Genomic DNA, 227,721 nt, shown 5'->3' with positions numbered 1-227,721 from the left:
CAGGTCCTTTGCAGATTTCTAGGGCGGCAAAAGTGTCACAAAGCTGTTCACACCAAATCCTGTGTTGCTTTTTCTTTTATGGCAGTTCTGTTACAGGCAAATCTATGTCCATGCAGAGGTTTCTCAGCTGTAGAGCTAGTTTTGGAGGGAGTGGGATGCAGTGAAAGCATGCTGGGGTTGAGGCCTCTGAGAGAGCAGAGGATTGGCATGTGACGGCAGAGCCCTCTCTCTGGAGATGAATCTGCAGAAACGACTTCTCCTGCACGGCTGCCTGCCACGTGGGACACAAACACCCAGTGGCCTGGGGGTTTGGAAGTCATCTTTTCAGATAGCGACAACTGAATCCTTTCCATGTGTAAAGCCGCCTGCCTTTGAAGTAGATTGTCAAATATTCAGGTGACCAGAACTGTGGAAATACTCAATTGATTTACTGGCCTTAGTTGGCACTTAACATTTCCACAAGGAGAAAGGAAGAACAGTTAAACTTTATCAAGCAATTCTCTAGTAATATTTCATATCTTGTGCCCACCAGACTGCCCTCTGAAGCAGATTTTCCCTAATCACAAGAGCCTTTTCCTTCTTCCCTTCCCCCCTCAGGAAAAGCAAGCCTAGCAAAGACTTTTCATCACAGCCTGGAGCCAGTCCTGGACTTCAATTCCCTTCCATCTAATTTTATTTTATCAGAAGTAGTTTTAATGCTGACAAAAAGAAATGAAAAATGTATAAAGACTTGAGTAAATGTAAGTTATAATGATCCATAAGTATTAATTCCAGTACAATCCCAATGCATGACAAAAAAGTAGAAAAGTCTCTCTTGTTTTAAGGTTCTTGGTGGTTGGTTCCCCCCCCTCCCCCAGTTTCTTCAGTTGTATTGCTTCCATAGAGTCAAGCTGTCACACATTGTTGGGACAATAAATAAAAGCCAACTAGAGTTTCAGGTTTTGTACTTTAACATAGATAAACCTGTATCAGGCTGATAAATGCTTATTAAAAAGCTTTTTGATCCTGAAGAGCCAGTGGATATTCTTTACACGAGGAAAGAAGTTGTCCTGTTTAGATTAGACTGATAAAGAATTCTTGTTATTGAAGAAATCCACACAGACACTGAACAGTATTTCATGCATTGTCTGTTTATTGTGTAGAATATTCTGAATTTTCTCACATGGGAAACCTCTTCTGGAAAACACGAGCCTGAATTTTGAAGCATTTCAAGTTATGAATATTAGACATGATTTCAATTGTAATGATTCCTTCTATTCAGGTTCACCAGGAAATATATTTGTTAAAGACAAAATAAACAATTCCCCCAATACATTTTATAATAGACCAGAAGTGACTAAATCTTGTAGTAAGATAAAATGTTATGAGAATAAATAGCAATGTGAGCCCTGAGGAAACACCTTGTCATGGGGTTTTTTATTGTTATAAGCAGTATTTCCAAAGCTTTCGTCATCCAAGTGTTGCCATTTGACAGTAACTCTTTGGATTATTTATGTCCTTTGGCTGTAGCATCTCAGGTGGAGCCCCAAACCTACCAATTCCTGTGTTAGAATAAAAGTAAACAACTCCCACAGAAGAGGCTTTCCCTGTGTTTTTTTTGTTCTCTAGTCTTAGAGATAGTCTTAACTATTTGCTACTCAAGCCTTTAAGTAACACTAATATTTTCAATGCTAAAAAACACGCTAGTCCAGTCATTCTTTCTGAGCCTGCATCGCTACTCATTGCTTGTGTTCAAGGGTGCAAAGGTATTACAGCTTGCATTTTGCTTCATTCACCTTAATATTAGAATTACTAAAGAAATGCATATGTTAATGTCTGCTGGCAAGATGTTGCTATATGGTTTGTACCTTTTGAAATTCAAGCTTCTGAAAGTTTTGAAAAGTTTAATGTAAAGGGATCAAATATAGTGTTCAGTACACCGAGAGTGCATGGCCTAAAACCAACACTCTTTGATACTGTGTTTAGATTGCCATAGTGGCTCATCTGAATCCCAAATCAATTACAGAAGGAGAGCAGAAGATTTCCTCCTCTCTGGACTAAACCACACTGGTATTGCTAGTGCCAAATCTCTGTCTTGTCCGTATAAGTTACAAGGGCAAAGGGTTTTTCTCCAGTTAATTTGGATTAGTTTTAATAGGATCGTGTTATCTGAGGTGGATGACACCAAGGTCAGCGAGTTCCCATTTATTATAGCTACAAAACACAGCCAGATAAATGAGACCTGAAAGACAATGAGGAAGCCTAACAGTGAGAACTGCAGGCAAATAAAATGAAATAGATCACAGGGCACTGTAGAAAGAAATATACAGCTGCTGTAGAAAAAAAGCATATATATACAAGGAAAACATTTTTCCTTTTCACTGCTTATAAATGATACTGTAACTTAAACTTCTAACAACAAAGCTTCCAAGTAAAACTTCTTAACAGTCTTCCCATACCTGAGCTTGAAGGTCTGGGCTTTTGTTACTGTGGACCTTTCATGTAAAACACTGAGCCATCAACCTTTCCCTCTGTCAGCAGCAAAAGGAATTGGGTGAGTTCACTTTCTCTGGTTTTGTAACCACTTCTTTGGAGTCACCTGTGGGCCATTTCGTTTTAGCTCCCCTCCTGCTAGTAGCTTTGCCTCTTTTGGAGTCCTCTGTGAATTATGTGGGGCTTTTTCTCCCCTCTGCTTCCTTTCTGCCCCTCATAAAATAGCCTGGAAGATGTGGTCTTACTAAAAACGCTATAAATGCATTATGGCTTTGTAATGAACTCTTGCCATGCTTTTTGCCTCTTACTATTCTCTTTGTGGTTTCCTCATTTAAAAAAACTTCAGCATCTTTCTCTAATGATGTAAGGAAATTTAGGGCACAATGGTCCTGTCTTCTGTAAATCTGTCTGTATTTTCTATAAATACATTAAATGGATGTCCCTGGCACAAGGAACTACTTTACGTTAAAGGGGATAGTGCCATAATACAATGTTATAGCTTCACTGAAGGCATGAAGACTGCAAGGCATAAGCATAAACCTCCTTTGTGCAGCTGGCTCGGACATCTCAAAACTGCAAGAGGCTGGTCATTGCCAGAGCTGCAATGAAGCATCCTCCGAGTATAAAGCATTACAAGCAAAATAACCGATGAGTCTTTCTGTTCTCTCTGTCAATTTTGAAGATCCTCTACAGCAATGAAATCAAACTATGACCTGCTGTTCCTATCTATATGTCTCCTATACCATGTCTCCTGGTTTGCAGCTGATAGCATTCAAAATACGTAAGGTTTTTTTTTAAACACGTTCCTGTCATTACTTTGCACCTCAGCCAATTACTGTGTTTCCTACAGGTTCTTCCAAATGTGAAGCATATGTGAAATGTTCCATGAGATGCAGTTTCTTTGTTAAGATGTCACCTGCTCTTTGAGAAATATTGAGCACTGCTGCATTTTTGCACAGAATAAAAAGACAGATAATTGGCATCATGATCTTTTGTCTCTGTTCAGTTATATTTAAACTGGGAACAACAACAGATTTCTCTATTGTATGGGAGCCTATGTCTAAGATTCCTGTCACAGGAGGACTGTGCACTGGTAAGAATGAATAATTACATTCATAGGAATGTCAGTTATTTATAAATTAATACAGAAGAAGACTGTTAGTATTTCAATCCAGAAAGAACTGTTCAGATATGTTTTTCTGAATCCTGAAGACACGACAAAGAAAATAATTTTAAAGGATGCAGAAATAAATGGTTCTGTGTCCAGCTCTTGCAGACGCAGTTTTAATTAACAATGTGTTACTAACATAATGAGCCAAGATCTATCAGCATGACATATTACTTATATTGTTAGGTAACAGCACCTGCCAGAAATTGTAATTCTAGATCCTTCTAATTACTTTCTGATCAGAATTTCTGTCGGGATGCTACAAACCTAGAGACTCAGCAATACACCCGGATACTGATTCCTCTGGCCAAGGCAAGGGTTTCAACTAATAAAATTTACCTGAAAGCGAGGTGTGAAATCAGTAATAAAGTTCTAACTTTGCCTTTGCTCTGCTCAGTTAAATCAAAGGTAAAGACGTACCCCTGGGGACAGTAACCTTAAGCAGTAAAGAAGCTAAAGCAGCTCCGGGCAATTCTCCAAGGAAGCACATAGGCGTGATCCAAAGTTCAGTGGCTTAGTGGAAAGATCTAACCGCTTCACAGGACTTTGGCTCCCACACCTTATTAAAACATGCAGAAAATCTTACATACAGTTTATAAAAAATGTATTCTAAGATATTGCCAAGGTTTATAGAGAATTTGTTATTGCAGATTAAATCTGTTATGTAATAAAGGACAGGACACAGTCTCCAGAAAACCTAAGATAACCCTTTTAATGCAAATATAGATAAACAGAATCTTTACAGAAATGCAAAGGGTATTTGTGTCCGCAGCAGGGGTGGAAGCAAGGAGACCATGCAGATAAACCGTTCGGCCTGATGAGCGTCAGCGGTGAAGGCAGCGCTGGGGGGGGTGGTCTCACACCACCGTCCGTGAGCCAGCCAGCTTGAACACACCGAGGTCCCACCCCGGCTCAGCCCTTTCCCATGCTGCTTGAAATCAGAAATACCTGCAGTCATCCCACTACGCCTTTACCGGGCTCAAAGAAAAGAAAACCCTTCTGGCAATTTCACTACCCCTGCATGCTGAAGAGTAGGACCAAATTTTGAACTGATAGGCTGTATTTGGTCAGATTCTTGGAACTTGATATTGCCACGTTAAAGGAGGGGAATGTTCCCACTGCTGAGCTATTTAAGAGGACATGTGATCACTGAATCTATGTACATTGCATTTATCACAAAAGATAAAATGAATCAAGATGACGTAAATAGAACAAATTTAATTCAAAACAGACACCACAAAACCACTAATGATCATCACTGTTATTTCATTAAAATGGAATGAAAAGGTTAAATCTTCCAAAGATTCACCGAATGCCATCAAACAGAATAAAGGCCAGGTGCACGACTGGTATAAATCAGCACAGCTCTGTTGTTCCTGGATTTGACCTGACAGGAGAAAAGGATCCAGTCTTATTTATGTAGCCTTTTGTTTTTAAATGTTGCAAATACAATGTATAGATTTTCTGAAAAGCACTTTGCTACAAAGAGTTAAAATGAAGAATGTTTCAATTAAGCTTCTGTGAAAAAATACTGTATTTTTTATCAGTACAAAAAAAATGCCTAAAAAAACAGATGGGAGCCTAGAGGATGGGTAAAAAGAAACTTCATAGCTGAAGGAAAGGTATGTTGGGAAAAGTAAGCCTTAAAACTGCTCAGAGAGGGCTTACCCTGCCAAGGGAAATGCCTGCAGGAGAGAAGTTAGTCAGAAACTGTGATGACTGTTGGCTTGACTGGACAATTTCAGGCTACGTGGTGGCAGCAAGGAGCCCAGCCACGGCTGCCTTCTGACCCGAGACCCAGTGCCACGGTCCCGGCCAGCCCCTGCGTGCCTGTGCAGCACCCCGGACACCCCGTCCCCTCGGCAGCACGGCTGCTGCCTGCTGCGGGGCTGGGCGCCTGCCCGCACCCCTTCCCTGGGGCTGCCCGGCAAGGGGAGCTGGGGAGAACGGCTTTTCTCAGGCTTCGCCTCCTCCCTGAACAGACGCTCAGCCTACGAGCCCACAGATCTCTGCCTGACGTCGGGAAGATGGTAGGCCAGGCCGAGCATATGACAGGACAGAAAATAGCACGAACCTGCCACTCCTGGCCCCTTTTATTTCACTCTCTGACCCTTTTCCTTTTGTTTATTGTACTTAGTACAATGGAAGGGAACATCTGGACTCTAGTGACAGCAAACCAAATTTGCATGCATATAGCAGCTAATTAAGCACGTGTTTATCTGCAGCTGCAAACAGCAATTAGTCATAAGACAGCTTTCCACACCCCTTCTTGCCTATTCTTCTGTTCCCCTCGGAGGGCCGTCTCACGCGTGTGTCTCGGAGAGGCGCTGAGCACTGCCCTCCTTTCTCTTTGTGGAGACAGTGGTACAGCTGAGCTCAAACCCTTCGGTATCACTTTGACTAGGATGAACTTCCTCCGATGCATCAATTTCTCGTAGAAACGGCTTTCTGCAGAAGACATGATGTGAGCGACCCAAATCCAAACACCCCTGTCCACATCCCAGCTTAGCTGGGACTGTAAGCAGGTTTCCTTCACAGTTCCTCGCCTCAGATCTGAGAAAACCGAGCTCCGGAGCATTGTTTCTGACTGCTGCTATTTTCTACTGCCTCTCTGCAGTTGCCCGAGGCAAATACTGGTTTCTCTACTCCCTGCAGCTATAAAGAAGTTTATGTTTGCCCTACAGTTTCCACCCCAGGCCTATGAAGGGCATATTACAAAATCTTATCATGCCAAGAAAATATGTATATCCTATGCTTGTCTTTTCAGCTGTGGAGAGTCCCCTGGCAAGGAAGCCATAGGTAGCATTTTGTCGCCTAGGATAGCTGGCCTCATTTCTCCTGTAACAGAGTCAAATATTCTAGACAGGTAAAGCAGAGGCTGTTCAGGGCTGCAACGAAGAGACACAGAGTCATTTACAAAGCACAACAAATTTCTAGTTTGGTGAAAACTGAAGACTGTGTTGCATATTCCTAAATTTCAGCCTCTGGCATGATATATTTTAATTTATCTGTATGCTAAAATGGAGTGTAGTAATAGGGCGAGCTTCAGCTCAGGCAGGTGCAAGTTGGAGAAGAAAGGGCTGGAGTGTGATCAAAGGGACGAGTGTGCCTCGAGCAGAGACTAGATTCAATGGAATGGCTTCACAATCTGGACAACAGCGATTATTCCACGTGGCCCTTTGCATTTGCTCATTGTATAATCGAGCTGCCTGACCAAGGCTTTTGTTGCGGAAAGAGTCTCCTGCCTACATAATGATCTCTGCTGGAGAAATCCTGTGCAACAACGTTCTAGAGTATAATTTGCAACATTTCCATTGGATTTACTTGTGTGTGTTAATAGTATGTAGGCATTCCCAGCTATAAAAAATTCCTACAAATGGCAGAAAGCTTTTGCATCAGGTACTCATTTGAAAATATAACTGCAGCTTTCAGAAACTTGCTAAGGCCCGGAGACCTGTTAGAAAACAGAAGTTTGCTTTTCATACAGGTAAAATGAAGTCTCCTGTGTTTCAGTGGGAAATACTAATGCAGGGGTTTTTTTGTGACTGTCCTGTAACAGCAATGCATAGAACACCACTGGCTGGCACCAACAAGCACTGTGACACTGTCACATGCATCTGCATTTCAGGCATAGCTGTGCTTATGGGAGCACATTCCACCAACAAATCCAGACAAAAATGTTAAGGCTTTTACCATTAGGGTAGGTCAACTCATTATTTTACATTTGGGACACAAAGAAAATTAAAAATGATGTGCACCTACTTATTTTTAGGCAAACGGAATGGCTAGACAGTTTTGTGTGCATATGAAACTGGCCAGTAGCACTGGTACTTGCTATGTAACACCTACCTGACTTCAGTAAGACCCACAGGATTTGTGCTGTCATCTCACATCTTCCGTTATATCAAAACAGGTTATCTGCTCCAGGCTCTCCTTCTATAAACAATGGGGGGTGGGGGGGGTTAGTCTGCAAACAAAAGCACTCCCACACACCATCTTAAACACACGCCATCAGAGGATGTGGCAGCAGCCAACCTAGCTCTGGGCTCCGAGCAAGAAACCCACTGAGCTAACTCCCTGCCGATGGATGCAGCGCTTGATTACCCTTTAGTCCTCAGGAATAATTAGACCGCCTTACAACCTAGCTATAGGAGTACCATTGTGCAGTGTTGTCAGCAGGCCTCAGTGAAGAACGGAACAAGCCAGAGGGAATTATCTTCTGCTTACAATTACGGGGAAAGTTTGTTATTATAAACGCTTTTGTCACTCATCCTTTTCAGTATTGAGCTACCCAAACATAGTGTCGTTAGCTCCTGGCATCTCCCTATTATGGTGCTGTGACTCATCATGATAATAAGAATGCTGGGTTTATGACACTGGATTTGCCAGCATTTCTTTACCTGCTTGTTTTTCAGTGTCTTGGTGCTACCACTGGAAGACAACTCTGTTGAACTCCCTGATTTTGTGATGAGCTGGACACATTGGTGGGCTCATACATTTCTTTTTAGTTTCTTCCTTATCCCAAGGAAGCTAACATATACGAACTATTTTTTACTGTGCTCTGTATGATTTGAAGCTTGAGAACCAAAGAAGAAAGTGTAGGCTGAACCTCAAGTGAAAGGCATACAAAATAAAGAGATGTGAGACAGAATGTGTATTTACGTGTGCTCGTGTACTTACAATCCCTCTAAAAATAGGTAAGTGCGAGAGCTATTAAGATGAAAGGAATGGAAGGAAAAAGAGAGGAATGCCTGCTGGATGAATTGCAGTAGAAAAAGCATTTGAGAAAAATGTTAGTGGAATGAAAAATGGGAAAGTGCACCGAGAAAACAAAAGATGATTTCTCCTTGTGCTATGCCTGGAAGAGGAACTCTGAAAAAATGGCCCGCAGTAAAAGCATAGCTATTCTCAATGTATTATCCTGGTTATTGCTGTGCATAACTCATAACAGCTAAAATTATGCAACTCAATTTAAGATGCTTGGCTGGTACGTAGCTCTCAGCCTCACAAAACACTGTTGGAAGAACAATAAATAGTGAATCAGTACAGAATAAGTCACCCAATACGTGGTTTTAAAAGGCACCATGCTGTTTAAGGGCAGGAGTGCGTTCAGAATCCAAATACACTTTAAAAGAGGAGGGTTAGTAAATCTGTTATTCTGCTGTTACTTTAATAAAAATCTTGTTGCATATTAAGATTTGTAAGTCACTGCTGTGGTTACCATTACATGCACACAGAATCTTGACTTTGCCATCTCCCTTCATCTGCAGTGCAGCATTTCACTTGCAGAGCTGCCACTGCCCATAGTGGGAACTGATTCTGGCAGTCACTGCTTGGAGGAATCTTTAATTCTCAAGAGTGTTTCCCAATTCACACACCTTGATTAACAAGACCCAAATAGGAACATTTTATAAATCAATTTGGACAGAGTATGTATTCCAGATAAATTGCCTAAGTTTCCAGAACTCAGAGGAAAATGGGAAAACCTAATGGTAAGCAAAAAGAGAAATAATTTCTTCTTTTAGAGAACAGGAACTTCAGTCAACTGCTTATTTCATTAAGTACCAGGACATAAAACATACATTCCTGGGTTTGCTTTACTTCATTCTGGATCTGGCAACTCAAAATCTAGTTGGTCAAGCATCAGCTCCCAGTCTCTTAAATTTTCTTTTAAATTAAATGTTGGATACAAAAATACTCTTACCAAACGACAAATGTATTTTTTTTTATGTCTGCTTTATAGTTTTACACAACAAAATGTGAAGAATCTTCCATTCATATAAACTGACAATCCATTCACATAAACTGATGTTTACAACTATAGAACAACAAATTAGGCAAAGAAGAAGAGAATGAAGATTATTTAGCCACATGGCTCTATTTAGCTGTTGCCTCTAGATAATGCTGTAACCTGAGTGTATATAAATGTACATACTGCCTGAATACACCCTTAATAGAAGATGATTCTTTCACTTTAGGGTTATACAAATAGACACAATGACTTTTCTCACAAATTAAATGGTTCTCTAAATTAAATGGTACAACTACTTATTTTCTTGAGTGAGCAGCAAAAAGTGTTCAGACCAAAGCACAGTTTTCACAGATGAAAAGCTAGTATCCAGAAATAAAAACTTTGGTATCTGGGGTAGCATCTGTCTCTCAATATGTTTTTTAGGCTTTTTCTGTCTTATGATACATGCTACAGATCATACTACTTCTTTTAAAAGCCAGTTGCCGTGTCTGTGTGTGCAAGCCCCAGGGTAGAGTTTTGTAAAGAACAGAGCACTATGTTCCAGAAGACACGACTGAACTCCCAAAACACAAGGAACTGAAATAATCAGGGACAAAGATATCAGTAGCTAAGATAGCTTATATACAAGGGAAGAAGCTCGCTGTCTTTGTAGGCATACACACTGCTCAAATGAATGTACTCTGTGTGGTCTATCCCAGTTACAGAAAGTTGAGACACTTTAGCTTGAGGCAGTCGTAGACTACTGAATGCCTTGATGTAGCACAACCACCAATGTCAATCCACAAAATTATTGTGCATTACAATCCCACCAATAGATATGAGAACCAGTGCATGGACAACTCACATGGCTTGCTGAAAGACACAGGTGAAGTGAGGTTTCGTCATATGTGAGTGATATATGACAATCAGGTGGCGATGGGTTTCTTAGGCCTTGAAGTGGTACACCCATCTACAAGCCTACAGCAACAGGAAAATGTGAAAACAGGAAAAAAGGGACATCTGCACAAGAATCCAGTGTTTGCAGCTTTTACTATTGCCAGGAGAGAGAGATTCATAGCTCTGCCACAGCTGCTTTCATAACCTCCCTGTGCCTCCCAAGCCGAGCTCTCGGCTGCCTTTGGTATCCAACCGTCAGCCCGCCAGGTCTTTCTTTCACACATTCCTTTCTCTTCACCTCAGATACTGGTCACTGCAGTTGTGATTATCTTTCAAAGCACAGAGCGTAAAGCTAGATCACATAACTTTGCCTAGTCTCCTCCAGATGATTACCTGGACAATCTGTCTACATAAACTTGTGTTTTGTGTCACAAAAACCTGCTGTCAATGGGGTCTGATGACTATTTTGTCCCTAGAATTTTAAACAAAACATTCTCTATTCTCAGGTTAGAGAAAAGAAGAGGGGCAAGAAGTGCAGATTTTAAAACTGAAAAACAAACATGATGTCTAACATGGCCAAAATAAAACCTCTGTATCTCAACAGAGGGCATTCCATTTTTGTAGTGAAGGACTGAGGAATAAGCTAGTGAAAAATGTTAAGATGCTAAATATAAAACACATATAATGCCAAAAGTCCCAAATGGAAGTACAAAGCACAAATGTTGCTGACAACTAATCTTTAAATAATCTCATTTCAAATCGCATTATGCATCAAGCTGCTTGACACCCGTGAGAAAATATTTACGGCTAAACTAGTAAAAGAAAAATAAGCTTTAACAAGATATTATGTTTATTATGTTCCAAACATTTCAAAATATCTCCTACAAGGATTTTTATGATTTTAAATTACAAGGACTGGGAGGGAGCACTAACACAAAGGGTGTTTACTGAGGCTGATACGTTTGCCACAGGTTATCTATGGCCTTGTTGACTACTCATTTCTTATCATAAGCTTGCAAGTACAAAGGCACATCCGCAGTAACTGGGCAAATGATTTGTGGCAAGTGCTATACATATAGTTAGATACATGTGCATGTATATAGAGGAATATATAGAGAAAAATCCTTCACAAATGCATCTGGTCTGTGAAATGGCTTCATGCATAAATGAAAAATGCAGGAAAACTGGAGGGACCCTCAAAACAAATCCGAAAAAATGATTAGAGGTTTAAAATTTATGGCCTGCTTGTGAAAAGTCAAGGTGAATGGGTTGTTATTTGTTCTAAAAAGTAAAAGACTAATAGGGCCTCAATCAAGATCCCATAACATAGAAACAAGGGTATCACGTGGGACAAATAATGTTTATATTTCCCAGCTTGGGCAACACAGCCTACCTCACTCTCCATACACAAACCCATTAACCTCACATGTTTTAATTTGCTGTTACTCCCCTGTTTCTATAACAAAGATGCAATCCATTGTTTTCATTGCTCACTCAAGCAAGAACAAGAGAGAAAATTAATTTTCAAATTCTCCATACTGAAAAGATTCAAGGACATTTAGACAAAGATTTGTCTTTTACAATCTAGATGAATTTGTTCTGACTCCCCAGAAAGGACTGGGCTAGAACTGGTGGATTTCTGGCAGTTACTTTGGGGTTTACATTTTGTGCTCTCTGGCAACATAGAGCAGGTATTTTTACAACCAAATGTAGATCTGAACTCTGTAGGAAGTCATTCCTCTGAAAGTAAAATATTCTAAATTGGCTCTTAAAAATTCAAGTAGGGTGATTATTTTGTGTGGAAGTTTTTTCCAATTAACTTTCATAAAACAGGCCAGCATGTTGTTGCCGCCTGAACAGAGCAGCTGTTAGTATTTAGTACTTGTGTATTCCTTTGTTTTCTCCGGAACTGTGTGCATATGTTTGGCCATTAGCACATTCTGGGAAAAAAACCCCAACACTAAAAAGCTCTGTCATTTAGTGTCCTTTATATAGCAAAAATTATACACCTTTGTAGGCTTCAGTAAAAATAACTCTGTGTGACTGCACAAGAATTTGTCCCATTATATGGCTGATTATATATTGGGTCCAGAGCAACAACGCGTGCATAAAAATAAACATTATAAAATAGAATGAAAACATGAAAAAACATACAAATTGCTCTTACTTGCTATGTCCCATCTTTCACTTTTCTTTTTGAATTTCCAAGAACTTTATCTGCTCTGACCCAGGCATCTCTGTGATTTATCTGTGCAGAAATGCTGTAGCACAGCCCTTGTTACAGACTAGATGAGAGCAGCCACAAACAAGTGCTCAAGAGACCAGGACTAAGAGATCAGTCACCTTCCATCTGAGAGCTCTTCATACGCGAAAGGCTTCCTGTGAAAAATAGGCAGGGAAAACAGAAAGCTTCTGAGAGTAAGGAGTAGCTGATTCTGGACTAAAGTCCACTGCAACCACCAGCGGTTATTCTTCTAATTGTTATTACTGTAATATGCTTAATCAGAAGAAGGGGTCAAAACACTCAATTTCAGTATCCCTGCAATACGTTGGATGAAGAGACTCATTAAGCCTGTTTTGTTTTACCATGATATGTATGTACACTCTTTGTCTATTGACAGAGCAGACAAGTCATTTCAATACTCATTTTCTGTGTGTGACCTTAGGCAGGGTTTAGCCCTTCAAATTACAATGCATATTAATAGGAAATTGTGGAGAGCCAGCTCTGAAGATTAGCTTGGCTTTGTAGTATTGCTTAGTCTCTGTGCTGTATGAAAAACGCATGATGATAACAGACGTAGAGCTCACCACTCATAAATATTTCACTGACAAGACACAATAGGCAGGCACCTTCATTGTTGCAAAACTCAGAGGTGCAGTGCAAGGCACAAAGCCCAAGAACAAGCAGCTTTAGCTAATTAAAAAGTGCATTTCCTTAGAAACATCCTTGTGAACTTAATAATTTTTTTCTTACCAAACACAATATATTAAAAAAGGGAAGATACTCCCATTTATGTATTCACTAGCTGTTATTGGCAATCACTGACACAGATAAGACCCCTCTGACAGCTGGTGTGGAAAAGATGGCTACACCCTGGATTGTAACACCCCTTCAAAACCAACAGTGGGACTGCACCTGATTTTTAGCCAGAACAGCAAATGCTCGAAAGGAATGCAAAATTACAGGAGTGGATTCTGCAAACTGGTGTCTGAGACGACTGAAAAAGTGTGGGAGATGTCTTTATGACTAGCATTTTCAACACTTTATATACATAGACAGTCACATTTGCTGCAAAACAGAGGAAAAAAGTTAATTCCATTCTGAAGGATTTTACTTCTCCCTACTTAAACAAGCAGTGATTCTAACTTAATTGCTGATGATCAAATACTCTAAATCCACTGCTGAAATTTCATCTCTGTCTTCAAAAGTGTAAACTGTACCAGGCTTACTGAGGTGTTCCGGGACAGAGGTAGAGTTTTGGAACAAGACAGGTAAAAAGAAACCCAGCAAAATCAGATTTAGGGCACTCTGAGACAGAAGCAACGGGTTAGATTGCCTCATCCAGACACAGCGGAGAAGGGCCCTGGGACAAGTGGGACCTAATTTACAGAGTATGAAAATGATATTCAATAAAATAGAAATATAGGTTTGTTCTTGTTTTTAACTCTTTTCTCTCTGGTGCTTTAGATAAACCAATATGCTATTCTTTAAAAACTTATTCCCTGCTACTTCAGCTTTTGCCATTCTCTGTAGCTCATGGAGTTTACAGTAGGGCTAAATTCCAATCAGACTTACAGAGGAAAAACACCAACGAAAACCAGTTTTTGACTCAGCGACCAGTCTGTGAAGATGATGACTTGCAGAACTTATCCCTGTGAGAAGCACAAAGACAGGGCAGAAACTTGGAAAGCTGGTCAAAGGGAACAGCAATTGAATATTCAAAGGTACAGGCTACCTTGAACCACGACAGCAGTGTCCTGCAAAGGGACTATAAAACCACCACAATTCTATATCTCTTACAGGATGTCAATATTGCAGCCACTTTGCCTTTTATCTACCGAACAACTTCTGGGAAACCAGAGTAAAGGTCTTGGAAATTTTAGGCCAGTTAATTTATTAATAGTACAATTCTTGCTTGCCATCAGTAACTTTATTGTCCTTGAGTAATTACAAACCAGTCACCTCGATCTCTTTTCATAAGAGAGAGGTAACCTAGGCCACAGTGGCATGGGTTATTCAGCGCTGCGCTGCAGCGAGCTGTTGGGGCAAGGGGAAAGCTGGCCACCAGCTGGTGAATGATGAAATTATTGGCTGATGAGTGCCTATTGTACTGACCATAGTATGCTACCAGGAATTAAAAAAAACAATAAGAAAGACATTTACAGTGTTGGTAGACTGGGAAGTAACTACAAGCTTTGAAAAGCAAGTACAAGTCATCCATGTAGCTCTGTTCACTGTGGTTTCCTCACTCCCCCAGCCATTTTTAGCAGCCTGAATCAGCGGTACCACATCCTCCATGTGAACTAAACTAACTGCAGCCCATCACAAGACCTCATCTGCTGTTACATGGCAGGTAGGGAGACTTCCAGCCCTGCTGATTTCAAATCCAGTTCTGCAGGAAAATGCGGTTCCAGTGCAGTTCACAACATGGGCACCACAAAACTGCTGCTGCTCAGCTGCTGAAGTCAAACTGCAGATGTCATACTGCTTCATTACTGGTGCTTAAACGTGTTACTTCTCTACTTCAGCAGTTGAAATGCAGTTTCATTCTGCCAATTTTTTCTGTAGATTTATGGCTGTGTTTCTGGAGAGTTGATTTAGCTACTCACATCTTGAGTTTCAAAATTAATAGCTAGCTACTGGCTAGTTATAAAAGCATTTGCTACAGAAAATAGATTATCAGTGCCAGCCCTGAGCAAGGTCTGGAGCAACTGGGTGCTAGGAAGATCTCAAAGCATTCTAGCTCCTTGTGCGTGGGGCCAAAAACCTGCAGAGAGCACACAGCCCTGCTACACTATTATTCAAACACAGGGGCTAGGAAATAGGAGTCTAGCTTTGGAGAAACGGAGTAGGTGTTTCGCAAATGACTTGGCTCTTCACTGCTCCTCAGGAATGGCACTTGGAGGTGTGAGTTAGCCTTCTCTATACCGAGTTTTCAGGGAATCCATAAGGAGATCAATTGCTTCTTGATTGAATCAATTACACACAACTAAGGGAAAGGATATTATAAACCACTCCACCATGAGTCCCTGCCCACAGCATCCTGCATGGGAGATAACCTTACAGAAGTAATTTTTTTCATCTAGAATGCAGTGTCTTGTGAGAACACAGGTGGTGAAACTGCAACCTGCAACTTCCTTATAGCGAGGGTGCTTAAATATCTGGAGTCCAAATTTCACAAATAACCTGTGAATACATGGGAGAACGTGTCATTCCCCATTCACGCTGTGCTGGCTTCCTACAAGCCCTTGAGGATTCCTAAGCTGCGTAGATCATGCTGTTCTGGAAATGTGCATTGTAACAGAAGGCATGTTCTCTTTAAAGACCCCCTCTGAGTAATCGACCTCTGCTCAGTAAGATGGAGGGGCTGGGAATCAGCCAAAGGACCCGACTCACACCTGACAGATTTCAGAAGCCTCCCAGCATCAGACAAGTCTCGCCTTTCAAAAAGCATTGTCTCGAGAGGTTTTTGGTACAGAGTATTTCCCGAGGCGGTGGTAGTGATTCCCACAAGACATGTACCGAAATACTGCCACTTCATTCACAGGAAGACAGATGTTTTTCTTGACAGGGAAGAGGGGTTGCTACTAAAAAGTAGAGCGTGGTCCCATTCTTTTGTATGCTAGCAACGCGGGGTGGGGGAGAGCGGGAAGTCTGATCCTTAAATTTTCAGAACAGCAGCTGTAGCACGGCCCTAGCTGTCAGGAAGCAAGACCAGGTCGCAGGTAATAGCCTTCGCCTTCACCTAAATTTAAGTGCAGCAAAGAAAGCCTCTTCCTTCAAAGGAAGCTGAAAACAACTTGGGTGTATTTTCAGCGTCCAGGTACCTGGCCATTTTTGGGTTGGAATGGATACATTCATGCAAGTGTACTTCCTTACTCATGCTGTGTCTGGAAACACGTGTGCCTGAATCAAACTTGCAAAACGCCGCTTTTTGCCGTCAGCGCCACGTGCGAGTTCACATTGCTGCAAATAGAGGTGGGCGTCAGGAGTTAGGGGGTAAATTCCTAGAAACCCTACAGTTTCCCAAACTTGCACTGGGGAGGTCACAAAGTCACCATCGTAGAAACGAGGAACTTCGGCCACTGACTAAATTCGCTTTAACAAAATAAGAATAAAAAAATCACTCCCTCGAAAAGGGAACGTCGCATTATCAGGGGACTTCATCGCTTCCCACCCAAGGCCCGGCCGCGGCCCCAGCTCCCGCATCCCACCCGCGGAAAGCCCCAGCGGCGTTTGCGAGGAGCCCCGCGGCGGTGGGGAACCCGCCTGGCGGGAGGGAGCCGGCAGCCACCCACCCGCGCTGGGCCCACCGGCGAGGTGTGCGGGCGGAGGGAACCGCACCGAGGGGGAAAAACCCTGAATGGGAGCAAAGCGAGCGCCACACCACAACTCCCTCCAAGCCGGGCATCGGCCCCCACCTCCCTCCCTCCCTCCCTCCCGCCGTGCCGTCCCCAGTGCCAGCGGGACGGCAGTCCCCAGACAGAGAGCGAAAAAGGGCACCCGAAAGCTCCGCGGGGACGAGAACCGGCGCCATCTCGCCCCGAGCGCACCCGCCCGAGCCGCCTCCCGTCGCCCGGCGGCCGCGCATGCGTGGCCCCGCCGGCGCCTGCGCGCTGGGCAGCCAGGCGGGCGCCGCTGCTTTCGGAGGGCTTGCGGGCGCGAGGCGGCTGCCGCGTCGCCGCAGCGCGGGCGGGAGGGGAGGGGGGGAGGGAGGCGCCGCGTTCGCGCCTCGGCGGGCACCGGGCGCCCCCGGCTCCTCCGTCCGGGCGCTCCGCGGCAGCACCGAGCCGCCCGGGAAGGGTCGGCGGGCAGACAGACAGATAGGTAGGTGGGTGGGTAGGGGAGAGCCGGCTGGGTCCCGCTGCCTCCTCATCGTCATGGCCGGCTCGGAGCAGCCGCCGCCGCGGCGGGAGGACGGGGAAGCGCCGCTGCCCATCGAGGACGCGGAGCTGGCGCTGGCCGGCATCAACATGCTGCTGAACAACGGCTTCCGCGAGTCCGACCAGCTCTTCAAGAAATACAGGTAGCCCCGGCCGCCGTCCTCCGCCGACCGCTCCGCGGGCGCCTTCCCCGGCCGCCCCCCCTCCGCGCACCTGTCCCGCTCACCCACCCGCGCCCGCGCCGGCCCCGCTCTCCCCTCAGACGGGCGGCGGGGCCGTGGGGCCCGCAGGGCCCGCCGCCCTCAGCCTCGCCCTGCCCGGCTCCCCGGCGGGAGGGGGGGGGGGGTTGGCGCCCCCGGTCCCCGCCTCAGTCTGCGCCCTCGCGGGGCGGGGGCACGCGTGGTTCGCCTCCGCGGCCCGGGGGTTGCGGGGTCTCGGCGGGTCCCTCGGGAGCGCCGGCCTCGGGGACGTTTCTTGGGGGGGTGGGGGGGCTCGCTCCGGTGCTCTGGTGCTGGTTTCAGCCGACGAAACGGACACCGGCGAAAGGTCCTTCAGCCCTGCTGCGGCTGTCTCCGGGCTGCGGGATCGCCCTCATAATCCCTGCGTACCGCGCGTCTGGGTTTGTGCGTGAAGCAGTCCTCGACAGGAGTGGCGTTAGCACAGCGGTGTCAGTCAGTCTTAAGGAAAAGCTTGCCTACACCTTTGCTTTTCGCCAGGGGAGTAACGCGTTCCACGCAAGCTTGAGCCGCCGTGGCTGCGCATACGTTATAAATAATTAATATGTGCTATACTGCTGTTGTCAGTGTGATTAAAAAGTCTTTGATTGGCTTAAAATAGCGCTTCCTGGTGATGGTGTACTTAGGTACGTAGATCTTACTTACAAAAAGGATGTTTGGAGCATGGAGGAGGGAGTGAGACAAATTAAGAAAACTCCCCTTATCAATAATAGAATAATGACCTCGCTGTGTACCTGCCACAGGCTAATATTAAACAGGTCGTTGTGTCTTTAGTGCGTACTGCTGTGTTACATACATAATGCTGTTGTGTAGAACTGACTGGAATATTGCAGGGGACAAGTAAGGTCCCAGTTCTGCATTCCTCACATGCGTGACGTGGGGCTCACATTCATGTGAAGTTGCGCCCTGTGAGTGACTGACGTCTTGAGCCTGTTGGAGTTGTCAGTTGTTCTAGGTCTCTAAGGAACCTGTTGGTTCCTGATGAGGTTTCCTCTCCTCCGCTTTTGGTTGTGTGCTTTCGACACCGTCTCCCATAACATCCTCCTAGGGAAGCTCAGGAAGTGTGGGCTGGATGAGTGGTCAGTGAGGTGGATTGGGAACTGGCTGAACGGCAGAACTCAGAGGGTTGTCATCAGCGGCGCTGAGTCTAGTTGGAGGCTGATAACTGGTGGTGTCCCCCAAGGGTCAGTACTGGGCCCAGTCTTATTTCTTCATCAATGACCTGGATGAAGAGTTAGAATGTACCCTCAGCAAGTTTGCTGATGACACCAAACTGGGAGGAGTGGTGGATACACCAGAAGGCCGTGCTGCCATTCAGCGCGACCTGGACAGGCTGGAGAGTTGGGCAGAGAGGAACCTGATGAGGTTCAACAAGGGCATGTGCAGGGTCCTGCACCTGGGGAGGAACAACCCCATGCACCAGTACAGGCTTGGGGTGGACCTGCTGGAGAGCAGCTCTGTGGAGAGGGACCTGGGTGTCCTGGTGGACGACAGGTTGACCATGAGCCAGCAGTGTGCCCTGGCTGCCAAGAAGGCCAATGGCATCCTGGGGTGCATTAGGAGGAGTGTGGCCAGGAGGACGAGGGAGGTTCTCCTCCCCCTCTACTCTGCCCTGGTGATGCCCCATCTGGAGTACTGTGTCCAGTTCTGGGCTCCCCAGTTCAAGAAAGATGAGGAGCTACTGGAGAGAGTCCAGCAGAGGGCTACAAAGATGATGAGGAGACTGGAGCATCTCTCCTGTGAAAAAAGGCTGAGGGAGCTGGGCTTGTTCAGCCTGGAGAAGGCTACGAGGGGACCTAATAAATGCTTATAAATATCTGAAGGGTGGGTGTCAGGAGGATGGGGCCAAACTCTTTTCAGTGGTGCCCAGCGACAGGACAAGGGGCAATGGGCACAAACTGAAGCATAGGAAGTTCCGTCTGAACATGAGGAAGAACTTCTTCCCTCTGAGGGTGACGGAGCCCTGGAACAGGCTGCCCAGGGAGGTTGTGGAGTCTCCTTCTCTGGAGATATTCAAGATGCGCCTGGACAAGGTCCTGTGCAGCCTGCTGTAGGTGACCCTGCTTCGGCAGGAGGGTTGGACTACATGACCCACAGAGGTCCCTTCCAATCCCGACCATTCTGTGATTCTGTGGTTCTGTGTGCCATTGCTTGCTCTCAGGAGTGTGGATCTGGAAGTAGTCTAGGAATTCTAAATATGTGCAGATTCTTATATTGTATAGTAGTGCTAGGGAGTAAAATTGTTAAGATTCCTATTTGCAAGACACAATTTGACACTCTTTTGAAAGAGTGAATAATAATCTCTTCTGCAAATTGTTCTGTTGGGTATCTAGAAGGTTTGTTAGTTAGGGTTTCTTAAATGCAGAAATCTACCTATCTTTTCCTTTTTCCAGATGTGGGCTTTTTTTTGTTTGATTTTTTATTGAGAAGTGCCTGTAAGTTCAGTGTACTGTTTGATCTTGGCCTTTAAACACAACCTGCAAGGAGTAAATAGGAATTCTTCCATTAGATTAAGTGGTTTTATGATTCATAAATTGATAATCGCTGTCTTAGTTTTTAAATGACTGTGAATATCTCTAGCCCTGTCTAACTCGTGCCAAAATTCTTAGCAGGGTTGCTCTTGCTGTGAACCAAAAGACCTTCACTGAATTGCGGATTAGCTGTATGTTGAAACTTTGTATTAGCGGCAGGAGAGAAGATACAGCAAAGTATGTCCAAATTCCTATAAATTTGGATTGTGGACACACATGCAGTGAGGTTGACTTTTTTCCCTGAACGGTTTTTGGTTCTGTGCTTGTCTTGGGTGTGTTCTTCCTACAAGAACTGAAGTAATGCTGTAACATGTTTCTTTGCATACAGTCTTAACTGAGTGTATTTCTGTTGAAACTATGAAACAGAACCCATCCTAAATGGGACTGGTAAGCTAAATGAGCAGCTTTTGGGAGCTCTCCATAATTTAATATGGATGCTTGTAATTTGCTGCTCTAGAGCTTAAAGATGTGCGATGAAATACAGCTTTTCAAACTTGATGAGAATGTGTGTCGTCTGTATTTCGAGTGACCTTTTTTATAGGAAGTGTTAATTCTAGACTGCTGGCTATGCAGGTAGTTTAGCTCTGTTTCAGAAGCTTAACAGTTATCAGATGAATCCTAGAAGTGAAGAGAGGAATGGATTTTTATTTTTTTTTTTTCTTGCTATGGAAGATGTATAAGAACCTACAAGACTATTTGGAAACTCAATTATTCAGCAAAACTTCAGTTTTGTTAGCCACATAATTGAAACTAATTAAAGCTGCTTCTTAGAAACTATTGCTCCTGCTTTTTAATACTTTAATTTTTTCTTCATTTGCCACCCAAAGGATTTTGTGAAAAATTAGTTTAAATGAATGCTGCTATCTTTATGGGATGGTAGACATCCTTGATGAGTCTAAGGACAACTGTCATTCCAAAGCAGGCGGGATCTGTTTCTTTCTTTGCTATTCTGCGTTTTTGCATCTTCCAGAAAGCTGGCTGATGAGCTCAGTATCACTTATATTTGAAAGCTGGTCGTAATGCAGTCCTTGAGGAAACCAGGGTAGAAATTGCAACTGTGTTTCATACATGTAACTGCACCCGTAAAGTCTTGCCTTTGCAGAGTGGCGGTACTTTGAAGTTATGGGCTATAGAACCATTGTTTCTGTGTTGGGCGTGGGAGAATAGCACGTTGTCTTTTGGTGTTTAGAGCTCATATGTATCTATTTAGAACTGAAGAAGTTGGGTGAATGCCTCAGTTGTGTTTCAGATGGAACGTGTAGTTGGAACTGCTTTGATTATCACTGTAAAGCGGTTAATGATTTATCAGGTGAAATTTGTGACTTGTTTTATTTTAAATTATACTTGAGGGAAGATGTCTGGGTTTGAAAAATCATTTGCAAGTAATGTTGACATCTGCATAGGCTTTTTAATGATTTTTTTTTTTAAGAAGTCCAGATCCTCCACCTGCTAGTGGTGACAACGTTCTGAACATGGTTCAAATGCCGATGGATGTAATATTTTCGTAAATCTGCAGCAGACAGCACCACTGTCTTTAGCGCTTGTAGCAGTCTCAGATACCCACAGTGCTAACTCATATTTGAAACTGTCAGATATCAGTCTTTCTATTCAGTTTGAACAATGCTGACACCATTCCAGTTCTCATTGGTTTAAACTTTGAGTGCCTGTGAAAGCCTCAAGGGCTGTGGAGGTTAACCAAGGACATAGGCATTGGAGGTGGAGCCCACAGTTGTCCCATGAGATGGTGTCGTTTTGGTGAACCACTCTGACACTAGCAAGAAAGCTGAAATTGGAATGTTCTTTCTCCCCTTCTTGCTTTGTGGATTCCTAAACATTTAAGAAGAGAAGAAACTGTCAAAATACCTTTTTTTTTTTTTTCTTCTGATTCTTCACTTCTTAAGAGCATTTGCAATTCAAAAATGATTTAAAACTTCCTCCAGCTAAGAGGAGAGAAGACAGTGTCAAATAAAATTGGGAGTTTTTTAGCTGAATGTTGACTCATAACATTCAGTTTAAGATCAGGGATATTATCTTACAAGAAATCCGGCAGTCTTCTGTCTCCTACCGGAGAAACGTTTGACTGTGTGTGAATGACTCTTACTTCTGAGAAGGCTTGATGAAGTTTTCAACTTGTATGTGAATGAAAAGAGAAATGGTACAAGACACATAAGTAAAATGTATATAAGATCATCTCCAAAGAAGAAAATGAAGATGATGTAGATGAAACAGAATTCTGAGACGAAGTGTGTAAAGATTTAGAGAATGGGGTCACTGTATGAAAACATGCTGTACAATCTGCTAGGGTAAAGCAGAACATGGAGAAGAATGGAAAGCTGGAGGAAATGGGAAAGTGAGAAAAAAGCTTAGTACGGTTACTTTAAAAACCCGAAATTTTTAAAGTTCTGACATGTTACAGTATATGTATTCATAGACTTACAAAGTTCAGTAATGGACCAGAAATTCCATTGTGTGTAGGTATTTGAATGTAATATTACTAATTTAAAGCAGTGCCTGTGGCTCAAAGTATTTCGATACTCAAATACAAGTTGAGACAAAGTGACGTTAAGCCAGCATTGATCAGCAGGTAGAGTGTGGCCCATGTATGAACAGTCTAACCGCTGTTGATATTCTTGTTTATGGAGCTGTGTTTTGTGGCCTGCGTGACAGAGACAGGTGTTGTCGCCAAAAGAAGTGGTAAGAGGGGCAGAGGGAGGTTAAGAGATCCATTTGGCATTGGGAGCAAAATCTGGTAGCTAGAAGTCCAAGGGACAGAAAGCTTAGCAAAAATCTGAGTTTATAACTCAGAAGTTAGAAATCAGGTTTTGTGGAGATGGCAGGAGAGGTGAGAGTAAGCAGACCTTATTTTAACACTGAAGAAATTAACTCTGTGAAAGATATAGATATTTTAAAGACTTTTCACTCTTGTTAGTGTACCCATTCGTTGATCTACTATTTCTAGTAAATTATTTCAGGCTATTGTGATGGGATGGATATGTTTTTGTTTTAATATACTTCAGGAACTCAGAGATGTTAAGAAGTTGTATGAAGTTGGTTAAGCTGCTACAGTTTGTCCTGGAAGGTAATTTTGGTCAGGTTAGTTGAACCTACAGTGGAAAAAGGTTTTGCAAAAGGCCATAATTCTTATGGATTAAGAGTGTGCAATTGGACAGTCAGTACAAATCAGTTGATATAACTAGCTTGTGTCTCAGCTTTGTAACTACTTTTCAAAGTAAAGGTGCAATTTAAAATGCTTGTCATAATTCGCAGTGTTTTGATATTCTTGTGCATCTAAACTTAACAGCCTGAAGTTAGAGAAAAACAATCCCCTGTTAATTTGCAGAAGGATAAAACAGGTAAAAACTGGATGGGACAGGGCCATGGAATTATTCTTTTTATATTCCTGAATTTTTCTTTTGGTTCTGTATTTGTAGTGAAAATAGAAGCGCATACGAAGAGCTTGTTTAACAATTAAAGCAAATCTGGGCTGATTATGAAATATAAACTAAACCTAGATCTGACATCTGCAGTTTTCAATGTGTCTTAATACCGTAATGCTTTCATGACACTTATATTGCCTTAACTATTTCATATACTAATATCGGATGAGATGTGTACTTGTGTAAAGATCTGTGTTATGTTTGTAGTCTCACAAATAAATTTTAGAAAATATTCTAGAATAATCTGTGACCAAATAATGGCCAAAGGATTTGTATGTTGTTGCAGTAAATTCCTTACCTTTGCGTGTAGGTTATATGTATTTCTGCTTGCTTTAAAATAGTTGATAGCTGTTTCTATATTTATCTGTGAACTTACATGAATTCTTAATTTTTCATTATGCTTTACTGCTTTGGAGGAAAATAATTTGTTTTGTTTCAACTTGAGCATCGCTATCAGTATGATGACTGGAATTCTTAGGGGACCATGGTTAAAGTAGCAGTACCTAGAAAAGCAGGAAGAAAATGTTGGTGGGTTAATTACATTACTGAAATTTAAACCTGAGCTAGGCTGTAGTAGCTTTAGAGGTTGATGTATTTGGAATTGAAATGCTATCATGCAGATGGCTGTGGAAAAAAAAAAGAAAATACTGAGAAGCAATTGATTTTTCTTGTGATGTGCTTCAGTTCTGATTTTTTTTTTTATGGTAAAATTCAGCTGTATTATGTCAGCCTTATTAAACCAAGGCTTAAACCTCCTGGATATTGTGTGAAAATGGGGCATGGCAAACACCTTTCTTCTGAAAGTGAATCAATGTCTTAAAGATGCCATGAAATGAGGTGAATTAGGGCTTATTGGGAGAAGCCATGTCTCATACAACACCAGTTTATACATCTGGAAGAAAGGTCTATTTTGGCGGTCTTGGGCTTCTCACTTAAGTTTAGTTATACATACCAACTTTGTTGATACGTACAACCTTTTGCTGTGGTATCTTGGAGAAATGGTGCTAATGGCACAGTTTCTTATAATAAAGTTATCTTCCGAGTCCTAGTTTGATAGGTGAGGTGCAAACAGTATTTTACAAAATATGTCTGGAGACTGAAAATTTCCTCATCTTTGAGCTAATTAAAAGTGTCGAGATTTTTCCTTCAGTGGATGGAAGTTATTGCTTTGAAGTAGTGAGGACAACTTGGGTAGTGCAGTGTCCCAGTGTTCATTTGTATCCATTAAGTTCCGTAACCCCTGTCAACATTGATGTGGCCATTGGTTTGCTATTAGTATTTCCTGAAGTGCTACCTCATTCTTTTGTATCTTAACAACTTTCTGGAATCTGTCAAAAGATGTGAAAACATGTCTGATGCTGAAGGTCACTTAAAAGGAGTTTGAGCTGAGGGCTGTTTTCATGAAATCGTGCTTTTCTCAGAAACTTACTGTCATCATTAGCCATGCCTTAGTGTTTACTGGTGCCATTGCAAACTTTTTTCTTAGCTCTCAAGGAAAAGATAACCCTTGGCTGTTGAAGAATTTATCAGTCAATGTAATTGCAAAGATTGAGCACTGAATGCGGTTGTTGAAAATGGAGTTTAAACGCTGAAATTACCTTAACAAATGATTTTCCATAAAGTTGCAACTATAGTCTCTACCCAGTGAGTACGTAGGAATGTGGCAGAAGTGTTCCTTATTTTGTTTAGTGATGACAAAGTCTGCATGAGGAGCTCCTGCAGTGAAGTTTTCATGTTTTGATTGCCAAACATCATGGTCTCAACAGAAGCAGCTCCCAGACACAGTATAATATTATGCATCGTGTTTTCTTGCTTCAGGGTCCTTATGTGCTACAGCCCATATGTGCTGTAATGACAATGCTTTTTATAGATTGAGTGACTGAAAATTAAAAAGGACTAATCTGCAACATTTTACCTCATGTATTACAGATAGTGATAATTTCAGAGTAGAGTGATGTGGCTCTTGAATTTTTTGTTGTCTCATTTTTAATTGTGGTGGAAGAGTTGTAAACAATGAGCTGTGAGTGTCAAAGTGCAAGTGGGGAATCAGTTTTGAAATATGAGTTTATTTATGGGAAAACTTCTCAGTGTTACTTGGACAAATATGCATTAAAATACTTAGACAAATTTTCATTGCTTGCAGTAAGCGCTGTGATATCTTTTGCAATTTTGGAAGAGCAGTTGGCTCCCAACTGTAACTACCTGCGTCATTTTTTTAACATAGTATAAGAAATTACCAAAGAAGAAATATAAAGGCTTTCAAAATGCGTATTTAAATGTTGATACCTTCACATGAATGTGTTTGCATTCTTAAGAACAGGCTCTTAAAGTCCTGAAGAGAAAAGAAGACCAAGTTTTAAAAAAATATTTGAATAGTAAGTCCAAATTAGCCTATGTATTGAGCTGCTGAAACAGCATATATATGCTGTTTGATTCGCAACCATGTTCCTGTTTATTCAGTTTTAGTGGTTTCACTCCCAGACATGGCCATTATTCAAGTTGTTCTATTCAAAAATATTGTTCCCATGGACAGGGAATCAGTTTACCTCTAAAGATGATGCATTCTAGGGTTTATTAAGCTTCAGTAACTATTTCTACAGCAGGAGGATCTTTTTTATAAATTCATTTGCTAATGAAAATAGTCTAGAACTTAAAATATTTTCATATGCAACACTTTCACTATTTATTCTATAAATTCCACAATATTTAATTTGTATTTATGTTTTTCTGATAAAACCCATATCTATATTGCCAAGGAATGCCTGAATGCTACTTTCTTCTGAGAGCCAAGTGCGTATGTTCCTAAGCTTGCTGGATTTGCTTATGTGCATTTCAGAGGGGAAAAAAAAACCCCTCAAAATCTTGATTTTATTGTGCAGAGTTTTAGTAGGAGTGTAATACTTCTCAATTTTACAAGTAAACTTTTTACAGGTGTTCAGATGCTCAAATTTCAGTTATTTCAATAAAGTTATTTCTTTAGAACCATTCCTGGTAATCGTGCCACTCTGTCCCAGCCAAAACCAGCACATAGTGAATTACAGTTTTCAGTTTGGATGAAAACTTAATAATCAAGAAGTGTAAACTAAGGCTCTTATTGAAAAGTGCAGACCTAATTAACTATTTGTTATGTCATGCATTTTTATTTTTCTGGTTATATTCAAAGACTGTTGTGGTTGACTTCTTTTAATTCACTCTGATATAAACAATCTTTCTCTGACAATCTTCTGTTCTGAATGGACTTCAGTGTGATAGGTTGATTATCTAGAGGTGCCCACCTGCTTCCCTCCCCAGAACTTCTTTCTCTCTCTGTATGTAAATGTAAGTAAGCTCAAAAATGAAACACTTGATTTATTTTTGAGCTTCCTTGAAAGTATGATGTAAGTGCAACTTTGTACGTAAGCACATAAACACAAAAATTTCTTGTGCTGGTCTGTTCAGCAGTTTTAGATCCATTGGGTGTTGATAATGCAGTAGTGTGACCTTGAAATGTGTGGCGGAGGTTATGTGCTGTGGAGTATGGTGATAAGATGGGCTGCTGAATGGGTCCCGCACGCCTCATGAGTTGAAAAGTGGATTATGAGATAGCCATGTGCCCTCTGCAGCAAGAATTCATGCTGAAAGTGCCAACTGGAGCAAGTGTAACTTGTGTAGCTGATTGCTGCTGCTCTCTGTAACACAGCTGTTGGTAGAGAACAGACCAGGTACTGAATAGCAGAGGCATTCACTGGCAGCTGTTCTCATTGGTGTGCCAACAAACGGGAAAATACCTTCTTTTTTTTTTTTTAAAAAAAAAAAAAGCCCTCTGTGTGACACTGCTGGATCCTCATGGTCTGTGTGACTATGGTAGTCCTGAAGCTTGAGGTTTTGGCTGCCTGCATTTTTTGATCTAGCAGTTGATTTCACCCTTTTGGAATATCCCTCCCTGCAAACAGGCTAGGTGAAGCATCTTAAAATTGTTCCACGTGGTGTAGTAAGATATGTATTTTGGGCTTGAAACAAAGCAGCTATAAAATCATAAGCCTTGGAAGAGCTTAGTATTTCCAGCAACTTATGTTGTGTGGCATATGCATTTTTCTGAAATGTGGGTAGATTAACTTAAATTCACAGGAACAGGGAGAAGTGGGAATCTCTTAATAGAACCAGTTAACATTTGTCTGCTAGGTCAAACTTGTAGTGATGGATCATAGAGAAGAGTAGAATTAGTGGATTTTTAATTTTCTGTAGCTCTTAAATTTTTTTGACCTGCACTGAATGTGTTTTGATGGCAGTAGTTTCTCTTAAAAAGTATCTACAGCTTAATGGTGGAAAAAAATATTTTTAAATATATATTCAAGTCTTAGTGAAAATGACAAAGCTTTTGGCTTTCTGTTTCCATTACATCTTGCAGAATGATACAACATTTATTTGTAACTTGATACAAAACCTGCAAGATTTATTTACAGATGTGTAAGTTAAAATCAACAAATGAAATATTGATCTTTGCCATAGGAAATAAGTGCAAATATAGTAACTGCATTTTGTTTTCTTTACAGAAATCACAGCCCATTAATGAGCTTTGGAGCCAGTTTTGTCAGTTTTTTGGTGAGTTGATGGGAGCAGAGAGTATATGTGTCTTCTCTTGTGGTTAATGTTTGTGCACGCGTGTGTTCATAAACGGTGGATACTCTAATTTTTTTCTTTTTATACGACTTAATTTTTTAAAAGTTTTAGATTAAATGTAGCTAGAAAACAAGTCATTATATAAAACTTGTTTACTCATGTGGCTTAAATAGAAAGGAAAGGTTCTGTGATTCAGCTTCTCAAATGTATGAAATATTTATGTGTTCCATTAAAAGAGCCATAATAAAACCCTCCTTTAAATGAGCAGTAGAGGTATTATTAAAACAATACTCATGAATGCTATTTTCCTGATAGCTTTTGCTATTGAAAATTTCTTCATCTGTACTGCCAGGTGAAAGTTGTTTATTCAATTCATTCACATTGTTTCCTTCTTGAATATATGAGAACTGAGAGTATTGACTGACTAGAGAGTTGTAATGAGCAAGTTAGGTCTGTTAAATGCTTTTCTTCTTTTTTTTTTTTAAAGTATTAAAAATGAGAATATCTTACGTAAAAACTAAGCAGGTGTATTAGAAAATGTTTGGATCCTGTTTTTTAGACTGTCCTTATTCTGACTTTGCTGCTTAATCTTTAATTGCACCAGAAATTATCTATGGTAATACTCTTTTTAAAGACAGAATTTATTATAATATGCCAGAAATAGATACATTGTAAATGAAATTAATTTGAATTTTCTCTAGTGGCTGTAGACTATGCCATATGGAAAAATATATTGCTTAGGAAACCTCCTGGGGCATGTGCTTGCTTTTAAGTCAGTGGAGAGAAGAAACGAAAGAGGGAGAAATCTCTCAGGCTTGCTGATCTGAATTGATGCACTGAACCAGCGTAACATCACAATGCAGCATCGGTGGATCTTGAAAATATCTTGCTTAGCTGCTGTTCTAAACATAGCAGCAGCACTTGTGTGCCCATGTCATTCAGATCTTTTGTTTAATAAAGCAGCAAGAAAAGAAGTTACTTGTCCCCTGGAATTCTTTCTAAATTCGTTCAGCAGTAGTTGGAGTTGTATGCATTTTTTTTTTCCTACTAGGAATTGTGGTTATTATTTTGAAAAATGCAGTAGCTGTTACTTGTTACTGACTTTGGAGGTCTGTTATTTATGTGGATGAATGACATAAAAAGCAGTATCTGCACAGATGCAAATCGTGCCTTACATAACAATAATTGAAAATTAACTTATACAAATCCTACTTCTGCTTAATGTAATGTGACGGTGCATTCAGTTTGACTGCATATGAAGCTTTGTTAAGACAAGGGGATAGGACTTAATATATTGTTTTGATTTGTCTTGGAATTTTGGTAAAGTGCTCAAATCTCTAGTTTGTTGTTTCTGTGTAGAAGTATGTGTATTGACCTGTGAGTGTATAAATAAGTTTTTGAAAAAAAAGTGAGTTTTTATTAAAACTTTTACTCTCCTATAGCTTTTGCAGAAATAAAAATATTTGTGATTTTTACCATTCAAATCTATTCTGTTTCTGGTAGAATGCCATGATGACATTTGAAGAAGAGAAAATGCAGCTAGCGTGTGATGACTTAAAGGCTACAGAGAAACTTTGTGAAAGCGAAGAAGCTGGAGTTATAGAAACAATCAAGAATAAAATTAAAAAGAATGTAAGAACATTATCTGTAAAGTACGGAAAGTTGTATTGGATAAATATTTCTGGAAACTTCCTTTCTGTCCTCTTTGTATTTGACAATACTATTTTTGACATGTGAAGAGCAGTTGAGATTAACAATAAATTTAGAAATTAGGTCGAATAGTTTGCATGTATTTCCTAAGTATCAGAAAATACTTGGGGTCAGGTAATTCCTCTTGTAAAGCCGCAGGTTGTGTTGATGTTAGTAATTATTTTCTTAACACCTCAAATCAGTGACTTACTCAAGTTATTTCAGGAAGCTTGTAGCCTGTCTATTTCTAGCTAACTTTAAATCATACATGCTCTAATAATGTTCAGAAGTTGTGAGACTGAGACTGCATAGTGCTGTGTGCCAGACATATTCCTAGGGAATTTTCCTTCTTTTTTTTTAGATTTTTCATTCTGAATAATGAAGGAAGAATAAAGCATGCAGATTGAGAACTAGTTGAAGTAGTAGTATAGAAATGTCGAGTGGCCTGCCTAGTGTGACATAGCAGATCTACAGCAGAAAAAGAAGCCATTTCTCTTCAATATTTAGTTTACTTGATAAAAAGTATTGAACCTGACGTACATAACTCTCTGCTCTTAAGAGGCACTGTATTTTCCCTGCCACTTGGCATATACCTCTTTCTGTGCTTTTCCATCTAACATATTTTAGTTTCATGTCTGATGTATTTAGTAATAATTACATGAAATTTAAATCTGTTCTGAGTATTTGTAGAATATTCACAAAAATAATTAATGGCATATATGTAAGGTTTCCCTGTTTATTAAGTAGGAGCTTGCTTGATGAGCTGTCAAAAACTTTCACCATAGTTCTGAACTTCAAAATGCTGAATTAATTCAGTAGTAGTACCGCTTGCTGTTAATATTGGATTTTTTTTTTAATTTGTCATGTTTAGACCAGTATTCTGTATTGTCTTTGGTAACATTTTTCTGTGCTCTGTGTATTCCCAACAGGTTGATGGACGAAAATCCACTCTATCCATGATAGATCGTCTGCAAAGACAAATAATTGTAGCAGACTGTCAAGTCTACTTGGCTGTGCTCGCATTTGTAAAACAAGAGTTATCAGGTGTGCTGTGGCTTTAATGTTTAGTTATATTTTTTGCATGATCTTTTTAATAAAGCTTGATCGTAAAGTGGCAAAATGTCTGTCAGCAAAGATGATTGTTTTGTAAGAAAGAGCACCGTTCCATTTGAAACATTCCAAGATTCGAACACTTGCCGAGCTATTGATGTACCTTTGTGTAGGTAGTAGTATCATAAAATAAGTTGGATTGCTACAGATTACACCTTTTTGCTTTGTTTGTACCAATGATCATTCAACTGATTCTTCTGAGATGGGTTGGAGTCCTTTACATGTTCCTATAGAGGCATTTGGGGAGTTGCTACGAAGACGGGTGGCATCTGAGTGCTTCATGTGGTCTGCAAGATAAAAGAGGCTATAAGTCCAGGCCGCTGAGAAAATCCTAATGTCCCATATGCATTATGTTCATGACGACTCAAGAAGATGACAAACTGCCAGTGAAAGTAATTTTAAATGAAGCGTGTTGAAGATGGAGCTGCTGAATCAGTTCTTATTCTCTGGTCACCAAAGTCCGTCCTTGCATGCCAAAGAGATTAATCCTGTCGTGTTGAATACAAACCTTCTCGTCTCAGCTGCAAAGCTGTTTCTAATGTTCTCTTGCATTCCTGGATCTCTTACATAATCTTAAAACATGCCTTCATCCGTGAGTTTATAGAAAACGTGGTCAAGGTCATATACAAAGTGAGTGCATTTCCTGCTTCTTGCTGAACCAGTGAAGACAAAGAGATGTCAGTGAAAACCCTGCTGAAAACCCAAAAGAAATCAGAAATACCATTCAGATTATTTAAAATAACACTAAAATCTTCAGTCAAGGACCTAATACTTTCTGTGATGTGCAGACTTGGTTTCTTCCAAGCCATGATGTCAAGAATGTGTTTGGTTCTAGCTAGCAGAAATTTTGGGGGTATTTCTGTCTACTGTGTATGTACTGCTGCAGAAAGGTTTTCTTACTGGTTTTGATGCAGTTCTGGGTTTTTGTTTGTGGTGTGGTTATTTTTTTTCCCCTCTCTTTGAAGCATTTTTCTTATTTCAGTATGTATTCTGCAGCTGCGTAACTGGGTTGGATGCTGTAACTGAGGGTGGTGTCTGTTCCCTTTCTCTTGTCTGCTGCTTGGAGAACTGAAGTGGGTAGCAGAGTAGTACAGAACATGCAGTATATTTGGGTTACTCTAAAGAGTAAAAAGTATACGTGAAATCTTTAGTTGAAATTCCAAGTGGTTAAATGCCACCTCAGCGACTGCTAGTTACTGTCGTTGCTGAACTGTTGGATCCATTATTTCATTTTTTGACTATATTATCTTCCTGATTATGAATAAACATCTTTTGTTTTTATCGTGTTTCCATACAGAAATAGCAATCAGAGTATTGAGATGACTGTACTTTCAAAAAAAAAAAAACTTTCAAAAAAAAAAAAAAAAGGCATTCTTCAGAGGCAGATAAATATTTCTGATCAGTGGATGGGTGAAAAATTTATTGTGTTTTTATTCCTGGAACAGCTTGACAAGAAGCATATGATGACAAGCCAGCTGCTCTCTCATATGCCTAACACATTTTAGATTTTCCTTTCCACCCTCATGGATATATTAGAAATAGTTTCATCATAAAGTTAGTAACACAGCAACTTATATTAGCTTCCCACAGCATTATTGGACTAGCTTTTCTTGATATTTCCCACTGCTGTCATGGATCTGACTCCTTTCAGAAGTTCATGCTGGGAAATCATCTCAGTGATATGGCTTGATTTAATTTTCGTGTTTAAAATGTCAGAAATTAATTGTTTTAATGTGATAGATTGTTTTCTCTTAGTATATCAAATCTATTAGGGTTATACAGTGTTAGTGAATGGTTAATGGCAGCGCACTGGTGGAAATAAAGCCTAAAACTATGTTCCCCCCCACGTATTATCCTTTCCATTTGTGTGTGTCAGAACAACAGTAGTTAGCAGAACCACTGTCTCTAGGATAAGTAAAATGCAGGTTTTTCCGTATTAGTTGTCTGCTGCATTGCTGTGCATAGTGGTATGAACGTTCCTCTTGTGGTGAACCACTTAACTTTCAAAATATTCTGTGCAGCCGAAAAGTGACCTAATTGCTTAAAATTAAAGTAACGTTAGTCTTGTAATGCAGCTGAATCGTGGCAGGGCTTTACATTTTTTATTATAACATTTTAATATGGAACTCACGGTAGAGGACTAATTTTTTTAGTACTTTTAAGTTCATGTTGACAGAACCCTTCTGCCACAGCTGAGAATACATATTTTGCAGTCTTTCTCAGTGTGATTTCTTAAGACTATCAAACTGGCTTCATCCTCTCTTCATACAACAAGAATACAGAAAGAGGTAGTCTAGTCAGTGATGATACTTTCTCTAAAAATGTTTTTTTTGTCATTGGAAGGATTTTGTCAAATATATCAAAGGCTTATAAAGAAAAATTTGGTATTAATAGTGTTTTTATTTTCTTTGACACACCCCACCTGTTATGATCTAATTCTGGCATCAGTTATATCACTGATCTCTGCAAATTAGGTGATAACCTGTTTAGAACACTGCTGCTATAACCATGCTTTTTTATTCTCTCATTTTTAGTTAACTCCTTGTCACTGCAATTCCTAACTCTCAGTGCTCTGTCACAGACAAAATGCTGGTCTGCTTTTAGAGTTAAAAAATGTACAAATATATTCTGTGTTTGTTTTCTGTTTACTGCTTACCATTATCCAAGGTTGTGTTATAACCAAGGTGAACGCTGTGTAAATAGGCAAATTGGATGTCTTCATCTTTTGGTGTCAAGTCTTTCTTTACCCTTCTGTAAAGAGGGCAATGAGACTGAGAATTCTCGCATTCTCAACTGAGAATGCTCAAGACCAGATTTTTAGGGAAATTTAGGTACCCAGTTTGCATTTGAAGTTGAGGAAGCTAGGCAGCTGCAAAATGTTTTAAAACCATAAAATTTATGCATTGTTTTATATTTTCTATGATTTTATCTAAACCAAAGCAAGGGGTTTTCTTAGTATTTTCCCATCAACTGTCTTTTAATGTCAATTTGGCTTAAGAGGTGTAATCTCTTCTTTGAATTTTACTTCTCTCTGTTTGCTAGGCAGCCATTTCATCTCCACTCTATAGTGGACAGAATCCAGCATTACGTTCTTGGATTTCTCTGTTTCTGACAGTTGTATTGCTACATAGCTGAAAGGAAGTCCCTTTGTATTACATGCTGTTTTGAAGTCTCTGGCTGAAAAGCACTTATGTTTGTAGTACCCAGTATGAAAGACCTCTTCAAGACGACGGTAGCTATTGCAAAATCCTTTATACAATAAGTTAATGCAAATAGAGAGAACTTCCTGGGATCTGTGAAACAGCGTTTACTACTTACTGTGTTCCACTCCTGAAATATGTCCTTGAAATATTTTTTCCTTCATTTTTAGCATACATAAAAGGTGGGTGGATACTCCGAAAAGCCTGGAAAATTTACAATAAGTGCTATACGGACATTAATACACTTCAGGAAATATATCAGAAGAAAACAACTCAGGAATCCTTGACTTCTGATGCTGCAAATGATAATCATATTGCTGCAGAAGGTGTAACGGAGGATTCGCTAAACAGACTGAAAGGTGCTGTTAGCTTTGGATATGGACTTTTTCATCTTTGCATATCCATGGTGCCCCCAAACCTGCTCAAAATCATCAACCTGCTGGGTTTTCCTGGAGACCGCCTACAGGGGCTTTCTTCACTGATGTATGCAAGTGAAAGTAAGGACATGAAGGCCCCTTTAGCTACGTGAGTAGCTATATTGAAATGCTTTGGTAGATAACTTAGTACTGAAAGTAAATGGAAAAAAGTCAAAACCGAAAGGTCATGTTGCTTTAAAGGAAACAACAGCAGGTAAAATAAACTTGTAGTTTGTTGTTTAACATGCCATGGTTTAGTAGATTCATCACTTACTAATGTATGAGATCTCTCTGCTGTTAGTTATTTACGTGTATTTGGGGTTTGTGTCGGTATATTTCTGTGTTGTTCAGTATCTGCTATTCTAATGTCTAGTAATTTATATGCCAGCAGACTAAATAAAAGCACCCCCTGAAGGCTGAGTAAATTTACCCAAGTTATATTCTCTGCTATGGAGAGCATACTATTTTGTAGGAGTCGTTGTCTCACTTGGGTATTTATCCATACTATTAGCCAAAGATCTTTTCCAGTTTATTTTTATTTCTAGTATCTGAGTAGAATAGGATGTTCCCTTATAGTCTTTTTAGAGGAGTATTTTCCATGTACTTTTTTTCCCAAGCCTTCATACCGCATGCAGGTCTTTTTACCAGGTGAAGGGTTAGCCGGACTTAATTTAAACTGCCCTCATAAATGGGTTTGTTATTCCATTATCGCCAAATTAATCCTTTTATTACTGGGCCTACTGCAGGTACCATCAGATGTCACTTTTGAAACATTGACAGCAGAACTGAAGTTTCTTCTGCTTGAGAAGAATTGGATTTCTGATTGGTTAAGAAAGCTTAAAATTAAATGTTCCTGTTGATTTGTTCTTTCTGCTTTCTGGGGAAGAAAAATGGTATTTTTGAGGGTGTTTCCTTCTTCAGATGGTCTTGGAAGTCTTTGTGCTCTGCCCTTGTTTCCAGGAGCGATGCAGGTCATGTAGATGTCTGCCCTTCTGAACAGTGGATGTATTTCTGTTTAACATTGATTTCAAGTGTGTTGTCTGATGTGTGTTTAGTTTTGTTTATGGGGTGTTGGGGATTTTTTTTCCTTCTAATGATCGATTGGTTTTTATTTTTTTAAATAGTTGTAAAGGCTGAACTGCTTTGATGCTGTGAGCTCACCTGTTACTTTACCTTTGGGTAGTGTGCACTGAATTGTATGTTCAGGTGCAGTTTAGGAGTACATACATTGATGTATGGCAATAGTATCGTGTGTTTTAAAGCCAGGTTGTATAAGAGAAGATTTATATCTGTCTTTCAGAATTGTTAAAAAAATTTCCTGTGTAGAATGTTATCCTTAGATTTCTGTTTGTGAGCTGTAATCCTTTTTACTCTCGTGTTTCTTTTAGATTAGCTCTGTTGTGGTACCACACAGTTGTTCGTCCCTTTTTTGCCCTTGATGGCAGCGATAACAAGGCAGGGTTGAAAGAGGCAAAAGAAATTCTCGCAAAAAAAGAATCTGCGTATCCAAATTCCTCTCTGTTCATGTTCTTCAAAGGAAGGATACAGCGATTAGAGGTACTGCAGGTTTTCTTCCTTTTTGACTGATTTCTTCCCCTCACCCTTTCTTCTTTTATGATTTTCTGATGTGAGCTGTGCAAGCTTCAGCAGATTGTGACTAAAGATATAGAGATATGAAAAGATAAGTAAGAAGAAAGGATTAACTCCTTCCTAGTTCCAAGTTCATGTTCCAAACCTGCTTTTCCACTACTTCTGTCTGAATTAATGGCACGTTGAAATTCTTTTTCAGCTACTCGATATATTTGTAGCTCTGTGCTAAAAGGAAGTGCTTTTAGTCACTCATGAGTTTCTTGTGGTATAAATAGCTATTTTAGTTTTGCTTGACAAGCTAAATCTGAGTATTATCTGCTGAGTACATGGCATTTACTTCCCCTTTTCATTTTATGCATATACAGCTGATTCTTTGCAATAATTTCCCTCAAATAACTGCTTTTGCTTTTAAGAGGTCAAACCAGGATGTTTTCTGTTGTTAAGGGTGTATTTACTGAAAATACGTTTGAGAATGCGGTTGCAGAGTGTTACTTAAACACTGCAGCAGCCTCGCGGCTTTTGGCTGAGTTACTCTTTAAGAATCTATGATAATACAGGACGGTGATGGGTACTTCAAACTACTCAACTCCTAGCTGCTGCTCTTATCAGACTGGAATATTAAGAGCAGAGCAATTACATGAACAAGAAAACCCACCACAAAAGCACAAAACCAGAATGTTCAAACCCTTCATCTCAACATCATAGTTACAAGAGCTAATCCAGATCTTAATATGGATGGTCATTATTTGCTAGGGTATCTGAGAGTTAATTTAATATTTTGAGGGAGGTAGCAACAGTAGCAGAGTGGGGGGGGGGGCGCGTTTCTGTGGCCTGGCAGATTTTGCAGGCATATTCTTGCATGGGGTTTGAATATTGTTTTTCTTTTTTTTGTCGTCTTTCTAAAAGCAAAAGTACGTTTTAAGAATTACACTGTTGCAGGCAATCTGTCAGTCTTTGGGAAGTATTGCTGTTTTCCAGGTGGGAAAGATTTTACTGGTCTTTGTTCAGTTATATGCTTATTCCATTCTTGTGGTAAAAATCAAATTTGTTACGAATAGTTACCAAATGAGCGTAAGTGCAGTTAGAAATGTAAATATGTTGATGGTCAGAGTATGACTTGGTATTTGGAACTCTTTTTTTCATGTTTAGTGTCATGAGGAATACAATTCAACCCTTACACAATTGTTCTGACTTTCAGGGCAAGCTAGGGCAAAATTATGAACTTAGTTGTCGGTAGACGGAGTATGTGTTTCTGTGTGTAAATACAGGAGATAGGTTTGGAATGACTGTCAGTTTTGTGTAGACAGTCCCTTTCTGGAGTACTGTTGTGTTTCAGAGTTCTTTACCTGCTATCTTAGAGTATTTGTGCATTAAATAATGCTGTATATAGATGCTGAAGATTAGCTCCAAGTGAAATAGTTTGTGCCAGAGACAGCATGGCCATGTTAGTAAAGTTAGTTAGCTGAGGCAGGCAGAATGCTATGTAGCCATACCTTTAGTCAGCAGAAAGTTAATTGGTTGCTAATAGGAGTTAAATGACCCTTTACTATTCACATATTTGTTTGCATGAGGGCTTTTCTGTTCAGGAGCCACTCTTTTTTTCCTTTGTTCTGAGTGGTACTGTATCATTGAGGCTTTGCTATGTCTAAATGTTTTGGTTAAATGTCTCAAGATGTTCTGTAGACTCTTAAGAATTTGCAAGCTTAATTTGCTTAAATGTTGTTGACATAATCGTGAAGGCAGATGTGTGACTGGTGTCAATGGCATGGGGAGCTGCACTGGATTTCTGCACAATAGACTTTTAGTTACACAGGTCCCAAATCCAGGCATTGGTTTTACCGTACGTTCTGAACCAGAAGTGCACATATACTCTGAGATTATGAACTAATACACTGAGTAGTAATTTCCAACTCATCTCTGAGGGTGCTGAGTGGACCTACTGCAAAACCTATGAAGTACTTATATGGCCTTCCTTGAAACTGTGAATATATAGGTAGGTTTAAATTCTTAAAATGCTTATATGGCCTTCCTTGAAACTGTTAATACATAGGTAGGTTTAAATTCTTTCTGCCAGGCGTGGGAATATTATTTTGAGACAGCTTACTGAAATAGGTAAATCTCTGCTTTACCCTGTAAGTGCTTAGAGTATACCTGAAGCTGAAGCTTGTATAGTTTATAGTCTTTAACATGTGTCACCTTTTAACAGTTCTGTGATAAAATTTAATTGAAGACAGATGAAAAGCAGCTTATATGTTGTTATGCAGAAGAGCTTGTGTGTTCTGCAAATAAGAATCAGTAATGGTCATTGTAGGCTTTGTATTAGAGCCTACTAGCACTCCACCCGTCAGATTTTTTTATAGCCTTTGGTCCTACAAGCACATACATTTTGTGTAACTTTCAGCTGATGATTCAGCTTCTGTTAGCAAGTATCTGTGTGTGTCTCTGTGCTAACATATGTATGCGCACCTGTATATGTGTATGTGTGTATTTTTTATTTTCTATGGAAAAAAAGAAACAGTAAGGAGCACAGTTCAGTCATGGGCACCTGGAGGCAGGGAAACTGATCTAAAGGCAGAAGCAGTAGCACAAGACTGGACAGTGAGACACAAATGTAACAAAAGAGAAAATTTCTGAGGAAGGCAGTCAAGGAGGAAGGAAGATGTCACACTGATGTCTATGAAAGACAAATGAAGAGCGTGTGACCATATAATGCTTTGTGCTCCAAGAAGCGTGTATAAATATTAGTCAATAAAAGCCTTACAGACTTCAGTTTTTAGAGAAGTAGCCTTACGGGTACTATAAACATAGACCAAATAAACTTTCAACATTTTTCCCAGATTCATGTTGTTGAGAAATAAAGTCTGAAAGCACTTGGACTATTGAAATGAATGAGTTGAAGAGGATCATCTGGGAAAGCTGGAATGAAAGTGTACCAGAATGTTAGAGGTTGCACTGGCAGGATGATCAGATCTCGCTTTTTCAAAGAGTAGGTTAACAGACTGTGTATTAAAAGCGGCATTTTCCCTGACTTTTACATAATTCACTTAAGCTGCTTTTATGGACGTAACTACTGCTTTGCTTGACTTGTGATTACATAGTATGTGTTCCAGTCTCACAAGTATTTCTTTGTGAGTGTCTGACTGTTTGTCTTTGAAACTCTTCCCACTGAAGCTGATAGAAAGTGAAGTTTCATGTAAGCTTATGCCACTAAAACCAAGTAATAGTAGTGTTTTATTCTTGTAGCTAATGGATATTTAGAAATGTAATTAGTATAATAGCTGCTGAAACACACTGGTCTGAAATCCAGAGTTTCTGGCTGTACCCTTGGGCCTTTGTTATTACTGTGAAAATAGCAAATGGATGGCAATGTTTTTAAATGTGTTTTGTCTAATATAATTGTGTTAATAAATAATAATTTACTTTTAAAACTGTGACTTGGACAGTGTGGTATTGTGGCCATAGTGAAAGATGGGCATGGTGGTAGCATGGGAGAGGGCAGAGTAAAAGATGGTGTTCCAGATCTTGCATATTTCTGGTTTTTTACCTTGTGATTTTGCTTTCTCTTTTTTTTCCATAATCAGCAACACTTTTTTTCTTAAAATTCTATCTGCTTTTTTAGATAGTAAAAATTGCTCTAAACAGAAATAATTAAATATATTGATAGCTTCATGTAGAGAGGGGTAATGGTATAAAGCAAAAATAGTGTTTGACAAAATTGTGAACGGGGCAAGTTCATTTGACTGGGAACAGATGTGTGTATAGATAAGCAACAAGAAATCTCTGGGACTGGGACAAAAAACTCCAGTTCTGGACTTGATCTGTAGAGTTCCGTTGGTATAGGTGTGTTTCTGAAGGAAAAAATACCAAATACACCAGCTGACGGGCAGAACACCAGTGGTACATTCAGGTGTGCTATGGTGTGTCTGGTGTGCAGGCTGGTGAAAATGTGCAGTGGTACTGAGGCCTTAAACATAGTGCTGACAAGTACTCTTGCTTTTTCAGTTAGTAGACATCTTGGTATCAGTTGTGTCATTCTTATTTAGGTATGGGAGGGTGTGGTGCAGAAAAGTAGACTGAGGGCAACAGTAATAATAAGCATTGAAAAATCTTAAATGAATCTTCTGGAATAAAGCCACAATGATGTCTTAAGTAAAGAAATTTTCAAAGCTTGTGTAATGTCAGGGTTTATTTTCAGGAACTGTGCTGGCTACTCTAGTTACTTGTTGTAGGTACAGAATCCTAGCTTTATTCTGTTTTCATTTTGTGGCATGTCTAGGGAAAAAGGGGGGGGGTGTATGTGTGTGGTGTTAAGGAACAGAAAATACCGGCTTTGAAATTTGCATATAGTGTTCTCCAGGGTAAAATGACCCCTGTTAGACGTTGTTTGCTGTTTTCCCCTTAGTTATGAGCATGACTTCTTAAAGGCTTTACAAATTCATAGTCCTAATGGAGAGTAGAGAGGTCTTGGGAGAGGAAAAGTGTCCTGAGACTTCAGAATAACTCTGTGGGGAAACGTTTGTCGGCTCGGGAAGCTCTGTAGATGCTTAGTTGGTGGGCTGGGGCATTTTTGGTTTTAATCTGAAGTCAAGCAATGAAAGATGATAATTCTTACATTAGCTTTAATAATGCTCTTTATGGTTATGTGGTTCTGTATGTTACACGTTTTATGGATTAATCTTTTTTTTGTCTTTGTATTATGTCCAAGAGAGGCAGGAGTGATGCCTGTTGAAGGAATTACAAGTGTATATGTATTTTTTTAAATCTCAAGAACATCAGCTTCAAGTGTCAGCAATGCGTTATACTTTCAGACTTTTGGGACTTTATAATTATTTCTGTTTATTCTCTGAAACAGTAAACGGGTAATAATTAATTTATTTTAAGAATTAAACCTAAGAGTACAAATTCATATTCCAGCATGTTGTCACAATGCCTGGAGGTGACTGAAACTTTAATTATTAAGGAATGTCTCTGAAACATACTTACTGAGCTTGATGCTTAAGGAAAACTTAGGCAGATGTCAAAACACTTGAGAGATCTAGACAGAGAAATGGATTATAGAAGATTGAATATTCATCTATCTGGACTTGTATATTACTAGGTGGTCAGTGTTTCATGTGCTGCCCCAGGCTGTTGTATGGCATTGCAGACAATGATGTAATTGCCATAAGTCATTGTGTGTAATAACATGCCTCACAAAGAAGTGATTTACATTTTAAAATGTTTGGGGTTTTTAGGTTTTTAGAAGCAAAGTATCTTCACAGAGGACTAAATATTTAGATTTCTTTTTTTTTTTTTTTTTTGGCATTTTCCTCATAAGCATTCAAAGCATGGATTTACTGAACTTCAAAACTTCTTGGCACAAAGATGCCAACATTATTTTATTTTTTTCTGTAAGACTGGGCTTGTAACACTTATTTTCCAGGAAGTAATGTTGGAGTGATGCAGCATCACTGAAATAATATGTAGTGGAGAGAATGTGCTGCTACAAAAGTAAACAAGATTTGCCTAGGCTCCCTGGTAACTTTGATGGCAGATATAACTCACCTCTCTTTCTGTGTAGTATATTCCTCTGTCATGCCAACAAGCGTCTTAGTGTAATCACTGTTTTATTTTCAAAGTGTACAGTGTTTGTATTGCTACAGCTGTGGATCTCTTTGCTGGCAGTTGTGCTATCTTAATGCAATATATATGATTTATAGTTAAATTGTTCCTTAGCAACTAAAACAGTTTTCCCTGATAGACAAAGAACATCTAATAAAATCACTTCAGAGCTCTGTGTGTGCTTTTGGCCTTAAGATACAACGCTGCAGAATTTTGCAGGAATTTTTGAATTCAGTTATGCTTGCGTAGATGACAGGTTTGCTTTTCCGAGGGTTTCTTTCACTTATGTGCTTAACCAGCAGAGAGTGGCTTAAAGATTCTTCTGTTGTATAAATTATTTTAATTGTATGTGAGAATAAGCGTAGGAATGATATTAAAGCAGATATAGGCCATATTGGTGTATATAGTGTGTCTGTGTATAAAACTAATTAAATGTTGTTTTGCATCCCCCCCTTATGATCGTTGTTAGAGAGAAGTCCCATACTAGACTGGGAAATAAGGTAGCGAAAAGAACTATCTGTCATTCTAGTTGTTATAAAACTGTCAGTCTCTTTTTGCTAAGCTGTTGGTAACAAATGATTTTATCAAAATTTCTTTTGAGCTTCTTACATGTTATGCAGCATTTATGGATTTTCTATTAATTATTGCTTAAAGTGGTTACTGAGGGACTTTTAAAGGTGGAATGACTAGTAAGAGTAGAAATGAGATTATTCAAAAGTTTACTGCACAAAACCAATGAATTGCAGACTTAATAGCAAATAGGAGGAATACAGCCACTGATTTTTAAGGTTGAGAGATGATCTGAACTGGCTGGAAGTTATTGGTGATCCTTATTACAGTATTAAACTCCTCTACTATCCCCCTCCCCCCTTTTTTTAACTCTATAGTGTTGTACATTTCTCTTTTTGTATAACTTCTAGAGTGCAAGTTCCTTTCTGTATGTTTTAATTTTTGCAGTTGCGTGTGGTAGAACTTGCAAGCACACACTTTGCTTTCCTGTCTAAAGTTGCATTTAAATATAAATCTGGGTTGCTTTGTATTAGTCATTCTTAATTCCTTTCTCTCTTGTAATTTGGTTTTTTTTTGGTATTATGTTACATGTCATGAAGATGAAATATATGGAGAAGTCTGTTCACTATGGGACCTCTTTAAGATGCTCGTTTATCAATGTAAAGAAAGGCTTTTGTCATAATTTGCCCATACTTCCATTCAAAAGTGATCAGGTCGAGAGAGCTGGGAGGAGGGAAGCTGGCCAAAGGAATTGCAATGTGGAGCTCGTATGTTGAATTAATATTAGCCCTTCTTCAAACTGTTAGCTCTATGGTGGTTTTTAGCTCATTTAAAATATTCTAGAGTCAGAAATGAATTTTGAGGTTTTCCTCTCAATGGGATGTTGTTCCTCTTTCATCTAATCAAACCAGAGGCTGCAATGTGTAATACACCTCAATTTTTTTTTAACCATATAGTTATTTTTAAATACCTGTTAACAGAAATCTGAATGTTTTCTATATCAAAATGAAATTATCTGACAAATACTGAATTTCAGACATCTGATTTTTTTTTTTTCTTCTTTCACTTTTGTTAGTGTCAAATCAATAGTGCCTTGACCTCATTTCATACTGCTTTGGAACTTGCAACAGACCAAAGGGAGATTCAACATGTCTGCTTATATGAAATAGGTAAGTTGGGTATGTTTATACTATAAATAGCTCATTTTCAAGTTTAGACTAGCAACTTCAATAAACAAACTGGATTATTTTTATTAGGATTTTCAAAAAGGCTTTAGAATCCTGGGCTTTGTCTTGGATGGCTTGTGGTAATAATCCTGTCTTCTTGTTTGGGCAAGTAGACTTCAACAATTTTTCATAATTTTAAAATTTCCTGCAAATACAAGGTGATGCAAAATCAGACAGTAGACTATAGAATCACAGGCAAACACCACAGAGTATTATTTAAAGTGAGAAATTAATTTGTCTGACTTGTCTGTGGAATTACCATTTCTGTGCCAAAAATGAATCAGTCTAGTGAAGCTTCACAGTTTGCAGCACCTGTATTTCATGTTCATTTCCTTCTATCAATAGCAATATATGCTATATGTTCTGAATTTGCATAGAGGTCTTTAAAGCAGGGAAGATATGTTGCTTCAGGCTTTAAATGTGTCTTGTTAAGGGATCTTCTCATAGTGGGGATGAATAAGGGAGCAAGTAGTAGCGTTGTAAGTTTCAGCATCCTCCAAAATATAGTATTTAAATTGAAAAAAAGAGCACTTATGTGTGTGTAGAGATTTGTTGTTGCTCTGCAGTGGATTTGTTGTTTTGTATGGAATCTTACAATTCAACATTTCCCAGTAAATTTAAACTAGGCTTTAAATGTATGTCATTGATTTGTTTTGTTTTTAACTTTTCCAGTTACTGGTATAATTGTTAAACTAGCTCCAGCTCTTATAAGAGACTGTGTGTTTCAGGAATGTTGACACCAAATTTGGGTTACTGAGCTTTCTCTGAAGTTAAATTAGTCTGGTTTTTAGGTTGGTGCAGCATGATAGAGATGAATTTCAAAGATGCGTTTGAATCCTTTGAAAGGCTTAAAAATGAGTCCAGGTGGTCCCAGTGCTACTATGCTTACTTAACAGCAGGTGAGTATGTTCAGTGCGTTGGATAAGTGATGAATGAGTGATGTGATAAGGTTTTGGCATTGTTTTGTTTTGGGAAACTTACTGGTGCACGTAGTGCCTTCCACGCTGCCTGCTGCTTATGCAGCTTTATGCCAGGCTTGACTTTATATAATGTACGTTTGCATGCATCCACATGCACGTGCATAAATACTTTCTTTCTCTCTTGCCTTCTAGCTGTAGATACAATTATGATTCTCAGTGTACTGACAGGTCTTATAACAGCCTGTTGCAAAGATTCAACAAATAAATCCTTAGAGGTTGAGTGGTGTTAGTTCCTTTAATGGGTGGGAAAAAGAAATATTGACTTGTTAATGATCATAGAGGGTACCAGGGAGAGTTAGTATTCACATGTGTGTTAAATCCCCAGTCTAGATACTTTCTGGAAATGAGTGTGTTTTTTTTTCCTGTGACTGTACGATAGCTAATCTTAACTTTTCCTGTTTCTTATCCAAGTAGTGTTACACACTTTTGTTTCTGTGTTCTTACAGTGTGTCAGGGAGCTACTGGTGATGTCAATGGTGCTCAGAATGTGTTCAAGGAAGTTCAGAAACTTTTCAAAAGAAAAAACAATCAGATTGAACAATTTTCAGTGAAAAAGGTTTGGTTTAGCATAGGCTAACTTGGTTTGGTACAGTAATTACACTTGGCAATTTTGTTGGATTCTTTACCAGTATTTGTTTGTGAAGGATGTATTTGTTTTCTGCTGTGTTGTTTCTGTAGAATTAGTGGGAAAGATTCAGGTGGAAAAACAATAGTGTCGTGCATTTTAATGACCTAGTAAATGAAATGTGAATTAGCTATTCACTTTACAACTGAAGTAATTATTAAAGATAAAAATACAACTGTAGTTGCTTTGGTAATTTTCCTTGTAGCTTTGCCTTTCTTACTCCTTTTTTATCTTGTCTTGTTTGTCAAAGTCTTAGTTCTTTTTGAAAGCTAGGAGTTGTCTAGGAAATATCTCCCAATGGATGATCTTGCAGATGTTACCGTTTCCGCATCCAGTCAGTATGTGCTTGGGATTGTGAAATACAATAAAAAAAATCAGGCTGCATACAAGGAAACTTTAATTTTGATCAATATGTAAGCCCTTAAATGAATTGGAAGATTTTACTTTTTAGTCTTAAACTCTTTAAGCTAAGTTACCACAGACTATATTTTCATAAAATTGTTGGATGTTTGCATGAAATAGTTAGAATTACTGTTTGTGATATATTGTTTGTAAATATTATGTTCCCTATAAAAGGACAGATGACAGACCTCCCTTCACTCTTTTCCCCTCTTTGCAGGCAGATAGATTTAGAAAACAAATGCCGACCAAAGAGCTCTGTGTCCTGGCATCCATTGAAGTATTGTACTTATGGAAAGCCCTTCCAAACTGTTCCCTCTCGAACTTACAGCATATGAGCCAAGGTATAATATGATTCCTTGATTTATTTATTTATTTATTTACTTTTTTAAGAGGTGTGCAGTTTTCTTCTGTTGTGTGGAGTAGCTGATTGTAGTAGCATGAAAATTTAAACCTGTGCGCATGTGTCACAACAAAACAGTCTGAGTAACAAAAGAATAATGACCCATTAAGATTTAGCTTAGTGCTTCATTTTTATGATTTTTATAGGTTTTTGGGAGAAGTTTAACTGCCTGCTGCATATAGCTGTGTTTTAATCAGTTGTGTTTGCCCATTGTTTAAAATGAAACAGTAGCGTGATAGTCTTGTTCAGTCACTAAGCAAAATTTAACTCATTTAAACCGAGCTACAAAATAAAAAAATCAAACTACCACTTTGTTTCTGCATTTCAGTTTTCTTCTAAGAGGAAATATGTACCTTGTAAGGTCATCTATGACATAAGCGTTCTATTTATCTTGGCTGCTGGGACCATTGTAGTGGTGAAAGGAGCATTTTATGGTTGCATCTGTTTTAGTCTCCAGATGTCTTTGGGTGTTTGTCACATGAAGCTTATGGTAGCAATGTTTATCATGAAGTTTTCAGTACTCCTCCCTCCTTCCAGTGAATGACCTAGTTTGCATTCTGCAGACAGTTTCAAATTATTACCTGCTCATTTAGAAAATAAAACAAAAAATGTCTGCCACCATCATACTTCCTTTTTTCTGTAATTGTGAAATTTTGGTGGTTGTACATGATTTTTGTGTTAAGCTAGAAAATTACCAGTCTGTAACTCGTGAGTCAGGACTATTTGTGGGGTTTTGTTCTATTTTTAGTTTAAGTTAACTTGACCATTTAAATTGCATGATAGCTGAGGGTTACATTCAGATTCCTAGTTTTCTAGTCCCAAAGATAATGGTGAAGGCTTTAAAATTAGGTTTACTTATGTAAAAATAAATCTCAGGATATTTTTGTCTGTCATTTGCCTTCAAAACAGTCACCTCTGGAGGTTGTAAGGAGTATGTACTTCTCTCCCACGCACTCAGAAGCAGTGTGGATTTTCCTTACATAAACTTCTAGCCAGTGGTTCACGTCTTGATGTGAAATAGCAGTGTAGGTTAAAATTCAGAGGCGTGCTTCTTGTAAGTATGACACTGACGGGTGTGTCTGCATCAGCAACCCGTGGTTGAAGATTTCTGCACAAGGAGAGTGTCACTGCTGCACCTTATGTCTGTCTCAAGAATGATGAGACGATAGGGGATTTTTTTTTTTTTTTAAGTTCGCTTCCTTTTCCCTTGAACAATTGCAGTGTAATTTGCTGGGGTGAGTTTCCAGGCTTTTCCTCGGGGCTAGAAGTTGACTTAAAAATAAAGGAATTAATATCCACATGTATATTTAAGTAAAATGCCAAGTAACTTGAGACTTGCAATACAAGCGACAGTTGACAGCCTTGTGTATTGTGTAATGTCCAAATACTTCATGCAGCCAACTCTTAGTTATTCATAGGTGGCTTATTGGTGTTGTGGATTAACTGTGTTGTGAATGCAGAGTTAGTCAAGACCTGGCAGGGTTTATGAGATGAGGCAGAATGTGAAGTTAAAGGAGCTCTGCTGCTCCAGGCACAGCAGATCAGCTCCTGCTGAAGGGATGAAAAGCCCTGCAGGCCCCCCTGCACCCCAGCCTTTGTGGAGGCGACGGTGCAGACAAGTGCAAAGGGCTCCTCATGGAACTAGCCTTGATTTAACAGAGCTGGCGCTAATTAAGCTTGATCAAAATGGAGCCTGATTCATCTAGAGATGGCCAAGCGCATCATGATTCTGTTCTTCTTGGAAGCAGAGCACTACTCAGCTGAGGCACAGTCTGTCCCTGGACCAGCTAAGGTCTGGCAAATAAGCCTTATTCTCTTGTCAGCATTGAGAAATGTGATGCCAAAATACCCTAGTCTGCGTTTCTAAGTCCAGTACAGAGTTTTGTGTGTCTGTTGCTTGGCTTCAGTTCAGAACAGAACAGCCTTGTCTGAACTGCTTGCCCTGTGCACCTTGTAACTTGGACTATGTATTTTTCTGTCAGTATCTGCGACAAACCAGTTTCCCACAACACCAGAAGGAGGTGATTGTTTCTTCACTTTACCTTTTAGTGCATATTTCAATGACCAGTAGAGAAATGGATTCCCTTCCTGTAAGAAAGGAACGCATCAGCTGACTTTGACTTCAGCGCATTCATTCCTGTTAGGAATTGTTCTTATGAGAGACAGATTGCTTGATGAGTTTCATACAAAATGGTTGTATTTAAAAGAAACCAAATTACCTTGACTTATATTAATGTTACTAGCATCTCCTTTTTCCGGTTAAATTTAATCATCAGTTTAAAAGTCACTGTAGACCACAATTCTTGTCTAAAGAAGGATTTCAATCCGTATTGTTTGTTCACTGGAATCTTTTCATTCAGCTTGTCAGGATGTTGATGATTCGTCGGCTGTTGGTTTGAGGAATTTGCTTCTTGGTGCCATACACAAATGCTTAGGAAATTCAGAAGATGCTGTTCAGGTGAGTTGTTAAACAATAACTTACACCATTAATCCTATTTTTATGAGCTAATCTGTTAAACAGTGAGCATTGTTGAGTGTGTTAAACAAGCCATTAGTTTTCAGTGCTATTGATCATTCTGTTTTGTGAATTCCAACAGAGTATATCAGGTTCTTTTCAAATCTTCTGTTTAGTATGCCTTCGTTATAGTCTGTGTTGTAAAAGTAATTGGCTATGTTGAATGAACATGGTATCTAGAGTGCCTTGTTAGGAGCAAGAGTTATGGGGAAGCTGGGAAGAAGAATGGAAAAGTTCTTGACTCTGCTGTATTTCCTTTGTCCAACAAAGAAAATTCAACTTTAAAAAAAAACAACTTGGAGACTGACCTTTCAAAAGCATGGGTTTGTTGCTTCTCCTCCAGACCTGTTAGACACTGAGAGGTTTGCTTATTAGCACATACCAAAGAATAGTTTTGCCACCGCTCCAGGCTTTGATCTGTAGGCACAACTTTTTCTTTCCCCTCTGCCACCCCCCCGGAATGCAGTGCGCATAGGAAACAAGGGAGCCAATGCTGGCGTTAATTTTTTTTTTTTTTTTTTCAGCTTCTCTCAGGCATATCTTAAGCAATTTGGGTACTTCATCTCTGATGTTAAAGTTCCTTGTTAGATCTAGTATTTTTTCAATAGGAAGTTGGAAAACTCTTGAAACAGTCAATATACTGCTTGGTAAAAATCCAAATAAAGAGTTTTGCTGTGATACAGTAGTGACAGTGAAAACCTCTGGGTCCTTGCTTAAAGAATCTTTACCGTTAGAAACTTTTTGTTTTCTCGTTTTAGCTTTGGGCTAATTTCTAGCGCTTAATGTTGAATGGTACTTCTGGATTTTTTTAATGTATCAGACAGTCAATTTCAGTGTATTACTGTAATTTTTTTGTTTTCTTTAATTGTTGTAGTTCTTTCAGCGGGCTGCTAAAGATGAACTGTGTCGTCAAAACAACTTATACGTCCAGCCATACGCTTGCTATGAACTTGGCTGTCTTCTGTTAGACAACCCAGAGGTAATAGCATAACCTGTTTTTAAATGCCTAAAATTAGGATGGGGAGTCAACATAGCCCTATACAAACAATTAAACAAAGTTTATAGGTGATAATGTATGTCAAGTTTTAAAATCTGTTTTATGTCTACTGTAGAGAAATGCATTACTTTGATTTTCTTCAAACCAAGAAATGCAATGTGTTTTAGATAACTTCGTCTTAATTTTTCAGTATCAGGAGCTATAAGGACGTTCTGAGGAGCTTAGTTATCTGTTGGTAACACTGCAATGACTTGTTTTGTCGTTACTGGGTTTTATTTTTACATAAAACACGGAGCCTGAGACTCTCTGGGATTCTTCAGGGCTGCTGTTACGTTCCTGAACCATTAGTGGTGTATTTCTCTAGCAGTAAAATGAAGATGTCTGCAAACCTACAGCAAGCAGTAAAGCAAGAATTTTGAGGATTGTCGCACCACCTTGTTCTGATTATTATTCAGTACTTCACTCCAAAAAGCACCACATAGACCTCACTTTTCAGCTCTCTGATCATGCAACGATGCCCATTTTTTCGTACGTGCCTTGCAGAAACAGTATATAGAGGGTACTGGTCAACGGCTCAGTGTTCTAGATGGAGATTGCTGACAAGTGGTGTCCCTCAGGAGTCCATACTGGGACCAGTATTGTGTAATATCTTCATCAATGACATAGCGGGATCAAGTGCACCCTCGGCAAGTCTGCAGACACCACCAAGCTGATTGGTGTGGTTGACACACCAGAAGGACAAGCTGGAGAAGTGGGCCTGTGTGAACCTCAGGAGGTTCAGCAAGGCCAAGTGCAAGGTCCTGCACCTGGGTCGGGGCAACCCCTAGTATCAATACAGGCTGAGGGATGAAGGGATTGAGAACAGCCCTATGGAGAGAAGGACTTGGGAGTACTGGTGGACGAAAAGCTGGACAAGAGCCACCAGTGTGCACTCACAGCCCAGAAGACCAGCCATGTCCTGGGCTGCATCAAAAGCACCGCGGCCAGCAGGTCAAGGGAGGTGATTCTGCCCCTCTACTCTGCTCTGGTGAGACCCTACCTGGAGTCCTGCACCCAGCTCTGGCGCCCTCAGCACAGGAAGGATGTGGACCTGTTGGAGTGGGTCCAGAGGAGGGTGACAAAGATGATCAGAGGGCTGGAGCACCTCTCCTGTGAGGACAGGCTGAGAGAGCTGGGGCTGTTCAGCCTGGAGAAGAGAAGGCTCCAGGGATTGCTGATTGTGGCCTTTCAGTACTTAAAAGAGGCTTATAAGAAAGGTGGGAACAAACTTTTTAGCAGTGCCTGTAGTGACAGGACAAGGTGTAATATTTTTAAACTAAAAGAGATTTGGACTAGATAGAAGGAAGAAGTTTTTCGTAGTGAGGGTGGTGAAACGTTGGCACAGGGTGCCCAGAGAGGTGGTCGATGCCCCATCCCTGGAAACATTCAAGGCCAGGTTGGACGGGACTCTGAGCAGCCTGGTCTAGTGGAAGATGTCCCTATTAATTGCGGGGGGGTTGGACTAGATGGCCTTTAAAGGTCCCTTCCAGACGAAACTATTGTATGATGTGTAAATACTGGGGTATGGAAATACTTCTGTCTCCCCTGAAGACACAGAGACCTCTCTCCCCATTTGCTTGCCTTAGTGTTCCTGCTGCTGGTGACAGCAGAGGCCTGGCAAGAATGCCTTGGGTGGGCAGGGATTTGTTTGTCTGCAGGTGGCATTTAGTGTGGTGAATGTCTAGGATCCTTTTCTTACATTTTTAATTTGCTGTTGGATGCTGTTCAGAGAGTACCTGTAGTTATCCTCTCCAGGTAGAATTTGGTGCCTTCCTAAAATAGCTCCCATGTTCTTGTATCATACCTATATTTGGAACCATATGGTGTTTGTCAAAAGTCCTTTTACTTCGGGATTATTTCTCCCCACTCTTAGGACTGCTAACTTCCGAATCTCACGTATCAGTGCATCTTGGAAGCTTAGCTGTACTGAGGGCACTCGTACTATTCCATTGCAGGGCATGTAGAAGTAAAGTTATTTCAGTCATTTAGATTCTGTTAAAGCTGAATGTGTTGGCATTTGGGCTTTCACCCTGAGCAGTGAGGTTTTTGTTGTTCAGGATGAAGAGAAAAATAATCCACCTGGCTTTCAGACTGTCCAAACGGCTTGGTGGTTGATACATTTGATCATTCGGGTCTTTGCATATACCCTGCCTCCTAGGGAGCCAGGAGAATCATAAACTAGGGCAATTTTGCCACCACTCTTGGTATTGTTTCCCTCCTCAGACATGTAACACTGCTGCTTGGAGTTTATGCCACTTTACATAGTGCTTCCTGAATTGGATTGCAAGTTAGGGAAGCGGTTACAGGGTAATGAGTTTAACCCCCAAGTCATTGTATGTGGTGTATAAAGTAGTTGAGCTGACAGTAGCTCGTATTCTGAAGATTCTGTTTTCAGTTGCTTTTAATCATGTCGGATTTAATCATCTGAGCTGAACCTTCTCCTTAAAGCGTGAAGGAAAGGAAATCTTTCAGTAAAAATCAAAAGAATTTTCTAATTTTGTCCTTTGTCATGATAGTAAAGATAATTTGTTCTTTTTTGAAAATCCTGCTGCCCTACAACTTAGAAGTGGGCCTTGAAGCTTGCTAAGGGAGATATGAGTCCAGTAATGTTCCTGCTGCCTTTTTGTTGGGTGTGTGAGGACTGGACAAGCCTCGGCTTGTAGCTGTACTGAGACGCTGTGGTAGCGCTTAGGATGTGGAGGACACGCAGGAAACTCCCTCTTGTTGCACTCAGACAATGAGGAGGTAAATGATGCTTGACTTGATTAAAGTGGGGTGGGGCGGGGAAAAGCAAGAGCTGGAATTAGAGGTGAGTGGATGCTGTGCATAGAAAATTACTTTTGCTCGCCGAAGTGTCATGTGAGAGCTCTATAATGGTTAAGAAAGAGAAGGGAGTAGGATTTTATAAATCCATTTATCTGAGAAGCTGATCGTTTTAAAGACCAGAGCAACAGACGTAGATAGGAATATGCCTTTTAGTATAAAAAGCATGCAGTTATTAAATGTACTTTGCTTTAAAATAACTCATACTTACATGTTTCATTTACCATGTCATCTGAAACATCTTTGTATTTTAAGCTTGGTTCTAATCAAGTTCTTTAAGATTTTAATATGTTTACATCAAGAAGTTTACAGATTTATTTTGTAGCTGTCTTAGACACTGAATGTAATTTAACCCATATAAATGCATATGTTTGGATTCAGATATATTTGAATAAGAAAATGTAATTTTTCTGTCTCTTATCAGGCAGTTGATTAATTATTTGTAAGGCTTATAATAAAAATGTACTGTGATAAGAAATGAAAAATGAGCTTTTGAGTAGTAAACATTAATCTGAAAATACGTATATTTTTCCTTAAGGTTTGAAATTGAGATTTCTGAAACAACTTTTTAATGCTTAAAATCCGTTAACTTGTTTTGTAAATAAATGGCTTAAACTTCTGTTAAGAAACAAAAATTACTCTGCTGATCAGTTAGTCGTTTATCTGTAGCCTCGTGTGTTTCCGTGTGCACTGCTGTAGCTCACCATCAGCAGTAGCAACTTGCATTTAAAGCTGTAATTTCTCCTTTTCTGTAGAAGACTAGAAGTACGTAATACTGCATAGCTTGGGTGCCTCATTAGATCTCTAGTTTCCTAATTCTGAGAGGGTTTTGTCTGCTCAGTACTTTGTTTTTCGAGATAGAAATGCTATTCTGGGCTGATCAGACCATACACTTAAGGTATTTTCTGTAACATTTCCAGTACATTTCTAATACAATGTTTGTCTTTTTGTAGACTGTGCCGAGAGGCAAAACTTTACTTCTCCAAGCCAAGGTAAAAACTAAGACACTTTCAAATTTATCTTTCTGAGATGAGGGCATTTGAGAGGTTGTGGCTTTGGGGGTTTGGGGCAGGGGGAGAGCGCATGTTAAGTGTCAGCATCGCTCACCTATAATCTACAACACTATCATGTAGATATACATTAATGTATGTGATGCACATTTATGTATGTTATATAGATATGTATTTCTAGGTCAGTCATAGCACAGAGCCCTCATTAGTGACCTCTCCTGGAGTGTAAGAACCTTGCTAAGTTTTTCAACTAAGATTTGGGTAAAAAAAGCTTGAAAAGACTCCTTGTCTGTTGCAACTGGTTCCTGCCTTGGGCATGCTGGGATTTCCTAGAGCTTTTGGGCTTGCGGATCTTTCCAGGTGCTGTTCACATACATGGGTTCCAAGCAGTGTGTTGGAAATGGAAGCTTTCTGCTCTGTACCAACTTGGAATTTCTGTAGTTCTGTTGCTTTGGGTAATGCGGGGATATTGCAACACGCAGTCTCCAGTTCACCTGTTTTCTTCGGTCTCATTTGTAACACGACTTCTTAAGCATTAGTAGTAAAATTACCTTCACATCCTAAAATGAAGGAAGCTAATAGTTATATGCTTTTTTTGTTTCCCCCCTCAGGAGGAATTTACTGGCTATGACTTTGAGAACAGATTGCACGTCCGCATACACGCAGCCTTAGCCTCTCTAAGGGAAGTAGTTCCACAGTGACGGACGGGAAGTCTTGTTATCCTTTCCCACAGTTTCTGCACTTTAAGATGAAGCAGAAGAAAAAGCTGTTGGGAAGACCAGCTTTTCTTCTGAAAACCACTTGTGCCAGGGACACTTTCCTAGTATGGTCAGAGTTGGTATGGCTTAGTAAAACATTACAGTTCTAACGAAAAGTAAATCAACCAGGAAGAAGGTTAAGTGACCTTGTGTTTTTAACTCTTCAGTTTTTATTTTATTTAAACCAAGCTGAACACAATTACTTGTAACTCTGTAGGTGAGCCTAAATAAGCACACATGATTTACTTCAACAATATTAGCAGGTGTGATTTTTATCTTTTAAAATAGATCTAGATCTAAAATACACCAAGAGGAGCACTTCTGTTTTGATTGGAATAATACAGTGAAAGTAATTGGTGTAAATGCTGAAATTGGGAATGGGCAGAACACTTTTTTTTCTTCAAGCATTAGCCAATACACAAGAGGAGGAAAACTGTTCACCAACAAAAAGATAATACTGACTTCAGTGGCTTATGTCAGTGACTTCATGATGATTAACTGTGATTTTTAAACCTCGCATCTCCTTCCATTCTTCATTCCTTCCCTCCCAACCCAGCTTATACTTGTGATATAAATTATGCCAGTATTTAGGATCTCTGCTTCTGGTACATTCCAGCTAAATACTTACTTTGTTTAACATGCAATTACAGTATGGGCAGTTTTTACTTCTGCTCTAAATATTCCAAATATTATGTTAAAATACATAGGTCAGATACAGTAATTTTACATATTTTTCATTCAAGCTGCTGAATCTGTATAGCAGTGACCTTTAAAGGTGTTAAAAAGAACCACCAAACAAAAAACCAGACCAAAAATCTACTTTGGTAGTTATATCAATACTACAATATCCTGTGTCTCTATATGGTATTCCAAACCTGTGGCATTAAGAGATTGAAATACCTCAGAGAGATTAAAACTTTTATCATGACCATATAATTTTTAACACTTGGCCATCTGTGTGCTCATCTGTAGCTTTTTTACTTTAGCCTGTAATATGTAGTATCTCCTTATGTTTTATATTCAGTTAATATCATAGTCTAGGAAAGTAAATATTTTTTTAAAGAAACTTACGAATGGAAATCTGACCAGGAAGTTAGTTAAATTCTGTTACTTTGCAAAGCTAAGAAAACCGGATATCCTTGGAAACAGTTATCCAAAAGCCTTATATTTACTTTGGTCAGGTTGCCTTAAGCAGTTCCTTAGCTTACATGTTTTTTTTATTTTCTTACCTTTTTGTAGAATATGTTGCCAAAGTTTTAGACGTTGCCCACACCTAACCTTCATTGATTTGCTTTTGAAGTTGCATCTAAAGCAAGACTGATGTGGAGGAGAAGAGTAATATCCTATTTGGTAGGCCAAATGAAACAGTTGAGACACTTCTATTTCTCTCTAGAAATACACAGTTCCTACTATGAAAGGCATTCCTAGAGCAGTTAAACACTTTTGTTGCAGTTCCTGAAGGAGAGGAGAGACTTTTAAAAAAGCAGTTTTATTTTTCTATGATCTAGGCGTGTTACAGATTGTACACTGGTTTTTTTTAATTAAAATTTAACAGTAATATTGAGTCACAAAAGAGTGTTGAACTTTATTTGGTCAATCCGAATAAGTACTGACTAGAAAACAGTACACTGTGTAGTAGTAACTACTTAGAATTCAAATCATGATTTTAAAAATGGGATTTAATGTACTTGAAATCTTATTTTGTCCTATCTGACTTCTAACGTTTTGCAGTGAGAGAGGCAATCCGTTCTGGGTAAACGGCTAGAAATGGTACAGTTACTGACAAAACTCATTTTAAATACACTGCTTAAATATGATGTGAGACTAGGCTGTTCAGGACACAAAGCACCTGCATGTGATGTGTGTTGGGATATCTAGGGTCTACATGCTTGGAGGTAGCTAGCAAATTGTAGTAAATGTACTATAAGGCCTGTTGTTCGCACCAGGCCAGGAGTGGGTATGGAAAGACACTATATATTCATATAACAGTTTAACTCTGTGCAAATTGCAGCTTTTCTGTGGATTTAGCGAATCATCACTGAAATAGAACTCTGTGTTAATTTTTTTTTCCCTCCCCTCGTAGGAGAATCTCCTACATTGTAAATGTCAAAATTATTTTTTATGTTAGATTGTGCCTGTGATGAGAAAAACTTCAACTGTATTTTGTGTAAACTGATAAGTTTTTATACTTTGGAACTCGGAGGCATGGTCTAATAGCAATAATGGAAGATGCATCTTGCTAGTTAATATGTTAAGACTATCTTTATGGGGTCAGGTATTTTTGTTGATGTTGATGCAGTTTTTATCTCAATATGACTCATTTCAAATAAATAACTATGATTTTTAGGTGTCACAAAGTGGCATATTTATTGTGATGTACTGTAAATGTTGTTAATTTACAGAACTTGCACTTTTATATTTCTGAGTAAAATTAAAAGAAACGTGGACATGAGTTTTGTTCCCTTGCTGCTCAGATTTTGTCTTTTAGTTGGTGGCCTCCTGAACAAGATGATATCAAGTATTGGGAAAACTTCTGGGATGTCAAGTGACTCTGTAACAAAGTTTTCTAGTCAGCAATTACCTCAGCCTTTGTTCTTCCAGTATAAATATAGTCTCCTGGTTTAGAAAGTGAGTTACATGTGTCATGTTGAGATCAACCGTAGAGTGAACAAGCTTTAAGATACGTTTTTAAGCCATCAAATTTACTTGTTATCCATGAAAGAAAGAGAACGACACACAATTGTATTTGTTGTATTCCTACACCTTTGAAAAATGTTTCTAATTTACTCTAAAGCAAGCACTTTAATTTCTTCTCTCTCTGACTTTGAATGCTTGTTTCATATCCTAGTTATGCTTTATTCTGAAATAAAACTCCCCAAATGTTGTATCAAATTGCTCTTCAGTTTACAACAATCTGATTGTCTTTCCAACAACTGATTGCACTGGTGTTTAAAAGTCGCTGTGTAAGCACCTGAAGCTTGAGCCGGCGCTGGGCTGCTGAAGGGCCGCGCGCGGTGTTGCAGGGCTGCTGGTCGAGCCGGTCGCTGGAGCAGAGCCTGGGTAGCCTGTACACAGCACTCGGATTCCCGCTCCAGGCAGCAGTACAAAACACTAACGGTGGTAGCAGCCATGCTCATGAAAAATTACGCAATCGCAAACAAATATCATTAAAGCTAGCGTTAAGAATTAAGTTGATACTTGGCTGTATCTGTTAAGGGCGTTGGGCAGGCAGTGGCATCTGGGCAGGGCAGCTGTCCTTGGCTCCGCAGGCAGCCTGCAGCTCGAATGGTGGGCTCCACTGGACCGGCTTCAGGAGTAACAAGTACAGGTATGTTGGCTGAAATCCGTCATCATGAAGGAGCTGTACAGCAAATTATTTTATATAAATTAAGACTTTAGGAAAAAAAAAGGCAGGACTGGGGAATCGTTTCTCTGCTAATTACAGTTTGAGTAGATGCTTATACAGTATTGTCTTGCATTCTAATGTTTTGAGGTGAGCTAGAAAATATTGATTAACGAAAAATCTGGAAAAGATGACTTGCAGAAGATGGAAATATGGCTAAATCTGGTTCATTTTGTCCAAAGAACAATTAAAGTAACAATTGAAGTACAGTATTCTGTACAGATATTTGGAAAGCATGGGAACCTGCTGTATTTACTCTGAATTATCCATATCTGTATACAATACTCTTAATTTATGCCAAAGCAAATTCTTGTATGAAATCAGCTGGTGTACGGGATGCACTGGAAAAGAGAGAGGTATTTTACGAAAGGCCTACCTTTATCACAGTGCTGCAAATCTGTGTTCTCCCTGAGCTTTGAAACTTGTTCAGCTCTGATCCATTATAAAATTGTGGCATTGTTAATAGATTGCAAAAAGTGATTTCCCTGCCCCTGACAGGTGCATGCTCAAGGTTTCCCTTGATGGAGTTGCACTTCAATATTGTACTGTTTATTACCCCTTCCATCCTTGTAGGGTTTTTTTTGTCGCTGGCATTGCACACATCTCCAGAGTGCTTGCAGAAGGGACCCCATTACAAGCAAATGAGGTGCAGAAGGTTGGTGTGGTGAGCTGCTGTGGAAGGTCAGCACCTGAAGGGATCCAGTCCCCTGACTCTTCTAAGCCCAGAGATGTCCAGCTTTGGTTTCCCAGAGGCGCTTTGGCTGTGTCGGATGCTGTGTTCTTCGCCGTGTCTCGATGTGGGCATTATTAAGAATCTTCAGGTCACCTCTTGGTGTTCTTGTGCGTGAGCAAATCCAAATGAGATGGTAAGAAAGTCAACTTGAGGTGGGCTTTCTAGAGTTCAGCACTAAACTGTTTCTATTTCTCACCACATTTTTTTAATGTAAGCTCAGGCTTCGAAACTGGACCCAGCATAGGTTACCAGGGTAGGTGCATATTACAGCTGCCTACTGCCTTCCTGCTTCTACTCGGAACCTCCTTGTTTAATTACCCAAGATTTTCATGATCTGTATAGTCGCTGTGTTTTAACCAGTGTGTTTTAGCCACGGGGAGTTCCTGTTCAGTTGTCTAACCGTCACCCTTGTTTTTTCATTGCTGCTTTTTCAAAAATGCTGTTTATGTCTTGATGTGACTTCTTCCATGATGATGTTTCACTGGACAATTGGATCGAGTAATCTGTTGAGTTTTGCGAGATTGGCTGGTCCTCAGTCTTTTTCAGTCATTTTTTGGCAAGCTGTGCTTACCTACAGAAGATGCCCAGAAAGGCTCGCAGGTGAAGAGGTTAAAAGAAAAAAGGCTGTTAAGAGTTGAATATTTTGAGGGGGGAGGGAGGAGAGAGAGATTGTTAAACCTGGCTGAGCAGATCCATTTGGGTACAAACACCTGCCAGTCTGTGACTAAAGGCAGTATGTTTATTGTATTGAAAAAAGATAACTGTGCTGCTGGGACATACGCTTCTCTCCACAGGTGTCATCGTTGCAAAGGCCCTACGAAGAGGAAGGCAAAGAGAGTCTGAGATATGGCTAAAGACATCTTAAATAAAAACAGTGTTTTGTGCCTTTGGTAGGAAAAGCAACAAGGTATTCATGGAGATTTTTGTAGATGAATGCAAACTCTCACTTAGAATTCTACTGGAGTTTCTGGCAGAGAGAAACATAAAGATGGTGCTTGCAAAAAAATGCAAGTCCTCCTCTGGCTATTTAGCTGAAGCTTTGACAAAGATCTAAAGTTTAAAAAAAACCAAAACCAAACCAACACCCCCGCTGACCCCCACCACCCCCTCCAACCAGTGTGATACATTAGCCTGTTGTAAACTGTCTAACGAAGAATTAAGGAATGAACTGATCCTGCTTTTGGCAGAAGCATAAGGCTTATCTGGGACCTTGATTTACTGAATGTCTGTCCCTTAACTAATTTCTGTCCTGTAAGATTTTTAGCATTGTCTGGAAGCCATTGCTGCTGCAGGTGGGGCAAAGGATGGCAGGGCAAGGTCATCGCCTTCGGCTGGGCAAACTGCTCTTCGGCTGGCAGGCGCTGCGGTTTGCGGCCAAAGGGCAGCCTGTGTTGGTAGGGCAGCCGGTGCACTTTGGGCAACAGATTTGGTCAAGATGGCTTCCAAAAGCGGCATCCAAGTTCCAGCACAGTGAATTAGTTTCCAGATGTATTTTTTCCCTATATGTTGCTCTTAAGTTTCAGACAGACGCACTTTTATGTTAGGGGCTGAATGCTTTTCAAATATTTGAGGAGGTTTATGCTTCTGTTCCGTTAACTCTGGTAATAATTTTTTTCTGTGCTTTATGACATCTGTACTTGAATATCTTTCAAGCTTTTGCTGCGCAGAGCTTTGCATACCTAGAATTTTGAGAGTTGCACATAACTATGTTTCATGCCTTTGTGAAGTCCTGTTGCTTCCATATGTTTTTCCGTACAGAAATCTAGACTCCAGAAACTGTATATTTTCTAGTCCTCATATATAATCTTGAAGTATGTCTTGTTCTTTCCATGGTAAAGCTATTGGTCCTAGTTTTGTAAGTCATAGCATATTCATAGTTAACTTTTTAATATTGTGGTCTGTGTTGTTGCTATCCAGGACTGATGAGCTAGCGTGAGAAGTTTTCTTAATGAGAAATTACTTTCTAAGGATTCTTTTATGGAAGAAGCATTTTGTGGTGAGTTTACCATTAACATACTTGCCAGTGAACTAACTTGAAAGTGATATAATATTCTGTTAGTTTTGAATGAACTATTATGAATATGTTAATTTATTAAGGGAAGCTATTGTAGATGGTCTAACTGCTTTAGCAGCAATAACGCTGGAGTCTTAAATCTTCAGTGCTGCTGGGACTCCCCTCAGGTTTTTGTAGGGATGCAGACCTGCAGGAACGCAAGGGCAGGTAGGTAGGGGATGGTTTTCCAACTTGGATGAAAACTGCTCTGTAGCGTTGTTGGTGAATACAAGTTTTTATCTCGCAGCAGACTCCTGAGCATGGCTTGCCCCCATGATTGTCCTCCCTTTGTGATCCTCAGCAACCCAGTCAGCGGTAACCTTGAAAATATGGCAGTATTACCATCACCTTTTTTTGTCCTTGTTTTGTTGGAAGAGAAAACGATCTTCGGTGCATCCACTGGAAATGTGTACTGGAAAGCAAAACCCTGGGGCTGTTGAGGTTTGTTCCAAGTTTTGCCCTTGCAATAGTAGGGTTCCGCAATGTGAGTGGAGCCGTATGAAGGAATTATCTGGTTCCCCGGTGGGTGGAGACGTCGCAGTCCCCAGCTGTTTTCTCTGAGCCCCTGCCAGAGGCCACCACAGGACATCACTTCCCAGGCGCTGTGTTTTGCCATCTGTTAGCGGGGTTTAAGTCCCTCGGGTGTTATGCGTCACCCATCTTACAGAGCCAGGCTGTGAATGGGGGGTGGCTCTGGGCCCCCACCCGCTCCACCACGGCTGGCAGGGGGGTGGCAGGGAGGCGGCTGCAGCCTCTCCACTTTTCCCAGGTAGCTGCGTTGGGTCGTGTGAAGCCGTCGCAGCCCGAGGCTGAGTGCAAAGTTCAGCTCTTCTGGGCTGGGGAGAAACACCTCCGCTTCGGCTGCCAGCTGCTGGGACGGGAAACTGCTGGGTGAGGCCGCCCCGGGTGCCCTGCCCGATGCCCTCTTCGCGGGGCACCGGCGGGAGGCCGGGACCGGGTGAGAGCCAGTGCTGGGGGGATGGAGGGGGAGGACGAAGTGTCCCCTAAACTCTTTGCTTGAACACAGATGGCTGTCGGGGCCCATCGGTGGGTGCTTTGGTGGGTTTTATGTTAAAAAGAGGGATTTGGGGGTGTGGGTTTGAATTCACATTGTGGTTCCCTAGCTGGTTGCACCCCCTGACCGTGCCTCCTGCTGCCTAAAGGTGCGGAGGGGGGGTAAAGGAAGTGCAAATGGTGAGCACCCCCTTTGAGTTTAAGGAGTGTTCGGGAAGGGGTGGAGGAGGAGGAGGAGGAGGGTTATTGATGGTGTAGGAAGGGATGAGCAGCTGCGACCCCGCTGCCGACGTTCGACCCTTCACACTGGCGCGGGGCAGGCACTCAGCTGAGGGGTTCTGTGTTTGCGCAGATGGGAAACGGTGAGGTGCCGTGAGCGGGCGAAGATGCAGTCCTTGAAGATCAGGCTGGTTGTCTTGTGCGGCCTCAAGGCCCTGCTTGAGGGGGTGAGCCGGGCCATCGTGGAAAGCAACCCGGATGACATTGCCGAGTTTTTCGCTCTCTGTTTGCAAGAGCTCATCGCCTTTCGGAAAGGTCTGTTCCTGCCGGTGCTCCGTCTGAAGAGCTGAGCTCTTTGGGAGCACTGTCCCACTCCAGCTTAATTTCTGCTTCTGTTTTCAGGGCATCCAAATCTGGATGTGACAGAACTGGTTGAAAAGTTTGAGTTCATTAGTGGTAAGATAGTTGCTGTTTGTTCTTTTGAGATATTTTGAGAAAATGTTCCAACCCAAATGGACACAAGCAGTTTTCACTTGCCGCAGGCTGCATCCCATCCCTATGTAGCCATGTGAGAGAGGCATACAGGCTCTGAGCTACTGAAAAGGCAGGCATCTTCAGAAAGCACTTGCTTCTGTTTAATGTGGGAAGAAATAGTTCCCTGGATGCTGTACTTTCTCCTGGTGTATAAAGGAGAGCCTGGATGCCTTTGGTCATTTTAATTTTAAGATATCGCAGTGCAGTTTATCACCCCCTAAGCAGATGGTGACTTTACACTTACTTATCCTGTGCAAATAGAATCATAGGTTGGAAAAGATCTCTAAGACCATCCAGTCCAACCATTCACCCAACACCACCATGCCTACTAAATCATATTCCAAAGTGCCACATCCACACGTTTTTTAAACACCTCCAGGGATGGGGACTACACCACCTCCCTGGGCAGCCTGTTCCAGTGCCTGATCACTTTTTCAGTAAAGAAATTTTTCCTAATATCCAATCTAAACCTCCTCTGGCACAACTTCAGGCCATTGCCTTTTGTCCTATTGCTAGTTACCTGGGAGAAGAGACCAACACCTGCCTCACTACAACCTCCTTTCAGGTAGTTGTAGAGAGCGATAAGGTCTCCCCTCAGCCGCCTCCAGACAAAACAGCCCCAGCTCCCTCAGCTGCTCCTCATGAGACTTGTTCTCCAGACCCCTCACCAGCCTCGTTGCCCTTCTCTGGACATGCTCCAGCAACTCAAAGTCCTTCCTGTGGTGAGGGGCCCAAAACTGAACACAGTACTCCAGGTACGGCCTTACCAGTGCCGAGTACAGGGGCACGATCACCTCCCTACTCCTGCTGGCCACACTATTCCTGATACAAGCCAGGATGCCATTGGCCACCTGGGCACACTGCTGGCTCGTGTTCAGCCGGCTGTTGACCACCACCCCAAGGTCTTTTTCCTCCAGGCAGCTCTCCAGCCACTCCTCCCCAAGCCTGTAGAGTTGCATGGGGTGGTTGTGACCCAAGTGCAGGACCTGGCACTTGGCCTTGTTGAACCTCATACAGTTGGCCTCGGCCCATCGATCCGGCCTATCCGGATCCCTCTGGAGGGCCTTCCTACTCTCAAGCAGATCAACACTCCCACCCAGCTTGGTGTCATCTGCAAACTTACTGAGGGAGCACTCAATTCCCTCAGCTATTGTATCTCTTTGTTTATAAAAAGATAGTTTAGTTCTGCACGATGCCGATTCCTTTGGGAAGTGCTGGGAGCTTTCGGCTGCTCCTTGGGTTTGGCTGTAAGGGCTGGAATGCATGGTGCCACAGGAAGGTTGCGTGGGAGCAGTGATACGGGTGCACTGTCTAGCCTGCAGCCTGTTTGTATCTGCCCCACTGGTTGGGGTCTCCGTTGTCTGGTTACTGCATCAGCAGCTTCAAATATCCCCTTTATTCAAAAAGGCCACCACAGCTTGGTTCCAAGTTACCCTGGAACCGGCCAGCACTTGAGACAGTCTTGGTCTGTGGACTGAGAGCTGTACGCTAAGGTCATTACAGCAATGGAGGGGAGCACCAGCTGTGAAGGGAAAGTGCTACTATCATTCCTAGCTTAGGATCTCCTCTAGGAAAGCAAACCGCCTCGGATTTCAGCACTTGAAGCAGCTTTTTTTGTAAAATGACTGGTGGATGTTGCAGTATGACTTGAAGTATCATCGAAGTCTGAATTTTGGTGCATTTGGAAATGTTGCATTAGTGATATCACACAGCGATTTTTGCATAACCATGGAATCTCAGAATGGTTTGAGCTGGGACTTTTAAAGATCTAGTCCAACCCCCCTGCCATGGGCACCTTCCACTAGACCAGGCTGCTCAAAGCCCCATCCAACCTGACCTTGGACACTGCCAGGGAGGGGACATCCACAGCTTCTCTGGGCAACCTGTGCCAGGGCCTCACCACCCTCACTGTAAAAAAAAAAAACCAAAGAAAAAAAAAAAAGAAAAAAAAAAGCCTGATATCTAATCTAAATCTTCGCTCTTTTAGTTTAAAAGTGTTGCTCCTTGTCCTGTCAGTGCAGGCCCTGGTAAAAAGTCTTTCTCTGTCTTTTCTTAAAGCCCCCTTCTGCTCCTGTGCCTGTTTTACATATTGGCCAATGCTTGCTGATCATGATAGAAACCAGACCTTTTGGTTTGTTGGGTTTTTTCCCAATGCTGAGGGTTTTATTAACCATGTGATGGAGCACTGTTTTGATTCTTTGAGTAATCTCGTGTGTTCCTCCCTTGATAACTAATCTAGAAGCCATTTTTCACTCTAAGATTTGTTTGTGACTTGCCCTGTTCTTCATTTGGATACCTGTTAGTTCAACTAATCAGGTTCTTTAGGGAGCTGAAGTGTCACCATCTGTGCATCTGAAATAACTTGCGTGGATCCAAAGAGTTCTGAGGTGTTGCAAAGAGGAGCTGGAGTCTTCTAGCTGGCTTATCTGATCTGCTTGATGTAAAAGGTTTTATCTTTCAACCCTAAGTGTAGCAATGTTTGTGGGCAGTAGGTAAGAAGGTAGCCATCACTGCAGGAACGTGAATGCAGTTAAGGCTTCCTAGGTTTTGAAGTGGTACTACTGGTCTCTGAATTTCTTTTTCCCCTTTATCAATGACAAGCAGCAAACCCCCTTCTTGAATTATTCCACCTCTGCATCCTGGGAAGCCTCATAAATGTGTTGTAGAGCATCTAATTGAGTGGATGCTGAAATTGCTCTCAATTTTATTTAAATGGAAACAGTTGCTCATTCATTGCCATTATGTGCTTTTTACCTTGCAGAAAATGGGAATGAGGGACCGGAAGAGACGACATCAGACTGCACAGATACTCTGTTTTCTGGGGAGCCCAAGCAAAGGGACAAGTGTACTGACACAGAGGAAGACCAGCTCCTTGAAGAACCTGATATTCAGTATAGCTCCAAAGAAACTCAACACCCATCAATTGCCAGTTTCATTGCAGAAAGCAAATCCCCCCCCTGGATCTGATGGAGCTTTATACCCCGAGGGACCTGAGCTGGTGTACGTCCCTGCTGAGCTCACACAGCTTGCTGCCCACGCGCTAGGTAACAGGGATGATTCGCTTTATTCTGTGAGGGATATGGCAACCAGTGTGCAGACTCTTTACGAAGACTCTCAGACCTCAGAGAATGAATTTACACCGGTAGAAGGTGCTGCTGAAGATGCTTCTGCTGTCCCAGCAGCTGAGGCTTCTGCAGAGGCTCTTGGGTCATAACCAGGAGTGCAGAGCCAGTCCTCCATAGCTGGAGAACTAGGCCCCTCAGACAGCCAGGCTGATGTCTCGACAAATGATGTAAATCAAGCTTCCTCGGTCCCCTTGTGGGAAGAACCATCACCACCACCTCTTTTATCACCTCCATCACCTGCTCCTAAAGGTCCATTGCAGGCTGTGCCTTCCTGCAGTGAAGCTGAGGTTACCTTAACCACTGAGGCTGTATCACTGTGGTGGGATGGCGAGCCGATTGTGGATGCAGACGCTCCACCTTACGTAGAGCAGTTTCCCCAGAAAATAATCATTCCCTTTGTAGACCAAGCAGCTTATCTGTTAAAGAGTGAGCAGCCATTAAATGAAAGCCAGGGCTCAAGTGTGACAACCTTAGGTCCGTCTGCTGATGATTTAGCGTGCCTTCCCGAGAGAGCAGAATCTGCAGCACCAGTGGAATCTGCTGAGCAAGTCTGTGTCTTGTCAGGTAAGAAAGTCTGGGTCTCTGTGTCACCTTCCTGCTCCAGCTTCCAGCTCTGCAGCTTCATCAGTGGTCATTAAATGGAAAAGCACCTATGCCAGTGCAACGCAGGGTAGAGATGACTGCTACGAAGCTACTGTACCAACACAGCCTACTTGTCCCCAGTGCACGTGTTAGATCTCTCTGCTGCCTGTTCCAAGAGGTGTGGCTAGCTCTGGGCAGGACTCTTGCAGGCAAATACGTGGATAAGAGTGATGGGAAGGTGCCCACTCATGCCAAATGGTCTTGCTCAAAACAAGCCCTATTTTCTGAAGCAGGTGTTAGAGACGGAAGATGTAATACATGTGCCCTGTGGCTCGAGAGAGGTGACCAGTTGGAGCCCTGGTTTTGAGTCTCCTCCCCTGAAAGATCTCATATTCCAGTACTGACCTAGGGGGTTTTCCATCATGAAAAAAAATGGTGGTGGTGGTCGCCTGTGCTCAGAAATGGTGGTGGTTGCCTGTGTTGTCTGGAGCTTGGTGAATTTCTACAGCTGGGCTGAGTGGGCCAAGCAGCCAAGCACTGGTCATCGGTTCCACAAGCAGCAACAGAGGTGGTGCTCATCTTGCTTGGCGAGGCCCTCCCCAGTGTCTCTCCCCTGTGGTGACCTGTGCCCAGCTGGAGAAATCCCCCAGGAAGGAGCTCCCCTGCCCCGAGTGTCCCTGGGAATGCAGGCTCTGCCCAGGCCCTCTCCCAGGCCCCAGGAGATGTAGTACAGCTGTGAGGTCTCAGCAAAGCGTTTTGTAGAGGAGAGCTGAGCTTAGGCAGGTTTGGAAATTAACATTGGCTCTTCTGAAAAAAAAAAACCCCAAACTTCTATGGGAGTTTGACAAACCTGTTTCAGAAATACCAGAACAAACGCTTACCCAGAGGAGCCTCTGCTCTGACCACAAACAGTTCTGACTTCCTCGAGGCTGCAGGTGTTTGGCAGCCACATACCAAGCAGTGTTTGCTGTCCCAGCTCCCTTCTGTAACATGCTTTGGCCAAGTGTGGGTATGTTTGTTTTAGACATAAGGATTTACAGTATGACTGGAATTCACTGCTCCTGATACCAGCACTCATTTTTTTAGCTTTGTAGCCATGGCATCAAATGAAGCAGGCCAGCCACCACCACATTCTAATGTGTGGACCCTCTATTGCCTTACTGACTTGAGAGAAGGCCAAAAATCGCCACCACCCCTTCCTCCTGCTGGAGCTGGTGCTCCTCATTCCCAGGAAGCCATCAGTCTTTCCAGGGGAGGATATCAACAATGCGGTCACCTGTCACAAGTATCTGTGATGCAAGAGGGCGGCAAGAGGGGAGACGCTCCACCTTTCATTTCAGTGGGCTCTAATGTTCAGGACACACAAGACTGGAAGCCCCTTCCTGGCCATGCTGTCTTTGCACAGCAAGCCCTAAGAACTGGGAGGAGATTCGCTGCAGTCCCAGTGCCGGTTGCCAGGCTGGCTGCTGAGGAGCCAGCTATGGCAAGCCCCAGTTCCAGTTCCGCAGACAGAACTGGGGCTGCACCATGCACACCCGAGGTTCTCTCAGTCGCCATCCCGCTGGATGAGGTGATGATGTCTGCACAGGCTCACCAGCTGGGGAGGAGCACGCAGGTATAAATGTCACGGTGCCGCAGGGTAGATGGCCACTGTGTCAGGCCCCATTCCCCGAGCAGGGCCACGAAGAAGTAAGTTTGCTTCTTGCATGGGTCTTGCACAGGGTGATGCTAGTGGTTGGATTTTGCTGCTAAAAGCTTAATTTAACCCTTTTCAAAATGAAATAAGGTTTAAGACCAGTGGTTAAACTTCTTGTCATACGTAACAGACCCAATGCCTTCCTCTGCTCATTACACTTTGCAAATAGTAGTACTAGTCTTGCTCTGGTTTTTAGTCTAAAGTAACCCAGATTTTAATCTCACATTCATACACATCTGGAACACTCAAAGTTCCGGCGGCAGGCACAGTGTTCTACTCAGAGTGTGGCAAAACGCCCTCAACTCAGAGTGCAGTTAGGTAGCAATTAACGTAGTTCTTGTTCCGCACTTTCTAATGAGTTCATGTTGTCTTTTAAACAGGTTGAGAAGAGAGGCTGCTTGGACTGCAGGAAGAGTTCAGGAGGAATGGAGTTGACATTGCAATAAATCAAAGAACTTAATGTAAATGCTCCAAAAAAGCCAGCCCTGAGAACTGCGTTCCCTTGCGTTTTATACTTTCCTATCAGAGCGCAACGTCCTGCATGTTAACGTTGTGTAAATTATGGCCACTGAGACACATCTGCTGCAGCTGTTTTCACTAAGGAGTGACCCAGCACAGTGTATGCATGCACCCCAGTGCTACTGCCGGGTCACCTACAGAGCCCGAGGCAGCTCAGTGTGACCAGGTGTAGGCTACACTGGGGGGTTACACCCCAGGAAAGAACTGTACGCACAGCAGGAGCAAGAGGACAGGCATACTTTCAAGTGGAGGAAGGACTTCTTCTCATACATGGTCAATTCATTCGAACTGCAGGTTTGGCAAGGAGGACAGCTGAGGTTATGTGTCAAGGAAGGGGTTAAGTACCTTTATTTTGCTTTAGAGGTTTCAGAGCTGCAGCTGTGGTCATTTAAATTATGCCAGACTCTTGAAATGTGGTCTACAAAAAAAATAATTCCTTCTTGTGAAACATAAGTCGCTCAAAACAGAAGAAAAGTTGATGTTGTGTAGAGGCTTCCCCCCTTGGACCTGGGTGGGCAGGCAGGAACTAAATGCTGTGTTGTTCCTAGCACCGAGCGCTCAGTGCTGGGTGACCCGCTGAAGCCCTGACCCAACAGCCAGACTGTTGCTGCAGCTCTCGCTCACCCCTGCAGTTGCACAAGGATTAAGGCAGACTTCAAGAAACACGGGCCAGCGTAGAGGCTCGAGTGCAGGCGTGAGGCTTCCAAGAGACAGCGCAGGTGTTCAGTTCCTGCATCTACAAGTCACTGTGAACTGGGCCGTCACTGCGAACTGGGCCCTCACACAAATGGCTGCCAAAGCAAAGGCTTTCCCTTATCTGTGCAAATACACCTCGGCATCGCTACCTGGGTAATTCCAGTAGCGTGCAGAATAAAAATAGAAAGCAGTTCACTGCCTTATGCCCCGTTTCAGTGGTCCATCCGCCAGGCCAGAGCTGCAGCCACAGTGCCTCCTGGAGGACGAAGCTCTGGGCTGCCCAGCCATCCCCACCGCCCCCACGGAGGCTGTACCTGCTCAGGGGAAAAGGGGGGTCCTGAAGCACTGGGAAGCACCCCGCATAGCTGCACTGCAGCAGCTTTTGGGTTGCTTGGAAAGGGTCAGCGCTGTCAAACACCACTCATTTTAGATGCAACAAGTTTTGAAGCCTTTATTTAGTAGCAATTAAATTATTCAATTAACGCTAACCTCCAGACAGCAGTTAAAATATTGTACAAAGAGCAGCTTGCCCTCTAGAAGCTCTGTACACAGTCCAATATAAACTTACACTCTAAGGTTGAACGCACCCCACGGAAAAGGGGTAAAGCAGCTGTGCACAGGCGGCCTCGCAGAGGTGCCGCGCTGCCTTGGAAATGCACCAGACTTCCTCCCGGGGAGCCCCCACAGTACAGACATGGGCCCTGTCCTCCCCGCCACGCTCCGCCGGGTCCTGGACTGATGAGGTTCTCGCCTTTTTGCAGCGGTGCTGGGCACCTGGGCTTCTAGTGCTTGAAACAGATTCTTTTAAATCCCATTACTAGTGTGCAGTTCAAATCAAATCTGTAGATATTTAAATGGCTCTTAATTCCTTAAACCATAAGGTTGGTAGCAAAAGAGGAGAGCAAAATTGAAAACACACTGCACAAAACATTTAATAAATACCTCTGAGTAATGTTACCAGCTGAAACAACTGCATTAATGCTCCAGAGATGGGAACGCTTCTGGAATCTCTGTCCAGAGCTCAGGATTCAAGGGAGTTACTTTAGTAAAAGAAAACTCACTTTATGAAAAATTACATCTTTACAAAAGTGACACACCCTTCTTCCTTTAAGAACCGAATATTGCAGTTACTGTGTGTGCTTTTACACACTCCCATGTCACAATAAATAAAACCAGTTTTACTTGTGCCGATGTGATCTATGAAAGAAAGTATTCACAGAACAGCCGAAGGAGTTCCGTTCCTCATACACCACAACCTAACAGAGGTGTATTCAGCAAACGGGGCAGCTCGAAACCACGGCGACTGACTTTGTCCACACAGGACCCACCGTCAGCCAGAAAAATTATTCCCCTACCTCTGGGACTGCAGCTCATGTGCCAGCAGATTTACTGTGGAGACACTTAATATTCTGTTTGATAACATGTCAGTTTTGTCAGGAAGTAAGTAAAACAAGGGAAACATTAAAACAGATTAAGACTTATTTGTATCAGTCACAGGCTCCTTATTGCATTTTAATAAATATCAGGCAAGTTAAAGTAGTTTCTGTCCCAGTAGTTGCCAGAATAAAGCCAGTCCTGCGTGCCAGTATAGGGATTGGGGCCTTGGTGGAACCACCTGCAAGGAAACACACAGCGCGTTAGCGAAGCTATTAACACACACTTCTGTGGAAGTTCAGAACTGCTTTGCTGCACCTTCAGCAGTTTGCTGTTCAAAGTAATTATTTGGGATTGCAGGAGTCCTCTTGGTTTTAAATTCGTAAGTGAATTTAAAGTCATCTTCAGTGCCCGGATGTCCCCATTTGCCAGACTGCTTCAACATCTCCTAGGTGAAGTTACCGACACCGGTATTTTGTCACTCGAAGCAGTCAGGACTATCACATAAAAAAGGACAGGGCACAGTTTTACTTCAAAGCAGTTGTGAACAATCATTTTGGCATGCGTAAGCAGTAACCGTTTTTGCAAGATGCGTAAACACCACAAGCACTGCAGTCTTGAAAACAGAAACACATTATTTCCCCGGGATCTAGGTTTCCCCTTGTTTTTTAAAGCCTTATTGTGTAATGCACTTAACTTGGAGCAAGTGTGCCAGCTACCCTCAGCGTAGATGAAGTATCCCCCGCAGGCTGCAGGAAGAGTCCTGCCTTATTACAACTTCCCTGTGTTGCATTACATGGTTAGCACTGGGAGGCTACTTGGAATGGCCAGAAAGCTGATTCCAGCTGCATGAAGTTTCTTGCCAGCTTTTGCTGAGCTGGTTGTTGCTAGGAACACTGAAGTTCAGCACCTTCTTTCTTTCCTTCCCTCTCCCCTCCTACCTAAGCTGGAGGCACTGCATATACGCACATGCACAGAATACACCTGCACGTGTATGTAACTTTTTGGTGGGGGGGTTATCTGTAAAATAAGGTGCACTTCCAAGGCCACCAAACCACCATGGCACAGAAGTTTGTCATCCTTCCTCCTCTCTCACACCCTCTCCTGGCAAACCCACAGCTCGTCACTGAACGCCACTTTCTGTTTGGACCCAGCTAATCTTCTGCCCCAACGGCATGCTGTGCAGTACCGGACCTCTAGCATTTTAACTTCTTGCTGTATTTTGCCAAGCCGTGCTATGGCACAAGCGGGCTTGCTAGAAGCTGTTTCTGTGGTTAATATGCACCTTTCACCTCCTCACTGGTCACAAAGGCCAGTTCTGCCTTTATGTACCTCACTGCAGAAAACACACCCGCTCAAGTAAATCAAGTGTGTGCAAGGCAGCCCATTTTAACTCGGCTCTTCCCTTCTAGGGTACCATAAGGTTCCAGAACAGAAATAAAAGCACATCAGGACCATATATGACTTGATCTCTTTAAAAAGCAAAATCATAAAGGCCACCAGCACTGCAGTGTCACATTACAAAGCAGGGCAGCTAACAGGCAAGTCTCGCTTGGCACAAAAGATTTGAGATGGGGATCGGAAGAAACACCTCGTACTGCCTTCACAGGGGTTAACTGACCAGTTGAACACCTCAGTGGTTCTCCTGCTGTCCCAGTTAAGTGAGCTGAAGTCAAGGCAGAAGGCAGAAGTCATTCACCCCTGGTACTGCACGTGGATTGCGACTGCACCTCCACACAGGATGCGTCAGCTGTCCCAAAGGAACTGGTGCCTGCGTGCATGCACGTGTCTGGCTCGGCTCCTAGGCCACCGGTAACAGCAGCTCATTCCAGAGCACAGAGAGTTTGCCACAAGGCAGGGCTGTAAGCGCAGTGGCCTCGTCTCTCAGAGTAAGGAATCCTACACCCAGTCCCTCACTCGTGTGTCTTCAATGCTTGTACAGGTCAGGACAACGTGGCTCTCCTCCAGTGACCACCTACTTCAATGGGAAGGGGAAAGGCGATGGGAAGAATTAAGTCTGAGAGACACAGGAGAGCCAAAGCGACCAGATGATCCAGCCAGGGAAGTGATGGGGGAAGCAGGGCAGTGATTCGTGTCAAAAGCAACAGACCACTGCTGTGTTTTAGAACTGAACTAGTCTGTTACTTGGGACTTAAGACTACTGGTCAGTCTCTAAAACATGAAGTGTTCAACATACATCGCCTCCCTAGAAACAGTGAGACTCCACTTCTAAAGGGGATTCAAAATAATTAAAAAAAACACCCACTAGGCACTTTGGAGAGCTGTCTTACGAGGGAGGAACTCTACTAGACAAAGTAAGCAGCCTGCTTCTCTGTGGCAAGGGAACTGCAGTAGTTTACATCAGAGTTTACATTACACTGCAGATTCAGACCTACAGCTGACCTTCTGGGAACAGGTAGAGGAGTCCCCCTTCACAGTATGCAGTCTTTTCCCCCAAAGCACAACTCTTCCTACACACTTTATGTTCATCCTTTGGAGGCAGTCACACTTGGCATTCCTACTAAAGAGATCAGACACTCGGAATTTTCTGCCAAAGCTTTAGGAACGTCCTGGAAAACACAGAGTTCTTAAAGGATATCCCAGGAAAGTGCTGAGCAGGTCTACAGGACCTGCAGAACAGCAACCGAAGAACCTTGCGAATGGTGTCTGCACTAATCATCCACCCCAAAACCCACTGCTCTGAGGTGCCCCCTGGGAATTCTCCAATTTCCAACACCAACCTAAGGTGCTTTGAGCTATACGTTAAGCTACTTCAGGCACCTGGAAGAACACAACACAACTACCCCTTGCTTTGAAAACACTAAGTGAGGGCTAGAACCACAATCCAGGACAGGAAGAGGGAGGTGCGAGGCTGTCCAGCATTTATGTTTACTTGGAAGCATTACAAAGATGTTATTTTCCACCAGTCACAGGGCAAACCAACCCAAACACTGCAGGAGAGCAGGCACAGGAAAAAGACAAGGGCAGACATGTCCAAACCTGGGACTCTGGGATGATGGGTGACTTCATTTGAAACAAACAAAAAAGTGATTTATAGTTAGAAACAGACATGTATAAGATATTTAATCCACAGCATCTGGGTGTATTAATAGCTACTTAATAGGGAAGAGATGAAGCTTGCTTACTTTCAGACAGTTTAGCCCCACCATTTTTTATTCTGTGAAGAGACCGCAAATTTATTACTATATTTTTAAATATATCTTGTCTGGTCAAACTAGATTCATTTGGTCACGTTTTCACTGTTTTGGCTTAGCTTGTGTGTAAGAGCTCCCAGCTGACCCCTCTCATCTTACAGTAAGAAAAACAAACCCCATCCTGGCAGATCCCTTGTAAGCTAACTTTTCTGCTAGCTCTTCCGACATTTGTAGTCAGTAACCCTCTCAGAGAGGAGACAATGACTTGGATACCTGGGTGATGAAGCGGGAATACAGTGCTGCCAGCACACAGCAACTGATCTGAGAAGTCATGGGCAACAAGCTATCAAGTTCACCTGAGGAAGTGTTTCCTCCTCTCTTTGGCCAAGCATGCGAATTTGAGGCAATTATAAATTAAACAGCAACAACAGTCCTTACAAGCAGCTATCAGTGGCAAGATCTTTCTCGTGTCAGAACCAAGAGGTGCTCAGAAAAGACAACACAGCATGTGTCTGAAAACGGGTGTGCACGCAGTGAGAGGGGATGAATGGAGAGCAAGCCCCGACGCTGCTCTCTGGCAGCATTACAGCCCGCAGGGACCAACCCTGCAAATACAACAGCGGCACTGCCAAACCTGATGACGTCAGCTCTTCACACTGACACAACACTGCTCATCACCAGCGTGGACTGGCAGTTAACCTGAATGTTCAGAACCTTTATATGTAACCACAAACACACACACAGGCGCAAGCACACTAACCTCGTCTTCCAGTCTTCCTCTGACTTTGAACGATTTTTGCGGGCGGTCCTTTGTTTTTCTTCTAGCCTCTTCTTTTCTTCACTAGCTAGATCTTGCAGGAATAAAAACACACAAACAAAAATACAGAAGACATTAAAGCAGAGACAGACATTACTCCATCTGACCCAGAAAATAAATATGGGAAGTAGTAAGAGTTGTCCATTCGAAAAGCCTTCTACATAACACAGAAGAGCTTCTGGTTTAGTCTAAGAGCAAAGCGAAGCCAGCTGTGGCACAAGATCAGCGAATGGAATTCCAGTCTGCTGGAAGACAGAGAGACTGCTAAATACATGTTTATCCATGGCCTGAGGACCATGAAAATGCGTTTATGTGACAGCAAATGTGAGCTGGGGGAGATGGTGTACCTATAATTTATTTCAGTAGGGAAACCGATTAAGATATGCTGGATTTATCTCAGAAGTCTGGCCACCTGCTTCTTGTTAAGTTTTGGGGTAAGGTGTTACTAGTGCCTAGTTCCCGATCAACAGGGGCTTGGAATATTTCTTTCCAAACCACAAAGACTTGTTTCCCTGTGGCATCCCTTCATTTTTTTGTTAACACACTCTGGTAGCACAGGTCATGGTCCTAAACAAGCAGAACAGTTGCTTCTATTTGGCAGAAAGGATGGTCGGAAGGTCTGAGGAGTAAGTCAGACTAAGCAGCAGGTGAGGTGCAGCGTAATCTCTTTCATACCTGAACCCTCAAAAAGCATTTCATAAACATCTTAGAAGTAGTTGAAAGAATCACTTTCAGAAGGCCATCAGCCATTCCCAGTTACCCTGCCAGCTACTAACACACAGCACATTACCAGCCTATCTGCTAGGCGAACCCTATGCTGTTAGTATGGTTACGGAATATGGTCTGTTGCTAACAGCACAGTTATCTGCTCTTCAAGTTTAGACAGACAAATTACTGGGAATGCTCTGAACCAAGTATGTCTATCCTGCTGGCCACAAAAGAATCATACAGGCAGGAGAGACTGGTTGTGGGAACTCACTGATCTGCTTTTTTAAAAGCCTCAAAGAAGTGGTTATCAGCTTCTGAGAAAAAAAAAATGCACAACTGCACTATGTTATGCCTGTGTCCCTGTTTTTCATACCTAGATCTCAGACTATTTATCAGAAGTAGTCACAGTCATTGCCCTATTACATAGGGTAAACTGAATTGGAGGTTTTGTGACTTACCCCAATCACTCGGCAATCCAGAGCGAGTAAAAGCCCCCATACTTTTAGTCTACAAAGCTGCCCATCCTGGTTTAATATGCAAAATGCCAAGAAAAAAAAAGGAGCAAAAAAGAGGGCCAGGACAAGGCTGTTCATCACCATATCAAAGTATTTAACATCAAGTCGCATGTCAGAAGACTAAAAGATACTTTTCACTCTATGACATCTACAGTAATAATCTCTATGAGGTTTCTAAAAAGCACACTATTTTTACTCGCTGAAAGTCTCACCATGTATTTCTAATTCGCTATCCTAGGACAACAGCAGCATTCAACTCCCAGTGAAGAATAATTTTGCATCAAGTGTATTTTTTGGCATTGCAGTTTCGCTTAGTTTAGACTGCATTTCTCAGAACTGGCACATCCAAATACTACTTTTCCATCAGGCCGATTGAAACAGAAAACTGAAAAGTTCACAAATACCTCCTTCTGATGCTCAGAGATTGCAAAGATTGTTTCCTTAGACTACTTTCCAAGTATAGGGCTTGACAATGGAGCAGAGGGCCTAAAGCTAAACAAAACGCATAGCATCATGAAGTTTAAGATTCTTGCTTATATCAAAGAACATAAGCAAGTAGGTGGAGTGTGGTGGGTTCCGGCCCAGCAACTAAGCACCCACAAGCCACTTGTTCACTCCCATCCACCCCAGCGGGTTAAGGAAGAGAATCAAAGAGCACAAGCAAAAAACCTCATGGGTCAAGGTAAAGACAGTTCAACAAGTGAAGGGAAAGAAAAAAAAGGAGGAAGTAGCAATGCGAAGGCAATCACTTGCTACCTCCCCACCAGCAGACCTGCATCCAGCCAGTCTCCAAGTAACAGCTACTTCCCCCCAACACACACAATTTATTACTGAACATGATGCTATATGGTATGGAATATCTCTTTGGTCAGTTTGGGTCAGCTGTCCCTGCTGTGTCCCCTCCTAGCCTCCTGCCAACTCCAGAAACAGAGAAGGCCTTAACACGGTGCCTATGTTGTTCAGCAATAGCTAAAATATTGATGTATCATCAATGCTGCTTTGGTCACCAATCTAAAACACAGCACCGTATGTGGGCAGCTACAAGGAAAATTAACTCCATCCCAATCAGGCCCAGTACAAATGGCTGACATTCATTTTTCTGGCAGCATACCATAACCTGCAGAAGGCTGTTGGATGCGTGGAGGACTGTGTCTTTATGGGTAGCTACTTACTCTAACAGTTCATCTAACAACTTGAATGTGGAATTTACTTTTTTCAGTCCCTCAGTTTTAGCAAAAAAAAAAAAAACACCTTTGCCAATAACTGAAGTTACCTATTTCTCCATTTTCCATGGCTCTGATATCTGGTCGTAGCCGGCAGTCAGTTTTGGGAATGACGCTCTCCATTTCTTTGTCCAACTCATTCAAAGCCATAGCAAAGCTAGTAAAATTATACATCTGGAATTCAGAGATAAAGACAAAAGGTGACTTTGTGATATCTCTAGCTGCTAGTCTTAATACACAAGAACAGTGCTGTCTAAAAACAAACATCCAATTGCTTTTCTCTTACTTAATCACTCAAGACAGGAAGACTCAAGATACCAGCAAAACCGCTCTGTTAGGCAGAGTGTAGGTGATCCTTGGTGTTTCTGTTTAAGCAGGCCAATATCCAATTACTCAGTGCACTATTTCTTTCTTATCTTTTTTTTCCAGTCCTACTGGTATTTTCCCTGTCTCCCTAGAGAGATTTCCCCCTTGATTAACCCTCTGAGGGCACCTCGTCTTGTTCCAACTCTTTGTCTTTCCAGTTGCACACATACCCTCGTACTCTGCCCACTGGCTTTCCAGCTCCACAGCCCTTCACACTTCAACTCATGCTATGCAGGCTTTGCAAGCATCTCCTAGGAAGTGTCTGTCCTCTAATAAAGTCCTTCAGAACAGACTTCTCACACGGCAGGTCTCTCAGTGGGGGGAGCAGGGTAGAGAGAAGAGGTGAGGAAAGCCCCCATACTGCTAGCTACATGAAGCATCCCATTTTCCAAAGAAATTCCGCTTACTCTGGAGTCATGCCTGTGGCAGCTATCCCTCCAACTCCACATCTTAGAGTTAAACTGTAATGGGAAAGTTTGTTGCAATGAACAGCCAACTCCAGACTTGCTAATGAAGATGATAACAAAAGGATTTGCTTTGTGTTGAACATACAGAATAACAGGATAGCACAGACTTTCAATAAGCAGAAGCATTGCTGACCTGTGCTGAATTAGGAGGTCTTGGAGTTATCTTCCACAGCAAAATACTTCCAGGAATAACATACACACTCTCAGAATCTGGCAATGGCATCTCATCTGGTTCCTCAGTATTGCTCACCTAAAGGAAGCACACAAACAGAAGAGGAGGAGTTCGTTGGAGTCATGAACCATTTACACCCATTCATTCCAACACTGGAACTTACATCAAATTATTTCCTTGACCAAAAGTAAATAATTTCAGCAACAAAGAAACTCTTCTAGATGCTTGTTCAAGGATAACAGCATTAACATCGCATACATACTCCCAATTACCTCCCAATGGAAGACTACCAGCAGTTTCCTGTATCAAAATCTTCATATAATCAGGTTGTTCAAGTGTTAAGAAATGTCAATTTTCCCACCACAGAGATGTCCCATTTCCTCAACCATGAGCATTTCTATTCCTGATATTTAACTCCGTTACTGCTTCATTAAAGTTGAAGCGCAGAAGTCACATTTCTCATCCTTCCACATCAAAGAAACACCAGCACATAATGCAAATGCTGTCTTCAGTTTGTGCACAACAGAAAGACCTACGCTACTGCTCTTTGCTCAGAGGAAACTCCCTTTCCATTGACCACTACACTACTGAAATAGCAAAGTGCAAATGTCAAATGAATATCCTAGATCAGCTACTTCTGCTGGGAGGGGTGTCCTACGAAGGCTGACACACGGCCCGTGGCAGCTGCACCCACAGCACTGTGACATGGTTTTCCCGGAAAGGGGAAAACTGCGCCCAGGGTTCCTCGGGCAGTAGGGAACAACTGGTAGTCACAGAGTCGATGTGACCTGAACTACTTCTGACCCATCACCCTTTCTATGCACTGCTTTAAAGCTGCTGGGGTCCAGTGCTGCTGACATGATTTCCACCACACAAGCGTATGTTACAATACTGAACGAAAGCCAGCTAGACAACAAATACAGCTCTCCCAAGAAAACCTGGTGTCACTACCACAGCTAAAATCAGCGACACGTTTCAGAGATCACTGGAGAGTAAAGCTGAAATTAAAGGCAACTAATGCTTTAAATACTTTGGCTACGTGCCAAGAGCTTTAATGCTGCTGCTAATAAGCTTTGCTCTCTGATGGTTGCGTCAGATAATACGGACTGATGCTTTAGTGCAGAAAAAATCCAGTACCCAAACTGGACCCAGTTGTCCTCTGAGACAATTCATGTGTTATGCCTCCAAGAAAATTAGGAAATATTAAGATTGTTTCACTGCGGAGCGATTGGGTACGGTGCTTTTAATAATGAACAGGTTGCAAAGTAACCAGAACAACGTGCAGACCAGGTTCAGTCCCTCAGCTATTAGGAAGATAAACAGGGCTTTTAGCTGACTACATCTGAACTGTGCTGGCAACCTGCCACTCTGTCCTTCAAAGGACGCTGATCAGTCTTTCTGAAACCAGGAATTAGAAGCAGAACATATTAGAAAGACACCCTTATGTCAAAACAAAGACACTTCAACACCAGACTGTCAAACTCCAAACAAAGTTTTACAAAAAGGCTACAATACACACTGCTATTTGTGCCTTGTTGGATACACAATCTTAAAAATGTTGTGAGAATTACAAAGAGCTAGGTAAAAAGTGGATTTTCATGTGCTCTTGCCTCAATGATCCATATTTTATGCTCAGCACTACTCAACCTCTGCAGCATATTGCTAGGAGGGTAGTAACAGGCTTCGCCAAAGCAAGACCCCCGGTGTCTGTAAATGAGGCACATGTGAGGGCAGTTGCTCTTGCCTTACACATTATGCTCTTCCATCTATTTGCACTGAAAATTCTGCACGAAATGCTTCATCTCGATTAAAAAGGGCTCTAGTTCATTCAGAGCAGAATCATCCTGGCCTAACCCCAGGTCTACTATAACTCTTCTGATGTTGGTTAAGTATCACCTTTGCACACACGAAGGCTTGTCTAGCTCCCCGCAAAATTATTTTTCCTTACATTTTACCCCTATAAAAACTGAAGGGAATCAGGGGAAAATCTGAAGCAATTTGCAAAAGGACTCGTACCCAAGCAAGTCCCCTAAAGCGAGACAGAAGCAATTCTTCATTAGTAAGAACACAGCATGAAGGAATAGCTGGAAAACTAAATAAATCTGAAAATACTAGTTATGAGAAGTTTGAAAGGCCATGTACTTTCATGCCTGAATGAATCCTTCGCTACCATTGTCAAACAAAACCAGCACAACCATGAAGGGACAAACCACATGTAGACATCACACACGAGACTTGGCTCACCTAGATGCTCAAAAACCACAAGCAACATCAACTCCTCAAACACAAGGGGGCAGTGGGAATACATATTCAACAAAGACTACCAGATTCATAGTGTGCATTACAAAGCTTTCAGTTTTCTACACAGAAATAGTTCTGTTAAGCAGAAAAAGTGTGCTTGGCTAGAGTCAGAGCAACGCTGCAGCTTCAGCTTGATGCAATAGGATGCTTCATTCTGAAGTGACAAGCAAGCATCATCTTAAGCATTGTTGGAAAATACGAAGTGGTAGCTGAACAAAGACGCAGGGTATGTTTTTCTTCTCCTCCAACACAGGGTATGTTTTTCTTTGCTCCTTCTCCCTAGAGCTCACAGGGTCAGACTCAAAGAGAAGCAGTAATCCCCAGTGCTTTAGCACTCTCCTGATGACAAGCGCTGCGGCAATCTGAACCTGCACAGGAACAACTGCTTTCAGAGTTCTCTGTTGCCTTTTTCTTAGGTATAAAAATCTACCAACACCCAAACCAATAAAAAGTCCGGCTTCAGTCACCAAAGGGGAACAACCCCTGTTTTAAGCTACTATGTGAGTGGTTGTTCTTCATCAAGCTGTATGTTGTTACTACCACCACTCACCTTAAATAAAAAGCAAGAAAAGAGTGACCTCTTATCAAGATGACAAACTAGTCTATCCTGCTTCTAGGAGTCCAAATCCTCCTATTAGAATATAAATGTTTTATATATGATCAGAACCATGGTCCAACTAATGGATATGCTATTTCCTCCACGTGACTTGGGAGGAAGAGGCAGGTAATGAACCAGCCAGTACTGAGATCACTTCATGTTCTGGGAAGTCTGAATACAAATCCTTGAGAGAGAAAGAATTTTATCCCTTAATGCTGGTACTCATACAATCTGTTTTGTATCCTACTACGAAAGAGAGAATAAGGGAAAAGAAATCTTAATGCTCTTAAATGCTACTAAAATCTTTAGCTGTCTTACCATGCTTTTGAGATACCACCTCCCTACATGATTAATACCTGTTTACTGCTTTTCTTCTCTTCTGCATTTTTCTTGTCATTTTTTTTGTAAGCTTCAAATGTAGCTGGGTCAACACTGTACAAACACTCAGTCCACTTCCCATACAGCGCACAAAGCTTCTTTTTGCTGTCAAAAAAAGACTAAGTTTACAAAGGAGCTTAAAGAGATTTATTTAATCATTTCAGACAAAAGTAATTGAGAGAACTTTTGAGAGCAATTCTTAAGACTCCATTATTGGCGTTGCACAGTTCATAACTTTGCTGTTGCAGGTTCATGCCCTGACAGACTATATTAAAAGCATTCAATTCAACAGCTCCTATCAGAAACAGAGAGCAGTGAATTGTTTCCTATTAGGAATGAAGCTGTTACCTTTTGTCCTGAATGTAGCCTTCAACTTTGTGCAACTCCTTCCCAAAGAGGCCACAGGGCTTGAAGCTTAGTACACATTTCTCACCAGTTCTAAAGGCAGAACAAGAGGGCATTAATCACTTCCAAATGCTTTTCTTCTTCAAACTTGCAGCAAGTGAAAGCACTCATGCTCTTAACTTACTTATGGTTAGTTATTTCCACATTTCCATACTGCTCAATCCAAAGTTTGCCCACAATAATGTTATGCACACAGCACGTAGGATTTGTCCATGTGTAGGCTTCATTGTGTCTAAGGGAAGGGAATAAAAATTAAAATACTGTATCTTGTAGTGGACATCACTCCTGCAACAAGCCATCATCTATAAATGGCACCAAGTCTTGAAATGGAAATGGCAATAAGTCAAGAAACCCAAGATGTTTATTAACCTATTGCTACTGATTTTATCATTTGCTAATGATACTAATTTATCATTATAATTCCTTAAAACAGCCACTTCAGTGCAGGCACTGTTTAGCACTGAATGACACGAGGAAAGCCAACAGGACTCAAGTGTGCTAGTCTCAGTAGGACTGACGTCCAGGCATCTGCAGAACAGACACAACCCCCAACTACTGCTACTGTTAGTATGCAGTACATAAGGAAAAAGGATGGCAGTTCCTTTCGTCTTCTCATCCCTCTTTCCTGCAAAGTGATCTGCCATCAAACATTAGGATGTGGGTGTTAGAGATGTCCATTCCTAAGCCACAAGACTAATGCACACTAATCATCACGGATGTGGCCACTGTGCCTATGCAATTATTACTTATTAACTTACTCAAGAAGCTCCAAAGTCATTGTGCCTTTTGGTTCTGCTTCCACGCTCTTGCCCCAGAATTTGAGTTTAGGATAAATTGATCCATGAAACACAAAATCATTATTTAAACCTTCAGCATAGAAAGCACTGATTGGTGGATGATGGCTAACTTGCTCTGAGAGAAGTCTAAATCCAAGATCATCTCTGCAAAATAAAGATAACCAAAAGCATGCATCTATGTATCCAGCGTAGTGAAGTTGCAGTTCTTTTCTTCAGAGTGAAACAGATAGTTCGACTTGTGTATAGTCGCTGTGCAAGAGTTAATCAAAACCCTAGGACAACACAAAAAGACAAAACGACTAATACATAGAACATCCTCATTCTAAATAACTGAGGACATCATGTAAAAAGGTAACAATAACTACCAAATCTGATCAGCCAATACATTTACTGTTGATAGTCACCTCTTTCTTAAACTTTCATATAAACATAGGCCAAAACCTCACCTGAGAGAAAAAATTGCTAGTTAGTCTGTTAGAATTGCACACTAACAGACTAACATTGCCTATTTGTATTCTGGACACTGATATAACGAATATTACAATTCTAACACCTCCCTTATGCACCATGCATCTTTTCATTCAGAAGGTTTCAGAAAAGAGAGTCATTTTTGTAAATAAAACTTGTTTCTAAACCTGGCAAATTTTATTTGCCTGCTCCGAGCTGAAAATTTAAGTGGTTTCCCTTCACTGGAATGTGCATTGCTGAACACCCACACACATTGCAAGCAACTCCAGCACCTGCTAGGAGAGCGGGTGGAATGTTACAAGCTGAAGAGCAATCTGCAAGCCACCTGACAAGTCTAACAAAACATCAGTTACGCAGAATACCACCCTCCACTCTTCAGTGCACCTTCTGCTCATTACCTGATCAATTCATATGTCTCTCCAAGCAACGGGTTGAATGGCTTCCCTGTACGTTCCCACTGTGAGGCTACAGCAGACACGGCAAATGCAGCAACACTCTATTCAAAAGAGTAAGAGTACACAGTTGATCTCCTGGATTTTAGTCTTCAACAAGTATCAACAGCAGCCATGGTATTAGAAAATGATTCTCCTAAAACAGTTTAGCAAAGTTCTGTTTGCAAGGCATGGGAATAAACAGTTTTCATCAACAGGCTAAAAAAGCAAGCCTTAGGAAAAGCAGAACATTTCCCCAGATAAGCAAAACTGCTTAATGAATAAAAGAATTCGACACGCACCAAATTACAGGAGTTCCTCCTATAATGAGACTACCTATGAAGAAAAAAAAAATCCCAAAACCTTCATCAAGAGCTAGCACAAATTATCATGCCCCAAGTACCTGCATTCGCTCAGTTGTGCTGGAAAGTGAGCTGGCTTTGTGGATGAGGTATGTATGCTCCATATACTCTGTAAGTCGCTGTAGGAAGCTCAGTGGCTCATTGAATATAACTGGCATTGTGATCTTCGACAACTCCTGATGCACAAATGAAATTTGTGTTAAAACCCAAATGATTAGATATAGCAACCTGCAGTAACCCAAGTGTAATTGGCTTATTACAAAAATAAATAATGCTCTTAGTGCTAATGCAACGTGCTTGACCCAGCTCTGCTAATGCTGAAAGGAAAAAACCCTGTACATCCCTTATAAGCTTGATAAGCCTATCTGCGTCGACTTCAAGGCTACTTTTAAAATAAAAGAAAACCAAACATCAAACAAACAAACTTCCTATCAACAAATGCATTAAGAAGGTGAGAAGAAACAACGGAATGAAGTATTAAGGACCCTTTTAAAGACTAAGTTATTTACTACTCTTAAAATAGATATAGGCCATCTAATCACTTAAACATATCTTTTTTGGAGGCAGGTGCGCAGGCAGTGGATGGAGGATGAGAAAGGGCAGGAAAACATGGCAGCACAGAAGTAAAAACAGGGATTCTATATGCTGAAGAAAAAAGGAATTTTTGTAATGAGAATAAAAATTTAAAAGAAGTCCTATAGTTTTGATGCTGTTTATTCTCTTTTCCATTTTTAAAAAGCATGCCCTCTGAATGCATAACATAACAATGTTTTAAACTGCCTGCACTAGCAAATTAAAAGCATGTAGTATGACCACTGGCAAGGTGCGCAGTAAACAGAACTGTTCTTAACCTTAATAGCAGCATCTGGCACTAACAGCTTTGGCAGACTCTTCGGTACAATCCACTCCAAGTTCCTCCCTACCACCCCAAACTGCAACTTCAGTGCAGCAATTTCTGCCAAGCAGAATTAAGACCTTTAGGGATTTTTTCCTGCACACACCATACTCAAGACAGACTTTCACAGAATGCTTTGGGCTGGAAGGCACTTTTAGAGGTCATCTAGCCCAACCCCCCTGCAGTGAGCAGGGACATCTACAACTAGACCAGGTTCCTCAGAGCCCCATCCAACCTGGCCTTGAATGTTACCAGGGATGGGGCCTCCACTACCTCTCCGGGCAACCTGTGCCAGTGTTTCACCACCTTCACTGTAAAAAATGTCTTCCTTATATCCAGTCTAAATCTATCCTCCCTTAAAGTCATTACTCCTTGTTATATCGCAACAGGCCTTGCTAAAAAGATTTTCTGCATCTTTCCTACAGGCCCCCTTCAGGTACTGAAAGGCCGCAATCAGGTCTCCCCGCAGCCTTCCCTTCTCCAGGCTGAACAGCCCCAACTCTCTCAGCTTGTCCTCACAGGAGAGGTGTTCCAGCCATCGGATCATCTTTGTCATCCTCCTCTGGACCCACTCCAACAGGTCCACATCCTTCCTGTGCTGAGGGCTCCAGAGCTGGACACAGGACTCCAGGTGGGGTCTCACCAGAGCAGAGTAGAGGGGCAGAATCACCTCCCTTGACCTGCTGACTACGCTTCTCTTGATGCAGCCCAGGATACAGTTGGTCTTCTGGACTGTGAGCGCACATTGGTGGCTCACGTCCAGCTTTTCATCCACCAGTACCCCTAAGTCCTTCTCCACAGGGCTGCTCCCAATCCCTTCATCCCCCAGCCTGTGTTGATACTGGGGGTTGTCCTAACCTAGGTGCAGGACCTTGCACTTGGCCTTGTTGAACCTCACAAGGTTCTCATGGGCCCACTTCTCCAGCTTGTCCAGGTCCCTGTAGATGGCATCCCATCCTTCTGGTGTGTCAACTGCACCACTCAGCTTGGTGTTGTCTGCAAACTTGCTGAAGGTGCACTCAATCCCACAGTCATTGATGAAAATATTAAACAGCGCTGGTCCCACTACAGACCCCTGAGGGACACCACTTGTCATTGGCGTCCATCTGGACATCAAGCCATTGACCACCAACCTCTGGAGGCAACCATCCAACCAATTCCTCATCCACCGAACAGTCCACCTATCAAATCCGTATCTCTCCAATCTAGAGAGAAGGATATTGTGGCGGACCATGTCAAAGAAAGGCTAACAGAAGTCCAGACAGATCACATCCATAGCTCTTCCCTTGTCCACTGATGTAGTCATTCTGTCAGAGAAGGCCACTAGGTTGGCCAGGCAGGACTTGCCTTTGGTGAAGCCATGCTGGCTGTCCCGAATCACCTCCCTGTCCTCCATGTGCCTTAGCGCAGCTTCTAGGAGGACCTGTTCCATGATCTCCCCAGGCACAGCGGTGAGGCTGACAGGTTGGTAGTCCCCAGGGTCCTCCTTTCTACCCTTTCTAAATATGGGCACAATGTTTCCCTTTTCTCAGTCACCAGGGACTTCATCTGACTGACATGACCTTTCAAATAAGATGGAGAGTGGCTTGGCAATGTCATCAGCCAATTCCCTCAAGACACTGGGATGCATCTCATCAGGTCCCACAGACTTCTGTATGTTCAGGTTCCTGAGGTGGTCAGGAACCTGGTCTTCCTTCACAGCGGGAGGGGCTTTACCCCCCTGGTCCCCATCTTGTGGTCTATCGACTAAGGAGGGGCGAGGAGAGAGGTTGCCAGTGAAGACTGAGGCAAAAAAGTTGTTGAGTACCTCAGCCTCTGCCTTGTCTGTTGATACTAGGTAGCCATTCTTGTTCATTGGGGGGTACGCTTCCTGTAACCTTCCTTTTCTGGCTGACATACCTGTAGAAGCCCTTCTTGTTATTCTTTGCATCTCTCGTCAAGTTCAGCTCCAGCCACACCTTCGCCCTCCTGACCTCATCCCTACACAACCAGGCAGCATCCCTATACTCTTCCCAGGATACTTGTCCCTGCTTTCACTGCCTGTGCAGTTCCCTCTTGCCCTTTAGTTTGACCAGCAGGTCTTGAATCATCCATGCCAGTCTCTTCCCTTCCTTGCCTGATTTCTTATACCTGGGGACTCAGAGCTCTTGCACTCTGTGGAAAGCATTTCAGTCTGATCTTTCTATTTTAACATTATAACAGTTTTCCACTAAAGCCACTGTGCGCAGCCTCAGATGCTTCAACTCACGAGTCTTTGAGCTGCTGATACAGGCATTCCCCAGCATTTCCACATCTCATTGCTTGGTGCTGTTTCTAACCACAGTAAGGGCAGGAGAAGGAGAAAACAACAGCAACTAAAGACACACATTCCCTTCTGTAGGCTACTGTTACAGGCTCACAGAGGTTTATCATCAGTAAGCACTTTCAGCCTATTGCAGGACCTAATGGAGAGAAGAACTCTTCTTAATTGACGCCCAGCTGGAAGCAGATTACGCACCAATCAGCTAAGCTCTGATCTGGCCACTGTCTGGCCAGTAACACCATGAAGGGGAAGAGAGATACTAATTTTGCTCTTCTCCCCCTTAAAGTGGTTACTTTTTTTGGTTTTTTCTCTGTTTTTTTACAAAGTAAAAAATTTTTGCTGCCACAAAGTAAGTTAAGGGTTAACATTAAGAAAAGATGCTTTTATGAAGGACTATTGCTCTGACCAAGTCTTACCTGCTCTAGCTGTGAAAGCAAATAAAGCCTACGAAGCAAGTTTAAAAAAAACATATCCCTCTTCCCAACAAGTTTTATTTCAGGCCTCAAATGAAACAATCACTTCACATCTTTTATCACAGCTTTCTGACTACCTACCATTCCAATACATTTTCTTAAGATACTCCAGATACTGAAGTCATTTCTGGAAAACATCGGAGATGGCAAGCTTGTTCTGTGGAAAGGAACATGGAAGAAAGCAGAAGTAAGGAAAGCTTTCCATTACTAACCATGACTAATAAACACAAATGCTCTTTTTTGAAAGTGACAGTTTTCCAATTTTAAAATTAAAACCCAAGGGGAAACGACAGTGCTACTTTGAACCATTTAAATTGTTTTACCTGCACAGACACCTGAATTTCTCCAAAACCAGCACCATTCCCTTCATTTTGCATAAGAGTAATGGAAGAGAGTTTCTACATCAGTTATTAGAACAGTGTTTTCACGATGGCACTGCTAAGATATTTATTTGTGTCTTTGTGAGAAAAAGTAAGTTCTCTCCAAGTAGATACACAGATACATTCACTATCTCTAAGCAGACTTGAGGGTTACATAGTGGGTTTTTTTCACTAGTCACCTGATGACCTTTCGCTAGTCACCTACTGACAAAGGGCCATGACATTTATTGCCTATATTAAAATCAGCCCTCAGGAACAACAGAAAAAGCAGTATTGTTAAAGAATAGAAAACACAGCAACCTGTCTGACAGGGGGCTGACATATCCTGAAGCAAGTCTTAAACATACTTCTGAGACCAACATTTATGCTGTGTAGTACAGCCTGAAGTTTTCAGCTTTATGTGAAATCAGGCACAGATTTTGCTCCGTTTTCTTAATGCTACTGATCAGTTCAACTATTAATCCAATTTACCTACAGAAAGGCATAAACATAGGTCAAAGCCCTTTGTCCACAATACCACTAAAATTCATGTTTGAATCATGAAGCTATTACCAACGAGGAAAAGTCTCCATAGACAAGAACTACCTACAGCTCACTCAAACTGCATGAACTATCTGAGTTTCAAAGTTCAGTTAACTCTGTCCAAATAATTGTGTTGCCCTCCTAACCAAGCAGGTCTTGTCTCCCCCTTCAAAGCAGCTAAAGCAGTATCTTTTCTAGACAGTGTGAACAAGCTGTAGCTGCCCCTCTCCACCGCACTTTACTGATAACCAGAAACATTGACAAGAAAAAAATAAAACAAAAATCTCCCATAAGTCTCCCACAACATTCTCATAGTGAAGCTCAGGAAGTGTGGGCTGGATGAGTGGACAGTGAGGTGGATTGAGAACTGGCTGAATGGCACAGCTCAGAGGGTTGTGACCAGTGACACAGAGTTGAGCTGGAGGTCTGTAACTAGTGGTGTCCCTCAGGGGCTAGTACTGGGCCCAGTCTTGTTTAACATCTTCATCAATGACCTGGATGAAGAGTTAGAATGTACCCTCAGCAAGTTTGCTGATGACACCAAACTGGGAGGAGTGGTGGATACACCAGAAGGCTGTGCTGCCATTCAGCGTGACCTGGACAGGCTGGAGAGTTGGGCAGAGAGGAACCTGATGAGGTTCAACAAGGGCATGTGCAGGGTCCTGCACCTGGGGAGGAACAACCCCAGGCATCACTACAGGCTTGGGATGGACCTGCTGGAGAGCAGCTCTGTGGAGAGGGACCTGGGTGTCCTGGTGGACGACAGGTTGACCATGAGCCAGCAGTGTGCCCTGGCTGCCAAGAAGGCCAATGGCATCCTGGGATGCATTAGGAGGAGTGTGGCCAGCAGGTCAAGGGAGCTTCTCCTCCCCCTCTACACTGCCCTGGCAAGGCCCCATCTGGAGTAATGTGTCCAGTTCTGGGCTCCACAGTTCAAGAAAGATGAAGAGCTACTGGAGAGAGTCCAGCAGAGGGCTATGAGGATGATGAGGGGACTGGAGCATCTCTCCTGTGAAAAAAGGCTGAGGGAGCTGGGCTTGTTTACTCTGAAGAAGAGAAGGTTGAAAGGGGAACTTAGAAATGCTTACAAATATCTTAAGGGTGGGTGTCAGGAGGATGGGGGCAAGCTCTTTTCAGTGGTGCCCAGCAATAGGACAAGGGGCAACAGGCACAAACTGAAGCATAGGAAGTTCCGTCTGAACATGAGGAAGAACTTCTTCACTCTGAGGGTGACAAAGCCCTGGAACAGGCTGCCGAGCAGGGTTGTGGAGTCTCCTTCTCTGGAGATATTCAAGATGCGCCTGGACAAGGTCCTGTGCAGCCTGCTGTAGGTGACCCTGCTTTGGTAGGGGAGTTGGACTAGATGATCCACAGAGGTCCCTTCCAACCCCGAATATTTGATGCTGAAAATCTATTCAGGCTAAGTTGTTCGTTTCAGTAGCCTAACTTGCTGTCTTACCTCCTATACTTATCTGCTACTGAAATACTTCTACCAGCGCCAATGCTTCAGTTTTCAGAAAGGACAAAACCAGAAAATGCTCGTTACAATACAACCAGCCCCATGCAATCAAATCCCAGTCATATGCCTGAACTCCTCAAGGCACCAAACTACGTTTTGTCTTACTTGCTAACAGCCTGACACTGACTTGTTTTATTCAGCTCCCATGCAGTGGATGAATGACTTATTTTAATTGATCAACATGGTATCACTCACTCCCTATTCTGATTTTCCGCTGATTAAAAAAAATAATTGTGAAACAGATGATCTTGAATAATATTAAATATAAAATACTTCTGTGGATGCTTTGATACAAATGTCCAGGAGAGGACAGTGTCCATCAAGTATTCAGTCTTATCTTCATTTGTAGTGTTTACTTATTTTTTCTGTGTATTCTTTAACGAAGGCAGTTAGCAAAATGGATATTTGTGTTTAAGTATACGCCCTTCTGCATGTAAAACACACTCAGGTGCCTCCAGTTTGCTGAAGTACGCACAGGGATTTATCTCCTTACATATCAAAACTTACGTTTTCATGAAAGCTAACTTGTCCCTCTGTTCAATTTGTTTAATTACTTGAAAGCTGGCATTCAGTTTCAGTTATTTATCCATATTTCTTATACATATCAGCCAAACCTGATATGAGTCAGCTCTTTTCTCTGTAACACACACACACATACTGAAGAAACAAAGCAGTTTTAAGCCAACAAGAAAGATCCCAGGGACAAGTAAGGACATGCGGAAAAATGACAGGCGGCCAAGACTTGAGGCCTACTAACCTTGACACATTCCCTGCAATTAAGGGAAGGGAAAGGTTTGTGAGTGCAAAAATTTCCTTCCAGACGTCGATTTTAGAAATAACTCAGGAAGTTAATTTTAGCTTTAAGTGACAAAAGCATCTGCTGGAATTTCTGTGCAGTAGAACAGGTAAGATACATTTAAGATCGCTCAAAAAAACCACTTCTCGAAAGCATTATCTGTAGTAGATCAATTACTACAGGAATCTTGTAGGGAAGGAGACCTACGGTGTGAAATAAGTATTTATTAGCTTGCTCTTCATGCAAACCTGACCAAATAACCTCCTGGCTGCCAAAAAGCTAAACACAAACACGTTTACATTCTGACAGGCCCGTGACGGGGGGACCAAAGGGAAAGCTGACTACAAAAACTCAACAGTAAGAGGGAAACAGGAGCAACAAATGGATGTTAAATGTTGGCAGGTACTACAGAACATTTTTGTACAAAGTTTTTTTTTATTTTGGTTGGTTGGGCTTTTTTGGGGACTGTTTTTTCTTGTGTGCCTTTTTTTTTTTTTAAAGTTTGGCTCAGATTAAAAATTTCCCTCTTAAAAAGAAAAAAATTATTTGAATGCTTCCAGATTAATGTACTATTTTCCCATCTCTCAAATTCTCTTCCAAGAAGTTTCCAAAAATAAAGTTCACTCTCAAATCAACCTAAACTACAAGAAGTCAGGTCACCCCACATTCTTTCAAACGCTCTATGAACAATCTGTAGGATGCAAGCCACATTAAAAAATTGAGAATAAGACAATAGATTATAAGTGGCACTGGCTTCACCAATCTATATATGTACATCTCAACACTTTTAATTCCTTGGAACCAACAGATTTATTCCTACATCTCCAAAATCAAAACACTGCCCACTCCCAAAAAACCTTACCCCCACCTCCTTGCGCAAAACCCTCACCACTCAAATAACAGAGGCAGATTAGAACTCAGGTTTTCTAGATGAAAGCAGGAAATAAAGTCTTATTTATAACTCTCTTTAGCAGTCATTTGGTACTCTCATGTGCAACCCAAATGCAGCTGCAGATCCTCTATTCATCTGAGGAACCACAGGAAGGAATCAAGATTTTAAGCAAATGACATTAATCTGCTCTATTGTTTAAGTGACTTGTTTTTATTTGGTTAACACAAAAGCAAGTTAAACAAAACAGTTACAGCAAACCTGAAGGCGTAAAGATGGAATTCAGTGCTGTCAAAACATTCTGACCCCCTCACTTTGCATGGCATCAAGAAGTTAAGGTTTCTGCTCTGAAAAGGACACAGGTGGCATCACAAATGATGCATATTTAACCAACATGCCCCCTAATTAGCCCCAAAACCAAGAGAAGCACAAACCAGAGCTAGCAGCTCCAGACAGGCAACACAGTTCTAAAGTCACATCAAGCATCCCGTACCCGGCTAAACATCGCTGCCACCAAGAGCCTCAGGAACCAGGGTAGAAACACCACACAACTCATCCCCCTGAGAAAGTTCTCTTGGAGGTAAAATCTAAATTGGCTGAGCTCTGGGGAGAAAGTTTGCATGGGTATATCTGTAGACAAATCCCAGTGTATCACCAAGGTGCCAGGTAAAAAAGCTTGACATTACAGCTCAACCTAGAATGTGCTCTATGGTCATTTAGTCACACAAAATCCGAGCGTACATTCTTATCTATACACAAAACAGATGTTTCCACTTTTCTTTAGCAGTTAGTTATCAGCCAGCCAGTTTATGCACTTGTTTTACTCCAACATCCTGTACTCCCTTTACTATTAAAAGGCATGCAACTCAGAGAAGCAACTTACAGAGAGGTACTTGTTTATTACTTTTCATTCCCCCTTATAAAAACAGCAGATCTTAAATGCTCCTTCAGTCACCTGCTCTGTACAGTTCTGACAACACAGTGCAGCGTTATGGAAACTTGCCAAGTTATTTCTTTTTTATAGTGAACAGAAGATCAATTCCTATTAAAACTCTTCAAGACAACGCATGTCAACATACATCATCATTTTCATGTTGATCATGAATTGCCTTCTTCCTCCTCATTGTTTCCAAGGCAATGAATGCAATTCAGATGTCCACCTTCACTTAGTGCTTCCCCCCCACCCCTGAACTTCCTGCTCTAATTAGGAAAGGCACTTGGCCAAAACCGTAAATACCAGCTTTCTAACAGCACAAGAGCACAGAGCAACAAGCTTAGTCAACTGCTTGATGTTACCTTCCCAAACCACCCTGTTACTCCACCCAAGCCCTCATTTGCCTTAGTCTTTGCCTAGTATGGGAGGGACGTATACGCAGAGGTTGAACCTTGGAACATCAGGTCTCTGAAGCTACCGCATACTTCAACAGTCACTGCAATTTAACTATTTAGGACACCAACTAATTAAAGCATGTCTTGCTTCGTTCTGTAAAATTAAATACTAATTTCCTGTTTTTACAGGAATCTGGTGTCCCCATCATAATTCCACACATCCAAAACACTTCCAAAGTAGCCTTTTTGAAACACACTGAAGTCTGGCTTGATCTGTAGCACAAACATCGTATTGCCCCTTACTGAAACTGGAGAACAGTGGTGTCTATTACATCTTATTAACTCCAGACCCGCTGTCCTCCTTTATCAGCAAGGAAACAAACAAAAATGGATCGTTTGACAACACAAAATAAGCACATAAAACATAGATGAGACTTTTAGAATAAGACTCCCTCTGTTCACATCTGAGTTTCTGATGCCAGGCTAGCAATATTTTTCATTCATTCCTGACACCAATAGAAGGATCAAATGACTGGAAATTAAAGAGGCAATAGGAGGCACAGGTCATGAAAGATACATGAAGGAATTAAAATCCACATAGATTTCAGTAAGATCTATTCAAAAACAAGTGTGTCCATTTTTACACAGCACATTATATTTTATTTTTACTTATTCGCATTTGATAATCAAAAAGCAAGATGCAAAGGAACACACTAGCCTGGGAAAAATATTCTTTATAAAATCTAGCACAATCAACTACTTGTCAATCATCCCTAAAAGTTTTTAAAATTTTCACAGTTAGCTTTTCAGAGATTCCTGTGGTCTTTTACTCGCCATTAATGCATATTATAATACCTTAAGAACAGGCAAGGTCCTACCTGTGTTTTTTGATTCCATTAGACAGCGACTCTCCCCTGCCACAGACCGTTTCTTCAGACATGCTTGAAGTTACTGTATCTTTCGAATCCATGCTGTCCTCTAATGAGTAGGCTGTTGTTTCAAACCCACTTAATGATTTTTCAGATTCTGAATCTGCAAAAGAGCAGGTGCATGTTAATGAATCTACTGCCTGTGCTAGACTTCAGTCACTAACAGATCTTCCCTCTTTGCACAAAACTGAAACCTAAGTAGGCTACGGTGTCCTGATGACAGCATCCATTTGGTAAGTAACTAGTATTGCCACAGACCACTGCAGCTCTGCATCTAAAAGAGACTGCATGATAAGCAAGAACACAGTACACTAAAAGTCCTCTATCAAACAAATTTTTCCATTTTTATTAAATTGAAGCTACTACAAATTGCTTAGGACAAGTGCCAGTATCATATAGATGCCAGTATCTTACCTAACTAAACAACAGTTACCTTAACATTCAAGTATTGACTCCTCCTTCTATTTAAGATTTCAGTTTGGTCTAAACTCTTAGACACTCGGTGCTGTTCAGCAACCTTCACTTCCTAACTTACTGAACAAGTATCAAAGAGCAGAAGGAGGTATCATACGCAGTGGATTACATTAGCCACGTAAGTCCCAGCAAAGCCTAAATGATAAGCTCACCAATCAAGAAGATAAACATTGTACTCTGGAAGGTAGGTTAATAGTACAATCCACATCACACCTAAAACTAAAAACAACACCAACAACACCACCTTATTTCCAACCAGTGTTTTGGTCAGGTAGTGCTTGACCAGCTCTGGAGAAGAGACAGTCTTGACCCAAACCAGAAAGTAAGAGATTCCTGGCAAAAGGCTGTATTTTTGTTTCATGTTCTTCTTTGAAACCTTAAAAGACTGTCAAAGGATTATCCAATTGCAAGTTCCAGGAAGCAAGTGAACAGCTCAAGAGAAGTAAAGATGCACCAATTTCTATCCCATTTGGGAAATTCTTTAGCAGAAACCAGGTATAACACTGAACGGTAAACAGTTTAATGCAAGCCTCACCGCTTCCAAAAAAAGCAAACCCAAACTGTAGTAGACACCATTCCTGCTATGGACTTCTTTCAGCACATGTTACTGCTCTTGGCTCCAAATACCCAGAGAAATAATTGCAAGATTAGTCATTCTCTCACACACTCATTCCAATTCAAAATTAGGAATCAAAACCTGCTGAAGCAGTAGTCCGTCCAAAAGAATATCTCAGTCATAGCTGTCCATTGTCAGGTGTTTTCTTGTTTTCTCCTAAAAAATGATCACAGTAGCTTCTCTAGAATATGTAAATTACATATGTTGCTTTGGTGAAGGGGACAGTGACAAGAGGACTTTCTACTACATCTGGTTTACAGAAGGGTCAATAACAGGACGAAATCCTGATGAATGAATGGGCTGTGCCACAATGTCTCCATCTTCTGTGCAGAAACGAGATCTAGAAGCATAAAGGAGACCTTTCCTTTCATTAAGAACATCCAACCCTATCCTCGTCAAGACAGTACTGAAATTAAGCCAGTTGCTAGGGAATGAAAAGAACTGCCAGCTGGTGCTGAGGATACGTTAAAAAAGTGGACTGGCACTCCAGAGAATCTTCTCACAAGTTTCCCCAAATTTGTCAGTCTACTTCAGTGCCAAATGATGATATGACACATCAAAGCATTAGTTTGGTGGGTACTGCATATAACAAGTAGGAGAAGGAGAAGCATTTTTATTTGTGGACAAGTGTGTTACATAAAATACAGATTCCTCCAGAGAACAAAGCCCAGATAGCCAGGAAAACACTGTTGCATATCCAAATATCACAGAGGAAGAGACACTCCAGCAGTGTAACACAACTTGGGCCTCAGCATCCTGACCACACGACAAGCTATAAACCCCTTCGAGGTAAATATCCACCTCTCTATTGAAAGAGCTGCTCAGCTGTGCCAACAGTTATTGTGACAAGAAAAGCATGAAGGAAACCCCACAACATGAAGCAAAGACTCTGCCTCCTGTAAGGCTACATTCTCCTCCTATAACCATCCGGGACTGTCTTATTTTCAAACAAGTGTCATGACACAACTCCCTCAACTTGAGTTTCTGCAGCAGCCTTAGGACTCCAGAGATGGGAAGGCAAGAACAGATAAGTTTCACCAGAACAGCTGACCACTCTCTGATACGCTTCTCAGTATAACAAGGATTTTTAAACACTACACACGTTCAGTTCTCCTAATGCTGTCCTTACAGTGCCGAGAGGCAATTAAGCTGGACTGAGCTCAGCACCTGCAAACCTCTCCAGAGCTGCAGACGCTGACCAGCCAGCCTTCGCCAGGGCACGTGCCTAAATACAACAAGAGCGTGCTATACAATAAAGAACAGCAGAATAGTGAAACCAGACACTCTTACAAAGAAATTGTTCTCTAGATACCTCTCTCCCATTTTTCTGTGAAATGGTTCTCATTGAGCAAGTATGCCTACAACAGCTCCTGCCATCAAACATCTCCTAAACCTCAGCTGCCTTCTACGACCCAATGAGCTTAAAGAGCCTCAAGAGTTTGTTTAGGTATTAGAGCGAACAAGCCTAGTATTGTACTGTGAGCACAGATCAACAGGCAACTCAAACTGATCTTTTCCCTGTGTACTTGCAGCTAACTCTTTTCTGAATTAAGATTTGCATACTCCCCCGTCCCTGCAAAAAAAGATTTATATTCACAAGTTTCTACAGAGCAGCTGTCAAACAGATGACTAGGAGAAAATGAAGGGTTTTTTCTATTGAACTTAAGGGGGTGTGGGCTGAGGAGGGGGGAGAAGGAACAAGAGTCCCTGTTTAGAAGCCAAAATTTAAGTGATCTTTGAGAGAAGATCAGGCTGACTAGGAAGCTCTCCAGCTCATGAAACCTGAAGTGTCAGAGTAACAGCAAAAACATCAGCTACATTTTACAAGAGTGGGAGAGCAAGCGGAAAAAGCAGAAGCAATGGCAGAAACTTAAATGAAGGGAAGTTCATCTCCTATTGCAACAACTGGTAAGTCTTCAGTTCCAAACAGGAAAGTCTGGCCAATGTACTCGACTAATAAACGTACCTGAGAAAGGTAGCGTTTAACCACTGGCAAGGTTGGGTTTGAATTCTGATCAAGTGTTCCCCATCTCTCTCTGAGATATTTGAATTCATTCTTCTAACTATATTCAAGGCAAGAAGTCCACAGCCAGCAATGTTCTTGCAGAGGTTGCGCAGTACTTTTGGTACGCATTCAAAAAAAAGCCACTTGACAAGCTACCCTAAACATGGAAGAAAGGGCAGTAAGTTTCTATGCTTTTTGTACAATTTTTACTTACAAGTGAGTTGATAACTGGAGATAAACTAGGAAGCAAGCAAAAGAACTAGTCTACTACTACTTGTACAATTTAGGAGCATTATTTATAAAATATAGCACCCATTAGTGGTACATAACAGTTGAAGCTGTACTATGACAGGTTAGCTTTAGTATAATCTAAATATTCCTGTAGCTAAATAACTGCTTTTATAGTAAGATTGCATATATGTAAGATCATCAATACTTCCCTCAACACACACAAAAGCTGTGTTTGCAGAAAAACCCCACCCCTCAGATGTAACCCGTTAAAGACAATAATCAGGACAGTTCTAAGCTGTTCCCAAACTGTGTGTGCAATTTGAATAAAATCAGGGAATCTCATCTGCAAGACAAAATAAGTACCTTCACTCTGTAATTGTTCACCTGCTTGGCCATTTTACAGCCTTGTGGATGGAGTCCGTATTTGTATTCTATTTTCATACACTTCCTGAGGTCTGTATACTTAACCAAAGCTAGTAACTTCTCCAGCTCTCTAGGAGATGCCATTGGTCTTTTGCTACCTGTTCAGTGCTTCTTCCCTTCCTTGATGCACGCCCCCACCCCGCTTTAAACATAGAAGAGTTTGACACATGCTAAGCATTCAATCCTGAAAATGACAGCTCCAGCACTCCATGTGCTATTAACTACACATTTCCACTGCTCCCATGATGAGAAGATCAGTGCACCGGGAAGCACTGTTAACTGACCTATTGCTATCAGAGTTCAGATTAATAACAGCCTTAACTTTGCTGTTCTTAACTCTGGGTATCATGTTTTGGTAACACAAAGTAACTCCAATCTCCTGTAGGTTCTTCCTTTCACGCTCAGTGTCTACTGCTCTCCCACTGCAGCAATTTAGGCGTTACCACAAGTCAGAAAGCTTTGATAACTGCGTATCTCTTAAAAAGAGGACAGACTTCAGCAAATAAACTACTACTTCAGTAAGCATTCTTACCACATTACACACACCTTCCTCACCCCAGTTTTGGAAAAGAAAGAGGATATTTTTGTAACAGTGCCCACAATTTCTACAAACAGAACTACGCAACACAGACTTATCAGTGACCAATTTATTCTATGCCAACATTAGCAGGTAGCACAACTCGGTGCAAATTTGCAAGCCAAACAGATGGTGCTGAGGACTTGACACTTGAACTAGATCCATTTCTGGTGGTGTTTCTCTTCAGATTAGCTCTGCTCTCCTACCATGGACTGAGTGTCCACTAGCAACCAGACTGCATCTTCTGATTCACCTTCATTCAGGAGTCTGGTTCATGCAACCAGATCGCAATGTGAATCAGAGCATGGTGAATAGGGCCAAGCAGCTGCTGCAAACATATCCTAATACACCTCTTGTTCAAAAACCTGTTTAAGAAGTCTTACATTGCTCTGAATTGTCACAGCTAGTGATACTTCTGTGGCGAGTAAGCAAGCAAAAGTGTCTAAATGCAGACAACATTCTTTTAAAAAACAAAACAAAAAGCAGCAGCAGCTTCTCTGCTTCTTTCAACCTGTCAAGTCAAGCTAATGATTCTTCTGCTCAAAGTGCAAGTCAAGTTATGCAATACTCTCACTCCTAAACTCACTCCTACAGTGGATATTTAAACATTCAGAGAACTGTAACTGGAAAAATGATGGTATCCTAATAGAAAAAAATACTCCCAAAGTAGTGGCATTTTTCCACTGACAGACATAATAATTTGTCACATCACCCTGTTAAAATACACTGGTGTTTGTTCAATGTCCTGTACAGCCTAGGAAGATAATTCATGAATACGTCTATTTATCCAAAACCAGTATCATTTAACTTCTTAAAATATTACCAGATTGCAAAGCAGTTTTAGCAAAAGATTTGAAGACAAAGTGCTAGTAGTTTGGATTTCTGGAGGTATAAGTTTTTAGCTCCTGACAATTAGGCCTAGTCACTGCTCTCTGTTATGAAAATATTTATCATCCTATCCCCTATCTCATCAGCCCAAGAAAGACAATCTACATTCCCAAACTCCGAGCCAAGTGTCACAGACCTCCGACTTGTCTGCTCTCACTGTATTCTGATCATACAGAGACAAGAAGCCTTCTTGTTGAGACTCCACAGATGTGGCAGAAAAGCAAGAGGGTTAGAAAGTATTACCAGGATTCCAGTGATTACCAAAAAAAACCCCCACCCCAAACCATACCCACACAAAACTACTTCCTTTTGTGCTTTACAGGGAAAGTCACAACATGCATTCAGCAGCCAGGAAAACATGTCACATTTCCCTTTCTCTAGCCCCTCAAAATCAGAGTGCCCTTCCCCCAAGCACATGCCTTTAGAGACAGAGAGGATCCCACTTGCTGCAAAGCAATGAATGTGCACAACCTAGAGAAGAGAATCTGACACAAGTCTGATGAAGTTGACAGACAGTCAAGAGAGTCTGTCCTGCAAAATTATTTAATTGCAATCAGGATTAATTATGTGAAGTAACTTGTCCAGAAGGAGAGAGAACTGACGTATTTGTTATATATATCTATATATATATAAACACACACAGATATATATGCTCAACAAGTTTCACAGTTATACAAATCCACTCAATGAGATCTGTTTGCAGCTTAAAGTGACAGAAACACCCCCTTCCCCAACTACAGAGGAGGCTTTGGATACTTTCATTCAAGAAGATTTAGAGACCGGGTCAGTTATCAGATGCATAGGCCAACACCTCTTTAAAGCTGAGTATTCTCCCATATACACAAAGCAAGCCTGGCTGGAGAGACTACATTCCAGCAGCACCAGATAAACAACTATTCTCTGCTTTGTTGCAGAGAAGCCTGAGGCCTTTCAGCAGGATTGTTCTTCTGGCTCTGGTTGAAGAACCTGCTTCTAGTGTTCCTCAATCTCCTCTCCTCCTTGAAGGCCTAATAAATTTGTTATGGTGCCAAGCAGGAAAGTCTGCTGTTGATTCGCCGTGTTCCTGTGCTAGTGCTATACTCGAGCACAGACTCCAGTCTGCCAGTTCTTATTCTCTGCTTAAGCTGTGCACTGCAGAACACCTATCAAGGAGCATGGGAACACTGCTTTTCTCATCTGTCAGAACCATCAGACAGTTCAGCTAGCAGAAAAAGTAACCCCATACCTGCTCGTGAAGTATGCCATCACAACCTAGCTATCTGCTACAGTCAGACTATGTTCACCCTTAAGCTTTTCCAGATCCTTCACAGTTGTAGGCAGCTGCGTGCTGCAGGATCACCCAGTTAAGAGCTGTGATTGAGCTGCACTGTGTACTGCCTCTCTATACAATGCATGTTATAATCATCTTACTCAGGTCAGAGTTTTCCAAAATCACTATCTGCATGTTCTGCACATGAAAATATGAAAGATACTAAACTGCAGAGCAGAGAGGGAAAGAAAAGATATTTCAGAAATGCACATAGGATTTTGAGTCATCTTTTTCTTCCACCTGTGACATTTCAAAGTATACAAAATTGAAATAGAACAAGCCTTTCTTAACATCATTATCCCTCAAAACTAGGCATTTTTATAGACTGATCTTAACAACAAAAGAAAAAAACATACACCACCATGGAGAAAGCAAGTCATAAGGCTTCCAGATACAGTTACATCTCCTAAAATAGGAGCCTTAAGTTTTGCTATTTAAAAGAAGGGTGTAGACACCCAAGCAATCAGATCTTTCATGACTGCCCCTTGGTTTTGTAACTTTTTGTCATGCTGAGGTGAAACAATACAATTCTACAGGCAAACTCAGGCAATTTTTTAGAGGCCTGCTCATAGAGCACATAAAGCGTTCTCCTAAAATTAGTTCCACATTAGAAAGGCCGAGATTTCACTTGAAGTGAGACTGTCGTCCCACCCTCCCCCCGCGCATTCCCCACACACGTGCTGGCTACACACTTGCATTCTGGACATCATCACCTACCTGAAACAGCATCATAGAACTGCTCTTCACTGATGATGCTGAGAGGCGGAGATCCCTTAACCAGAGACTGCTCTAGTTCATGGTGTTCGGTAGCTAGTGTCTCTAATGCTTCTGACAAGATCTTGTTTTTCTCCTGCTCATGCTCCAGTTTCAAATTCCTCACCTATAAGTAGATACATGTATGAATAAAATCTCTTCTCTCCGAAGAATGTGTAGCTGGAAGCTAGTCAGAAAATAGACTAATAAATAAATAACTGGCAAACAGCTGGAAATGAAACCACACAGATAAATGAGAACATTGCAGTATTTTTGTGATGTCAATAAGGTTGCTAAGCTCTGACAATATAAATCACAATTCCACAAGTGAATCCAAGCCAGATAACTATACCTTAAAACTGAGGGGAAATATTTACAACTCTGCTTGGATGACCTTAACTATGGAGTTAGTGATTGGTTTCCACACCCACCAAGCTCCTTGTACTAGTCCGCTCTAATTTAGGCCAAGCAGCATCATCTAAATTGAATTACAGAGCATATGTGAATGCCAGCTACAAATAACGGCAACTGAACTATGAGCTGAAAACATTTAACCCTGAGGATTACAGACGGAGGTTAAAAAACAGATTCTTCCATTAACCGATTTAACGCTGACATAAACAGCCCTCCCTCCCCGCTCCCAAAACAGTTTACAGAGGAGCCAGAAGCTGACAAAAAAAGAAGCCCAGCCACCAGATGGTGGACTTTTTTTTTTTCTTCAAGCCCACACATGCAATCAGTTCCAGAGAGGATGATGTTACCCACATCTTGAGTCCAGGACTAGCAATAGGAGAGCAACATATCCTTTGTATTTCCTCTTCATTTTTTTTGCCGGTGCTTCCCCATCTCCTCTTCTGCCAGGGGAGGGGAGAAGGCTGTAGCTGAAGGCTCAGTAAGGGCCTCTTCTTCCAGCCCAGCAAGATTTCAATGGGCTACTTCTTCAGTCCCTAAACCACTGACTCTTTTCCTTTCTCCTCCTCTCTCCCTTCTAGTCCCTTCCCTGCCTTGTCCTTCAGGTCAGTTTACAACACTAATTCCCCCTCCACTAAGAACACGCAAGGACACGACAATTAATCTCTTGGAACAGTTACAGGGACAACTTACACACTTTCCTAAGCAACTTACACATACACCAAAATTACCTTTTTGAATCTAATTTAAGAACTGTTCATATGTCCTATCTGGTTACATCTTGCATTAAAGCTCTAGTTTGGAGTCTTCAGCCCCCTCAGCTATAACAACCACTCAAATAGTGGATTCAGAGTCGGGCACAAATTAGGGGGTACAAATTTAGAGGCTAGAGAGGAGATATTAAGGCAGATTTGCCACTTCTAGAGAAAAGTTTCTATGCTGGCAGTAACATATCCTCTGGAGAAAGATTTATGGAAGTAATTTTCAGCCCCTCAGTTGTGTCAAATACTAAATCAGCTGCTTTGGCTGCCAGGCTCTGAGTGTAAAGGGGCAATCCAATTAAATGATAATTAAAAGAGCATAAAATTGGGTTGCTAATTGAAAGCAATAAAACTAGTAAGTCATTTACTGACTAATAGTTTTACCTTGAACAAAGTGAAAAAAGTCTGGACTAGTTACTGTCACTTTCATTTCAAGTTCACTCTGACAGTACCAATGAAGGCAATTACTGCAATGTTTCGTACAAATCGGGCATGCCACTGCGAAAGCTCTGTTATTAAGCAGTTTCTGCAGGGATTACGTTTTGTATGCTGTCAAACAGTTAAGGAACTGCCCATTTAGAGAAACAGCATCAGTATTTCACTCTCCTGAGAGAGGGAGGATGGAGGACTGAAAACAAAACTGTACTTTTCATTCTTATTAAACAGCAAAGTGAAATCAGTTATTAAAATGGTATTCACAGTTTTTTCCCAATATTGAATTAGATGCCTTTATGCTCTAATGTTTTGTTTTGATAAATTAAGTGATTTAAATATTTACCTAAAACTTAAGTTTCAATGCTTTTTAACAGCAAATTGGAAGAAAAATCAAAATATATCTAACAAAACCCAGATGAACCTTTATTTTTTTTTTGCATCTCCAGAATGCACAGCAATAAAAGCAGCAATAGATATAAGCTTAAGATAACCCGCCTCCTCTCAAAGTCTTTTATTGACTTTAAGGTTCCTCTGCCCTACCATAATATAAAGCTATTCAGAACTGCAGAAGGTGTACTGGAAACAAATTCCATTTCTGGCAAATAAAAAGCCAGCTTTACAGTAAGGTTCACTTTTCTGCATACTTCCAGACTTCCTAGCTGCCAAACACTTACTAGCACAGGAATTAAACACTACTAGTAGATAACAACAAAAAAAAGCTTTTCATCTGTTACATATGCAGCACAATGCTAGCCAGAAGCTAAGGAAAAAATAAAACATGTTTGTTGCTTTTAACCTTTGGAATGTTCACTCATATCTGAATGAACGGGTTTGAAGAAACCTTAATTCAATACTTGGGGGCTGGAGATGAAAAGTGCCATATAAATGTTTAGTCAACAGTACTGAGCTTGTGTGATGGACACACACATTCAGATTGCCAAGAGGTGGCTCTGTGAACCTCTACAGCCTCGTACTCAGTGAAGGGTAAGAGTTTATGCCAGCAGCTCTTTCAAGGTAGTGATCCAGAAACACCATTTGTAACTATATGATGTCCTTAAGCACCAAAACAGTTCTACAGTGTCAAAAAAAAAAAAAAAGGTTCGATGGTTCTGCTACCATTATTTGACTGACTCCACCTGTAGGTAAGCAATGCTTGCAGAGATAGACAATATGACAACCTTCATGTACTCTACTTAAAAATACAGGTATCACTGGAGAAACCACCTTGTTTGAAACGAGCATACTGTTTATTTTTATTTTTTAAACACAAAGCAGCTTTAAGTAATATCACCATTTTGTCACCTTGTATTTTATTATTCATGAGATACATCTCCTAAAACCTTCCTGCAGTAATTTGGCTGCAAATGCAGGATGTTTCGGGGTTTTTTGGGGTTTTTTTTGGTTGTGTTTGTTGTTTTTTAGAACCACACACACTGTTTTTCCAAGCTTAACAAGAACAATGCAGGCAGATTGGCACTCTTTTCAAAACACAAGTTTATTGAACAACATGACTGAACAACTAGGTGATAGGTTTTCCCAAAATACAAGAAGTGGTTTGCTGCCAGGCAAAATTTTGCCGTAGTCTGTTTTTCATTCACAAGATTTGGCCAATGATTAAGTTCCAAGGTGTTACTCCATCTTCCTGGCTACTCCACCACCATTTTTGGAGATGAACTTCAGCTTTATCGCTTTTCCCAAAGTTTTCTCTTCCCCATCCTGTCTTTCTTCAGTGACCCAACACAAAAACAACTGCAAGATTACAGGAGGAACCTCCAAACTAGTTTTAAAAATGCTTATTAACACAAAATCTTTAGGATCTATGTATAAAGCAGGAAGACAAGCATAAAATTATGAAGAAAACACCTGCTTTCAGAAGCATATGCATTTCAGTCTATTAAACTGGATGAAGACAGACTAACATCTTTCAGTAGAATATCATCTGATTTTGTGAAGTTGCATTAGGTGAGCACCACACTATTTTACAGTGACGCAAACATTTATATTAGTTAGTAAATATCACACCAAAATGATGCAGACGTCAGTGTATACACAGCTCTGGAAATGCAGTCTGAGCACACCCAGGAGAATATCAGAAGAGACATTGTATTGACAGCCTGCATGAGGCACAGCTTGTGATACAGGCATGGCTTCCGTACCTTTAGTAGTGGTGCCTGAGCTGAGAAAGAGACAGATGGCAATCCACATCGCACTGGGTTCAGCTCCTCATTCTCCAGCTACAGAACGTCTGTCATCTTTTTGATCCCTGTTGCTGGTGCCCGCAATGCCAGTGCCACCGTCAGTGTTGTAAGCTCTCCACTGCGCTTCACAGGGACAGCGGCACAAAGCGCTCTAGCGAGCCTGGCATGAGGCCAGCTGAGTTCCCAGTGTTCAGTGGGTCAGGCTTCCTACTTTACCCTTGTCAGGAGCTATTCTTCACAAGAGCAGTTACAGTTATCATTTAAACCTGGGCTTGTGCTTGTGCTGTTAGACAATGACAGTTAAGATCAGTCTTGTCTTCATCTCTAAAGAGAGTATTGCTATAGCAAAACTTCAGATTTATAATTGCTGATGGAAACTATCTAGCTTTGTCTTACAGAGGTAAACAATCACTCAATCATTAACCTTACAGCTGTAGACACAGAATCTGATACACTGACACAGAACCACCATGACTTCAGTATCTAGGTCAGTGCAATAATTTATTTAAAAAAAAAATACTTCTCCGGCTGAAGAGGTTTGATATCCAATTTCTGGTAACTAGTTTCACTTCTGGTTTAACTGAATCTGCTTCCAACAGCTTCCTGTAAATATTTGAGTCCTTTAGGCTGCAAGCACTGAACTGAGAGTTTAAACAGTAGAAATGAGTTACTTTAGCAGTCAGACCTCTATGTTTTGGTTTTTTTTAAAAGGAAAGCAACAAGCTATTTGCAGACACTTCTATTGTCTTTCCATGCTATTAGAAATCCTGCTCAGCACAAGAGCACAGTTTAACTCCTTCACTGCGTATTACTAGCAGAAAGTTCACGTGCCTATTCCAAAACATCAAAAAGCTTATCTCAGTGTAACAAACACCAGTCCCATTCCTTTCTGTACCCTCAGCTCCCACAAGATAGATGGGAGACTAGCAACACGCACCAAACCACTATTTTATCTCCTCCTCCCCCCGCCCCCAGCCTGAAGTCTTGAACTATATCAGCCCAGCCTGTAACCAAGGCTTCTCTGTCCATCCTGAAGACATCTCAGTACAATACACAAAATACTTGCTTTGTTTGGTGCTGGATGCTTTTAATTTAAATTAATGCCCAACAACAGTGGCACTTTTGTGGTGTAGGAAAGGGTCACACCACTAATAAATGATCATCTCTGCAACATGCTATTGCAGCTGCAAGTAAATCCTAAAAACAACACATAGCAAGCACGGCATAGAACAAATACAGACACCTCAACAATACGTAGGGCTACCTGCCTTTAAGATTAGAATAGCAAATTAAAAGACAGCATACCTTAGCTCTAGGTTCGCCTGGACCAAGAGAGAGAAAAGGCAGACTTCACAACACTGCAGTGTGATTTAGTTGAATTTTACTTTCAAAAGCGCTCAACTTCAGTGTCAGGAATAAGAATGACCCAAATATGCAGACTTTCGAGTTGTGTGGGAAGGAAGACCCACCTCTTTCACATAGCAACCACCAAGCGATCTGCAGCCAGACGCTGCCAGCGAGCACGCCGTGTACCAATGCTGCTCTGCAGCGAAGCTGGGTGCAGGAGAGCAGCCTGTGACACTGCCTCCCCAACGTCTCTGACTACTCACAAGTGGGGTTTTGGTTTTCAAAATGAATGGTTTTGTCCAACTGCCACAGAAATTCCATCCTCCGCAAAACGTCACCACTTGTGCGACGTTTGCCACAAAGCACAGACGCAAGGCGCAAGATTTCAGTAGCAAACTAAAGGCTAGTCTAACACCTGGCTGGACACTAACACATAACCAAGGAATTAGAAGAATCCTCCTACAGCAGAACTGATAGTTTTCTGCAGATCTCTCTTGATATCAAGAAAAGTAATCCTACTTTCTGTAATGAAGTAAATGCCAACCAAACCTGCCATTCGTTTCACACTACATCTGCTTATATGAAACTGTTAGTTTCCAGGGTCAGCTACTCCAACAGGACATGCTGTCCTGAAAGATACACTATCCTACAGAGCTCTGCATTGTAGCACATTACAGTATGGAAAACTGCTCACAGGAAGCACTGGAATTCCAAGTGAGGATTCTTTCCCTTCTTCTGTGATCTTCATAATGAATGAAAACCCCTACGAAAAAATCTGAGGCTAGCACTGCAAATCACAGCCTCAGTGCAGACAGTTTGATATCTACGCTGTTTGTCTACTCTAACAGACAAGCTCACATAGCTGCAGTTTTGCTGTTAATACAATGCAGTCCCTATTGCTAGTGCCTCCATGCATAAGCCAGTTCTTTGTGGTGACCAGTTTAAACTAGTGCCGAGTAAATCTGTTATTCTTTTACATTTAGTAGAGAAAGAGAACTACATACTTTCAAGAAGAGTCAGGTCTGCCTCCATGTCCTGAACAAAACCTGCTTTTTCATTTCATCATGGAAGAAATGTAAAGACTTTTAATATCTTCCCCGAGGCTTATCTGCTCAGAAGTTGAATAGTTCTATGTATTTTGCTAGCTAACTTTGAAGCATGCTAGTGCAGCACTACTTCTACAAGATACACTTCTACGAAAAAGTGCTTTTAGATTTTCTGCTACCTAGAGTAGGACTAAGCTGTTGATTAAGCTGCCATTGAAGTGAAAATTGAAACCAGTTGCTCTTGCATGGAGTTCTCATACTTTTGGGCACATCTGAGCTTCAAGAGAGGAAGTTTTCCAGAAAGAAAAAAACCAAAAAAACAAAACTGGCTTGATTTTTACCTCTACTCACAGGACTTGACTCCCACTAAGCATATGTTAGTATATGATATGAATGTGTATAATCCTGCTTTTCTCCTAACACACACCTTTCTCTCCCCACCCCCCCAAAAAACTAAACAACCAACGACCACACCAAAAAAACCAAACCAGGGACAGTTTTAGTTTCAGGAACAAGTGCTTTATGAATACTCCTATGACATATCAAACTGCAAGTGTGACAGCTCACACTAAATCAAAAACAAAGTGTTCCCAAACACATGTAGTCTGATGAACTCATCACTAGATTCCTAAAGCATATAAATATTTTATATAAAACTTTTGGAGTTCTCATCTGTTTATACACAGGTCTTTCCACACAGAGTCCCCCTGCTGACTCACCACTCCCTATCACCATCAACTACAAGGAACTTGTGACACACATCTGCTATCTTAACATATGTTAAGGCCTTGCATCAAAACTGCTCATGTGCTGGAGTAAACTAGCTCCTGTAAACTTCATCACAGCCTTGGCTCACCCCAGGGTACACAGTGCTGATCCAAAAAAGTTATGCTTTACTTCAACCGTTGTTTCTTGCTGAAGTTTTCTCTCTCTCTCTGTGCTATAAGCTTACCATTTATCCAGCTTCAGAGATCTATCGGATCTCGAGTTAAAAATAGAATAGTTAGATAGCACTTGCCAGTGACTTGAATGACTGCTAATGCAACTACTGAAATGCAAAACAAGATGTGGTCAGTTAATCAAGGAGGTAAGCTGAGCTCACTGATGACAGGTAAAGGGTTACTTACTGTATCACAGAGACAGCACCAGTCTTCATCTCCGAAGTCTGGCCAGCTGACCCTACAGCTACAGCATCAGAGTACCACATCTTACAGAGATCATCAAATTCAAAAGAGTAGAAATCTCAGAAGGCTAACATAACATTTTGCTTTCTTTCAGACCCATATACAAGAAACATCACCAATAAAGTTCCTTTTCATACAAAGGCTGAAAGACCCACACACACACAAGCAAACCCATACATACCAACTTGAAGTCCCGGTAATAATCTATTCACTTACATTCCAACTCAAAGCCTATAGAAGAAACCAAAGACTTCTTAAAACAGGTCATAAGACTGCCTCAATCATTCCCTAGATGAACACAAGGATTCATTATCAGTCAACTATGAACATTTACCTCAAAAGTTCAAGAGGAGGAGTTTAGCAGAATTGATTTGGAAAGGCTACATTGCATTCTTCTGAGTACAGATTTATTAAAATAATAAAATTCTGCTAATGAAGGCAAGGACCAGATATGACTTAGAAAGAGACAGTGGAATCACTGCTAGAAGCAAGAGCCAAGCTATCGTCCACGCAGAAAAAACCTCAGACTTTGGCAGGATCACATCAACATAGACAGACATCAGGCAGTAAGAGAACTGTTACCCAAGAGCTGGAAATGCTGCGAGCAGACAGCACCCTTCTTCCAACATACAAGTCTATCATAAAAATCCGTAATTCAAGACTGCCTGATTAACAGTTTCTGAACTACCCACATGCTAGGGACAAAGACTGTTTGCCTCCTACCTTTCCCTCCTAAGACAGACAGTTCCTCCTCAACACAGACCTTGCTGCCTTCCTTCCCCTCTCCTGTTTCCACATTTGGCTATGTCAAAGTTTGTTTATTCAGAGGCTGATGAAGCACCACAGTTTAAACCAGTGGAGAATGTCGCTATTCTGAGCCAAGAACCCGTCTAGGAGTGCAAGAACAAACTGCAAAGACTTCATTTCTCACTGCAGATAACGAGGATGGTTTTGGTTTAAAAGCTTGGGTTTAAGCTTTTCTATCAGAGAAGCTGATTTCTTCAAAGTGATTCTGCACTGACCAAGACTTAACAGAGCTTTTTCTGGTTTGTTTCTAAAGTAAGACTTAATGGCAATTCCAAGTTTTCCTCTCAAAACTATTTGTTTTTTTACATTTTACTTAAAAAACTTCACTGTAAACTGATAAATCTCATGAAGTCTACTTAGGTTTGAGAGCTGCAAGAGTTGCCAGTTCCCGAAGTGCATTCTGTCCCTACTCATGTTCCAGCGTTATAGCAATGATTAGTCAAATACCAGGAGTTCAAACACAAAGCCTTCTGATTTTGTCATTTTCTGTTAAGTATTGTTTCTATTCTGAGTAAAGCTGAAATTAAATATGGCTGCTATTCACGTTTGCCAATAGTTTATGCCAAAACAAGCTGGGACTGAGTGACATCAGCTATGATGTACATGTTTGGGAAGCTTATTCCAAGTTGCAGAGCTACAAGATTACCAGAAAAAACCACACCCCAAAGATACTTTGCTGCCCTAGTGAGATTAAGCACCTATTTCCTCAGAGGCATATGCCACAAGTAACCTCACCCAAACTAAGGGTCTTATTCAAGCTGATATATTATACTGATGCCAACAGGACTTGAACAGTATATTGCTGCATGTTTTCAGATCGGTAGGCACTTTTCTTGCGACTTTTGCCTTTGAGACACTCTGGACATCTTTGAAGTTTTCTAGTCTCACAAATAGAAAGACCAGACTAAGACCTAAGTGTTCTTAAGAATGCACACAGGAAACATTTCCTTTTTATTCTTAAGGACCCTTTTGAAAATAGATCTTAAGGCAGTTTTGATCTAACTACTTCCCTTAGGTATTTTTCAGTATACACCACTGACTACTTTGATCAACCCCTTTTTATCCTCTCCCCCACACTTCTTCCCAGCTGGATCACGGCGAATGCACGTATTAGTGTTTTCTCTTTTGAAGCAACTGTCATGTTTTTGTTGGCTCTTACTGGCTAACAAGTGCTGCTACACAACTGGACACGTTGTTGACTCAGAGTGAAACCAGCTTCCTATTACAAAATTAACACTTCTGAAGCTGGTTGTCTCTTCTACAAGCTCCACATTGGGAATCTTGTTAATTATTCATGATAACTGACAGTTTTTTTAAAGAGCAATTCCAAAACAAACATGCATCCTGTACAGTTCTTCATTTAAGAAAAATATAGACATCTTATTTACTAGTTTTTATTTAATTTTGCATGCTAACCCAAGTAGTTGAAAATGAAAAAAAGTTGAATCCTAACATAGGCCAGAAGTCGGCGAGTTTCACACCACAGTGCTAGAGCTCTGATCTCCAAATGAAATCCATCTTGGAAAGTATTCTCATTTGCTATAGCCCAGAACAGGCTCTTCTCAACTTTCCAATATTAAGGAATCAGCCTTCATAGGCAGAAATGCAGAAATCCCACTTCTACTTCAGATTTTAGAAGGACTTGCAGCATTAAGTTTGTCTCCTCTTAAGGACAGTTTTCCTCTGAGACACTGTTTTGACCTCACCCACGAGCAGGCAACAACTGACAGACATCAGCTAGGCCCTGCGTAGGCTGATAAGACATTTCCTGAAATGTTGTACAGAAGTTCATCCTGCGGTTAGGGCAGACACATAACTATACTTCGGGCTATGGAAATGCGAATTGAAAGTTCACAACCTTAGACCAAATTAGCAAAAATATATTTGCATTGTATGCTAATATACTGCCTCCCAGTTATTTTTGTTAGGAATAATTGCTAGAGTCTAAAACTACTACAATTATCCCAAAATATGATACCTACTGATATATTACAAGCAGACACTATAGACCACCATTGCCATGCAGAACAGCTAGATAATCCAAATGTTCTCACTCGGGAGCAGATCTTCTCTCCTCATGAATGATCTCAAACACTTTTATCTGGTGGGGGTTTTCATTGCTAGGTTTTTTTACTTCGCAAGAATTCATTGTGTTACTCACTGTCACTCAGGTCCTTCTTGTGCAAGAAGTAACTAAAGATGATTTGAGTAGCTAAGACTGCTTCTCCCTGACATACATACTTAACACTGTAGCGAAACTATTTACTGATAAATCTTCTATTTATTACCCCCCATTAGGCAATCCAGTAGCATCTACAGTTCAACAGAAGGAGTAGCTCCAGCTTAAACTTCTAGTAAGCTCTTTTATATACTGCTCCAATAAAAACCAGTGGCTGCTAGAATAAAACTAGAAGGCAGATTTGATTAAAGTCTAAGTTTGAAGGAACACTGAGCTCTCACCACCCCAAGCTGAAAAAGGATCCGACAGCCTAGAGTGACACGTTGCTTTTTAGATTTAATAAATTGTATGTGGGAGCAAACACAATAGTAAAAAATACTGACCATATCTTAACAGCTCATGACACCAAACTGGGAGGAGTGGTAGATACACCAGAAGGCTGTGCTGCCATTCAGCGAGACCTGGACAGGCTGGAAAGTTGGGCAGAGAGGAACCTGATGAGGTTCAACAAGGGCAAGTGCAGGGTCCTGCACCTGGGGAGGAACAACCCCAGGCATTACTACAGGCTTGGGGTGGACCTGCTGGAGAGCAGCTCTGCAGAGAGGTACCTGGGTGTCCTGGTGGACGACAGGTTGACCATGAGCCAGCAGTGTGCCCTGGCTGCCAAGAAGGCCAATGGCATCCTGGGGTGCATTAGGAGAAGTGTGGCCAGCAGGTCGAGGGAAGTTCTCCTTCCCCTCTACTCTGCCCTAGTGAGGCCCTGTCTGGGGTACTGTGTCCAGTTCTGGGCTCCCCAGTTCAAGAAAGATGAGGAGCTACTGGAGAGAGTCCAGCGGAGGGCTACAAGGATGATGAGGGGACTGGAGCATCTCTCCTACGAGGAGAGGCTGAGGGAGCTGGGCTTGTTCACCCTGAAGAAGAGAAGGCTGTGAGGGGACCTAATATATACTTACAAATATCTGAAGGGTGGGTGTCAGGAGGATGGGGGCAAGCTCTTTTCAGTGGTGCCCAGCAATAGGACAAGGGGCAATGGGCACAAACTGAAGCATAGGAAGTTCCGTCTGGACATGAGGAAGAACTTCTTCACTCTGAGGGTGATGGAGCCCTGGAACAGGCTGCCCAGGGAGGTTGTGGAGTCTCCTTCTCTGGAGATATTCAAGACGCGCCTGGACAAGGTCCTGTGCAGCCTACTGTAGGTGACCCTGCTTCAGCAGGAGGGTTGGACTAGATGACCCACAGAGGTCCCTTCCAACCCCTACCATTCTGTGATTCTGTGAGCTCATCTGTGGCACATGGTTCCCTGAAACTGCTATGTTGGACTGCGGGACTGTGCCTTTGGTACTGTGTGGATGTCTGAGGGCTGTTCACGCTAGAGGAGAGAAGGCTCAGGATGGATCTCCATCTACACAAATAGCTGAAGGGAGGGTGCAAATATGACTGAGCTAGGCTATTCTCAGTGGTGCCCACTGACAGGACAAGAGGCAATGGGCACAACCTGGAACACAGAAGATTCCCTCTGAACATCAAGAAACACTCTTTTACTGCGAGGGCGACCAAGCACTGGCACAAGTTGCCCAGAGATGTTGTGGAGTCTCCATCCTCAGAGATATTCAAAAGCCATCCAGACTTGTTCCTGGGCAAGCAGCTCTAGGTGGCCCTGCCTGACTAGGGGTGTTGGACCACAGGACCTCCAGAGGTGCCTTCCAACGTCAGTTGCTCTGTGATTCTATGAGATTAGAGTTTAGCCCTTAGACTGAAATGTGGCTTTCGAGCTGGAGGAGACACAGCTCAGACAAAACTAGATTTCTGCTATCCATTGGCACAGATGCAACTGTCTATGGTTTCAGGCTTTCTTCATAGCTCAGCCAGCTCATTTTCATCTCAATTTGACTTGTCTGACCTTGCAGCAAGGTGTTTCACTGGAACAACAGACAATCCTATTTGCATGCATAGCACAGAATACTTCCACAATTAATAGCCTTGTTGACATTTCTAGAAAGGTATAAACTACTGACATATATGGATCACCACATTACCTAGAGAAGCTATACCATTATCTTGACAATTTAAGGCTATTCTCCACCACAATGATAAAATCCCTATGTATGACTGTGCCCCATCAGTTCATGTCTATCAGTTCAAAACCTCCAAGTTCCTGCAGATGCTTTTGTGCTACGGTAGACCTGCACAAGGTCTAGAGACTGATGCTCTGGCCAGTTAAACTGAATGTTTCCAGACAAGGCAAGAGTAGTTCTGTTCTCCCTGCCCTTCTCCCACCATAGCTCTCGATTCAAAAACAGAGACCTGCACCAGTGACACTATTAAATTTTAATATTAATAGGAAGCTGTATTTCTATTCAAGGGTCAAACAACATACCTAAACGAGCTTATGTTGTAGAAGCAGTGTAGCTTTGGCAGCACAAAACTCTCTGAAGCAGATGAAAAGTTTATAATCTGCTCTGACTAAACTGTTCTGCTTCTAAGCTAAGGATTACCTCTACATTATGGTGTACACTGCAGACTTCCTTCGAATTGGCATATTTTAAAGCCATTCACAGTCTCCTACTGTATCTATGGATCCAAGAGTTATTACACTGACGTCCAAGTTTTAACACTAATAATGTAGCCATGAGAAGAATGAGAGGAGGGAAAACATTGCTATTCAAAACCACTGAGTCCACGTTTACTTAACAAGCAGCTTAACATGAAGCTACACAAGCAAAGCAGGCACATCACAGGTGTATTCTATAAAGACAAGTATTCAGAAAAGGGCTATCCCTACATCAAAGCTGGACATCATCTCATACTGGTCTCTCCACGATAGCCACAACAAACAGATACACTGTATTCATAAGAGGCCCTCTATCTTACCACTCCTTTGCAGCAACATTCAGCTCAGTTCTTCACTGTAAAAGGATCATCATTTGTTTCGTGTGTGCTTATCAGCTATCCTTATAGAATAGCATAGCCCTGCACTTCCCATTTGTACATAACACTGAACACATTTAAAGTACATTATTCATGCATTTAAAAGGGGGTGATGTTAAGAACAATACAAGCACTCTAAAGAATGAGGTTACGAACATTCCTTGATGACCAGGCCTGGCATGTACCTTAAAGCAAAACTATAATACCAGTGATTTATTTTCAGTACATAAACACTTTCTAAACACAGCCCATTCACCAGTTCTAGCGATAACCTCAGTGACTCAGCACTCAGCATTATACAAGTGCGTTTCTTCACCGGACAGCACAGCAAGTAGAGATAACACTTCTGAATATTAGTATTAAAATGAAAAAAGCTTTTAAGGTCACTGGTAGTCTGGGAGAGAGAGAAAGAGACCAACAAGCACATGTTAGGTTCACGAGATTAAAAAAAAAAAAAAAAAATCAGACAAGAGGTCAGATTCCACCAATGGCTTACTTCTGTTATAAAAATGGTATCAGCTCTAAGAAGTCATTGAATAAAAAAAGTGAAAAAAACAGTTTTGGTTGAAAAGCCACAATTGTGGCCAGGTGAAGTAAAAAAAAAAAAAGACAACAACACACCCTCCCACACACACTAGTACTGTCTAAATGGGAGAACATCCATTTTTTTATTCATAGCCAGAAGATCCCTATCTTTCATGGAATCATAAGTGACTAAAACACAGCAACTAAAATGCAGCAAAGAACACCAGAAAATTAAGTTTAGAGTCAGTCAACCTCCTTCATTCGAGGAAAGGCTACACAATTGCACATGGACAGCCTAGTAGGCCATAAGGCAAGAGATTTGAAATCACTGACATTTAAGAAGGCCACATAAAACATACCAGAAATCCCAACACATGGGGTCCTCACTTAAGATGATTTGACAACAGTTAACTGACATGAAGCCTTAAGTTACTTATGCTACTCAGAGACAATGCCTTTAAAACAACCTCACACAAACCATATGACTAATAAAAAGTTAAATATCATATCTCCCTCAAGCCACCTGTTAATATCCATTACTGGACAGGCTGCATGAAACTTTTTTCATATGCATAGAATGATAATAAAAAGCTTATTTCTAAGAAACTAGCTTTTATCAGCTTTACAAGGAAAAAGAATTCTAAAAAAACCCTAAGTTTCAAGACAGACAGGTCAAGAAGGAGACTACATCTCCAGAGAATTCATAAATGTGTGTGACCGCAAGTCACACAGTTCAGCATTATGATGTTTTACTCAGCTGAGAGACAAAGCCAGACCACTTACCCAGACTGCCACTGCAGTCAAGTATCTCACACGCTCAGACACAACATCCCAGCAAACAAAGTTAACAAATGTGGTGCTATGCACAGAGGTTCAGCCTTAAATCCTGGTTGTTGCTGCTTCATTTTTTTCCTGAAATGTTACCACCAGTGCTTAGCCAACAATACACCAGCTGTCTGGAAGCTAGCGAGTTTTAGAACTCTGCTGTTCACCCATCCTTCCAACACACATCAGATACACGTTAAGCCAGAACACTGAAAACAAGCTGATCAGCTTTACATGCCATTATGGAATCACAATGACACTAGAAGCATAAAAGTGTGCACCCTTCTCACTCCAGTTTGTTTTCCAAGCATGACAATATCCTCACAGCAGTAAGTAGCGAGAACACAAAGGAAATTCCCATGTTATGTATTTCTTTTTTGTTCCTCTCTATCAACTTACACAGAGACAAGAGCACCATTTTTCAAACACATTCACAGAAAACAGAATTGCTAACTCTTATTTTAGAAGCTTACTATATGATATACTATTCCATTAAACTTCACCGCTGCTTTATCTTTCCTCCCTGTAGCCGCAGCTAAGCCCCTTTTCTCCATGTTCTTGCATTAAAAAACAAAAATCACCAAACAAGTCGCAGGCAAGATCTCAGAAGTAAACCTCGGAGTGGGAGCTGCAGAAACCCAGTGAGAAGCAGTTTCATTTCAAACTAATACATTTTTTACACTGTGTTTCCCCAGAGGCCCATGAGCGGATTCCAAGTTAGTTTACACAACACTGCTTAACAACTGCCAAGGAAAAAAGTAAATACAAGCCAAGCTTTGAAAAAGCATTAATCTGCCCTGGAAAGCGTAAGAACAGGTTAGCAGAATGCATTGAGTTGGGCAATGCAGTACCGAGTGGTGGATGCCTTCAGACAAGCTGTGTGACCAGGCTTGTAGAGCTACAAGTCAGCAACAATTTCCCTGTCACTAGAAACTAGTATGCCACTTTGCCAACAGATTATACTCAAACATATCAACAGCTACAAGGAAAAAGGTTAGCTTTTGAAGTGCATACGCTCAAGGAAAATATGAAGTTGGGGCCCTGTTGTAATATAAAGACCAGTAGCATTCGTCTTTTGCCCTCCAGTAACATCCAGGTGTCCTTCTGTCAGTCAGGACCATCTGCAACCCAGAAGCCTTTCCTATACAGCACTCGACCAAGTATCTTATCAACTGCTTCAAAACATAAACATTCTGTCAACACGCATAATGCCCTGTTATAAAAGAAAAGCAGTAATATTTACTTATCTTCTCCCTGAGCAGAGTCCCAGTATTTGTTATTTTAACAGGCTTCTGCCTGGGCTGCTGCTTAGCTTCTCTGCCCACTCTGGTGACCTATTCAGTTTCGGCTGCTTTAGGAAAGCCCCTGACAAAAATTATGTTCTTTAACTCCCCTATCTTCAAGATACTTTGAACTCACTAAACTGCTTTACGTAATACCGATAAGGACGTTGTCTTCACAGACCTGTAGTTAGCTTTCTATCTGCAAGCTGTAGTATCGTGGCAGAAAGAAAAATCTTCCAGAGGAAGAATGCTATGCCACCCGCAAACATTTCAGTATGAAGTTCCTCTGATTTGAATATTTCATCTTTAGAGCTCTAGTACAGGTGAAAGACATATGCATGTACAGCACCCAAAAATTACTACAGCAAGAATCATCAAGGCACGATCAGAACTACTGGTGTTCTAGTGGGAGAAACAACCTGCCAAATTACTTTCCTGTCAGTAGCTTTGTTTTCTTATATGCCATGCCTATACGTCATTCCACAACACGTTGGATCCCATGCTCTTCTGCATATTGGAAAAAAATCAGTCTTTACCTGGGCACCTGTCTGAGCACAGAGAACCTTCCAATTAACCTGTTACTTTCAAACAAGATTCAACCTGCACTAGGTATTTCTCATACGTTTCTACTCATTTGGAGGACCCTGCTTTTTTCCCCCCTGAAGTCAGAGACTCATACAGCCAATAAAGGTTTGCTTGATGCAGACATACCTTGAGTCTCTCAATACCAGACACCTCTTGCTACGCCCAGTGCAATTACTGACTGCCTGAAAACTGCGCTCTTCCTTTCCCCAAGTTTACAAGCCGAACAGCATTTCCACTTGGGGCACTGCCTACAGGCCTTGGCAACCTGAGGTCTTGCCTTGATTTCCACTGCTTTCAGGAAGAGCTGCAGAACAGAATGGACAATGGAATTGCTCTGTTGTGCTCCAGTGATTGAAAGGAAGAAAGAAAAACAAATGAAAATAGGGCTGTCACCTGCTTCTAAGCACAAGGAGAAAACAGCAGAGAAACACATACACTGGTTTCACGACTTGAGGTGCTAAGGACCCTATGGTTCCAGGTCTAGCCAAGACATGACTCCCTCCCCAGCCCTAACTTAGGAATCATAAAATTAACCTCTTTCTTAGTTGAGTCCCTCACCCCCTCTTCATCTCTCCCTCCATCACACCAAAGGCTCCCAATACCTGACAGATTAATGCAGCTGACTACATTGCCAGGTGGCAGAACAGGACTGCTGATGCACTCCAGCATCTCTGTTTTCTAGACAGATTTGCTCAGGGTGCCCATACCAATAGTTCTCCCTTGACTGCAGCATGTCATCACTACTCCCTGCACCTCCACAAGGAAATGGATAATAAAAAGTCTCGTTAAGGAGTCACTTGGACACAGCTCAGAGGCAGCACCTTCATTCACAACCCAGTTTGGTAGTAGGTCTAAGGGGTAACAGCCATGCTCATACTTCTCTCCCAGACCACAAACCACACATGTATTAAGGACAACTATTTGTAGCCAAATAGCACCCATGCATGCATTCATTCACAAGAACACAGAGACACATCTAACCCTTTGACATTCAACTACATTTCCAAGAAATATGAAATAAACTAAGGCAGTACACTGAACTAAGATTAGTATTTGCTAGTTGAACTGCATGCACATTTTTTATTTACAGTACGTCAGTTATACATACAAGAGGCAGCATGTTACGCCATGGTAAAGATAACTAAACCCAAGGACTATGACCCATGGTATTTTGACCTTAAAGTTTCTGTAAAAATGACAAGCTTAATTTGTTATGACAAACTCCACCTAGCTGAGTATAAAACTCATTTAAATCAAGAAATTAAGAAACCTTTTCCAAACCTCTTATCTCATCAGCTGAGGAATTTAAGCATCGTGTAAACAAATCCCTTCTTCAAAAAAAAAAAAAACAAAACCAAAACCCACCAACAACCAACCCATCCCCCAAAATACCACCAAACTAGAAAAAATGACACCACCTACAAATAATGGAAGAAGATCAAAGCCACAGACTACAAATGAAGTCAGCTTACAACTGCTATTTGTTCCAAACTCATGCAATACAAGCTCTCAATTTACTGTTAAGTATAACCTTTGACGGTAAAAGTGAAACTTTGGCGAGTCAAGACACTCATCAGACCACTTTCTCTAGCACTGGTCAATGAAGAAGCAAGCTTGAAAAATAAAATACCGCTGGTCTCTTTAAAGAACACTTTTCCTATCAGTTTCATACAGCTTCGGTGCACGCAGCTCAAGTATGAGAGATAAATTTTAAATTCAGCCAGAAAATCTAGCGGTGACATTAGCATGCAAAGAACCTTAAGTTAAACTGCTCCTACAACTATATAAAAATACCTCAGAACATAAAACCACCATACTCAAACCGCGTTTGGAACGCAGGTCCTGGTATCCGCTGGGCACAGTACAAGGGAAATGCTGCTCTGAACCAATACTTACTAACCTTGGGCCAAAGTCACTGCAGAAAACGTGTCAAGCCGCACTAGCTCCGACGCGAACGCCTCGACAGACGCTCAGACCAAAGCACCCAAATCGCCTCCGGGTCGCTCTCCCTCACGCGCCGCAATCGCTCGGCACGAACTGCCCGTGCCCATCGCTGCGGGGCTCGCCCCAACCAACGCCAAGCGGGAGGCACGGCCAGCCGCGACCCCCCCGCCGCAGCCCCGCGGGCGCGCCACCTACCGCCCACCGCGGCCGCGCCGGCTCCGCTCCGCTCGCAGGCCGCGCCCCGCGCCGCCGGGAGAGCCGCCCCGGGCCGCGGTTGCGGCAGCAGCAGCGGTTGCCGGGCCGGGCCGCGCCGCGGGCGGCCACCTGCCCCCCTCCCCTTGCAGCACGGCGCGGGCGGGCGCGGCGCAGGGCGGGGAGCGGCGCCCGCCCCGGCGGGGGGAAGCCAGCCCCGAACCGCGGGGAGGCAGCCGGCCCCCGCCCCGCCCCGCCGGGAGCCCCGCCGCAGTGGGGGTTATTTTTGGAAGCTCCCCCGCTCCCCCCTCTGCGGCGTCACGGCAGCTCCCGCCGTGCGGAGCGGTGAGGTCACGCCTCCCTCCGCCCGCAGCCGGCCCCGCCGCCCCTCCGCAGCGGCCGCAGCCGCCCGCGCTCTCCCGCGGCCGGCGGCACCGAGCGGGCGCACGGCCAGCCCCGCACGGCGGCACCGGGGGCGGGCGGCGAAGCAGCGGGCAGACCGCGCTCCCGCACCATTCCTGACACAAGTGGAAGAGTTGAACCTTTCCATCCTTCTTTTCCCCCCCCCCCTTTAGTGCTGTTTGAGCAGTTTCATTTGCATATTGCACAATTATGCTACAATTTACACAGCGCAGATGGGCAACATGAAACAAGAAGTCTTCTCCAGCAGGCTGAGGATGGCCTTAAGTCAGCAGCCTCTCCTCACGAGTGAAGCAGTGGCTTCTGGTATGCTGACAAGTGGAGTTAGAGGGGGAAAAAAAATTCTCCTGAAAGGGACAAGATGCAAAGGAACCCAGCCTGAGCCAGTGTTTGCTCGTCCTGGAGAGCCAGGTCTCGTGGGACACGCACAACGCTGCTGACAGGGGCTGTGGAGCCCGCAATTCCTCTGCTCCGAGGAGGAGGCTCCACCTGGGAGCCCCTATAGGACAAGCTGCAGTCAAACAGCCCCGTTGTCTCCGGGCCTCTCCTCAGCAGGCCAGGCAGGAAAGCGGCTCCTGGACAGCTGCAGAGCTTGCCCTTCCTCACGGCAGCCTGGCAGCGGCAACAGCAGCCAAGTACTGCCGGAGCAGAGCATTGACCGCAGGGTTCCCAAACACCGATGACACCCAAGCCTGAACTTTGTTACTGACATCATGATCAGAAGCGAAACAAACACTCAAAAAGGATACTTTTTGCTAATGCAGAACCCTGTACATTGCTTTTGCAGTGCCAACAGAACTACCGCCTAGAAATCAGCACCGAACAGCAAAGAACAGGGCTCCATCGTGTAAAAGACAACAAAACCAAATGCTGTGGGTTTAAGAACAGTAATGCTCAAGGAACATAATTTTTGGAAAGGTTCAAGCCTTAGAAAGAGATTGCTGCTGTAACATCCATTTGAGCTTATGGCATCTTTAAAAGCCTGCATTCTATTCCGAAATTGCAATAGTTTGAAGTTTAAAAATACCAAGACACAAAACTCTTCAGGATCACATCATCTCCCTGTCATGACCGACCGATCTCACTAGCTATGGCAGAAATCCAAGTTCACACCTCAGCCTATTCCACTGTGCCCAAATCTATGTGCTTCCAGATTAAAATAAGGCCTCTGCAACACCTACTGAGGCTGCTCAAGTTCGACTAAGGTAAAATTACAATTTCACCATATGTTTTGCCATACTCCACTCTGGAAAGCTATTTTAGTCTCGCTTGAAGCAAGATGCCAACACAATTAAGGAATACTAACTAACACTATACACCCACTGTTGTAACAATTTCCCCCTCATCCACAAATGAAACTGGCAACTTTAATATTAGATTTTCTTAAAGAAAAAAGCTCAATGTAAAAAAGCAACGCTTGTTCCACCTTGCTAGAGCTTGACTCAAGTGAGCCTAGAAGACTTGACTGGAGACAAAAAGGCTTGGAAAGGAATAAAAAAAAGATAATCTTAAACCAAACCTAGACAACAGAGCCAGTGTTTGCAGCTCACTGTGAAATAACTGGAAGACTAACAGCACCAACACAAACCTCATTTTGAAACATAGCTTACTGATGACAACAAAAGCCTGACTGAGGGATTACTGTTACCACAATACAGCAAAACAGATTTATTCCATGGTATTAGGGTATCTTCTAAAGGGGAGGAAAAAATACCAGATCGCCTACCACAGGAATTAATGAGTTTGACATACATTCCCAAATTGAAGCATTTGCATTATGTTTAACACCACACAAGATATTTGTCGCTGGGAAAGCCAGGAGTTCAATAGATAGCATTCGCACACCCACTAAGCACATGGTCTGAAAAACAAATTCAGTAGCAACACTGTTCAACACTTCAGTTAGCCAGTGCAAAAAAAAATTCTTAGTATTTTAACCTTCAAATCAGTAAAGCAACTGCTTTATTGAATTTCAGCATTCAGTTTGAACATTACAAGCGGCAGTTTGTAAGCAAAACCTGGGTTCTCTTCTGAACACTCAAATACCAAGATATCCTTCTGTAGAGGAACTTTGCTACTCTTTCTTTACAAGCATGAGTTTTCATCAGACGTTCAGCATACAACAGGACAGCTTAACAACAATATGAAGTTCTATGGGTATACGTAGTTTTGTAACATGTAAGTGGGGAACTAGCAAAATATACTAAGCTATTCAGACCCTTTATAGATCCACGCAGCACAATACATACCCCTTCCTGCTTTGTGAATAGGTTGAGACAGTCAGCCAGGGCCTCACATGTTTGCTGGGATACTTCAGAGACAACATCAACTTTTTGCAGGAGGGGAGAAGACATTCCTGAAAGCACAAAAAATTAGTAGTGTTAGGGGGACGCATTGTAAACAACAGGATTATTTCCTCTAAGTAATACAGACAACATTCATATTCTACAGGAAGGCTAGTGCACTGTTAAGATCTGTGTGAGGAAAAGGCAAGGAAAAGTAGCACTAAGGGATGCAAATTCTTTCTTTTGCCTCCTTTCCCTAGTACTGGTGTGGCTCATGAATGGATTGAATTTCTCTTTCAGGGTGGCTTAGAAAGCCGAGGTAGTACGCTTTGGCAGCAAGAGACTGGAAAAGTGACAATCGACAATCTCCTTTTAACCACTTTCTAGATTTAAAACCCTCTGAGTTGCCAAGTGACAAAATTCAAATACAAAGGATACCATACTGGTTTAATACAAGTTAAAGTGAGAACTAACTTTTTATGCCTTCTGCAGAAGAGAAAAAAAAAAACAAAAACAACTTACCACAGTGCAGCTGGAGATTTAGGTTTGAAAAACAAATGGGGAGTTACAAGGACACTGATCAACAAAAGGGGAAGGAGATCTTATTTTCACGGACTCATCTTTGGATAAGTAGTATAGCTTGCAGAGCAATGCCACCTCACCTCCTGACTTCTATGACCCTTTATAGAAGGGGCTACATGTCTAGAACCAGCAGGACACCATGATAACCCAACCAGCCAGTAGAAATTATTGGAGTTCATCTTTGCAGTTTTGTGATGTGCAGCAATTCCTCAGAGGTCAAGCAAGCCATTCTCTCAGGAAGCGTACTTGTTGCAACTAAAGTGTTCATTTACTGGCCGCAGACTCCAGGATCAGTTGACACCATTTGGTAACACAGGTGTTTCAAGTTCATTTCACACCAATAAAGACTAAGAGGTCCAGCAGTGACAGTTCTTGAATTCATTTTGCAACCTATACTGCTTGTGTGGGACAAGATACAGTACATATCCATGTGCTCATCGTTGTCTTTGACACCAAAGCTCACTACTGACCAGAATTAAGAGTCTCTACTTGTGGCAGCTATCAATAACAGCTAGCACCTCTAGCAGGAAGGGCAGCACACTGAGTGCAGGAGCAGCAGACACAGAAACATAGAATGGTTTGGGCTGGAAGGGACCCTGAAGACCATCCAGTTCCAAACCCCCTGCCATGGGCAGGGACACCTCCCACTAGACCAGGCTGCTCAAGGCTCCATCCAACCTGGCCTTGAACACTGCCAGGGAGGGAACATCCACAGCTTCTCTGCGCAGCCTGTTCCACTGCCTCACCACCCTCATAGTAAATGATTTTTACTATGTAAATGATTATTACAATTTTTATTTGTAATAAATAGAGGAAATGCATAAATCTCAAAGATAACATGCTATTCTAAATCCAGGTGAGAGAGACAGAATTTTAAATATCAGGTCCCAAGATAGCCATTTTTATATTTATATATTTTATATTTATTCAAAAACTTTTACAAGTTCCACATTGGACTTTTAACTCAGAAAATTGCATTCTTCTGGAGCCAGAGGACAAATACTTTAAAGATACCACATCAACCCAGTGTGAGAATTTGGAGAGCTGCAGCTTCCACTGGAGGCCTACAGAGGTTACATGTGAACCTGGAAACAGTTCACTGACCCACCAATTTACAAACATTCACTGCGAGGAAAATAGGAAATTCTTACTGCTACTGGCCAAGACTAGCAGTTTTTAGGAGAGGTAGTATCTGGTTTTGCTTTACTGTGGGTTTTGGTTACTGAAGTTGTGTATTTTCACTAAAAAGTGAATGTGCTCACTGGTTCTTCTGCTCAGTGACATGGGGACAGTGAAACTGCCCCTACATGTACCAAAGGGAATTTATCCACCTCATACTAATTTTCAAACTGCTTTTTGTGAATTCAGTTTTATTGTATTTTATTGTGTTTATTTTACCCCAATAAAACTCATGTGTATTACAAAACCTTATTTTTCTTTGTGACATAAAAATTCAGTAACAATTCAGATAGTGCAAGATAGGTTAACATCACACAGTAACTTATCCCAGTAGCATACGGAGAAAAAGCTGTATTTTACACTCCTTTTGGGAAGGCACAGGGATGAAAGACAGAACTTTTTCCTCCCAAAACTGCTATTCTCTTAACAGACTATGTATTTGTACAGATAATCAATTTGTTCTCTAGTTTGAGCTTCATAAATTTTAGTCACAATATGTAAGTAGGACTCATGTTCAAAGGACCAACAATTAAATGTTCCTACAGAACTCGTTTGTGTATTTAGTATGTGAGCAACTTCTGTACACGTTTAAAGCATCAAATGAAACAAGTTCTAATCTCTAACAGCTTGATGCCTGTGCTATTTTTTGGCAGTTGTGCTGCAAAAATCCAGGTACATGTTAATTCAAGAGCTATTATTTAAAATGAAGCCCAGGAAGTTCAAATATGGCATAAAACCCATGGCAGAAGTGTGTGGAATATATCACATTACACCATGCCTCCAGTTCCCTGTATAGTTCTGTGATTTCACTTCACATCCTGTTTTCATGCCTCAGCTTTCACTGTGCTTCTACTTACTACATGTCAAGTTTGAGGTGAAAGCTGGAGTAAGACAGCTAGCTCTTCATACCTGTCAGGGGACAGTTATGCTCTGCAACAAGCTATCAACTACAGATTTTTTAAAACCTTGAAAGTGAACCACCACATTATATTTCTACTATACTACTCAGTAAGTGCTATATCTAAAGGCAATTTCACTACATTCGCAGCCACTAATAAAATTTTTCAGTCAAACTTATCAGTTATTTCTCCAAGTCTGAAATCTTAGTTCTTCGTGATTCTTATAACGTTACTTTATTTGAATCTTTTTCAATGAGGAAAACAGTCTACTTTCAAAATCCTGAAAATTTAATTACAGTGAAATTAAAGAGTGCGTTGTTCAAAAGCAAAAAAATTAATTGCCTAGTTGTTGGTGACAAACTGCATTTTAGAAGAGTAAGTTTTACCTTTTGTAGCATCCAAAGACTTAACCATTGCAAGAAAGTCTGAAATTTCTTTACTGAGTCTGTGCTGGCATGCTTGTGCTTTCTGAAAAGACAGCAAGGATAGCTAGTTCAGAAGTGCTTTGTTCTAAGGAAAGTGTATGTTTACTCTCTTAACTATACTGAAATTTTTAAATTTGGAGAACATTAAATTTTAACAAAGATCCCCAGTGACATAAACTGACACATTAAAACTGAAAAAAATTGCTTGAAGTACCTTCAAAGACACACAAGCAAACAGAAGAGTTATGCACACAATTTTGCTGATTGGCTTTTGTTTAAATAAGCACAGCACACCAAAGCCCAAAGCTAGGTTGCATGTACCACTTTTGCATTTTCTGCCCTTTTTTATTAAGAGGTTTGAAAACCCAGGAAGAGCCATCTCATTCTTTGACAAACCCATGCCCAAAATAAGCAAACGCATAGGTTAACTGATGTATGGAAGGTACAGCAACATGCAGGAACCCACACCAAGATCATATTCCAAGCCTGCATTTGAACTTGGAGATAATTACCCATTAGATAATATTGTCTTCTTCTGTAGGCTTCTGGGAACTGCCAGCACCAGTTATCCTCCCATCTCTGTTCTGCCATGAGCTGCTTTGAGTTCTTGTACCAAAAGGTATGGTACAATCCACTTACAGTTCAGTCACATGAAGATTTTTGTGTTACAGTGTCAACTTTCCCTTAAAGCAAAAGGTTTTAGGAGTACCTCAAATACTACTCTGCCCTAGTGAGGCCCCATCTGGAGTACTCTGTCCAGTTCTGGGCTCCCCAGTTCAAGAAAAATGAGGAGCTACTGGAAAGAGTCTAGCGGAGGGCTATGAGGATGGAGAGGGGACTAGAACATCTCTCCTACGAGGAGAGGCTGAGGGAGCTGGGCTAGTTCAGCCTGGAGAAGGCTGCAAGGGGACCTTCTAAATGCCTACAAATACCTTAAGGATGGGTGTCAGGAGGATGGGGCCAAACTCTTCTTCGTGGTGCCCAGCAACAGGACAAGGGGCAATGGGCACAAACTGAAGCATAGGAAGTTCCATCTGAACACGAGGAAGAACTTCTTCACTCTGAGGTTGACGGAGCACTGGAACAGGTTGTCCAGAGAGGCTGCGGATTCTTCTTCTCTGGAGATATTCAAAACCTGCCTGGACAAGGTCCTGTGCAGCCTGCTCTAGGCGACCCTGCTTCAGCAGTGGGGTTGGACTAGATGACCCACAGAGGTCCTTTCCAACCCCAACCATTCTGTGATTCTGTATATGTATGGGAGAAAGCAAGAATCACAGGCTGAATGCTAGAATTATCAAGGAAGACTCATTTCCATTGCAGGTCTGAACAATCACTGTACAACACACCTTATGTGACCTGAGGTGTTAAATGACCATTTCTAAGCCATTTCATTGCCTCTTAGAGGCAGAACTCGCTGAAGGTTAGCTTTGTTACCCTCCAGTCTTGGTGTCACCAAGTACAGTACACAAGGCTCCCTCTCCTGGCTGAAAGTCAAGTAACTTTCTAACTTGCAGTAGTGCCAGTAAAAGTGAAAAACAATGCCGTAGCTATGATTAACACGACATTTTACGCATACAGTCTGAACAGGAATAAATGACAGTAAGCAGTGCAAATACAAGCAGCAGTTATGCATCCATGGAAAGAAAGAACCATTACTCTTAACCACTTAGTACACTAAAGTATTTCAACACAAAACATTACTGATCTGCAGCTGCCCACATATATGAGCCAAGTAAGGACTCAGTACATACTTTCAGACTCTCCTGTAGGTCTGTAACAGATACTGCATCATCTTCCTCATCATCACTACTCAACTGTTCCTGTGTGCAGTAATGAGTGCTATATGCAGAGTGGTCTTCTATTGCTTCCAGCCAACTCTGAACAGGGAAAAAATCCAGAGTTAATACACATTTCAAAGGTCATCCCCAGAAGGCAATAGCACACAGGCAAAAGAACAAATCAAAATTTTTTATTGATAGGAATAAGACATTTGTTAGTAAAATGAGACACCTTAATGAGCAGAAAAACAGATTGGTAAAATTGTAACACGTATTTAAAATGAGACACTCAAGAGGGCTATCAGCACTCAGAGTGCTATCTAGAACTTCACTGATCAAACTTTAAGCACAAATGCCACTCACCCCTCAGTCTATCCATGGTCACATTAAAAAGTTGTATCAATTAAGAAAAGACTGCAGGGAGTTTATTTTGCATCTTTGGGTTCAGTCAGCAAGGTCCCTGTGACAAAGTCTGCCTCCATATGCATGACAAAGAGCATGCAAAACCTCAAGCACTGTCGTACTTAAGAGGGAGATTCTTTTCCTGTTCATAGAATCACAGAGCAGCTGAGGTTGAAGGCACCTCTGAGGGTCCTGTGGTCCAACACCCCCGCTCAGGCAGTGTCACCTAGAGCTGCTTGCCCAGGACTGTGCCCAGATGGCCTTTGAATATCTCCAAAGATGGAGGATCTACAGCCTCTCCAGGCAACCTATGCCAGTGCTTGGTCACGCTCACATTTTTTCTTATGTTCAGAGGAAATCTCCTGTGTTTCAGCTTGTGTCCATTGCCTCTGGTCCTGTCAATGGGCACCACTGAGAAAAGCCTGGCTCCATCGTCTCTGCATCCCCCTTCAGGTATTGACGTACATTGACAAGATCCCCTGAGCCCTCTCTTCTCTAGGCTGAGCACAGAATCACAGAATGTTCGGGGTTGGAAGGAACCTCTGTGGGTCATCTAGTCCAACCCTCCTGCCGAAGCAGGGTCACCTACAGCAGGCTGCACAGGGCCTTGTCCAGGCAGGTTTTGAATATCTCCAGAGAAGGAGACTCCACAACCTCCCTGGGCAGCCTGTTCCAGTGCTCCGTCAACCTCAGAGGGAAGAAGTTCTTCCTCATGTTCAGCTGGAATGTCCTATGCTTCAGTTTGTGCCCACTGCCCCTTGTCCTGTCGCTGGGCACCACTGAAAAGAGTTTGGCCCCATCCTCCTGACACCCATCCTTAAGGTATTTATAAGCATTTATTAGGTCCCCTCGCAGTCTTCTCTTCTTCAGGCTGAACAAGCCCAGTTCCCTCAACCTCTCCTCGTAGGAGAGATGTTCCAGTCCCCTCTCCATCCTTGTAGCCCTCCGCTGGACTCTTTCCAGTAGCTCCTCATTTTTCTTGAACTGGGGAGCCCAGAACTGGACACAGTACTCCAGATGGGGCATCACCAGGGCAGAGTAGAGGGGGAGGAGAACCTCCCTTGACCTGCTGGCCACAATCCTCCTAATGCACCCCAGGATCCCATTAGCTTTCTTGGCAGCCAGCGCACACTGCTGGCTCATGGTCAACCTGTCATCTACCAGGACACCCAGGTCCCTCTCCACAGAGCGGCTCTCCAGCAGATCTGCCCCAAGCCTGTACTGATGCATGGGGTTGGTCCTCCCCAGGTGCAGGACCCTGCACTTGCCCTTGTTGAACCTCATCAGGTTCCTCTCTGCCCAACTTTCCAGCCTGTCCAGGTCTCGCTGAATGGCAGCACAGCCTTCTGGTGTATCCACCACTCCTCCCAGTTTTGTGTTGTCAGCAAACTTCCTGAGGGTAGTCCCAGCTCTCTCAGCCTTTCCTAGTACTAGAGATGCTCTGGTCCCTTTAATCATCTTAGTGGCCCCCTTTGTTGGTCTCTCTTCAGTATGCCCGCATGTGTCTCATACTGGGAAGCCCAGAACAGTACACCAGTTGCCTCTACCCCTACCTACTTTATCTCTAGTTAGCACACCTGTAGAAGTACAATAGTAACTATACTACAAATAGCCCTAAGTTATTCTTTTGTTTCAGATCCACCTTTTAAGAAAATTTATTAGGTCATCTTGGAGAACAGCTAAGAGTAGAATGTACCATTAAACATATTTTTGTTCAGGATAACGAACTGTGAAAGAAAGTGCAACAGAAGGAAGTTGTAATAGAAATACACCACATGAAGTTATAAAAAAGAGGAAGTTAGACTACAGGGCATAATACAGGCACAGAGCTGGAACACAAGGTGGCACTAATTTAAAAGAAGAGGATGACCACCTGTCCATTTTTGCTACTGAAAGTCATGCTAAAACATTCAATATATGCACTTATGCTACCAGATCCTGACAATCAAGCTACTGAACCCACCACTAATGTATCCATAGCAAGTTATTCATTACAGGTTTTATCAAAGGCTATAAAATGTAATGAGTCATTATTACCTCTCTGGTTTGAGAAGGAAGGCTATTTTTAGGTATCTTGAAACGATGAACAGTGTCATCAAAACATCTGACAGAAAAGAAGCAACTGTCTGTAGACTTTACCTAAAGCAATGTGAAGAAAAGACAATTAGTATATGAATCAGTAAGAAAAGACAAAACTTAAGAGTACTTCTCTACCTTGCTTACTCTTCACTTGGAAGTTTTTGCCTCAGTTTTGATGCGAAACAACTACAGCTTACAAAAAGCTTTACAGAACAGTTTTGAAGTGTTCTGTCTTGCACGTTACACAATGAATGAGATTATATAGGTCATTTATGTCAAAATTTTAGTTTTGCATATGTTTGCGCCACTTGACTCAGACAAAATCTTAGCAATGGTGCAAGACCCAATATTAAGGAATTTGTGGATATAGAAAAGCAAGAGTCACTTTTCATATAGTAAGAGTACATATAACTGCAGTTTAACAGAACTTGTGGTTCCAATCTATAGCACTAGGACCGGTTAGTTACAGAAGAAACAGTATTGAAGTGATGCTAAATGCATTCTCCTTAAACACCTTGTCTTCCTGTGTATTATTACACACAACACCTAGCTCGCCTTTCTGCTGTCCTCTGTTCATTCCTGCCAAAAGATTCCCACAAGCACAATGGAATTTAAGTTTTCCAGAAGTCACCTTTGGAACTGGTAAGTTGATCTCATTTAGAGAGCTGAAGTTGCACAATCTGTCACAAGTAGCAGTGACAGTTACAGGAGGAACTACAGCTTTGCTATTCTGTATCACATGCTCCAAACAGTTGTTTTGCACAACTGAGGCGGCATGCTTTTAGGAAGCTACATTCATTTGAATCTTCAAGACTTTCAAAAGAAGTGAAGGAGCTTTATGGTCACTTTACATATAAGAATACTTTGCTTGACAAGAACCAGCATTTCATGCAATAGCACAAGGTGGTTTTTTTTTTTTGTAACAAAGGCATGGTTACCAACCTAGCTGAAGTTTTCATTGTGTAGGTATGGAACAACATCACATAAAACCAAAACCCAGTAATTACAAGTCATTTCACTTCCTACCGTGCAGACAGCTTGTGTTAGATGCTTGCATCCCTGACGATGATCATTATTCACTGCATCAGCTCTTTGAAAGAAAAATAGATTTAATAAAACAAATATGGGAATTATTTAAAATCACTTTTCAGAAATTTAAACACAGAACTTACTGTCTGCGGTACCAGGAAAGGACTCCATGTTCTAGAACTATCCAGTAGAGTTTCCAGCCAAAAAACCGTGAGCTCTAGTTCAAAAAACGAAACAGAAAAAGCCAGGTAAGGTTAACAGTTGAAGAGCTGCTATTCCCCAGTAAGTTTGATAGCTTGAAGGCTAATACATAAAACTGGCAGTCATTAGGAAAACATTTCTGGGTTTTACATATCTTGGCAATCACAGCAACCCGAGAATACTTTGCAACTACAGTGATATTCTCTATTTTTGGGAATACCTGAAGACAAAAGTTTTGTTAAGTTTGTTGAGCCTGCTATTCAGTAAGAACTGAAACACTGAAAGGCTGCATTTTTTCATATTACGGGGATGGTTGACCACCTCACAATTCTACTTCACAAAATCAAATGAGAAACAAAACACACCGAGATATCCAACTAAAATGTTTTATCTTTCATAAGTTTTAGTACATAGTTCTGGTTTAAAAACAGTTGCTTATATTACAATGGAGTGAATACATAAGAAAACGTACACTGAAGAAAACCTCAAAGATTTCACTAAGGAACACAAAAATTAATCATTCATGTAGAAGATTGAGAATCTTTAACAAGGGAAAAAGAGTCACTTGAGCATCAGAGCAAAACAACCATTAAACAACCATTTGACTGACATCTTCCTTGTAATTTTTAAAGTTTCCAGGAGGTAGTGAACTTGTGGCAAAATAAAAGATTAAGACCTTTTATTCAGGAAAGGAAAACGCAAACCCAAATATTTTGCCCACGACACAGACAAGGAACAAAACCTTACCACAGTGAAGGTTTGCCACAAAAATTACCGACAAATGAAGAGAGATTTTAGGGACTGAGGTTAAGCTCAGAGTGCCATGAACCTAGTAATTGCTCCACCCAGCCAGCCCATCTATCATTTATCCAATACACTAGATTAAAGTCAAATAATTTAACAAATGTATTATTTCAAAATTCCCTCATCCATCAGCTCTCACTTAAATACAGAAAAAAGATGTAGCAACATATTTTGAGATCTTATAAGCTATTTGAGAAAAGGAAATAAGACATACCTTCCATAGGAGACCTTCATATCGTCTCAGGGGTTTGTTGATAACCTGCACAGAAATTTAGGCTCATGTAGGAGTAGTTTCAACTAGACAGCCTTGGCATTTTAAATGGATACAAAAGTTCCTACCTTTCCAGTTTTACCTCCCAGTATCAGTTTCATTTCTGCACCCTGGGCTAGATCAAGGGGTGTCTGATCTGTTTAGTAACCAAGACAAGGCATGAGAATTTGATGCAAATAAATCTAGATGTACTTCACTTAAAAAAAAATCTAACACTGTGTTTACCCACTGAAGTTCGGTCCCACTAGCCTCTACATTTACCTGGAATTGGAGAACATAAGCTCCTCAGGGTCAGAAGACTAAAAAGGCTCTGAACTTTAGTGCACTGAACTGTCCTTCAGAGCTCTACTGGCCAGAGAGAGGCCTTTGCTCTTACTTATTTAAATTTTTTTAGCTCTTCAGCTACATAAAACAGTTCAGAACATTCACAAATATCAAGATAGAGGCATCTTTAATCACATAAGTACACAGTTTGTATAACATCTGTGTAAAGTTTTCCTGGATTTGCTTTCATTAGAAGCCTTCTTCTGAAGAAACACTTTTTCTGGATCACGTCTTCAATCTTGTCACTTTTTTTGTTACCTGCGTTTAGTGCTTAGCATCAAGAAAACAAAGCCAGGCATATTACATGGTCAAGACAGACAGCAGGTAAAATCTGTAGAAATTGGTAAGCTTGGAAAATAAAAGCATGTATGATAAGTATTTTGCTACTGTTCTTAAGTCTTGCAATTTAGTGAGTGTTGGGCTTCCTTTATGAGTGACACAAAGCTTGTAAAGCACTAAGATTTTCCCTGAACATGGAGTGGTAAGTAACACACAGCTTAGAAGCTGTTAAATTTCTGACTCCTCTTAACACTTCATGCACTTTCTTTTGGTACTCACCATTTTTGTTTCTTAGTTTAGGATTTGCTCCATTTTTTAGAAGTTTCAAAGCACAGTGCTTATGGGCACGGTAAGCTGCACAATGCAATGGTGTGTTCCCCATCTGATCTGTACAGTTGATATCAGGTGGTTTGGGCTTGTTCAACTGGAAAAAACAAAGTTTTGCTTACTTATCAGTTTTCCTCCCTCTCCAGATGCCATGTTCATTCTTTTGAAAGTTAGCTGTTCCTAACTAGGATGCTTCAGTGTAGATCTGGCAACAAAGAGTGCATGTAGCAAGTGTTACTAGAAGGGCAAGGACTACAACAATCAAGCAAGATGTTCAGCTAGAGTAAGGAACTAATTGGGTTTTTTCTTGCTATACTTTCCACCTCTACTGTACAACATGGAAACATTTATCCTGCTCCATTGCACGGTGCCAGAAAGAGTTCCCCAGTGCTGCAATTCAGTCATTTATATTGCTAGAATGGCCCTGTCTGATTCTCCTGTCAAAAATCTACTGTTCTCCATAGACGACTCCCAGATACAGTTTGAAAGTTAGCATAGGCTAAATCCAGAACAAATTTGTGTGGCCACCCTGTCTCAGAGAGCAAGAACTTTGCACAGAAGGGTGGCAGGCCTCCCAGTCTCAGCAACAGAGCCGTCCTAGGCCCCTGAAAAGCTCCCAGTACAGGCAGTCTGTTATACAAATAGTTTTGCTGCATTCTGAAGTTTAACTACTGTGGGAACTTAAGAATAGAGCAGCTATGTAACTCAGAAGAACACCCCAAGTTTTACTTGGGCATAATATAAGTGTTTTTGAGAAACTGACCCCAAAGGGAAGGGTCATTAAGCATGACACTACTAACCACCCTAAAATGCTACTACATTTCTACTCAAACATGTGGTTATTGGATGTGTAAACAGGGGTGGGACTACATGATCTTTAAAAGCCCCTTCCAGTCCAAATTATACAGCCTTTATAATTAAGCTTCCAAGCCAATGGGACTGCCTTAATAGAAAGGCTAAGTTACTGCTAAGCAGTCTTAGGAAGACCAGAGTCACAAGTGCGTGACAAGAATCCACATGCCATTTCAGAGAAATTACTCCATAACAACAGCATTCCCATGCCAGCAATTTAAGTTAGCATCAACAGTAGCACCTTGAATGTGCTTCAGAAATAGTCCCATAAACTGCTACAGCTGTTATTTACAGTTCAACTGAAGAAAGAACACAGAGACAGCTTGTGGGAGCACAACCTCATTAATACTGAGGTCAAATACTTGAGTTCCTGAGGATTCCTAGCTTTTGTCTCTTTCCAACCAGCTGTTTTACATCTGCCTTATCTCTGCCTCCTAACTTCTTGCCTCCACACCTTTTAAGCCACATGACTGTGCTTTCAGCAGCTTGAACATTGTTACAAGACAATATTTTGAAAGAAGTTTCATGCATCAGCTCGTGGAGTTAAGAAGTTCCCCACTCATTTCAGTAAATGTACAGTATGTTTCTGAGAACTCATAGGAAGAACACACCGATTTTGCCTCAAGTAGACTAAAAAGCCTGGGTTAAGATTCAGCTACAGAAGGTCTAGCTTTTAGTAGCAAAACATAACTGATCTAGTGAGAATCTTGACAGAAGCAAAGCACAAAAGCCACCACTACCATTTGACTTCAAGAAACTTCAAAAGCAGGAGCAGTTCTAAATTTAAAGCACACGCAGAAAAAGGAGGAAAAAAGATAGCCTGAAGTCCAATTAGAAGATTTAGAGAAAATGCACCATTATCTCTTCCAGACAACTGTGTTACAATATGTAGTAAGATCTTTTTTGGTAAAAATACTCAAGATAAAGGAGAATTAATTGAAAGATGCCCTTTTATTGTTACGTGGCACTCTGTTCTAAAGGCAGGGCAGTAGAGAACAAATTCTGGTGTGTTGGGTCTCACAATAAACGTAGCTGCTAAAAAGCAGCTAAAGTTTCATGAATATGAGTCCACTACTTAAGAAAAAGATACAGTAGGAGCATAAAGGCCTGGAAATCAGTAGGCAAAGTACAAGGCATTCTCAAGATAAAGGGTGGTTCAGAAGAGCTACATAAATTCTCCACAGAGGTATTAACCTAAGGGTAGGAAAGTCAAGGAGGTTCACACTTTAGAGCTGTAAGTGGAGAAAGTTCTTTGGACTTCAAGAGTCAGCAGGAGTTTTAAAATTGTAATTCACTGGTCACAGGTCCAAGTACTCACTGAAAAATTCCAAGGAAAGCCTGTTATCACTTGACTTAAAAACTGCCTCAGGGTCAAAAATGTGATAAGTACTTTGAAAAGTTTTAGAGATCAACATATAGCTGTCCTTACATATGCAGAGCTCAATGATACTAAATATTAAAAAAAAAATCACTTAGAAATGAAAACATTTACAGGAAGAGTTAAATGCACATGCATGGTTACATATCACACAAGAGAATGCACAGTTCTTTAATGACAGACTTCTATGAGGAGTCAATCTTTTTCTAATTTTTTTCCACATCAGTTTAAGGCTTAATCAGCAGGCATGAAACATCAAATGCAACAAGTATTACAAATTACCAGAATCAAGCACAGATCACTCATGCCAATGTATTGATTACAATTAATACAATCATGCCAGTGTATTAATGCACTATTCTTCCCATCTTAAGCAGCGTGTACAGCTCTGGTTCTCTCTCCATTTCAAAGAGGACAGTAGAAAGAGTACAAATAAGAATTACTAGGATGACCAAAGATTTAAAAACAAACAGTCTCCATGCAAGAAGGAGTTCTTGAAAGCAAGGGCTCTTCTGACTATAAGAGATAAATTTAGAGGATGGAAATAACAAAATTTGAATAGGTGTTCACTTTGGCTTCTAGGCAGAAAAGTATGTCAAATTTATCAATATACAAATCTCACATTTGTGAATTTTCCATTAGAAGCAGAAGTACTGAGACTGATTTGATGCCTTAAAAGGTATTACTAGAGGTGCTAAATAGGAAGAAAATGTTCCATACTTACTTCCAAGGAAACTCATCAGGACTCTCAAAAACTTGAGCTCAAACATTGAAACCTTGTTTCAAAACCCAACTAGATACTGTCTTGGGCAACCTGCTCTAGTTGATTCTGCTCCGCAAACAGGAGTTGGACTAGATCATCTGCAGAGGGCACCCTCCCCTTTCAATTATTCTGTGACTTGCTTCTCCAATAGCCTTACCATGCCACAGTATTGTTCAGCTTGAATTACTTGTGTGCACATGCACACATACAGTTTTCAATTCATGCTCAGCATGAAATTGTGTTGTGCAGACGACCGTCCATTAAAAACTACAAAGACTTCAGCTGCAACAGATGCTAACAACAAAAACTTATTTTCAAGAGATTTAAAATAGGCCATACTGTGGTGAAAGCCTAAGCACCCATGATATGAAGTCAAAAAAAACAAGCTATGTCAGCATATCTAGAACCATTACACTGCTATTTACAACTAACTGAAGAATATTTAGAAACCTGAAAGAAGCTGAAATCCATTGCTTTACAGCCTCTAACAAGGAAGCTGGAAAACCCTTGAGATTCAGCACCTTACCAACATAACACAGCGCACAACCCTAATATTCTCTAGTCATAGCACTTTGAAATGCAAGGCCTAATGTCACATGTTATGTTAGCATTATGGCTTGAACCACTTGAAACAGAAGTATTATAAGCACTTTAATTCTTACCAAGGCAGTCAGTTTCCCTGTTTCCCCCTCTCTTGCTGCTCCTAAGAGTTGTTCTTCCAGTTTCCTTTCTTGTGTCCTTTCCACAGCTATTTAAAAAAAACCCCAAATTTAAGGTCATACTCAAAGTAACAAGCACACAAAGTACAGCATTCAAGAAACTATATCAAAACAAGCCCACAGAAACAAGAGTTTTCAGTATTATTTATCGGGGAGAGGTATATATAAAATGGAATATTTATTCAGAAAAGTTTGTCAGAGCAAAAATATGTTCAAAGCGTAATATTTGACAAGATGTGTGAGTGTGTATACACATGCACATATATATGTTATTATCATCTTTTCAGTTCTTTAAAATTTCTCGAGGATGATAGGAAGAGTAGAATAGAAATCAATCTCTTCTCTAACAATCCAGCAGATGAGCAGCAGAGAGGACTGCCCTCCATGCACTTACATGTCAAATCAGAAGAGAGATCACTTTTCACATACAGTCTGTGGTTTTGGACACAGAGGCTCAGCAGTATTTAGGGGTATCACATAATAATACCAGGAAGCTACACAGTTCTTGAACTCTCCAAAACTACAAGCATTGATCCTATGTAAGTATTTGGGCACCATCTCCCCCACTTTCAACACGTGAAATGAATGAAACCAGGGAAAGGGTTTTTACTTTCCTTCCTTCCTTTTGACATAACCTCTAAGACTGGAATAGTAACTCCTAAACTTGATTCAAGACTGTATCACCCTTGCAAACTGTTCAGAATCTTGCCCTTTAACGATTTTGTTGACACAGTCACTTATAACATTGACTTGAGTTTTTCCTCTTCCATAGAGCTAAGGCTTTGACTGCTATGTACCATTCAGAGCTGTAGCAAGGATTACCCCAGCAGAACTGAAATAGGTACTTGAACAATGCTATTGGCATTTATGATACTTAACTCTCCAAGTTAACTTGCAGAGATGGTGAAATAAACATACCTGTCAGTACTGCAGACAAGAACCAAAAACTACAACTTTTCTTTCTAATGACCAAAGTTAAAGAGAAAATTCAATTGAGCTTCTGTAACTTGCAGGAGAAAAATCAGCTTTTAGAATGTGTTGAAAAAACGGCTATGACCTATTAAAGTTACCTTCCAACATATTCCTTATGTCTTTATCATGAGTAACTTCTTTTGCAGTCTCTCCACTCCCATTAACAATAGAAGCATCAGCATTATGCTGCAAGAGTAACATCACCACCTCCTGGAAAAGAGTTTGAAAAACACTGCTTATCTATTATGGCAAGGCCACAACAGGGCTTTCCAGCTCTTGACATGCTGTGTAACGGCTTCTCACCATCGCTGACTTAAGGAAACAGGAAGGGATGTTTTAGAGAGATTGAAGAGTGGGACTAACTGCAACCTTCTCTCTCACATCAGTCAGGCTGGAGTAACAGGAGATTAGTTACAGCTGAACAGATCCACTCTTGTTTAAAAGCTGGTGTGAACACTGAATTTAACAGATAAAAACAGTATGAGTGGCTCTTTTGATAAGAGACTAAGTAGTCACTCCTTCAGAAGGGCCAAGAGGTTATCCATAGAGGTAGTACTAGTTTGGGAATGATGGTGGCATGTGTGGTAGAATCAAACTAGTCTCAAATTACAGGCCTATAGAAAGCTCTCTAACTCTAGCTTTCTATGAAGAAACAGTACTCTAGACACCAAATGGACCAGTGTGTTCTAATTTGTATTTTATTCCCCTCCAGAAGCCACTAAGCTTAAAACAATATGGTTTCTTTCTATGTAAACATGCAATTAGTTAGAAGGAACAATCCCTACTCCTTTTACTTCATCAAACACAGTAGGGACAAACACAAATTAATCTGTTGTACTTCAGCAGTAGATGGGAGATCTTTACACTGGTTTCCACATGGTAATTAACACCTGCAGCTAGAGGTAGTGCTAGAGGTAGTGCTATGCTTCAGCATTTTCTCTGGCACACAGCAGAACAGAAGCAGCATCAGTTAGTCAAACAACTGATGCATAGTGCTATGGTGGAAGACAAATACTGTTTCTGTCTGCCAGCAAAGTCTTTTCCAATAAAAAGCTAAAAAAGATATGACAAAGTATACCAAGCAAAATTGTGGACCAGTCTTCTCCTGTCTTCAGCAGAAGATACTTGTACCATGTTTGTTTTTTTTTTGGACAGAGTTATACCGGCTAGGCAACATGCCTACTCCTTTTGAACACACTGTACCAAAACAGACAAGTCATTCTTAGACACTGTAAAAACATCTTTTTGAAGTGATGTTATTGCTAGTATTTCCTTCACAATTCTGTGACTGAGGCTTAAAAAACACTTTACCTTACGTCCTGTGAAAGCTGCACGATGGAGTGGAGTGTCCCCCATGTCATTCAGCACATTCACATCTGCACCAGCCTAAACAGCAAGACCAAAAGACATCTGAGTGTCCTTCCAACAAGAACTACATAGCTATTGCCTTTGACTAGGGGAAGGGGGATGACAGGACACTAATGTAGGCCTCGCAGCAAATCAGATCAGGACTGTAACATGGCCATCCTGGAAATGAAGATTAAGTACATATGCAAGATTCATAACCAATATTCTATAAAACACTTCAAAAAGCAAAAAGCTTCCTATGATTTTTCCAGGCATCTCTCACTTGTGAGAAGGTATACAGAAAAGAAGTTTACAACAGGCAGTGAGGGCAATATTGGTTTGTGTGGGTTTTTTTGGGGGGTGGGGTAGGTGTTGAAAAAAATACAAAAACCAAACACCTTACTAAAAGAACTGGAGTGGTACTGGATAACATATACAGACACATTATTACAGATGCACTCACAGTAGCACCAGCCTCCTGGTGCTCCTGATTTAACAAGTGGCATTCTCTCCAGACACCTATTGCTGCTCTTTCACTGGAAGTGAAAGCTTCCACATCAGCATTAAGATTGTACCATCTGAAACAACCTTTCTTCTCCTCCCTTTTCTCTTCTACAATCTTTTCCTTGAATTTCCCTTACTCTTCTCACACACTTTCTGCGCCCCATATATTTTCTCTAAGAGGAATGCTGCTTGCAGAGTCATTGTTCTATGAAGCCAAGAAACCCTACCCTTCTTTTCTTCAAGCATTTCTTATACACCACTTTACCTAACCTCTCAAAAAGTCAAAACGAAGGCAGGACATATAACTTTGTCACTTATGTTTAGATCACATAGTTTAGCCAGATCACTGCTGCCTGCCTGAAGTTAACTGATGAACCTGACTCTAGTTCCAGAGCTCTGTTTCTGATAATGCCGCTTTCACTCACTTTGAGTACAAAATCTAGGTACAAGTACACAGAGATACCTATATACAGTTAGCTTTCAGAGGTACACAGCCTCCCTTTATTATTCCACTCATTCTTTAAAAAGTATCCTTTCAACAACCCTATCAGCAAAGCAGGAATCACAAAGGTACACATCTTTTCCAACCCTGAAAGTGTTGATAAATGCATTAAGTGACAAAACTTTACCTTCTGCTTTAAGTAGCTTTCTTGGATTGAGAACAGCATTATCTCCTGAGCAGGTGTGTAGGCTAAAGAAGAACTTCTCAAAGAAATCTCAACTTGGTTTCCTGTTTTAGTCATGATTATGGCTGGTAGCCTTTATTCTTAATGAAATTCAAGTTTAGATTAGCTACCTTTGTATCTGAGGCTTGTTCCTACCATCTACAGCAAAACTTTTCAAACAGGAGTAGGGTATAATACAGTTAGGGTCGGTTGAAGCTACCTTGAGAGCTGCAGGTAAAAAAAAACCAGCCAGAAACAACTGCAAATGCAGTGCAGATGTGGCTATGAAGATACAAATAGATAAGCTTTGACCTCAGAGGTTTATTATTTGAAAAATGTTAGAAAGAAATAATGAGTCAAACTATGTTAGCGTGTACCTTGAAAGAAACACATACAAGTTACTTTGCACAGAATTCTAGACATACTTCTATGCACTACATCCAATTAGATAACACAGCTTTTTTTTAATTTGAAACACTTTAGCCTTTTCTGCAACTCTAAGTGAAACTGCCTAAATTATATACTTCATGTACTATAGTAAGATAGATGAGACCCTTGAAACATTTTCATTACCAGTATCAGATGCTGGCTTACTACACGCAGATATCCACTGAGCCTGAAAAAGGCTGAAGCTTTCACAAGTGCATACCTACATACTATACATCTTTAATTCCTATATTTAGATGGTTACATAGACAAACACACATACTTCACGAGAAAGTTAGCTAAGGACTTCTAGCTGTAAACACTGTTCAGAGTAGCTGTATACTACTGTATAGACTTCCAGTGTCACTATTTTGGGTCCTTGCAAACTGGGCTGACCTTAATACCACAACTATTTAATTCCTTAGTTTTAACAAACAGCTCAGTTATCTGTTATATGCAGATAAACTTTAGGAGTGGCTCTGCCTCTCTACAAAGCCAGCTCCCTTCTATCACAAAAACCTGAAAAAAATATTAACTTCTTCTAGCACAACAATGAATTTTCTGCTTTATACTCAGAGGCAAATAGAAATATACCTTCAGCAAATCCTCTACCACAACAGCATGTCCAAAGTAGCATGCAAGGTGAAGAGGTGTCCAGCTCATATTAGATTTACTTTGACCTAAAAGACAAAACAGATAAATTAAGTTTTGGTCACACAGTACAAAGAAGATCTTGTCATGGGCTTGGAGGTTAGCATGGGTGATCATTCTTCACAGTAACAGAGGAGTAACATGACTGGAAGCACCAATACTATTCACATCATCTGAATTACTAAATCGGAATGCAGCCTGAGAACATTACATTCAAACCTACAAAATTTTTATGAAAGGAGAAAGTCATGTTATCTGATCGAGAATAAAACTTAATTTTTCATATAATACCTTGCTCTTGAACAGAAGCAAGAAGCTTCAGTTACTTCCATTCACTACAAAAAGAGCACATGCAAGTACACATTTCTCTTGTTTATCAAACACCAGTTTGGTTTATCTGATTTTAGATCCTGCACACTAATAAGAGGTAGGAGAACCCACCTTTCCAAACAGATGATTTAAAACAACACAGGCAGGACGGACTAACGTTAGGGGTTTTTGTTGTCTTGTGCTTGTACCCAATTTTAATGAAGATAGCCTTACAAAGTACCACGATTTGAAATCTTTGTGCACTGCAGAACTCATGTACCATCTGCTGCTGCAAGGCTCTGGAGGAACGATAAGCACAAGTAGGAAGCAGGCACAGAAGTGACCATGCAAAGGAAGCTATCGTTAATGCTTCAAAGAGCATTAAACACGTCCTGGAGGACTGGCTGTACAAATGGAATTCCAGAACTGTCCTACAATCACTTCTTTAGAAGCAATATATTAAAAGTATTAGAGATAACTAATTTAACAACTTCTGTTAGCATCCAATTGCAACACCCAATTGTACTAAGCAAAGCTGATTTGTGCTTTGCTTTTACTAAGCAACAGACCCACAGCACTCCAAGTGCCACCTAACAGCTATTATTTTGTATTTGAAAGCAAAAGGAAAATGAAGTATTAGAAACAGTTTTGAAGTTACTGCCACCATTAAGTTTTCCCTTTTTATGCATCCTCAAGCATTGAAGTGTGGAACATGCATAACAAGTTTGGCCTGAGGGGGACAAGCAACTAGCACAAGGAAGAAAACTCCTGGTCTTGCAAGGTCATCATTCTTTCTGTTCTCATATGACGGATAAACATTAGAATGTGGTTCACAGCTGAACTATTTTCCCATTTCTTATAATTGTTTCCTGCTAATATTTCTGTCCTCTCTTGGTTATTTCTTTTGTTATTTGTTTCTCTTTCTTCCCAATTCCTGCTGTTGTTCCAACTACAGATTTAGTATCCTCCCCTCATCCCAGTCTGGCCTACAACAGAGTTCCTGCCCTATGTGACTGACAGGCTCAAGTACCACAGAAGATAAATACTGTATGGATCACTAATTCTGAGGCTACGTATGCTGGATGACATACTAAATGGACATCACTCATCCTGCAGTCTAGTAGGGAAGAAGGCTCTTTCAAAGAACACAAGACAGATCTGAGTTGCACTGAATTCATACCGTTAGCTCAAGACAGTCATTAGTTACACCACTGACAGGACAGTGCTACTACTGCCAAGGAATTTGGTCAGGGGAAAAAAAAAAAAAAAAAAAAAAAATCAGGAACTGGCCAGATTTGTACTTCTTATGGAATAAAGTGACAGAGGCCCTTGTTCTGCATCCACTCTGAATGTTTGCATTTCTGATGCTAACTGACCAGTTACTTCTCAAGCTCTTGAGGTGCTGTTACTTCTCTTCAAGTGACCACCAGTGTCTGCACTTTTTAAAATTATTTTAAACTGGGACTTCATTACACTGGGGAGAATGGAAGGATAGGAAAGTAGAATAAACACAACAAAAAAATAATTCCCCTGGCCCTCCCACCTAGTTCTTTGCTTTGATGCCAGTTAGTTTTAAATTTCAAGTGTTACCACTTGTTTAGAGAATGGACACAAACTAGGCAGTCACCTCCTGGTTGTGGTCTGCCAGCCTACTGTGCAGTCATTCAAATGCATATTTCGGCATACACATGCTGTTGACCACTGACCTTATTTTACAGTTGTCTCACTTTGCAAAATCCTAGACATTCTATTTTCTTATTTAAGGAGAATAAGCCAACATAGCCTTAGAAAATATGATTCTTGGATGAAACGAAGGTTTGGTGCTGTTTTATCATGGATACCTTCTTTTGAAACCAGTGGACTGAGAAAACTGGAAATGGAAGTTCACACTATTTGGCTGGATTCTCATCAAGCCAGTCTTGCTTATCTGCATGTGTTGACTGGCTAGAACCCAGTCACAACCGAACAAGTAGGAGAAGCCTGGATTTATTTTCTCTTCCTTCACTTTAGATGAAATCAGGATGTTTAGGATCACTCACCAGTATGAACCTAGAGCACAGCCTCAGATATAAGCTCACCCTTGGAAAAACAAGTTTTACAATACATATTGGAGGTAGGCTTTGACACACAGGCATATTAATGTGTTGGACTTAGGTCTCTCAAGGCATGCTCTGGGGGAAGTTTACCTCCAGTACAGCCTCCCACCTGCTCTGAAAGTACTTTATTCCAAGCCAAGTGTCATTGCCACGTCAGATGCAAGTCCTGAAGGGATTGCTGCAGCATTGAAGACATTCCTGATATCCTGACTTTCTAGGTATATCTGATTATCCAGAAAGTAATGCCAGAAGGACAATAGGCTGTAGTGAAGATAAGGAAAACTGAGAGTTTCAAAAAGTCAGTTACAGTCTACAGCCTGTATTTTAGTCAATCATCACGTGGCTGTGCAATTACTATCTGGTAATACCTAACAGATCAGGATATGTAGCAAGATATAGTGGTTTTGCTAGTGAGGAGGCAGAATGGCAGGGGGAGATATACTGCAGGGGCTGGCTGGCCTGAATTTGTCTTCAACTATTTCCAAAGGAGTACTCTATGGGAGCAGAATGATTGAGTGATTGAAAAAGTCAGTCCCTGAAGAGTGACTGTGGAAGCAGAGGTTTAACTCTGAAGTTTCACACAACGAGAACAGCTCCCCAGAGAACATTTCAGTTATGCTTCTGTGTCCTCTAACATTTAGAAGCACCAGAAGTTAAAAGAACAGAGATTTCACTGTGTATAGACTCCATATTCAGAATTATTTTGTTTAACCTAAATTATCACCAGCATGTTGCCTCTAGTTTCCTAGGCGTCTCATTAGCAAGCATGTATTAGCTAGCTGGCCACATACTGGAAGAGTAACAGCTAAGCACCATCTATCTTCCCGTTCATTAGCCGAGTCTCTTCTACCTAGCTGCAAGCTTTCGCAATGCTAACACTTGATTTTGAGCAGGAATGCTGACCAGAGGCAAGCTTGCTTGACATAACACAGGACTACAGATTACAACATTTCATTATGCTTTCTTGACTTCAGATTAGGTTTAAGATCATAACTGAAAAGCTCCGAAATCTCTTCTAATCACAAGGGACTACAGAAACTTATGGTCACCATCATAGAAACGTGGTGGGACAACTCGCATGACTGGCATGCTGTCATGGATGGCTACAGACTCTTTAGGAAAGACAGGCCAACAAGGAGAGGTGGGGGAGTTGCTCTATATGTGAGGGAGCAACTGGAATGCATTGAGCTTGGCTTGGGGACAAATGAGGAACGAGCTGAGAGCTTGTGGGTTAGAATTAAGGGACAGGCTCATAAGGGTGACATTATGGTGGGTGTGTACTACAGGCCACCTGACCAGGAGGAGGAAGTTGATGAGGCCTTCTACAGGCAGCTGCAAGCAGCCTCACAATCACAGCCCCTGGTTCTCATGGGGGACTTCAACCACCCTGACATCAGCTGGGAAGACCATACAGCTAGGCAGGCGCAATCCAGGAGGTTCCTACAGAGCATCGATGATAACTTTCTGATGCAAGTGGTGGAGGAACCAACAAGGAAAGGCGCGCTGCTGGACCTTGTATTAACAAACAAGGAGGGACTGGTGGAGGATGTGAAGGTCGGAGGTAGACTCGGCTGCAGTGACCATGAAATGGTGGAGTTCAGGATCCTGCATGGAGGAAGCAGGGTGATAAGCAGGATCAAAACCCTGGACCTCAGGAGGGCTGACTTTGCCCTCTTCAGGGAGCTACTGGGAGGGATCCCATGGGCCAGGGCTCTCGAAGGCAGGGGGGTCCATGAGTGCTGGTCGCTCTTTAAACGTCACTTCCTCCATGCTCAGGAGCAATGCATCCCCCTGAGAAAGAAATTGAGCAAAGGAGGCAAGAGACCTGCATGGTTAAACAAGGAGCTTCTAACAGAGATCAGGTGGAAGAGAAAGGTCCATGGAATGTGGAAAGAGGGGCAGGCCACTTGGGAAGAGTACAGGAATGTGGTCAGAGAGTGCAGGGATGCGACGAGGAAGGCCAAAGCCCACCTGGAATTGAAGCTGGCAAGGGATGTCAAAGACAACAAGAAGGGCTTCTTCAACTACATCAGCAGCAAAAGGAAGACTAGGGACAATGTGGGGCCGCTGCTGAATGAGGCAGGTGTCCTGGTGACGGAGGATGCAGAGAAGGCAGAGCTACTGAATGCCGCCTTTGCTTCAGTCTTCAGTGCCAAGGCAGGCCCTCAGGAATCCCAGGCCCCGGAGGTAAGAGAAGAAGCCTACAGAGAGGACGACTTTCCCTTGGTCGAGGAGGACTGCGTGAGGGATCGCTTAAGCGATCTGGACGTCCACAAATCCATGGGCCCCGATGGAATGCACCCATGAGTGCTGAGGGAGCTGGCGGATGTCATTGCTGAGCCACTCTCCATCATATTTGAGAGGTCCTGGAGGACAGGAAAGGTGCCCGAGGACTGGAGGAAGGCCAATGTCACTCCAATCTACAAAAAGGGCAAGAAGGAGGACCCATGGAACTACAGGCCGGTCAGCCTCACCCCCATCCCGGGAAAGGTGGTGGAGCAGCTTATCCTGGAGGTCATCCTCAAGCAAGTGGAGGAAAAGAAGGTTATCAGGGGTAGTCAGCATGGATTCACCAAGGGGAAATCATTCTTGACCAATCTGATAGCTTTCTACAATGGCGTGATTGGCTGGGTAGATGAGTGGAGAGCCGTGGATGTTGTCTACCTCGACTTCAGCAAGGCTTTCGACACAGTCTCCCATAATATCCTCCTAGGGAAGCTCAAGAAGTGTGGGCTGGATGAGTGGACAGTGAGGTGGATTGAGAACTGGCTGAACAGCAGAACTCAGAGGGTTGTCATCAGCGGCGCTGAATCTAGTTGGAGGCTGATAACTAGTGGTGTCCCTCAGGGGTCAGTACTGGGCCCAGCCTTGTTTAATTTCTTCATCAACGACCTGGATGAAGAGTTAGAATGTACCCTCAGCAGGTTTGCTGATGACACAGAACGGGGAGGGGTGGTGGATACACCAGAAGGCTGTGCTGCCATTCAGCGAGACCTGGACAGGCTGGAGAGTTGGGCAGAGAGGAACCTGATGAGGTTCAACAAGGGCAAGTGCAGGGTCCTGCACCTGGGGAGGAACAACCTCATGCACCAGTACAGGCTTGGGGTGGACCTGCTGGAGAGCAGCTCTGCAGAAAGGGACCTGGGTATGTTGGTGGATGACAGGTTGACCATGAGCCAGCAGTGTGCCCTGGCTGCCAAGAAGGCCAATGGTATCCTGGGATGCATTAGGAGGAGTGTGGCCAGGAGGACGAGGGAGGTTCTCCTCCCCCTCTACACTGCCCTGGTGAGGCCCCATCTGGAGTACTGTGTCCAGTTCTGGGCTCCCCAGTTCAAGAAAGATTAAGAGCTACTGGAGAGAGTCCAGCAGAGGGCTACAAAGATGAGGAGACTGGAGCATCTCTCCTGTGAAAAAAGGCTGAGGGAGCTGGGCTTGTTTAGCCTGGAGAAGGCTACGAGGGGACCTAATAAATGCTTATAAATATCTCAAGGGTGGGTGTCAGGAGGATGGGCCCAAACTCTTTTCAGTGGTGCCCAGCGACAGGACAAGGGGCAAAAGGCACAAACTGAAGCATAGGAAGTTCCGTCTGAACATGAGGAAGAACTTCTTCCCTCTGAGGGTGACGGAACACTGGAACAGGCTGCCCAGGGAGGTTGTGGAGTCTCCTTCTCTGGAGATATTCAAGACGCGCCTGGACAAGGTCCTGTGCAGCCTGCTGTAGGTGACCCTGCTTCGGCAGGGGGGTTGGACTAGATGACCCACAGAGGTTCCTTCCAACCCCTACTATTCTGTGATTCTGTGGGTACTGTTGCATGAATCTTCAGGTATTTTTATTCCAGTAGTTTAAGCACTACTCACACTTTCATGAATATTTGCAAAGGACATCATTGTGAGAGTGCAGGATTTCAGCTCCATCAAGCTCTATCCAGTTCCCCTTTAAATTAGGAACTAGCTCCCTGAGGATGAAGTATCAAGGGTTTGGGTTTTAAAACTTGTTTTTTGGAGGTGAGCACATTAACTACTGGGAAAACATAGACATGGCTGAGTAGTCAAACAAAAGGATGAGTAAACTAATGATTAAGAACTAGAGTTGGGAAAGCGATAGAGCTTGTTCAGATAACAGGCTTCCCTGCTCTTTAGGGCAAGGTATTCCCCCTGTTATGACTGAAAGTAAGCATAACTGCTCTCTTCCCTCTCCCTTTGCAGCACTGTCCTCATTGCTGCTTAACAGTTAAAACATTGAACAAAGAAATACCAGCCCATGTAGAAAGAGTGGGCTACACATCCACTTTTTTGAAGCAATCAGAAACACATTCATGTAAATAAAAAGAAAAAAAAGAAAGCTACTAAATTAATAAAGAAATAGGGCAGTCTGCGACTGCTAACATGGTTGCAAATCCAGCCCCAGTTTGAAGTTTTAATGCCCAGAGAGTTGCTCAGCCGTAGCTATGCATGTGTAAAACTTCAGTGCTGGCCAGACCCAGACACAGATGACTGGCAGTTTTATTTTCTTTTCCCAGGTAACCTAGTCCACTGCTCATAGAAAAAGGATACATTTGTCCCAACCATTCCCACAAGTGTCAAGAGATGTAGCTGCTCCTGCTACACGGTAATGAAACATGTGCCTAAATAATCACACCTAGAAGAGCACAAATAAACTTCCTAATCCTTTCTGCAGCCTTGTTGGAGGCTCTTTACCTCCCTGAACCATCCCCTGGCACCATGGTCTGTTTTGTTTAGTATTATAAAGCTCCTAAGTTGGCATAAGCATGAACACAGGCAGAAAGAAGTAGTGATTTTTTGTCTAGTTGACATTTCCAGATTCTGTGAATTACTCTGAGGCTTTTTTTGTACATTCCAGTTGTCTGTAGTCTGCTTTTCTGATCTCTCCCCTATGCAAGTATGGCCTTACGAGTCACAGGGTAAAAGCAATTGTGTATTTTTTATTCATCTGTTAAGCACTTCAAGGACAGTAAGGTTATACTATCAGTAGCAGTTTCACTACCTGTGGCTTCAACAGCGAGATTACAAACATTTGAGGACAGCTACTAACCTTTACAGTTGATATCGAAGTTTATTTCTCCTTTGTTCGTGGTATCCAACAGCTGTTTAACTTCCTCAGCATTTCCATTTCTAGCAGCGTGGAGAAGTTGCTGTTCCACTTCAGTACTCATCTCTAATAAAGGTACAAAAGAATCAATTTTGCAATCTCTTATGCTGCTATAAATTATGGCTTAATATTATGTCACTTTTCTCCCTTCTTTAATATTAGCACCAGTATGAGAAAAACAGTAATTCCCTATATGGAACACATTTAATGTGCAAGCTGTTTTCAACTGTCCAGCACTCAGTCATGCCACTAAAAGGCATTAAAATTCCTCATACAAACAAAGCAATTAAATGACAAAACACCCAAGTTTTCTTGCTTTTCAGTTTTCTAGGTTCTAAGTGTGGCTTCAGAGTTGGAACTATATGCCACAAACAAGGCAAGCTTTGCTACAAGCATAACTAGTAAGCATTTACTTTTTCCTCATAAGGTTTTCCCTTTACCCCTTAAGGTTCCATCATGGTTTAACTCAGCAGCCAACAACTAAGCACCAGGCAGCTGCCCCCTCAGCCCTCCCCTTCCCCCCCCAGCAGGACAGGGAGGAGAAATGCACAAAAGTGGAAAGTGATGGGTTGAGATAAAGGCCGTTCAGTAAGACAAAGGAAATACTACTACTATTAATAATGATAATAACGAATACGAAAACAAAGTATGCACAACACAATTTTTCTCACAACTTAACAACCGATTTGCAGCCAGTCCTTAAGCAGCAATCATGCAACCCCAAAATCCCAAGTTTTGTGAATTTTGCAAAACTCACAAAAAAGTTTGAACTCTCCAACAAGAGAGGATTTGAGCTGATGGAAATTAAAAGAACAGATTCCTGCTCCCTGGCCAACGTCAGCTCATAAACTGAGCATAACATCCCTGGTACGGGGTATTTCCATTGCCCATCTTGCACTAACTGCTATGCTCCCTCCCAGCTCCTGCACACCTGCTCATTAGCTGAGCATGGGAGACTGGAAGCAGTCCTTGATTTTCTAGCAACAACTAAAAACATCAGCACTATCAACATTCTTCTCATACTAAATCCAAAACACAGCATGGGAGGAAAATTAACTCCATCCCAGCTGACAGGTTCACTGAAGCCATAAGGAAAAAAAGGAAAAGATACATGCCTTTCAGTCCAAGTATTTCTTCAGAATTGACTGAGAATTATTTTTTATCTGCCAGTCCTGGGGAACAGAATCCATCATCACATGAAGATCCCCAGATACACATCAGCGACTGACACAACAGATACTCGACCCCCTCCAACCTCGACTTGAAGGGGAGTCAGATACTCCAACAACTTTGTAGATTTGACATTATCTTTCAGCACTACAGTAAAATATAAAGAAGTTAACATGCAACTGTAATACATAATTAGCCAATTCTCAACATTGCTTTTGAACTACAAAAGAAGGTGCATTTACATCTTTCGTAGAATGGACAAAACAAAACCTGCTAGCATCACTATTTTTACAGCTCACAACTAGACAGGGAGCCTGAGACCTTTGGGCAAGTGATACAGCTACCAGGTCTCTGGTACTTCAGTATTCACCGAATACAGTTATTAAGTGATGTTGTGACCAATCTCTTCACAGACAGAATCACAATCTGAAGTTCTTTTGCCTTTTTTTTAAATGCTATTACAACAACTAGAACCAGTTGCAGAAGAGCTCAGCACAGGCAAAACCAACTTTAATGTCCCATTTAAATATACTGCTTTTAAGAGGTGCCAAAAAGCAATTTCAAAAGCAGCCTCAAAAGACTGTCCTGTATCACACAACTTATTGCTGCTAAGAACAACAGTAAAATAAGAGGCTGCCCAAATTTAGTGTCTCCAGTTTAGCATCTTCACCTAACACACTAGGTTTACCAGATCCTGCAGAATCTAGATTTCTAAAGTCAGTTAATGATTGCAAAGAACATTACTGGCCTCACATAGTTAGCTTTCCTATACTAGCAGAAGCTTTGATTGGGCCCACAAACTGTTTACACTCAGCTGCACTGGACAAGCAGCTTGACTGCACCACACATTCCTAGCTAAAATTGATGCAGAGAGCTCTTTGACTACTGTAAGATGAGAAGCCACTCAGCAAGAGAAAAGACAGTGAGAACACTGGGTAAGCAACAAAAAACCTGTAACACTGACAGATCTTGTAATATTCAAGACTAAGACAGCAGCCTAGAACAGGACAGACTGCCAAAGCACTAGCAATACAGAGAAGAGAATTTTCCCTTACCTTTTGCTCAATCAGCAAAGGAACAGAGGGAATTTGTTTCCAAAGAATTTGCAAGAGAGATTAAGGCAGGCCTTTCTAGCAAGTTTCCGAACAGACCGGATCAGTCATCTGCTATCTACCACAGACACAGGATACAGATGCCTCCTCCAGCAGTGGTTAGACAATACTCTTGTTTATGCCTGCTCTTCACTTCTACTAGAAAAAAACAAAACAGTACTAGTCCTTCTAGCAATCTTTCAAGCCCTGAAGCTACCTTCTCCTTTAAACAGGAGTCTATCCACATGTCTGAGGCAACACAGCACAGTTTGTTATTACTGGGGCAGGTACAATTTTCCTCAGTGAATCAGTTCTACCAGTGTCTAGAGCAAGATCAAAACCAACTATGTTAATTATTACCAGTCTGTAATACTTTCTCTGAGGTGAGTGATACTGTTTCAGGGAGACACAGAATGCAGCGCTGGGAATCGTACAGACAAAAGTTAAGAGGACAGTTAGAGCTCATTTGCTGGCCTGCCCATCAGGAAGGGGAGAAAAAAGAGCAAAGCTTATCCTTCATTTTTACCCCCTCCCACAGAACACTTCTTTAGCAATCTCTCAAATGTCTCAGATGAGAGAAACATACTCCTATCATTACTCCGTATCATTTGTCAACATTCCACATACACAGCAGGTATCAATAGCAATGCAATTTCAACACATTAAGAACCTGCATTTTCCATTTGATATTGATGAGAAGGAAGAAAAGAGTGCTTGGGAAGGGAACCAAGAAGCTGATCCAAATGCACAACTCTTGTATGCAGCAAAGCCAGCCATGTACACGAGCAGAATCTTAAACAGCTTAAGATACAGGGAAAGCTGAATCACTGTGTAAAATAACTCACATGATTTTTCTCACCCCAGTTACTTGGTTAAAATCACTGATTTTTTTTTCTTACTCTTACAGCAAACAGCAGCAGAGTGACATGCATAGTAACGTGGCCAAGAAAGGTCTGTCTGCTTCACTGGTTCTTTACCCCAAAGACTTTACTGCTTAGGCCAAGCCTCCCATTCCAAAAAGGTCTGTCTGCTTCACTGGTTCTTTACCCCAAAGACTTTACTGCTTAGGCCAAGCCTCCCATTCCAAATACACTTTGTAAGCTTGAAGCATGCAATGATGCAGAAGAATGACTGTCTGGCTATTAGTCAGAAGGATCATTCACATGAAAGTGTTCCTACGATTGCGGCTGGAAAGTGAATCTGCATGCAGTTACTCATCAGACGAGTGATACAGAACCTTAAGTTTCAGGTAACAAGCTAAATGAAGTGCCTAAACAATGCTGACAGCAAAGGGGCTCTTAACAGAACTTAGCATAATCTCAAAAATAGTATTTTAAGCAACAGGATTTGCTATCTACTGACATTAGCAATCAGCAAAAGAAGTTTGAGTGGCAAGTTTGGAGTATGGAAAGAAGTCTATACACAGGCACTCAAATGCTATGCTCTTACAACTGTACTTCATATACTTGCATTCCCCTACAGACAGGGGTTTGTTTGGTCACACAACCTACCACTAAGAGAGCCCCAAAATCCCTACCCACCAGTTTTGAGGTACCGAGCCAGACCATCACCACTGACATAGAAACGTAATAGTTTAGTCTGGATTTATTAGCCATAGATACTACTAGCAGGTTAATATATATGAATCGTGATGTCTATATGCAAAGCTACTAGCTACTTACAAGAGCAGACATCTGTTCAGTCAGTGGTGTTGCTATCATTACCTTCTTCCATTAATCAGCTGACGTAGCTTAAACTGCCTTTCACAGCTCATCTTTATGCCTTGTGCTGTTGAAAAGATTGTACGCCAGGCTCTCCAGCCACTGGCATATCATGAGAAAACAATACAAGAACACTATTTAGTGTCTCTTACGCAGCCAAGATGTGACTGCAAGGCACTTCCGTTGAACTCATTAGGACTACCGGAACAGTACTTCACTGCTAACTGAATCTTCTCCTTTAAGAAGGTATAAAGAACAGCACTGAGATGCTCTGCTTTAACTTCTTCTATAAGACCTATGCCAGAGGGATCTTCTCATACTATTACACCATCTGTCTTCACACAGGGATTGTTTCCAACACAGAGCAGAGAGCCCAGGTTACCACCCTGCCTGCATGCCTGCTTAAGAGAGCTTTGCAGAATACTTAACCACAACAGGTCATGTTACTACTGATACACAAACTACCAACTTCACCCAATTGCTGGGAGAGAGTCCAAGCAAAAAAAGCTGTTCCTCTCACAAGCTGGTCTACAAAGCACCATCCCTGACCATGGGACAGCACTTTTGCTATGACCCATTGTCTTCTGGATTAACAACTTCTACTGCTGAGGCCTCCTACCACATACACAGCCCAGAACAGTGACAACAGATGCTAACCAGAACATGGTTGGTTCTCACCCTGCTGCAGCTTGACAAGCAGCTGAAGCAGTACTGACACTGCCCAATTTAACATTAAGGCTCTGAGTCAGCAGCTACTGGTTGCATAGGAAGCTTTCTATTTGTAACAAATAGTAAGGCTGGTAAAAAGCACAGCACTGGCCAGTATTTCAGATCTCCCTCTAGCAATGAAAACTAGATTCCTGTAGAAAAGGATGATACTTGCTCAGTAAGACTCGTTACTTGCCCCAGCATGCACACATTATGAAGGTGATGCCTGTAAAGGAAGAGGACAAAATGCACCAAACCACACAAACTGACAGAACCTGTCTACAAACCCACACAACACACTGCACTGACAGGAGCTGCTCCAAGAACAGAGTGTTGCAGTACTAGAAGCACGAGTGATGTTATCTAAAAGCAATTATTTCAATCTTCAGTTAAAGGGTTCTAGAAGTTACAAGGTGAACACGCTTCTAGGACAGTCTCACAGTACTTCACGTGAAACAACCAAAGTTACTGGATGGTCACCAGCAATTCACACGGATGGAATAACACAGTATCTGTTCGACACCATTGCCAAGGCAATAGCTACTTAAAGTAATCCTTGTTCTTAGGCGTCTCCTGGCCGTTTTCTGCACATGGTTTACTTCTGTTACATCAAAGACTTTCTTTCAGCCCAGGAGCTCTGAATAAACTTACCACAGCCAGCGCGAGATCTTACTGGATCAGCAAGGCAAGCACAGTCCCAAGCAAGAAAGTTCTCTCTCTGCAGTGGAGCAGCTGGTTTCAGCACCGGTAACCAAAGGCTTTTCAATGCGACGGGCTCACGCACCACAGCAACCGCACTTCTTGCCTACGGAAAGGGTGCGCTCGGAGCCAGGGCGCGGACCACCGCACCTGGAGGCACCGGCCCACAGCGAGGAGGAGGAGGAAGGGCCCCCCACCCACCACAGCGGGCGGACAGACCCCTTCCCGAAGGCCAGACACCCCCAGACACCACCCTGCTTCGGCTCCTCGGCTGCGGGCCGAGCCCCGCTCCCGCGGGCCGCGCCGCGACAGGCGCTGAGGGGGGAGGCAGCGACACCCGCGCGCCCAGACGCGCTCCCGGCGGCCGCTGAGGAGCTGCGCGCCCCCTCACGCAGCGCCGGCCCCGCAGGCCCCGGCCCGGCAGCCCCGCCGCGCCCCTCGCAGCCGGCTGCGGCTGAACTCGGCGTCCCCGCCCAGCGGGCCCGGGAGCGGCCCGAGGAGAAGGGGCAGCACGGGACCTAACAACGGCGGCAGCAACAACGGCGGCAGCAACAACGCCAGCACCGCGGCGGGAGGGCGCGCCCCTCCCCGTCCGCCCCCCCTTTCCCCTCACCGCTCCGCGCAGCCCGCACCGCTGCCGCCCGCCCGTCGTGTTCTACGCACCGGCCCCGCACGTGACCGGCGGCGGCGCCTCGGCAGCGAGGGACGCTCCCCCGCGGAGGGCGGGCTCCCGGCGGGGAGGGGCGGGGCGGGGCAGAACTCCGCCCCCCTTCGCCGCGGCCCCGCCCCGGCCCCCGCGCAGGGTCGGGCTGGAGCGGGCGGCGGGGTTGTTCCCTACCCGTGGCGACGCGCCCGGGGCTGCGGCCCGTTCTCACTTGGGTGTGCCCGCTGCCGCCCCAACGCCAGCTGCTGCGGGTCTGCGTCCCCTCTGCCCGGAGGGAGGCCGGCCCGTGGCTCTGCCGCGGCCCCTCGCTACACGGAGGACACTGAGGGGCTGGAGCGTGTCCAGAGAAGGGCAGCGAGGCTGGCGAGGGGTCTAGAGAACAAGTCTTACAAGGAGCGGCTGAGGGAGCTGGGGCTCTTTAGTTTGGAGAAGAGGAGGCTGAGGGTGGACCTTATTGCTCTCTACAACTGCCTGAAAGGCGGCTGTAGTCAGGCAGGTGTTGGTCTCTTCTGCCAGGTAACTAGCGACAGGATGAGAGGCAACGGCCTCAAGTTGTGCCAGGGGAGGTTTAGATTGGATATTAGGAAAAAATTTCTTTACTGAAAGAGTGGTCAGGCACTGGAACAGGCTGTCCAGGGAGGTGGTGGAGTCCCCATCCCTAGAGGAGTTCAGAAAACATGTGGATATGGCACTTTGGGACATGTTTAGCAGGCATGGTGGTGTTGGGCAGATGGTTGGACTGGATGGACTTAGGGGTCTTTTCCAACCTTAGTGATTCTGTGAAAGAGTGGTGATGGACAGGTGCTCACAGAGATGCAGAGGGGTTGGACCTCGAAAGGATTGTAAAAGTACAAGAATGATGTTTCACCAGAGCGGGAAAAGGGCGTCCTTCGAAATCACTTCAGTCTGATATACAAATGTGGTGCAAGTAAGAGTAAATTGTGAATATACACACTGCTCCTAAGAACAGCACAGCCAAAAGCAACCTAAAAGAATTAGAGTTTTGCTACTGCTGGGGACAGAAAATGAAGCACTGCCCTAGTTCAAGGCCCTTTTTTCTGCCACTCCTTCCCATCTGTTCGTCCTGCCCTGATTTATTCTGCACTACACCTTTCATCTGAAGCCGATGGCCGGCACCTTGTTCTTCTGCCTTTAGCACCTGAGAGGGGGTTTGCATGTTGAAAGCTCCCATGGTGCCTTTGAAATCCTGCAGGAATTTGTTGAGGAAGCAGGGAGGCTTTGTGGCGTTGAGGCATGACTGAGTGTGAGTCGTGTGCAGAAGGAGTGCCGAAAAGGCAGGGCAGGAGCCACAGGTGCCATGAGGAAACTACCTCAAATGATTAGGATGAAACTTCTGTTCCAAAAGTGGGCAGGTTTAAACCTGAGCAATTCTTGTGAAACTCTTGGGACATAAATAACGAGGCATGCTTCATTTTTCTGTATCGTCTATAGCTACGTATATTTTTAATGTTTTAAGAATGAAATACCAAAAGAAGAAAATGAACTGTGTTCCACACCTGCAGAGGTAACACAAATTTACTGTGTTTGGACTTTTCCTGCTTTTCATTACTTTTAATTAGTTTATCTTAGTTAAGAGACCTGCTCCCAGGGACGCTTCAGCAATAAATAAGTATAGGACATCTGAGAGGCTTCAGTGAGGGATCACATTTAGGACATCTGAGAGGCTTCAGTGAGGGATCACATTGACTTCCCTTCCGTAGGAGCAGCTCTTCAAGCTGCTGTCCTTGCTTTCAGAGCACTAGCTGTTTCATGGCCATGTTCCTATCTTTTCTGATGCTCTCGGCCACTGCTGTCAGTCTGTGTAAGCTTCTTTCCCTTTATTTCTTCCTCTTGCTTCTGGCTTTGAGCCATCTTTCATCATGCCGTAACTGCTTCCAGCAACCTCACAATGCTGTAACTGCTCCCAGCAACCTCACAGTAAAACCAAGCATCCCTCCCTTTTCCTATTTTTGAATTATATTTACACACACAAATACTACAAAAATATTTATATCATTTCTTCATATTTATTATGATTTTTGTAATAAAATGAAAGCATCAGCATCCCCCTGCTCTGTCATGCATTGCAAGGCAGCGCAGAGCTTACAGCACAGAGCTTTGCCCTTCAGCCAGTCGGTCATGCTGTAGCTCCCTGCTCTGCACCAGGGAGCCGCGGCAGTGAATTGAGATGGACACCACAGGGCTTTTCTCTGAATCTCAGTGAGACAGGCCCAACAACAAATGGCTTAATAAAATACCAGTTTTAAAAAGATGGAATAGAGTAATACAGACAGTAAGGAAATCTTATGTCCCTTCAGATGCTGCGAACCCCACATTCCTGCAGCATTGGACTGACCCTGGGTGACTTCTCCCACAGCACGCTGCACAGATCTCATCTGTGGAGGGACGGTCTTCCTTGGTCATTCGAGCCATCCTAGTTTTCTTACAAGAAAACAGCTATTCATAAAGGATGTTCACATGAGAACTCCTTGCTGTGCTCCCAGATAAGGCAGCACAGCACCGGCCTGGGCCCGCTTGGGTTCACTGTGGTGTGGATCACTGGCTTCTGGAGGTACAGTGCTCTCCAGGTCAGGATTGCTATGCTCCCCCTGCTTCCAGTGTCTTCAAGGACCATCTGGTTTTCACTGATGTTTTGCCTCCTTGCATGTCCCAGAGTAGGAACCCAGTGTGTTTTGGACTTCAAAGTGTGGAAGTGAGAAAATCAGTGTTGCTCATATCAAGGGTTTTTTCTGTTTTAGCATATCTTTTTTTCTACGTCTTTCCTTCTTTAGATAACCTGCTGAAATTTGTGATGCAGCAAGCGTGAAACGCTTCCCACGTTGGGACTGAATGCACTGGCCAACAGCCTTGCGCAGAACTTCCTGAACCCTTTTGTCACTGGTTTTCACAGTATAGTGTATTTTACATCATCCCATATCCTGGGGTGGGGCAGTGGGGCAACCTGACTGCAGAGTTTTTGAAGCTGTAAGGCCATAGCTCTTTCTGAGCAGAAATTTACTTAGGGAGGGAGCTTCTGCTGGGTGTAATGCATAATCAACTAGTGGAATTCATTGCTGCAGGCAACAAAACCCTATGACTAGAAGTATTTCAGCTGGAAATTTTGAAATAATACCACTCTTCATTGCCAGTACTTGAAAGAAAATAACCACACTGTTGTGGTTAATGTCATCAGTAGCAGCTACGCAAGCCAAGGTGCTGATCATTTCTCATTTTGCAAGGTACCGTTTGCAGCTGAGAGAAGACAAGCAGCGCCTCCCTACATCCCTTTCTGCCTCTGCACAGTCGACCTATGTTGCTAGTAATTTGTCCAGGGCTGAATTAAGGAAGAAATTCTAGAAAACATTTCAGACTTGGAAAGGGGCTAGATTACTGGGCACTTATATTGCTACCCCCCATGAAACGTCACAATTTTATTTATGATACAACAACTCTTTATTGCACTGACACTTTCTTTTCTTCCTCTTTGGACTAGAGCATACTGGTCAAATTTGAGATATACAACTTAGCAAGGGAGTGTACACATGGAAGTGATAAATGGAAGTAATAAATGATACATGACAGGTTAGATGTATGTTTTCACGCAGTAAAATATTTAACAACTGTTAACTGACGAAGTCATTGGACAGAAACTAAAAATGTGTTCCCTAAGTAGCTTGCTTGCAGCCCTCGTTCACTTTTTGAAAAAGTTACTCCTCAACTCAGTCTGGAAAGCAATGCAGCAAGCACAGGGCCCTGCCATAATTCCATACCGATTTTACTTACTAGGCTGGCAAAAGACAGGCACAGGACAGTTAACTAATGTGCTGCACTCTCAGATGTGATTCCTGTGGATCTTCTGCCTGGATTACCAAGAGCAACTTCCAGTGAGTGCTGAAAGCAATTTTTCATATTGTTCTGAACTGCCTGCAATAGGAATATTTACAGATGCGAGTCTGTTGCTGATTTATTTCATACTTTGCAGCAAATAACCATGTAATGTGTTTAATTTGCAGATGGTGTGAGCCGGATTAACTGCTGAGATTAGGAATGCTTTTTGCTGCTCAAAGCAGCACTGAAGCAAGCTCAGGCAGTTTCTGGAGGTATCCTCTAGCAGAAAAAAAAAATCATATAATAGAGAAGAGTTCATTTCAATATGCCCTTTTTATCTGAATGCAGGTATGGCAGGAGAAAATGTGAGAATTCATTGATCCTCTTGTGCCAGGAGGCTCCTAAAACCTGCCAGCAGTTACAACTTCATAGAAAAGCCCTCGGATTTCTCTAGCTCCGCAGACGACAACTGTACACTGCTGTAGTCAGCACGCAACCGGATTGTGGCTAGGAGAGAAGAAAACGTTCTTAATCAAGGTGTAAATCACCTGTACATAGAATTCTCCTTAATCTTACCAGACATGTGGTCTTAGACCGAGATTTAGGCTTTTTTAATGCACTTTTTTGTTCTTGCGATTGAATCTGTTTGGTTTGGTTTTAGTTCCAAAATGATACATTAACTGCATGTGGAGACCTTGTAACTACACACCTGATAGCTAATTTATGTCAGTTTAGACTGCAATCTAGCAAAACACATCATTGTGAAACTGAAAGCAGCTGAACTACTTTGTGCTTAAATGTGTATATGCTCTTATTGAATGGCCCAGATTGAGATCTATATTGGATGTGAAGTGGAATTGGAACGTTAGAGAAAATTTTGTGTTTTGTTGGTAAGTTACTATAGCAAAATGCTCTCGCTGAGCTATTATTAAGATATAACTACAGTACTGGCAGAGCCTCAGTAGAAGAAAATCCTGCTCAGAAACAGAACTGAGGGCATTAATTGGTAGGACATGACATGACATTGTCCTTATTTGTTCTTAATCTTCCTCTTTTTTCATAAAAGAGAAGTTACAAATACACCATGCTGCTTGAACTGTTGTATGCAAAATCAAACAGGATGATTGATATTTTACTGCAATGTTCTAGTTCTTATATATTTCTTAGTTCTATACTCTTCATTAATTTGTGATTCAATCCTTATTTATCCTTCTACATTTACATACTAAGTAAATTAACCATCTACTTACATAGCAAGTAAAGTAACCCCATCAAAGTTAATAGTCAAAATCCAATCAGCTCTAATGAAGTTAAGATTTCATGACATATGCTTTACATGCAATTCTTAGTCACAAATCAGAATTCTTCACTCATATCAACTGTGGCACTTTATTCCTAATCGGCATTTACTTTGTGTTGTCATACTCTATACCATCTTCCTCTGTCTTCCTAACGTCTTTTATGTAACACCTTGGTGTATTATGCACATATAAAGTTTATAAGGTTTGGATCATGAAGTGAAAAACCAACTAGCGAAGATAAAAGACTTTGCAAAAATAAAGCTCACATGAGCTGAAGTTATATACACAAGGAGAATGACTAGTTTTCAGCTAGTTCCCGTTTCTTTAACATAAAAATGTGGCTATTTACCTCCCCCCTCTGGACAAATTTGGTAGTAGAATGTAAGCAGTATTTCTTTAAATAAGAAAGCATTTCTGAAATTTTTATAATTTTTTTCTTTCAAAATTGCTGACAGCTTTTGCATGCAGTATATTTAAATAACCTTCTTTATTTATGATATCTGTGTAAATATTGCTTCCTTAACTATGTAGATATTATTTGTATCTGGTTTAAGCTTTTTGTGCTCTAGGATTAGGTTCTGTTTCCAGAAAGGCATCAGTAACTCCCCAGTGTATTATCTTGCCCTGACAAGACAGAACAAAGAATCTGAATTCCCTGTAGTAATTTAGGCCAATTCCTGACCTTCAGGGTCTTCTTTTGCTTATTTGGTCTGATTTGAGCTTTAAATGTTTTCATTTGCTATCTATAGTTCACACAGACAGAACTCATGGACCAAAGGTTAGATTTAGTAACCATTTTAAAGATCAAAGTTCACGTGTTACTGTGACGAGTATCAATTTGGGAGACTCCCCACTATTAAGAACAGTGAGGTTCAGTTCTGTACTAAAAGAAGGCCCGAAGTATTTCAGTAAACTTTACTACGCTGGTATCGCAAGTTTGAAAGCTGTGGCTATGTGTTTCATATCCTGCTTTAACAGAATGTTTATTTCAACAGACAAAGAAATTAATTAGCTGTTAAATACTCCCGTGCACCATATCAAATCAGCTACTCTGTTATTTAGTATACATAAACATGCTGGAGATTGATTAACCACATTTGTCTCCATTTAAATATAATTAGACTTATCACAAATACAACTGACAATGAGAGGAAAAGATAAGAGTCCTCAGAAATCTGTCAGAATATCTACAATCCACACAGTTTTTGTGATTTATTCTTTGTGTCTTTTTATCCAGTACAGTTTCTTTGTGGCACAACAGCAGGTTGGTAACCTCCTTCATATCAATGCTTTTACATGGTTTATAGACAAAAACAGTCATAAAAATGTCAATAACAACTTTAATTATTTAATAACAAATACTGTATGTAGTCATGTAAACTCATTTGTTCAGCTAAGTCAAAACAGCAACTTATAAAGCGCAAGCACTGTACAGAGATGCTATCAGAAAGTTAAAAAATGTCTTGTAGTGTCATAGTTCTCTCTTTATAAGGCCGTTTAGTATTAGAATGAACAGAGGCAGCACCATCTTTTCTAGGTCCTTGTAGATTAAAGCTTTCTGTTACGTTTTGGTCAGAAGGCAATTGTTTAAAAAAGCCTGCTCTCTCTCTCTCTTTCTCTCTTTTTAAAGCAAGTGGAATATGTGACTTCACCTGATAAAATGCGTATTTATGTCATGTTCTGAGACTGGGTTTATTCTTTTTATTATTGTTTAAAAAATAATTAAATCAACTCTGTCCATGACAATGAAGTCAAAAAAGCCTCACTGTTCTTGGAAAAAATTATGTTTCCAGTAGAAGTCTGACTGACTTCATTGTTGATGAATCCTTTGTAGCATCTAATTTGAAGCTCTCCAACATCAAAATTGTATCTTTGTACTTCACATCGTTTCCACACCTGAGAGGGAGAAAAACATAGTCTCTTCTCTGCAGCAATCCGTAGCATATTAAGGATGCCTACTTCTCCCAGACTTCTCTTTAACCTAACAAACTCCTCTCCAGTCTTTTCAGACGTCAGGCTTTCTAGATTTGTGATTGATTTCATTGCTTTAATCCAGACTTTAGTTAGTACCCATCCTTCTTCAAGTGTCTAAAATTGGACACAGAATTCCAGCTGGGGCTTTAGCAGTTCCGTACAAAGCATGATTACCTCACGTGTCTTACATTATCTCGCATGTGTTTGGACATCCCGGCGTGATGGTTCTCCTCTAAGCAAAAGCACGGCACTGTTGGCGAATGCTTAGCTTGGGATTCACTGTAATTCCCAAATCATTTCTGTGGAACTGCTCTGTAACTAGTAGTTCTCCATCCTGAATGTATGCAGTTGATAGTACATTGCTGGGCTTGTCTTTGCTCATTGCATCTTGTTTTTTTTGTTGCTGTTTTTGAGAACGTGTCCCCCGTTTGTGAAAATCATTCTGAACTCTAATCTTCTTCTACAGAGCAGGTGCAGATTCTCACAGCTTTTGAGAAAGAGGAAAACAAAGCTTACCTTGAATTCTTCACAACTAAGTCAGTGTAAAAAATACATTGGAAGAAAACATATAAACTGCGAAAAAGGTGGCACTGTACTTGCACTGAAGCAAAAAGAGACCTTTACTGATCAGTGCTGTCTTTAAAAGAGATACATAAAGCTTGTCAAATAAATGAACTGCATTTCTATACCTGTGATGAAAACTACTTGAAACACCTATGATTTTTTTTTCAGTCCTTTCTTAGAAGAAATTATGTAGTTGTAAGAATGCCAATCGCTCATTTTGAGTGACATAAATGCAAGGTAAAAATGACTGCATCTGTAAAATTGTCACTGAAATAAACTGCTTACACACTTTATTTTAAAAATAGGATGTAACGAATCAGGCAAAAAATACCACCTGACAGGTGTAATCTTGATACTGTGGCAATGCATGACAGACGTAGATTTTATTTATGCTACATCTTGACCTACTTATTTGGGGTACTTACAGAATCACAGAATGGTTGGGGTTGGAAGGGACCTCTGTGGGTCATCTAGTCCAACCCTCCTGCCGAAGCAGGGTCACCTACAGCAGGCTGCACAGGACCTTGTCCAGGCAGGTTTTGAATATCTCCAGAGAAGGAGACTCCACAACTGCCCTGGGCAGCCTGTTCCAGGGCTCCGTCACTCTCAGAGGGAAGAAGTTCTTCCTCATGTTCAGCTGGAACTTCCTATGCTTCAGTTTGTGCCCATTGCCCCTTGTCCTGTCGCTGGGCACCACTGAAAAGAGCTTGGCCCCATCCTCCTGACACCCACCCTTGAGATATTTGTAAGCATATATTAGGTCCCCTCGCAGTCTTCTCTTCTTCAGGCTGAACAAGCCCAGCTTACTGTACGAGTATGTTGCGTTTCCTTTACTTTAGACAGCCATTAAATCTAACCTGGAAAGAAACAGATCACCGGGACAACCCTGCTCTGGGGAACACCGTTTGTCCGTCAGAAACACCTCAGGCCACAGGGAGGGGAGGAAGGTAGCGGCTGCTGAGACGAGCCGGTAAGCGCAGCCAGTCCTGAGAGAACCGGGACCAAGCAGCAGGGCAGCGAGGCCTACGGGAGCTTATCGCATGGAAGAAGGACCTGATGCACTGAGGCTTCGCCATCTCGCCTTGGGCCGGCCGTTACCGGGCTGGCCCCGGCCCGGCCCTGAGGGCGGGGAGCAGAGCGCGGCTCTCCCTTCAGGAGCCTGAGAGCCCCCCGGGGCAGCCGTCTCTGCCCTTTCGACCCTCTCGCCAGCTAGGCTCCGGGCACACCGGCCGAAGAGGGACGGGACCGGACGAACACCGCACGCTGACGCCGGCGTCGCACTGCGCACGCGCCGGCCCGTCGGCGGGAGGGGGGGTGCTGGCGGAGGGAAGGGCCAGGCAGCTTCACCGCCGCTACTGCGCAAACTTCCCCGTCTGCGCATGCGCACGCGGCCTGCCGCCGTGCAGCCGACCGCCCTTTCCCCTGTCCCCGCCTTACGCCAGGTACCGATGGCGGCGAGCGACGAGGAAACGGCCCAGCAGCAAGTGAGCGGCGGTGGGGGTGAGGAGGGTTGCGGCGAGCGGTGCGTGTGGGATCGGGGCGTCACGGGCCTGGCCGGGCCGGGCTGCGGCGTCCTCGGGCGGGCGGTAGGAGCGCGGCGTCGGAGGCGGTGACGTGAGGTGGCTTCTGGCCTTGTGAGGGGCGGCGGGCCCCGTTTGCACCGGAGAGGCGTTTTGCGTGTCTGATTGGTAGGTGGAAGGTGGGTCTCCGGTTTTTGTGGGGGTTTGGTGGATAAATGTATGCGCTTTTACTCAGTAAGAGCCGGTGCCAAGGCCTTGGAGTCTGCTCCCTGCTGAGGGATGACCCAGCTAGGAGTGGCAGGGGTTGGGAGCTGCAGGGATGCGTTGTAGCTGCTCCGCGTTGTTTTGCTCACCTCGTCACTGCTGAGAATTACAGGGCTGTCTGTGGAAATGCAAAAGCCGGTGTGTCTATGCAAGAGCTGAGCAAAGTTTACTTACGGTGTGAATGGGGACTGGATGTATGGCCTTCCAGGGTAGTGAATCTTGTCACATCTGTAAATAAGCTGTAGAAGAGAAAGACTTAAAACTGTGACTTATTCTTTTTGCGTAATGCTTTTTCTAGATTGATGAAATTGAAGCCCTTTCATCCATATATGGTGAAGATTGGTGTGTTGTTGATGAAGATGAAAAAATCTATTGCATTAAGATTAATGATTGTCTGGATCAACCAAAATGGACCCTCTGTCTGCAGGTATAGCGGTCTTAAGGAGTTTGGCACAGAATTTGAAGTTGGACTGATGCACGCAAAATATTGGGCCTGCATGAAACCCTTTTAAATAGGATTCATTGTCTGCTCAAATGGGTTAAGGAGCTTTTGGACTGGAATCTGTGATAGTCTTTTCAGTGATTGTTCCTGTAACACATCAGTGTGCTTGCGGTGTTTTCAGTAGTTGCATACCCCAATTCCACACCAGACATAAACTAATTCAAGTATTTTTCTCCGAAGACTAATATTTAAAATATTTTTTACACTGACTTTGTGTAGGACACCTCAATGAATCTGCTGCAATTGCTTTTAGATTTATTCTGGAATGTGTGGAGACAAAACAAAATTCAGATCAACTTAACTGAGTGACTTGCTACTTCATGTTTACAGAACTGAAAACAGTAAGTTTGCTTAGTGGAGGAAACACTGAAGTGTCTACTTAAGGAAGTTCAGAGCCGCTTAAATTAGTCCGGTAACCATGTATGCAGCTCCTTTCAGATTTCTTCTGCACTTTATTTTGCATAACTCTTTGTCTACAAAAATTGCACTGTGAAATACAGTATTTGTGTGCATTACCATTACTGGAATCCTAAATACAGATATTCAGGTTTTCTTGTCATTCTGTAACAACATAGCCGACTATTTTCTTCATTTGTAACACTCGACATCAGAGTCCACCAGTAAAGCTCAGCTGGTTGAGAGTAGTCGTCCAGTTAATGCTCATCCTGAATTTCTTTCAGGTGGTTTTGCCACCCGGATATCCAACTTCAGAGCCACCTATTTATCAACTAAAGTAAGTGAAGCTTGCTTTCAAACATTTGTATTGCTTTTCTGTGTTACCTCTGTTAATTGTTTGTAGTGTAAGTTGAGGTTTAGTTGACTCCCTGAATTAAAGTATACCGAGGAGGAGGGATGTTTCCAGCAGGAATATTCTAATCTTTCTCCTGAGTTAGCCTCGTGGAGCTCCCTATGACAGTTTGCTCACTTCCCTCAGTTCTAATTCTTGCAGCATTATTTTGTGGCAAGGCAGCAATTAGACTGTGGCGGGGTGGTGGCTGCTGCCTGTTGCGTTGGACAGTGATGTCCCATCACTCCTTGGATGTACCCCTCTTGTCTGGATGCTTGCTTCAGATTGTAAGCCCAGCTTTTCATCTGAGCACTGACTCTTGCTGGGATGAAGCCATGGCATGTGCCATTTTCCTGTTTTCCTTCCTTGCTCTCCTTGTCTCCTGACATGTAAACAAGATGGGAATGGAGACGCGTAAGGCGGGTCGCTGATGTGGATAGAGGGACCTGCAGGCCGTGACACACAGTGTATCTACTGAGTTTTGGTCAGCAGTATTGACAAGGCAATACAAAACAGTGCTGGTAAACTTGAGACAAAGTTTATATTTTATCAAGATCAGGAGGATACAGGTACAGAACTGAAGGGTCATTCTAAATATAATAGGCACAATGTTGCTGAAGGAGTTGGAAAAGTAAATTAATGATACGTAAGGTGACTCTGGGGTGACAATGGCCTACCGTGAAAAATGAGTCCACCTTTGTTGCCGGAGGTAAGAAAAGGCAGCCCAAGTTAGGAGTCTTGAAGGAGAACTGGGTGATTGTGCTTTTACCAAGGTGTTTACAACTGGAATGTTGTTAAGTAGGAATGATTGACAATGTTTTATTTTCAAGGTGTCTATCACATTTATTTTAAAATGAGTGTTTGTTGAGATGTTGGAATTGGCATATGGGCGCAATTTTCAATGTATTTCTTTTCATTGTAGTGCCTCTTGGCTTCGAGGACAAGATTATATGGAACTAGCCAATAGCTTGGATGAAATATATGTGTAAGTTAGAGACTGGAATATAGTAAAAGGAGACAATGGCTTTTCAGTTTCATGTCCTGCTCAATATATGCTTTTGAAGTACCTGCATGAACTAGTAGTTGTGAAGGAATTGCTGCAATTACCATAAACCAGCAAGTTTCTTCTATAAATCTAATAGTTAAAGGTGCTGTGTATATACTAAGAATTTTGCAAGAACAAATTGTGTTAAACTCTGACATACTTCTGTTAGATCGTTTAGACCTGGTGTTTTATAAGGTTAGGAGTCTTCATTTTAGCTCCTAATAGAACAGACTCCCTTTAGAATCTATGAGAGTGCTTATGCGTTGGTGCTATGAAGTGTGAGATTTCTACATCTACTCTGCATTTGAATGTTAAACTGTGGGATGTGAAAACATTTGCTTGTGTCTTAGAGCGTAAGTGGCAAAACAATTTTTCTTAAACGACAGCTAAGGGATAAGTAGATTTTAAAACAAATTAAACACATGTAGAATCTATTAACTAGAATCTGTAACATAGTGTACTGTTTATTATCACAGTGTGCAGCTAACAGCAGCACATAGGTTTTAAGTGCAAAGTTTTATTATCATGTTAATCAGAGTTGTTCAGTGCAGCAAAAAAGACAGAGATTGTCCTTGACACTGTCCAGATTCATAGGATTTGCTGGAGTCTCTGCCAGAGGTAGAGCTGCTATAGGTGGTACTTCAGATGTCCTGAGCATCTGGTACAAGTTGCCACATGAGGACTATGAGGAGAAATAGCATGGTTGTAAAGCGCTTTTTTCTTTTTTTCTCTCTTTTGCACTTTTTTCTTTTTTTTTAGTTTCTTTCTCCCTGCAGTCTTATAGCCTATTTAATTGTGCTAGTTAGATCAGTCCCTTGCAGCTCTCTTCTGTCCGTATCAGTTGATGGTCAGGGCCCTTACTGATCTTCTCTCGTTTTTGTTTGTTCAGCAGGAAATGAATGTGTACTTTATGCCATGTATGTTGCTTTAGACTGTTTAAAAACCTTTTGGAGTAGTCACTGATGTGCACAGTGTTTGTGAAAGCTTTTTATCTATCCAATGTCTAAATAGTAGTCAGATAAACAGAGGTACTCTGCATTGTTTATATTGTGTGTTTTTCCAGATTTCTAGACCCTAGTGATCTAAATTGTATAGTTCTGCAATCTAAACTAATATGAACTGTAGTGTCAGTTACTGTCTTCTTAAGGAGGTGGAAAAAGTGGATAATTACAATTCACAAGTCTGTTTTGGGAGACCCAAAGTTCTTAAAAATGTAGCAAATGTTGGGGTTTGCTTTTTGTTGTTGGTTGTTTTTTTTTTTTTTTTTCCCTGGATAGTCTTCTGGTAAGATTTTTATTCAATAGAAAGCTCTGTTTTGTGACTTAGATACAAGTGACAAGAAAGAAAGCGGCATAGTAACCTTGCAGATAAAGTGTAATTTGTGAATAGGGAGAAGCTGAAATTGGGTTACACTGAAGAAATTGCTATTTACTTGCACAAAACAGAGGAATCTTTTTCATTATCTGATCTTTCTCATTCCATCATTAAAACAAATATAGTTCTTCACGGATTAAAGTAGTGCTTCTATATGATAAGAAGTAGCATAAAATCAGGGCATTGAATTGTTCTGGAGTCTGTCAAGAGGGCACTGCAAGTTTATAGATTCCTTATTTTTGCTTGAATATTTTTCTTAAAATATGTATATGTGTTTGAATTTCTGGCTGTATTCAGCAGTAGTGCTTCGCATTAAGCAAAGTAAGAGTTTAAAAATGCAATTTTGCCACTGATATGTACTGAGGTCATGCCCCAGATGGTGACAGTAAGAATAAAATTAGTGAGAAACCATGAGTGACCTACAGCCCTAGATCTTTCATTTTGTTTTTGAGACAAATGTGCACAGTTCATAAACATATTAATATAATTGTGAAGGCACCTTTTCAGGACACCATTTAAAATATATTTTGGGTTGTTTGGGTCCCACTGCACATTAAGGCAGCACTTCTTAACTCTGAATATGCACATAAAAAATGCTTTCATCCCCCCCCGCCCAGTACCTTAATACACACCTGTGACTCCGACTAAGGAGTCCTAGACCTAAATCCCTACCTCCCTCTCCTATAGGACTTCTTGTTACCCAAACTCTGGCACATCATTCCAGTGCCCCACTTGTCTACTGCCCTTGACCTGCTATTGCAGTCCACCGAGATGAACCTCTGCTGTGCGTGCGCTGAGTGCTTGAGAGGGAAGAGAAGTAGTGCTGTCCCAAGGAAGAGCCCCCCTCCAAGACATGAAGGGAGAGAGTCCCCCTACAGCCGCAGAGCAGCTGAAGGAGCTCATCCCTGGCTCAGTGCTTTCTGTAGGGAAGACTGATGCAGAGTAAGCTCTAAGGCTAGACAGCTTAGTATTCTTTTGAAGGTGCTGAGGACTGTCCAACTTACTCTTCTCACAGTTGCTTTCCCTTTCTCTAGTGGCCAGGAAGTTTCTGTCAGTTGCCTATTTTCCTCCAGCACTGGTGCTTGTAATTTAAAAAAAAAAAAAAAAAAAAAAAAAAAAGAAAGAAAAGCAGAAGAAGAAAAAGCAAGCCACAAGAGAGAGTATATAATGATGCAGGTATCATGTGCTTCACCCAGTGAACTACTGAGACAGAACTTTCCATGAGCCTGTCTAAGCTTTTTATCTCACTAGATTATAATGTTCTATTTCTGCATGTCTGAAGTCTGTATGTTGTTTGGTGTACTTTCCAGGTGAAATCCGCAAAACTGAGTTTTTTTATTCACTGTGAATTTTGACTTCCAGACAGAACCTTGGTGAAAGTATACTTTATTTGTGGGTGGAGAAGATACGAGAAGTTCTTGTAGAAAAGGCGCAGTCATCAGATCAAGGTACTTCAGAAAATAAATGAGTTTTTCAGTTTACGTCTTGTTCAACTGCAAAGTAAGATTTAATTACCAGTTAAAGGTTTATGCCCAATTTTGTATTGGATCTAAATAACAGAAAACAACAGTCTCCAGTGTCATAGCTTATTGTTTTACAGTGATAGCTTCGCTTTTTAAAAAGCAGTAGGGAAAAAAAGGAGGGGTGTGCCCTCAGTGAACTAGAACAAGGTCCTTAGTTTTCTCAGGAATTAAATTACTTGCCTGAAAGCAGAGTGCTGCACACAGGTACATTATGCATTGTCCTCTGTTCTGTAAAGAAATAATTCGTATCAGTAATTAATTTCTGGTGTGGAGTGCACTCTTGGAGGATTGGGATTAGTCTGAAGAGAAGAAAAACTTCAGTGGAATATGCAGACAAATGACCAAGTGTTCCATTTTGCTGTGTTGGGATGAGAAGTACATGATCCTTGTGTTGCATTGATTCTTCTGCTGTTACTCTTATAGTGATAAAGTTTGTGTAAATTCACAGGTGGTCTTTCAAAAAGCAGCGGGCTTTTTGTTGTTTTTTTTTGGTGCATTAAATTGACTAAACTGCTATGAAATCCATGAGTGACATGCATGTATGCTGTTGTGGCAAAAGGAAATAGAAGTATTTTTCTGTGGTGGATGTTAGATCAGTTCTCTGAGGAATAGAAGGCTGAAGATGAAAAAAAATGCATGTTTTCAGTGCTGCTTCGTGATCAGGTCTAGTTTTAGTCTTTCAGTAAACTGCATTTTGTTGCTGCATCACAGAAATTTTAAAAGTGATTTTTCATTGACATGACTAAAGGAGTGGATAGTAAGAAGTGAAAGTTTTACTGACAATATTGGAAGTCTGTTGGACTATTGTGACAGCAACCTTGTGGCTTCTACTTAATACACCTAATGATTTTTCTAGGCCTTTTGAACATGGTATATCACCCCTCTGCTTTTTTTATTGAAAATACCTGTGTTACAAAAACTACATCATCACTACATCGTAGGATGTGCCCTCTAAATAGCAAATTAGATGGTAATACATTAACGTGTCTGTATGGTTGATTCCCTTTGAATCCAGTTGCCAGAGCACTACCTATGTGTGATATTTACTCTTTTGCTATTGACTATTATTTTTCGTATGTCCTATGCATGAAGGAAAGTAACATTTTGGGAATCCCAGAGTGCTTGAAACATGCCCAGAGAGATGTTCCAATATAACAGTTTTTATAACCTCATTAAGTTGCATTGAACAACAGCTCTACATTTTTCCCAAAATGACTAGTAAGTTACTGGAATTCTTGTGAAGCATCGGATTATTTTAGTCTAACTTCAGATTAAAGTAATAGTAGCATTGTAAATGCTTAGTGGAAATGGTAAACATTATGCTTCTTTTAATTAGTGTCGAAACGGAAGATATTATGTAAGAATCACTTAGCATGAAAATTGTATTCCTAATTCTAAGATTTTAGTTAATATGGGACTAAGAATTTCTGAGGTTTATTGTAATTAATGTTACTATTTTGCATTTTCTAATTCTTAATGACAAACTGCTTTGATCTGAAAAGCCAGAGAGTTTTGAGAAAAAGAAATTTAATCTTCCTTGTCTCACAAAAAAGAAGTGTGTAATAATTTCTACTACTTGTATCTTAATAGAACCAGATATTAAGAAAACCAGTGAAGAAGTTGATGAAGATGATGGAGATATTTTTCTTGTAGACTATCAGCCCATTCAGGAAGATCCAATTAAAATGTTAAATTACGTTACATGTGAAAGTCAAGAAGGTGAGAAACGTGGCTTTGTTAATTCTGGTGAAACAATTTAGAAGACAGAGAAGCCCTACAGTTCTGGTTTTCTACTCAGCTTTTGAGTAAAATTAATAACATTAAAATTATAGTAAAGATTAATAACAATTGTAAAGAAACTGAACATATTTTTGGTGGTTCTGTGTGTCATCTTGTGTACTTAAATTTAACACATCCCTTATTTAAAGCTGAGACATCTTTACTTATGTAGCCGTATACATTGTTTAAATACCCTTAGAAGAAAGCAAACACTGCCTTGTTTGTGATCAGTAGATGAAGAACTGCCATCCATACAGCATGGAAACCCAATCACAGATCGAAGGAGTACTTTCCAGGCACATCTGGCTCCTGTGGTGACAACCAGACAAGTCAGTACAGATCTACTCTTTTTGTCTGTACTTTGAGCTTGACAAAATATTACTGAAATACTTGGGATTAGCGAAATATGTCTGTCTGTCTTTGCATCTCTTTGTGTGCTAATATTGTCTGAGTATTCATCAGTTTCTTGCTTTCACTATCAGCTAAATAGCTCTAAATAGCAACTCTGCAATACGTCGTGCTATTCTTTACCATTAGATGCAGTAGATGTAAGAACATCGGAATTTGCCTTTTGGGTGTTGACAAGTTTATTGTAAGATATTTGGAAGCTATTGAGTCTACCATGTGTTACTTGGAAAATAAATTAAAATGAAGTTTATACGTGTTTTCCCTCCTTCAGAAAGGAATTGTATTGAAAAATGCACTTGGATAATGCATAAGTAAATCTTTATCGAGACCTCAATGAGGAGGGTAAGCGTGCTTCTAGAGTTGTATTTGCCTACCACTGGAAAAAATGTCTGCAGTGATTCCTGTCTTGTACTGGAATCACTGGTGGATGTAGAACTAGACAGAGTGCTAGAAAAGGGGACCTACATTTTATTTTGCATCATGTGTCCCCTCTTTCAGAAGTTTAACACAAGGCAAAGGAAGTATCCTTGCGTTTAATATTACTGATTTTTTGTTTTGTTTATCCTTTGTGGCATTTATCCTGTTGCTTCTTGCAGCAGAATTTATTTTCAGAATCCACAGCATTGTATGAAACGATGCCTTCCTGTGTTTGCTGTGAATCAGTCACTCGTAAATTTGTTTGTTGCATCTCTCCCTTTTCTCTGTGCAGTTGGATTTTATAGACATCTATCATATTTTATAGACCTTTGGTTTCTGTTTCCTGGGCTGAAGACCCCCAGTCTGTTTCGGTATGTGTAATGGATGCTGTAATCTGTTTGAGAAGCAGACTAGAACTACACACAACCCTGAAGATGCAGTCACTCCAAGGATTTATAGAGCGGTGTGATGAGTGTTTCTGTTTTCCATGTTCTTTTCCTAGTAATACCTTTCAGTTTACTTTTTTGACCTGTACTGAGCTCTGAACTGGTGTTTTCATAGAAATGTCTGTTATAACTCCAAGATCTCTTTTTGCAAATGCTGATAACTAGTTTGGAGTCACTTGGTACATCACTTCACAGCTATTACCATCAGTGTCCTTTGATGATCCCTGTTTAGGGGGGAAACTGCTGATCTACTCATCTTTTCTTGTCATGAGAGTTAAACCTTGAGAGGATTTTCCTTTCCTTTTCTCCAATTCTAGCTTTTATTTTAATTTTTGGTAAGGAATCTTGTCAAATGCTCTTTGACATTGCAGGTAAGCTGGATCTGCTATACGCTCAGTGACTGAAAGAATGTTGGCAGATTGACAGGGCTTTGAGGCACATTTCCATATACAAAAGCTGTTACATTTTAAGCTGTCTGTGGTTTTATGAGTTTTGCTTCTCCCTCGTTAGTTTGCCTAGTATGGATGTAAGATTTGTTGGTCTTTAGTTCCCTGCATCCTTTCTGGAGTACTTTTGAGGTGTTGGTATTGCATCAGTCGCCTGCTGGTGCAGAAGCAGTTTTAATTGGTAGGTTAGATTCTTTAGCTATAGTTCAACAGCTTCATACTCCAGTCCCTTTGAAACTTTTATACAGAAATGATCTGGTTTTGCTGATTTGTTTCTGTTGATTTTATCAGCTTGCTCAACCTTATTCTGTGGTAAGGCTCCACTATATCATCGTTGCCTGACCTTTTAAGTTCATAAATACTGTACATTCACTTAGGTTTTTGTGCTACAACTGTATCTTCTTTAAGTGATTCTTTTGTATTATATACATTATATTTATCTGCTGGCAGTACAGATCTCCGGTAAGCTTCAGTGTCTTAGGAGTTTTTAAAAAAAACCCTATTATTAATTTTATTTTTACACCTTCAAAATTGTGCTGTGCTTTTCATATGTCTCGTCATCTATCTTATTTTTCTCCGTCTGGATACAATTTGAGCTTTTCTGAACACACCTTCAGCTTTTTTGAGCTATTCTTTTACTGCTTGCAAAGTGAAAGTAATTTTATTCATTAGGTTATTGTGGAACAACTCAGAGTTTTAAAATACTCAGTACATTGCCATTTTCATTAAAATAGCACTGCATTTCAGGGGCTTTCTTAGCTGTGCTCAGTTCCTATGAATAGTGGGTCCCTATGAACTGGGTTGCTTTAGAAAGAGGAGATAGTGTAATCATTGGCTTAATTTTGCATTATGTACTAAAACAGTGTTTTGATCAAAGCTTTCCTCTTTGCTAGACCGAAAAGGAAAGGCTTGAACCATTGCTAACTTTTAGAAACAGAAAATGAGCTGATGTTGATAAATGTTTTTGAATTTGGTACTTTTGAAGAGCAGAGAGATGGGCGTGGTGGGAATATCTGTTTTCTAGGAGCTACTGGCACTTTCAGACCAGTAATAGAGCATTTTAAAAGTTATTCTTTCTGTGAAATGGAAACTGAAAAAAGCATGTTTGAGGAAAAAAGAAAAACTCAGAATGAAATGTAGTAGAGCTTGCTAAACATCACATGTTTTTGGGAAATAGTTAAAAATGTCTAATGGGAAAATGTATGTCAAATTGTGTTATATTATGCCAGCTTAAAGTTACTGTTGAAAAAAGTAACCAGGTGTAATTGATACTTAATGCCAATGAAAACTGTTTTCTAGATCTTACTCTCTGGTTTAGTAAACCAGTTTGACACTTCTGTGTCTTGAGCAATAACATCAATGTACACAGTATTCAAGGAACAGCTGTTTTCAGTATCCCAGAAAAATGATTTGAAACTAGTAAAAGGGTACTGAGAAGCTGCTGCTTGAGTTATCATGCAGAATATTTAGTTCAATTTAAGTGAAAGTATAGAACTTTCATTACAGTATTAAGAAGGAGATGTTTGTTTAGCAGTTATATTGACATGGTGGGTATGAAATCCCCATTATAAAAGGAAGCTTATTTCTGTTTTTTTAAAGGTAAAGCGAGTTCTTGAAAAATTGTATGAGAATAAGAAAATTGCAAGTGCTACCCACAACATATATGCATACAGGTGAGAGATGAACAGTGATTTTAAATTTTTTTTTTTCCTTGCTGTGTTTGACAAACAAGAGCATGACATGAGAAAAGTAAAATGCATCAAAGAAATTCCTTGCTATTAAATTTTTATGGGAGTAGTTTTTTTATTTGTGTGGTAAAGGTTTTAGGCTTTATTTTGAATTTGAGGTCAGGAAAGTAGAACATATAGTATGAAACAAGATAGCAAAACAGCATTAGGGGTAAAAAAAGACTAAAAGTGGATTTGAACATGTGTTGTTATACTTTGTATAGTATGTGTGAGCATGGGAATGCTGCATCATCCTGAACTAAATGTGTTTTTACTTGGGCAGAGTAACTATTTTACCCCCCCAACGTCATGTTTAAAAATAGCTGAAAATTTTTAGTTGAAATAAAAGCTGAAACAGAAAGCCTGGTGCAGACACCTGGCACGTGAAAGGTGCAAGAAACTTCAGGGAAAATGAGAAACAGGTAAAAATCGATTTGGCAATGGTCTGTCTCTGGCAACTTCTGTAAATGTAGCTTATGTGAAATGAATTGGTCTCAGTCCAGACAGTGATGTAGGTTTTCTGGGCAATGTAAGTGACGAATAAAGGAGCCCCTTTCATCACTGGAGGAACCAGTCATCTGAAAAAGCATGTATAGACACTGATCCATTCATGGATGTCCCAGTGTGATCATGGTGAAACATGAAATGAGAGCAAGTGAAAGCTGACTTTACCAAGAAGTCTACCTAAGTAAAAGGTTTCTGTAAAGAGGGGATTTCTGTTGTCTCTGGTGATGATCTGGCTTCTTTCACTAGTACTATATAAATAGACTTCAGAAAAGCAACAGAAACGTACTTACTGCTTCATATTTGTCATGTAGTACCAGAAGCGTCTTTGTTGTTGTGTTACGTGTGTATTACTGAAGTTCGGAAGTCATGAAATCAATTGGTAGCAAACAGCAGACTTCTGAGCATTACTTCTGGAAAATTAGACCTGGGCAGCTATCCTGTATGTGAAGCAGTGCACCCCAGAGTTTCCTGGAGTGCCCCCCTGAAGAAGGAGCTGGCATGGAGAATCTAAAGGAGGATTTCAGCAATAGCTTCACACTGCTGCTGAAACATAGACCTAACTAGTTATTCATAATATTTTTGCCCGAGTTCTTCCAACGTTTGGGTGTGTACCATAATTTGAACCTGTATTGATAGAGTTGGTTTCAGCTAGGCGTAATTATTCAGTTAAAAACCTAAGGATTTATTTTATTAGGGACTTTTTACTGGCAATGAATCTGGAGTTAACCTGCAGTAGCTAAAGTCTATGTAAAAGCTTCTCAACGTTTGTTCTACTATACAGATAATATTTGTGGTTTACCCTGAGCCTCATCCTGTTTTCAAGTAAATGTCCTTAATAGAGAAGTAGACTTGATATGCATGCGTTTGAAAGATCCCTGAGACTTCATTAATCATTTAAAAATGTTGACTGACTTTTTTTTAAGCTTTTATGTTAATTTTTTTCTATTTTTTGCTTTTTTTTTCTTTTTAAGAATATACTGTGAAGACAAGCATACGTTCTTACAGGATTGTGAAGATGATGGGGAGACAGCAGCAGGTGGACGTCTTCTTCACCTTATGCAGGTTATAGAAATTAATCTTTGACTTCTGGAGGTCTTGAACAGAGTTTAAAAATCACTACAATGTACATAAACTTGTAGAAGATTATTTTAATTCTTGCTCCACTCTTAGACAGATGATTGCTTTCTTAAAGGTGAAAGAAAAAATACAGACTGTTGCATGCATGTAGTAAATCGGGATTTCCAAGTCTTGGATCAAAGAAACAGGTAGTGTTTCATAGGTGGTAGTATTAGTTTGAACGGTTTGAAAAAGAAATAAGTTTTGATTGCTGTGCTTACTGTGGGGTGTATGGTATAAAGACTGGAAGAAGCTGATTAACAGAATGTAACAGCTGACCTATGCACAACCGTTCATTCAGTTTCCTCAAACATTCGTGATAAAAATACACTTATATTTTAACTTGGGTATTAGAGCTTCAAATGCAAAAGGTAGTGGGAGTGAAGGAGTTAAGTTGTTTTGATCATATCATCTGTTTCTTTGTGCTGTTTCCAGTTCTGGGTCCTTAGCCCTCATACTCTTGTATTTTAGTTTTCAAGCGTTGAAGTAATATTCCCTCAGCAAAGTTGCTACTAGGTGTGAATTGAGATTGGTAAGTTTGTATTCACAGGCATAATGCAAGCCCTAGTAGAACCGTAAGTAAAATATTATAACTACAGGTGACAGCTGGGTACATCTTATGCAGTTCCTCAAGTCACTTAGCTATGTTAGCACACTAATTATTGTTTTTAATTTTGATTTTTAGATTGATAACCCGTTCACAACAAGGGTTTTCTTTTCCCATCCGTTGCTTGCTTGCATATTCTGTTGCTTAATGTGTTGTACTCTTATTCCTGGAGACTATTTTAAAGCTTTTTATTTACTTACTTAGTTCCAAGCTTTCTTTTTTTCCTGAAAAAAATATAATTGATGGAAATATTTTGACATTTTTCATTTAGAACTTTTTGAAACTTCCTAGGTAACTCAAACCTGATTTGAAAGGGAAACCTTATTTTAAGTAATATATGCAAGTGTGTGTGGTAAGTGTGAAAATATTATTGCAAGAAAAATAATGTAAAGAAACAACTTTGCAGTTACCATACCTCGAATTTTTTTTTCTGAGCTTATCAGCTTTTTCTCAGCAAGTTAATGTATACTTTTGAAATTTGTCAGACTTACAGTGTCTAGACACTTAACATTCCATAAAAATCTAGTTTAGAAGATGACATGAAATTTCCCCTTAAATGTGAATGCATCTAAATGGTATGGATCCTCTCTCCATCTGTAGTCGTAGTTACTGGGAGTATTTTTATTTTGGAAGAGTACTGCTGTAGGGATCAGAAAAGTGCAATTTTCACCCATAGGAAAACATTATAATAGTTGATGGGCTGATTTCTAGATGTTCATAGGTCTTGTAGTTTTTCTGTTATAAGCACGTATGACACATGATACGGGCATGAAAATTAGGTGGCTTAATACATGTATTGTTGCTGTACTTTCAGTTCTTATTTTGCAGTAGAAATCGTACTTGTTTGAAATAAACCTAGCACTTCAGTCAAGATAGCACTTTCTGGTTACAAGGAACTGTATTTTAGATTAATTCTTTCAGACTTCGAGTTAAAAGATCCCAGCTATGTTTGGCATCCTGTTTACTGTGAACAGTTGCTATACATAGACTTTAGGGCCAATGTGTAAACGTAGAGTAGAAAATAGCTGTCACAAAACCTGCCCCAGTCCTTCCTTCTTTTTTTTTTTTTAATTTTTGACATTATCTTTTTAATTTTAAAATTCTGAGAATATTTGTTTTCACAAACAATGATAGATATTCTTATAGAATATAGATATCTTCTAATAGTATTGTTCAAATTAGTCAAATATATGTATTTTTATCCTTAATGGAGATGATGAATGATTGTTAACATGCTTTATTGACAGCTAGCTCTTAAGAGATTTTTCTCACCTCCACCAAACCACCCTGGTATCTTGCAGACCACAGTGTTTTCTTTCAGCCTTACGCAAATAAAGCTGTGTTTGCTCTGTCTGACTCCAGGCCATCTGTATGCATTAGCGTAGGACTGTGCTGTACTTCAGAGAAAGCTGTTTATAAGTTAAGACCTTCCACAGAGATTTCAGATGCCTTAGTTTGAGGGGCAAATTCAGGATTGTCGTCACTAATCATGCAAGACTAATTTGAGGAAAAAAGCTAACTGATGATTGTCACTACACGTTTCCATGCAGTAATGTACATCTTGTATTTTGACAAGTTGTGTGTTTCTCTCTGATACTTAATTGGCATTCCCTGTGTTACTAGTGTTTGCTGATGATGGGAAGATCCTGAGCGCAGAACTGCTGTTAGTTGGAATAAATGCAAGTTTTAAAGACTAGTCAACTCTCATTTAGATTTTGTGAAAAGTAAAGCTGCTGAAGGCCTTCCATGTTTCTTGCTTTTCATTGCAGTGAAAGAAATCATCCCTTCTGTTTAACTCTCTGCTTGATTTTGTTACTTACAGTCTTAAAAAAGCTGTATAAAGGCTGTTTAGTTCCTTTCAAACGTAATTGCTAATACAATTATTTCACTTTGTGTGAACTTTATATATGTCTTTCTGAATTCGGAAAGCAACTGCTTGGTTGTGAGGGACTAAGACTCAAACCTGGTCAATGCAGAGGTTTTTATGTGTTACCCAGGTGTTGTTGCTAAGTCCTGCGCATGAAAACAGTGCTAGCTTGTGGCATTTTAGGTATCCGTGTGTGTGCCTGTCCCCTGGCTGTTACTAGCCTCATCCACCGACACTTCCAAGAATGTGGAAGTGCTCAGTGACGGAGGTTCTCTGGAAATAATAATTCATCATATCAAAGACTAATAAATGTAACTCTGTAATTTTCCCTTTAAGTAGTGCCTGAAGCCTTTGACACATGAATGAGCAACTGTAGTGAACGTGAGATAGCTTTGTGCCCTTTCTGAGGGATATATTGACTCATTTTACTTTGAATTTACCTTTGGGTAGGAGCTTGGAGAGGGAAACTTACCACAACTGCTGACTTGTCTTTATTTATCACCCTCTGATAACATATGTGTGACATAGACCTGGCTGTAAGTTCTTCTTAAAAATGCAAGGTAGTAGACTTTTTCTATGTTTAAAATAGGTGTCAACAGTAAAAACTAGTTCAAGTAAAAATTAACAACTTTTCTTTCTTTTTTCTTCTTTTTTTTAAAACAGATTTTGAATGTCCGCAATGTGTTAGTTGTGGTATCCCGCTGGTATGGAGGTATTCTCTTAGGACCAGATCGTTTTAAACATATAAACAATTGCGCAAGAAATGTACTTGTGGAATACAACTATGTACATTCAGTGGTAAGTTTCTGCCACTTAGAATGAAAGCATTTGTATATGAACTTGTGTAGATCGTCACTGTTAGATGAAGCCAGAAGAAAAGTAATACTACCTGTGTCATCCTCTGCTTGCTTTGATGCACTGGTAGTATACACAGGATCAGTGCAAAGACTCCTGAAGAACTTCCAAAGGAGTTAGTGACCTGGTTTTTAAGTGTGAAGTGTGCAATAGAAGGGTGGCAGCAGTTGAAGACATTGGTCCAGAACACAAATTTGAGAGTTGAGGGAGGATGGGAAGGGGAGATGCCTCTTTCTGTGTGTTCAGAAGACTCAAAGCTGCTGCTTCTCATGCTTAACTGTGCTACCAGTTCTAGTGTGTAGGCAGGCAGACTGAGCTTGGGAATCACTGCACCTAGTAGGCATTTTATAAAATGAAAGGTTCATGAGACCCAAAGAAGTTTTCAGAATCATAGGTGATAGACACCATTTAAAAAAAATGTGGACTAGGAGAATTCAAACAAAGTAACATCCTGTTAGGGTCCGTTTCCTTCCCATGGATGACAGGTAGAAGGGGAAAGATTTAAATGTCCCAGGTTCAGTCAGATGGAGTGGCAAATTCCCTTGCAATTTTGGAGAGTGCTTGTGATGAATGCCTACTGAAGAGAAGTCTTGTTTTTCAGAACTGGCAGTCAGAGTAAGCTATACCTTACAATGTTGATCTAGCAAGACTGGCAATATTTTATTTTTCCCAGTATAGGTTTGTTCCACTTAGGGAAGCGGTTTTAATGAGCTGGTGTGGAGCATGTCTCTTGATAAGGCCACATCCACACTAGGAGCAGTTTTGCAGTACAGCGCAGACATATCCTGTACTGGTAACCTCTTCCTTGAGTGGAAACGGCTTAGGTAATTTTTACATTATATACTTGCTATGTCTGTAGTTTTATCACTGCTGAAGGCAGAAGTTTCTAAATAACAAGATGAGCAGACAAATTAATGAAATGGAGTGGTTAAATATTATACAACTCAGAAGTTTCATAAATCCTGGTGAACTATGAACACTGTTCATATTAAAAAATAATTCTAGTGGGTGACTGAGAGAATGCTCACAGTATATAAGGATGTTGATTAAATTTTTAAATGCTTGTTTTTCATTTCAGGAAGAGTCATCTAAACAAGCGGGAAAGAGCAAAAAGATAAAGAAAGAAAACAAGAAGAGAACAGAACACTAAATTTTTAGAACTATGAAAGATGATTTTGCACATATTTATATGAAGAAAATGTGGATTCTATTGCCTTATCCAATGTAACAGAGATTTTGTATTCAAAAGAGAATTCAGTAAAGCTATAGATATATTTTTATCAGGTTCTGTGATTTCTTCTGCTCTAGTGCTTAAACACAAGTTTTCTGTATTCTCAAACATTTCAGCTCCTTGTTTTGAGGGCATTGTAATACCTGGAACCATTTACCCACCCCACCCCCTCCTACCCAGCAATGGTTGAGAAATTTAGTGTGTGGGTTACTTGCCTTCTCCATTCCTGGGTTGGAACTCAGACACCTGTCTTGTGTTAGAACTTGAATTCCCTAGTTTGTTGTGTTGAGGGTGAGACTGGAGTCATTCGTCGACCAAGTCACCTACGAAGTTTTACATTTCCTGTACCTAAAAGGAAAGCGAGTGGCCCAGTGCTATATGGGCTTGCGGAACCTGACCCTGCCTGTGCTGTTCTCAGTCGTGCTAGGTACGGACTGCTTGGTGACATAGGAAAGACTGAGCATGCGTGATGAACTAAGAAGCGTGAAGAAATTACTTCAAAATTTCTTTGAAGGTCACGCTGTGAGTGTTGGGATTTTAGGAGCCTGTTGAAAAGCTGAGTATGAAGTGTTGTATAATTAAAGGAACCAGTGATTTCAACAAAGAGTATAGGGATTTTGAAATCGGACTGTTACAGATAGTAGTGAACATAAGTAAACATTTTGAAGTGGCTTCCGTTGGTGTAGGGTGGGGAAAAACAAGTGTTAATGATCACAAACACTTGAATTTTCTACTCTTTTAATGATAGCTTCCATATTTTTCTCTAATGCATTACAAAAAAATTAACAGGACCTTTTGTCAGTTAATTGTCATATTGCTATGTAGAGAGATTTAATTTTTCTTTTTTAACATTCTGTTGATACCTTCCACTTGGAGAGGATGGACTTTAATGATCTGTTGGGTTTTTTTCTTTTTTTCTCAAGTTACTTTCTAGACTTTGTGATCTGTTAATTACTAGCTGAGTCACAGATGCTTTCTTAGGTCACATACAGCTTGTATAGTTTGCTCATATGGTAATGTCAGGGCTGTGACTATTTTTAATTACATGTTTCTAGTGGTGCTTACATAATTTAAAAGTGTATTTGTAAGACTAGCTTATTTGACCACCAGTTTGGTATACATCTTTTTGCCAATATGTTCTTACGCTGAACTGTTCATTATAGCTCTCCTGCAGGGGTACCCCAGAAAACCTTTCACAAGGCAAACTTCATCTAATCGAAGTAACTAGTCCAGAGTTTGATATAGCAACAGATATTCCTGAAGAATTTCAGTAACTTGAAAAGTACCACTAAAATATGTGATAAAGAAAAAAAACCCCACAAACACCAAAAAACCCCACTAATTCTGTGGCAGATAGATCCTGTATTGATTTATTGAAACAATTTTGTACAATTACATTACCTTGTCTGCATAGTAAAGCTCTTTTAGGTTCAGCCTTGGCAACTGTACTTCTACTAATAAAATGATATTTGTCCCAGGGAAGGAGATCCATATCTTACAGTATGTAGTAGTCTTGCACATTTTGGGTCATACAAGTATTTCTTGTTCATAGTTTGTCTGTTGTATTGATAGACTCCTTTATTTTGCCATTCACTTCCAGTACCTTATTAGGTTAAGTATTCCAAAGTTTCTGTTGCTTTAGTGAAAATTTGAAATTATAGCCATTACCTAATAAGGTCCTCTACAACCTACTGTAGGTGACCCTGCTTCGGCAGGAGGGTTGGACTACATGACCCACAGAGGTCCCTTCCAACCCCTACCATTCTGTGATTCTGTGTAATTTGGGAAGCAGATGAATTGCGAGGTGTTCTGCTACAGCTGCCCAAGATCCAGTTCCACTGACGGTAATGCATGTTATTTTTTGCAAAGAGCATCCCTTAAGCTTGAACGTGCAGAATCAACAAGTGATTCTGAAGGTCTGAACTTTTGGGTGTTCAGTCTGAGGTATGTGAAAGCTAGGTGTCTGATTTTTTTTTTTAATTAGTGTTTTTTTCAGAAGGTACTGATCCTTGTCCCGAGAATCTCATATTTCAGTGTTATGTGTTAGCAAGAACTAAAACCCTAAAATGGAAGAAACAAGTTGTTGATAACCATTTGCTGCACAAATGAAATAGACCATATAGGTCATCCAATCGGTGAGCAAAACAAATGCCCCTATCCCTTAAAACGGCTGGAAACAGACCATCAGCGTGGAAATATGCTTTTATTTTCTCACTATTGCTTTCTGAGAGAATGTGAAGTGCTGGCTAGCTGTCTTGTGGACGCTTCGTTAGAGAAGTTGCATTCTCTGCCTATTTTTGTAAGCATTTCCTAAGTTTAAACTTCCTTTATTCTGAGAACAAGTTTTCATTTGGCTTCACAGAAGAGTTTTGCAATGCAGAATTTTGTCCTTCGAGAGTGATGCCTCAGCATACTTCATGACCTAAAGAACCTGTGATTCCTGCTTTTTGATTATTAGCTGTGCTTCAAGGAGCTGTGTCTCATCACTTAGCTGAATACAATGGTTTCTGCTCTGTAATTCAGAAAATGTTAGAGTAGCAGTGGTTGTTCCGTGTCAGGGTCAAAAATTCAGCACTGCTGCAGCAATTGAAGTCCTTGAGATGTCCAGAGTGCTTTCGCACTGGGACTGGTAGCCAAAGGACACAAATAACCTGTTCCTCGCGTAGAACAGCAGCAGACACACGGAATATACTCTGATCCTCACATTTTCATCATTGCTTATAATACATTTGGCTTGCTAACAAAGGAATCAAGAACCTAAATTCTTTAGAAACTGGGCTATAAAACATATTGTTTCTCTTAGTGGAGAGCGGAGACCCCCCAGAAACTGAGAAAGAACAGAAGTCACCTGCACTTGGAAGCAGCTGGCTCGCTTCCTAAGTCACTTGTGCTCCGAGGCCATAAGCCATTGCTCCAAAAAATATGCAGATATCATAAAAAAAGAAAAGAGGGGAAAAAAAAAAAAGTGAAATTATATTCATAATACTTGTATAAGTTACAGGTGCCTGTAGTCTAGCCTTGGATAGGCTGGTATCTCTGGTGAAGTTTGAGGGTGCTGGAGTAGGTGCTTTTGAAGTACGTTATTCTGAAGCCAGTGCATTGCTCTTGTATGGGTGGAAGTACCGACACCTTTTGCCTCTCAACTATAGTAATCTTAGATTGGTATCCCATTATTATTATTTAAAAAATGCGAAGACAATAGAATAGGCGACTCCTTGTAGTTGTAATAACGCTGTCATTTTGATAACTAGCAACCATTTAGTTTTTGTGTTGCCGACAAGTCATTTTTTGCTTTGGGGCAAGGTTTACAGATACTAAGAAGTAACCTTCAGTACATGTCTATGCAGAAAAGAGAAAGGTTGGGCTTCTCTGTTAGGTATGTGTCACCATTTTTGCAGGTTTCTGTGGTGAAATGAAGTTAAGCAGAAACAGCAGAAGTGCCCTGACAGTGGGGAAGGCATGACTTTCCGCGCTCCGTTATCTGCAGTGTGCTGACAGGAGGTCTGCTTTAGGATTGGCACAGCTTCCTCCCCTGCCAGGTAAGAAGGGTGGGGTCAGCCTTTGCTTTTGGGTGAATTGGGGACACTATCTATATACTCCTGTTATAAATACCGATATTCTAAACTCCTGCTGCTAAATAATGTCATAGTCTTGTTTATCAATGGTCAATTTAATATTTTCCGCAAGTTAAAGGTTTATAAATGAGGATCTAGAGGAACATATTGAAAGTCAACTAAATCAGAATTGAGCACCAATGTTCTTCAATCCAGAACTTGACAATGCAACCCGAAGAGAAATAATCGTTAAAGGCATTAAACAAGTGGTGTATGTGTGAACTAGCAAGGGATCTAGCGAGGGAAAGAGATTACAAAAACAGCTTGCAACAACTTTAACTTTCAAAATAATGTCCTGATAGAATGTATAACACTAAACTGAAGCAATGGTTTGAACGGTGAGTTTTTGTTGTTAAATATTGTAAATGTGTTGAAGACAATATAAGCTGTATACATATCCCCTACTTGTGGAAGAGTTACAAATTTCATTATCTGGAAAAAAAAATAAGAAGAAAAGGATTATAGCATTAATTCATGCCTAAAGTACAGTTGCCTGTCATAAACGTATGTCTGTGAAGAATCAAACACTAGCAGAAAAAGGTGGATTGCGACTTCTATTGAATCTTTTTTGCCACTCCGTTGTCTTCTCTCTTACTGTTTTCACTTTGCTCTTCTGGAAATGAATCAGGAGTATGGCTGAAACCAGATTAGCCATTACAGGATCACAGTCTCCTGCAAAGTAGTATCAGAATGATTTATTTTTCTTTGTTGCTCAAACTTAAGTGACTGGACCAAGAGCTGTAGTTTATATCTGATCTCCAGTTGGGGTGTTTTGTTAGCAAAGTACCTTCTAAAGAACTTCCAGGTGGTTTCTCTGTAAAACAGAGACTTCAAATAATAAGTTCAAGACAGTTGAGCGATGGAAAAGAACTCCTGTCACTCTTACGAGCTTCTCTTCAAGAAGTGGTGATGACACAGAACATTTCATCTAAATGTCCTACCATGTATCTGGAAATCTGTCATGCTGAAATATGGAAAAGTCACTTGTTTTTAAAATCTACTGCCCTTACCTTTTAACAGTGAAGATAATTGTCTCTCTAATTGCAGCATAGCAGTTCTGGACTGTTTGTAATTTCTTGATACTGCAAAGTCTGGACACTTGAATAACCAGGTAGTTCAGGGTGGTGCTTTTACTGTTCAGTGTGTGTTTTTGGTCAAGGCTTGGGGAGGAAGGAAGGGAAGAGAAAGCTGTAACACTTACTTGTGGATCCTTTTGGTTCATTAATCTGTACTATACGTTTATTGTCTGGCATGTGTATTTGATTAAAAATTCCATATCTTCTCATAGGATTACCATCGAGGAGTTCATAGGCTGACCTCACCCCAGCAGACAATCAGCAGTTTGTTATCTACTTAGATATTTTTCTAGCTAGACATGTTTTCTAGACTGGCTTAATCATAATTATAGACATGCACGCAAAAAAATCCTGCTAAAAGCTTATGTAGTGCATCTTATATTAAACTTTGAGATTTTGATAAGCTCACTAAACGTTACCTTCCTCTTAGAGTTGAGGAAACGGATGCAAAGGGATCAAGTAATAGACTGAAAAGTTACAAGGGGGGGGTCCACTTGGACCAGAAGTGGAGCCCAGAATTTCCAGGTTCCCAGGGGACTCTGTAGCTGCTAAACTTTATTACACTTAAGCCGATGTCTTAATTCTTGCAGCAATAAATAAAAATGTCAAAGAAAAGCAGGGAATTCAAAGTGATAACTGTATTTCTTAGTTTAATTGTTTAGATTTTTCTCTGTATCTTAACAAGGTAAAGCACAGAAGTTACATGTACGTGTACTAAAACTATGATAATTTGTTGCATGCTACAAAAGTGAGGTTGTGGTGGTTGTATCTTGGAAGCCATTATGTGGGCAGTCTCCTTATTTAATTCTCATAATACTTGTCTAATTCAGTTCCTCAGCACTGAAGGTTTTGGGTTAAGACACAATGACAATCTTTCTATTTATACTTCGTCAAACAGCTTCAGAGATAAGAAGAGGGTCCAAAACATTATACTCACTTTTGCAAAGAGCTGTAATTGCACCATTCTAAGGCACAGTAGTCGCAAATTACATCAGTAACTGAACTGCCACTTTAGCTTTATTTTAGCATAGATTCTCGCTGAAGAAAAAAAAGTATAAAACTTGGGTAAGGGCTTTGCTATTAAGAGGATCCGGTTTTATCTGCAGTTGCTACAAAGAGTGGCTTTCAGCCTTGTGGCATGTCTATTTGTGTGGTTTTTTTACAAAACGATATTAATTTGGAACACCGTTTGGATCTATGTTTTTTCTGCTTTTATAAGATTTTTGCAGCCTTTTGGATACTCATGGTGCTTTCAGGAGATGGTAACAATCTTTTCTTCTGAGACCAGTGACTGTGCATTGATTCATCATGGACACCCGACTGTGGAAAGCCTGCCAGCTCAAGCAGGCATTTCTGGCTGTTCAAGCACCAAGTTAGGAATCAAAAGCATGTCCCAGAGTTTCCAGTAGAAAAGAATACTTAAGAGCTTGGGTCTTGCCCCCTCTTCTGCAGTTGAGAAGGGGGGAAGGTTACTGGGATTGGGAAACCTGCTCCAGGACGCCTTCCTGACTGATGGCAAGCAGCCCCATGTCTAAAAGAAGAAAACCTTTTACACTTCCATCTAGGATGAGTGACTCGGTGCAGGCTCTGAGCCCCCTCTGACATAGCTTTGCAGCGGGCATATCGTGTGCATGCGAGCTGCTCGAGGCTCGGTGCTTCTTACCAAGGGATTGGCACTTTGAGCGCACAGGGATGAACTATTGCTCCCGTGGTAAAGTGAGACTGATCAAAATGGACTGGTTCCATTAGGTATGAGGAAAGAAAAAGCATAACTGGGACATGGTAACAGTTTATATAGGATCCACGATTTGGCAGTATCAATGGCAATTTTCCTGCTGTTCTCTGGATTTGAATGCAGGGAAACAATCACAGAAGGACTGTTACCCTCCTTGGGGGCCTACAGGAGCCCTGTGATGTCTTTTATTATCAATAAAATGCAGAAGTTCTGGGGTAAGAAGGTGACTGTTTAGAAGATGAAATGGAAATAAAATTATCAAATGTCACTTCTGGTAGCATATTGGCACCTTGAGCCACAAATCACTGGAGGCAGGGGGAGCACACCAGCAGTGTACTTTGCCATGTGCTTACAATCTTCCTTAGGCTACAGGCAGTTGAGACAGACAGAATACAGACTTGTCCAGACCCTTAATTTGTCCTCACATTTGTTCACCACTTTTTCTCTTCAACCACATAATAGCTTGGATCTCAAAAACTTCGTGTAGATCAGCTTCAAAATTGATAGCGAAAGAAAGGCTAGTGCTATTAGCAGTCATTGCCAGAGTGTGTTTTCTACATTTCCAGCATTACCTGGAAACAAAATAAAGCTTAAAGCAGTAATGGACACACATGCTGTGACGATATTTGTATGGATAATAAAGTTTTGCATTTTTTTTACTGCTGCTATTCAATCATTTAGTAAAAGCGCTTGGCAAATACTAATGAACTTGTTCCAACAACAGAAGCACAGAGATGACAGGAAACATTTTTCAAATTTAAGTATCTAAAATTAGACACCAAAGTGTTTTTAGAATGCATGATAAAAATGATTGAATTTTTACAACTCTGGAATACTCTCAGCTCTCTGCAAGTAGCTTCATTACTCGTATAAAATGTAAGCATTTGTGGAAGACGCATGATTTCTTCCACCAGTGTGGGAAGAAAAGCCTCGTCCTATTAAAATTAATTACCGAGCTCTCATTCACGTTCAGGGACTCAGTGTTTCGTTCCTTGGTTCTGGGATGGCAGCAGCCAATGCTGTGTCACTGGGGCTGCCGTTAAAGAGTTTTGAAACAGATTTCAGTGGGAGTTTTGCAACTGATCTGTGAGGGTTGGACCATTACTTGTTAACTGCTCTGGTAACTAATTATATATACCTTTATTTACAGCATATCAGTTCTCAGCCCTAGGGTCCACAGAAAGAGGAACAGCAACAACGAAGTTTAACATGCGTTTGGTTGACAAAAAGATATAACACAATAGAGAGGGACCACAGACTTGCTGAAATACAGTGACACTAGAGAATTCAAACTACCTTCAAATTTCATCCTTGTTTAAGCATTCAAGGCCAGGTTGGATGGGGCTTTGAGTAACCTGATGTAGTGGAAGGTGTTCCTGCCCATGGCAGGGGAGTTGTAACTAGATGATCTATAAGGTCCCTTCCAACACAAACCATTCTATGATTCTCATAAGGATATGTAACCAAGATGCAGAAAAATAATCTAGGAAAAGTTGTTGCCCATAATGCTAGCAAGCAAAACACTTCTGCAAGGGAGGGAACGAGGGAGGAAGGGAGGAAAGCAACAAAGAATCTCAAATCAGCCCTCCTGACCTCCACAGATAAGGATCAGACTGCGTAAAGAAGAACTTGCATTTTAACATCTGAGCTTGGAAACATTGCACATTTCTTACTGGTAACTCTTCTAGTGATATGCATGGATTAAAAAAATCTTAGGAAAAGTAGATTTATCTAGCACCAGAACCTTTTAATTTTTTCCCCTCCTGAGTCTTTTTTTTTTCACGTTTATTGGATTTTTAGCCCATCCTGTTTATATTCCTTATGAATCTTAACCTTTTGGATAACTCTGCCAGGTGTGAATTTCTTCCCAGACCGAACTGACCTGGATACACAACATGCACAACAGCACTGCTGAAACTCCGCATATGGCTGGAACGTCCAATGGGACTTTGTGCACACCGCCACCGATCTCCAAGTTTTCACTGGGTGTGCTGGTGCTGCTGGCTTTCCTCATGGTGTTGCTAGCTCTGGTCACCATCCTCGGAAACGCCCTGGTGATCGTTGCTTTCATCATGGACAGAAACCTCAGGCATCGGAGTAACTATTACTTTCTCAATCTTGCTATTTCTGACTTTGCAGTGGGTAAGTCGCAGTCGTGGAGGCGTGTACTGTTTGTTTCCTAGGAGTGTTGAGCGAAGGAACAGAGTTTATTTTCTAGGTGGTTTCTTCTAAGAGAAGTATTTCCCAACTGTGTGTCTAGGGGAAGAGTAAGGAAAGGTGGAAGCTGCACGAAGTGTTTTAGCAACCTGTTATTTTTCAGAAAGTAATGGATCCTTTGTCAGGTAAAACAGATGATGTTGAATGGTATTGCTTCAGGCAAAAATACTACTGTGCATGAATTTATTTGGAATAACGAAGAATGGAAGTTGTTTGTGAAGAGTCTTGACTAAAGTCTAGATAGTCAAATAGGACAGAGCATATATTATCTGGCAGATCTTGCATACATGGCTGATATCTTCTATTTCAACCTACTCTCACACAATGGGGATAATCACCTGAAGTATGCAACTAAATAGCGATGAATAGCATTCTTAAGCACTTTGCTGTACATGCTCTATCTAGAGTCATACCTTGGAAATATGTGTTTGTATAAGTAAATAAAAACAGATTAAACTGTTTATTAGAAGTTTGGTATTCTACATATATGTTTATACATAGGGGCACATTTTATTCTGAAACTTGTACTGAAAAATGGGCAATTAAAACTCTAGTGTGATGTGCAATTGGAGATTGATGTATTGCAATGGTCTGTGAAGTGTTGAGTGTCTCTGGTAAAAGTATTGATTAAATTATTGAGTATGCAGAAGTATGGTTTTAGATGGGTGTGGCTATTTCATGAAATCTATATTCTGACTCATCACATCACAACCAAATCTTTTAAAACTGTTTTTATTCTACTTTTTTTACTTGCACATTTAAAAGGGATACTGAAAGAACCGAAGGAACTAATTTTAAAATGTATTGCCAGTGTCAGAAATTCTGCTGGGGCCACGGCTGGTCCTTGTGACATCCAGATCTCCTTGTATAATGTTTTGATACCTTCCCCCATAAGCCTGATGTCTTCTTCCAGCTTATAACTGCCTTGTGCTGCACAGCTCTTGCTACCTGCTGTCTGGCTACAGTACAGAGGAAAAAACCACAGCAGTGAACAGAAAACCAGGGGGCGGAGTGGTGTTCTGTCATCTGGCTCACAGTCTGGCACCGTATTGAACAAATACCAGCATCTAGCTGAGAAGTACAAAGTAAATATGTCCTCTGTCAGAGAAGGAAATAGAGCTTACTTGGTACTACATAACTTCCATAAAATTTCCTTATTCTTCTAATATATTTAACCTATCTGATTTTGACTTTCAGGAACTTTTGCTTTATTGCTGCACTTCTGAACCTATAACTGGTTTTGTATAGAGATGTCTTGATGCTTAGTAGAGGGAAAATAACAGGACTTGGCAGATTTTTAGGGAAATGGAAACTATCAAGATACTCTTCAGTACCTGTTACAGGAGTACATACTATTATGAAGTAAATCTACAGCTGAAACAATATCCCTTTTTTCCCCACCTGTGAATGTCAAAATCCATACTATAATCTTTTGCTCAAAAGAGCAAGTGTTAGTTGCTCTGTAGATGCAGTGATTTCACTGTATTTCTGTGTCACAGCAAGCCACACCGTTAGCTCTTCAGCCTCGCGCTGCGTTGTGACTGTGTGTGTAGTGTGATCACCTAGAAGTTCATTAAAATGAGATCACATTGGCATTTTCACAGCATTTGATTTAACAGCCTGAATTTAGATAGCCATGGGTGTGGGTCACTCATGCACGTTGCCGCTGCTTGGTGTGTTCCCATAGATAACACTCTATCAGCTCATCACTGACAAGTGGTTATGATCAAGCATTATGATGAGAAGAAATGTTAGACTGAGTGTACTTAATTAACCGTGCAGTTTTTGTCAGACTTTTGATCATATAGTTTTAAAGATTAGTCTGAAATTCATATTGTATTTCTATAAAAGTTACTTCTGGAGCATTTTCAGACACCATATCATACTTCTAAGGGGATAGAAACATAGCAATTAGATAATTTATTGTAGAAAACAGTTAGTAAATTACCTTGAGGGGGGAAAGAAGTTTTTTGTTTGTTTGTTTCAATTCAGTAGTTAATACAGAGTAGTGTTTACTGCAGCAGGTAAAAATGTTAGCTGTTCCTTCCTTTAGCAGGTGATATAAGCAGGACAAGTAATAATGATACACAATAAACACGATACACCTTGATACACAATAAACATGATATACCTTTCAGAAAGGTATTAATTATAAGACTGTTTACTGTCGCCTAGTTAGTAGTGAAGTGTTCATTTGTTGCATGAGAATACCAAGCCTTCCACGTGGCGATTCCTGTCACTATCGTGCTTGTATCAGACACTGCAAAAGTGTTTCTGTGCTTTCTTGAGCACTGCCTGCAGTGCTGACTGATGTGTGTGTTTGGTTTATTTCCATAGGTGTCTTCTGCATGCCTCTCTACATCCCTTATGCTCTGATGGGGAAATGGCACTTGGGAAGAGGCGTCTGCAAACTCTGGCTAGTTATGGACTACCTCCTGTGCACAGCTTCAGTGTTTAGCATTGTCCTTATCAGCTATGACCGTTTCCTGTCAGTTACAAAAGCTGTAAGAAGAACATTTCTAATTATTGCTTTATATATATTGTAATTTCTATAGAAATCAGAATGTTCACAATTAACACTGGAAGCTAAATAGTCCTTCTTTATTGTACCAGTTTTTTCCTGGAGAAATGTTGATGCTTCAATGTTGCACTGGGATTTAGAGATAGGATGATGCCTTTCCTGTGATTTCAGTGTGTCCCTCCTGCTGCCTGGATTAGAAATTATTTAATTACATTACAGAGGAGATGGGAAGGTCCAGGTAGGAAAGAGGCAGAAGAAGTGTGGAGAACTTGGGCCTTGGTCATTAGAAGAATGGTAATGAAAACTAGGTTGAGTCAGGGATGTGCTTAGGCTTGGGATAAATTTTAAAAGGAGAAGAGGGTATGGAGAGACATGTGGGATGGACTGACTGAAGATCAGATGAGGATCTGCATTCCTGCAGGGGGTGATTGACATGTGCTGCCAACAAGCAGTTGGGTGGGAAGTAATCCCCTGCAGCAAAAAGAAGGATGCATCAAAATATGCAGAGAGGTAAGAGGCATTTCTTGAGTATTATCATTATTGTGCTTCAGAAGATACCTAGAGGAATCCAGTGGTAAATATTACCATTAAGATATCTGATTAATCCAGTGGTAAATATCATTCACCATTTCTAAGCTCTACCTGGTGTTTGGTCCAGATTGTTCGGGGAGTGGTGTTACAATGCCTAAACGCTTTCTGTTCTTCCCCAGTGTCGTGGTTTTAGAGTTGGTTGTTGCTGCTTTTTTTTTAAAAGCTGAACAATAAAGTATGAAAATCCCTGTATTTAAGACAGTAATATTGAAAAATATTAATGAAGTAGCAGAGCTCAGAATGTGAGAAATGTAAATTAAAAGGCCTCTACAATGCAGCTGAGCTCCATGTTCTTACGCACTGTTGATGGTCTTCATTTACACTATCATATTCTGTTTTTCTCCGTTAGGTGGTCGGGTGGAGTGAGTCCAGGAGTGTGTAACATAGGGCTGTTATCCAAAGGAAAAATATCATGCTTCCTCACGGACTTGGGATCCGCCTCTGCTGCAGACCTGACTTGTGGGCAGAGGCCAGTCATTTCAGACTTAACTTATTGTGAAGCCGTGCTGAGCTTCCTGTTTTCTGCCTACTAAATTGAGTTGGTTGTGGTCTTGCAAAGGGCTGCAAGTTCATTATTGCAGAACCGGAGCTGTGCTCCCAGCCGATATGATGCTTTAAGATGTAGAGGAGTCTGAATCTTCAGGCTACTGAAGTCTGAAATAAAGGGTGTAACACTACGCTATTACTCTGTTACTCACTGGTGAAATAGGGACAAAGCCCCTGGTGTTGTATGTGGCTGTGCCATTCATTAATATTTGTACGGTGTACAAGTGCTAGGCTAATGAACAGCATAAGAAGCTGGTGTGGAAGGTAGTAGTTCTAGGTCTGAGTAAAGCCTGGGATGACAAATGTGGAACAGTACAGAGGAAATAAAATTGTCCAGCTTCTTGTTAACTGATCATCTTGTGCTCTGAAAGACACAGAGCACCAAGAGCTAGAAGTATGTATTGTACATACTGACTGGGCTATCACAAGGATGGTTTTACCTCTCGTATTTCCTAACTTTGGATGACATAATTTTAATTCTTAATATTTTTTTCAAAGATAGGTGTTTATGGCTAGACAATGAAATTAATTAATGCAATCTGGATAGACATAAAATCTTCAAGATCTGCAGTAATGCAATGAGTTGTTTACAAGGTAAAGTGAGTGTTAAAACGGAGAGTTTCAATAAAGTAAGGGATGTTAAAGCCTGTTGGGGGAGGGGGGCAGGGTAGATTTTCCTGCCATGGCAAGAGGAAACAGTATTAAAAATTACAATGTCTAGTGATTGCAGTCTCACATGGCAACCTGTCTAATGCAGAAGGATTCTACTTTTGCCCATGCAGAAAGGAAGTCCCACAGTTGTTTTCACTCTCCTCTGAGCCTGGGCATTTAATGAATCATAAACTGATTCCTTATTGCTACCTTACTGTGGTGGTGATGATGAAAACAAGCGAAGTCCTTTCACAACTTGGAAGGCAAAGGGTAGTTTAGCCACCATAATTTCTGCTCTTCTCCAGGCCCACATATTAAAATCAATATCACAGAGCTACAGTGTTTGATGAACAAGACTAACAGTTTTTCAGGACCTTATGTAAGTAAAGATGTTCTAGGTATTTGGGGAATTACAGAACAAATGCTATATTTGACTTGCTTATTTTTTTTTTATATACTTTCTTCAAAATGATATCTGAATATGTGATGTGTTCTTTTCCTTCACAGGTATCTTACAGAGCCCAGCAGGGAATAATGTCCAACCCTGTCATCAAGATGGTGGCCATCTGGGTCTTCGCCTTCCTCCTCTACTGCCCAGCAATCCTCTTCTGGGAGTACATGGCTGGACACAGCAAGATAGCAGAAGATCAGTGCTGTGTTGAGTTCTCGCAAAACTGGTACTTCCTCCTGTGTGCGTCCACCCTGGAGTTCTTTGTGCCGCTGCTGTCAGTGACCTACTTCAACGTGCACATCTTCCACAACATCCAGAGGCGCCAGCGGCATGGCAGCACGCAGGACTGCGAGCCTCCGAGGAGCGGCAGCCTGTCCTGGAGATTTTGCCTTTTGCCGAGGCCAGGAGCATCTTCTCCTTCATCGGAAGCAGAGGACAGTGTTTCATCGTTAACAAGGCCATGGAGACCAGCAGTGATGGCTAACTGTCCTTCTCCAACACAAACCAGTCCCACAGGTCTCCAAAGGGAGTTTTCTGTTTCTGTCCATTCAAGGACTGGGTCAAAACTGCAGCAGGACAAGAAAATTGCGAAGTCGCTTGCGATTATTGTGTGTGTTTTTGCCATTTGCTGGGCCCCATACACTTTACTAATGATTATTCGTGGGGCTTGCAAAGGATCCTGTGTCCATGAGTCCTTGTACGAAGTAACCTTTTGGCTTTTGTGGATCAATTCCTCTTTGAATCCATTTCTTTACCCTCTCTGTCATATGAGGTTTCGAATGGCTTTCATGAAAATATTATGTCCCAAGAAGTTTGCAGCATTGAGATCACGTAGCACACCTGCTTATTAGAGAGTTAGAATAAATGACTTCCAGATGAGTTTCTTTTTTTATTTAGTGCTATTTTTCGTATGCTTCTTCAATAGAAACAGAAAAAAATTTTGTTTATTATGACGTTGGTTGAAAGTGTAGCAGAGGTATGTATTTACCCCGATTTTGCTAGTTTTCAGGATTTTGTTTTTATTTTTGCTGGTATGATGTCAGGTTAAATACCATGTAGTGTATTGAAAAGAATAACAAGTTTTGCGACATGTCATTCTTTGTTTGCGCATTTGTGGTACTTTTTTTTTTTCCTTTTTTTTTTTTTTGTTATATATAGAGCTGGTACTGTGAAATAACTCTTCTACAGATATCTCCATAGAGGTTCATCGGGGGAGATACCTGTTTGTGTATGTGTTGAGTTAAAATTTATGTCCTATTTGTGAGCCTAAAGTTATCAGTGAAGCAGCAGTTCTGCTACATTTTCGAAAGGTTGCATAAATGTGCTCACGGGAGCAGTATAATTTCGTTTTTAAAACTACTATGAAGACGGGATAGTGTCCTGTAGTCATTATGATTCCCACAGTGAGCAATATGCAAGTGAATGGACTGCCTAAGCTGGCATATCTGTCCTTTTCTAATTTTAATATAGTCCATACCTGGTGTTGCAGGACACAGTGCATGTAAGTTAGTAATTCTGGATGATTTTCAGAGAATGAAAGTTTCCATGGTAATAGAATTTTGAGATTGGTTATCAAAATTGTCGGAGGCACAATTGGTACTCTCTTTTCTCATGACAGTGGCTGCCTCTTTGGCCATGCTTAAATGAGAGATTTGTGTTTTATTTGATTACCTAAAAGATAGGCAGGGCTTAGGCACACGATCACATTCCTGTTGAATTAGCAGAGCAAGCAATACCAGGTTCGTGCTGGATTTATGATTTTGGCTGGCTATGCGAGCAGAGACAATACCCTCTCTGGTGTAAAGCTTTGCAAGTGCAAAGATACTCCATCAACACATCTGGGACAAATTTGAACCGACAGAGTGATTTTTATACTAGATTGGTTCTTTGTGTCCTGTTACTGTGACATTACATGGATTTTCTCTGTCACTGAACCAGTATCAAACTGGATTTTTCCTATTGCTGACCAAGGGCTGTATTCACTGCTTGTGAATGGGATTCACAGAGGTCTGAAAGCTGATGCAGAGGTGTCTTAAGCAGCTGTTAATAAACAAAGCAGTTGAATAAGCAGTGCTGAAAGGAGCGGGTTAATGTGTCGGAGAAGGCAACGTAGCTTGATTATAAGCCATTCCATGTGCTAGACTTTCTTACCTTGTGCTGGGTGTTGCAACTCATCCAGAAGGCTTTCATGGATGGGTAAGTGAAAGTACTGGTTAATTTTTTTTTCTCTCTTTTTATATAATTTTCTTTCCGAAAACACGAAAAGAGAAATCTGACGTGCAGAACAATGAAGAGCGATAGTCAATTTAAATAGTATTTTTTATCTAATTTGAAAGTGGCTGTAGAAATGCTGCAAAAGCAGAGTACTCCTTTGCAAGCACAATTCAAATGCATGTAAGCAGCTTAATCATAGCACAAAAGTTCATGGCTTCGAGGAGCTAAAATGCCATTCTGATCAGGGGTTTGGGGCTGAAGACTTCTCTTGCCATTTTTCACAATGGTGGAAGATTATCTTTCACCATTCATTCTCATTATGCTTCCTTGCCTCACATGGATGGTGTTATGGATTGTCAGCCTGCTCCCAAGAGAGATGCAGCTTCAAGAGGAGGTCATTGATGCAGCACAGACGTTTACACTGTCATGAGCTAGAGTGCTGGCATAGATTCTGTGGTTTTTTTGTTTTTCTGTGAGGCTGAAAAAAACCAAACACATGCATTTAAAACATTTATAGAATAGCTGGTGTACTAAAAAAATCTGTTAAACAGAGAAACAGTAGACAGGCCCAAGATGGGAAATTATCTGAGTTGTCTGCTTTTCTATCTCTATGCTTTTTGTATAAAAATTGTTTGCATTTTGTGATTAAAGAATGTGTAGTTTACTTTGGAAAAATGGTCTACAAAATTATTGACTAGGTAAACTGTATCCACATTTTGCAGTACTGGAAAACTAGAGTTCGTCAGGGAGCACAAAGTGCAGCAAATTTGAAACCACAAAGTAGTGAAGCTACTAGAGATCAATGTTTTTGATGTTCTATATTACACACACAGTTTTCAAACGGTTTTGTCACACCCCTCCTGCATATTTGAAGAATTTGTTGTATTTTTCTAATTGTTGGAAGTTTTGCTTAGTTGTCCCAAGGTAAGTGAAGCACTTATTTGCTGTGCTCACAGCATTAAAGCTGTCTTGGTCAAGATGGCATCATAAGACCTCTGCTCCTTATTGGACATTTTGCAGGGTTATCATAAGATACTTATCGTACACTGGCACAAATGGACTTTGCTTGCCAAAGTGATTTCTAAGCCAAGTCTCTCTGTCCACTCACTTATCTGTTTCATCTTTTCATGTCCTTGAATTTTCTTCTGTCTTTGCAGATTTCCAATAGGTCTTGTAAATACATGGTGACAGTAGGCATATGGCTCTATGAAGTTCAACCCAAACCACAACAGTGTTTTTCGAACTTGACCTTTTCAGGTCTTAAAAAAACCCCAACAAATAAAACATACATGTTGGAAGAAATTTTGTTATCTTTTGTTTGTTTGTTTACTTGTTTATTTCTGGGATGGGTATTTAACCCTAAAGATTCTCCTAATCCTAATGTCTGTCTGCTTTATGTTAGGCTATGGTTTTCCTCCACAGGAAGGAAGGAGAGACCACGTAGATTTCTCCCTCAGCACCACGAAGGACTATGAATAAAACTTCAATATTTGTTTTATTCCCTAATTTTCAAAAGCAAATGACTACTCTCCCCTTGCCCACTAATCTAGTCATTTTATCACAGGAGACAAACAAGTTGTTGAGGCATAATTTACCCTTGGTAAACTCATGCTGACTGTTCCCAGTCAACTTTTCCTCCCTGAGGTTCTCAGAAATGCCTTCCAAGAGGACTTGCTCCGTGATTTTCCAGGGACCAAAGAGAGGCTGATCTTTTGTCTTTGTGGCATCATTTGAAGATGTTTGCAACATTTGCCTTTCTTCAGTTGTTCTAAACCTCTCTTCATCTGCATGACCTTTCAAAGAGGATAGAATGTGCCCTTGCAAGGATGGTAGTTGGTTCTCTCGGCAGCCTTGGGTGCAGCCCATTGGGTCTAATAGACTCTTCTGGGTCAAGTCCTCTCAAGTAGTCCCTGCCTTATTCTCACCGGCTCCTGTCAGGTCTGCTCCTTGAGCTCATTCACTAAGTGTGGAGGAGAGGGAGACCTAGTTAGTGAAGAATGAAGCAAAGAAAGTATTGGGTACCTCAGCCTTACCCACATCTGCTGTCACTGGATCACTGTCCCCATTCAGCAATGCACCTGAATTTTTCTTATTCAGCATTTTACTGTTAGTGGGCTGGCTGAAGTTCTTTATGTTGTCCTTGATGTCCTTGACAAGCAGCAACTCTGGGTGAGCTTTGGTTTTCATAACTTTATTCTTATGTGGCCAGGCAACATTTCTAAATTCATCCTTTGTAGTCTGCCGCTGCTTCAAATTCCTCCACGCATTGTAGCTTCCCCGGTTAGTCAGTGGCTTGACGTGTCTGCTTGTTTTCTTGAGAATTGGGATGGGCTTTTTTTGTGGATGGACGCTGCCATCCTGAGAGGCCTGCAGGTTCCCTGGGCTCCTTTGAACTTCAGAGCTGCCTCCCATGGGATCCCATCTACCACTTTCTTGAATAAACTGGTCTGCTCACCAGAAGTCCATGTTCTGTACTATGCTACTCTCCTTTTCCACCCTTGTTAGGATCTTGGATTCCACTACCTCATAGTTACTACAGCCAAGGCTGCCGTTGACTACATGTCGCTAACCAGCGCCTCTTTACCAGTGAACAGCTGATCCAGCTGCGTATCACCTCCATTTGCCCATTCATTCAATATTGGTATCAGAACGTTCTCCCTGACACCCTCCAGGATTCTTGTTCACTGCTTGTACCTGCTGTGCTGCCTCTCCGGCAGATGTCATGAACATTGAAGTCCCACACAACAAACAGGGTCTGTGATCCAGAGGCTTCCTTGATTTGCTTAAAGACTTCATCACCTCCCTCACCCTAATTGGGTTGCTCTGCACCACGCTCCATGTCACCCATGTCACTGGCTTCATGACTGGTGGCTTTGTGACTGCACAGGGAGCTCTAGTTCCTCTGGTGCTCTTCACCAGTTGCATTTGTGTCCACGCACCCAAGGCAGGTGTCTGTTTGCCATGTTTTATCATTCCTGAGATCTTTTCTGTTCCAGTTGCCCTACGCCTTTTGCTTTAAGTACTCTTTAAAATGTATTTCGCTTTGTTCCCCAAGACAGGATCAGAGCACTGCATCTCTCCTCGCCACATCTTGTCCACCTTCTCTTCCCTGTTGCTTTCCTTACATCTTCTCAAGCACCCAGCATTACAGCTGCAGTCAGAACAGCCGATCTCAGGGTGTGCCATGGTGCAGCGGAGCCGGTGGCTGCAGGGATGAGTCACAGCCACGGCCTGTCAACTTCTGTGCACTCTCACCAAAACAAATGACATTTTGATGAGGAGGGGATATGCCTTCTCACTCCTACAAAGGGCTAAGAGTTTCGCACTTTGCTGAGTGGGAGATTACCTGGAAATACTTGGGAAGTGGAGAATTAGATGGGCCGTGCTTAAAAGGTCTTCCAAAGTCCAGGTATTTGGTTTGCTGAGCCCAGGGCTAGACTTGCTTCTGATTAAAATGAGATGAAAAGATATCGGTGATACTTCTGCTATGTATAACTGAATTTTAAATGCTCTGTAACCAGCATATATTAAGAATACACATCTCTCTTCTTAACTGTAAAATTTAGTAAGTCATATAGCAGCAAGTGCAACAGTGCTGACATTTTACCACAAGAGAAACAGGATTGTAATAATTTAAATCCTGTTGACCACTGGGGAAGTGAAAATGAGATCTGTTTTTAGCTTCAGCAGAATTCAATGTGTAAAAATGCTTACACAACGCTAATATGCAAACTGCTTGACTGTGAAAAGAGTTGTTTTCAGACTAACTTTCCTGACCTCAGTAGATAAGAATCAGCGTTCAGGAGAGAAAGAGATAATTTGTTTTAAAGCATGCACTTACTGCTGCTTATGAGGTGTCTTTTTTATAGATTTTGTTTTCAGGCCAATGGGTGCATTCAGACCAAGGAACATTAGAGACTTCGGGTCTTGACGTCTTGTGATCCTTTATTTTGACATTGTGATTTTTTTTTTGATGTGTCGGTATTCAGCCCATCCTGTTAATAGACTTGTTTCTACCTTTTTGGATAACTCTGCCAGGTGTGAATTTCTTCCCAGACCGAACTGACCTGGATACACAACATGCACAACAGCACTGCTGAAACTCCGCATATGGCTGGAATGTCCAATGAGACGTTGTCCACACTGCCACTGATCTCCAAGTTTTCACTGGGTGTGCTGGTGCTGCTGGCTTTCCTCATGGTGTTGCTAGCTCTGGTCACCATCCTCGGAAACGCCCTGGTGATCATTGCTTTCATCATGGACAGAAACCTCAGGCATCGGAGTAACTATTACTTTCTCAATCTTGCTATTTCTGACTTTGCAGTGGGTAAGTCGCAGTCGTGGAGGCGTGTACTGTTTGTTTCCTAGGAGTGTTGGGCGAAGGAACAGAGTTTATTTTCTAGGTGGTTTCTTCTAAGAGAAGTATTTCCCAACTGTGTGTCTAGGGGAAGAGTAAGGAATGGTGGAAGCTGCACAAAGTGTTTTAGCAGCCTGTTATGTCTCAAAATAAGTTGTAATGAGTAATGCATCCTTTTTTTCACATAAATAATTTTAATGTTGCTTCAGGAAAAAGGAGCAGCTATTGTATGTGAATGGTAATTGAAGGAAAGAAGTTGTTTGCTACAGTTTATGATTTACCTTTGCTCCTCTTGTAAGACCACACATTTGAAAACATCCTTATATTTGACAGTGTAACTGTTATCTTATACAGTTATCTCTGGTATATCCAGCCCAGCTAAATTAATTACTTCACTTATGAGTGTATTACACTATATCAAAACACTTTACCACTATGACTGTTTACCAGCTTCAACTCAATGCAGGCTGTAGATCAGATGGCTTGCCCGATGCCAACAGCAGTCTGCTGGCATCTGCCATCTGTTTTCTGTATTAGTCCCCTCTCCACATAGCGTCATTGCAGAAATCCAGGAGAGCTGGCCCCTAGAGGTGCTGTGGACCCAGACCTGGTGGGTGACTTTAGGTGAGGAGGTGGGTGGCGTGAATGCCTTGGGCAGCTGTCCATCAGGGTTCGGGCCAGGGAAAACGCCTGCGCAGCAGTGAAAGCCCAACAAAACCATGGTCCTGTGGAAATAGTCCCAGCAAACATCTTCACTTGAGGCTGCAAAGGAGGTATTTCTGCACACAAGTGCTCTCTCTTCAGGACAGTCACAAAGACCAATATTCATTAAATCATGAGGAGGGAAACAGCACTCACTGACTACTCCATTTCCGGCAATACCGTCCCTCCTAACTGCTGTTCCTTTGTCAGTGCGGTGTAGTAGAATGTATTAGTTTAGCCTTTTTTTCCTCCATTTATGCGATTTATAACCTGTGGTGCCTAATTGTGGGGCTCGCCCCATGGGGCAGAAACCAACTAGAGCGTGTCCAGAGAAGGGCAATGAGGCTGATGAGGGGTCTGGAGAACAAGTCTTACGAGGAGCAGCTGAGGGAGCTCAGGCTGATTAGTCTGGAGAAGAGGAGGCTGAGGGGGGACCTTAGTGCTCTCTACAGCTACCTGAAAGGAGGTTGTAGTGAGGTGGGTGTTGGTCTCTTCTCCCAAGTAACTAGCGACAGGATGAGAGGCAATGGCCTCAAGTTGCATCAGGGGAGATTTAGATTGGATATTAGAAAAAATTTCTTTACTGAAAGAGTGGTCAGGCCTTGGAACAGACTGCCCAGGGAGGTGGTGGAGTCCCCATCCCTGGAGGCATTCAAAAAACGTGTGGATGTTACACTTTGGGATATGGTTTAGCAGGCATGGTGGTGATGGGTTGACGGTTGGACTTGATGATCTTAGAGGTCTTTTCCAACCTGTGATTCTATGATTCTATTCTATGACGTGCTGGAGCCTTTGCTTTCCTGCTCCAGGCAATTTGCTAGAGCTGCCATTTCATTGCTCAGGTCCTCTGCAAAAGTCTGTTTCTCCTCCTATCTTACAGTTTGGTCAAGAGATTTAAATATCTACCTTCTACATCAGTTCTGGCTTGTGGCTGGTGCCTCATAGAGTCTTAAATCAGCTGAGAGGAAATGATGGGCATCAGTAATATGTTGGCCTATAAACCATGTAGTTCTAGGACTTTGTCTCTGGGATCAGTCAGAAAATGCTTTATTTCTGAAGCTGCTGTGGTAGTTTTAAAATTTCTTAGAAGTCTGAAATCTTTCCAGGCACATGACTCATATCTTTTGCATCCTCTAATTAGTAAAATTGAGAATAGTTTAAAATATAAATGCTTAAAAGCTGGTTCTTGCATCTGTATTTTATCTACAGCTAAAAGCAGTCATTAATTATTGACATGGTGCCAAACATTGATCCCGTTGAAGTTGACAAGAGCAGTAACTGTCATCAGCAACCCTGGAAAATGAGTATTTTGTACAAAAGTGATACTGCTTGTACTTCAGGTATATGTTAAAAAAAACCATCAGTATTGAAAGTGCTGTGCACCTTTGCCTGTTGATAACAGTCTGCCAGCTCACTGCCCAGAGGTTTATTGTCAGTGGGCCACATCAGCCTGGATATGTTCAGTAACTTCTAAGATCTTGATGGACATATTGGGAAAGAATAATCTGAAGAGTTTAAAGTGGATCTTGAAGCTGCATATAGTTTTATATTTCTCTCTAGCGGATCAGCATTTTCAGGAATGTGGCATCAGATATTGCACCATACTTTGGAAAGAATATTAGTAGTAAAATGAAGAAGCAGCTGGCCTAAAATTAAAACGCAAACATGACTTTCTCATGAAGTACTTCAGTGGAAGGCCTTTTGGAGAAAAATCAAATGTAACAAACCAAAACATAGTTCTGGAGTTAATCTCAACTGGAGAAATAACATGAGATTAAAACACTTTTAAAAGCGGGAGAGGGTTTCACGTCTCTGCTGCGTCTGCTCTATCTTTGCTAGAAGAGGCTTCCAGATATCACACAGACTGTCTCTAGCTTACAAATGCTAACCAATCCTACATTAATATCTGACGTTAGAAACATCTGTAGATGTGTCTGGGGGAAAACTCTTAACACAGGTAAAAGACTAGAGGATTTACAGCGATGAGGTTACACATTAGAGCGCAACCACAGTGCCTACATGATGCAGAACTGATTATACATCTTTAGAAACTGTGAATTGGTTGGACTGCAGTTTTCTTCTTCAGCAGATCCTTCTTTGCCGATTTGCCCTGAGCTTATTCCCAACAGGCAGCATACCCAAATACACTAAGATCTAATGCATAGAAAGTCACTGTTATATTCCAGGAGAAAGTAAGAATTTCTGTATATAAATTGCATATTGACCTTTATAGATGTACTTATTTTTGCCAGACACCAGAATAGTGCCTCTCTCTGCTTTCACGAGTACTGTTTGCAATCTGTATGAACTGCACGGTGTGTTTCTGGTTGCTTTCCGTAGGTGCGTTCTGCATGCCTCTCTACATCCCTTACAGCCTGACAGGGAAATGGCATTTGGGAAGAGGCGTCTGCAAGCTCTGGCTAGTTATGGACTACCTCCTGTGCACAGCTTCAGTATTTAACATTGTCCTTATCAGCTATGACCGTTTCCTGTCAGTTACTAAAGCTGTAAGTACCCTGTTTATCGATTCTCCGATTTTGTTGCAAGATCATTGAAGGATTATACTCACCAACCTTTGCCATGTTGGCGAGTATAAGCCCAAATTTAATTGAGGTAATAGCCCTCAAAAATGTGCTGGCATGTGGAGATTATTAGATATTTGCAGCTCGGTGTGGTGAATATTCTGCACTGAGCATGCGCCAGGCCAGAGCTGTTCAAGCAGGACTTTTCTCACAATTTTGGCTGCAGGTTGCAATTGTGCTGCTGCTTGAGGAAAAGCAGGCTGAGGGGTGAAAAGGGTAAGGCAGGAGGCTGGTAAAAAGGGGACAAGGAAAGAGGAAATTCAAAGTAAACTGGATTTGGGTTTGGACCTAAAATCAAACATGGGAGGAAAAGGCAATGGGGCTAGGGCAGTGAGATGAAGGACACTGGGGAGGATGTCTAGGCCTGATAAGTGGCCCCAGATGATCCTGGAGAAGGTTGGGAGCAAGAGCGAAAGGGGCAGAGAGTGGGACACAGGACAGATTGCTGTGACTGCCTGTGGGTGTGAGGCAATAAACCCCTCTCGGCGCCTGAGGCAGAACGCCAAGCTTCAGAAGCAATCTGTCTCTGCTTTCTGCGGAGCACCCTACCCACCATAAGTGTGCTTTTTGTCTTGGTTCATGCTAAGGATGGAGGCCAGCATTTCTCAGTAGGCACGCTGTTAGCTCAGGTGGCAGGGAAGTGTCCGGGAGACCTAAAGGTTCCAGTTCTCGGGTGATGTATGAGAATGTAAACATGATGTCATATGACAGAATTTTCAGTTTTATTTTTGCTAATTATAATTAATTTAGCTTCTTATAATTGCCTTCTTATTACTTTTTATTATTTTATGTTACTTTATTTTAAGGAAAAAATCTGGGAAATCAAACACCAAAACATTTTGCACAGAACAAACATTACACTGGAATGCCAAAGACTCAACATGTACAAAGTGCAAAATTAAGACTACCTGTGCAAATGTAATGAAGACCTATGGACATTTGTGTAATATTCTTTAATGACATTAATTCATACCTTTGTTTTTTTAATTGGATATCTAAGCTGTCAGAATAACACATTCACACTGTCATCCTATGATAGGAATGGAGCAGGATGTGAGCTACAATATATCTGTCTGTTCTGCAACATATATGGGAAAATATGTACTGGCCCCAGAGTGGGGGGAGAAGGAAGAAAAGGGATGATTTTGTGGTTTCATCAGCTAAAGGCTGCATTGTAGCCACGTCCTTAGGAAGGGTGCAGTAAACGATTTTCTCAAAGGTGGGTGTTAAAGATATGTATCATATTTTCTGTCGACCACTGTGATGCATGTGATCCTATTTCCTTGTAAAAAGCTGTGAAAATTAGTGCAGTTGCCAGTGAATGGGAGTTGTGCTCTGAACAACTGTAAAATGCTAATTACTCCGGCACTTCAGACCACATATGTCTCAGACAAAGCATACCAAATTACTACGTACTGATCGACGTTTCACCACCGGGAGCAGGACCCTAGCACAGTTACGTTAACCTGTAGAGAGACACCGCTATGTTATGTCAACATCAATAAATTAAACATACTCGGGTGAGCCTCAGCTGATCAGCATAGCCACCAAGCACTCTGATAAGTTCCTCTCCCGCTGCTTATGCTGGTTGCAAAACAGGCGTGACCTTTTCCTTTTTTTCCTTCACAGGTATCTTACAGAGCCCAGCAGGGAATGAGGTCCAACCCTGTCGTCAAGATGGTGGCCATCTGGGTCTTCGCCTTCCTCCTCTACTGCCCAGCAATCCTCTTCTGGGAGTACATGGCTGGACACAGCAAGATAGCAGAAGATCAGTGCTGTGCTGAGTTCTCGCAAAACTGGTACTTCCTCCTGTGTGCGTCCACCCTGGAGTTCTTTGTGCCGCTGCTGTCAGTGACCTACTTCAACGTGCACATCTTCCACAACATCCAGAGGCGCCAGCGGCATGACAGCACGCAGGACTGCGAGCCTCCGAGGAGCGGCAGCCTGTCCTGGAGATTTTGCCTTTTGCCAAGGCCAGGAGCATCTTCTCCTTCATCGGAAGCAGATGACAGTGTTTCTTCCTCAGCAAGACCTAAGAAAGAGTCTTTAGTAACCGAGACCTCATCTCCATCCAGAGGAAATTCTGTAACTCCAGAAAATGACTTCTCTGTTTCTTTCTGTGTGAGGATCAAGTCAAAGCTACAGCAGGACAAGAAAATTGCAAAGTCACTTGCCATAATTGTGTGTGTTTTTGCCATTTGCTGGGCCCCATACACTTTACTAATGATTGTTAGTGGGGCCTGCCAAAGAAGCTGTGTCCATGAGTCCTTGTATGAAGTAACCTTTTGGCTTTTGTGGCTCAATTCTGCTCTGAATCCATTCCTCTACTCTCTCTGTCATGTTAAATTTCGAATGGCTTTCATGAAAATATTATGTCCCAAAAGGTTTGCAACATTGAGATCAGGCTCTTTTTAGAAGGAAAATAAAAAAGGGATCAAGAGGATCTGAACGAGGGGTGTAGGCAACCACAGTTTGGAATTAGAATTAGTCTCTTCCAGGAGATTTGTCTAGTTAGAAAGCCTAGATAAGCCTTCCATGAGATCTGCGCTCCCTCAGACAAATGTGCAGGCAAAAAGTTTGTGTAATTTTTCCAGCTATTTCAATTGGCCAGTTAAAGGATATTTCCTCTGTCTGACTTCCCCTAGTAGTCTATCTGCATTACCTTTACCCTGGTTGTTGAAGATACTATCTTCAATTGCAGTACAGCTTATGTTTGTGTTCACAGGTGCTATTAGTTAAAAATACAATAAAGATGGATATTTGCTGTAAGGTCAATAGCATTCTAAAGTTAATATCTTCTCTATTCTATTTCTTTTGAACTGTTTGTACTGCATTCAGAAGTTTTTTGCCTTACCGTAAAACATTCAGTTCAGCTATGACTTCAGGTGTCAGGTACATAGCAGGATTAATTCCTTTCACTAAGGATGTTCAGACATCTCGGGAATACAGGGACTGCTTTTAAAAACTCGAGTGAAGGTGTTCTCTGCAGAAGGGCATTGATCTGTGCACTTGCTCAGATACAGCTGTAGCGAATTTAGGTGTGTAAAGCAATTTCATGTGCATCTCCAGCTATTCTTCAAGAAGCAAGCCTTCTATAGCTATAGTTTCGAGAGATTGTAGGAAAGAGTAGTATTTGTTCTTGTTCCTTGAAGGAGACGATCTGCTAGCGCTGGCCCAGGGGAGGATGTGTGCAGCAGTCCAAGCAGTTCTAACTCTGCGTAGCCCACTCTGGATCGTTTTGTGACTTCCAGCGAAACTCTGACCCATACTGAGAAAAATGCTGGTCTTACAAGGCCTGCTCACTTACAGATACGACATAATGCACCAACCCAACTTCCCATCTGAGCAAATCCCCATTCGGTTCAGAGCGCCAACGGGCAAGCAATAAGAATAACAGAGAAACAGAGTAAGTGTGAATATTAGATCTCATTTGTCCTCTTCTATACTTCCTCTATTTCTGTTACATGCCCTTTGTTGGAGGTAATGATAAATGAGTACATTTCTTACACACTGCACAAGGCTGAGTTTGGTTTGCTGCATGAGCCAGGAAAATGACTGACGTTGACAAGTCCCTATAGTATGTGTGGTGGCTTAGCTGACACAGCGTGGGGGTAATCTTCTTTCAATACGCAGTTTCCAAACTGTTAAGGGTTATTTAGTTGCACAACTCTGGAATTGCCAGGTACTAGGTTCCTTACTGAATAAACAGGTGTAACTGTTTAAAATATGAATAGTTTCTTTTCATCACACTGTCAGTAAGTACAAGGCTAGCAAATAAATGGAAGAATAAACACTAAAGAAATGTGAGAGGTAGTGGATGTCCCTTTTATCTTCCACGTTTATTTAGTGTTCAGAACAGTAAGAATCAATAGCAACTACTTCAAAGACCTATTTTTTAAATAGAGCTTTGCTGAAGATGCTAATCATGAGATACAACATGTGAACTGAAGATAACAGAGTGCAAGGCATGTGTGAAAGACACAACTTTTTAAATAAAAAAATTTAAAGCGAAGAATCTCTATTTTGATATTTTAGAAGTTTTTTAAATGCTAGGAAATGCTGATGGGTAGTCAGCCCTTTGGAAATTTGCCCAAGATTCATGTGTGAAGTGCTGAGAAAGGAGGATCATTCTTACATCTGCAGTCAGAAACATGAACGTGAGTTCAGTGTCAGGAGAATGATGGCCAGGGACACAGCCCTTATTTGACATCTAATCACTAATAAAAATCTGTATTCTGACAAATACAGCAAGAAGATGTACATGTGTTGCCATCGTTTCCAGACAGACCAGGTGATTACCTAGCCCAGCCTGGTCTTGTTCCACTGTCATGCTCAGCTGTTGAGGTGAGAAATTTCCTTCTACGGAGTCTGGCCTGTTGGACTAATGGCAGCTGAAATGTAAACTTACGAAGCCTATGGTGTAACTGAGAGGTTTACAAAAGCATATTGGCTTTTCCACCTTCTCTCCAGCGTTCTCTGAATACACTTCTTGTTGTTCTTTAGACTAGATGTAATCTAGGATCTTGGCCAATGAGTTGGGCTTGTAATTACTACTAAAAGTCAACAGGTACATCCAAAGCAGGTCAGAACACAAAACACAAGTGCCCACTACACCTATCTGTTTTCTTTAAGTGCAGTGTGTACCAGTCTTTTACCCTGCAAAGCTTCTGTCATTCTTTTATAATGGAACTTGTAAAGTCAGTAATGTCGAACATGTGCAAACAAATCCTTTTGCTTTAAGAGCAAATGGCTTCTTAATGCTTTACAAGACATGATTTTGATAGAGTTAGCGATAGGGAGTTAAAGATCTCATTCTGGTTTGCTTATCAAAATGATACCTACAACATTAAGCCATTGCCATGTGTAGATAACGACACATACTTTTATATCGATGACATGTTCTTTCTTCCTCTCCCTTGCTCCTGTCTTTTGCTTGCTTCTCATACGATGAGCCACAACTCATCGGTACAGGCCAGAACAACGGCTGAACACTGGTATCAACAGGGATTTATTTTTAAGCAGCCTGAAGCCTCGTGAAGGCTGTGGCAGTGCCCTGTGCCAGGCCTAGGAAAAGCAAGTTGAACTTGGTCCATAGAAGATACTGACCACACACTTAGCTCCTCCGAAGGGCAATGAAACATGTCACGCTGCCTCCATTTGGGCTTACTTGACATGTTAAAGGTTGCCAGAATAATTACTCTAACTGGACAGTGCTTCTTGATGCAAACTTGGTTTTAGGGGTACGGGCAGACATTTCAGTAATACCTCTGGCTTATTTCTGGCACTCTTTGCAACTGTACTGGGAAATAAGTTGGGAATCAAGTTGCTTTTGTCTCCCTTACTTTTTGTGATCTATTGTTAGTAAGAAAGAAGCTGATGGGCAAGAAAAATGGAGTCATTCAGGTGAGGGGCTAGATTAATCTTGTTATTCTTCTGATGTAGAAGTTATTTCCAGCAGAGAAAGACACAGGATCTCAGTACATTGTACTTCTTAACCTTCAGTCGGGCAGCAGAAATATTGGGAACTGTCAGAGGGAAGGTTTAGTCCAAGAAAGTTCTTGTGGACTGTGGGACCCTGTGGAAGTTGCACAAGTAAGCCACATTTGTGACCTAAGTGGTGATGACAGGAAATTCTCCCTACACCTGCTCTGAACTCATGGTCAGTGCAGGTCCTGCAAGCCATGACATGGCGTCCATGCTGATGAAAGGCATCAGTAAGGGTGCTGGTTAGAGGGAAAAGTCATACCGCTGTCAGATGCAAACTTTACTTGCCCCTTGGATTGACAGAACCATATGGGACTTTTCACATACGCATTATTTGGTAAATGAGAGTGACCAGACAACTTCCTGTCTTGCTTACACACTGAAAAAAAATCCTGCTTCAAAATATCAGAGTAAAACTTTGCTTTGAAGTACAGAATTTACTTGAAAATTGGTATGAAAATGTGTGAAGAAAAAGCTGTTATAGAAAAAATTTGAATGAGTATTTAAGTGCAAAATATAGGGTTGAATAAAAGACAGAGTCACGCTTTTTAGGAGGAAACTGTCTGGATTCTGGAGACATGGCTTTTTAGTTTCATTACTGAACAACAGCATAATCCTTCATAAAAAATCTTCTTTGGGCTTTAACCAAAAGCGCTGACGAAGGACCTCTTACTGGGCAAATCTTAGTCTAGAACAATTGAGTCCTACAGCTATTTGTGTGAGGACCTTGTGGGCACCCAATAGGCCTTAACTGCCATGACCGACTTCACTTGGACCCCCACTCCTGAGATGAACCTTGCACCCCAGAGCACCATTAGACTGGGGTGGTCCTGGCCTCAGCTACATGAGTACCTGTAGGCTGCTGTCAGCTCTATCTTTTGCACATCTTTGAGGCTTTGACTGGACTTCTGAAATTGGCCTTGGACCCAGCTTGTCACCTCATGTTTGTGTCATGTTCTCCCCCAGCCGTAACTGGGGAACTGAAGTCATCCACAGTGGCACAATCTGTGATATCACTTGTCTCTCAGAATGAAATCACAGAAGTGGAGCAAATCCAGTCTGATCAGGGGCTCCCAGGAGGTTCTGAGCTCTGCCAGCCAAGGGTCTCTTGTCCTTCTTCCCCCTAAACAATTCCAGATCCCACCCTTTCCTTTTTTTTTTTTTTTTTTTAATCAGTGTTATGCTAATACTTTATCATTATATCAATCTTCCCTTCATTTATGTCCTTCAATGCTGTTTTTTTCCTTGCAGCCTCACTGTGTTTCTTGTATTCCTGTAGTATCTGGTCTCCAGTTTGCATCAAGTAGTTCATGTTCCTCCATGCTGTTGTAGAGCCTACAGATTTGCTATGGCACATATTTCTGTGTGCTTTGCTCAGCAGTTCCCCAGGCATGTTAGTACAGCTTTTTCACTAAACAAATCATAGATCTGATTGCTATTCTCACATTACCGTTTGCTTTCTCATTTCCTGTACTGTAAAATTATCTTACTTTTTAAGAGATCTACACAGAAATTGAATACTTCCGGAGTAAAACCTGCTATTGTTAATGTGTTAGCAGTCTAACACAACCATAAATACCTCCCCTTACCTTATACAAACTTTACCATTCATAGCCTACCTGCTGTTAGGCTGCTGTAGTTTCGGGGGAGAGCACAGGATTCTTGCACGTCATCACTTCAGAACAGGTCTCATGCCCGGTATTTCTAACACGACAGTACTGCCTTCTTTCAAAATGCTACAGCTTAATGTCCTGTGTTCCTAACAAACATAAACAATCATAGCTGTTTGCCTTTGATGGTGTGGAGGTTCTGGCATAATATTTTGTATGATTTTGAGAACTTGGATTAAACATGGTGTAAAATGCAAAATATTTATTGAAGACAAAGAGTTTAAAAAAAATCAGCCAAGACAAGAAATGAAGACATTTTAAGCAAGGAAACACAACAGATGTATCCAGACTGAAAAAAATACAGTTCTTCTTTGGTTTTATTTTCTACCTGTGTGCATTTAGTTTAAAAACAATGTTTTAACAGCAGTGTTGATGAAGTGAGTTAGAAATAGCTTTCCCAGTGTAAAAAGGATGAAGTGTTATAAAGTAGAGTGGTTGGATGTGTGTATGGCAAAACTGGAACAGCGTCGTATAGTGAAGGAAGATGAAGGTGAAGTTCAATTTTTTACTGTGCAGAAGGAACTGCTTTCTTGAACAGAGGGGAAGTGAAGAAAGCAGACTCTCTTCTCCCTTAGAACACCAAATCTAGGTATTGCCCTCAAGAATTTTCCCCTCTAGCCCTTTTTTCAGGATCTGGCTACTATACTTCAAACTGCATCAAACTTTCTTGCCTTTAAGTGTTTGTGCAGTGCGCTGATCTTCACTTGCGTGCATACTTGCTTTCTCATTTTCTCTCCTTGCTAAACAGCTCTGCCCAAAGTTTTTATCCTGAGTATGCTTTTTTTTTTTTTGATAGAAACTCTCACTTATCACCCTATCTTTAAAGAGGAAGGTGTGTTAGACTTATCAGTTGCAACAAAACTCAACATAACCACTAGCGACTCTTCGCTGATGTGCTCTCTCTTGAGATATGGAAGCATTTAAAATCAGCTGTTCCCTTTCCCCATTTTCTGTAGGACAGGGTACAATGATTTGTGTTTTCTACTTCGCGCTGGTGTCTCTAGGTCACCCTACCTAAGTCTGACCAAGGAAGCAGCACAACATCCCCCTGATGATCATGCTTTTATTTCTCACTCCCAGGAAGGAGGAGAGTCACACTGCTGTGTAGGCGCCTTGTAAAGCAGGAGGCCAGCTTTCCCCAACCACCTGCATTGCCAACAATGTGAGAAGCTCCTCTGGAGCGTGGTTTAGAGGAGGAGTCTGACTTAACCCCTTGAGGCAGCAGCTGAGAGGGCCTGTTCATTCCTTGGGAGGCTTGTGCAGGCAGGCGCTGCAAGTGCATCTCCTGGTTTTCCTTACGATAACTTCACAGAAGCCTCATTTTTGACATTTTTCCTCTCACTGTTCCAACCGACATGTTCCTGCAGATGTCACTAGTGCTACATGGTATTTTTAAACCTTGCAAATCCATGGGCTTTTCAGAGGATGCCTTTTACTTTTTGGTTTGGCCTGGATAAATGCCAGGTGCCCACCAAAACCGCTCTATCACTCCCCTCCTCAACTGGACAGGCGAGAGGAAATACGATGAAAAGCTCGAGGGTCGAGCTAAGGACAGGGAGAGATCACTCACCAGTTACCGTCACGGACAAAACAGATTGAACTTGGGGAGAAAAGGAAAGTTTAATATATAACCCATCAAACCAGAGCAGGATAATGAGAAATAAAACCAGATCTTCAAATACCTTCCCCCCACCCCTCCCTTCTTCCCGGGCTCAACTTCAGTCCTGTTTCTCTACCTCCTCCCCCGGAGCAGCTCAGGGGGACAGAGAATGGGGTTATACGGTCAGTTCATCACACGTTGTCTTTGCCGCTCCTTCCTCCTCAGGGGGAGGACTACTCACACTCTTCTCCTGCTCCAGCATGAGGTCCCTCTCACAGGAGACAGTTCTCCACAAACTTCTCCAATGAGTCCTTCCCACAGGCTGTAGCTCTTCACAAACTCCCCCAGCGTGGGTCCTTCCCACAGGGTGCAATCCTTCAGGAACAGGCTGCTCCAGTGTGGGTCCCCCATGGGGTTACGAGCCCTGCCAGCAAACCTGCTCCAGCATGGGCTCCTCTCTCCACAGGTCTGCAGGTCCTGGCAGGAGCCTGCTCAGCGTGGGCTCACCATGGGGGTCACAGTCTCCTTCAGGCATCCACCTGCTCCGACATGGGGTCCCTTCCACGGGCTGCAGGTGGATATCTGCTCCACAGTGGACCTCCATTGACTGTAGGGCACAGCCTGCCTCACCATGGTCTTCATCATGAGCTGCAATGGAAGACTCTCTGCTCCGGCATCTTGAGCACCTCATCCCCCTCCTTCTTCACTGACCTTGGTGTCTACAGAGTAGTTTCTCTCACATCATCTCACTCCTCTCTCTTGACTGTTTTCTCCCTGCAGTTTTTTTTCCCCCTTCTTAAATATGTTATCGCAGAGGTGCTACCACCGTTGCTGATTGGCTTGACCTTGGCCAGCGGCAGGTCTGTCTTAGAGCCAGTGCCAGCTGGCTTTATCAGACATGGGGGAAGCTTCTCGCAGCTTCTCATAGAAGCCACCCCTATGGCCCTCCCCACCAAAACCTTGCCATGCAAACACATAACAATGAACAATCCTGCATGATATGACACCAGCACCTTTCTGCTAAAAACACCACCAGATCTGTTATATTACATCTAATATTTACTCTGCCTGCAGAAAAGATTAGGGGAAGGGCTTATTACCTTGGCAAAGAAAGGAAGAGTTTAGTCACACAGATAATCATGAGGCAGTGCAGGACTTCTTCCTAAGCTGCCCTGTGTAGAAATCGTCCTGTGCTCTGCGTTTAAAGCAGAGCCGTGTATTGCCCATGGAAAAGGAGAGAGAGTCATACCGAGATGGGAGCAGGTCCTTAGCATTGGCTCGTTGAAAAAATGTGACCTCTCCTCTGATATAAAAGGCTTTCTTCTCATGATTGCTTTGAGCTTTCTAATTGTGGACTACTGCTATAAAAGCTGTCCATCTCTCCTACCCTTCCTGCTGGTCCTGGCCCTGCAGTCCTGCCCTGCTGACATCCCGGGTGAGGGCCTGTGCAGCTGCACAGAAAATTTGGTTTAGGGGCCGATCCAGGTGAAAATTAACCATTTTTCTTTTTGGTTGGTCAGTTTAGGGCAACTACCTTATCTAGCTAACCACACAAGCACATAAGTGCTAGCTGCTGGTGTAACAGAAGAGGCGAGACCTCTCCCTTTGTCAGCAGCTTTACTTTTGGGTCAGCTTAAAGGAACGATGAAGCTGCAGCTTTGTATATGAGTATTTAGGTATGTTTCTCCTTCATTTCCTACAGATCAGAGCTTTAGCTTGGCTGCTTTGGTAAACCTCCAGGGACTTTGGCAAAGTTGTGCCAAACTAGAACAGAGTAGGACCTTGTCTGATCTGCAGGGTGGACATGTTCAAGAGGATCTACTCAGCTGGGCTTTTGGGATGGAGCACTTGCCCAGCAGGACACATCTCAGTTCTGCTGCTTTCCCCAGTGTGCAACTTTTTCCCTGGTCTTAGCAACTTTAGCTCTGTCTCGATCCCTTTGTATGGAGGAAACTCTCTGTAACTGTTAAAATTAGTGGAGTTCCCTGCTGAGACATTTACATTCAACTGATTCTGCTGCTTTTGACAACTGACTGCAAGCAGAATCAGTCCTTAAGTACATGCGAAGACAGTATGTCAGTGCAAATGGCTACGTTACAGGACATGAGGCAAATTAATTTCTGGAACAATGCCATGGAAGTTAATGGGTGTAGCCTCTGAAGTTTAACTGTTTGTATTGCTTGTATTATATTTCAGTAATAACTTATGGTATATGCAGACCAACCAGTTTTCAACCTGTTCTACTATTGCTGTTTCAGGATAATTCACTGCCTGACTTTTCTGGTAATATACTGACAGGCACACTGTTTCTTTTGTACTCTCTGTCGGTGGATTGTTCACAGTGGTTAATGTCACAACGCACTTGTTAATTTTTCATTATTATCCATCAGGTTTCCTTTGGTGTGTCCTGCCTGGGCAGTTGGCCCTTTGTACCAGACCACTGGGCTCGGTACAGCCTGATAGAGGGTAAAGAGCATTGGCCTCTGGCTCACCTCCTTTGAGAACCTGACACTTAGTGTTGTACCCTTCCTCTCTACCATGTTGGACAAACTGAAAATAGGGTCCTTTGAGGAGCTGTATGTAAATGCTTGTTATTTTTGCTTGATAAAGAATGGTGATATTATCTCTTTAAATATTCCTCCGATCTACCATGTAGGTTTATGCCTTGCTTGCTGCTTGAAACTATGCCTAGAAGAGACTGAGGAAAGGAGAGTTTAAATGAAAACTGAAGCATGAAAGTGCTTTAATTTCTTTCTGAGATTTGTGCCATGCCCAGAGCTTAGGCCCTGGTCTCCATGCAAGTTATTTTTTGTGAAGTCACCAGATTTGTTGCTCCTTGGTGTTGTGGGTGGGTACATCTGCACAGGGAGGAACACCAGGAGGTTAGGATTAAACTTATTCCAGTTTTTGAGCCTGTAAAGAGAGACCTGAACCCTTTTGGATACCCAGTGTGGAGACCAAATTACCAAGGTATTAGACCTGCAAAACCATGTGATGCTGAACTGAGGAGATGCTGTGTCATTTAAAAGAAAAAATAAACCCATGACCAACTTGGAGATGGCAAGGAGTTTTCAGGTGAAGCTAAGGAGGTTTCTTATGCCCCCCCTTGCTGACCCGGGCAGGGCTTATTAGGGAAAAACTCATGTCTAATTTGATTGGGCTCTCAGGCTGAAATCAATGGCTGTGCTGACACACATACTGTTGGGATGTCAGGCTTCCAATGACACTGGGAGACGGGAGGAGAATGACACTAAAACTGGAACTCCATTCAAGGAGTGACTGTACATATTGTTCCTGGTGCACTGGGGTGCTGGAGCCAGTATCATTGGTCAGCTCCAGGGGAGTTTTGCTACTCCTAATTTTGCAAAAATATTGATTACTTTTTTTAACTGCTTGACCTGGAATATCAAGCGATAAAATACATTTTACTTACCAGTGCTTCGATGGGTAAAAGTTACATAATCTCGTTTATGGATGGATGAAAAGACACATAGACTAGCATATGCAGGCTGCTGGCATATCTGAATGTAATGATTTGAATTGCAGTACTTCTGTTTGGACCGTACAGATCTTGAAAGGTAGGAAGGAAAAGTCTGAACGAAATAGGGGATGTGAAGGTGAGTGGTTAGTTGCCTGTTAAATCAGCAAACAGGCAGAAACCCCTCTGGTTTTTGTAAAGACCTTAGGCTGTATCTGAATGTTTCTTCTCACATAGCTTCTTAAATGCTAGAAAGGACTGTCTGAAGATCAGCTGAATCAACTATCACAGGGAGATCTGGCGGACTTCTTTGGATGTATTTTTCATGGGAGAGGAAACTAGTGGAGCAACAGCTGTGATTCAGTGCAATGCTACATCCAGTTCTGGGCTGGAAAACATCTGACAGGTTAAATGGGATCTTTCTTTTTTTTTTTCTTAATTCCCATTTTTGCTATGTTTTTAGCTAAGAGCCGTTTAAAAAGTATGTTAGCAACATGGGTGTAGTTTATCAGGCTGTTGGGGTTAAAAAAATTGGTATATCTGACTTTTGACATGTCAGCTGTGTAAAAAAATATCCAGAGGGGGAAAGGAGTGTGTTGGACTTTTGCACTGCTAATAATAACACGGCTTTTTGGTCAGGTTGAGTAGCGGGGACTACCTCACCCACACTGGAGCAACTCAAAGTCTCTCTGTAGTGATCAGTATTCCTGGACTGAGCCTGTTTATTTTTGCACTTGAAGCCATGAAGTGTTCATACAGGACATCGCCTCCTCTTCTTTCTCCCCCGATGCTCCCAAAGCACAAATCGCCAGTGTAAGAGTTCCAATGGGTGCTTTTGGGCAGACCTTGCTGTTGGGATTTTTTCATCATGGATTGTCTTTCTTACTTGCTCCAGGCCATTAGCCTTTACCTTGTTCCCTTTGACTGCCCTGCAGTATTCCTGCCTCTCCATGGCTCTTCCCAGTTTCGATTTACTAATTGGAAGGGAAGCTGCCACCACAGCCCAGGGACCCAAGGGGCTGCTGCCGAACCTGCGGTGGGCAGCAGCCTGCAGAGAGAAGTGCTGAGCTTCAGGCTGCCCTGGGTGGCCCTTGCCATCAGCTGCGCTTTGCTGACAGTTGGGGCACTCTGCATCCAGTTCAGCTTTTCTATCAGGCAAAAAGGGCTCCATGGCTATGAGTTGAATTTGAAAGCTGTGCCCTGACCCAGGGAGAGGAGGGCAGAGGTGCGAGGCGGGAAACGTGGCACCATGGCCAGGAGGCACCTTTAAGGAGCTGGGTACCTTGTGCTCGGGGACCTGGATGGCCCAGCCTTCAGGGGCTCCAATTCTAAGTTCTCTTCACCTGTAACAACAAGTGAGGAGGGCAGGTTTGCCTAACTTACGATTTTCCTTGGTCTTGTGAGTTCAAAGTTGGGCAATGTCCGCTCATTCTTTTGGTTTTGCACTGAAGTTCAGGCTTGACAAAAAAACACCTTTTTTTTTTTTTCCTGCGAACTTTTATTTGATTCCTGCTCCAATTTATAGCCAAAAGGTACAGACTCCCCTTTAATGCCTGAAATTAATGCTACAAATGCTTTCTCAGGAGGTTTCCAGGTTGTAATCTGTTTATTTGCTGGTCAAAACTTAGTGTGGTTCAGGTGTTTGCTTGAAGGGTGAAGCGAAGAGATGAGGGTCAGCATGGAAGCCCTTTGGCTGAGCACAGACCTTGGCTGGGTCCTTGGGCTGCCCCCTCACCCCTGCACTGTTGGGGTGTATGAAGGCACTGCAGTCCTTTTCTCTGCTGAGCCATGAATTCCCCCTCTGTTGCAAAGTTGACGGTGGCTCCAGTGACAGGAGCTGATAGTCCTTCAAAGCCTCTTTTCTTTCCATCTTTTCCTTCTCTTATCCTTAACTACTCTGGACTTCAGTGCTGGAAAAAAGCAAACTTCTCTCTCCATCTCTGTGGTGTTTTTTAAAGGAACAGAAAGAAGAAGCAAAGCTACCCTTTACATACAACAAAAGATGTGGCAGGAGGAAGTACAAGGCTACTTAAAACTGACTAGGGAAAGTTTTTCTGGCACATGAGGGAAGATTTTAAAAAGAAAGCAGAAGACTAGCTGCATTCACGTTTCACAATGTTGGTGACCACTGTGCCATGTGTGACTAAAACTCCACTGAAGGAAAATAAATTTACAAAGTGCATACAGTCTTCAAGTACTGCAGGATGCATTGCTTAATGATTAAAAAAAAAAAGCTATGCTATCATTTTATCATTCCTTTTTATGGTGGTCCCCAACCTCATAAATGACAAAGAGGGGTCCCCAAACTTAAGGGATGTCTCCAGTACAGAGCCTAAACTATCTCTGAAGTTTGAACCTTCACATGAATGCAGACTGCCTTTGTGGGGTCAGCTGAAAGCCACATTCAGCCATGACATTTCTAAAATCTCACACCTTTTTAATAATGTAAAGTTTATACTTTTATTTACATACTTAAGTTTAACAAATATCGATCAGATTAACGCTTGATACAGCAACACAGGGAGTTTAAGTTCTTTTATTTTAAGGTCTTAGGTGAGCTAAGAGTTTAATGTGATTTAAGGATTTAGATCAGTAGGAAATAATAAATTGCCTTTAAACCTTTAACCCAGCTTAGCTGCAGCGTTGCAGGCCGTCCATCAGATGTTTTAAACATTTTAAGGCTTCCTCATGCAGCAGAGATAGCTTCAAATCCAGCATGTTTCAAAGCCGTCTTAGTTATACATTTTGTCTCTCTCAAAGTGATCTATGCCACAGAAATGACTGTTACCCAAAGCATAATTTTCCCCCCAAACATTCATGAGTTTAGAGATGCTGTAAGCAGTTTTCTAATTGCTGGGTCTTGCAGTGTCACCCTTTTAAGTAGACTGTAGCTGGCCCGGAATGGAGCTCTGCTCCTCCCTGTGGTTTCCAGCTTCTGTGAGAGCGGTCAGCTGGGAGAAGAGCCTGAAGGGGCCAGTTGTACTATTTCATATAATTGCAGAATAATTTTGGTTGGAGGGGACCTGTGAATGTCATCTAGCTCAAGAGAGAACACTTTAAATGTGTAAACAAGTTTTACCTTTTTTTTCAGTCATTTCTTTCTCAGTATCTGCTCTTCTGATTCTCTGAGGAAGTGAAGAAGAAGTGAAAGCACAGAAAGGACAGTGCTACAATTCACAGTTGTTTTCCTACCTAAGAGACTCCTAAAGAAAGGCAAATTTTAAATGGCGGGGAGTGTTTCTGAAGCAGCGAAATGTGAATCACTATGTGTGGGATCCACTCCCAGTGTGGTACTTACCTCCCCACCGCACCCTGCCCCGTCAGAGGGGGAAACGGGTCCAGGACACGCTGTGAGCAGCCAGCAACACCTCCTGCCAGCCACTGCTGACGGGTCCTGTTTCATTTAGATTGGATATAAGGAAGAAATGCTTCACTACAAGGGTGGTGAAGCACTAGCACTGGCTGCCCAGAGAAGCTGTGGATGCCCCGTCCCTGTCAGTGTTCAAGGCCAGGTTGGATGGGGCTTTGAGCAACCTGATGTAGTGGAAGGTGTCCTTGCTTGTGGCAGGGGGGTTGGAACTAGGTGATCTATAAGGTCCCTTCCAGCCTAAACCATTGCATAATTCTATAATTCTATGATAACATAGTTGGTGTCTAGTGAAAACTGGACATTAAAAGTGGCAAGTATTAAAAGTGGCAGTGGACGTAACATGAAAACAACTTTTTTTCACTGCTTCTTTCCAGAGCTTTACCTACATTTACTATGTAAACATCTCCTAGACTTTATGCACCTATCGAGCTCTGTGAGCCATCACAATTTCCTTCACAACCTGGCCAGCCTTGATAAAGTTTTGATTGAAAATGCTACACCTTGTCACAGTGCTACAGACGGGGAAACTGAATCAAAGAGTGGGGGAGTTTTGGACTCTCGTCCAACTGGTTTGAATGGAAAAAAATTGGGGTCTTTGCATCTTCTCTTACTCACATGGGAAGTCCATGTTAATGGCAAGTAATATCCAGCTTATACCTATACCAGTAACTGTATGAGGAAGAACTTCTTCATTCTGAGGGTGACGGAGCCCTGGAACATGCTGCCCAGGGAGGTTGTGGAGTCTCCTTCTCTGGAGATATTCAAGACACGCCTGGACAAGGTCCTGTGCAGCCTGCTCTAGGTGACCCTGCTTCAGCAGGAGGGTTGGACTAGGTGATCCCCAGAGCTCCCTTCCAATCCCTACCATTCTGTGATTCTGTGATTCTGTGTATTCTGCTGGACTTTATTTCTATTCGTAATTTTATTAACTTATTCATGTGATAAATTATTTTCAAGATAATATTCATTGACATTAAAACACAGGCATTTTGGAATGCAAATTATGTGAAGTATTAAAATGACCCACTTACATTGGTTCTTAAGTAACCTTACATTTAATTGCCATTTCACAAAATTAATAGTAATGCTAAGTTTATGCTGTATTTCTTAACATGATCTAATTTGAATTATTTGATTTGAAAGTTAGCTCAGAGCATGTGTTTTATGCAAAACCATAGCAATGCTCTTTGAAAAGCACCGAGTGGGAGCTGTGGAAGTAAAGACAACCCCCCAGTGTCTGACACTTCTCTACTCCTAGGTCACTTTGCTTGGCCATCCTTTCTTGAATACCCACTGCTCATCCTGAGATGTAATTAGCTTTCTGCCTGACAACTCTGCTTGGAAACCTTTGCCTGAGCTGCAAAGCTTTTGCAGCTCATTTTCCTTACAGCCTAAATTTACTCTTGACCACCTTGTATGCATGGATTCTGCATCAGTGTTGTCTGTTATTTTAGTTCAGGTCTCCTTTCCCCAGGCTGCTTCTCGAAGCTGCATCCCCAGTCATCTGTCCCTTGTTAGGCTGAACAGCCAGATGTCTCACATCCATTTCCCTAACCTTCCCGCTGACCTCTCTGTGCCTCTTCTAGCTGGAAGGTATCTCCCTGAAACGTGGGTGACCAGGACTGTATGCAGTTTTCCATATGGTATCACCTGGGCCTCATACAAAGACATGAATGGTTCCCTATTTTTGCTGGAAATAGCTCCCCTGCTGCCCTCCTAGTTACCTTTTCAAAAAAAGAATTTGAGTGATTCTGGCAAGGTCTACCTTTAGTAAACCCATGTTGCATTTTATTCCATATTGCTTTTACCTCTGCATCATTAATTAGACTCCCCACAGAATGCCATTTTAAAGCCTAGCAAGCTATTCAAGTGGCTCTAATAGACCTGTAAATATGGGTCAATTTTTTCGCCTTCTTAATTGCAGGTCATACCCTTGCTCTTCCTCAGTCCTATGGCACTGCCCACAACTTGATCACTTTGTCAAAGAGATTTACTAACGGACTTGAAGAATCATCTGACAGAGCTTTCCTAACTTAAAGCAGGATATTTCCTCATTCTTCCTGTTTGAGCACACTCGTCACCTTTGTATTCAATATTTGGTTTGGCTGACTTGCCTGCACTTTTGTTCTTTGAAATCAGTGATCATACTTAAACATTTTTGCTGTGTTTCTTATACAGTTTAAGATGAAACAGTTTATAATAACTTTGTAAAAAATGTTTTCTATGATCCGCTGTCTTGTATAGTGCCTTTAATACAAACCAAACCAAGTCTAGACTGTGATCATCTCATGTTTGTTGAATGAAGGTTGCTGAGGGTGAAAAAACTTATCGACCATCCCAGCTAATGGTATTGTCAGACAATGTGACTGTTAGAAGCATTTGATTTCTAACTTATAGCTAGGCTGTCATAGTTTGCCATAATAACATTTCTGACAGCACTCCTCTCTCGAACAACCTTAGTGAAATTGTTGGGCATAGACAAATGTGGTGGTGGAATTTAGTGGCTGATCACTGGAAAATGGCATTGTCACCCAACAGTGATTTTTTTTTTGTCCTCCAGCTCTGCTTGTATAGTGGTGCCATCTTTCTTATTATGGATTCGTTCTTATATAAATGCCTTATAAAGTTCAGGTTACTTTTTAAATTTCATGGTGAAATTTGGTGGTCTCAAGAACAAAAAGAAAACACCCCCACTATACTCATCTCAGCAATAATATTACATGCTTTAAAATATACCCCTGATGTGGATTTTGGAAAAATCAGTGAGGTCAAGCATATTGTATAAGATATGTTAGAAGTGTTCTCAGTTGTCAAAGCAGGCTTCTTTTATTTATGATTTTGATTAACTGTTATTCAGTTTGGGGACATAAGGAAAATTTGGGAAGAGTGGAAGCCAATAATGAATGTCCAGGAGAACACATTTTTCTAAAACAAAAAACCCCACCAATGAGATTACTCTATAAGTAAATGTGCCCAATGGAGGTAGTCCAGACAACTGCACCTGTACACCACCTGGATATAATTAAGGTCCCAGAATGGAAGATGTGTTAAACTAGATGTCAGAAATTTTAACAGTCTCTCCTTTATTCACCTGCTGTAAAGGAATGGCGATTGCTCTGAGCTCAGTAGGGCAGTAGCATGGACCCATAGGACTCTGGATACTTCCAAAGAAGATCCCTTTTTTTTGGCTCTATCAGTGTCTCACTATATATGCATTGGATTTTCACTGCTTCTTTACCCTGCCAGGAGCAACCAGACACAAAGAATATTGCTATGGCTTACACTGGCTGTGCAGGAAAGAAGTCCTTTGGGTCTCTCCCATGCTCATATCCTCGGGACAGGCATAGTCCCTGTGTGTCTCCAGTCCTCCTTGAAAGTGTTAATTCTTCTTGAAACAGCACTCATCATGTCGTTTCTTTCTCTCACCCATTACTGGCTATGTGTTGTTCAGCACTAAACTTCGGAAGCACTCATTTCGTGTGCTGCTTTGCTATCCAGAATTGGAGAAAACACAAGAAAGTTTGCAGATGTTTAAATTTGGGTTATTCAGAGGCTGACTTGGTTGAAATGAAGGGTAATTCTTAAGCTGGAAAAAAATGAAGGGAAAAAATTAAGTTCAGCAATGCTAATATAACAATCACTTTGTTAAAAGTCAACCAAGTGCCTTCATTAAATGTTAAAAATCTCTGTTGAAACAGTATTAGCACAGCAGGGTTGTGAAGAGCCAGAGGTAAATAATGACTCAGAGAAAAGAGGCCTCAGTAGGATAAAAAAAGCATGGTTCACCTTATTATGCTCAGAAACTGTCCTCATATATGTTCAAAATTAAGCCTAATCTCAATGTCATTATCACTATGTGTAATCTTGTGAAGTCTCTGTAGTAAAAGTAAACAGGAAAAGAGCAGTGCAAGTAAAGATTTTCTGTGTATTATTATGTTTTATTAGTTTTATAGAGGAACTTGGGACTGGAGACTGTTGCAATAGAAAATGCAAAGGGTGACTCGGTCCCTGGTTGACTTTCTGGCCTGATGCTGCAAGGGAGGGACAAAGGGAGAGGCATGCAATCAGATATTATCGTGATTTGTGTAACAGGAGGCTGACAGACAAGATGGACCAAGATCTGGCTGTGCTAGGTGCTTTATAATCACAGAATGATCTGGTCCTTGCCTCGAAGAATTGTTAACAGCCTTGCTACTTAGGCGATAAAATAGTACATGAAGAGCATCTCAGCTATCTGTGACTCTTTCTGAACCTTCAGAAGTCCTGGAAGAGGAAAGTCATGAAGAGGGATCTAGTATGGTGGGTCAGACCTATCTTGTCTACCTGTCTGTTACTGGATTCAGTATTGCTCCTCATTAACAGAATACATGGTAATATTGAAATATGTGCTGATACATGTGTAAGAGCAACAGCAATGCTGAAGTCCCTGCCAGTGCACAGGGTCTTCTGGTACCTCTCTCTTCTTTGGGGCTTGAATGTCACTGATGTGGGGTTTTGGTGATTAATCTTTTTTGGAGAAGCTGGGAACAGCTTGTGGACCCAGTGAGCGACCAGCACTGTAGTGGGGAAAGTGCGCTCCAGGAGAAGGGATCAGCACAGGAGAAGGGATCAGCATAGAAGAAGGTGTGAAAAGGCGAGAGGAGGGAGCAGTAGGTTCATTTTGATGCTTGTGGCTCAAAAGGGGACGCAAAGCACACAGAGGAGCAGGGCCTTGGGAAGAGGAGGGCAGGTAGAGGGGGTATGCACTTTGGGAAGCTTGACCCTGGTGCAGCAAAGCTTTAAGGCAGGAGGTGAACTCGAAAAGGGGACCAGCATAAGGACAAGGGCAGATAGCTACAAAGGTGCCATGAGATCTGTTTTGAATAGACACAAGAAGTAACATGTATCTTGGATTTTACCTCAGAGAAAAGCTGCTGTGATCGATGTAAATGATGATGAAGGATTCAATCATATAGACTGAGATGTCTGTGTTTTAAAATAAATTTAAACTAACTGTATCTTTGGATACAGATGGAGTTTATAGGGCATGAAAGAGGGCAGTGATGTTAGGATTTTCCCCATCACAGGCAATAAACGCTGAGCATCCTCACACAGAAGATGTGTAAAAAAGCAAACCACTCTTTCTTTCTGTAGCAGCACAGCTCTATTCCTAGCCAAACCTTAGTGATACAAGCAAAGTTAGAACAAAAGAGTATCAAACCGACTAAAGGAAAAGAACACAGGCTCAAATAAGTCTTGAAATATATATATTTGGGCAGAGTATGAATGTTTAAAAGATATTAATATACCCTCTGAGAGATGAGGAAAGGTTCTGCCATCTCTTATTATCTGGCTTAGTAGGCTGAATAAGTGAATAATTCAGAGAGCAAAGTTTCTCCAGTGAATGAGTCACCTAGACTCCAAACTATTAGCATGCAGCCAAGGCACATTGAAAAAGGAGAGTTCATCCACACTGGTTTTAGTAACTGCTCCACTCAGTGGGGAAATAAATCAGTTTTTCCTCAGTTGACACAAGATCTGAATAACCATCAATTCCTTCCACAGTATCTGCAGCACAAATGGTATCACAGATGCTTGATTGTGGGTATAAATTAGCATATTGTGCCCACAGGGGGAGGCTAGACGATGATGGCTTAGTAGCTGAAGCCTGCTGGCCTCTGGGAAAGTGCAAATGTAATGTCAGATGACTCGGTCTGCCAGGTGAGCAAGAGGAGCCCTGCCTCCACAGAACGAAAAGGTGAAAAATGAAGACATATTGTAGAGCTGTGTCTGTGGTCATAGATGCAGTAGGTACCTGACAAGAACCTTACTGGCGTTTAGAGGGAAGGAAAAGCCCTCAGCACCTTTGACACTTAAACTGATGAGAAGAAAGGATGGAGAAGTATCCGGGTAAAGTGCTACTGCGTGCTAGGTCTTTCCTCTGACCTACCAGGCCCACCTGGAGGAAGGGATATGACAACTACTTGGAAGTTTTATGAGTTAGAAAGAGTTGTAGGAGCCATCTGTGGAAATTCAGACCTCCATCCAGAAGGCGGGATTTGTAACTGAAGATCCTGACATAGTTTAAAAGTGAAAGACAAAACAGGGCAGAAACCAGCAGATTTGCAGTTTTTTGCTGGCTGCAGGGAGTTAGGGAGAGGACAGAACAGCTGTAACATCATCTTGGTGCCAGACCAAGTTGAATATGGACATGTTGAGGCAAAAAGACAGCCAAGTTCCACATGCAATTCCAAAACTTCTTTCCATTGGCTAACAGATGGGACCTGTCTTTTTGGAGGTGGCAGTCAGTGCAGTTCTCAAGGAAGTTGATTCTTCCAGTCTGGATTGGTGCAAGATACAGCACTGCATGGGAATACAATGAGCACAAACAGAGGGAGAGTTCTGGAGGTGTTGAAAAGCCCTGGAGATATGGTGCTTAGGGTCATGGTGGAGTGGTCGGCTTGGCCATGTTAGGTTAACAGTTGGACTTGATGATCTGAAAGGTCTTTTCCAACCAAAATGATGCTATGATTCTATGATTCTATATTTAAGAATTGTGAATTATTGTATACATAAGCAAAATTTCAAGTTCCTCACTCAAACCCAAGCGGTATATCATGAGCTTATGCAGGACTGCTGGGCTAAATACACCAGGAGTCAGTGGCATTGTGATGGCAGAGAGCAACAAGTGATGGACTTTACTGGTGCTTCAGTGGAATCCCATTACAGCCCCACTTCTGGTCCCCAGGAACAATAAACAGCATCCATGCAGGACCAAATCAGCAACCCAAACCAGCCCAGCACTACAATTCACCCCACCGGCCTGGCTGGGCTGCTGTCTTCTTTCCCGTAGTTGTTTTTCCCTTATTATACTTCCTCACAGCAGGTTCTTCTCCCTGTCTTTTTTCTATTCCCATCCTTTTTTGTTCTTGCCACTCACATCTCTTCTTTTACAAAGAAGAGTGTGATTTCTGTAAATCTTCTAACACTCCACACCTCTCTCCTGGTGGCCTGTTGTTTGTGAGGCAGCATCTGCAGGGTGCCGGTTGGGATCCTTTGTCAGCGACTGACAGGAGATGCCGCTGCTGCTGCTGGTTGCTGTTGTGCACATGAAAAGGAAGGCGATGCCGAAGCGAGGTTGTCAGAGAACCACGCGGCTCCTTCCTCATGTTGGGAGGACAAGTCTACAGATTTCTCCTTCATCGCTGCCTGCCAGCATGGAGCTGTCGGTCATCACCTGTGCTTTGACACCCGAGCAGCAGCCTGGCCTCCCCCTGCTTGGCCACCCCTGCCTCCTCCGCCGCGCAGAGCTTCCTCTCCGGGTTAATGAGCTGCTGGAGTAATTTTGGCACCCGCCTCTTGCACTGACAGCGGTACCCTGGCTCCGCGGGTCCTGGCACATTACCACCACTGTCGCTGACCTGGGCCCCTGAGCTCCTAGCAGCAGGTGGTTTCCCATGGATTTTTCCTTGTTAGGCTTAGTGAGGGAAGACAGCAGCAGTAGCCAACACTGCTAAACAAGAGACTTGGGTGAGAAGGTTTTTCTTACAGGCTAGGTCAGTCCATCTTTCTCTGCAGCTGCTGAGTGAGGAGTGGAAAAGAAGAGTCCATACTCCTCCTCCTCAGCCTCCACACATGGAGCAGTCACAGGTGCCCTGCGATGGGAGCAGATCCCTGATGAGTACAGGGAGTACATTGCTCTGCCTGCCTGCCAGGACAGCCAGCAATGATAACTATGAAAGGGGCAGTGGTAAAATGTCATTGTATCATCATGAGGTCAATGGGGGGTATCGTGGGAAAGGGGAGTTTTTCATGTCCCGGGTATTTACCTGTAGACGTGCCTCTGGAATTGGCACCTTTGCAGGCTCTCCTGTGCCATCAGTCACCTGCTGGTGCCATGTCACCCAGGATAGCTCCAGCTCTGCCCAGTGTTCCATAGCATCCCCAAAATGTTCACTGCTAGTGTGGAGACCATCTACAGGATTTCTAGAAAGAAGGTGATTCTTAGGAGGTGTGAGCAGGACTGGAGCAAGGCTGGGGCAAGGGGGATGTTCCAGGCACTGTTGTGAGTGGCACACAAATGGGAGAAGCAGGCAATGATTTGGAGTGAGAGTGCAACCTCCTGCTCTAGCAGGAGGCCCCAAGGGGACCTGTCCTCCCTCCAATTTACCATGTGGCGGGAGGAGGTGGCCACACTAATGTCCTACCAATGTCTTCAACCAGCCCCAGGGATGGAGAACTTAGAAGAACAGGGTTCCCTTTCTGTGGCTTCAGTTTGCAGGGGATGACCTGTAACACAGAATTTTTACTTCTCAATTAGTTATTGATTTTCTTCCAATTCACCGACAGTCCTGAACGTTCCTGGAGCTACTGGGAAAGCTAGAAATACAGCTACTAGTTACCTTAATTAATTGTCTGTGTTTCTTTCCTCTCAGGAACCAAGAAGCCACTCCTCAACATTCATGGGTCATGAATTACTCTCTCAGCATCCATGTAACTTATTTAAATGTAAAATCTATGATATCTACA

General features: G+C 41.7%; 6 protein-coding genes and 1 long non-coding RNA gene across 13 annotated transcripts; 5 read left to right on the top strand and 2 right to left on the bottom strand.

The window, feature by feature from the left end:
- Window positions 1-4,880: 4,880 nt before the first annotated feature.
- On the bottom strand, window positions 4,881-10,404 carry LOC142360749 (uncharacterized). Its single transcript, XR_012763325.1, has 3 exons — window positions 10,237-10,404; window positions 7,490-7,576; window positions 4,881-5,027 (listed from the first exon to the last, which is right to left on the bottom strand). It is a non-coding gene; the product is annotated as an uncharacterized LOC142360749 (long non-coding RNA).
- A 6,835-nt stretch (window positions 10,405-17,239) lies between these two features.
- TTC39C (tetratricopeptide repeat domain 39C) lies at window positions 17,240-56,518 on the top strand. 2 transcript variants are annotated; one of them, XM_075416310.1, is made up of 14 exons: window positions 17,240-17,515; window positions 28,109-28,157; window positions 29,679-29,807; window positions 30,794-30,908; window positions 34,345-34,699; window positions 35,979-36,147; window positions 43,367-43,460; window positions 44,309-44,416; window positions 44,944-45,053; window positions 45,742-45,865; window positions 48,285-48,382; window positions 49,314-49,418; window positions 53,252-53,290; window positions 53,920-56,518. In XM_075416310.1, exons 1-14 carry the CDS (start codon window positions 17,370-17,372, stop codon window positions 54,007-54,009), a joined length of 1,731 nt encoding a protein of 576 aa, XP_075272425.1. In that variant the 5' UTR covers window positions 17,240-17,369; the 3' UTR covers window positions 54,010-56,518. The 2 variants fall into 2 exon arrangements, with proteins under 2 accessions (XP_075272425.1, XP_075272426.1); XM_075416311.1 differs by lacking the exons at window positions 17,240-17,515; window positions 28,109-28,157; window positions 29,679-29,807; window positions 30,794-30,908; window positions 34,345-34,699 and adding an exon at window positions 34,740-34,804.
- Window positions 56,519-61,655: 5,137 nt separating this feature from the next.
- Window positions 61,656-67,810, top strand: CABYR (calcium binding tyrosine phosphorylation regulated). The gene is made up of 5 exons (XM_075417256.1): window positions 61,656-61,803; window positions 61,891-61,944; window positions 64,784-64,913; window positions 65,239-65,711; window positions 67,806-67,810. Exons 1-5 carry the CDS (start codon window positions 61,656-61,658, stop codon window positions 67,808-67,810), a joined length of 810 nt encoding a protein of 269 aa, XP_075273371.1.
- Window positions 67,811-69,076: 1,266 nt separating this feature from the next.
- Window positions 69,077-153,708, bottom strand: OSBPL1A (oxysterol binding protein like 1A). 4 transcript variants are annotated; one of them, XM_075416307.1, is made up of 30 exons: window positions 153,555-153,708; window positions 148,157-148,279; window positions 140,642-140,727; window positions 138,417-138,491; window positions 137,204-137,315; window positions 136,077-136,162; window positions 132,374-132,518; window positions 131,560-131,627; window positions 131,435-131,479; window positions 130,359-130,432; window positions 130,213-130,276; window positions 129,145-129,246; window positions 126,679-126,804; window positions 124,889-124,970; window positions 121,807-121,913; window positions 100,452-100,614; window positions 93,161-93,314; window positions 86,929-87,004; window positions 83,219-83,353; window positions 82,783-82,880; window positions 81,878-82,060; window positions 81,244-81,351; window positions 81,063-81,152; window positions 80,693-80,819; window positions 77,399-77,515; window positions 76,483-76,606; window positions 73,930-74,020; window positions 73,161-73,192; window positions 73,015-73,038; window positions 69,077-70,255 (listed from the first exon to the last, which is right to left on the bottom strand). In XM_075416307.1, exons 2-30 carry the CDS (start codon window positions 148,275-148,277, stop codon window positions 70,143-70,145), a joined length of 2,928 nt encoding a protein of 975 aa, XP_075272422.1. In that variant the 5' UTR covers window positions 148,278-148,279; window positions 153,555-153,708; the 3' UTR covers window positions 69,077-70,142. The 4 variants fall into 4 exon arrangements, with proteins under 4 accessions (XP_075272422.1, XP_075272423.1, XP_075272424.1 ...); XM_075416308.1 differs by lacking the exon at window positions 73,015-73,038; XM_075416309.1 differs by lacking the exon at window positions 73,161-73,192.
- Window positions 153,709-163,334: 9,626 nt separating this feature from the next.
- On the top strand, window positions 163,335-180,403 carry IMPACT (impact RWD domain protein). Of its 3 annotated transcripts, none has more exons than XM_075416305.1 (11): window positions 163,335-163,417; window positions 164,016-164,144; window positions 164,900-164,952; window positions 165,929-165,991; window positions 168,788-168,873; window positions 170,539-170,667; window positions 170,962-171,056; window positions 174,044-174,117; window positions 175,650-175,740; window positions 178,932-179,066; window positions 180,202-180,403. In XM_075416305.1, exons 1-11 carry the CDS (start codon window positions 163,382-163,384, stop codon window positions 180,271-180,273), a joined length of 963 nt encoding a protein of 320 aa, XP_075272420.1. In that variant the 5' UTR covers window positions 163,335-163,381; the 3' UTR covers window positions 180,274-180,403. The 3 variants fall into 3 exon arrangements, with proteins under 3 accessions (XP_075272420.1, XP_075272419.1, XP_075272421.1); XM_075416304.1 differs by having other exon boundaries at window positions 170,959-171,056; XM_075416306.1 differs by lacking the exon at window positions 165,929-165,991 and having other exon boundaries at window positions 170,959-171,056.
- Window positions 180,404-188,638: 8,235 nt separating this feature from the next.
- Window positions 188,639-197,099, top strand: LOC104330696 (histamine H3 receptor). The gene is made up of 3 exons (XM_009935937.2): window positions 188,639-188,921; window positions 191,334-191,500; window positions 193,813-197,099. The coding sequence occupies exons 1-3, from the start codon at window positions 188,675-188,677 to the stop codon at window positions 194,605-194,607; spliced, it is 1,209 nt and encodes a 402-aa protein (XP_009934239.2). The 5' UTR covers window positions 188,639-188,674; the 3' UTR covers window positions 194,608-197,099.
- Window positions 197,100-200,050: 2,951 nt separating this feature from the next.
- LOC104330697 (histamine H3 receptor) lies at window positions 200,051-206,307 on the top strand. The gene is made up of 3 exons (XM_009935938.2): window positions 200,051-200,297; window positions 203,370-203,536; window positions 205,241-206,307. Exons 1-3 carry the CDS (start codon window positions 200,051-200,053, stop codon window positions 206,024-206,026), a joined length of 1,200 nt encoding a protein of 399 aa, XP_009934240.2. The 3' UTR covers window positions 206,027-206,307.
- The last annotated feature ends 21,414 nt before the right edge of the window (window positions 206,308-227,721 follow it).

This window comes from Opisthocomus hoazin, chromosome 3 (assembly GCF_030867145.1).
Source record: "Opisthocomus hoazin isolate bOpiHoa1 chromosome 3, bOpiHoa1.hap1, whole genome shotgun sequence".
NCBI lineage: Eukaryota > Metazoa > Chordata > Aves > Opisthocomiformes > Opisthocomidae > Opisthocomus > Opisthocomus hoazin.
The sequence above is the reverse complement of the archived record's forward strand: the minus strand, read 5'-3'. Positions and strand labels throughout refer to the sequence as shown.

Bases quoted from the DNA above. Each gene is read 5' to 3' on its own strand.
- LOC104330696 (XM_009935937.2), top strand. From the start codon at position 188,675: ATGCACAACAGCACTGCTGAAACTCCGCATATGGCTGGAACGTCCAAT. The intron at 188,922-191,333 runs GTAAGTCGCAGT...TTATTTCCATAG, and splicing joins TATTTCTGACTTTGCAGTGG to GTGTCTTCTGCATGCCTCTC. The intron at 191,501-193,812 runs GTAAGAAGAACA...TTTCCTTCACAG, and splicing joins TCCTGTCAGTTACAAAAGCT to GTATCTTACAGAGCCCAGCA.
- CABYR (XM_075417256.1), top strand. From the start codon at position 61,656: ATGCAGTCCTTGAAGATCAGGCTGGTTGTCTTGTGCGGCCTCAAGGCC. The intron at 61,804-61,890 runs GTCTGTTCCTGC...TTCTGTTTTCAG, and splicing joins GCTCATCGCCTTTCGGAAAG to GGCATCCAAATCTGGATGTG. The intron at 64,914-65,238 runs GTATAGCTCCAA...TGGGTCATAACC, and splicing joins CTTGAAGAACCTGATATTCA to AGGAGTGCAGAGCCAGTCCT.
- LOC104330697 (XM_009935938.2), top strand. From the start codon at position 200,051: ATGCACAACAGCACTGCTGAAACTCCGCATATGGCTGGAATGTCCAAT. The intron at 200,298-203,369 runs GTAAGTCGCAGT...TGCTTTCCGTAG, and splicing joins TATTTCTGACTTTGCAGTGG to GTGCGTTCTGCATGCCTCTC. The intron at 203,537-205,240 runs GTAAGTACCCTG...TTTCCTTCACAG, and splicing joins TCCTGTCAGTTACTAAAGCT to GTATCTTACAGAGCCCAGCA.
- OSBPL1A (XM_075416307.1), bottom strand. From the start codon at position 148,277: ATGAGTACTGAAGTGGAACAGCAACTTCTCCACGCTGCTAGAAATGGA. The intron at 100,615-121,806 runs GTATGTATTGTG...ATCTACTTATAG, and splicing joins TATTCACAAAGCAGGAAGGG to GTGAGGAATTTGAAACTGGA. The intron at 81,352-81,877 runs GTAAGTTAATAA...CCCTTCCCTTAG, and splicing joins ATGACTTTGGAGCTTCTTGA to ACACAATGAAGCCTACACAT.
- TTC39C (XM_075416310.1), top strand. From the start codon at position 17,370: ATGGCCGGCTCGGAGCAGCCGCCGCCGCGGCGGGAGGACGGGGAAGCG. The intron at 45,866-48,284 runs GTATAATATGAT...CTTTTCATTCAG, and splicing joins CTTACAGCATATGAGCCAAG to CTTGTCAGGATGTTGATGAT. The intron at 48,383-49,313 runs GTGAGTTGTTAA...TAATTGTTGTAG, and splicing joins ATTCAGAAGATGCTGTTCAG to TTCTTTCAGCGGGCTGCTAA.
- IMPACT (XM_075416304.1), top strand. From the start codon at position 163,382: ATGGCGGCGAGCGACGAGGAAACGGCCCAGCAGCAA. The intron at 164,145-164,899 runs GTATAGCGGTCT...AATTTCTTTCAG, and splicing joins AATGGACCCTCTGTCTGCAG to GTGGTTTTGCCACCCGGATA. The intron at 164,953-165,928 runs GTAAGTGAAGCT...TTTTCATTGTAG, and splicing joins CCACCTATTTATCAACTAAA to TGCCTCTTGGCTTCGAGGAC.